Source organism: Nuphar pumila, chromosome 14 (genome assembly GCF_984573655.1).
Source record: "Nuphar pumila chromosome 14, dmNupPumi1.hap1.1, whole genome shotgun sequence".
NCBI lineage: Eukaryota > Viridiplantae > Streptophyta > Magnoliopsida > Nymphaeales > Nymphaeaceae > Nuphar > Nuphar pumila.
In genome coordinates, this window is record NC_143262.1 from 23,524,052 (window position 1) to 23,786,604 (window position 262,553).

Consider the following 262,553-nt stretch of genomic DNA (forward strand, 5'->3'; position numbering starts at 1 on the left):
GTCACCCCTCCACAAGTGCGGACATTGGTTACTACTCCTTCATACATATCTTTAATTATACTAATGTACTTGAGAGAAACACCTTTCTTCATCATTGTCCACCAAAGAACGTCCCTAGGTACTCTATCGTATGCCTTTTCTAAATCAATAAAAACCATATGCAAATCTTTGTTCCTCTCTCTATATCTTTCAATAAGTTGTCTAAGAAGATGTATAGCTTCCATAGTTGATCTTCCAGGCATAAAACCAAACTGATTCTCCGATATCATGACAACCTTCCTCAACCTAGACTCAATCACCCTCTCCCAAAGTTTCATAGTATGACTCATGAGTTTTATACCACGATAGTTTGTGCAATCTTGTATATCACCCTTATTCTTATATAAAGGCACCGAAGTACTCTTCCTCCACTCATTAGGCATCTTATTTGTTCGCCAAATCAAGTTAAAAAGATTTGTCAACCATTCTAAACCTTTCTCTCCCAAGCATTTCCAAGCCTCGATAGGTATACCATCTGGGCCAACTGCCCTTCTTGATTTCATTTTCTTTAAAGCCTCTGCAATTTCTTTCTTTTGAATCTTGCGCATGAAGTCACGATTTATCTCATGAAAAGGAATGGAGATGTCTCCAAGATCTTGAGCATGACTATCATTAAATAGCTTATCAAAATAATCTTTCCATCTCTCCTTAATCTCCTCATCTTTGACTAAAACCCTTTGCGTTTCATCTTTGATACATCTAACCATACCCAAATCCTTCGATTTCCTATCTCTCATCTTTGCAAGCCTATAAATATCCTTCTCGCCTTCTTTGGTATCCAACTTGTCATAAACCTCCTTATATACCTTAGCCCTCGCGTTTCGAACAACTTTTTTAGCTTCCTTCTTTGCTATCATATACTTCTCCAAATTCTCATTATCACGACTCTTACTTAGATTTCTATAACACTCTCTTTTAACCTTAATAGCTACTTTGACATCCTCGTTCCACCATGATGTATCCTTACCTAGTGGTGCAGCGCCTTTAGACTCACCCAATACCTCCTTAGCCACTTTTCTCATGCCACCCGCTATCTTATTCCACATTGATTCTGAATCCTCCTCGAGACACCAATCAACTTCCTTAACTACCTGTTCTACAAACATTCCTTGTTTAGCTCCTTTCAGTGCCCACCACTTAATTCTAGGATCTATCTTATGTCTATCCCTTTTGAGGCATTGTCTAATTCTAAGATCTAAAATTAAGACTCTATGTTGTGTAGCTACACTTTCTCCCGGTATAACCTTACAATCGATGCAACAACCCCTATCTCTCTTTCTAAGTAGGAAAAAATCTATCTGACTCGTATTAACCCCACTTTTAAATGTTACTAGGTGAGACTCCCTCTTCCTAAACCAAGTGTTTGCTAAGATCATATCATAGGACAAACAAAAATCTAAAATCCTTTCTCCACTTTCATTTCTTTCTCCTATACCATAGCCTCCATATATACTCTCAAATCCATCCCTACTAATGCCTACATGTCCATTAAGGTCACCGCCGATGAAAAGCTTTTCTCCATAAGATATCCCTTGTACTACTCCATCTAAATCTTCCCAAAATTGATGCTTAATGGAATCATCTAAACCTACTTGAGGTGCATAAACACTAATAATATTAATAATATCCGTACCAAATACTAATTTAATAAGTAAAATTCTATCACCCTTCCTACGAACCTCAACTACATTATCTATAAACTGACGACTCATAACAATCCCTACTCCATTCCTATTCCTATTTATTCCTGTATACCAAATCTTATATCCCCAAGGTTCTATCACTTTAGCTTTCTCACCTAACCATTTGGTCTCTTGAAGACATAAAATATTAATCTTTCTCCTACACATAACATCTACTAACTCTACCAACTTACCAGTTAAAGACCCTATGTTCCAAGTGGCTAACCTAATTTTATGGTCTTGGACTAACTTCTTTACCCCCACTCGTCCAACAAAGTGAGGGAACCCTTGCCTATTTGACACCACACCCGGGCGCCGGTGTAACGCGTCGCTTCTGGGCGAAGACCTAGCAACCCTTGCCCATTTATCATTGCCTCCGGGCCTAGAGAGTACAACGCGTCGCTCAGTAGGGAACGCCCCAACGAAATTCTCATATTGGTTCATTTTCATAGTGTAACGACCCCAACTCCTACTTTTGAAAAATGCGGAATTTTTTTTTTTCTAAGAGTTGCGGAAAACTTCCCAGAGACCTGGGGTCCCTACAGTTCCAATTTCAGTTGGATAACCACACACCACAAACGAAGTTGCAATTATCATCCATATCAACCAACTAAAACTCTTTTATTAATGAGTAATAAAATTTCAAAGACAAAGTTTCCTTCAACTGAAAGTAAAGTAACAATTGCAGAATTTAAAAGAACTGAAAGACAAAAGAAAGAGCCACAATATCCTCTACTGAAGCTGACAAGTCCAAGTATAACTCATCCATCCCCAGATGCATGTCCAACTTCACTGTTCACCATTTCCTGTGAAAAACCAACAAAGTAGGGTGTCAGAAACGAAATTCTGAGCACAGCTACTTCTAAAGAAACTAGATGAGAGAAAGAACATGGATAAGATTTCATGCAGTGATTTGAGTGAGCGCAGATATAAAATTTTCAACATCTAAATTTTCATAACTACCAATGATTTCATTTACTCACCAATCAATAACAGTAAACAGTGTCATATATCAACAATTAAATAACCAACCTTTCAGCATGATTTCACGAAGTAAAGCGTATGCAACCACCAAATGATGTCATGATATCAAGAATGATTCAAACATGCATGATCTAATGCATAACAGAAAAATGCATGATTATGTGCAATGCATGATTTCTTCTGTTATCTTTCATTTAAGTTCCATCTTTCCATATGCATGCCCTATTAGATGCACACATCTTTAAGTTCCTCTTTTTAATTACCGTGGCCCGCGGATACACCAAACGGGTACAAACCCCGAGGTCAAGTAGGTTCCCAGGGTAGCTTAACACACAATTTGTATTTTATTGCTGGGTTCCAACTTAGCCCTCGACCGATATCAGGAAACAACACCATCTATCGGAACATTAGACCTCCACATCTAATGTCGGGGACACAAGGGACACCCCACGCCCACAAGTGCCACTTCCTTGGTACCATAAACTCACAGCTGTGACTAACACACCACTCCCGGGTAAAGTGGCGGATTCTCCCTAAAACCGTGGCTAGGAGAAGAACCTCAATATCGGGTTCAGGGGCAACAACGCACACGGAGTTTTTGTATCCTCACAGTCTCCCCAAGACCGGATATCCAAGATTCTCATACTCCAGATGAGATATCCCAGAATGTAAATTACACTGTTCTTATTATATTTTTATTTAATTCATTCTTTAAGTTTGCAACACAATATGCAAAAGTAAAGTGAAAAATCTGCATCCTCCCTTGCGGGGACCCATTCGGGACTCCAGCCCGTAACCACCACTAGAGCAGTGTAGTAATGTGCCAAGTGATGCATTTAGAAACATAAATAAAAGAAAACCAACCCACGGCACTCCAGGCCGCTGATGGTCCAATTTGGCCATCGGTGCATCACATAATAAAACCATAACAGTTAGTGAAAGCATAACCTCCACGGCAAGTGTTTTCTCTCAATCCAATACACAAGCTTTTAAATAACACATGGATTCTAGCCAAAAATATAATGTTCATCTAGGGACATACAAGCAAGATACATTCCATATGTATAATTTCAGTTTCATGTATCCATCCTCCCTAAACGGTGTAACATGAGCACTGTTATACACAACTGACCCATTAATGATTACTAACAAGTATAACTAGTTAGTCATGCTTCATTTTATTCATTTTATGTCAATATATTGCCTAACAGTAAATACTAATGAACCCATTCTCTAATGATAACAGTTGTGCCCAGTTTACCGAATATGAATGGGGAACTGTACAAAAGAATGGAGGTCGGCTATGTGTACCTAATAATGCTGTCCTCCTATTTGGCACATCACAATGTGACATTTCAAGACAAAATTTTAAATAGATTTCGGAGGCTTGATAACCCCAAATGAAAACAGCAAGAACAAAACAAATCATCCTTCTCATGAAACAGGTTACAGATTCCTTTCAGGTATAACTATGCCATGAAGACATTAATTTAGTAATAATCAAGCACAGGTAAGAAGAATAAAGGAAGCAAGAGTGGGGAAGGACCATATGATTTCCAGCTCAACTCAAGTGAAAAACTCCATTATGACAGGTTACAGACTAACTATCAGTCTAGTGAAATTTTAGTACAAGAATACAAGGCAAAATACGCAGGCCAATATATGCAGTTTTAAAACTGAACACACGTTGAGCTGTGTAATGGCATTTCAACATTCAGTTTTAGATTCTCATTCTAATACCCAATTTCAGTTATATCATGCAGCCTTTCATAAGTCTGGGTGTTATGATTTCAAAATTTTGCGTATTCAGCAGCAAGTATAGCAGTACATTATCATACTTATCAAAATATGAAGGAATGATATTCAGCAACCAATCACATCAATGTACACGGCTTAATATGAACATTTTAATCCAATAGCATAAAAAGATTTTGTCTACAAAAAAAACTTCATGATGCACCTAATGCCCATCGTGTAACCTACCCAAGTCAGGTTATACATGACTCTCCCTATGCACATACAATGATAACAAAAACCCCAAATAAGGTTTTATTTTAATTTGATAATGGCAACCGAATCCCCCAAATCTGATTGATTAGGGTCTCTGACAACCTTCATAACCTCCTCCCCATTCAACATCAACCCTGAAACCCAACCGTTTATGTGCCCAGAACAGTTCTTTTTGCTATTTCACAAACACCAACTTGAAAAAAAATCGCCCAAATTAGAAATCTCTGTCCAGGCTATTTATTTTTCTTAAGCAATTCACCTCTTTACGTAATACAATCATACTAAACACCACAAGAAAATCCAAAATGAAGAAAACAAGTAAAACAAACAGATCCAAAGACTATATAGCTCCAAAAAACAATACCAACATCCAAAAACATCATCCACCGAAACACCCGTTAAAAATCTCTAAGATTTTCATTAAAGGGGATCAAGTGCACACAATGGAAACCCTCTTTTTTTTTTTTTCTTCTTTTTTTTTTTTCATACGAGTCACAGGCCAGCACCCAGCCGACTGGGTCGGCTGGGCCTGCTATGGCCCGGTCCAAAAGAAGTAGAGCACCCAGCCGACTGGGTCGGCTGGGCCCTGCTAACACAGCACCCAGCCGACTGGGTCGGCTGGGCTTGTCGCCTCCAACCCATGCACTAGTGGCCTGCAACATGAAACAACATTTTTTTTTTTCAAGCCTATACGATTACTGTTTTCATAAACATATACGATTTCTGTTTTCCGATTTCAATATTTAGGGCATATTAAGAAAACCCCCAAATCAATTTGATTTGGGTATTTAGGGTTTATCAAGAAAACCCCCAAATCAACGTATGGAATCGAACCCCTGTTCGATTCCTCACCCAGGTTCGAAGAAGAACCGTACCTGATTCCGATGGGTTTCCCGGCGATCGAAGGCTGGGGACGCGAAGGTAGGGCCGCGACTGACACTCCTTGTTGCTGTCGCGACAGGGGGATACTCGCTGCAGTCGCTGATGGCTGCTTGTTGCCGCAGCTCGCCGGCGAACTCCTCCTCTCCGATACACACTGACAGAGAGAGAGAGACGGGGGAAAGGAGATGGGGGAGGAGAGAGTGCCCGAGTGAAGAGGGAAACCCCCCCCTCTCCACTCCTTTTATCGGCCCTCTTCCATGCCGAGATGGGAGGAGTTGGTTACGCATTGCGTAACCCCCTCCTGCCCCCCTTTCCTTTTCTGCAACGAACCTATCGGGCAACCCTTATCGGGTTGCCCCTTTCTTTAAAAGGGCTGTTACACAGGGGCGCGGCTCGGGTCCGGACCCGAGACCCGTAACCCGGCCCCAATCGATATGGATCCACTGTGGATCCTCGAATTAAATTAGATTTTTTTTTTTATTTATTCATTATTATCATTAAATCAAGGTTTCAAATGAATAAATCCTAATTACCCCCCCTTTATGGGTCCTGGATCCGTAATGTGGATCTAGGCCCAACTTGAAAAATTTGAGATATTTTCAAATAAGAAATCTCGGGTTTTACATCTCTACCCCCTTAAAAGAATTTCGTCCGCGAAATTAGCACGTACCAAATAAAAGAGGATAGTGTTGACGCATATCCGCCTCAGGCTCCCAAGTGCATTCATCTAGCCCATGATGCTGCCAACGCACCTTTACAAATGGAATCGTCCTACTGCGCAGTACCCTTTCCTGGCGTTCCACAATCTCTATCGGCTTCTCGTCCGTTGTTAAGTCAGGTTGTACCTCGATCGCCTCATAGTGAATTACGTGTGAGGGGTCAGGCACGTACTTTCTCAACATCGAGACATGAAAAACATCGTGAATCTGCGAGAACTGAGGAGGAAGGGCTACTCGATACGCAGTCTCTCCGACACGTCCAAGGACTTCGAAGGGTCCAACATACCTAGGACTCAACTTGCCTTTCTTCCCGAACCGGAAGATACTTTTCGTAGGCGAGATTCGAACAAACACGTGATCGCCTACCTCAAAACTGAGCTCTCTACGCCGCTGATCGGCATAACTCTTTTGCCTACATTGAGCTGCAATCAACCTTTGTCGAATTAAACGTACCTGATCCGCATAGTGCTGGACGATCTCTGGAGACTCTACTGCTCTTACTCCAACCTCATCCCAACAAACCGGAGATCTACACGGTCGGCCATACAGTGTTTCATACGGGGCCATACCAATACTAGCATGAAAGCTATTGTTATAAGAAAACTCTGCAAGCTTCACATGTTTGTCCCAATCACCGGCCCAATCCAAAGCGCACGCTCTCAACATGTCCTCGAGCGTCTGAATCGTTCGCTCTGACTGCCCGTCTGTCTGCGGATGGAAAGCAGTACTAAACTTCAAAGTAGTGCCAAGGGATTTCTGAAGCTGGCGCCAAAATCGAGATGTGAACCTCGGATCCCGATCTGACACTATCGAACGAGGCACTCCGTGAAGCCTAACAATCTCTTCTACGTAGAGATCGGCCAAACTCTCCAAACTTTGACTGATCCTGATCGGAAGAAAATGAGCACTCTTTGTCAACCGATCCACAATCACCCATATGGCATCTCGTTGTCGTCGGGTCTTAGGCAACCATACGATGAAGTCCATTGAGATATCATCCCACTTCCATTCTGGAATCGCAAGAGGCTGCAAAAGTCCACCCGGTCTCTGGTGTTCAATCTTCACTTGTTGGCAAGTAAGACACCGAGATACGAACTCCGCGATGTCCCGTTTCATCCCATTCCACCAGTACGTCCTCTGAAGATCTTTGAACATCTTGGTGGAACCAGGGTGAACGGAATACTTTGACTTGTGAGCTTCACTCATCAGCTCTTCCCGTAACGCTTTTGGAACCCACCATCGGTCCCCGAACATAATGGTTCCGCCCTCCTCCCGGCGAAACTGCGCTTCTGGCTTCTGAGCACTTTCGCACAACTTTTCAAAGTCCGGATCTTCTGATTGGAGTTCCTCAATTCGATCTATGATCTCTGGTCGGGCCTGCATCCCGGCACAAAGGATGTGTTCGGAGTCGTCAAAAAAAGGTTGCCATTGTACGAACTCCTCGACTAGATTCCAACTGCGTCCAATTAAGCTAGCTGCTGTGATTGACGCCTTTCTACTAAGCGCATCAGCCACCACATTCGCCTTACCCGGATGGTAAGCGATGGAGAAGTCGTAATCCTTTAGGAATTCCAACCACCTACGTTGCCTCAAATTCAGGTCCCTCTGGGTGAAGATATACTTGAGGCTCTTGTGGTCAGACATGACCTCAAACGTTTCTCCATAAAGGTAGTGGCGCCAAATCTTCAGCGCGTATACTACTGCCGCTAACTCCAAGTCGTGTGTGGGATAATTCTTCTCATGCACCTTTAGCTGTCGGGAAGCGTATGCTATGACATTTCCATGTTGCATAAGGACACAACCCAGTCCGGTCCCTGACGCATCACTATATACCACAAAACCACCCGCCCCGGAAGGCAATGTCAACACCGGCGCTGTGGTCAACCTTTTTTTTAACTCTTGGAAACTGTCTTCGCAGCGAGAGGACCATTCGAACTTCACTCCTTTCTGCAACAACCGAGTCATCGGAGCCGCTATACGCGAGAAATCTTGAATGAATCGACGATAATAACCCGCCAATCCCAAGAAACTCCTAATGTCTGTCACCGTCTTCGGTTGTTCCCATGACAAAACGGCTTCCACCTTTGCTGGATCAACCTCTACACCTCTCTCGGATATCACGTGACCAAGAAACATCACCCTATCGATCCAAAACTCACACTTTGAGAATTTAGCATAAAGCTGATGTTCTCTCAGTGTCTGCAGCACGAGTCGCAAATGCTCTCGGTGATCTTCCACACTCCCCGAATATATCAGAATGTCATCTATAAACACGATGACAAAAGAATCCAACCACAACCTGAAAACCCGGTTCATCAGATCCATAAATGCCGCAGGGGCATTTGTAAGTCCAAATGACATCACTAGAAATTCATAATGCCCATATCTGGACCTGAACGCTGTCTTAGGAATATCTTCGGTTTTAACCCTCAGCTGATGATATCCTGAACGAAGATCGATTTTCGAGAACACCTTGGCCCTTTTCAACTGATCAAACAAATCATCGATCCTAGGCAAAGGGTATTTGTTCTTCACCGTCACTTGATTCAACATGCGGTAGTCAATACAAAGTCACATTGAACCATCCTTCTTCTTAACAAAGAGGACCGGGGCACCCCAAGGGGATACACTCGGTCTAATAAATCCTTTGTCAAGAAGCTCCTGCAACTGCTTTTTCAGTTCCCTTAATTCAGCAGGTGCCATGCGATACGGAGCGCGTGAAACTGGTGCTGTACCAGGCACTAGCTCGATCGAGAACTCAATTTCTCGATGCGGAGGCAAACCCGGCAAATCCTCAGGAAAAACATCCGGGAATTCGCGGACAACGTCTAACTGCTCCAATGACGGCGCCTGACTGTCTTGAGCAGAAACACTGGCCAAGAATACCATGCAACCCTTCTTGTGGTACTTGGAGACCTTCAAAGCTGACACGATCTTCACCCCATCGGTTGGTCTCGTTGAATGGCACAACAATGCCGATAACTTGGGGTTCTCCAAGATTACCTTCCTGCCTCGACACTGGAGGGTCGCATTATGCTTGGACAACCAGTCCATGCCCAAGATGACATCATAGAATGTCATATCCAAAATGACCAAATCGGCCGACAACTCATGGCCTTCTATCACCACGCCTACGGACGGAAAATACTTCCCGCAGGAAGAAGATGCACCCATAGGTGACATCACATCAAGAGCCCTTCGAGGCTAGATGGAACCAAATCAAGCAACTTTGCAAACGAAGAGGAAATAAAGCTGTGTGTTGCACCCGAATCAAACATAACACGTGCAAAGTGTTCGGCGACTAAGAATATACCTTCGATCAGATCAGCCTGATCATCCTGGGAGGTTGCTGTCGCTGCGTAGACCCGTCCATTGGTCTTGCGCTGACCCTGCTGCTGTTGAGGCCTCTGCTGCTGTGGTTGTTGCGGCTGTCCACCCGGAACCGCAGGCTTGTTTGGACAGAAGGGGGCAATGTGCCCTGGCTGTTGGCACTGGTAGCATACTCCCTTAAACGATGGGCAAAAACCTAATGGATGATTCTTGCCACATCTGCGACATGCCGGTTGGGCCTTCCCCTGTTGTCTCCGCGGCTGAGGTCGGCCCTGTTGCGCGCCCTGTTGTCGCCCGTCCCAGGTCCGCTGCTTCTTCCCGTTCTGCACTCCCCCTCCTGCTGGAGGATTCTTCCTGGTCCCGCCTGAAGAACATCCTCCGCTGCCACCCTTCTTCTGAAAACCACCTTTGGATCGTTCCCAATCCTCGGTCAGTACGGTGGCCGACTCGATCGCCTCGGCCAGGGTAGAAGGACGACCCCCGAGCACACGAGTCCTTAACCCGTCTTTCAGTCCACGCACGAATCTAGCCGCCCTTGCCTTCTCATTCTTGAAGAGGTTTGGGCTATACTTCTCAAGACTCCGAAACTTAGTAGTGTATTCCACTAGACTCATGGTCCCCTGAGTCAGATCAAGGAACCTTTGTTGTATCTGCTCCTCGGCGTAAGGGAGAAAGTAGGCGTCCAGAAACTCCTCCCTGAACGTCTCCCAAGGAATCTCATCCCAATCAGCAAATTTCACCCTTCGCAGGGTGTCCCACTAGTTCATGGCGTCGCCCTTTAAGCGGTACGTGCCAAAGGGTGTCTTTCTCTCCTCAGGGACAAGTAAGACGTCAAACACCCGCTCAATCTCCTCGACCCATCTCTCGGCAGCCTCCGGGTCTGCCTTTCCTGAAAAGGAAGGCGGGTCCAACTTCAGAAACCTCTCGAACGAAACGCCACCTGCGTTGGGAACGATGTTGACCGGAGGGTCACGAGTCGCTGCCTGCACGGCTGCCTGTGCAGCCTGTGCTGCTTGGGCCGTTTGTGCAGCTTGTGCCGCCATAGTCTCTGTTAGGGTATGGATGGTCTCCATCATGAAATCTCTTTCCTCCTGCCAGTTCGTGGGAGCAGCAGTAGAAGACGAAGCGCCTCTACGGGTATAGTGCGACATCTACAATGCACCACCTTTTCAAATTAGACTATTATGGACACTACCCCTTTAGGGTTGATCATGAACAGTATTCGTTCCCGAATCACATCAGACTTTTAATTCACACCAAAGAACATTAACTTTTAAGTAACATAATCACACAGGACTTATATAAAGTAAGCTAAAGTATTAAGCAACATACCAGTGAAGAAGACTGCTCTGGAGGACGAGTCACACTTGTCGATGCTTTAGGACAGGACTCATATACCAAAATAAAAATTTAATACTCCAAGATGATAAAATTGCAAGTCTTTGTGGTGGCTCTGATACCAAACCTGTAACGACCCCAACTCCTACTTTTGAAAAATGCGGAATTTTTTTTTTTTCTAAGAGTTGCGGAAAACTTCCCAGAGACCTGGGGTCCCTACAGTTCCAATTTCAGTTGGATAACCACACACCACAAACGAAGTTGCAATTATCATCCATATCAACCAACTAAAACTCTTTTATTAATGAGTAATAAAATTTCAAAGACAAAGTTTCCTTCAACTGAAAGTAAAGTAACAATTGCAGAATTTAAAAGAACTGAAAGACAAAAGAAAGAGCCACAATATCCTCTACTGAAGCTGACAAGTCCAAGTATAACTCATCCATCCCCAGATGCATGTCCAACTTCACTGTTCACCATTTCCTGTGAAAAACCAATAAAGTAGGGTGTCAGAAACGAAATTCTGAGCACAGCTACTTCTAAAGAAACCAGATGAGAGAAAGAACATGGATAAGATTTCATGCAGTGATTTGAGTGAGCGCAGATATAAAATTTTCAACATCTAAATTTTCATAACTACCAATGATTTCATTTACTCACCAATCAATAACAGTAAACAGTGTCATATATCAACAACTAAATAACCAACCTTTCAGCATGATTTCACGAAGTAAAGCGTATGCAACCACCAAATGATGTCATGATATCAAGAATGATTCAAACATGCATGATCTAATGCATAACAGAAAAATGCATGATTATGTGCAATGCATGATTTCTTCTGTTATCTTTCATTTAAGTTCCATCTTTCCATATGCATGCCCTATTAGATGCACACATCTTTAAGTTCCTCTTTTTAATTACCGTGGCCCGCGGATACACCAAACGGGTACAAACCCCGAGGTCAAGTAGGTTCCCAGGGTAGCTTAACACACAATTTGTATTTTATTGCTGGGTTCCAACTTAGCCCTCGACCGATATCAGGAAACAACACCATCTATCGGAACATTAGACCTCCACATCTAATGTCGGGGACACAAGGGACACCCCACGCCCACAAGTGCCACTTCCTTGGTACCATAAACTCACAGTTGTGACTAACACACCACTCCCGGGTAAAGTGGCGGATTCTCCCTAAAACCGTGGCTAGGAGAAGAACCTCAATATCGGGTTCAGGGGCAACAACGCACACGGAGTTTTTGTATCCTCACAGTCTCCCCAAGACCGGATATCCAAGATTCTCATACTCCAGATGAGATATCCCAGAATGTAAATTACACTGTTCTTATTATATTTTTATTTAATTCATTCTTTAAGTTTGCAACACAATATGCAAAAGTAAAGTGAAAAATCTGCATCCTCCCTTGCGGGGACCCATTCGGGACTCCAGCCCGTAACCACCACTAGAGCAGTGTAGTAATGTGCCAAGTGATGCATTTAGAAACATAAATAAAAGAAAACCAACCCACGGCACTCCAGGCCGCTGATGGTCCAATTTGGCCATCGGTGCATCACATAATAAAACCATAACAGTTAGTGAAAGCATAACCTCCACGGCAAGTGTTTTCTCTCAATCCAATACACAAGCTTTTAAATAACACATGGATTCTAGCCAAAAATATAATGTTCATCTAGGGACATACAAGCAAGATACATTCCATATGTATAATTTCAGTTTCATGTATCCATCCTCCCTAAACGGTGTAACATGAGCACTGTTATACACAACTGACCCATTAATGATTACTAACAAGTATAACTAGTTAGTCATGCTTCATTTTATTCATTTTATGTCAATATATTGCCTAACAGTAAATACTAATGAACCCATTCTCTAATGATAACAGTTGTGCCCAGTTTACCGAATATGAATGGGGAACTGTACAAAAGAATGGAGGTCGGCTATGTGTACCTAATAATGCTGTCCTCCTATTTGGCACATCACAATGTGACATTTCAAGACAAAATTTTAAATAGATTTCGGAGGCTTGATAACCCCAAATGAAAACAGCAAGAACAAAACAAATCATCCTTCTCATGAAACAGGTTACAGATTCCTTTCAGGTATAACTATGCCATGAAGACATTAATTTAGTAATAATCAAGCACAGGTAAGAAGAATAAAGGAAGCAAGAGTGGGGAAGGACCATATGATTTCCAGCTCAACTCAAGTGAAAAACTCCATTATGACAGGTTACGGACTAACTATCAGTCTAGTGAAATTTTAGTACAAGAATACAAGGCAAAATACGCAGGCCAATATATGCAGTTTTAAAACTGAACACACGTTGAGCTGTGTAATGGCATTTCAACATTCAGTTTTAGATTCTCATTCTAATACCCAATTTCAGTTATATCATGCAGCCTTTCATAAGTCTGGGTGTTATGATTTCAAAATTTTGCGTATTCAGCAGCAAGTATAGCAGTACATTATCATACTTATCAAAATATGAAGGAATGATATTCAGCAACCAATCACATCAATGTACACGGCTTAATATGAACATTTTAATCCAATAGCATAAAAAGATTTTGTCTACAAAAAAAACTTCATGATGCACCTAATGCCCATCGTGTAACCTACCCAAGTCAGGTTATACATGACTCTCCCTATGCACATACAATGATAACAAAAACCCCAAATAAGGTTTTATTTTAATTTGATAATGGCAACCGAATCCCCCAAATCTGATTGATTAGGGTCTCTGACAACCTTCATAACCTCCTCCCCATTCAACATCAACCCTGAAACCCAACCGTTTATGTGCCCAGAACAGTTCTTTTTGCTATTTCACAAACACCAACTTGAAAAAAAATCGCCCAAATTAGAAATCTCTGTCCAGGCTATTTATTTTTCTTAAGCAATTCACCTCTTTACGTAATACAATCATACTAAACACCACAAGAAAATCCAAAATGAAGAAAACAAGTAAAACAAACAGATCCAAAGACTATATAGCTCCAAAAAACAATACCAACATCCAAAAACATCATCCACCGAAACACCCGTTAAAAATCTCTAAGATTTTCATTAAAGGGGATCAAGTGCACACAATGGAAACCCTCTTTTTTTTTTTTTCTTCTTTTTTTTTTTTCATACGAGTCACAGGCCAGCACCCAGCCGACTGGGTCGGCTGGGCCTGCTATGGCCCGGTCCAAAAGAAGTAGAGCACCCAGCCGACTGGGTCGGCTGGGCCCTGCTAACACAGCACCCAGCCGACTGGGTCGGCTGGGCTTGTCGCCTCCAACCCATGCACTAGTGGCCTGCAACATGAAACAACATTTTTTTTTTTCAAGCCTATACGATTACTGTTTTCATAAACATATACGATTTCTGTTTTCCGATTTCAATATTTAGGGCATATTAAGAAAACCCCCAAATCAATTTGATTTGGGTATTTAGGGTTTATCAAGAAAACCCCCAAATCAACGTATGGAATCGAACCCCTGTTCGATTCCTCACCCAGGTTCGAAGAAGAACCGTACCTGATTCCGATGGGTTTCCCGGCGATCGAAGGCTGGGGACGCGAAGGTAGGGCCGCGACTGACACTCCTTGTTGCTGTCGCGACAGGGGGATACTCGCTGCAGTCGCTGATGGCTGCTTGTTGCCGCAGCTCGCCGGCGAACTCCTCCTCTCCGATACACACTGACAGAGAGAGAGAGACGGGGGAAAGGAGATGGGGGAGGAGAGAGTGCCCGAGTGAAGAGGGAAACCCCCCCCTCTCCACTCCTTTTATCGGCCCTCTTCCATGCCGAGATGGGAGGAGTTGGTTACGCATTGCGTAACCCCCTCCTGCCCCCCTTTCCTTTTCTGCAACGAACCTATCGGGCAACCCTTATCGGGTTGCCCCTTTCTTTAAAAGGGCTGTTACACAGGGGCGCGGCTCGGGTCCGGACCCGAGACCCGTAACCCGGCCCCAATCGATATGGATCCACTGTGGATCCTCGAATTAAATTAGATTTTTTTTTTTATTTATTCATTATTATCATTAAATCAAGGTTTCAAATGAATAAATCCTAATTACCCCCCCTTTATGGGTCCTGGATCCGTAATGTGGATCTAGGCCCAACTTGAAAAATTTGAGATATTTTCAAATAAGAAATCTCGGGTTTTACATCTCTACCCCCTTAAAAGAATTTCGTCCGCGAAATTAGCACGTACCAAATAAAAGAGGATAGTGTTGACGCATATCCGCCTCAGGCTCCCAAGTGCATTCATCTAGCCCATGATGCTGCCAACGCACCTTTACAAATGGAATCGTCCTACTGCGCAGTACCCTTTCCTGGCGTTCCACAATCTCTATCGGCTTCTCGTCCGTTGTTAAGTCAGGTTGTACCTCGATCGCCTCATAGTGAATTACGTGTGAGGGGTCAGGCACGTACTTTCTCAACATCGAGACATGAAAAACATCGTGAATCTGCGAGAACTGAGGAGGAAGGGCTACTCGATACGCAGTCTCTCCGACACGTCCAAGGACTTCGAAGGGTCCAACATACCTAGGACTCAACTTGCCTTTCTTCCCGAACCGGAAGATACTTTTCGTAGGCGAGATTCGAACAAACACGTGATCGCCTACCTCAAAACTGAGCTCTCTACGCCGCTGATCGGCATAACTCTTTTGCCTACATTGAGCTGCAATCAACCTTTGTCGAATTAAACGTACCTGATCCGCATAGTGCTGGACGATCTCTGGAGACTCTACTGCTCTTACTCCAACCTCATCCCAACAAACCGGAGATCTACACGGTCGGCCATACAGTGTTTCATACGGGGCCATACCAATACTAGCATGAAAGCTATTGTTATAAGAAAACTCTGCAAGCTTCACATGTTTGTCCCAATCACCGGCCCAATCCAAAGCGCACGCTCTCAACATGTCCTCGAGCGTCTGAATCGTTCGCTCTGACTGCCCGTCTGTCTGCGGATGGAAAGCAGTACTAAACTTCAAAGTAGTGCCAAGGGATTTCTGAAGCTGGCGCCAAAATCGAGATGTGAACCTCGGATCCCGATCTGACACTATCGAACGAGGCACTCCGTGAAGCCTAACAATCTCTTCTACGTAGAGATCGGCCAAACTCTCCAAACTTTGACTGATCCTGATCGGAAGAAAATGAGCACTCTTTGTCAACCGATCCACAATCACCCATATGGCATCTCGTTGTCGTCGGGTCTTAGGCAACCATACGATGAAGTCCATTGAGATATCATCCCACTTCCATTCTGGAATCGCAAGAGGCTGCAAAAGTCCACCCGGTCTCTGGTGTTCAATCTTCACTTGTTGGCAAGTAAGACACCGAGATACGAACTCCGCGATGTCCCGTTTCATCCCATTCCACCAGTACGTCCTCTGAAGATCTTTGAACATCTTGGTGGAACCAGGGTGAACGGAATACTTTGACTTGTGAGCTTCACTCATCAGCTCTTCCCGTAACGCTTTTGGAACCCACCATCGGTCCCCGAACATAATGGTTCCGCCCTCCTCCCGGCGAAACTGCGCTTCTGGCTTCTGAGCACTTTCGCACAACTTTTCAAAGTCCGGATCTTCTGATTGGAGTTCCTCAATTCGATCTATGATCTCTGGTCGGGCCTGCATCCCGGCACAAAGGATGTGTTCGGAGTCGTCAAAAAAAGGTTGCCATTGTACGAACTCCTCGACTAGATTCCAACTGCGTCCAATTAAGCTAGCTGCTGTGATTGACGCCTTTCTACTAAGCGCATCAGCCACCACATTCGCCTTACCCGGATGGTAAGCGATGGAGAAGTCGTAATCCTTTAGGAATTCCAACCACCTACGTTGCCTCAAATTCAGGTCCCTCTGGGTGAAGATATACTTGAGGCTCTTGTGGTCAGACATGACCTCAAACGTTTCTCCATAAAGGTAGTGGCGCCAAATCTTCAGCGCGTATACTACTGCCGCTAACTCCAAGTCGTGTGTGGGATAATTCTTCTCATGCACCTTTAGCTGTCGGGAAGCGTATGCTATGACATTTCCATGTTGCATAAGGACACAACCCAGTCCGGTCCCTGACGCATCACTATATACCACAAAACCACCCGCCCCGGAAGGCAATGTCAACACCGGCGCTGTGGTCAACCTTTTTTTTAACTCTTGGAAACTGTCTTCGCAGCGAGAGGACCATTCGAACTTCACTCCTTTCTGCAACAACCGAGTCATCGGAGCCGCTATACGCGAGAAATCTTGAATGAATCGACGATAATAACCCGCCAATCCCAAGAAACTCCTAATGTCTGTCACCGTCTTCGGTTGTTCCCATGACAAAACGGCTTCCACCTTTGCTGGATCAACCTCTACACCTCTCTCGGATATCACGTGACCAAGAAACATCACCCTATCGATCCAAAACTCACACTTTGAGAATTTAGCATAAAGCTGATGTTCTCTCAGTGTCTGCAGCACGAGTCGCAAATGCTCTCGGTGATCTTCCACACTCCCCGAATATATCAGAATGTCATCTATAAACACGATGACAAAAGAATCCAACCACAACCTGAAAACCCGGTTCATCAGATCCATAAATGCCGCAGGGGCATTTGTAAGTCCAAATGACATCACTAGAAATTCATAATGCCCATATCTGGACCTGAACGCTGTCTTAGGAATATCTTCGGTTTTAACCCTCAGCTGATGATATCCTGAACGAAGATCGATTTTCGAGAACACCTTGGCCCTTTTCAACTGATCAAACAAATCATCGATCCTAGGCAAAGGGTATTTGTTCTTCACCGTCACTTGATTCAACATGCGGTAGTCAATACAAAGTCACATTGAACCATCCTTCTTCTTAACAAAGAGGACCGGGGCACCCCAAGGGGATACACTCGGTCTAATAAATCCTTTGTCAAGAAGCTCCTGCAACTGCTTTTTCAGTTCCCTTAATTCAGCAGGTGCCATGCGATACGGAGCGCGTGAAACTGGTGCTGTACCAGGCACTAGCTCGATCGAGAACTCAATTTCTCGATGCGGAGGCAAACCCGGCAAATCCTCAGGAAAAACATCCGGGAATTCGCGGACAACGTCTAACTGCTCCAATGACGGCGCCTGACTGTCTTGAGCAGAAACACTGGCCAAGAATACCATGCAACCCTTCTTGTGGTACTTGGAGACCTTCAAAGCTGACACGATCTTCACCCCATCGGTTGGTCTCGTTGAATGGCACAACAATGCCGATAACTTGGGGTTCTCCAAGATTACCTTCCTGCCTCGACACTGGAGGGTCGCATTATGCTTGGACAACCAGTCCATGCCCAAGATGACATCATAGAATGTCATATCCAAAATGACCAAATCGGCCGACAACTCATGGCCTTCTATCACCACGCCTACGGACGGAAAATACTTCCCGCAGGAAGAAGATGCACCCATAGGTGACATCACATCAAGAGCCCTTCGAGGCTAGATGGAACCAAATCAAGCAACTTTGCAAACGAAGAGGAAATAAAGCTGTGTGTTGCACCCGAATCAAACATAACACGTGCAAAGTGTTCGACGACTAAGAATATACCTTCGATCAGATCAGCCTGATCATCCTGGGAGGTTGCTGTCGCTGCGTAGACCCGTCCATTGGTCTTGCGCTGACCCTGCTGCTGTTGAGGCCTCTGCTGCTGTGGTTGTTGCGGCTGTCCACCCGGAACCGCAGGCTTGTTTGGACAGAAGGGGGCAATGTGCCCTGGCTGTTGGCACTGGTAGCATACTCCCTTAAACGATGGGCAAAAACCTAATGGATGATTCTTGCCACATCTGCGACATGCCGGTTGGGCCTTCCCCTGTTGTCTCCGCGGCTGAGGTCGGCCCTGTTGCGCGCCCTGTTGTCGCCCGTCCCAGGTCCGCTGCTTCTTCCCGTTCTGCACTCCCCCTCCTGCTGGAGGATTCTTCCTGGTCCCGCCTGAAGAACATCCTCCGCTGCCACCCTTCTTCTGAAAACCACCTTTGGATCGTTCCCAATCCTCGGTCAGTACGGTGGCCGACTCGATCGCCTCGGCCAGGGTAGAAGGACGACCCCCGAGCACACGAGTCCTTAACCCGTCTTTCAGTCCACGCACGAATCTAGCCGCCCTTGCCTTCTCATTCTTGAAGAGGTTTGGGCTATACTTCTCAAGACTCCGAAACTTAGTAGTGTATTCCACTAGACTCATGGTCCCCTGAGTCAGATCAAGGAACCTTTGTTGTATCTGCTCCTCGGCGTAAGGGAGAAAGTAGGCGTCCAGAAACTCCTCCCTGAACGTCTCCCAAGGAATCTCATCCCAATCAGCAAATTTCACCCTTCGCAGGGTGTCCCACTAGTTCATGGCGTCGCCCTTTAAGCGGTACGTGCCAAAGGGTGTCTTTCTCTCCTCAGGGACAAGTAAGACGTCAAACACCCGCTCAATCTCCTCGACCCATCTCTCGGCAGCCTCCGGGTCTGCCTTTCCTGAAAAGGAAGGCGGGTCCAACTTCAGAAACCTCTCGAACGAAACGCCACCTGCGTTGGGAACGATGTTGACCGGAGGGTCACGAGTCGCTGCCTGCACGGCTGCCTGTGCAGCCTGTGCTGCTTGGGCCGTTTGTGCAGCTTGTGCCGCCATAGTCTCTGTTAGGGTATGGATGGTCTCCATCATGAAATCTCTTTCCTCCTGCCAGTTCGTGGGAGCAGCAGTAGAAGACGAAGCGCCTCTACGGGTATAGTGCGACATCTACAATGCACCACCTTTTCAAATTAGACTATTATGGACACTACCCCTTTAGGGTTGATCATGAACAGTATTCGTTCCCGAATCACATCAGACTTTTAATTCACACCAAAGAACATTAACTTTTAAGTAACATAATCACACAGGACTTATATAAAGTAAGCTAAAGTATTAAGCAACATACCAGTGAAGAAGACTGCTCTGGAGGACGAGTCACACTTGTCGATGCTTTAGGACAGGACTCATATACCAAAATAAAAATTTAATACTCCAAGATGATAAAATTGCAAGTCTTTGTGGTGGCTCTGATACCAAACCTGTAACGACCCCAACTCCTACTTTTGAAAAATGCGGAATTTTTTTTTTTCTAAGAGTTGCGGAAAACTTCCCAGAGACCTGGGGTCCCTACAGTTCCAATTTCAGTTGGATAACCACACACCACAAACGAAGTTGCAATTATCATCCATATCAACCAACTAAAACTCTTTTATTAATGAGTAATAAAATTTCAAAGACAAAGTTTCCTTCAACTGAAAGTAAAGTAACAATTGCAGAATTTAAAAGAACTGAAAGACAAAAGAAAGAGCCACAATATCCTCTACTGAAGCTGACAAGTCCAAGTATAACTCATCCATCCCCAGATGCATGTCCAACTTCACTGTTCACCATTTCCTGTGAAAAACCAATAAAGTAGGGTGTCAGAAACGAAATTCTGAGCACAGCTACTTCTAAAGAAACCAGATGAGAGAAAGAACATGGATAAGATTTCATGCAGTGATTTGAGTGAGCGCAGATATAAAATTTTCAACATCTAAATTTTCATAACTACCAATGATTTCATTTACTCACCAATCAATAACAGTAAACAGTGTCATATATCAACAACTAAATAACCAACCTTTCAGCATGATTTCACGAAGTAAAGCGTATGCAACCACCAAATGATGTCATGATATCAAGAATGATTCAAACATGCATGATCTAATGCATAACAGAAAAATGCATGATTATGTGCAATGCATGATTTCTTCTGTTATCTTTCATTTAAGTTCCATCTTTCCATATGCATGCCCTATTAGATGCACACATCTTTAAGTTCCTCTTTTTAATTACCGTGGCCCGCGGATACACCAAACGGGTACAAACCCCGAGGTCAAGTAGGTTCCCAGGGTAGCTTAACACACAATTTGTATTTTATTGCTGGGTTCCAACTTAGCCCTCGACCGATATCAGGAAACAACACCATCTATCGGAACATTAGACCTCCACATCTAATGTCGGGGACACAAGGGACACCCCACGCCCACAAGTGCCACTTCCTTGGTACCATAAACTCACAGTTGTGACTAACACACCACTCCCGGGTAAAGTGGCGGATTCTCCCTAAAACCGTGGCTAGGAGAAGAACCTCAATATCGGGTTCAGGGGCAACAACGCACACGGAGTTTTTGTATCCTCACAGTCTCCCCAAGACCGGATATCCAAGATTCTCATACTCCAGATGAGATATCCCAGAATGTAAATTACACTGTTCTTATTATATTTTTATTTAATTCATTCTTTAAGTTTGCAACACAATATGCAAAAGTAAAGTGAAAAATCTGCATCCTCCCTTGCGGGGACCCATTCGGGACTCCAGCCCGTAACCACCACTAGAGCAGTGTAGTAATGTGCCAAGTGATGCATTTAGAAACATAAATAAAAGAAAACCAACCCACGGCACTCCAGGCCGCTGATGGTCCAATTTGGCCATCGGTGCATCACATAATAAAACCATAACAGTTAGTGAAAGCATAACCTCCACGGCAAGTGTTTTCTCTCAATCCAATACACAAGCTTTTAAATAACACATGGATTCTAGCCAAAAATATAATGTTCATCTAGGGACATACAAGCAAGATACATTCCATATGTATAATTTCAGTTTCATGTATCCATCCTCCCTAAACGGTGTAACATGAGCACTGTTATACACAACTGACCCATTAATGATTACTAACAAGTATAACTAGTTAGTCATGCTTCATTTTATTCATTTTATGTCAATATATTGCCTAACAGTAAATACTAATGAACCCATTCTCTAATGATAACAGTTGTGCCCAGTTTACCGAATATGAATGGGGAACTGTACAAAAGAATGGAGGTCGGCTATGTGTACCTAATAATGCTGTCCTCCTATTTGGCACATCACAATGTGACATTTCAAGACAAAATTTTAAATAGATTTCGGAGGCTTGATAACCCCAAATGAAAACAGCAAGAACAAAACAAATCATCCTTCTCATGAAACAGGTTACAGATTCCTTTCAGGTATAACTATGCCATGAAGACATTAATTTAGTAATAATCAAGCACAGGTAAGAAGAATAAAGGAAGCAAGAGTGGGGAAGGACCATATGATTTCCAGCTCAACTCAAGTGAAAAACTCCATTATGACAGGTTACGGACTAACTATCAGTCTAGTGAAATTTTAGTACAAGAATACAAGGCAAAATACGCAGGCCAATATATGCAGTTTTAAAACTGAACACACGTTGAGCTGTGTAATGGCATTTCAACATTCAGTTTTAGATTCTCATTCTAATACCCAATTTCAGTTATATCATGCAGCCTTTCATAAGTCTGGGTGTTATGATTTCAAAATTTTGCGTATTCAGCAGCAAGTATAGCAGTACATTATCATACTTATCAAAATATGAAGGAATGATATTCAGCAACCAATCACATCAATGTACACGGCTTAATATGAACATTTTAATCCAATAGCATAAAAAGATTTTGTCTACAAAAAAAACTTCATGATGCACCTAATGCCCATCGTGTAACCTACCCAAGTCAGGTTATACATGACTCTCCCTATGCACATACAATGATAACAAAAACCCCAAATAAGGTTTTATTTTAATTTGATAATGGCAACCGAATCCCCCAAATCTGATTGATTAGGGTCTCTGACAACCTTCATAACCTCCTCCCCATTCAACATCAACCCTGAAACCCAACCGTTTATGTGCCCAGAACAGTTCTTTTTGCTATTTCACAAACACCAACTTGAAAAAAAATCGCCCAAATTAGAAATCTCTGTCCAGGCTATTTATTTTTCTTAAGCAATTCACCTCTTTACGTAATACAATCATACTAAACACCACAAGAAAATCCAAAATGAAGAAAACAAGTAAAACAAACAGATCCAAAGACTATATAGCTCCAAAAAACAATACCAACATCCAAAAACATCATCCACCGAAACACCCGTTAAAAATCTCTAAGATTTTCATTAAAGGGGATCAAGTGCACACACAGGAAACCCTCTTTTTTTTTTTTCTTCTTTTTTTTTTTTTCATACGAGTCACAGGCCAGCACCGAGCCGACTGGGTCGGCTGGGCCTGCTATGGCCCGGTCCAAAAGAAGTAGAGCACCCAGCCGACTGGGTCGGCTGGGCCCTGCTAACACAGCACAGTCGGCTGGGCTTGTCGCCTCCAACCCATGCACTAGTGGCCTGCAACATGAAACAACATTTTTTTTTTCAAGCCTATACGATTACTGTTTTCATAAACATATACGATTTCTGTTTTCCGATTTCAATATTTAGGGCATATTAAGAAAACCCCCAAATCAATTTGATTTGGGTATTTAGGGTTTATCAAGAAAACCCCCAAATCAACGTATGGAATCGAACCCCTGTTCGATTCCTCACCCAGGTTCGAAGAAGAACCGTACCTGATTCCGATGGGTTTCCCGGCGATCGAAGGCTGGGGACGCGAAGGTAGGGCCGCGACTGACACTCCTTGTTGCTGTCGCGACAGGGGGATACTCGCTGCAGTCGCTGATGGCTGCTTGTTGCCGCAGCTCGCCGGCGAACTCCTCCTCTCCGATACACACTGACAGAGAGAGAGAGACGGGGAAAGGAGATGGGGGAGGAGAGAGTGCCCGAGTGAAGAGGGAAACCCCCCCCCTCTCCACTCCTTTTATCGGCCCTCTTCCATGCCGAGATGGGAGGAGTTGGTTACGCATTGCGTAACCCCCTCCTGCCCCCCTTTCCTTTTCTGCAACGAACCTATCGGGCAACCCTTATCGGGTTGCCCCTTTCTTTAAAAGGGCTGTTACACAGGGGCGCGGCTCGGGTCCGGACCCGAGACCCGTAACCCGGCCCCAATCGATATGGATCCACAAGTGGATCCAAATGGATCCACTGTGGATCCTCGAATTAAATTAGATTTTTTTTTTTATTTATTCATTATTATCATTAAATCAAGGTTTCAAATGAATAAATCCTAATTACCCCCCCTTTATGGGTCCTGGATCCGTAATGTGGATCTAGGCCCAACTTGAAAAATTTGAGATATTTTCAAATAAGAAATCTCGGGTTTTACACATAGGATATGACAAAGTTTTTATTTTGGCTGTCACAGGCCTACCGCAACCCTCCTCCTTTATCCGGGCTTGGGACCGGCAGTGTATAACTAAAAAGTTCTAGTCGCTAATACACTTAATTTTTGAGGATTGAAGGTCTAATGAGGTGATTGCTTGTGGTGGTCAAACTAGTGTTTTAATTTATGAAATTCATTCATTATGATGTAATAAGATTTTTTAATCTCTTCATAGTTTTTTCTAAACTCATTTGCTCTTTTATGAGAAATGGTTGTTGAAATATGTTAATGCATTTTGCATTATGCTTTAGTTGCATGAGTTATTCCATGATTGATTGTCTTGCATAATTTGCATAAGCGTATACTTTTCAAGCATATAATCAATAAAGAATATATTTTTTACTTGTTTGTGTTGCCCTTCGTTGGCGTTTTGTATTGTTCATTCTTAGACTGGTATGTGCTTTTGCATTTTGTTTTTGTAATTTCGCATACTCTATTACATGTTTTTCTAAGCATTTTATTAGTATGCCCATAGTGGCTATTGTGTGCATTTAATTGCTCTTGAGATTGATCTCACTTTGTATTACTTTTTGGTAAAACTGGTGCTTGGGCACTTCTATTGTATTTGTGTGGATCATCACTGGGATCTCTTTTTTCTGTTATTTTCAAGCATGTGTTCTTGAAAGATTGTTTATTGTTATTAGTCCATATGCGACTTCTTCATTGGTTCTAAATTATTGCATGGTTCATTCATATATGCATTAGTTGTTGGTTAAAATATTGTTTCTAATTTATCCATGCTTATTTATATCTTCCACTATGTAAAGATGATTTGTTATTGAGTTATTTCTTCATAGTATTAATAATGATGAAAATCTATGATTGTTATACATTAATATGCTTTTTATGATAGATGAATGTGTGCATGATTTTCACGAATGATGAAAGTGATAAATGACTATCGTGTTTGAAATTTTTCGAAATTAATTTTTACTTTAAATGATTTTGAAAATTGTTAATTTGACTTATTAAATATCTTTTAAATATTGTATGTTTGTGTGCTTGGCCATCCTCTCTCCATAATATATAGTTATTTCTTGTTAAATTGCTCTTGTTTTGCTCTCTTTATAGGTTTTCAAAATATTGGAGGCATTGATAATTATAAAGACAGTTTGTGCATATCAAAGAAGCTCTAAAGCCCCTTCAAGAATTTGTATTATGAAGAACATGTTGAAATCTTATGTAATGAGATATTTTTGTAATTATAAATTTACGGTGAGTCACCGTAAGTTTGAGGGGGGTGTTAAGATATGTATATACATATACATATTGTATATGTATATATATATATATATATTATACCCAAGTCAACTATTGGTTGACTTGTGGATGGCTGGCTGTTGGACTGCTAATCTATCCGTTGGACTAGGTTCAACAGCCAGTCAATCTAGCCATTGGACCTAGTTCAATGGCTAGATTGGTTCATTTATCTCTCCTTTTAATCCCTCTTCTCCTTCTTATTCTCTATATAAAGAGTTGGTGGGTGTCTTTGTATTTGTGAGAGAGTGACGGGTAGTTTTCTAGGTTTTGAGTGTTGTAGTGAGGCTCTTTTGTAAATTTTCATTTCTTTTGTATTATTTGAATTTCATACTTAATGAAATTGTTTATTTTTAAATGCGTGTTTAACTACATTATATTTTTGGCTCATGGGACACATTTCGGAGTGCATTGGGATCCATACCATTTTGTAACAGACATGTCCATAGAAGTGTACTGTTTTGACGAAGTTTTCATTAAGAGAGTTGATGGAAAAGGGAAGCCTTGGATAATTGGAAAGCGTTTTTAGGAAGAGCATGATTTGTGTGAAGAAAATGTACTCTCTTGAGGATGCACCAACAGTCTTGGATGCCTAGGGGAGGGAGGAAGGGTTGTGATTTGCTCATTTATCATTCTCTTCATCTGCTCGGGGTGGAAATTTATTTTGAGTCTATCAAGAACTTGGAACTAAAGTTCATAGAGATGGTGGCTAACATTAATAGGGGCGCATCAAATGTAGGAACACAAGAGGTAATTGGGGAATTTCTTTGAAGGATTGGCTAGAGCATAGAAGTAGATCACACTGTTAGTTCCTCATGGGAATTGGCTTGTGGAACATCTGCAGCCTCAATGATGAGCATTGACAACTCTTTTCTGTGAACCTATTGCATGAAGGCAAACTCAACATATTTGAAGTAGTTGAGACTAAAGTGGGATTGATTAATAAATGCTGGGATTTTGTGATAAACATGCCAGGGGGCTCTCTAAAGTTATCTTGGTTTTATGGTGTCAATCATCAAAGACATGTTGCATGCATATCAGGGACCATTTTGTTATGGTTTCTTTCACTTATGGGTTTGGAGATAGCCAATTTCAATGACGCTAGTCTATGGACTAGAGTTGAGTTTGCAGAAAACGTTTCGAAAGTGCTCGGTTTGGAGTTTCATACCCGCTTGTCTTACGTGTTGAGAGGTGATTGATGTCAAGCTATGTGTTGAGGATGAAACCAGAATGCTTGAAAAGGGGTTCCAACATGGGGAAGTACGAAGAATTTGTAAATAAACAGGAATTTAGTTAACATCCCATCAGATGGGGAATGAAATAAGTGTTTCTTGGTGTCACATGATTTTTTCAGAGGTTCTAAGGTTTGGTTGGGGTTAATGAGGCCGGGAAATTTTAAATCATGGCGTTGTTGCCGTGGAATGGGGTGTGCACACGTTGGTGAAAGGAAAATTTAAATACAAGTGTTGGTGGGCACAATTATCATACCAAGGTTGTAAGTAGCGTATTGTAACCCGCAATGTTGTGAAAAGAGTTGAGGCGAATCAAGGCGCTCCACCAAACACTGAGGCGAGGCGTAAGCCTCGAGGCCTAAAGCGTAAGCCTCAATTTTTTTTTGAAAACTTAAAAAAAACTATAAAAAATATCTAAAATTATAAATAAATAAAAAAATGCTTTATTGATGAAGCAACAACCAACAAGAAATAAATACCGAAAAAATATGAGATTAACATGTAAAAGTAACATTAATGCAACAACTTGATCTACGTAAGTATAAAAAACTCAAAGATTCACATGGTGCCCCTAAAAAAATTGAGCCAATGCTTTATCTAATCCAATGAATTCAAATTCATATTCAACATATATTACATTGAATTTCAACAGAAAAAATTGAGATCTAAATGCAGTTGCATCAAAGGATGACTCCCTATTGCCCATGTTGATTGTACATTAAACAATGAAAAATAACATTATTTTGATATTCAAATAAAACCAAATAAATTCAAATATAAACAAAAATCAAAGGCAATCATGGATATGTTTAGAAAGCAGCAAAAAAAACCAAAAGGGGCTCGACTTGTTTGGTAGGAGCAACTAGTGCACGTCACCTTGTGTTGGGGTGTTGTAGGTTAAAACCCAATGGTATAATTGTATAACTGGTAGGGGTCTGACTAACCCCAGCTTGCCTTTCAAAAAAAAAAAAGAATGGAAAGAGATAGAGACGAGACGAGACGAGACGAGAGAGAGAAATACAATGCTCGACAAAGAGAAAGAGCATGAGATGAGAGAAACAGGAGAGAGGACAGACAAAGAGAGAGAGGAGGGAAAGAGAGACGAAAGAGAGGGAGACACAGACATAGAGAGGGATGAGAGAGAGATACAAACAAAGAGAGACGAGCGAAAGAGGAGAGAGAGAGAAAGACAGACAAAGAGAGAGAGACAGAGGAGGGAGAGAGAGAGGCGTAGGGAGATCGAGAGACAGAAGAGAGAGAAACAGAGGAGGTTGAGAGAGAAGCGTACCTTCTTCTTTGCTAGAGACGCAGGGAGATCGAGAGAGCAGGGAGGGAGACTTCGGGCTATTTAGCCTTGAAATTGAGTCAAATGGGGGCTTTGACCCCCATTTAACTCGTTAAATGTGAGGCGCACACCTCATGTTTGAGGCATGCCTTACCTTGAGGCGCATGCCTCATAGCGTATGAGGCGTATGCCTCAGGGCAAGTGCGCCTTAGGCTTGCGCCTCAAGGCAAAAAGGCCTTCACTTTAAGGTGAGGCACGCTTTTTGCGCCTTGAAGTATGTTTTTAACACTGTTTATCCATATCGGTCGGGTCCAAAGTAAGATACGTATCATATTGTATCTTAAAAAATTGTAAAATTCACTAAATTTATTTTTAAAAATCTAAAAAAACAAAAAAATTATAGTATATAAGAACACAATATATTTATGTAATAAGATTAACTAAACATAGATATGTCATTAAACATTTTAACAACCACACATCTAATCACCACAAATGTAATCGGTTAAGACAAAATAATGATACATTCAAAAGCCAAAAGGTTTTCATAACTCATTACAAAAGTTAAAGTTATATTTTTTAGTTACAGAATGCCATGCTAAGGAGAAAGGCATAAAAGATAGAGTTCAAAAACATATGTTTATATAAAAAAGTCATCTTCAATATCAAACTTCAACTCAATGATTTCTTTCGTTTATTGCATCGTTCAGTGGCTTGAGATGATGATGGATCATCTTCATCTTCTGAATCAGGGACCACCTCTAGCAATTTTTCTCCCATAAATGTTGCACATACTCGTGTTTTTTTTATCCTCTATAAGACTAGTAAGAAGCTCAACACGAATATTAGTAGGAATGCGATGTATACATAATTTCACGATGGAGTTTCTGTGCCCCACAATATGTCATTTAAATCTATACAATCCTCCATGCATTATGAAACCACAAAAGATACATTTCACTATTTCTTTAAAACATATCTAAGTCAACCAATGTATAATATTTTAATGGTGGATCTTTTGAAAGGCATCATGCAAGACTTACACCCTCCATCGACCTCCTAGAGCACAAATTACTAAATCTAATCACTACAAAGATGTAAAACAATGTTCAATAACACACTTAGGGATACATTTTGAGTTTTAAGGGCACAAAAAATGAGATTAAGGGTAAAAAAACTAAAAGTAAAGTAATATCTTCTAAAAGTATCAAAAAAGAAAGGAGCTTACTCTCTTTCAACTTCAATAATACACAAATGAGGCAAAAAACGTCGACTTTTTACCGTATCTCACTTCTTTGAGTGAAAATGCACTCTTGCACGATAAAACCACAAAGGCCTCTTCCTTGCACAAGAATCGAACCACAAAACGCTCTCAAGTCTCCTATGGGTGCGTGGGTTTCCCTCTAATGGCCTCTACACAAATGAAGAAATCGACCCTAGGAAGGTCTTTAAAGCCCAAAGTAAAGAAAAACGATTCGGCCCTTTTAAAGTGTGCTTGAAGTGTATCGTACGATACGGTACGGTACGATACAAGGGGTGTATCGTACGATACACCCGATATGGATGTGATACAACTTGTATCGCTATACGAGTGTGTATCGTATCGTTAGAATACATAATAACGATATGTATTGTACCGCATCGTATTGCACGATACTTACAACATTGTATCATACTGTTAAGATCAAGGTGGCTCAGTGGTGGCAACTAATCAAAATGCATGATGGGCTGCAGTTGGTGTTAGGAGGAAGAAGTGTTCTGTTAGAAGTCAATTTTTGAATCAGATAAAGGACATTAAAAGGGATTAACCAAACCAGATTGTCTGTTTGGAAGAGGACTAAAAATAGATGATTAAGTTAACTATAGATAGAACATGCAGGCTATGAAATGGGGATCAACATAAAAGTTTTTTTTTCCACATGGACTCTTTAAGAAATTGATTTAATCATTACAAATCTTGATGACAATGTTATGATCAACACAAAACATAATCTCTAATGAGAAAGCTGCCGGCACCTTCGTCAGCACCTATTGATGACAGGGTTTCTTTTGTCAGTGCTGGCTTTAAATGTTGAATTATACAACTCAGTGTTCAACATGATAATTTCAAGTTCCAAATGGTGGAGTTGAACGGGGTGACATGAAATTGGTGCTCATGCATGGTTCTAACCTTTATATTTCCCAGTGCCAGATATCTAGTGAATTAGTATGTTAATGAAGGCAACTGACATGATTCTCTTAATAGGTATTTGAAGATGTCTGATAAAACATCCTTGAATTATTACTTTGGCTTACCAACTGTAACTGATAGCAACACAAAAAGATTGATAATTTTCCAAAGTTAGCAAGTTGATCTAATTCATTCACGCCTTTAGGTTATGCCTACTTGAGTTGTTAAGCTAATTGTAAAATCATTGTAAGAATAACTATCATAGGCAAGGATACGTATAACTGTTACCATTGAAAACAGATGACATATTTGGTTGTATTCTGACAACGCATTTGACTACTTTCAGCTTTTCTTTCATGGCATGCCTCTTTTGGGATGATGTCATCCAACAAAGATAAAATTCAGCATATCCGAAGATGTTTATGCTATGTTGTTTTTAATGGCCTTTGGCTTGAATATGATGGCTGGATTGATATGTTGCCCTGCCCTAACTAAGGGTGACACCATCCTAACGGTACCGGATTTTGACTATCATAAAGGAATAAATAGAAGGACCAATAATTCATTATTTACTGCATCTACAATTGTATGATCTTTTACTAAATTTCAAGACCAAAATGCTGCATTTTATTTAAATTGTGCTCTTCTGACAGGAATTTCTAGCTCAAGAGAAGGCACAGGCTGCTGCTGCTGCTGCAGCTGATCAAGAAGTTGATTTGGATGAGTTAATGGATGCAAGTAAAGAGAACCTTCATTAATACCATCTTTGATGAACCAAGAATCATCAATGACTTGATTTGTATTCTCAGGATCCTGAGCTAGAAAAATTACATGCCGACAGGATTGCAGCTCTCAAGGTAAAGATTTCTTTTCCAACAAGAAACATTGGATGCATTATTTGTTTTGTATAATATAATTCACTTCTGAACATTTTACATCTGGTACATTTCCGGCAGAGTGAAACTGAGAGACGACAAGTTTTGCAAAGACAGGGCCATGGAGAATACAGGGAGATATCTGAAGGGGAGCTTTTGGGTGAGGTCACTAAAACAGAAAGAGTAATATGTCACTTTTATCACCGAGAGTTTTATCGCTGCAAGTAAGTTTCCAGGTTCAAGTATCCAATTTTGAAGTTGACGAGTTCAAACTTAGAGCTTCATCTGTTATGCGTTTGCAGGATAGTTGATAAGCATTTGAAATGTCTTGCACCGAGACATTTTGATACAAAGTTCATTAAGCTTGATGCTGAGGTTAGCAAACAATGACTTCTATCACTTCCTTCTGAGAGAAACTTTACATTATGAACATGCTTATTTGCAGAATGCACCCTTCTTTGTAGCCAAACTTGCTGTGAAGACATTGCCTTGCATCATATTGTTCAGGTGAGAGCTGGACATGGTTGCTTAGATCTGTTTTAGATGATCAGGATTCAGAAAGTATTGATTTGGGTTGCTTGAGTAATTGGTTCAAAGATTTGTTCTTTTTGTTTGGTTTTACACTGTCATAGTAGGGCGGTCCCGGGGTAGCCCATAGCCCAGTCCGAACGGGTCAGGCTTGGGCCTAGTTTTTTGAAAGAAATCCTGACCCGAACTGGGCTTAAACCCAACCTGACAAGATAGCAGATCAGGCCGGGCCCCGCTGGCTAACGGGCTGGTCTGTGGGTATATTTGGGTTAATATTGGCTACTAATGAAGGTACAGAACTAATGAGTGAAAATCACTTTTTTCTTCAAAAATTTTCATTTCTTGTAGATCAAATGTTATGAATGTGATCTACATGGTTTGTTTAGTAAGAAACTTATTTTGAATCATGTGATTATGACAAGTAAATTTGTTTTTAAATGGGTTAAAAAATCAGCCAAATATTTTATAACTGGAAAGACCACATTTTTACATCAGAAAAGCACTATCCAAGGCTTGATCCTTAGCAAACAAACCATGCTAAATACATGTGGTTAGATTGAGTCGATACAACTTGCACCTATGATTTCTACCTCATTAGTTTTTTTTTTTTGAAAGGCAAGCTGGGTTAGGCAGACCCCTACCAGTATACACCTATACCATTGGGTTTTGAACCTGCAATGTCCCAACACAAGGAGACCTGCACTAGCTGTTCCTACCAAACAAGACCTTCATTAGTAGCTAATATATATATATATATATATATATATATATATATATATATATATATATATATATATATATATATATATATATGGGTAAATATTGGCTACTAATGAAGGTAAGGAAAATAACATTTTTCTTCAAAAAATTTCAACTTTTTGTATTTCAAATGTTAAGGATGTGATCTACATGGTTTGTTTAGTAGAAAACTTGTTTTGAAATATGTGGTTATGACAAGTAATTAGGTCTTTAAAGGGGCCAAAATTTCATAACTCAAAATATAACATTTTTACTTAAGAAAAATACGATCTAAGGCTCGATCTTTAGCAAACAAACCATGCTGGACAGTCTATGTGGTTAGATTGAGTTGACACAACTTACCCCTATCATTTTTAGCTCATTAGTTTCTTACCTTCATTGGTAGCAAATATATTCCCTATACACAAACACAAATAAGGTCAAGTATGTATTTTCAAAATTGTATTTATCTTGAGTTTCGATTTTTTTTTTGTATTTTACTAAAAATCTATGCATTGAAGGAGATGAATGCGGATAACTTGAAACCCAGCCTGGCCCGACCCAATTAAGCCCATGGGTCAAACAGGTGGGCTGTGGGCTCTGTATTAGACCCTGGCCTGACCCGGTTGGTCAATAGGTCAGGCTTGACCAGGCCTGGCCCATCAAAAACATGGTCAAGCATGTCCACTAACCAGGTTGGGCCTAGGGATGGCAGTGGACCAGGGCGGGGGTGGGGGACAAGGTCTCCACTCCCGACCCATCTCAAAATTTTGCCCTCCATCCCAGCACGGATTTTTATTTTAACCTCCATCCTCAGTTCATTCTCCGTTTCATGTCCTCCATTCTTGGTCCAAATGGGACGAGGCAGGGTGGGGCCCATTTTTTGAGTCCTGCTGCTGTTGCTTTTCACCATTAGAGGAAAGAGAGGAGAGAAATAGGAGCTCGCCGAGCTCGTTAGAGGGAGAGAAGAAATTTGAGAAAGGGTTTTATGTTATATATATATATATATATATAAGGTTATAATAGTAATTTTTTAATGAAGATCGAGAACGGGGCAGGGTGAGACAGAGAGCAGGGGGCAAGAGTAAGTCCATCCCCCCCACGGGTTTCGATTTTAATCTCCAGCCCCGGTTCATTCCCTGTTTCATGTTTTCCATCCTTAGTCAAAATAGGGAGAGGCAGGGCCGGGTCCTGTTTTCCGCCTGTTCACTGCCATCCCTAGCTGGGACAGCCCGCCCGCCCATTGTCCAGCCTTGTCATAGTGACACACCATTTAGTGTCACCCATGACGAGTCAGACACACTGACATGTTAACACGACTTTGACACACAAGGGCATTATTTTAATAAATATTAATGTTTTTTAAAAAAAGGTAATAATATTTCAATAAAAATATTTTATATATTAAAAATATCAAAAAATATTTTTATTGATTAAAAATTAAAAGCCCATCTCCTTGCATCCTATTAAAAAAAATGGAACTCGGGGGTTGGGCAATATCTGTATCTTTGTGACAGGTTTAAAAATATCATAGATGAAATGGAAATAAATATTATTTTTTTTTATATTGTAGAAATGGAATTGCCATGGACAGAATCGCTGGGTTTCAAGAGCTCGGTGGAAAGGATGATTTTACAACTTCAATGCTTGTGCGCCTTCTTATGAAGAAAGGTACAGATATTTTTTATTTGATTAAGGCACATGTAGAGGTAGTGCATACTAAAGGCATCTGTTTTCAGGAATAATTGAAAAGAAAGACAATGATGATGAAAACGATGAACAGAACTCCAAAGGCAGATCAGTTAGATCATCAACAAACGATTCAGACTCTGATTGAAGATGAAATGATGCCATTTCAAACTGTTCTCTACAATTCTGTGATGAACTGTCACATGCACATTACACAATATGATATAAATTCAAAAAGTATCGAATTTTCTCCTCTCAAGATGTTGACTCCCTAATTCCATATTACCTCCGAAGATATGTTACAAAGGTTCTCCCTCGGCTCTGAAACTGTATCAACCTGGAAATTCTCTAACGAGGGCCTAAGCTACCTGTTATGTTGATTGGTTTGGCTGTAGAAACCCATAGCAGGGGGATGCAAAGGCTGGAAACTTGGGGGGCTAGGCTGATGTGCCAATGGTGCAGGTCTTGCCAAGACTGTGTGAGGAGGCAATGGTGGTGGTGGTGGCAATGGTGGTGGCGTGCTGCTTGGGTAGTTATATGGCAGGCTCATCATCCTGGTACCCTGAGCTTGCAAATACTGTTGAGGTGGAAGCAATGTGTATGCAGGTTGCTGAGCCAATACCTGCCCTTGAAAATTAGAGGTTGATGGTTGCTGAATAGTCATGGGGTATTGCTGAAGATTTGGCATAACTAGTTGTGGTGAAGGGAGGAATACAGTAGCACCATCAAAATTTACCATAGGCTCTTGAAGTTTCATTCGTTTAGCAGGTGAGAGATTTGGAAAGGTACCCCCAGGTTGGCTACTACTGATTTTTAGACCTGCATTCATTGCTTCCTCAGCAGCAAACGAAGAAAGTACTGAAGTCAGCATTTGGGCAGATGAGGTAGAGGCAGCAAGCTTAGCTGCCACCTCAGCAGCTACTTCTGCTGCCATCTTCTTGGTTTCTTTCATTGGCAACTTAACCTCCGTCAAAGCTGACCGACCATTCTGATGTAAAGCAGGCATATTTGGAGAAGGGCTAGCCTCTGCAGCAACTACTCCCATTGGTTGTCCTTCTGAGGTGCCATTGCAAAGTCTTTGCCTCATATTGCTCGCCTGGTCTGAATGGGCATGTGCAACCTGTCATGGCAACGCAAATGATTTCAGAATTTAATGGGAAAACATTTAAGGCACAGGTCAAAAAAGTTAACCACGGTGCATAGCAAGAACAATTATGAAAGAAAATTTGAATGACTTGATACTGACTTGTCTCGTACAATAAGCTTTCTAAAAATGGGAAAAAATAGGAAGCTCCTAAAGCTAGGACAAGCAAATGATTTCCAGAAAACAAACACCTTTTAATGAAGCCAAGTATTGACTTACCTTAGAAGTGTTTTTCTGAGTACTTCGGTTTTAACAAGTGTTGACCACATCGTTCAAGTGAGAGAAGAAACCAAGCATAGTTTTCCAAAAGTTGATAAGCAACATGCTAAGTGCACCAAAACATGTCAATGTAAAAGGAAAAACAGCAGTAAAGGTTCAAACAAGCGAATGAATTACTGCATAAAAGAAACCAGGACTGTTTGATCCAGTAGCCAAATGCCTCAGCTTTTGGTGGCTATAAGCTCCATTTGAGTCACTTCCATGCTTGTACTGCAGATGACCCCATATACTCCTAGTTGCTCACTCACGCAGAATAGAATAAACTGATGGTTTTCTTGAACATAGAGAAAGTGGTTCTGCTTTTCCAGACAATTATATTCATTTTAACAAGACATTCGGTTCAACAAAATTGGAAGGCATCCATGGCTGTAACAAAAGTAAATACCTAACAAGAAAATACAAAAGAAAGAAATGAAGAGGCAGAGTGATGACTTGTTATATTTGTAATTTTCAATTTTAACCAATTTGGACAGGAGAACAGAAATCAGAGGCAGCTTCAGCTTATCAGTAATTTGAGAAAAAAAAGCAAGTTGAAGGCTAATTCAGGCATGTGATGATTCAAAATAGAAATGATTTGATTTCTCCAATGAAAATTTCAAAAACTTTCATTTGAAAAGATTCCATACAATTCAATTAAAAAAAAAAAGATTCCATACGACAAGTTTAGTTGGAAGAAGCCACACAATCATAATGGCAGTATTAATATAGTAGTAGGTCCAGCAAATTCAGTTATCATGTCAACTATAGATACGGGAGATCAAGCCATGTGATTGAAAACAGATAGACGAGTCCGCACGCAGGCACTGTCATGCTCAAAGATAGGATTCACTACATAGCCAGTCAAGACAGCTCTGACAAAATCTCAAATCATAAAAAAAATAGCAAAAAAACCCAAACTACAATATTATCTGAAACTCAATCTACTGTATTCATCTACGAACTTGAAAAATTTAGTGTAGAACCTCATAAACAGAGTGCACAGTACAAACGATAACAGAAAGGAAAGCAATAGCATACAGGTGCTGGTACAGTATACAGAAACACAAAACACAAGCAACAGCAATGGTGATGCTACATTAGATGAGACCAAAAAAAAATCTAACACCAAGAATACAGGTTGGACATGAGACTTTAATAACAGGCATATGATGCATAAAAGAGACAAAACTCAAGCAGAAATAAATTAAAAAAGCAGCACCCTGAATGAAAATTAATATAAGGGAAGGGTTCCCTTGGCAGGGGAAGGAGAAAAAACCCGGACTTAATAGAGTTTACCTAGATGATCGTAAAACAAGCTCAGACTTGAGATAACATTAAAACAGAACACATGCTGTTAAACCCTACAGGAAAACACGTTAAGAGACCCAAAAAAACCAGAAGGCAACAAAAAGGAAATCATTCCTAGAAGTGGGCAGACTTGGGAAACCAAATGTAACAAGTGAAAAATGATTAGGGATGAAATGCAACTCATTTATGACATTTTAAGAAATTCTTATTTTTATAATATTCAAGTTGCTGATGTTAGCTGTTGATCTTGGCCTGATGATACCAGAACAGATGCAGATGAATGCACCAAGAGATGAGCAATAAGGATGAAGTCCTCGTCGATCTAAGCCTAGAACCATTTCTTTGAGGTTGATATGATAAAATGAAAACTTAGGAGGAAGAGAACTAATATTGCTTGCACAATGAAAATGGCTTTCAATGCCTAAATACATACACTACAAGGAGTACAAGACAGAGATAACCCGTTATTATTATTTTGAAAAGCATCAAAATGTAATACCATTATGTTACCAGAATATTATTCATATTTATTATTTTAACCACAAAAGAATATCTTGAATCTTTATGAGCATTCCGCAAAAGTACTCTAAAAGCAAGACAATGTGTGTGTGTTCATATATATATATATATATATATAACGACCCCAATCCATACCCTATAAAAATGCGGAATATTTTTTTTTTCAATGCGGAAACCTTCCCAGAGATCTGGGGTCCTCACAATAACACTTTCCATTGAATAGCCCAACCACCACAAACGAAGTTGCAATCATCATCCATAAGAACAAACTAAAACTCTTTTATTAATGAACCAATAAGAGTCTCACACACAACTCAAAAGTGAAGTAATCAACTGCAGAAAGTAAAAAAAACTAAAAGAAGCAAAAATAGAGTAACTCTGTCCCCTGCTGAAACTGACAAGCGCAAGTATGACTCTCATCCATACCCAGTAGTCAGTCCAGCCTCACTGTTCACCATGTCCTGTGAAAAAACAACAAAGTAGGTTGTCAGAACCGAAATTCTGAGCACAACTACTTTTAAAGAAACCAGGTGAGACAAAGAACATGAATAAGATTTCATGCAATGATTTGAGTGAGTACAGATATAAAATTTGCAGTATTCAAATATCCATACCTACCAACAATTACATATACTCAGCAGTCAAGAACAGTAAAGCAGTACCATATATCACGAACTAAATAACCAAACCTTGCAGCATGATTTCAATAAGTAAATCCTATACTACCAACAAATCATGTCATGATATAGAGAATGATTCAAACATGCATGATCTAATGCATAACATGAAAAATGCATAATTATGTGCAATGCATGATTTCTTCTGTTATCTTCCATTTAAGTTCCATCTTTCCATATGCATGCCCTATTAAATGCACGCAGCTTTAAGTTTCTTTTTAAATTACCGTTGTCAGCGGATACACCAAACAGGTACAATCCCCGAGGTCAAGTAGGTTCCCAGGGTAGCTTAACATACAATTTGTATTTTATTACTGGGTTCCAACTTAACCTTCGACCGAATCACCTTCGGAACATTAGACCTCCACATCTAATGTCAGGGACACAAGGGACACCCCACGCCCATAAGTGTCACTTCCTTGGTACCAAACAAACTCACAGCTGTGACCAACACACCACTCCCGAGTAAAGTGGCGGAATCTCCCTAAAACCGTGGCCAAGAGAAAAAACCTCAATATCGGGTTCAGGAGACAAATTTTCACCACACGGAGTTTTTGTATCCTCACAGTCTCCCCAATACCGGATCTATAAGATTCTCATACTCCAGATGAGATATCCCAGAATGTATATTACACTGTTCTTATTATATCTTTATTTAAGTTAATTTTTTAAGTTTGCAACACCATATGCAAAAGTAAAGTGAAAAACCCGCATCCTCCCTTGCGGGGACCCATTCGGGACTCCAGCCCATATAAACCACTAGAATAGTGTAGTAATGTGCCAAACCATCTTATGTGGTTCAAGTGATGCAATTAAAAACATATGTGAAAGAAAACCAAACCCATGGCTCTCCAGGCCGATGATGTCCATTTAGGCCATCAATGCACCACATAATTAAAACCAAATTAGTGATTCATTCGTAACACTAGGCCCATAGTGCCAAAAGCATGTGCACTTATGCAATCATACACCCAAACATATGCACGTCATAACTCATTCATATGCATTTTCAATATGTGTGTTACCTACATCATATATGGGTATTAATCAATCCATGGTTTCTTTAAGTGTGCGAGTGCACAATTCAAGTATTCTTACCCAAGAAGAATTATCAATAACTGGATCATGCTCACATTCATGAGTACCATAATCATAACAATAACAGTTACATAACTTTCTTAGAAATAACATTCCAACCTGTTCTTGACACCTATATATAGGTGTGCATATGTTCCAAGATTTCTCTTTATTCATATCAAGACATATATCATACACAGTATTTATAAAAATTTTAAACATATTTCCATTAAATCTGATTCATAATAGTCAAGTGAGATCATACACCTCCATGGCAAACATAAGTAACATATTGAAAACCAACCCTTCCCTTCAATCCTATAACAAGAGTTTAATTTCTATTTGGCACTGAAACACAATTCCATTTGTCTTAATTCAAGATAGGATAGCCTGTTATCTATTTTTACATAGATGCAGTTTCAATTGAAATCTGCCCGCTGAAGATGGAAAACAGTTTCCTTACGAGTAACAATACTAACAGTTCATTAATCAAAGCCTTATGTATCACATAGAAACACTTGAACTGGGAAAATATCAAATCAACATAGGCACTAATAGTTCATTATCAAAACATACACAACAACACTTTGGATGGATATCAAAGGCATTGATGGTACATGGTTCAACTAATAGCAAACCTGAACTTAACCCATCTAATATATATGTTTTTACAAACAGAATGCATACAACACACTCGGGTCAGCCATGTCGGGTTCATAGCCCAAATCCAACTAGGGATGCAAATGGGGCAGATCAGGGATGGAGGTTTGCAATCTGATGTCTATTTTAAATCTGCATCCCCATTATCAACAGCAACTTCAGATTCCAAACAGTCCTTAAGTATTCGGTTTCAAGAATACAAGCACTCAAGTTCAGATAACCCTATTTCAAGTGAATAACAGTATCAAGACTTACTCTCAGAACATAGATTGATAAAATTCAATCATGTCCATAGAACACAGCATACCTAAACCGAGTTTAAAATAAAATCAGCACCTATGGATTTAACACACACAGCATATCTAAATCAAGATTTAACATAGAATCAGCCCCTGTGGATTTAACACACACAACATATCTAATATCAGGTTCAGATGAATATTTAGCACCCATTTATCTGGCTGATTAATATAACAAGAGAGCATGCAAATACAAACTTGATTAGAAATCAAGTTTGATACGAGTAGTTAACACATAAGTGTCCAGACTTAGTGTCGATCAATAACAACACAGGTATGAATAGATAACAGGGCACTCAAATGTCTAAGTTCTGACTGAATATCTGCCAATGATAGTACCGGGGTAGCTATTTTGATAAAAAGGAACCCAAGTCTATTAAAGAATGCTATAACATAAAGCTTCACTTTATTGTCAGATAGAAAAGAAAACACTAAAATAACGAGTAGCAACAACTCTATTAATGGATATCAACGACCCAAGGATTTAAAGATTTACATAGTGGGGGGTTCCACAAACCCTAATCTGAACATTTTACAAGAAATAGACTTAAAAGATTCAGCTAACAGAAATTTCACCATTTAAGTTATATTCTGTCAACCCACAACCAACTAGGGTTATACAAAAAATCATTCACGAACCTCCAGCTTCAGATTTCGCCTTTCGTTTTCTCATCCTATGCATATTCACGATGAAGAAACCCCATGCCCTAAGTGGTATACCTAAACAGAATTTAAAACAACCTAGATTGGGGTTATCGGTTCCAAGATCGAAAACCCGCAAATCAAATTTTGTTGTATTTTGATAATAGCAGCCGAATCCCCCTTTCAGTAAATGAATGTGGACCTAAACCAAGACCACGATTCCAAACCCAAGAACGAAATCCCATGAATACACTGCCCAATTTGAAATTTGAAATCTATTTAAACCAAAACTGTGTCTCAGCAAAGAGGAAACTGATTCCTTTTGAAAAACTATAAAAACACAGAAAAACAATTACAAAGAACATAGGTAATCCCTGCATTACGCAAACAGGGTTCCCATGGACCCTCATCTCAAAGGATTTCACGAGATCGAACCCATATTCGATCCCTCGCCTAGATTCTAGAGAAGCACCGTACCTTATTGAAGATTTCTCGTTGGCTTTCCGGCGATCGAAGGCTGGGGATGCGAAGGCAGGGCCGCTGCTGACGTTCCTTGCTGCTGCCGTGACAGGAGGTACTCGCTGCAGTCGATGATGGCTGCTGGTTGCCGCAGCTCGCCGGCGCGCGCACACAGACAGAGAGAGACGGGGGGAGAGAGATCCACTGAGTGAAGAGGGAAAAACCCCTCTCCACTGCTCCTTTTATCGGCCCACCGAACCCTTTTCGCGAGTTGCAGGGTTGGTTACGCTCTGCGTAACCCCCCCCCCCCCCTCCCCCTTCTGTTACAGATTCTTGAAAACAAGAATCCTGCCCTAAGCACGATTCTGTTTTACGCCCGCCTTAATAAGTGAAATCGGGTCCGGGTCCGAGCCCGTGACCTGCGATGCTGGGTCCATTTTAATAATGGACCCGGTTTCGCCTACGAGTGACGGATCCTCAGTTGGATCCGTGGATCCAACTATGGGTCCGACCCTATATACTAAAGTTTATTTATTTTTTTCTTCTAATAAATACTATTAATTATTTATTTAAATATTATAAGTATAGTTTTAATACCCCATTGTGGGTTATTTACGCATTCTTTTATGGATCCGGTAACGGATCCGAGGCTCAAATTTAGAAAAGCACCCATTATTTTCCAATAAACTTAAATAATTAGTCTTCAAAAATTGAGGTTATTACATCCCTACCCCCTTAAAAGAATTTTGTCAGCGAAATTAAAACGTACTAAATGTGAGTAGTATCAAAATATCGCTCAAGCCTAATGATTGAAACCTAAGAGATACCTTAGACCAGATCTGTCTGATCGTCCTGGGTGGTTGTCGTAACGGCAGAAACCCTCCTGTTAGTCCTCCGCTGACCTTGTTGCGGCTGAGGTATATGTCGCTGCTGCTGCAGTGGTTGTTGTCCTTCCTGAGCCGCTGGCTTGTTCGGACAAAAAATAGCAATGTGCCCTGGTTGTTGGCACTGATAGCAATTTCCCTTGAACAACGGGCAAAAACCTAGTGGATGGTTCTTGCCGCACTTACGACATGTTGGCGGGGTCTTTCCTTGTTGTTACCCATTATAGGTCCGCCGCTTCTTGCCACCCTGAGTCTTTCCGCCTGTAGGTGGGTCCTTCCTCTTGCCGCCCGAAGCATCTCCTCCAATTGTGCCTCCCTTTTATGACACATTCCTAGACCTCTCCCAGTCCTTGGTCAGAACAGTAACTGACTCAATCGCATCGGCCAAAGTAGGAGGCCGACCTGACAGGACGCGAGTCCGTAACCCATCTTTTAGTCCGTGCACATACTTTGCCGCCCTCGCTTTCTCATTCTTGAAGAGGGTCGGGCAGTACCTCTCGAGATTACGAAACTTGGTAGTGTAATCTATCAGACTCATGGTTCCCTGAGTCAGATCAAAGAACTCCCGTTGCATTTGTTCCTCGGCGTACACGGGAAAGTATGCGTCCAGAAACTCTTCCCTAAACGTCTCCCAGGGGATCTCGTCCCAATCGGCGAACTTCACCCTTTGCAGGGTGTCCCACCACTTCTTGGCATCGCCCTTCAGACGATACGTGCCAAAAGGTGTCTTTCTGTCTTCAGGGACAGATAGGACGTCGAACGCCCGCTCAATCTCCTCAACCCAGTTCTCCGCTGCCTCTGGGTCTGCCTTTCTTGAAAAAGTTGGCGGATCCAACTTCAGGAACCTTTCGAAAGAAACGCCACCCGCGTTTAAAACAATATCGACAAGAGGGTCACGAGTTGCTGCTTGTGCGGCTGCCTGGGCCGCTTGCGCAGCCTGTGCCGCCGGTATAGCCTGAGCCGCTTGCATCGCCTGTGCAGTCGGAGTTGCCTGAGCCGTCATAGTCTCGGTCAGGGTGTGAATGGCCTCCACCATAAAGTCTCTCTGTTCTTCCCAGTTCGCAGGAGCAACAGTAGAGGACGAAGCACCTCTGCGGGTATAATGCGACATCTACAACGCACATCCTCTCTACAAATTAGACTCTTACTTATCCTACCCCCTTAGGGTTAATCATGAACAATAATCGTTCATGTAATCACACCAAAGAATATTAAACTATAATTGCAATCAATCACACAAAATTCACATACTTTAAGTAAAAGTATTAAATAGCCATACCAGTGAAGAAGACTGCTCTGGAGGACGAGTCACACTTGTCGACGCTTCAGGACAGGGCTCATATACAAAAAAAAAAATTTTAATACTCAAAAGATGACAAAATTGCAAGTATTTGTTGTAATAACCTCAATTTTTGATATTTTATTTGTTTAAGAATATGGGTATTTTTCTAAATTTGGGCCTGGGATCCAAATTGCAGATCCAGGACCCATAAAGGGGTTTTCCGAATAAATTTACCTCGTAAATTTGATATGTACGTATAAGTACAATAATTTTTAATTAATTAAATAATTCGGGGAATAATTATTTAAAAGAGGTGCGTAGATGGGTCTCGAATCCATGTACCTATATATATTTTAATATATATATAGTGTATAATCTTAAATAAATAAATTTTTTTTTAAAGTTAATCTGAGGATCCACAGTTGGATCCATTTGGATCCAAGTTGTGGATCCATCTCGTTGGGGTCGGGTTACGGGTCCGGACCCGAGCCGCACCCTGTACAGCCTTTTAAAGAAAGAGAGGGCAACCCGATAAGGGTTGCCTGATAATGCTGTAACAAAAAAAGAAAGGGGGGCAGGAGGGGGGTTACGCAAGGCGTAACCAACCCCCCCACCCCATCTCGACATGAAGGGGGCCGATAAAAGGAGTGGAGAGAGGGGTTTTCCCTCCTCCCTCGTCTCTCTCTACCCCCGTCTCTCTCTCTGTCAATTTACGCACGTCAGAGGAAGATCCGGTCGCCGGCAAAGCTCCGGCCATCCACAACCAACAGGGGCTTCGTCTGTCACGGCAGTGAGTGGAGCTTTGGCCACCAACCACCACCGAAGGCCGCGACTAACAGCAGCTCGATACTCCCTCCACGACAGCCTCCGATCGCCAGGAAACAAATCGGAAACAGGTACGGTGCTTCTTGGATTTGGGTGAGGGATCGAACATGGGTTCGATCTCGTGTGTGGGGTTTGAGGTGAGCGTCCACCGAACCCTGTCGATGGATGGATTCCCTGTTTCAAAGAACAAAAATGGGGGGGGTTGAGGTGGTATTAGCATCTGATTTGGGGAAAAACCTTAGGTCTAACCCTAACACGAAAAATCCCCAAATCGGGCCCATGGTGGGGGTCGGCTGAGGTAGGGGATGACCCCATCCGTGAAGGTCCCGAGTATCCTATAGGGATTACCCCATACTTGGGGGTTTCTCAGTTAGGACACGAGCAACTCAGGTGGCCTGAGTTCTCTTTTTTTTTTCTGTCGATATTTTTATTTCATTCTATGACAGGTTAAGGAGGTTCTTAATGTTTCTTTTTGTCTTCTCTCTAAACTTGTTAGAAGTAGAATGGTATAACATAACATGAGGGTCGAAATTTGCTGTTAGCCGATCTTTGTGTTACGTTTTCCTCTGTTTTCTCTGCCAAATGTTCCATTCTTGGATATGATATGGTAACCATAATCTAAAGTCATGAAAACAGTTGGTTTATGCGTATGGAGTTAAGTCTTGATACAGTTACTCACCTGAAATATGTTTATCTGAACCTGAGTGCTTGTATTCTTGAAACCAAGTACTTGAGGACTGTTTGGGATTTGTAGATGCGGTTGTTAATTGGGTAATTAAGCCTCCGAAATGTACTGCATATCCTGTCTTGTTAATTCCATAATGGAGCATTTTATTTTGGAATGAATATTGGATTCCCAGAATTTGATTTTTTGTTTTCAGTTTGCATTTGATTATTTTACTAATAGAAGGGGTATGTCATTTTACCCTTCCGTGGGAGACTTCCTGTTGTAATGAGTTTGGAGGATTGAAACAACTCTACTTCTTGTGAAAGTTATTTAGCTTTTATTCATTTCTTTGCTAAATGAACCATTAGTGTCCAATCTTTTTCCTACCCTATTTGTGGTTATTCATAAATTATATATTGGCTGGTACTATCAAGAAGAATTTCCTCGTTCTATCCAATATTAACACTCAATGCTGGACAAGCAATTTATGAGCTTAGTTACCTTGGCAGGATATATAGATAAAAGCTGCATGCAGCCGCCAATCAAAGATTTCTCCCGGCTACTTGGGAAGATACCATGTCAACATATATATTATGAAAAATGAAAAAAATTGGAAGTGTAGTCGTGAAATCAAGTAGTCCCAACGACCTAATGTATTATTGATGTACTTTGAGCATGCAGGGTGTATTGGTTTGCCATGAAAGCTTATGATTTCAATTGATTGCTATGAATCAGTTTCAATGAAAAGGTGTTCCAGATTTAATAGATATTGTGTATGATTTAAGTTTCGGTATGAATAAAGGGAAATCTTGAAACCTACACACACCTATCGATGTGTCAAGAACAGGTTGGAATGTTATCTCTAAAAAGGTTATGTAAGTGTTATTGTTATGATTTTGGTACTCGTGAGTGTGAGCATGACTCGTGTATTGGTTTTCTTCTTGAACATGTACGCTTGATTAATATGTGAAATTGCACATGTACACTCACATTCAAAGGAAATGTGCATTGGTTAATACACGTATATGATGTAGCTACCAAACATAGTGAAAGTGCATATAGTTGAGTAATTATATGTACATGTTTGGGTTTATATTTGCATGAATATATACGCTTTTTGGCATTGTGGTTTAGTGTTATGAATGAAACACTACTTGGTTTTATTATGTGATGCACCGATGGCCTAATTGGACCATCATCGGCCTGGAGAGCTGTGGGTTTGGTTTTCTTTCACATATGTTTTAACTGCATCACTTAAACCATATAAGATGGTTTGACACATTATTACACTGTTCTAGTTGATTATACGGGCTGGAGTTCCGTAAGGGAGGATGCGAGTTTTTACTTTACTTTTGCATATGGTGTAACTTAAAGAAATTAACTTAAATAAAAATATAATGAATAAGAACAGTGTAATATACATTCTGGGATATCTCATCTGGAGTATGAGAATCTTAGATATCCGGTCTTGAGGAGACTGTGAGGATACAAAAACTCCGTGTGCTGTAATTTTGTCCCCTGAACCCGATATTGAGGTTCTTTCTCTTGGCCACGGTTTTAGGGAGAGTCCGTCACTTTACCCGGAAGTGGAGTGTTTGACACAGCTGTTGTTTATGGTACCAAGAAAGTGGCACTTGTGTGCGTGGGGTGTCCCTTGTGTCCCCGACATTAGATGTGGAGGTCTAATGTTCCGAAGGTGATTCGGTCGAGGGATAAGTTGAAACCTAGTAATAAAATACAAATTGTGTATTAAGCTACCCTGGGAACCTACTTGACCTCGGGGTTAGTACTCGTTTGGTGTATCCGAGGGCAACGACAATTAAAAAGAGGAACTTAAGGTTGTGTGCATCTAATAGGGCATGCATATGGAAAGATGGAACTTAAATGAAAGATAACAGAAGAAATCATGCATTGCACATAATCATGCATTTTTCTGTTATACATTAGATCATGCATGTTTGAATCATTATTGATATCATGACATGATTTGGTGGTAGCATATGATTTACTTCTTGAAATCATGCTGCAAGATTTGACTATTTAGTTCCTGATATATGGTACTGTTTTACTGTTCTTGACTGGTGAGCATACGCAATTGTTGGTAGTTATGGATATTTGAATGTTGCAAATTTTATATCTGCACTCACTCAAATCACTGCATGAAATCTTATTCATGTTCTTTCTCTCACATGGTTTCTTTAGAAGTAGCTGTGCTCAAAATTTCGGTTCTGACACCCTACTTTGTTGGTTTTTCACAAGACATGATGAACACTGAGGCTGGACTGACTACTGGTGATGGATGAGAGTCATACTTGCGCTTGTCAGTTTCAGCAAGGGACATAGTGACTATTTTTGCTTCTTTTAGTTCTTTTTACTTTCTGCAGTTGATTACTTCACTTTTGAGTTGTGTATGAGACTCTTATTGGTTCATTAATAAAAGAGTTTTAGTTGGTTCTTATGGATGATGATTGCAACTTCGTTGGTGATGGTTGGGCTATCCAATGGAAAGTGGAACTGTGAGGACCCCAGATCTCTGGGAAGGTTTCCGCATTGAAAAAAAAAATATTCCGCATTTTTAAAGGGTATGGATTGGGGTCGTTACATTTGTGGTGGGCTCTGATACCAAACCTGTAACGACCTCAATCCATACCCATTAAAAATGCGGAATATTTTTTTTTTAATGCGGAAACCTTCCCAGAGATCTGGGGTCCTCACAGTTCCACTTTCCATTGGATAGCCCAACCACCACAAACGAAGTTGCAATCATCATCCATAAGAACCAACCAAAACTCTTTTATTAATGAACCAATAAGAGTCTCACACACAACTCAAAAGTGAGTAATCAACTGCAAAAAGTAAAAAGATCTAAAAGAAGCAAAAATAGAGTCACTCTGTCCCCTGCTGAAACTGACAAGCGCAAGTATGACTCTCATCCATTCCCCAGTAGCCAGTCCAGCCTCACTGTTCACCATGTCCTGTGAAAAACCAACAAAGTTTGGTGTCAGAACCGAAATTCTGAGCACAGCTACTTTTAAAGAAACCAGGTGAGACAAAGAACATGGATAATATTTCATGCAAAGATTTGAGTGAGTACAGATAAAAAATTTGCAGTATTCAAATATTCATACCTACCAACAATTACATATGCTCACCAATCAAAAACAGTAAAGCAGTACCATATATCAAGAACTAAATAACCAAACCTTGCAGCATGATTTCAATAAATAAATCATATACTACCACCAGATCATGTCATGATATCAATAATGATTCAAACATGCATGATCTAATGCATAACATGAAAAATGCATAATTATGTGCAATACATGATTTCTTCTGTTATCTTTCATTTAAGTTTCATCTTTCCATATGCATGCCCTATTAAATGCACGTAGCTTTAAGTTCCTCTTTTTAATTACCGTTGCCCGCGGACACACCAAACGGGTACAATCCCCGATGTCAAGTAGGTTATCAAGGTAGCTTAACACACAATTTGTATTTTATTACTGGGTTCCAACTTAACGCTCGACTGAATCAGCTTCGGAACATTAGACCTCCACATCTAATGTCGAGGACACAAGGGACACCCCACGCCCACAAGTGTCACTTCCTTGGTACCAAACAAACTCACAGCTGTGACCAACACACCACTCCCGAGTAAAGTGGCGGAATCTCCCTAAAACCGTGGCCAAGAGAAAAAACCTCAATATCGGGTTCAGGAGACAAATTTTCACCACACGGAGTTTTTGTATTCTCACAGTCTCCCCAAGACCGGATATCTAAGATTCTCATACTCCAGATGAGATATCCCAGAATGTATATTACACTGTTCTTATTATATCTTTATTTAAGTTAATTCTTTAAGTTTGCAACACCAAATGCAAAAGTAAAGTGAAAAACCCGCATCCTCCCTTGCGGGGACCCATTCGGGACTCCAGCCCGTATAAACCACTAGAACAGTGTAGTAATGTGTCAAACCATCTTATGTGGTTCAAGTGATGCAGTTAAAAACATATGTGAAAGAAAACCAAACCCACGGCTCTCCAGGACGATAATGACCATTTAGGCCATCAATGCACCACATAATTAAAACCAAATTAGTGTTTCATTCGTAACACTAGGCCCATAGTGCCAAAAGCATGTGCACTTATGCAATCATACACCCAAACATATGCACATCATAACTCATTCATATGCATTTTCAATATGTGTGTGTTACCTACATCATATATGGGTATTAACCAATCCATGGTTTCTTTAAGTGTGCGAGTGCACAATTCAAGTATTCTTACCCAAGAAGAATTATCAATAACTGGATCATGCTCACATTCATGAGTACCATAATCATAACAATAACAGTTACATAACTTTCTTAGAAATAACATTCCAACCTATTCTTGACACCTATATATAGGTGTACATATGTTCCAAGATTTCTCTTTATTCATATCAAGACTTATATCATACACAGTATTTATAAAAATTTGGAACATATTTCCATTAAATCTGATTCATAACAGTCAAGTGAGATCATACACCTCCATGGCAAACATAAGTAACATATTGAAAACCAACCCTTCCCTTCAATCCTATAACAAGAGTTTAATTTCTATTTGGCACTGAAACACAATTCCATTTGTCTTAATTCAAGATAGGATAGTCTGTTATCTATTTTTACATAGATGCAGTTTCAATTGAAATCTGCCCGCTGAAGATGGAAAACAGTTTCCTTACGAGTAACAATACTAACAGTTCATTAATCAAAGCCTAATGTATCACATAGAAACACTTGAACTGAGAAAATATCAAATCAACATAGGCACTAATAGTTCATTATCAAAACATACACAGCAACACTTTGGATGGATATCAAAGGCATTGATGGTACATGGTTCAACTAATAGCAAACCTGAACTTAACCCATCTAATATATATGTTTTTACAAAAAGAATGCATACAGCACACTCAGGTCAGCCATGTCGGGTTCATATCCCAAATCCAACTAGGGATGCAAATGGGGCAGATCAGGGATGGAGGTTTGCAATCTGTTGTCTATTTTAAATCTCCATCCCCATTATCAACAGCAACTTAAGATTCCAAACAGTCCTTAAGTATTCGGTTTCAAGAATACAAGCACTCAAGTTCAGATAACCCTATTTCAGGTGAAAAACAGTATCAAGACTTACTTTCAGAACATAGATTGATAAAATTCAATCATGTCCATAGAACACAACATACCTAAACCGAGATTAAAATAAAATCAGCCCCTATGGATTTAACACACACAGCATATCTAAATCAAGATTTAACATAGAATCAGCCCATGTGGATTTAACACACACAGCATATCTAATATCAGGTTCAGATGAATATTTAGCACCCATTTATCTGGCTGATTAATATAACAAGAGAGCATGCAAATACAAATTTGATTAGAAATCAAGTTTGATACGAGTAGTTAACACATAAGTGTCCAGACTTAGTGTCGATCAATAACAACACAGGTATGAATAGATAACAGGGCACTCAAATGTCTAAGTTCTGACTGAATATCTGCCAATGATAGTACCGGGGTAGCTATTTAGATAAAAAGGAACCCAAGTCTATTAAAGAATGCTATAACATAAAGCTTCACTTTATTGTCAGATAGAAAAGAAAACACTAAAATAACGAGTAGCAACAACTCTATTAATGGATATCAACGACCCAAGGATTTAAAGATTTACATAGTGGGGGGTTCCACAAACCCTAATCTGAACATTTTACAAGAAATAGACTTAAAAGATTCAGCTAACAGAAATTTCACCATTTAAGTTATATTCTGTCAACCCACAACCAACTAGGGTTATACAAAAAATCATTCACGAACCTCCAGCTTCAGATTTCGCCTTTCGTTTTCTCATCCTATGCATATTCACGATGAAGAAACCCCATGCCCTAAGTGGTATACCTAAACAGAATTTAAAACAACCTAGATTGGGGTTATCGGTTCCAAGATCGAAAACCCGCAAATCAAATTTTGTTGTATTTTGATAATAGCAGCCGAATCCCCCTTTCAGTAAATGAATGTGGACCTAAACCAAGACCACGATTCCAAACCCAAGAACGAAATCCCATGAATACACTGCCCAATTTGAAATTTGAAATCTATTTAAACCAAAACTGTGTCTCAGCAAAGAGGAAACTGATTCCTTTTGAAAAACTATAAAAACACAGAAAAACAATTACAAAGAACACAGGTAATCCCTGCATTACGCAAACAGGGTTCCCATGGACCCTCATCTCAAAGGATTTCACGAGATCGAACCCATATTCGATCCCTCGCCTAGATTCTAGAGAAGCACCGTACCTTATTGAAGATTTCTCGTTGGCTTTCCGGCGATCGAAGGCTGGGGATGCGAAGGCAGGGCCGCTGCTGACGTTCCTTGCTGCTGCCGTGACAGGAGGTACTCGCTGCAGTCGATGATGGCTGCTGGTTGCCGCAGCTCGCCGGCGCGCGCACACAGACAGAGAGAGACGGGGGGAGAGAGATCCACTGAGTGAAGAGGGAAAAACCCCTCTCCACTGCTCCTTTTATCGGCCCACCGAACCCTTTTCGCGAGTTGCAGGGTTGGTTACGCTCTGCGTAACCCCCCCCCCCCTCCCCCTTCTGTTACAGATTCTTGAAAACAAGAATCCTGCCCTAAGCACGATTCTGTTTTACGCCCGCCTTAATAAGTGAAATCGGGTCCGGGTCCGAGCCCGTGACCTGCGATGCTGGGTCCATTTTAATAATGGACCCGGTTTCGCCTACGAGTGACGGATCCTCAGTTGGATCCGTGGATCCAACTATGGGTCTGACCCTATATACTAAAGTTTATTTATTTTTTTCTTCTAATAAATACTATTAATTATTTATTTAAATATTATAAGTATAGTTTTAATACCCCATTGTGGGTTATTTACGCATTCTTTTATGGATCCGGTAACGGATCCGAGGCTCAAATTTAGAAAAGCACCCATTATTTTCCAATAAACTTAAATAATTAGTCTTCAAAAATTGAGGTTATTACATCCCTACCCCCTTAAAAGAATTTTGTCAGCGAAATTAAAACGTACTAAATGTGAGTAGTATCAAAATATCGCTCAAGCCTAATGATTGAAACCTAAGAGATACCTTAGACCAGATCTGTCTGATCGTCCTGGGTGGTTGTCGTAACGGCAGAAACCCTCCTGTTAGTCCTCCGCTGACCTTGTTGCGGCTGAGGTATATGTCGCTGCTGCTGCAGTGGTTGTTGTCCTTCCTGAGCCGCTGGCTTGTTCGGACAAAAAATAGCAATGTGCCCTGGTTGTTGGCACTGATAGCAATTTCCCTTGAACAACGGGCAAAAACCTAGTGGATGGTTCTTGCCGCACTTACGACATGTTGGCGGGGTCTTTCCTTGTTGTTACCCATTATAGGTCCGCCGCTTCTTGCCACCCTGAGTCTTTCCGCCTGTAGGTGGGTCCTTCCTCTTGCCGCCCGAAGCATCTCCTCCAATTGTGCCTCCCTTTTATGACACATTCCTAGACCTCTCCCAGTCCTTGGTCAGAACAGTAACTGACTCAATCGCATCGGCCAAAGTAGGAGGCCGACCTGACAGGACGCGAGTCCGTAACCCATCTTTTAGTCCGTGCACATACTTTGCCGCCCTCGCTTTCTCATTCTTGAAGAGGGTCGGGCAGTACCTCTCGAGATTACGAAACTTGGTAGTGTAATCTATCAGACTCATGGTTCCCTGAGTCAGATCAAAGAACTCCCGTTGCATTTGTTCCTCGGCGTACACGGGAAAGTATGCGTCCAGAAACTCTTCCCTAAACGTCTCCCAGGGGATCTCGTCCCAATCGGCGAACTTCACCCTTTGCAGGGTGTCCCACCACTTCTTGGCATCGCCCTTCAGACGATACGTGCCAAAAGGTGTCTTTCTGTCTTCAGGGACAGATAGGACGTCGAACGCCCGCTCAATCTCCTCAACCCAGTTCTCCGCTGCCTCTGGGTCTGCCTTTCTTGAAAAAGTTGGCGGATCCAACTTCAGGAACCTTTCGAAAGAAACGCCACCCGCGTTTAAAACAATATCGACAAGAGGGTCACGAGTTGCTGCTTGTGCGGCTGCCTGGGCCGCTTGCGCAGCCTGTGCCGCCGGTATAGCCTGAGCCGCTTGCATCGCCTGTGCAGTCGGAGTTGCCTGAGCCGTCATAGTCTCGGTCAGGGTGTGAATGGCCTCCACCATAAAGTCTCTCTGTTCTTCCCAGTTCGCAGGAGCAACAGTAGAGGACGAAGCACCTCTGCGGGTATAATGCGACATCTACAACGCACATCCTCTCTACAAATTAGACTCTTACTTATCCTACCCCCTTAGGGTTAATCATGAACAATAATCGTTCATGTAATCACACCAAAGAATATTAAACTATAATTGCAATCAATCACACAAAATTCACATACTTTAAGTAAAAGTATTAAATAGCCATACCAGTGAAGAAGACTGCTCTGGAGGACGAGTCACACTTGTCGACGCTTCAGGACAGGGCTCATATACAAAAAAAAAAATTTTAATACTCAAAAGATGACAAAATTGCAAGTATTTGTTGTAATAACCTCAATTTTTGATATTTTATTTGTTTAAGAATATGGGTATTTTTCTAAATTTGGGCCTGGGATCCAAATTGCAGATCCAGGACCCATAAAGGGGTTTTCCGAATAAATTTACCTCGTAAATTTGATATGTACGTATAAGTACAATAATTTTTAATTAATTAAATAATTCGGGGAATAATTATTTAAAAGAGGTGCGTAGATGGGTCTCGAATCCATGTACCTATATATATTTTAATATATATATAGTGTATAATCTTAAATAAATAAATTTTTTTTTAAAGTTAATCTGAGGATCCACAGTTGGATCCATTTGGATCCAAGTTGTGGATCCATCTCGTTGGGGTCGGGTTACGGGTCCGGACCCGAGCCGCACCCTGTACAGCCTTTTAAAGAAAGAGAGGGCAACCCGATAAGGGTTGCCTGATAATGCTGTAACAAAAAAAGAAAGGGGGGCAGGAGGGGGGTTACGCAAGGCGTAACCAACCCCCCCACCCCATCTCGACATGAAGGGGGCCGATAAAAGGAGTGGAGAGAGGGGTTTTCCCTCCTCCCTCGTCTCTCTCTACCCCCGTCTCTCTCTCTGTCAATTTACGCACGTCAGAGGAAGATCCGGTCGCCGGCAAAGCTCCGGCCATCCACAACCAACAGGGGCTTCGTCTGTCACGGCAGTGAGTGGAGCTTTGGCCACCAACCACCACCGAAGGCCGCGACTAACAGCAGCTCGATACTCCCTCCACGACAGCCTCCGATCGCCAGGAAACAAATCGGAAACAGGTACGGTGCTTCTTGGATTTGGGTGAGGGATCGAACATGGGTTCGATCTCGTGTGTGGGGTTTGAGGTGAGCGTCCACCGAACCCTGTCGATGGATGGATTCCCTGTTTCAAAGAACAAAAATGGGGGGGGTTGAGGTGGTATTAGCATCTGATTTGGGGAAAAACCTTAGGTCTAACCCTAACACGAAAAATCCCCAAATCGGGCCCATGGTGGGGGTCGGCTGAGGTAGGGGATGACCCCATCCGTGAAGGTCCCGAGTATCCTATAGGGATTACCCCATACTTGGGGGTTTCTCAGTTAGGACACGAGCAACTCAGGTGGCCTGAGTTCTCTTTTTTTTTTCTGTCGATATTTTTATTTCATTCTATGACAGGTTAAGGAGGTTCTTAATGTTTCTTTTTGTCTTCTCTCTAAACTTGTTAGAAGTAGAATGGTATAACATAACATGAGGGTCGAAATTTGCTGTTAGCCGATCTTTGTGTTACGTTTTCCTCTGTTTTCTCTGCCAAATGTTCCATTCTTGGATATGATATGGTAACCATAATCTAAAGTCATGAAAACAGTTGGTTTATGCGTATGGAGTTAAGTCTTGATACAGTTACTCACCTGAAATATGTTTATCTGAACCTGAGTGCTTGTATTCTTGAAACCAAGTACTTGAGGACTGTTTGGGATTTGTAGATGCGGTTGTTAATTGGGTAATTAAGCCTCCGAAATGTACTGCATATCCTGTCTTGTTAATTCCATAATGGAGCATTTTATTTTGGAATGAATATTGGATTCCCAGAATTTGATTTTTTGTTTTCAGTTTGCATTTGATTATTTTACTAATAGAAGGGGTATGTCATTTTACCCTTCCGTGGGAGACTTCCTGTTGTAATGAGTTTGGAGGATTGAAACAACTCTACTTCTTGTGAAAGTTATTTAGCTTTTATTCATTTCTTTGCTAAATGAACCATTAGTGTCCAATCTTTTTCCTACCCTATTTGTGGTTATTCATAAATTATATATTGGCTGGTACTATCAAGAAGAATTTCCTCGTTCTATCCAATATTAACACTCAATGCTGGACAAGCAATTTATGAGCTTAGTTACCTTGGCAGGATATATAGATAAAAGCTGCATGCAGCCGCCAATCAAAGATTTCTCCCGGCTACTTGGGAAGATACCATGTCAACATATATATTATGAAAAATGAAAAAAATTGGAAGTGTAGTCGTGAAATCAAGTAGTCCCAACGACCTAATGTATTATTGATGTACTTTGAGCATGCAGGGTGTATTGGTTTGCCATGAAAGCTTATGATTTCAATTGATTGCTATGAATCAGTTTCAATGAAAAGGTGTTCCAGATTTAATAGATATTGTGTATGATTTAAGTTTCGGTATGAATAAAGGGAAATCTTGAAACCTACACACACCTATCGATGTGTCAAGAACAGGTTGGAATGTTATCTCTAAAAAGGTTATGTAAGTGTTATTGTTATGATTTTGGTACTCGTGAGTGTGAGCATGACTCGTGTATTGGTTTTCTTCTTGAACATGTACGCTTGATTAATATGTGAAATTGCACATGTACACTCACATTCAAAGGAAATGTGCATTGGTTAATACACGTATATGATGTAGCTACCAAACATAGTGAAAGTGCATATAGTTGAGTAATTATATGTACATGTTTGGGTTTATATTTGCATGAATATATACGCTTTTTGGCATTGTGGTTTAGTGTTATGAATGAAACACTACTTGGTTTTATTATGTGATGCACCGATGGCCTAATTGGACCATCATCGGCCTGGAGAGCTGTGGGTTTGGTTTTCTTTCACATATGTTTTAACTGCATCACTTAAACCATATAAGATGGTTTGACACATTATTACACTGTTCTAGTTGATTATACGGGCTGGAGTTCCGTAAGGGAGGATGCGAGTTTTTACTTTACTTTTGCATATGGTGTAACTTAAAGAAATTAACTTAAATAAAAATATAATGAATAAGAACAGTGTAATATACATTCTGGGATATCTCATCTGGAGTATGAGAATCTTAGATATCCGGTCTTGAGGAGACTGTGAGGATACAAAAACTCCGTGTGCTGTAATTTTGTCCCCTGAACCCGATATTGAGGTTCTTTCTCTTGGCCACGGTTTTAGGGAGAGTCCGTCACTTTACCCGGAAGTGGAGTGTTTGACACAGCTGTTGTTTATGGTACCAAGAAAGTGGCACTTGTGTGCGTGGGGTGTCCCTTGTGTCCCCGACATTAGATGTGGAGGTCTAATGTTCCGAAGGTGATTCGGTCGAGGGATAAGTTGAAACCTAGTAATAAAATACAAATTGTGTATTAAGCTACCCTGGGAACCTACTTGACCTCGGGGTTAGTACTCGTTTGGTGTATCCGAGGGCAACGACAATTAAAAAGAGGAACTTAAGGTTGTGTGCATCTAATAGGGCATGCATATGGAAAGATGGAACTTAAATGAAAGATAACAGAAGAAATCATGCATTGCACATAATCATGCATTTTTCTGTTATACATTAGATCATGCATGTTTGAATCATTATTGATATCATGACATGATTTGGTGGTAGCATATGATTTACTTCTTGAAATCATGCTGCAAGATTTGACTATTTAGTTCCTGATATATGGTACTGTTTTACTGTTCTTGACTGGTGAGCATACGCAATTGTTGGTAGTTATGGATATTTGAATGTTGCAAATTTTATATCTGCACTCACTCAAATCACTGCATGAAATCTTATTCATGTTCTTTCTCTCACATGGTTTCTTTAGAAGTAGCTGTGCTCAAAATTTCGGTTCTGACACCCTACTTTGTTGGTTTTTCACAAGACATGATGAACACTGAGGCTGGACTGACTACTGGTGATGGATGAGAGTCATACTTGCGCTTGTCAGTTTCAGCAAGGGACATAGTGACTATTTTTGCTTCTTTTAGTTCTTTTTACTTTCTGCAGTTGATTACTTCACTTTTGAGTTGTGTATGAGACTCTTATTGGTTCATTAATAAAAGAGTTTTAGTTGGTTCTTATGGATGATGATTGCAACTTCGTTGGTGATGGTTGGGCTATCCAATGGAAAGTGGAACTGTGAGGACCCCAGATCTCTGGGAAGGTTTCCGCATTGAAAAAAAAAATATTCCGCATTTTTAAAGGGTATGGATTGGGGTCGTTACATTTGTGGTGGGCTCTGATACCAAACCTGTAACGACCTCAATCCATACCCATTAAAAATGCGGAATATTTTTTTTTTAATGCGGAAACCTTCCCAGAGATCTGGGGTCCTCACAGTTCCACTTTCCATTGGATAGCCCAACCACCACAAACGAAGTTGCAATCATCATCCATAAGAACCAACCAAAACTCTTTTATTAATGAACCAATAAGAGTCTCACACACAACTCAAAAGTGAGTAATCAACTGCAAAAAGTAAAAAGATCTAAAAGAAGCAAAAATAGAGTCACTCTGTCCCCTGCTGAAACTGACAAGCGCAAGTATGACTCTCATCCATTCCCCAGTAGCCAGTCCAGCCTCACTGTTCACCATGTCCTGTGAAAAACCAACAAAGTTTGGTGTCAGAACCGAAATTCTGAGCACAGCTACTTTTAAAGAAACCAGGTGAGACAAAGAACATGGATAATATTTCATGCAAAGATTTGAGTGAGTACAGATAAAAAATTTGCAGTATTCAAATATTCATACCTACCAACAATTACATATGCTCACCAATCAAAAACAGTAAAGCAGTACCATATATCAAGAACTAAATAACCAAACCTTGCAGCATGATTTCAATAAATAAATCATATACTACCACCAGATCATGTCATGATATCAATAATGATTCAAACATGCATGATCTAATGCATAACATGAAAAATGCATAATTATGTGCAATACATGATTTCTTCTGTTATCTTTCATTTAAGTTTCATCTTTCCATATGCATGCCCTATTAAATGCACGTAGCTTTAAGTTCCTCTTTTTAATTACCGTTGCCCGCGGACACACCAAACGGGTACAATCCCCGATGTCAAGTAGGTTATCAAGGTAGCTTAACACACAATTTGTATTTTATTACTGGGTTCCAACTTAACGCTCGACTGAATCAGCTTCGGAACATTAGACCTCCACATCTAATGTCGAGGACACAAGGGACACCCCACGCCCACAAGTGTCACTTCCTTGGTACCAAACAAACTCACAGCTGTGACCAACACACCACTCCCGAGTAAAGTGGCGGAATCTCCCTAAAACCGTGGCCAAGAGAAAAAACCTCAATATCGGGTTCAGGAGACAAATTTTCACCACACGGAGTTTTTGTATTCTCACAGTCTCCCCAAGACCGGATATCTAAGATTCTCATACTCCAGATGAGATATCCCAGAATGTATATTACACTGTTCTTATTATATCTTTATTTAAGTTAATTCTTTAAGTTTGCAACACCAAATGCAAAAGTAAAGTGAAAAACCCGCATCCTCCCTTGCGGGGACCCATTCGGGACTCCAGCCCGTATAAACCACTAGAACAGTGTAGTAATGTGTCAAACCATCTTATGTGGTTCAAGTGATGCAGTTAAAAACATATGTGAAAGAAAACCAAACCCACGGCTCTCCAGGACGATAATGACCATTTAGGCCATCAATGCACCACATAATTAAAACCAAATTAGTGTTTCATTCGTAACACTAGGCCCATAGTGCCAAAAGCATGTGCACTTATGCAATCATACACCCAAACATATGCACATCATAACTCATTCATATGCATTTTCAATATGTGTGTGTTACCTACATCATATATGGGTATTAACCAATCCATGGTTTCTTTAAGTGTGCGAGTGCACAATTCAAGTATTCTTACCCAAGAAGAATTATCAATAACTGGATCATGCTCACATTCATGAGTACCATAATCATAACAATAACAGTTACATAACTTTCTTAGAAATAACATTCCAACCTATTCTTGACACCTATATATAGGTGTACATATGTTCCAAGATTTCTCTTTATTCATATCAAGACTTATATCATACACAGTATTTATAAAAATTTGGAACATATTTCCATTAAATCTGATTCATAACAGTCAAGTGAGATCATACACCTCCATGGCAAACATAAGTAACATATTGAAAACCAACCCTTCCCTTCAATCCTATAACAAGAGTTTAATTTCTATTTGGCACTGAAACACAATTCCATTTGTCTTAATTCAAGATAGGATAGTCTGTTATCTATTTTTACATAGATGCAGTTTCAATTGAAATCTGCCCGCTGAAGATGGAAAACAGTTTCCTTACGAGTAACAATACTAACAGTTCATTAATCAAAGCCTAATGTATCACATAGAAACACTTGAACTGAGAAAATATCAAATCAACATAGGCACTAATAGTTCATTATCAAAACATACACAGCAACACTTTGGATGGATATCAAAGGCATTGATGGTACATGGTTCAACTAATAGCAAACCTGAACTTAACCCATCTAATATATATGTTTTTACAAAAAGAATGCATACAGCACACTCAGGTCAGCCATGTCGGGTTCATATCCCAAATCCAACTAGGGATGCAAATGGGGCAGATCAGGGATGGAGGTTTGCAATCTGTTGTCTATTTTAAATCTCCATCCCCATTATCAACAGCAACTTAAGATTCCAAACAGTCCTTAAGTATTCGGTTTCAAGAATACAAGCACTCAAGTTCAGATAACCCTATTTCAGGTGAAAAACAGTATCAAGACTTACTTTCAGAACATAGATTGATAAAATTCAATCATGTCCATAGAACACAACATACCTAAACCGAGATTAAAATAAAATCAGCCCCTATGGATTTAACACACACAGCATATCTAAATCAAGATTTAACATAGAATCAGCCCATGTGGATTTAACACACACAGCATATCTAATATCAGGTTCAGATGAATATTTAGCACCCATTTATCTGGCTGATTAATATAACAAGAGAGCATGCAAATACAAATTTGATTAGAAATCAAGTTTGATACGAGTAGTTAACACATAAGTGTCCAGACTTAGTGTCGATCAATAACAACACAGGTATGAATAGATAACAGGGCACTCAAATGTCTAAGTTCTGACTGAATATCTGCCAATGATAGTACCGGGGTAGCTATTTAGATAAAAAGGAACCCAAGTCTATTAAAGAATGCTATAACATAAAGCTTCACTTTATTGTCAGATAGAAAAGAAAACACTAAAATAACGAGTAGCAACAACTCTATTAATGGATATCAACGACCCAAGGATTTAAAGATTTACATAGTGGGGGGTTCCACAAACCCTAATCTGAACATTTTACAAGAAATAGACTTAAAAGATTCAGCTAACAGAAATTTCACCATTTAAGTTATATTCTGTCAACCCACAACCAACTAGGGTTATACAAAAAATCATTCACGAACCTCCAGCTTCAGATTTCGCCTTTCGTTTTCTCATCCTATGCATATTCACGATGAAGAAACCCCATGCCCTAAGTGGTATACCTAAACAGAATTTAAAACAACCTAGATTGGGGTTATCGGTTCCAAGATCGAAAACCCGCAAATCAAATTTTGTTGTATTTTGATAATAGCAGCCGAATCCCCCTTTCAGTAAATGAATGTGGACCTAAACCAAGACCACGATTCCAAACCCAAGAACGAAATCCCATGAATACACTGCCCAATTTGAAATTTGAAATCTATTTAAACCAAAACTGTGTCTCAGCAAAGAGGAAACTGATTCCTTTTGAAAAACTATAAAAACACAGAAAAACAATTACAAAGAACACAGGTAATCCCTGCATTACGCAAACAGGGTTCCCATGGACCCTCATCTCAAAGGATTTCACGAGATCGAACCCATATTCGATCCCTCGCCTAGATTCTAGAGAAGCACCGTACCTTATTGAAGATTTCTCGTTGGCTTTCCGGCGATCGAAGGCTGGGGATGCGAAGGCAGGGCCGCTGCTGACGTTCCTTGCTGCTGCCGTGACAGGAGGTACTCGCTGCAGTCGATGATGGCTGCTGGTTGCCGCAGCTCGCCGGCGCGCGCACACAGACAGAGAGAGACGGGGGGAGAGAGATCCACTGAGTGAAGAGGGAAAAACCCCTCTCCACTGCTCCTTTTATCGGCCCACCGAACCCTTTTCGCGAGTTGCAGGGTTGGTTACGCTCTGCGTAACCCCCCCCCCCCTCCCCCTTCTGTTACAGATTCTTGAAAACAAGAATCCTGCCCTAAGCACGATTCTGTTTTACGCCCGCCTTAATAAGTGAAATCGGGTCCGGGTCCGAGCCCGTGACCTGCGATGCTGGGTCCATTTTAATAATGGACCCGGTTTCGCCTACGAGTGACGGATCCTCAGTTGGATCCGTGGATCCAACTATGGGTCTGACCCTATATACTAAAGTTTATTTATTTTTTTCTTCTAATAAATACTATTAATTATTTATTTAAATATTATAAGTATAGTTTTAATACCCCATTGTGGGTTATTTACGCATTCTTTTATGGATCCGGTAACGGATCCGAGGCTCAAATTTAGAAAAGCACCCATTATTTTCCAATAAACTTAAATAATTAGTCTTCAAAAATTGAGGTTATTACATCCCTACCCCCTTAAAAGAATTTTGTCAGCGAAATTAAAACGTACTAAATGTGAGTAGTATCAAAATATCGCTCAAGCCTAATGATTGAAACCTAAGAGATACCTTAGACCAGATCTGTCTGATCGTCCTGGGTGGTTGTCGTAACGGCAGAAACCCTCCTGTTAGTCCTCCGCTGACCTTGTTGCGGCTGAGGTATATGTCGCTGCTGCTGCAGTGGTTGTTGTCCTTCCTGAGCCGCTGGCTTGTTCGGACAAAAAATAGCAATGTGCCCTGGTTGTTGGCACTGATAGCAATTTCCCTTGAACAACGGGCAAAAACCTAGTGGATGGTTCTTGCCGCACTTACGACATGTTGGCGGGGTCTTTCCTTGTTGTTACCCATTATAGGTCCGCCGCTTCTTGCCACCCTGAGTCTTTCCGCCTGTAGGTGGGTCCTTCCTCTTGCCGCCCGAAGCATCTCCTCCAATTGTGCCTCCCTTTTATGACACATTCCTAGACCTCTCCCAGTCCTTGGTCAGAACAGTAACTGACTCAATCGCATCGGCCAAAGTAGGAGGCCGACCTGACAGGACGCGAGTCCGTAACCCATCTTTTAGTCCGTGCACATACTTTGCCGCCCTCGCTTTCTCATTCTTGAAGAGGGTCGGGCAGTACCTCTCGAGATTACGAAACTTGGTAGTGTAATCTATCAGACTCATGGTTCCCTGAGTCAGATCAAAGAACTCCCGTTGCATTTGTTCCTCGGCGTACACGGGAAAGTATGCGTCCAGAAACTCTTCCCTAAACGTCTCCCAGGGGATCTCGTCCCAATCGGCGAACTTCACCCTTTGCAGGGTGTCCCACCACTTCTTGGCATCGCCCTTCAGACGATACGTGCCAAAAGGTGTCTTTCTGTCTTCAGGGACAGATAGGACGTCGAACGCCCGCTCAATCTCCTCAACCCAGTTCTCCGCTGCCTCTGGGTCTGCCTTTCTTGAAAAAGTTGGCGGATCCAACTTCAGGAACCTTTCGAAAGAAACGCCACCCGCGTTTAAAACAATATCGACAAGAGGGTCACGAGTTGCTGCTTGTGCGGCTGCCTGGGCCGCTTGCGCAGCCTGTGCCGCCGGTATAGCCTGAGCCGCTTGCATCGCCTGTGCAGTCGGAGTTGCCTGAGCCGTCATAGTCTCGGTCAGGGTGTGAATGGCCTCCACCATAAAGTCTCTCTGTTCTTCCCAGTTCGCAGGAGCAACAGTAGAGGACGAAGCACCTCTGCGGGTATAATGCGACATCTACAACGCACATCCTCTCTACAAATTAGACTCTTACTTATCCTACCCCCTTAGGGTTAATCATGAACAATAATCGTTCATGTAATCACACCAAAGAATATTAAACTATAATTGCAATCAATCACACAAAATTCACATACTTTAAGTAAAAGTATTAAATAGCCATACCAGTGAAGAAGACTGCTCTGGAGGACGAGTCACACTTGTCGACGCTTCAGGACAGGGCTCATATACAAAAAAAAAAATTTTAATACTCAAAAGATGACAAAATTGCAAGTATTTGTTGTAATAACCTCAATTTTTGATATTTTATTTGTTTAAGAATATGGGTATTTTTCTAAATTTGGGCCTGGGATCCAAATTGCAGATCCAGGACCCATAAAGGGGTTTTCCGAATAAATTTACCTCGTAAATTTGATATGTACGTATAAGTACAATAATTTTTAATTAATTAAATAATTCGGGGAATAATTATTTAAAAGAGGTGCGTAGATGGGTCTCGAATCCATGTACCTATATATATTTTAATATATATATAGTGTATAATCTTAAATAAATAAATTTTTTTTTAAAGTTAATCTGAGGATCCACAGTTGGATCCATTTGGATCCAAGTTGTGGATCCATCTCGTTGGGGTCGGGTTACGGGTCCGGACCCGAGCCGCACCCTGTACAGCCTTTTAAAGAAAGAGAGGGCAACCCGATAAGGGTTGCCTGATAATGCTGTAACAAAAAAAGAAAGGGGGGCAGGAGGGGGGTTACGCAAGGCGTAACCAACCCCCCCACCCCATCTCGACATGAAGGGGGCCGATAAAAGGAGTGGAGAGAGGGGTTTTCCCTCCTCCCTCGTCTCTCTCTACCCCCGTCTCTCTCTCTGTCAATTTACGCACGTCAGAGGAAGATCCGGTCGCCGGCAAAGCTCCGGCCATCCACAACCAACAGGGGCTTCGTCTGTCACGGCAGTGAGTGGAGCTTTGGCCACCAACCACCACCGAAGGCCGCGACTAACAGCAGCTCGATACTCCCTCCACGACAGCCTCCGATCGCCAGGAAACAAATCGGAAACAGGTACGGTGCTTCTTGGATTTGGGTGAGGGATCGAACATGGGTTCGATCTCGTGTGTGGGGTTTGAGGTGAGCGTCCACCGAACCCTGTCGATGGATGGATTCCCTGTTTCAAAGAACAAAAATGGGGGGGGTTGAGGTGGTATTAGCATCTGATTTGGGGAAAAACCTTAGGTCTAACCCTAACACGAAAAATCCCCAAATCGGGCCCATGGTGGGGGTCGGCTGAGGTAGGGGATGACCCCATCCGTGAAGGTCCCGAGTATCCTATAGGGATTACCCCATACTTGGGGGTTTCTCAGTTAGGACACGAGCAACTCAGGTGGCCTGAGTTCTCTTTTTTTTTTCTGTCGATATTTTTATTTCATTCTATGACAGGTTAAGGAGGTTCTTAATGTTTCTTTTTGTCTTCTCTCTAAACTTGTTAGAAGTAGAATGGTATAACATAACATGAGGGTCGAAATTTGCTGTTAGCCGATCTTTGTGTTACGTTTTCCTCTGTTTTCTCTGCCAAATGTTCCATTCTTGGATATGATATGGTAACCATAATCTAAAGTCATGAAAACAGTTGGTTTATGCGTATGGAGTTAAGTCTTGATACAGTTACTCACCTGAAATATGTTTATCTGAACCTGAGTGCTTGTATTCTTGAAACCAAGTACTTGAGGACTGTTTGGGATTTGTAGATGCGGTTGTTAATTGGGTAATTAAGCCTCCGAAATGTACTGCATATCCTGTCTTGTTAATTCCATAATGGAGCATTTTATTTTGGAATGAATATTGGATTCCCAGAATTTGATTTTTTGTTTTCAGTTTGCATTTGATTATTTTACTAATAGAAGGGGTATGTCATTTTACCCTTCCGTGGGAGACTTCCTGTTGTAATGAGTTTGGAGGATTGAAACAACTCTACTTCTTGTGAAAGTTATTTAGCTTTTATTCATTTCTTTGCTAAATGAACCATTAGTGTCCAATCTTTTTCCTACCCTATTTGTGGTTATTCATAAATTATATATTGGCTGGTACTATCAAGAAGAATTTCCTCGTTCTATCCAATATTAACACTCAATGCTGGACAAGCAATTTATGAGCTTAGTTACCTTGGCAGGATATATAGATAAAAGCTGCATGCAGCCGCCAATCAAAGATTTCTCCCGGCTACTTGGGAAGATACCATGTCAACATATATATTATGAAAAATGAAAAAAATTGGAAGTGTAGTCGTGAAATCAAGTAGTCCCAACGACCTAATGTATTATTGATGTACTTTGAGCATGCAGGGTGTATTGGTTTGCCATGAAAGCTTATGATTTCAATTGATTGCTATGAATCAGTTTCAATGAAAAGGTGTTCCAGATTTAATAGATATTGTGTATGATTTAAGTTTCGGTATGAATAAAGGGAAATCTTGAAACCTACACACACCTATCGATGTGTCAAGAACAGGTTGGAATGTTATCTCTAAAAAGGTTATGTAAGTGTTATTGTTATGATTTTGGTACTCGTGAGTGTGAGCATGACTCGTGTATTGGTTTTCTTCTTGAACATGTACGCTTGATTAATATGTGAAATTGCACATGTACACTCACATTCAAAGGAAATGTGCATTGGTTAATACACGTATATGATGTAGCTACCAAACATAGTGAAAGTGCATATAGTTGAGTAATTATATGTACATGTTTGGGTTTATATTTGCATGAATATATACGCTTTTTGGCATTGTGGTTTAGTGTTATGAATGAAACACTACTTGGTTTTATTATGTGATGCACCGATGGCCTAATTGGACCATCATCGGCCTGGAGAGCTGTGGGTTTGGTTTTCTTTCACATATGTTTTAACTGCATCACTTAAACCATATAAGATGGTTTGACACATTATTACACTGTTCTAGTTGATTATACGGGCTGGAGTTCCGTAAGGGAGGATGCGAGTTTTTACTTTACTTTTGCATATGGTGTAACTTAAAGAAATTAACTTAAATAAAAATATAATGAATAAGAACAGTGTAATATACATTCTGGGATATCTCATCTGGAGTATGAGAATCTTAGATATCCGGTCTTGAGGAGACTGTGAGGATACAAAAACTCCGTGTGCTGTAATTTTGTCCCCTGAACCCGATATTGAGGTTCTTTCTCTTGGCCACGGTTTTAGGGAGAGTCCGTCACTTTACCCGGAAGTGGAGTGTTTGACACAGCTGTTGTTTATGGTACCAAGAAAGTGGCACTTGTGTGCGTGGGGTGTCCCTTGTGTCCCCGACATTAGATGTGGAGGTCTAATGTTCCGAAGGTGATTCGGTCGAGGGATAAGTTGAAACCTAGTAATAAAATACAAATTGTGTATTAAGCTACCCTGGGAACCTACTTGACCTCGGGGTTAGTACTCGTTTGGTGTATCCGAGGGCAACGACAATTAAAAAGAGGAACTTAAGGTTGTGTGCATCTAATAAGGCATGCATATGGAAAGATGGAACTTAAATGAAAGATAACAGAAGAAATCATGCATTGCACATAATCATGCATTTTTCTGTTATACATTAGATCATGCATGTTTGAATCATTATTGATATCATGACATGATTTGGTGGTAGCATATGATTTACTTCTTGAAATCATGCTGCAAGATTTGACTATTTAGTTCCTGATATATGGTACTGTTTTACTGTTCTTGACTGGTGAGCATACGCAATTGTTGGTAGTTATGGATATTTGAATGTTGCAAATTTTATATCTGCACTCACTCAAATCACTGCATGAAATCTTATTCATGTTCTTTCTCTCACATGGTTTCTTTAGAAGTAGCTGTGCTCAAAATTTCGGTTCTGACACCCTACTTTGCTGGTTTTTCACAAGACATGATGAACACTGAGGCTGGACTGACTACTGGTGATGGATGAGAGTCATACTTGCGCTTGTCAGTTTCAGCAAGGGACATAGTGACTATTTTTGCTTCTTTTAGTTCTTTTTACTTTCTGCAGTTGATTACTTCACTTTTGAGTTGTGTATGAGACTCTTATTGGTTCATTAATAAAAGAGTTTTAGTTGGTTCTTATGGATGATGATTGCAACTTCGTTGGTGATGGTTGGGCTATCCAATGGAAAGTGGAACTGTGAGGACCCCAGATCTCTGGGAAGGTTTCCGCATTGAAAAAAAAAATATTCCGCATTTTTAAAGGGTATGGATTGGGGTCGTTACATTTGTGGTGGGCTCTGATACCAAACCTGTAACGACCTCAATCCATACCCATTAAAAATGCGGAATATTTTTTTTTTAATGCGGAAACCTTCCCAGAGATCTGGGGTCCTCACAGTTCCACTTTCCATTGGATAGCCCAACCACCACAAACGAAGTTGCAATCATCATCCATAAGAACCAACCAAAACTCTTTTATTAATGAACCAATAAGAGTCTCACACACAACTCAAAAGTGAGTAATCAACTGCAAAAAGTAAAAAGATCTAAAAGAAGCAAAAATAGAGTCACTCTGTCCCCTGCTGAAACTGACAAGCGCAAGTATGACTCTCATCCATTCCCCAGTAGCCAGTCCAGCCTCACTGTTCACCATGTCCTGTGAAAAACCAACAAAGTTTGGTGTCAGAACCGAAATTCTGAGCACAGCTACTTTTAAAGAAACCAGGTGAGACAAAGAACATGGATAATATTTCATGCAAAGATTTGAGTGAGTACAGATAAAAAATTTGCAGTATTCAAATATTCATACCTACCAACAATTACATATGCTCACCAATCAAAAACAGTAAAGCAGTACCATATATCAAGAACTAAATAACCAAACCTTGCAGCATGATTTCAATAAATAAATCATATACTACCACCAGATCATGTCATGATATCAATAATGATTCAAACATGCATGATCTAATGCATAACATGAAAAATGCATAATTATGTGCAATACATGATTTCTTCTGTTATCTTTCATTTAAGTTTCATCTTTCCATATGCATGCCCTATTAAATGCACGTAGCTTTAAGTTCCTCTTTTTAATTACCGTTGCCCGCGGACACACCAAACGGGTACAATCCCCGATGTCAAGTAGGTTATCAAGGTAGCTTAACACACAATTTGTATTTTATTACTGGGTTCCAACTTAACGCTCGACTGAATCAGCTTCGGAACATTAGACCTCCACATCTAATGTCGAGGACACAAGGGACACCCCACGCCCACAAGTGTCACTTCCTTGGTACCAAACAAACTCACAGCTGTGACCAACACACCACTCCCGAGTAAAGTGGCGGAATCTCCCTAAAACCGTGGCCAAGAGAAAAAACCTCAATATCGGGTTCAGGAGACAAATTTTCACCACACGGAGTTTTTGTATTCTCACAGTCTCCCCAAGACCGGATATCTAAGATTCTCATACTCCAGATGAGATATCCCAGAATGTATATTACACTGTTCTTATTATATCTTTATTTAAGTTAATTCTTTAAGTTTGCAACACCAAATGCAAAAGTAAAGTGAAAAACCCGCATCCTCCCTTGCGGGGACCCATTCGGGACTCCAGCCCGTATAAACCACTAGAACAGTGTAGTAATGTGTCAAACCATCTTATGTGGTTCAAGTGATGCAGTTAAAAACATATGTGAAAGAAAACCAAACCCACGGCTCTCCAGGACGATAATGACCATTTAGGCCATCAATGCACCACATAATTAAAACCAAATTAGTGTTTCATTCGTAACACTAGGCCCATAGTGCCAAAAGCATGTGCACTTATGCAATCATACACCCAAACATATGCACATCATAACTCATTCATATGCATTTTCAATATGTGTGTGTTACCTACATCATATATGGGTATTAACCAATCCATGGTTTCTTTAAGTGTGCGAGTGCACAATTCAAGTATTCTTACCCAAGAAGAATTATCAATAACTGGATCATGCTCACATTCATGAGTACCATAATCATAACAATAACAGTTACATAACTTTCTTAGAAATAACATTCCAACCTATTCTTGACACCTATATATAGGTGTACATATGTTCCAAGATTTCTCTTTATTCATATCAAGACTTATATCATACACAGTATTTATAAAAATTTGGAACATATTTCCATTAAATCTGATTCATAACAGTCAAGTGAGATCATACACCTCCATGGCAAACATAAGTAACATATTGAAAACCAACCCTTCCCTTCAATCCTATAACAAGAGTTTAATTTCTATTTGGCACTGAAACACAATTCCATTTGTCTTAATTCAAGATAGGATAGTCTGTTATCTATTTTTACATAGATGCAGTTTCAATTGAAATCTGCCCGCTGAAGATGGAAAACAGTTTCCTTACGAGTAACAATACTAACAGTTCATTAATCAAAGCCTAATGTATCACATAGAAACACTTGAACTGAGAAAATATCAAATCAACATAGGCACTAATAGTTCATTATCAAAACATACACAGCAACACTTTGGATGGATATCAAAGGCATTGATGGTACATGGTTCAACTAATAGCAAACCTGAACTTAACCCATCTAATATATATGTTTTTACAAAAAGAATGCATACAGCACACTCAGGTCAGCCATGTCGGGTTCATATCCCAAATCCAACTAGGGATGCAAATGGGGCAGATCAGGGATGGAGGTTTGCAATCTGTTGTCTATTTTAAATCTCCATCCCCATTATCAACAGCAACTTAAGATTCCAAACAGTCCTTAAGTATTCGGTTTCAAGAATACAAGCACTCAAGTTCAGATAACCCTATTTCAGGTGAAAAACAGTATCAAGACTTACTTTCAGAACATAGATTGATAAAATTCAATCATGTCCATAGAACACAACATACCTAAACCGAGATTAAAATAAAATCAGCCCCTATGGATTTAACACACACAGCATATCTAAATCAAGATTTAACATAGAATCAGCCCATGTGGATTTAACACACACAGCATATCTAATATCAGGTTCAGATGAATATTTAGCACCCATTTATCTGGCTGATTAATATAACAAGAGAGCATGCAAATACAAATTTGATTAGAAATCAAGTTTGATACGAGTAGTTAACACATAAGTGTCCAGACTTAGTGTCGATCAATAACAACACAGGTATGAATAGATAACAGGGCACTCAAATGTCTAAGTTCTGACTGAATATCTGCCAATGATAGTACCGGGGTAGCTATTTAGATAAAAAGGAACCCAAGTCTATTAAAGAATGCTATAACATAAAGCTTCACTTTATTGTCAGATAGAAAAGAAAACACTAAAATAACGAGTAGCAACAACTCTATTAATGGATATCAACGACCCAAGGATTTAAAGATTTACATAGTGGGGGGTTCCACAAACCCTAATCTGAACATTTTACAAGAAATAGACTTAAAAGATTCAGCTAACAGAAATTTCACCATTTAAGTTATATTCTGTCAACCCACAACCAACTAGGGTTATACAAAAAATCATTCACGAACCTCCAGCTTCAGATTTCGCCTTTCGTTTTCTCATCCTATGCATATTCACGATGAAGAAACCCCATGCCCTAAGTGGTATACCTAAACAGAATTTAAAACAACCTAGATTGGGGTTATCGGTTCCAAGATCGAAAACCCGCAAATCAAATTTTGTTGTATTTTGATAATAGCAGCCGAATCCCCCTTTCAGTAAATGAATGTGGACCTAAACCAAGACCACGATTCCAAACCCAAGAACGAAATCCCATGAATACACTGCCCAATTTGAAATTTGAAATCTATTTAAACCAAAACTGTGTCTCAGCAAAGAGGAAACTGATTCCTTTTGAAAAACTATAAAAACACAGAAAAACAATTACAAAGAACACAGGTAATCCCTGCATTACGCAAACAGGGTTCCCATGGACCCTCATCTCAAAGGATTTCACGAGATCGAACCCATATTCGATCCCTCGCCTAGATTCTAGAGAAGCACCGTACCTTATTGAAGATTTCTCGTTGGCTTTCCGGCGATCGAAGGCTGGGGATGCGAAGGCAGGGCCGCTGCTGACGTTCCTTGCTGCTGCCGTGACAGGAGGTACTCGCTGCAGTCGATGATGGCTGCTGGTTGCCGCAGCTCGCCGGCGCGCGCACACAGACAGAGAGAGACGGGGGGAGAGAGATCCACTGAGTGAAGAGGGAAAAACCCCTCTCCACTGCTCCTTTTATCGGCCCACCGAACCCTTTTCGCGAGTTGCAGGGTTGGTTACGCTCTGCGTAACCCCCCCCCCCTCCCCCTTCTGTTACAGATTCTTGAAAACAAGAATCCTGCCCTAAGCACGATTCTGTTTTACGCCCGCCTTAATAAGTGAAATCGGGTCCGGGTCCGAGCCCGTGACCTGCGATGCTGGGTCCATTTTAATAATGGACCCGGTTTCGCCTACGAGTGACGGATCCTCAGTTGGATCCGTGGATCCAACTATGGGTCTGACCCTATATACTAAAGTTTATTTATTTTTTTCTTCTAATAAATACTATTAATTATTTATTTAAATATTATAAGTATAGTTTTAATACCCCATTGTGGGTTATTTACGCATTCTTTTATGGATCCGGTAACGGATCCGAGGCTCAAATTTAGAAAAGCACCCATTATTTTCCAATAAACTTAAATAATTAGTCTTCAAAAATTGAGGTTATTACATCCCTACCCCCTTAAAAGAATTTTGTCAGCGAAATTAAAACGTACTAAATGTGAGTAGTATCAAAATATCGCTCAAGCCTAATGATTGAAACCTAAGAGATACCTTAGACCAGATCTGTCTGATCGTCCTGGGTGGTTGTCGTAACGGCAGAAACCCTCCTGTTAGTCCTCCGCTGACCTTGTTGCGGCTGAGGTATATGTCGCTGCTGCTGCAGTGGTTGTTGTCCTTCCTGAGCCGCTGGCTTGTTCGGACAAAAAATAGCAATGTGCCCTGGTTGTTGGCACTGATAGCAATTTCCCTTGAACAACGGGCAAAAACCTAGTGGATGGTTCTTGCCGCACTTACGACATGTTGGCGGGGTCTTTCCTTGTTGTTACCCATTATAGGTCCGCCGCTTCTTGCCACCCTGAGTCTTTCCGCCTGTAGGTGGGTCCTTCCTCTTGCCGCCCGAAGCATCTCCTCCAATTGTGCCTCCCTTTTATGACACATTCCTAGACCTCTCCCAGTCCTTGGTCAGAACAGTAATTGACTCAATCGCATCGGCCAAAGTAGGAGGCCGACCTGACAGGACGCGAGTCCGTAACCCATCTTTTAGTCCGTGCACATACTTTGCCGCCCTCGCTTTCTCATTCTTGAAGAGGGTCGGGCAGTACCTCTCGAGATTACGAAACTTGGTAGTGTAATCTATCAGACTCATGGTTCCCTGAGTCAGATCAAAGAACTCCCGTTGCATTTGTTCCTCGGCGTACACGGGAAAGTATGCGTCCAGAAACTCTTCCCTAAACGTCTCCCAGGGGATCTCGTCCCAATCGGCGAACTTCACCCTTTGCAGGGTGTCCCACCACTTCTTGGCATCGCCCTTCAGACGATACGTGCCAAAAGGTGTCTTTCTGTCTTCAGGGACAGATAGGACGTCGAACGCCCGCTCAATCTCCTCAACCCAGTTCTCCGCTGCCTCTGGGTCTGCCTTTCTTGAAAAAGTTGGCGGATCCAACTTCAGGAACCTTTCGAAAGAAACGCCACCCGCGTTTAAAACAATATCGACAAGAGGGTCACGAGTTGCTGCTTGTGCGGCTGCCTGGGCCGCTTGCGCAGCCTGTGCCGCCGGTATAGCCTGAGCCGCTTGCATCGCCTGTGCAGTCGGAGTTGCCTGAGCCGTCATAGTCTCGGTCAGGGTGTGAATGGCCTCCACCATAAAGTCTCTCTGTTCTTCCCAGTTCGCAGGAGCAACAGTAGAGGACGAAGCACCTCTGCGGGTATAATGCGACATCTACAACGCACATCCTCTCTACAAATTAGACTCTTACTTATCCTACCCCCTTAGGGTTAATCATGAACAATAATCGTTCATGTAATCACACCAAAGAATATTAAACTATAATTGCAATCAATCACACAAAATTCACATACTTTAAGTAAAAGTATTAAATAGCCATACCAGTGAAGAAGACTGCTCTGGAGGACGAGTCACACTTGTCGACGCTTCAGGACAGGGCTCATATACAAAAAAAAAAATTTTAATACTCAAAAGATGACAAAATTGCAAGTATTTGTTGTAATAACCTCAATTTTTGATATTTTATTTGTTTAAGAATATGGGTATTTTTCTAAATTTGGGCCTGGGATCCAAATTGCAGATCCAGGACCCATAAAGGGGTTTTCCGAATAAATTTACCTCGTAAATTTGATATGTACGTATAAGTACAATAATTTTTAATTAATTAAATAATTCGGGGAATAATTATTTAAAAGAGGTGCGTAGATGGGTCTCGAATCCATGTACCTATATATATTTTAATATATATATAGTGTATAATCTTAAATAAATAAATTTTTTTTTAAAGTTAATCTGAGGATCCACAGTTGGATCCATTTGGATCCAAGTTGTGGATCCATCTCGTTGGGGTCGGGTTACGGGTCCGGACCCGAGCCGCACCCTGTACAGCCTTTTAAAGAAAGAGAGGGCAACCCGATAAGGGTTGCCTGATAATGCTGTAACAAAAAAAGAAAGGGGGGCAGGAGGGGGGTTACGCAAGGCGTAACCAACCCCCCCACCCCATCTCGACATGAAGGGGGCCGATAAAAGGAGTGGAGAGAGGGGTTTTCCCTCCTCCCTCGTCTCTCTCTACCCCCGTCTCTCTCTCTGTCAATTTACGCACGTCAGAGGAAGATCCGGTCGCCGGCAAAGCTCCGGCCATCCACAACCAACAGGGGCTTCGTCTGTCACGGCAGTGAGTGGAGCTTTGGCCACCAACCACCACCGAAGGCCGCGACTAACAGCAGCTCGATACTCCCTCCACGACAGCCTCCGATCGCCAGGAAACAAATCGGAAACAGGTACGGTGCTTCTTGGATTTGGGTGAGGGATCGAACATGGGTTCGATCTCGTGTGTGGGGTTTGAGGTGAGCGTCCACCGAACCCTGTCGATGGATGGATTCCCTGTTTCAAAGAACAAAAATGGGGGGGGTTGAGGTGGTATTAGCATCTGATTTGGGGAAAAACCTTAGGTCTAACCCTAACACGAAAAATCCCCAAATCGGGCCCATGGTGGGGGTCGGCTGAGGTAGGGGATGACCCCATCCGTGAAGGTCCCGAGTATCCTATAGGGATTACCCCATACTTGGGGGTTTCTCAGTTAGGACACGAGCAACTCAGGTGGCCTGAGTTCTCTTTTTTTTTTCTGTCGATATTTTTATTTCATTCTATGACAGGTTAAGGAGGTTCTTAATGTTTCTTTTTGTCTTCTCTCTAAACTTGTTAGAAGTAGAATGGTATAACATAACATGAGGGTCGAAATTTGCTGTTAGCCGATCTTTGTGTTACGTTTTCCTCTGTTTTCTCTGCCAAATGTTCCATTCTTGGATATGATATGGTAACCATAATCTAAAGTCATGAAAACAGTTGGTTTATGCGTATGGAGTTAAGTCTTGATACAGTTACTCACCTGAAATATGTTTATCTGAACCTGAGTGCTTGTATTCTTGAAACCAAGTACTTGAGGACTGTTTGGGATTTGTAGATGCGGTTGTTAATTGGGTAATTAAGCCTCCGAAATGTACTGCATATCCTGTCTTGTTAATTCCATAATGGAGCATTTTATTTTGGAATGAATATTGGATTCCCAGAATTTGATTTTTTGTTTTCAGTTTGCATTTGATTATTTTACTAATAGAAGGGGTATGTCATTTTACCCTTCCGTGGGAGACTTCCTGTTGTAATGAGTTTGGAGGATTGAAACAACTCTACTTCTTGTGAAAGTTATTTAGCTTTTATTCATTTCTTTGCTAAATGAACCATTAGTGTCCAATCTTTTTCCTACCCTATTTGTGGTTATTCATAAATTATATATTGGCTGGTACTATCAAGAAGAATTTCCTCGTTCTATCCAATATTAACACTCAATGCTGGACAAGCAATTTATGAGCTTAGTTACCTTGGCAGGATATATAGATAAAAGCTGCATGCAGCCGCCAATCAAAGATTTCTCCCGGCTACTTGGGAAGATACCATGTCAACATATATATTATGAAAAATGAAAAAAATTGGAAGTGTAGTCGTGAAATCAAGTAGTCCCAACGACCTAATGTATTATTGATGTACTTTGAGCATGCAGGGTGTATTGGTTTGCCATGAAAGCTTATGATTTCAATTGATTGCTATGAATCAGTTTCAATGAAAAGGTGTTCCAGATTTAATAGATATTGTGTATGATTTAAGTTTCGGTATGAATAAAGGGAAATCTTGAAACCTACACACACCTATCGATGTGTCAAGAACAGGTTGGAATGTTATCTCTAAAAAGGTTATGTAAGTGTTATTGTTATGATTTTGGTACTCGTGAGTGTGAGCATGACTCGTGTATTGGTTTTCTTCTTGAACATGTACGCTTGATTAATATGTGAAATTGCACATGTACACTCACATTCAAAGGAAATGTGCATTGGTTAATACACGTATATGATGTAGCTACCAAACATAGTGAAAGTGCATATAGTTGAGTAATTATATGTACATGTTTGGGTTTATATTTGCATGAATATATACGCTTTTTGGCATTGTGGTTTAGTGTTATGAATGAAACACTACTTGGTTTTATTATGTGATGCACCGATGGCCTAATTGGACCATCATCGGCCTGGAGAGCTGTGGGTTTGGTTTTCTTTCACATATGTTTTAACTGCATCACTTAAACCATATAAGATGGTTTGACACATTATTACACTGTTCTAGTTGATTATACGGGCTGGAGTTCCGTAAGGGAGGATGCGAGTTTTTACTTTACTTTTGCATATGGTGTAACTTAAAGAAATTAACTTAAATAAAAATATAATGAATAAGAACAGTGTAATATACATTCTGGGATATCTCATCTGGAGTATGAGAATCTTAGATATCCGGTCTTGAGGAGACTGTGAGGATACAAAAACTCCGTGTGCTGTAATTTTGTCCCCTGAACCCGATATTGAGGTTCTTTCTCTTGGCCACGGTTTTAGGGAGAGTCCGTCACTTTACCCGGAAGTGGAGTGTTTGACACAGCTGTTGTTTATGGTACCAAGAAAGTGGCACTTGTGTGCGTGGGGTGTCCCTTGTGTCCCCGACATTAGATGTGGAGGTCTAATGTTCCGAAGGTGATTCGGTCGAGGGATAAGTTGAAACCTAGTAATAAAATACAAATTGTGTATTAAGCTACCCTGGGAACCTACTTGACCTCGGGGTTAGTACTCGTTTGGTGTATCCGAGGGCAACGACAATTAAAAAGAGGAACTTAAGGTTGTGTGCATCTAATAGGGCATGCATATGGAAAGATGGAACTTAAATGAAAGATAACAGAAGAAATCATGCATTGCACATAATCATGCATTTTTCTGTTATACATTAGATCATGCATGTTTGAATCATTATTGATATCATGACATGATTTGGTGGTAGCATATGATTTACTTCTTGAAATCATGCTGCAAGATTTGACTATTTAGTTCCTGATATATGGTACTGTTTTACTGTTCTTGACTGGTGAGCATACGCAATTGTTGGTAGTTATGGATATTTGAATGTTGCAAATTTTATATCTGCACTCACTCAAATCACTGCATGAAATCTTATTCATGTTCTTTCTCTCACATGGTTTCTTTAGAAGTAGCTGTGCTCAAAATTTCGGTTCTGACACCCTACTTTGTTGGTTTTTCACAAGACATGATGAACACTGAGGCTGGACTGACTACTGGTGATGGATGAGAGTCATACTTGCGCTTGTCAGTTTCAGCAAGGGACATAGTGACTATTTTTGCTTCTTTTAGTTCTTTTTACTTTCTGCAGTTGATTACTTCACTTTTGAGTTGTGTATGAGACTCTTATTGGTTCATTAATAAAAGAGTTTTAGTTGGTTCTTATGGATGATGATTGCAACTTCGTTGGTGATGGTTGGGCTATCCAATGGAAAGTGGAACTGTGAGGACCCCAGATCTCTGGGAAGGTTTCCGCATTGAAAAAAAAAATATTCCGCATTTTTAAAGGGTATGGATTGGGGTCGTTACATTTGTGGTGGGCTCTGATACCAAACCTGTAACGACCTCAATCCATACCCATTAAAAATGCGGAATATTTTTTTTTTAATGCGGAAACCTTCCCAGAGATCTGGGGTCCTCACAGTTCCACTTTCCATTGGATAGCCCAACCACCACAAACGAAGTTGCAATCATCATCCATAAGAACCAACCAAAACTCTTTTATTAATGAACCAATAAGAGTCTCACACACAACTCAAAAGTGAGTAATCAACTGCAAAAAGTAAAAAGATCTAAAAGAAGCAAAAATAGAGTCACTCTGTCCCCTGCTGAAACTGACAAGCGCAAGTATGACTCTCATCCATTCCCCAGTAGCCAGTCCAGCCTCACTGTTCACCATGTCCTGTGAAAAACCAACAAAGTTTGGTGTCAGAACCGAAATTCTGAGCACAGCTACTTTTAAAGAAACCAGGTGAGACAAAGAACATGGATAATATTTCATGCAAAGATTTGAGTGAGTACAGATAAAAAATTTGCAGTATTCAAATATTCATACCTACCAACAATTACATATGCTCACCAATCAAAAACAGTAAAGCAGTACCATATATCAAGAACTAAATAACCAAACCTTGCAGCATGATTTCAATAAATAAATCATATACTACCACCAGATCATGTCATGATATCAATAATGATTCAAACATGCATGATCTAATGCATAACATGAAAAATGCATAATTATGTGCAATACATGATTTCTTCTGTTATCTTTCATTTAAGTTTCATCTTTCCATATGCATGCCCTATTAAATGCACGTAGCTTTAAGTTCCTCTTTTTAATTACCGTTGCCCGCGGACACACCAAACGGGTACAATCCCCGATGTCAAGTAGGTTATCAAGGTAGCTTAACACACAATTTGTATTTTATTACTGGGTTCCAACTTAACGCTCGACTGAATCAGCTTCGGAACATTAGACCTCCACATCTAATGTCGAGGACACAAGGGACACCCCACGCCCACAAGTGTCACTTCCTTGGTACCAAACAAACTCACAGCTGTGACCAACACACCACTCCCGAGTAAAGTGGCGGAATCTCCCTAAAACCGTGGCCAAGAGAAAAAACCTCAATATCGGGTTCAGGAGACAAATTTTCACCACACGGAGTTTTTGTATTCTCACAGTCTCCCCAAGACCGGATATCTAAGATTCTCATACTCCAGATGAGATATCCCAGAATGTATATTACACTGTTCTTATTATATCTTTATTTAAGTTAATTCTTTAAGTTTGCAACACCAAATGCAAAAGTAAAGTGAAAAACCCGCATCCTCCCTTGCGGGGACCCATTCGGGACTCCAGCCCGTATAAACCACTAGAACAGTGTAGTAATGTGTCAAACCATCTTATGTGGTTCAAGTGATGCAGTTAAAAACATATGTGAAAGAAAACCAAACCCACGGCTCTCCAGGACGATAATGACCATTTAGGCCATCAATGCACCACATAATTAAAACCAAATTAGTGTTTCATTCGTAACACTAGGCCCATAGTGCCAAAAGCATGTGCACTTATGCAATCATACACCCAAACATATGCACATCATAACTCATTCATATGCATTTTCAATATGTGTGTGTTACCTACATCATATATGGGTATTAACCAATCCATGGTTTCTTTAAGTGTGCGAGTGCACAATTCAAGTATTCTTACCCAAGAAGAATTATCAATAACTGGATCATGCTCACATTCATGAGTACCATAATCATAACAATAACAGTTACATAACTTTCTTAGAAATAACATTCCAACCTATTCTTGACACCTATATATAGGTGTACATATGTTCCAAGATTTCTCTTTATTCATATCAAGACTTATATCATACACAGTATTTATAAAAATTTGGAACATATTTCCATTAAATCTGATTCATAACAGTCAAGTGAGATCATACACCTCCATGGCAAACATAAGTAACATATTGAAAACCAACCCTTCCCTTCAATCCTATAACAAGAGTTTAATTTCTATTTGGCACTGAAACACAATTCCATTTGTCTTAATTCAAGATAGGATAGTCTGTTATCTATTTTTACATAGATGCAGTTTCAATTGAAATCTGCCCGCTGAAGATGGAAAACAGTTTCCTTACGAGTAACAATACTAACAGTTCATTAATCAAAGCCTAATGTATCACATAGAAACACTTGAACTGAGAAAATATCAAATCAACATAGGCACTAATAGTTCATTATCAAAACATACACAGCAACACTTTGGATGGATATCAAAGGCATTGATGGTACATGGTTCAACTAATAGCAAACCTGAACTTAACCCATCTAATATATATGTTTTTACAAAAAGAATGCATACAGCACACTCAGGTCAGCCATGTCGGGTTCATATCCCAAATCCAACTAGGGATGCAAATGGGGCAGATCAGGGATGGAGGTTTGCAATCTGTTGTCTATTTTAAATCTCCATCCCCATTATCAACAGCAACTTAAGATTCCAAACAGTCCTTAAGTATTCGGTTTCAAGAATACAAGCACTCAAGTTCAGATAACCCTATTTCAGGTGAAAAACAGTATCAAGACTTACTTTCAGAACATAGATTGATAAAATTCAATCATGTCCATAGAACACAACATACCTAAACCGAGATTAAAATAAAATCAGCCCCTATGGATTTAACACACACAGCATATCTAAATCAAGATTTAACATAGAATCAGCCCATGTGGATTTAACACACACAGCATATCTAATATCAGGTTCAGATGAATATTTAGCACCCATTTATCTGGCTGATTAATATAACAAGAGAGCATGCAAATACAAATTTGATTAGAAATCAAGTTTGATACGAGTAGTTAACACATAAGTGTCCAGACTTAGTGTCGATCAATAACAACACAGGTATGAATAGATAACAGGGCACTCAAATGTCTAAGTTCTGACTGAATATCTGCCAATGATAGTACCGGGGTAGCTATTTAGATAAAAAGGAACCCAAGTCTATTAAAGAATGCTATAACATAAAGCTTCACTTTATTGTCAGATAGAAAAGAAAACACTAAAATAACGAGTAGCAACAACTCTATTAATGGATATCAACGACCCAAGGATTTAAAGATTTACATAGTGGGGGGTTCCACAAACCCTAATCTGAACATTTTACAAGAAATAGACTTAAAAGATTCAGCTAACAGAAATTTCACCATTTAAGTTATATTCTGTCAACCCACAACCAACTAGGGTTATACAAAAAATCATTCACGAACCTCCAGCTTCAGATTTCGCCTTTCGTTTTCTCATCCTATGCATATTCACGATGAAGAAACCCCATGCCCTAAGTGGTATACCTAAACAGAATTTAAAACAACCTAGATTGGGGTTATCGGTTCCAAGATCGAAAACCCGCAAATCAAATTTTGTTGTATTTTGATAATAGCAGCCGAATCCCCCTTTCAGTAAATGAATGTGGACCTAAACCAAGACCACGATTCCAAACCCAAGAACGAAATCCCATGAATACACTGCCCAATTTGAAATTTGAAATCTATTTAAACCAAAACTGTGTCTCAGCAAAGAGGAAACTGATTCCTTTTGAAAAACTATAAAAACACAGAAAAACAATTACAAAGAACACAGGTAATCCCTGCATTACGCAAACAGGGTTCCCATGGACCCTCATCTCAAAGGATTTCACGAGATCGAACCCATATTCGATCCCTCGCCTAGATTCTAGAGAAGCACCGTACCTTATTGAAGATTTCTCGTTGGCTTTCCGGCGATCGAAGGCTGGGGATGCGAAGGCAGGGCCGCTGCTGACGTTCCTTGCTGCTGCCGTGACAGGAGGTACTCGCTGCAGTCGATGATGGCTGCTGGTTGCCGCAGCTCGCCGGCGCGCGCACACAGACAGAGAGAGACGGGGGGAGAGAGATCCACTGAGTGAAGAGGGAAAAACCCCTCTCCACTGCTCCTTTTATCGGCCCACCGAACCCTTTTCGCGAGTTGCAGGGTTGGTTACGCTCTGCGTAACCCCCCCCCTCCCCCTTCTGTTACAGATTCTTGAAAACAAGAATCCTGCCCTAAGCACGATTTTGTTTTACGCCCGCCTTAATAAGTGAAATCGGGTCCGGGTCCGAGCCCGTGACCCGCGATGCTGGGTCCATTTTAATAATGGACCCGGTTTCGCCTACGAGTGACGGATCCTCATCCAACTGTGGGTCCGACCCTATATACTAAAGTTTATTTATTTTTTTCTTCTAATAAATACTATTAATTATTTATTTAAATATTATAAGTATAGTTTTAATACCCCATTGTGGGTTATTTACGCATTCTTTTATGGATCCGGTAACGGATCCGAGGCCCAAATTTAGAAAAACACCAATTATTTTCCAATAAACTTAAATAATTAGTCTTCAAAAATTGAGGTTATTACATCCCTACCCCCTTAAGAGAATTTTGTCAGCGAAATTAAAACGTACTAAATGTGAGTAGTATCAAAATATCACTCAAGCCTAATGATTGAAACCTAAGAGATACCTTAGACCAGATCTGTCTGATCGTCCTGGGTGGTTGTCGTAACGGCAGAAACCCTCCCGTTAGTCCTCAGCTGACCTTGTTGCGGCTGAGGTATATGTCGCTGCTGCTGCAGTGGTTGTTGTCCTTCCTGAGCCGCTGGCTTGTTCGGACAAAAAATAGCAATGTGCCCTGGTTGTTGGCACTGATAGCAATTTCCCTTGAACAACGGGCAAAAACCTAGTGGATGGTTCTTGCCGCACTTACGACATGTTGGCGGGGTCTTTCCTTGTTGTTACCCATTATAGGTCCGCCGCTTCTTGCCACCCTGAGTCTTTCCGCCTGTAGGTGAGTCCTTCCTCTTGCCGCCCGAAGCATCTCCTCCAATTGTGCCTCCCTTTTATGACACATTCCTAGACCTCTCCCAGTCCTTGGTCAGAACAGTAACTGACTCAATCGCATCGGCCAAAGTAGGAGGCCGACCTGACAGGACGCGAGTCTGTAACCCATCTTTTAGTCCGTGCACATACTTTGCCGCCCTCGCTTTCTCATTCTTGAAGAGGGTCGGGCAGTACCTCTCGAGATTACGAAACTTGGTAGTGTAATCTATCAGACTCATGGTTCCCTGAGTCAGATCAAAGAACTCCCGTTGCATTTGTTCCTCGGCGTACACGGGAAAGTATGCGTCCAGAAACTCTTCCCTAAACGTCTCCCAGGGGATCTCGTCCCAATCGGCGAACTTCACCCTTTGCAGGGTGTCCCACCACTTCTTGGCATCGCCCTTCAGACGATACGTGCCAAAAGGTGTCTTTCTGTCTTCAGGGACAGATAGGACGTCGAACGCCCGCTCAATCTCCTCAACCCAGTTCTCCACTGCCTCCGGGTCTGCCTTTCTTGAAAAAGTTGGCGGATCCAACTTCAGGAACCTTTCGAAAGAAACGCCACCCGCGTTTAAAACAATATCGACAAGAGGGTCACGAGTTGCTGCTTGTGCGGCTGCCTGGGCCGCTTACGCAGCCTGTGCCGCCGGTATAGCCTGAGCCGCTTGCATCGCCTGTGCAGTCGGAGTTGCCTGAGCCGTCATAGTCTCGGTCAGGGTGTGAATGGCCTCCACCATAAAGTCTCTCTGTTCTTCCCAGTTCGCAGGAGCAACAGTAGAGGACGAAGCACCTCTGCGGGTATAATGCGACATCTACAACGCACATCCTCTCTACAAATTAGACTCTTACTTATCCTACCCCCTTAGGGTTAATCATGAACAATAATCATTCATGTAATCACACCAAAGAATATTAAACTATAATTGCAATCAATCACACAAAATTCACATACTTTAAGTAAAAATATTAAATAGTCATACCAGTGAAGAAGACTGCTCTGGAGGACGAGTCACACTTGTCGACGCTTCAGGACAGGGCTCATATACAAAAAAAAAAAATTTAATACTCAAAAGATGACAAAATTGCAAGTCTTTGTTGTAATAACCTCAATTTTTGATATTTTATTTGTTTAAGAATATGGATATTTTTCTAAATTTGGGTCTGAGATCCAAATTGCAGATCCAGGACCCATAAAGGGGTTTTCCGAATAAATTTACCTCGTAAATTTGATATGTACGTATAAGTACAATAATTTTTAATTAATTAAATAATTTGGGGAATAATTATTTAAAAGAGGTGCGTAGATGGGTCTAGGATCCACATACCGAATCCATGTGCCTATATATATTTTAATATATATATATATATATAGTGTATAATCTTAAATAAATAAAAAAAAATTTAAGTTAATCCGAGGAACCGCAGTTGGATCCATTTGGATCCAACTTGTGGATCCATCTCGTTGGGGTCGGGTTACGGGTCTCGGATCTCGGGTCCGAACCCGAGCCGCACCCTGTACAGCCTTTAAAAGAAAGAGAGGGCAACCCGATAAGGGTTGCCTGATAATGCTGTAACAGAAAAAGAAAGGGGGGCAGGAGGGGGGTTACGCAAGGCGTAACCAACCCCCCCCCCCATCTCGGCATGGAGGGGGCCGATAAAAGGAGTGGAGAGAGGGGTTTTCCCTCCTCCCTCGTCTCTCTCTTCCCCCGTCTCTCTCTCTGTCAATTTACGCACGTCGGAGGAAGGTCCGGTCGCCGACAAAGCTTCGGCCATTCACAACCAACAGGGGCTTCGTCTGTCACGGCAGTGAGTGGAGCTTTGGCCACCAGCCACCACCGAAGGCCGCGGCTAACAGCAGCTCGATACTCCCTCCACGGCATCCTCCGATCGCCGGGAAACCCATCGGAAACAGGTACGGTGCTTCTTGGATTTGGGTGAGGGATCGAACATGGGTTCGATCTCGTGTGTGGGGTTTGAGGTGAGAGTCCACCGAACCCTGTCGATGGATGGATTCCCTGTTTCAAAGAACAAAAATGGGGGGGTTGAGGTGGTATTACCATCTGATTTGGGGAAAAACCTTAGGTCTAACCCTAACACGAAAAATCCCCAAATCGGGCCCATGGTGGGGGTCGGCTGAGGTAGGGGATGACCCCATGCGTGAAGGTCCCGAGTATCCTATAGGGATTACCCCATACTTGGGGGTTTCTCAGTTAGGACACGAGCAACTCAAGTGGCCTGAGTTCTCTTTTTTTTTCTGTCGATATTTTTATTTCATTCTATGACAGGTTAAGGAGGTTCTTAATGTTTCTTTTTGTCTTCTCTCTAAACTTGTTAGAAGTAGAATGGTATAACATAACATGAGGGTCGAAATTTGCTGTTAGCCGATCTTTGTGTTACGTTTTCCTCTGTTTTCTCTGCCAAATGGTCCATTCTTGGATATGATATGGTAACCATAATCTAAAGTCATGAAAACAGTTGGTTTATGCGTATGGAGTTAAGTCTTGATACAGTTACTCACCTGAAATATGTTTATCTGAACCTGAGTGCTTGTATTCTTGAAACCAAGTACTTGAGGACTGTTTGGGATTTGTAGATGCGGTTGTTAATTGGGTAATTAAGCCTCCGAAATGTACTGCATATCCTGTCTTGTTAATTCCATAATGGAGCATTTTATTTTGGAATGAATATTGGATTCCCAGAATTTGAATTTTTGTTTTCAGTTTGCATTTGATTATTTTACTAATAGAAGGGGTATGTCATTTTACCCTTCCGTGGGAGACTTCCTGTTGTAATGAGTTTGGAGGATTGAAACAACTCTACTTCTTGTGAAAGTTATTTAGCTTTTATTCATTTCTTTGCTAAATGAACCATTAGTGTCCAATCTTTTTCCTACCATATTTGTGGTTATTCATAAATTACATATTGGCTGGTACTATCAAGAAGAATTTCCTCGTTCTATCCAATATTAACACTCAATGCTGGACAAGCAATTTATGAGCTTAGTTACCTTGGCAGGATATATAGATAAAAGTTGCATGCAGCCGCCAATCAAAGATTTCTCCCGGCTACTTGGGAAGATACCATGTCAATATATATATATTATGAAAAATGAAAAAAATGGAAGTGTCGTAGTGAAATCAAGTAGTCCCAACAACCTAATGTATTATTGATGTACTTTGAGCATGCAGGGTGTATTGGTTTGTGTGAACACCCCAAATTTTTCAAAATGTTGTAAATATTCTCCTTTTTACCCCTGACCCCACTTTCTGGGTAATTAAGTCAGTTTTAAATCTAAATTCCATTTTATTTCTCAAATTTTGCTGAAATTAAATTCATTTTACATTCTGACTCAATTTCGGATCCGGATCCGTTGTGAGAATCAAATCTGAGCTTCATTATCCAATTTTAAATCAAATTCTCAAAATTTCCAAAAATAACTTCTAGAAAAGCTCAAACAGTTCGTCCGATATCCATTTTGGATCCATCACGTTGTATGTCTCAATTCGAGTGTCAAAACTCGAACATTTCCTCAAAACTCGGGTCCAAACCCATTTTCTGAAGAGATTTCCCCAAAATAGCCTTGAAAACCTTCTTTTGTGAATATTTTCTCCAAAATAATAATAATACAAAAAAAAATTTAGTCTAAATCCTTGTTTTCCGTAAATTTTAGGATTTTATTCCAAAAATAAAAAAAAAATATATATATATATATATATACAGAAAATGAGAAAAAGAATAAAAATCCAAAAAAAAGAGAAAAATACAAACCTCTTTTAGCAAATTCTCTCAAAAAGAGCCTCCTTTGGAAATTCGTAAAGGAGCCTGAGGGACCCCCGTTACAGGCCTTTTAGGGTTTTTCTTTGAGAACCCTTGAGAGAAAAGAACGGATAGCCGCCCCTCTCCCTCACAAAGCTCTCCTTTGAACCCTCCATCCTCATCCTCCATCCTCCATCCTCCGTCCATCTTCAACGGCCTCACACGCCTTCTTCCTCTCCACGCCTCAACCATGTGGATCTCAATCGCCCTGGGATCAATGGCTCCACCATCCCCGCCCTCGATCATCCGGGAACTTCCCTTCTCCTGCATTCATCATGAACAACCTCACATGCACCCGATTCCCCCTTCTCCAACCACCATCGATCAGGACCCCTAGCCTTCATCCACCCTTGATCCTTAAACACCGATCCTCCTCCCCATCTATAAAAGGACGAAGGAAGGAGCCTTGAGGGGATCGATCGTGAGCGTCATCCATCCATTTCTCCTTTAATTTCATCCTTTGTTGAGCACCATCGCCATTAAACATCCGGCGTCATCTCTGGTTCAGAGCATCGCCCTGCGGCAATATACAGAGGCAACACCTTTTCCCTCTCAATCGAAGTCCAGCCACGGTGAGTCTTTTTCCCCCTTCTTTCTCTTGATTTCCGTTTTTCTTTTTTTAGATATATGCATTTCTCTGGTTTTTCTTTCTCTTACACCTCCATCAAAATATCCCTGCAACATCGGTTTGCTTATTAGCAAAACCGATCTGCAGATATATGACATCAACTGGATGAAAGATTCCGACATTTGGTTTACCGTTTTGTAATCTAATCACTTTTTTTTTAGTTCATACAAATCAAGATCGCAACTCATGTCATTCAGATATGCTATGCTCTTGGAAATCCTGTAGCCATCATTGTTATGCGTGATAGAACAATATAATTCCCGTATTTCCCTCCAATCATGCATGTTCGTAGTAAACTCATTGAGACATTTTTTTTTTCTTTTTCTTTCTTTCTTTCTTCCTGCTCTTTTTGTGATATGCCAAGCCCGTCCATGCTTAGATCTTCCACTGGGAATTGGTCCCAGTTTGTTAATATTTAAATTTTATTTACGCTGGTTGTTGGGTTAACGTTGTTGGGCTTTCATCTAAGCAAGATATCATACTGATTATCTGATTATATTCAGGTTCTATCTGAATTTTCTGTTATTTGCATTAATCAGACCTTGTTATCATTCTCTAAAGTAAGTTGTTCCAGGCGTCATTTGAGTTGACCTGCAGTTTCTCAAAATAATGGTAACGTCTGATATATATATATATATATTTTTTTGGACTATATCATCAAGTATATTTTGCCATTAGTGTTCCTATGTCTGTATTCTTCTTGATCTCCAACATGATCATCCATTAGTTAGTCGTCTTACTTCAATATTGCATGTGTATGATATCAATGGTGATGATTAATTGATTCTGGTTCTTTCTGTTTACATTAAACATTTTGGTATTATCCCTTTAAAGTTATGTGATCTTTTTCTTATTATGTTGTGGCTAACTTGATTGATTCTCTTTGATATGACTGATAATAACAAGAGAGAACAATAAATACAACCTCGTAATACATACAGGTGATCCTTGATGAGGGAATAAGGTTCCCTAATCCGATCTTGTATAATACTTTGATCAGTAGTCTCTGTAAATCAGGTAAGCTAAAGTAGGTTAAGAGATGCTTGCAGATTTTCCTCATAATCTAACAAAGCAGGGATTATTACCTAGTGGAATCATTTACGATGCTTTGCCTTATGAATGGCGCATAGTTGGGGAATTTGAGGAAGCTTATAAAACTTTCCATAAGATAAAAAAAAAGGTGTACCTCCCTGTAGATACCCATATGCTTTGCTGATTACAATCTAGATAACCAACAGGTGGCTCTGAGACTATACAGGGAAGTGGCAAAAGGGGATGTTCAACCACTTTCGGGTACATTTAGCACCCGATTCAAGTATTTCCACAAAGACCAGTGTACAATTAGGATTTGAGCTCAGTTGACAAAAGTACAACCCCTGTGCATTTTTTTTTTTGTATGCATTACCGTCCGCTGCAGGTCTATCCATCCATGATTAATCCAAGGTATTAACTGGGCTTCATCATGCTCAATCTACGTATGATTGCTTGATATCAAATTACTTCAGATTTAACTTCATTGGTTTCGAGTGTTAAAACCATTGGTTACAAATGCGACGATTGTTGAATCCATGAACTCGGTTCATCCAGAGTTTTGATTGAAATCTCGAAGTCATTAGTCTGATGGTCATCTTAATATAAAAATTTGTTCTTGGATTTGTCGTTTGGGTTGAAATATGCAGGCCCATCTCCAGCCAAATTGGTTGGTTCAATATGCTCTTGCAACAATATATATCATGTTCTCTTCTTTTAAAGGTGTGGCCAGAGTCAGAACTGAGGTTTGATCAACTCATCTTCTGCTGAAACTGTTGGTTGTAATTTGTTTTCTTGACTCAGATAGCACTCAACAGGTAAAATAAGCTTTTACCAGGAACCATTGTCTATTCTGACGAGATACCGTCACTGAATCTGTTAGAATTAGGATATGCTTGAGATCTGTTTGTTTGGTGTCAATTCAGTTTTAATTAGGACAATTTCCATCACATCCCATACCCACCTACACACTTCCATTGTCATAAATACTCCCTATTGGCATTTCACGATCATGTATTTTCATTATATCACCAAGAACCCACCTGCCAACGCCATTAGAGCCCATCTTGCTAAATTTTGCTAAACAATTTTTGATTGAGTGAATATTGATTCATTGCAGGTTGTCAGCAAACTCCTAACCACATCAGCTTACACAGGTTTGAATCCTTTTTTTTTTCTCTCTTTTCAGCACCCATTTTGTCAATTGCTAGATATAATCTGAATTCCTGTTGTAGAGATTTGCTTAAGTTTTCCCATGAATTGTGTAGAAGATGTTTTTTTTTTTTCTATAAAATGTCTGTCATAAGATTTACTTAGGTCCATCACTTCACTGCTATATCAAGTCCGATTATTGTATAAAGCTCTTGAGCTCTCACCTTAGGATGGAGAAAATGAATGTGGATACTAAAATATAGCAAAACTGATCCTCGCCATATGTAATTGCATATTGCTAAAGTCATAATACATCAAGTAGGATCATTTAAACATGGCTGATCGAGTTGAAATATTTTGCTGATTTGGCTCAGACTGCCTAGATCCATTCATTATCAAGTCGCAACCCTCCTGTATTATACTCCAGCATCGATCAGATGCTAACTGTACAGTCAATGGCCTGCGAGTCCTTGCCACATCATGAATCTAGCACATCTGTCTCTCATTTTTTTTTTTCCTTTTTTCATACTCCTTACCATCACCACACTATGCCATCACATGTTGCATTTTGGATTTTTTTCCTGAACATCCATACCTGCGCATCCTGCCGAAACATATTTCACAGCAGCCTCATGTTACATTAACCACCTCCTGGCTGACAGTTCAGCCATCTATTGCTTGTTGTCATGCACCCAGTCCATAGCACATGCATATGCACCGTGCATATATGCCAAAGGCATATTTGTAACATGCATTCCATCATATGTATACCTACAGCAGGTATGCTCAACTCTTCCCTGTTGTAAGAATCTGTTTGCATCAGGCTACCGTATGGTGAAAATTTCATCTTTAACAAATAGGCATCCAGTCTCCTGTCACTAGCATTGCCTTTCCAACCCTCACCTTCAAAAGGTACCACAGAACTGAAAACTTTTCAGTGATTCATAGAGAAACACTGTAGCTTCTCTTCCTTATGACAGTTCATCAAAAGAACTGCCATAAATTGCGATTTCTATAGTGGTTCACAAAAGCCACTATTTCCAAGAATGGCTCATCACAAGCAACTATGGCTGTTACATTTCATGATGGTTCATCTTGAACCATCTTGGTCCTCGCCTTCATTCATGGCATATAGAAGTTCACTTAACCATGGCCTTGCCTGTATATATACATATATATATATATATATATACATATATATATATATATACATATATATATATATATATATATATCCATATATATATATGTACACTCTCTAACAAATGTAGGGTAGGCCATATACCTTTCTCATTCAACATGAGCATAGCACTTTGTATTGGGATCAATACAAATCATATGTGATTGTGCTTTCAATAAAACACTTTTCTTCTATTATGCTCCTTTGCAGGGAAATTATGGGAGACTTGTATTACTTTCTTAGATTAGGGATGTTATTTCTCCAAAATTCAAGGATTGTAACAACTTAGATATTAATGAAAAATTTACATTTCCAGCTTTTAGATTAGAATGAATGAGCATTATAAATATCATGAATTACTTGTTCTCATATTTCCTCCTTTATTTTCAAAAATTCACAATGGTGAAACACGAATGACACGTGCATCATTTTCGTAAAAGGTAATTGATCTTAAGTTGATGATCCACATCAATGGCCATAGTCAGGGTGTGGACAAAACTTAGTATTTTTATCTTTTACGAAATAACACCGAATCCACACTGGATTCATTTTCAAAATTCATCATATTTCCTTAAATATTTTCTCCTTTTATTAGAATTTAATTTAAAATTGACTCAAAATATATACCAATGGCCATAATCAGGGTATATTGAGAGTTAATTTCATTTTAAATTCTATAAAAGCACCAAATGTATTTTATTCTTCTCCTGAATTTAAATATAGATTATTATATAATGCATTCAATGACCATAGTCAAGGATGTATTATATCTTCAATCTTATTTTAATTCATCCAAAGAATGAAATAGCTTTTCAAAATCCAATTTCAAATTCTTTAAATTCATTCATCACTCAGGATAGAACTGCATCATATTTTAAAAATGCCTTTTTCAAAAACTCCAAGTGATGTAAATATCTTCTTCAATCTATCTTCAATCCTTATCAAATCCGGTTCATCCTTTCATTTTTTTCAAAGTTCTATTTTCAAATCTCAAAGTTTAATCTAATTTTGAGATTTCATATTCAGATTCAAATCAGATTTCAAAAATCAAATTTGACTATTGACATTCCAAAATTCATTCAAAAGTCCAATTCAAATCTCCAAGTTCAATTTAACTTTGAGATTCTTGATTCATCTTCTAAGTTTCAAATCCAAGGTCTAATTTTGACTTTGAAATTCATTTGTATATTCAAAGACTCAATTTCTAAAATTCATTTTCCAAGTTCAAATTAAACTTGGAAGTTCTCGATTCATCTTCTGAATTTAACTCCAAATCCATTTTTAGGATCCAGGATTCAACACTCATATTGGATCTCAGACTTCAGATCCAATTCCTCTTTAGGATCCAGAGTCCAATTCCACTTTTGGATCTCAGGCTTCAGATCCAATTCTCCTTTAGGATCCAGACTCCAATTTCACTTTGGATATCAGAACTTCAGATCCAAATCCATCTTTAGGATCCAGAACCCAATTCTACATTGGATCTCAGACTTCAGATCCAAAATCCATCCTAGGGTCCAGAATCCAACTCCACTTTGGATCTTAGACTTCAAGATCCAATTCCTTTTTAGGGTCCAGAATCCAGTTCCACCTTTGAATCTCAAATCTCGGATCCAATTGCATTTAGGATCCAGAATTCAACTTTTGGATCTTAGACTTCTGATCCAATTCCATTTAGGATCCAGAATTCAACTTTTGGATTTAGACTTCGGATCCAATCCCACTTAGAGCTCCAGAACTCGGATCCAATCCTATCTCGAATCTCAAATCTCGGTTGCATCTCAGATATCAGATCAAAATTCCATTTCAAATCTAAATTCATTTTCAATTCTTAAAGCCAATTTCAAAATTTCTTTCTCAAGTCTAAAATTCAAACTCCTATTTTGATATAAAATTCAAAATCGATCCTTGAAAATCGATTCTAATTCAAAGTCTATCCTGACTTTGAAAATCTCAATTCTAAATTTCTCTTTCCACAGATTTATCTCTCCTAAATCCAAGTTCAAAAATTAAAATTCAAAATCCATTTCTAACTTTGAAATTTCCTTTCTTTTTTTCTCACATTCAAGTCATCCTTTTCCAAAAAAATCAAAGATTTATTGTCCCAACTCTAAATTACTTCAAAGACTTAGAACTTCTCTGATCTATCTTAGGTTCTAAAGATAGATTCAATCATTTCTTCACTCCCTTACCAAGTTCATCTCAGAATAAACTTGGAAATTTTTCAAAACATTCTTTTCAAAAGAGCACAGATCCTTGCATTGCACAAGCATGATTCTTTGTGCATTTAGAGTTAGGATAAATTCTTAGATTATATTTAGGCAAAGCAAAAGGGCTTAGATTCGATCATTGGTTCGATTACCCCTGGTAAAGGCGCCAGGAACGGTCGAACCTCGTACCGACGAGCGAATCCCGTCTCTCCATTTTCCCGCAAAATTTTCAAAACGGAGGCGAGTTAAATTTCTAAATATTTTTCAAATGAAGGTCAAGTGAGACCGCGCAAAATAGTTCCTCTTCTCTTTTTCTTTCTTTCTTTTCTTTTATCTTTCTCTTTTCTTTCTTTTATTTTCCTCCCTTCAAAAAGGAGGAGAATAGAAGTTAGAAAAGGAAAAGAGAAGGAAGAGAGAGAAACCAACAAGAGAATAGAAAAATTTTTTGCGATGATCACAGGTTTTGGCGACCGTGATGGGACTCGTCTTCGTCCGGTTGAATCTATGCATTTGCTTTGCTTTTATATAAACTAAGTCTTTATTCTTCTATGTCAGCTAAATTTTCCATGCAAACCTTAGGAGCCTAGACTCTGTCCTAAGCTGACATCATTGGATATAGGATCTAAGTATGGTTTGGTAGGACCATATTGAGGAGATTATATCCATGTTCACATTAGATCTAGGCCTTAAATACAACTCTCCTCAATTTTAGGGATTGAATGCAAAACAATGTATGCAAGTGTATGTTTCTCTTTATTTAAATCTATCTCTTTAGGACTTGCATTAGAGCCTTCTGATTTTATTGCATGTTGATCATATTTTGAAAAACATCCCTACCTACATTGTCCCGGTCTTCACGTTGCTGGGCTGTCTCACTGAACCATAGTTCGGGAGAGAGCCTCACAACTGGACCACTTATTTGGGTTCGCGCCCCCCTACCACGTACCTAAGGGCCATAGTCCATGGTGTATCGGTAGGTGCTCAAGGATGTTGGGAAGCCCTTACCTTAGAACCGGAGAAATATCTTATATGCCACGTACTTCGAGCTTCGGCTTGAGTATATCGGCATACCTTGATTGGAATCAGATGATCTGAACCATAGAGTTAGGATTAAGGTCCTACAAGCTATTTCAAATATTGCGTATAGAGTCAGCCTTTAGGGAGTGCTGTGTGCGCATTCTTGTTTGTGCAGCTATGATTGTGTAATTTTTATTGTATTCTCCTATATATGTCTATACTATTCAAAATTTTCCTTTATTTTTCAAAAACACCAGGTGTATATTCTTTTCTTTACCTACATTCTTTTCTCTTTTGTGTGTCAAAAATTTTCTTAAAAACCCTGAAAAATCTTTTCCTAATCCCCTTGGTCTTTCAAAAATTTCCAGGAGTTGTGTTTATCCTCTTCTTTCATCAAAATCTGTCCGTAAGTCCTGAACTCTATCTGATTCTCTTCCTCTTTTTGCCTCGGTATCATTCCAATGGCATCTGAATCTCCCGATGCTATCTTTCCTTGGGATCATGTCTTCTATCAAATAAAGGATGGAACCCCAGATGATCGGGTCATCCAGTCTCGTACCTTCTTCCCTCGGTGGTACTATTCTTGGTTCACCGCCTTCTCGCGTATGTTCCCAGACCACTTGGATGATTGTGGATTGGAGATGGCATCGGCAGTGGGCAAGCGAACCATCAACGGCAGTCTGATTCAAGCTATGGCAGAGCGGTAGAATCCACGTACCTGCACATTCTGGTTTCCATGGGGAGAGATGACTTTGCTAATGGATGAGTTCAGTGACATCATGGGATTGCCAGAACCAGCTGGTCAGCCAGAGGACCCGGTCGAGCAACAGTTCTTGATCAATGTCAAAGGGATAGATATTCGAGAAGCATTGGCCAGAGCTACAGGGAGCAGATCCTGGCCTCTCACGGAGATCAACGGAAGTCAGTTCATCGATCTGTTCGAACTTTACAACAAGTATGGGGCCTATGAAGAAGTCGATACCTTGTCTCGAGCAACGAAAGAAAGAATCCAGCATGCCATGGTCCTATGCACAGTAGGACTGGCATTCTTTCAGGATGGTCAGAATTTCATCGATGTCAGAGTCGCTCAACTCTTTCGAAGATGGGGAAGCAAGCAGACCCGTCAGCTTTCAGTATCCATGGCAACTCTAGCCTTTCTCTACAGAGGTTTGACTCGATTTGCCCTCGGAGAGACCATTTTGGTGGAAGGATGCACGTATGCCCTGCAGTCGTGGTTCCTGCGACATGTACCGTCAAAAGCCAGTTCTTTCAGATTCAGCAACAAGCAGCCGAAGTCAGCCATTCAGTGCCGAGCTTTGATCGAGAAGCTGCATCAGGAGGAAATCGTTTGGGATTTCTTCGACAGAAGAGAGACCGTTCCTCGGTACACCTATGCTCGTGACAAGCGCTACAAATTGCTCAGCCCTTTCTTCTGCATCGACTATCAGCCAGAGAGGTGTATCCGACAGTTCTCACAGCGACAGATTCGTGTCAACACCCGCTTCCCGACGGGCCGCGTGCCAGAATTCGATCTACGGTCAGATCAGTGGTCTGGAGCATACCATGTCGCCAAATACACTTGGGACTCTTTTATTCCTTTGTCTATATTTCCTGGTCCTAATGTATCGTCATAGTATCGAAAATGGTGGCAAACTGTCTGCCCACCTTCTCTTTGTATTTAAATTTTGTCATTAATGAAAATGCAAACTTTTTTCCTGATAAAAAGCTTTTATGACCAAATCTTATTTTGTTTCATGTAGTTACGAATTCATCCCCAGTGATGAGACCCATTTCATATATTCTTTCTTCAATTATCCCTCGTCATGATGGACGACCTCGCCTAGGTCATAAGGCGCATTTTGTCGCCATAAAAGGGTGACACAATCATCGCAAAAATTTGTGATGACCCAATCCCTGGTGATAGGATAACTTATCTAAATTGTTTATCAATTCCTTCTTTCATGTCTTTTCCTAAAAAAATCGCATTTTCAAAAATTTCCTTCAAACCCTAATCATTCCTTTCACCTTCACAGGAAATCACTGGCATTGGCAAAATGGTTGTAACAAGGGCAGGAAAAGAAACAATTCCTCGACACAGCGACAGTGAGGCCGAAGGGATGGATTCTCCCAAATCGGTCAGGGGACAGAATCAGAATCAAGCAGATGATATAGATCCGGCCATGTATAATCTGTTCAAAAGAATGATGACTAAAATGATGTCCGAGCAGGCCGAGGCCAGTCAGAAAGAAGTTGCCCCAAAAAGCAAGCCAAAGAAGAAAGCTGTGAAGAAACCAGTCAGGATTGTTAGAAATAAAATACAGCCCGACACCACTTCTGAAGAAACGGAATCAGTTGAAGAATCGGAAGAGGAAGAGCAGCTTGTTTATCAGAATCCTTCACCACAGTTTGCAAAGACCGCCGAAGAGCCCGAGTCTGTGAATAAACCTATTCCGGCTAATGACCTAATGCAAGAGCAGATGAAAGAAATGAATCGGGCCATCAAGGATATCCAGGCCAAAAGCAAAGGCAAGCAGACCTACTCTGGCGAAGATTTTTATAATTGCCTGGACGGAGACGACAGTCTAGAGAATCTCCCTAGGAAATTCCTCAAGTTTGATGGAACAGGAAATCCCAAGGCTCATTTGGCCACGTTCTATGCTGAATGCGGTCGCTTCAGGAAAGACAATCGGGCGCTGTTCATTTGCTTTCCGCGCAGCCTAGAGCAGGTAGCGGCCAGGTGGTATGCAGACCACATTAATCCTATCGAACTACGAGAGTTCGATAAAGTCGTGAATCTCTTCATTGAACGCTTCATGTTCAACATGGAGGCTGCACCAACTCTCAACCATCTGTATAATCTTAAACAGAACGAGAATGAGAGAGCTAGCGAATTCATCCACAGGTGGAGGAGCACCTGTAACAAGATGAAGGTTCCTATCCCAGAGGAACATGCCTTGCAGATTATCCTGAACAACTTTGCTCAGCCTCTGAGGAACCTCATTTCTACATCGCCTGCTAAGTCATTCATCAAATTGATTGAGAAAGCCGAGTGGCTCGAGACCGGCCTGAACAACGGCCTGTATGAGGGTTATCCTTTCGTCCAAGGGAATCCTGAGCAAAAGAAAAAAGCTCATGTTGCTTATTCCACGGATTTCTCAGACAACAGCGGTAGTTCTGGCAAAAAGAAGAACAAAAAGAATCGCAGCAAGGACTCAGGGCATTCCAGGGTCGAGAGAGCGAACTCTGCAGCCCAGAAAGGAAAGTTTGTCAAACCACAGCCTGTTCAGTCAGCACCTCAGCCAGAAGCAAAGCAGTCAGAGAAGCCGAAGCACGAAGGTTGGAGTTATGATCGAGAATTTTCAGCTTTAGAGCAGTCCCGCGAAGACATATTAGAATATATGATGTCAAAAGGAATGATCAAACTTCCCAAGGTGGTAGATCCTCCCGTCGCTATGGGTAAATGGACTGATAAATTCTGCAAGTTCCATCGGACTGTCGGACACGACACCGAACACTGTTTTGTCCTCAAAAACATCATTCAGAATTGTATTGACAAGAACATGCTGATTGAGGACGAGGATGAGCAACAGCCTGAAATCTTGTCCAAGCCATTTCCTAAACATTCAGCTTCGGTCATCACGGAGCAGGCATTCTCTCTCCAAGGCAGTATTCAGCCATGTTCTAGTCGAGACATTCAGGATCAGCATCAGGGCACAAAGTAGGGTGTCAGAACTGAAATTCTGAGCACAGCTACTTTTAAAGAAACCAGATGAAACAAAGAACATGGATAAGATTTCATGCAATGATTTGAGTGAGTACAGATATAAAATTTGCAGTATTCAAATATTCATACCTACCAACAATTACATATGCTCATCAGTCAAGAATAGTAAAGCAGTACCATATATCAAGAACTAAATAATCAAACCTTGCAACATGATTTCAATAAGTAAATCCTATACTGCCACCAAATCATGTCATGATATAGAGAATGATTTAAACATGCATGATCTAATGCATAACATGAAAAATGATAATTATGTGCAATGCATGATTTCTTCTGTTATCTTTCATTTAAGTTCCATCTTTCCATATGCATGCCCTATTAATTGCACACAGCTTTAAGTTTCTTTTTTTAATTACCGTTGCCCGCGGATATACCAAACGGCTACAATCCCCGAGGTCAAGTAGGTTACTAGGGTAGCTTAACACACAATTTTTATTTTATTACTGGGTTCCAACTTAGCCCTCGACCGAATCACTTTCGGAACATTAGACCTCCACATCTAATGTCGGGGATACAAGGGACACACCACGCCCACAAGTGCCACCTCCTTGGTACCAAACAAACTCACAGCTGTGACCAACACACCACTCTCAGGTAAGGTGGCGGACTCTCCCTAAAACCGTGGCCAAGAGAAAGAACCTCAATATCGGGTTCAGGAGACAAATTTTCAGCACACGGAATTTTTGTATTCTCACAGTCTCCCCAAGACCGGATATTTAAGATTCTCATACTCCAGATGAGATATCCCATAATGTATATTACACTGTTCTTATTATATCTTTATTTAAATTAATTCTTTAAGTTTGCAACACCATATGCAAAAGTAAAGTGAAAAACCCGCATCCTTCCTTGCGGGGACCCATTCGAGACTCCAGCCCGTATAAACCACTAGAACAGTGTAGTAATGTGCCAAACCATCTTATGTAGTTCAAGTGATGCAGTTAAAAACATATGTGAAAGAAAACCAAACCCACGGCCCTCCAGGCCGATGATGTCCATTTAGGCCATCAATGCACCACATAATTAAAACCAAATTAGTGTTTCATTCGTAACACTAGGCCCATAGTGCCAAAAGCATGTGCACTTATGCAATCATACACCCAAACATATGCACGTCATAACTCATTCATATGCATTTTCAATATGTGTGTGTTACCTACATCATATATGGGTATTAACCAATCCATGGTTTCTTCAAGTGTGCGAGTGCACAATTCAAGTATTCTTACCCAAGAAGAATTATCAATAACTGAATCATGCTCACATTCATGAGTACCATAATCATAACAATAACACTTACATAACCTTCTTAAAAATAACATTCCAACCTGTTCTTGACACCTATATATAGGTGTGCATATGTTCCAAGATTTCTCTTTATTCATATCAAGACTTATATCATACACAGTATTTATAAAAATTTGGAACATATTTCCATTAAATCTGATTCATAACAGTCAAGTGAGATCATACACCTCCATGGCAAACATAAGTAACATTGAAAACCAACCCTTCCCTTCAATCCTATAACAAGAGTTTAATTTCTATTTGGCACTGAAACACAATTCCATTTGTCTTAATTCAAGATAGGATAGCCTGTTATCTATTTTTACATAGATGCAGTTTCAATTGAAATCTGCCCGCTGAAGATGGAAAACAGTTTCATTACGAGTAACAATACTAACAGTTCATTAATCAAAGCCTAATGTATCACATAGAAACACTTGAACTGGGAAAATATCAAATCAACATAGGCACTAATAGTTCATTATCAAAACATACACAACAACACCTTGGATGGATATCAAAGGCATTGATGGTACATGGTTCAACTAATAGCAAACCTGAACTTAACCCATCTAATATATATGTTTTTACAAAAAGAATGCATACAACACATTCTATCCCTCGCCTAGATTCTAGAGAAGCACCGTACGGCGATCGAAGGGTGGGGACGCGAAGGCAGGGCCACGGCTGACGTTCCTTGCTGCTGCCGTGACAGGAGGTACTCGCTGCAGTCGATGATGGTTGTTGGTTGCCGCAGCTCGCCGGCGACCTCCTTTCCTCTGGCGCGCTCACACAGACAGAGAGAGACGGGGGGAGAGAGATCCACTGAGTGGAGAGGGAAAAACCCCTCTCCACACCTCCTTTTGTCGGCCCACCGAACCCTTTTCTATAACCCCCCCCTCCCCCTTCTGTTTCAGATTCTTGAAAACAAGAATCGTGCCCTAAGCACGATTCCGTTTTACGCCCCCCCCCCCCCTTATAAGTGAAATCGGGTCCGGGTCCGAGCCCGTGACCCCCGACGCTGGGTCAATTTTAATAATGGACCCGGTTTCGCCTACGAGTGACGGATCCTAAGTTGGATCCGTGGATCCAACTGTGGTTCCGACCCTATATACTAAAGTTTATTTATTTTTTTCTTCTAATAAATACTATTAATTATTTATTTAAATATTATAAGTATAATTTTAATACCCCATTATGGGTTATTTATGCATTCTTTTATGGATCCGGTAACGGATCCGAGGCCCAAATTTAGAAAAACACCCATTATTTTCCAATGAACTTAAATAATTAGTTGTCAAAAATTGAGGTTATTACATCACTACCCCCTTAAAAGAATTTTGTCCACGAAATTAAAACGTATTAAATGTGAGTAGTGTCAAAATATCACTCAAGCCTAATGATTGAAACCTAAGAGATACATTAGACCAGATCTGTCTGATCGTCTTGGGTGGTTGTCGTAACGACATAAACCCTCCCGTTAGTCCTCCGCTGACCTTGTTGCGGCTGAGGTATCTGTCGCGGCTGTTGCAGTCGTTGTTGTCCTTCCTGAACCGCTGACTTGTTCGGACAAAAAGTAACAATGTGCCCTGGCTGTTGGCACTGATAGCAATTTCCCTTGAACAACAGGCAAAAACCAAGTGGATGGTTCTTGCCGCACTTACGACATGTTGGCGGGGTTTTTCCTTGTTGTTGCCCATTATAGGTCCGCCGCTTCTTGCCACCCTGAGTCTTTCCGCCTGTAGGTGGGTCCTTCCTCTTTCCGCCAGAAGCATCTCCACCAATTGTGCCTCCCTTTTGTGACACATTCCTAGACCTCTCCCAGTCCTTGGTCAGAACAGTAGCTGACTCAAACGCACCGGCCAAAGTAGGAGGCCGACCTGACATGACGCGAGTCCGTAACCCATCTTTTAGTCCGTGCACATACTTTGCCGCCCTCCCTGTCTCATTCTTGAAGAAGATCCGGCAGTACCCCTCGAGATTACGAAACTTGGTAGTGTAATCTACCAGACTCATGGTTCCCTGAGTCAAATCAAGGAACTCTTGTTGCATTTGTTCCTCGGCGTACGCGGGAAAGTATGCGTCCAGAAATTCTTCCCTGAACGTCTCCCAGTGGATCTCGTCCCAATCGGCGAACTTCACCCTTCGCAGGGTGTCTCACCACTTCTTGGCATCGCCCTTCAGACGGTACGTGCCAAAAGGTGTCTTTCTGTCTTCAGGTACAGATAGGACGTCGAACGCCCGCTCAATCTCCTCAACCCAGTTCTTCGCTGCCTCTGGGTCTGCCTTTCTTGAAAAAGTGGCGGATCCAACTTCAGGAACCTTTCGAAGGAAACGCCACCCGCGTTTGGAACAGTATCGACAGGAGGGTCACGAGCTGCTGCTTGTGCGGCTGCCTAGGCCGCTTGCGCAGCCTGTGCCGCCTGTATAGCCTGAGCCGCTTGCATCGCCTGTGCTGTCTGAGTTGCATGAGCCGTCATAGTCTCGGTCAAGGTGTGAATGGCCTCCACCATAAAGTCTCTTTGTTCCTGCTAGTTCGCGGGAGCAGCAGTAGATGACGAAGCACCTCTGCGGGTATAATGCGACATCTACAACGCACATCCTCTCTACAAATTAGACTCTTACTTATCCTACCCCCTTAGGGTTAATCATGAACAATAATCGTTCATGTAATCACACCAAAGAATATTAAACTATAATTGCAATCAATCACATAGAATTCACATAGAATCTACAACGCACATCCTCGCTGCCTCATTCTTGAAGAAGATCCGACAGTACCTCTCGAGATTACGAAACTTGGTAGTGTAATCTACCAGACTCATGGTTCCCTGAGTCAGATCAAGGAACTCTTGTTGCATTTGTTCCTCGGTGTACGCGGGAAAGTATGCGTCCAGAAACTCTTCCCTGAACGTCTCCCAGGGGATCTCGTCCCAATCGGCGAACTTCACCCTTCGCAGGGTGTCCCACCACTTCTTGGCATTGCCCTTCAGACGATACGTGCCAAAAGGTGTCTTTCTGTCTTCAGGGACAGATAGGACGTCGAACGCCCGCTCAATCTCCTCAACCCAGTTCTCGGCTGCCTCTGGGTCTGCCTTTCTTGAAAAAGTTGGCGGATCCAACTTCAGGAACCTTTCGAAAGAAACGCCACCCGCGTTTAGAACAATATCGACAGGAGGGTCACGAGTTGCTGCTTGTGCGGCTGCCTGGGCCGCTTGCGCAGCCTGTGCCGCCGGTATAGCTTGAGCCGCTTGCATCGCCTGTGCAGTCGGAGTTGCCTGAGCCATCATAGTCTCGGTCAGGGTGTGAATGGCCTCCACCATAAAGTCTCTCTGTTCCTGCCAGTTCGCAGGAGCAACAGTAGAGGACGAAGCACCTCTGCGGGTATAATGCGACATCTACAACGCACATCCTCTCTACAAATTAGACTCTTACTTATGCTACCCCCTTAGGGTTAATCATGAACAATAATCGTTCATGTAATCACACCAAAGAATATTAAACTATAATTGTAATCAATCACACAGAATTCACATACTTTAAGTAAAAGTATTAAATAGCCATACCAGTGAAGAAGACTGCTCTGGAGGACGAGTCACACTTGTCGACGCTTCAGGACAGGGCTCATATACAAAAAAAAAAAATTTAATACTCAAAAGATGACAAAATTGCAAGTCTTTGTTGTAATAACCTCAATTTTTGATATTTTATTTGTTTAAGAATATGGGTATTCTTCTAAATTTGGGCCTGGGATCCAAATTGCAGATCCAGGACCCATAAAGGGGTTTTCCGAATAAATTTACCTCGTAAATTTGATATGTACGTATAAGTACAATAATTTTTAATTAATTAAATAATTTGGGGAATAATTATTTAAAAGAGGTGCGTAGATGGGTCTAGGATCCACATACCGAATCCATGTGCCTATATATATTTTAATATATATATATAGTGTATAATCTTAAATAAATAAAAAAAAATTTAAGTTAATCCGAGGAACCGCAGTTGGATCCATTTGGATCCAACTTGTGGATCCATCTCGTTGGGGTCGGGTTACGGGTCTCGGGTCCGGACCCGAGCCGCACCCTGTACAGCCTTTCAAAGAAAGAGAGGGCAACCTGATAAGGGTTGCCTGATAATGCTGTAACAGAAAAAGAAAGGGGGGCAGAAGGGGGGTTACACAAGGCGTAGCCAACCCCCCCTCCCATCTCGGCATGCAGGGGGCCAATAAAAGGAGTGGAGAAGGGGGTTTTCCCTCCTCCCTCGTCTCTCTCTTCCCCTGTCTCTCTCTCTCTGTCAATTTACGCATGTCGGAGGAAGGTTCGGTCGTCGGCAAAGCTTCGGCCATCCACAACCAATAGGGGCTTCGTCTGTCACGGCAGTGAGTGGAGCTTTGGCCACCACCCACCACAGAAGGCCGCGGCTAACAGCAGCTCGATACTCCCGCCACGGCAGCCTCCGATCGCCGGGAAACCCATCGGAAACAGGTACGGTGCTTCTTGGATTTGGGTGAGGGATCGAACATGGGTTCGATCTCGTGTGTGGGGTTTGAGGTGAGCGTCCACCGAACCCTGTCGATGGATGGATTCCCTGTTTCAAAGAACAAAAAATGGGGGGGTTGAGGTGGTATTAGCATATGATTTGGGGAAAACCTTAGGTCTAACCCTAACACGAAAAATCCCCAAATCGGGCCCATGGTGGGGGTCGGTTGAGGTAGGGGATGACCCCATCCGTGAAGGTCCCGAGTATCCTATAGGGATTACCCCAAACTTGGGGGTTTCTCAGTTAGGACACGAGCAACTCAGGTGGCCTGAGTTCTCTTTTTTTTTTGTCGATATTTTTATTTCATTCTATGACAGGTTAAGGAGGTTCTTAATGTTTCTTTTTGTCTTCTCTCTAAACTTGTTAGAAGTAGAATGCTATAACATAACATGGGGGTCGAAATTTGCTGTTAGCCGATCTTTGTGTTACGTTTTCCTCTGTTTTCTCTGCCAAATGTTCCATTCTTGGATATGATATGGTAACCATAATCTAAAGTCATGAAAACAGTTGGTTTATGCGTATGGAGTTAAGTCTTGATATTGTTACTCACCTGAAATATGTTTATCTGAACCTGAGTGCTTGTATTCTTAAAACCAAGTACTTAAGGACTGTTTGGGATTTGTAGATGCGGTTGTTAATTGGGTAATTAAGCCTCCGAAATGTACTGCATATCCTGTCTTGTTAATTCCATAATAGAGCATTTTATTTTGGAATGAATACTGGATTCCCAGAATTTGAATTTTTGTTTTCAGTTTGCATTTGATTATTTTACTAATAGAAGGGGTATGTCATTTTACCCTTCCGTGGGAGACTTCCTGTTGTAATGAGTTTGGAGGATTGAAACAACTCTACTTCTTGTGAAAGTTATTTAGCTTTTATTCATTTCTTTGCTAAATAAACCATTAGTGTCCAATCTTTTTCCTACCCTATTCGTGGTTATTCATAAATTACATATTGGCTGGTACTATCAAGAAGAATTTCCTCGTTCTATCCAATATTAACACTCAATGTTGGACAAGCAATTTATGAGCTTAGTTACCTTGGCAGGATATATAGATAAAAGCTGCATGCAGCCGCCAATCAAAGATTTCTCCCGGCTACTTGGGAAGATACCATGTCAATATATATATATTATGAAAAACGAAAAAAATGGAAGTGTAGTAGTGAAATCAAGTAGTCCCAACAACCTAATGTATTATTGATGTACTTTGAGCATGCAGGGTGTATTGGTTTGCCATGAAAGCTTATGATTTCAATAGTTTCAATGAAAAGGTGTTCCAGATTTAATAGATATTGTGTATGATTTAAGTTTCGGTATGAATAAAGGGAAATCTTGAAACCTACACACCTATCGATGTGTCAAGAACAGGTTGGAATGTTATCTCTAAGAAGGTTATGTAACTGTTATTGTTATGATTTTGGTACTCGTGAGTGTGAGCATGACTCGGGTACTGGTTTTCTTCTTGAACATGTACGCTTGATTAATATGTGAAATTGCACATGTACACTCACATTCAAAGGAAATGTGCATTGGTTAATACACGTATATGATGTAGCTACCAAACATAGTGAAAGTGCATATGGTTGAGTAATTACATGTACATGTTTGGGTTTATATTTGCATGAATATATATGCTTTTTGGCATTTTGGTTTAGTGTTATGAATGAAACACTACTTAGTTTTATTATGTGATGCACCGATGGCCTAATTGGACCATCATCGGTCTGGAGAGCCGTGGGTTTGGTTTTCTTTCACATATGTTTTAACTGCATCACTTAAACCACATAAGATGGTTTGGCACAGTACTACACTGTTCTAGTTGATTATACGGGCTGGAATTCCGTAAGGGAGGATGCGGGTTTTTACTTTACTTTTGCATATGGTGCAACTTAAAGAAATTAACTTAAATAGAAATATAATGAATAAGAACAGTGTAATATACATTCTGGGATATCTCACCTGGAGTATGAGAATCTTAGATATCCGGTCTCGAGGAGACTGTGAGGATACAAAAACTCCGTGTGCTGTAATTTTGTCCCCTGAACCCGATATTGGAGTTCTTTCTCTTAGACACGGTTTTAGAAAGAGTCTGCCACTTTACCCGTGAGTGGTGTGTTTGACACAACTGTTGTTTATGATACCAAAGAAGTGACACTTGTGGGCGTGGGGTGTCCCTTGAGTCCCCGACATTAGATGTGGAGGTCTAATGTTCCGAAGGTGATTCGGTCGAGGGATAAGTTGGAACCTAGTAATAAAATACAAATTGTGTGTTAAGCTACCCTGGGAACCTACTTCACCTCGGGGTTGGTACCCGTTTGGTGTATCCGCGGGCAACGACAATTAAAAAGAGGAACTTAAGGTTGTGTGCATCTAATAGGGCATACATATGGAAAGATGAAACTTAAATGAAAGATAACAGAAAAAATCATGCATTGGACATAATCATGCATTTTTCTGTTATGCATTAGATCATGCATGTTTGAATCATTATTGATATCATGACATGATTTGGTGGTAGCATATGATTTACTTCTTAAAATCATGCTGCAAGGTTTGACTATTTAGTTCCTGATATATGGTATTGTTTTACTGTTCTTGACTGGTGAGCATACGCAATTGTTGGTAGTTATGGATATTTGAATGTTGCAAGTTTTATATCTGCACTCACTCAACTCACTGCATGCAATCTTATCCATGTTCTTTCTCTCACATGGTTTCTTTAAAAGTAGTTGTGCTGAGCATTTCGGTTCTGACACCCTATACTTTGTTGGTTTTTCACAGGACATGATGAACAGTGAGGCCGGACTGGCTACTGGGGATGGATGAGAGTCATACTTGCACTTGTCAGTTTCAGCAAGGAACATATGTAATGAAATATGCGGAAAAGAAATGTATGTCCTACAATGGACATTCACACATAGAAATCAAAGAACAAGTCCAAAAGAGGACATACACAAAAGCCAATAATGGCTAGAAAGCATAAAATCTTATAAATGCACAAGAGGGCTTGAAGAAGCCACTCATTACAAAGGGGGAGACCCCACTTATTTATAGGCAAGAGAGGAGTGAGGGAGAGTTAGAGAAAAGCAAGAGAGAGGGACCATTGGGAGTCCCAACAAGGAGTCGTTGGGCTCCCAACGGTCACAATTGTGACTGTTGTGGGCCCAACGACTCTTTGTTGGGGCCCCCAATGGCTGTGCATTAAATGCACAAAAAGAAATAAAAAAAGACAAAAAAGAAAAAGGAAAAAATAGAAAAAGAAAAAGGAAAAAAGAAGAAAAGGAAAAAGTCTAAAATGCCCCTATTGGGCGAGATTACAAAACTACCCCTTATCGGGTAGTGAATGAGAACTATATTTATATATATATATATATAAATATAGGTATTACATATATTTTAACACCCTCCCTCAAGCTTTATGGGGATACAACGGAAAGCTTGTTGAGAAGAAACATGAAACGAGGAGCAGCAAGAGCTTTGGCGAAAAAGTCCGCCAACTGGTACTCGGATGTGACATAGGGCAATGCTATGGTTCCTTTTAGGTATTCATCTCGAACATAGTGGCAATCCATCTCAATGTGTTTAGTACGCTCATGGAAGGTGTGGTTGCTGGCAATATAGATAGCACTCTTGTTATCGCAACACATCTTCGAAGGAATTGAGATGACGATGCCCATATCACAGAGGAGACTTCTAAGCCACACAAGCTCCATGGTTGTAGTGGCCATTGCACGATATTCCGCTTCAGTTGAAGACAATTATACTTTATGCTGCTTCTTGCATCTCCAAGAAATCATAGAGTCACCTAGGAAAACACAAAAACCAGTGGTTGAGACTCTATCATTGGGATTTCCTCCCCAATCAGCATCTGTATAAGCAATTAAATCAAGGGATGATGAAGAGGAAAGAAAAACTCCCTTAGTTATGGTGTTTTTAATATATCTGACAATTCTTAAGACTGCACTCATGTGCACAGTTGTAGGTGCATGTTGAAACTGACTGACGGAGTGAACTGCATGAGCTATGTCTGGCCGAGTGATGGATAAGTATGTCAGAGACCCAACGAGTTGACGGTAGGGAGTAGGATTCTCAAGAAGTGTCCCATCTTCCAGTCTCAGCTTTGCATTGATAACCTCAGGGGTTTCTGTCTTCTTATCATCCGAAATTCCAGACTTGGCACAGATGTCAGCAGCAAGTTTCATCTGAGAGAGGATGTACCCTCGAGGTGAATATGCAACTTCAATACCTAGAAAATATCTTAAGAAACCAAGGTCAGACATGTCAAAATTTTCTTTTAAAATTTTCTTAATATCATGGATTCCTTGCTCATCACTTCCAGTGATGATCATATCATCAACATATAGTAGTAGAATAACTACAGAGGACCTTGCACTTTTCACAAATAACGCAGTGTCAGTATAACATGAACGAAAATTTAAGCTAGTCATTACAGTACTAAATTTGTCATGCCAAGCTTTCGGAGCTTGTTTTAACCCATATAGTGCCTTTTTTAGTTTAAGAATTTTGTTTTCACCAATGGATACTCCTGGTGGAGGATCCATATAGACCTCTTCACTTAGTTCGCCATTAAGAAATGCGTTCTTGACATCCAATTGATAGATAGGCCATTTTTTAACGGATGCAACCGCAATAAGAGTCCTAACACTAGTCATTCTAGCTACGGGAGCAAAGGTTTCTTCATAGTCTATTCCGTACTCTTGAGCATATCCTTTGGCTACCAACCTAGCTTTATAACGTTCTAATGACCCATCACTTTTAGTTTTAATTTTGAAGATCCATCTACATCCAATAGACTTCTTTCCAGTGGGTAATGAGGTTATTTCCCAAGTTTTAGCCTTTTCAAGGGCACTAAGTTCAAGTTTCATGGCTTCAACCCATTGAGGAATGTTTTTGGCTTCATTATAGTGTGACGGTTCATGATAAGAGTGTAATGCAATTAGGCATGCCCTATATTTAGGTGTTAGGGACTCATAGGAAACAAACCTATTAGGAGGATTGGAGATCCGGCTAGATCTCCTTAAAGAGGTTTCTTCTATGTTGGAATTTTGAGAATATTTTTCTAAAGCGCTAATAGGAGTTTCTTGACCACGCCTAGCATAGGTTTGAATGGACCTATTTTCAACATCATTACTTGCATTTTCAACATTACTAAGAGGAGTATCCTCTAAATCATTAGGAACATCCTCTTCGTGAGGAATCACATCTTCTTGAGAGAGAAGATCAAATAAGAAAGCATATTCGCTTTCATCAATATCTTTATGTTTCTCAAAACCGTTCTCATTTTCTAAAAATGTAACATCTTTTGATACATATAGTTTGTTGCTTTTGGGATCGAAGCACCTAAAACCCTTTTGATTTTCTCCGTATCCTAAGAACACACATTCGATAGCCTTGGGAGATAACTTATCTCTTTTATGTGTAAGGACAAAGCACTTACACCCAAAAATTCTTAATCTATTAAAATCGGGTGTTCTTTCAAAAAGTTTTTCATATGGAGATATATTTTGTAAGGATGAGGATATCATTCTATTTATCAAATAAGTAAAGGTTAAGGCGGCTTCGGCCCAATAGCATTTTGGAATTTCTTTGAAAATAAGAAGAGTCCTAGTGGTTTCCAAGATGTGTCTATGCTTTCTTTCGGCTAGACCGTTTTGTTGGGGAGTCCTAGGACATGACCTTTGATGACAAATTCCATTGGTTTCCAAATATTCTTGAAATTCATTTGATAGATATTCTCCACCGGAGTCGGATCGAAGAATGGAGATATTAGTTGAAAATTGATTTTTGACAATCATATGAAATTTTTTAAAGAAGTTAAAAACTTCGGATTTTAAATTGAGAAAATAGATCCACACATATCGAGTGAAATCATCAATGAAAGTAACATAATATGAGTATCCTCCTTTTGATATGACCGGAGAAGGACCCCAAACATCCGAATGAACTAATTCAAAGGGTCTTTTTGACACAAATGTTCTTTTTGGAAATGGGGTGGATTTCATTTTTCCAAAAATACAACTCTTGCAAACAAAATGTTTCTCATTACAAAATTTCTTTCCAAAGGGAAAGGAGTACATTTTTGAGAAACTTGGATGTCCAAGTCTTTGATGCCAAGTTTCTATATTTTTATCTTGGACATGATTACAAAATGAGTTAGTAGGAAGTTTCAAGTGGGTCATGTAGTAGAGATCTCCCCTCCTATGGCCTTGCCCAATCCGCTTCCCGGACTGGAGATCCTGTATAGAACAATCCTTGGTTGAGAAGGAGATTTCACATCCATGATCACATATTTGGGAGACCGATAAAAGATTTAAATTAAGTTGAGGTACTACTCTTACATTTGGCACAAAAAAATCTTTTGAAAAATCTAAGGTTCCAAAACTTTTAACTTGTAAAGAGGTACCATCGGCGGTGGAAACAAAGGAATTTTTGGAGTTTCTACATACATTGGATAGTCCATTTTCAATAGGGGTCATATGAAAAGATGCTCCAGAGTCAAGGATCCAAGAAGGCGTACCTGGAGGAGAAGAAGAGGCAATGGCGGCTCCCGAAGTTGATGGCGACTTGAGTAGAATTTGTAGTGCTTCGGATAGTTGAGCAAGGGAGAAGGACTCTTTCCCTTTCATTGTCTCCTCCTTCTTTTGTGGGATTTCTTCAATAATAGCAACTTTACCTTTTGGAGGTTCATTTATCTTTGGACAATTAGGTCTTATATGACCCGGTTCTTGACAATGATGGCAAATGGCTTTCCTATAATTGCCATTATAGTTATTTTGCCTCCCAAAGTGTGGAGGCTTATATGCTTTCATATGATTGCCGGGTTTAGACACGGCAAGAACTTCATCTCCTCCTTTAATCATGCCAAGACGTGTTTCTTCTTGGCATATTTCGGCTATGGCATCTTCCAATGGAAGTGGTTTGGATCTATGAAGGAGGGAGGACCTAACTTGTTCATATTCGGGCCTAAGCCCATGTAAAAATTGGAAAAAGTGTTCTTTCTCCATTTGTTCTCTCCTCATTTCAACATCTTCACTTGATACCCATTTGGGTTCAAGAAGGGATAGCTCATCCCACAAAGGGCCAAGAGTGCTATAGTAATCTCTTACACTCATTTCACCTTGCTTAATGGTACGAATTTTTTCTTGGATGAAGAATTGACGAGCAAGGTCTTTTTGGGTATACATACCTTTCATAAAGAACCATGCTTCATTTGCTAGGCGGAATTTAGCAATGTTGGCGCAAATCTTTAACTCCACGTTGTTCATGAACCATGCAAGAATTTTTGCATGCTTACTTTCCCAATCTTCTACCTTGGATTGGTGATCTTCAATAGCTTTCATGCGAGCATTTCCTTCTAGAGCTTTTTCTTGATCACCATCAATTTTCGTAAGTTGAAGTTGAGGTTCCCTAATGGTGCCCATAACGTATCCCCAAAGCTTTTTACCTTTGAGGTTGTTCTCCATGGCGGCGGCCCACATCATGTAGTTAGTACCATTGAGCTTGAAGGAGAGATCAATCTTTTGTTCTCCTTCCATTATATAATCAAGAATGGAGGACAAACAAAGAGAGATAAAACAAGACAACTAGCAATATGAATCAAGAGCACAACCAAGGCTCTGATACCATGTAATGAAATATGCGGAAAAGAAATGTATGTCCTACAATGGACATTCACACATAGAAATCAAAGAACAAGTCCAAAAGAGGACATACACAAAAGCCAATAATGGCTAGAAAGCATAAAATCTTATAAATGCACAAGAGGGCTTGAAGAAGCCACTCATTACAAAGGGGGAGACCCCACTTATTTATAGGCAAGAGAGGAGTGAGGGAGAGTTAGAGAAAAGCAAGAGAGAGGGACCATTGGGAGTACCAACAAGGAGTCGTTGGGCTCCCAACGGTCACAATTGTGACCGTTGGGGGCCCAACGACTCTTTGTTGGGGCCCCCAATGGCTGTGCATTAAATGCACAAAAAGAAATAAAAAAAGACAAAAAAGAAAAAGGAAAAAATAGAAAAAGAAAAAGGAAAAAAGAAGAAAAGGAAAAAGTCTAAATGCCCCTATTGGGCGAGATTACAAAACTACCCCTTATCGGGTAGTGAATGAGAACTATATATATATATATATATATATATATATATATATATATATATATATATATATAAATATAGGTATTACATATATTTTAACAAGTGGCTCTATTTTTGCTTCTTTTAGTTCTTTTTACTTTCTGGTGTTGATTACTTCACTTTTGAGTTGTGTATGAGACACTTATTGGTTCATTAATAAAAGAGTTTTAGTTGGTTCTTATGGATGATGATTGCAATTTCGTTTGTGATGGTTGGGCTATCCAATGGAAAGTGGAACTGTGATGACCCCAGATCTATGGAAAGGTTTCCGCATTGAAAAAAAAAAAATATTCCGCATTTTTAAACGGTATGGATTGGGGTCGTTACATTTGTGGTGGGCTCTGATACCAAACCTGTAACGACCCCAATCCATACCCTTTAAAAATACGGAATATTTTTTTTTCAATGCGAAAACCTTCCCAGAGATCTGGAGTCTTCACAGTTCCACTTTCCATTGGATAGCCCAACCACCACAAACGAAGTTGCAATCATCATCCATAAGAACCAACAAAAACTCTTTTATGAAAGAACCAATAAGAGTCTCACACACAACTCAAAAGTGAAGTAATCATTTGCAGAAAGTAAAAAAAACTAAAAGAAACAAAAATAGAGTCACTTTATCCCCTGCTGAAACTGACAAGCGCAAGTATGACTCTCATCCATACCCAGTAGCCAGTTCAGCCTCACTGTTCACCATGTCCTGTGAAAAACCAACAAAGTTTGGTGTCAGAACCGAAATTCTGAGCACAGCTACTTTTAAAGAAACCAGGTGAGACAAAGAACATGGATAATATTTCATGCAAAGATTTGAGTGAGTACAGATATAAAATTTGCAGTATTCAAATATTCATACCTACCAACAATTACATATGCTCACCAATCAAGAACAGTAAAGCAGTACCATATATCAAGAACTAAATAACCAAACCTTACAGCATGATTTCAATAAGTAAATCATATACTACCACCAGATCATGTCATGATATCAATAATGATTCAAACATGCATGATCTAATGCATAACATGAAAAATGCATAATTATGTGCAATGCATGATTTCTTCTGTTATCTTCTATTTAAGTTCCATCTTTCCATATGCATGCCCTATTAAATGCACGCAGCTTTAAGTTCCTCTTTTTAATTACCGTTGCCCGCGGACACACCAAACGGGTACAATCCCCGAGGTCAAGTAGGTTATCAAGGTAGCTTAACACACAATTTGTATTTTATTACTGGGTTCCAACTTAACGCTCGACTGAATCACCTTAGGAACATTAGACCTCCACATCTAATGTCGATGACACAAGGGACACCCCACGCCCACAAGTGTCACTTCCTTGGTACCAAACAAACTCACAGCTGTGACCAACACACCACTCCCGAGTAAAGTGGCGGAGTCTCCCTAAAACCGTGGCCAAGAGAAAGAACCTCAATATCGGGTTCAGGAGACAAATTTTCACCACACGGAGTTTTTGTATTCTCACAGTCTCCCCAAGACCGGATCTCTAAGATTCTCATACTCCAGATGAGATATCCGAGAATGTATATTACACTGTTCTTATTATATCTTTATTTAAGTTAATTTTTTAAGTTTGCAACACCATATGCAAAAGTAAAGTTAAAAACCCGCATCCTCCCTTGCGGGGACCCATTCGGGACTCCAGCCCGTATAAACCACGAGAACAGTGTAGTAATGTACCAAACCATCTTATGTGGTTCAAGTGATGCAGTTAAAAACATATGTGAAAGAAAACCAAACCCACAGCTCTCCAGGCCGATGATGTCCATTTAGGCCATCAATGCACCACATAATTTAAACCAAATTAGTGTTTCATTCGTAACACTAGGCCCATAGTGTCAAAAGCATGTGCACTTATGCAATCATACACCCAAACATATGCACGACATAACTCATTCATATGTATTTTCAATATGTGTGTGTTACCTACATCACATATGGTTATTAACCAATCCATGGTTTCTTTAAGTGTGCGAGTGCACAATTCAAGTATTCTTACACAAGAAGAATTATCAATAACTGGATCATGCTCACATTCATGAGTACCATAGTCATAACAATAACAGTTACATAACCTTCTTAGAAATAACATTTCAACCTGTTCTTGACACCTATATATATGTATGCATATGTTCCAAGATTTCTCTTTATTCATATCAAGACTTATATCATACACAGTATTTATAAAAAATTGGAACATATTTCCATTAAATCTGATTCATAACAGTCAAGTGAGATCATACACCTCCATGGCAAACATAAGTAACATATTGAAAACCAACCCTTCCCTTCAATCCTATAACAAGAGTTTAATTTCTATTTGGCACTGAAACACAATTTCTATGTGATGCAGTTTCAATTGAAATCTGCCCGCTGAAGATGGAAAACAGTTTCCTTACGAGTAACAATACTAACAGTTCATTAATCAAATCCTAATGTATCACATAGAAACACTTGAACTGGGAAAATATCAAATCAACATAGGCACTAATAGTTCATTATCAAAACATACACAACAACACCTTGGATGGATATCAAAGGCATTGATGGTACATGGTTCAACTAATAGCAAACCTGAACTTAACCCATCTAATATATATGTTTTTACAAAAAGAATGCATACAGCACACTCGGGTCAGCCATGTCGGGTTCATAGCCCAAATCCAACTAGGGATGCAAATGGGCAGATCAGGGATGGAGGTTTGCAATCTGTTGTCTATTTTAAATCTCCATCCCCATTATCAACAGCAACTTCAGATTCCAAACAGTCCTTAAGTATTCGGTTTCAAGAATACAAGCACTCAAGTTCAGATAACCCTATTTCAGGTGAATAACAGTATCAAGACTTACTTTCAGAACATAGATTGATAAAATTCAATCATGTCCATAGAACACAGCATACCTAAACCGAGATTAAAATAAAATCAGCCCCTATGGATTTAACACACACAGCATATCTAAACCAAGATTTAACATAGAATCAGCCCATGTGGATTTAACACACACAGCATATCTAATATCAGGTTCAGATGAATATTTAGCACCCATTTATCTGGCTGATTAATATAACAAGAGAGCATGCAAATACAAACTTAATTAGAAATCAAGTTTGATACGAGTAGTTAACATATAAGTGTCCAGACTTAGTGTCGATCAATAACAACACAGGTATGAATAGATAACAGGGCACTCAAACGTCTAAGTTCTGACTGAATATCTTCCAATGATAGTACCGGGGTAGCTATTTTGATAAAAAGGAACCCAAGTCTATTAACGAATGCTATAACATAAAGATTCACTTTATTGTCAGATAGAAAAGAAAAAACTAAAATAATGAGTAGCAACAACTCTATTAATGGATATCAACGACCCAAGGATTTAAAGATTTACATAGTGGGGGGTTCCGCAAACCCTAATATGAACATTTTACAAGAAATAGACATAAAAGATTCAGCTAACAGAAATTTCACCATTTAAGTTATATTCTGTCAACCCACTACCAACTAGGGTTATAAAAAAAATCATTCACGAACCTCCAGCTTCAGATTTCGCCTTTCGTTTTCTCATCCTATGCATATTCACGATGAAGAAACCCCATGCCCTAAGTGGTATACCCAAACAGAATTTAAAACAACCTAGATTCAGGTTATCGGTTCCAAGATCGAAAACCCCCAAATCAAATTTTGTTGTATTTTGATCATAGCAGCCTAATCCCCCTTTCAGTAAATGAATGTGGACCTAAACCAAGACCACGATTCCAAACCCAAGAACGAAATCCCACGAATATGATGCCCAATTTGAAATTTGAAATCTATTTAAACCAAAATTGTGTCTCAGCAAAGAGGAAACTGATTCCTTTTGAAAAACTATAAAAACACAGAAAAACAATTACAAAGAACACAGGTAATCCCTGCATTACGCAAACAGGGTTCCCATGGACCCTCATCTTAAAGGATTTCACGAGATCGAACCCACATTCGATCCCTCGCCTAGATTCTAGAGAAGCACCGTACCTTATTGAAGACTTCTCGTTGGCTTTCCGGCGATCGAAGGCTGGGGACGCGAAGGCAGGGCCGTGGCTGACGTTCCTTGTTGCTGCTGTGACATGAGGTACTCGCTGCAGTCGATGATGGTTGTTGGTTGCCGCAGGTCGCCGGCGACCTCCTTTCCTCCGGCGCGTGCACACAGACAGAGAGAGACGGGGGGAGAGAGATCCACTGAGTGAAGAGGGAAAAACCCCTCTCCACTCCTCCTTTTATCGGCCCACCGAACCCTTTTCGCGAATTGCAGGGTTGGTTACGCCCTGCGTAACCCCCCCCCCCCCCCTCCCACTTCTGTTTCAGATTCTTGAAAACAAGAATCCTGCCCTAAGCACGATTCTGTTTTACGCCCCCGCTTAATAAGTGAAATCGGGTCCGGGTCCGAGCCCGTGACCCGCGACGCTGGGTCCATTTTAATAATGGACCCGGTTTCGCCTACGAGTGACGGATCCTCAGTTGGATCCGTGGATCCAACTGTGGGTCCGACCCTATATACTAAAGTTTATTTATTTTTTTCTTCTAATAAATACTATTAATTATTTATTTAAATATTATAAGTATAGTTTTAATACCCCATTGTGGGTTATTTACGCATTCTTTTATGGATCCGGTAATGGATCCGAGTCCCAAATTTAGAAAAACACCCGTTATTTTCTAATAAACTTAAATAATTAGTTGTCAAAAATTGAGGTTATTACATCCCTACCCCCTTAAAAGAATTTCGTCTGCGAAATTAAAACGTACTAAATGTTAGTTGTATCAAAATGTCACTGAAGCCAAATGATTGACAACTAAGAGATACCTTAAACCCTCCTGTTAGTCCTCCGCTGACCTTGTTGCGGCTGAGGTATCTGTCGCGGCTGCTGCAGTGGTTGTTGTCCTTCCTGAGCCGCTGGCTTGTTCGAACAAAAAGTAACAATGTGCCCTGGCTGTTGGCACTGATAACAATTTCCCTTGAACAACGGGCAAAAACCTAGTGGATGGTTCTTGCCGCACTTACGACATGTTGGCGGGGTCTTTCCTTGTTGTTGCCCATTATAGGTCCGCCGCTTCTTGCCACCCTGAGTCTTTCCGCCTGTAGGTGGGTCCTTCCTCTTTCCGCCTAAAGCATCTCCACCAATTGTGCCTCCCTTTTGTGACACATTCCTAGACCTCTCCCAGTCCTTGGTCAGAACAGTAGCTGACTCAAACGCACCGGCCAAAGTAGGAGTCCGACAAGACAGAACGCGAGTCCGTAACCCATCTTTTAGTCCATGAACATACTTTGCCGCCCTCCCTGTCTCATTCTTGAAGAAGATCCGGCAGTACCTCTCGAGATTACGAAACTTGGTAGTGTAATCTACCAGACTCATGGTTCCCTGAGTCAAATCAAGGAACTCTTGTTGCATTTGTTCCTCGGCGTACGCGGGAAAGTATGCGTCCAGAAACTCTTCCCTGAACGTCTCCCAGTGGATCTCGTCCCAATCGGCGAACTTCACCCTTCGCAGGGTGTCTCACCACTTCTTGGCATCGCCCTTCAGACGGTACGTGCCAAAAGGTGTTTTTCTGTCTTCAGGGACAGATAGGACGTCGAACGCCCGCTCAATCTCCTCAACCCAGTTCTTCGCTGCCTCTGGGTCTGCCTTTCTTGAAAAAGTGGTGGATCCAACTTCAGGAACCTTTCGAAGGAAACGCCACCCGCGTTTGGAACAGTATCGACAGGAGGGTCAAGAGCTGCTGCTTGTGCGGCTGCCTAGGCCGCTTGCGCAGCCTGTGCCACCTGTATAGCCTGAGCCACTTGCATCGCCTGTGCTGTCTGAGTTGCATGAGCCGTCATAGTCTCGGTCAAGGTGTGAATGGCCTCCACCATAAAGTCTCTTTGTTCCTGCCAGTTCGCGAGAGCAGCAGTAGATGACGAAGCACCTCTGCGGGTATAATGCGACATCTACAACGCACATCCTCTCTACAAATTAGACTCTTACTTATCCTACCCCCTTAGGGTTAATCATGAACAATAATCGTTCATGTAATCACACCAAAGAATATTAAACTATAATTGCAATCAATCACATAGAATTCACATACTTTAACTAAAAGTATTAAATAGCTATACCAGTGAAGTAGACTGCTCTGGAGGACGAGTCACACTTGTCGACGCTTCAGGACAGGTCTCATATACCAAAAACAAAAATTTAATACTCAAAAGACGACAAAATTGCAAGTCTTTGTGGTGGGCTCTGATACCAAACCTGTAACGACCCCAATCCCATACCCTTTAAAATGCGGAATTTTTTTTTTTTCAATGCGGAAACCTCCCAGAGATCTGGGGTCCTCACAGTTCCACTTTCCATTGGATAGCCCAACCACCACAAACGAAGTTGCAATCATCATCCATAAGAACCAACTAAAACTCTTTTATTAATGAACCAATAAGAGTCTCACACACAACTCAAAAGTGAAGTAATCAACTACAAAAAGTAAAAAGAACTAAAAGAAGCAAAAAATAGAGTCACAATGTCCCCTGCTGAAACTGACAAGCGCAAGTATGACTCTCATCCATACCCAATAGCCAGTCCAACCTCACTGTTCACCATGTCCTGTGAAAAAACAATAAAGTAGGGTGTCAGAACCGAAATTCTGAGCACAGCTACTTCTAAAGAAACCAGGTGAGACAAAAAACATGGATAATATTTTATGCAAAGATTTGAGTGAGTACAGATATAAAATTTGCAGTATTCAAATATTCATACCTACCAACAATTACATATTCTCACCAGTCAAGAACAGTAAAGTAGTACCATATATCAAGAACTAAATAACCAAACTTTGCAGCATGATTTCAATAAGTAAATCATATACTACCACCAAATCATGTCATGATATAGAGAATGATTCAAACATGCATGATTTAATGCATAACATGAAAAATGCATAATTATGTGCAATGAATGATTTCTTCTGTTATCTTCCATTTAAGTTTCATCTTTCCATATGCATGCCCTATTAAATGCACGCAGCTTTAAGTTCCTCTTTTTAATTACCGTTGCCCGCGGACACACCAAACGGGTACAATCCCCGAGGTCAAGTAGGTTATCAAGGTAGCTTAACACACAATTTGTATTTTATTACTGGGTTCCAACTTAACGCTCGACTGAATCACCTTAGGAACATTAGACCTCCACATCTAATGTCGATGACACAAGGGACACCCCACGCCCACAAGTGTCACTTCCTTGGTACCAAACAAACTCACAGCTGTGACCAACACACCACTCCCGAGTAAAGTGGCGGAGTCTCCCTAAAACCGTGGCCAAGAGAAAGAACCTCAATATCGGGTTCAGGAGACAAATTTTCACCACACGGAGTTTTTGTATTCTCACAGTCTCCCCAAGACCGGATCTTTAAGATTCTCATACTCCAGATGAGATATCCCAGAATGTATATTACACTGTTCTTATTATATCTTTATTTAAGTTAATTCTTTAAGTTTGTAACACCATTTGCAAAAGTAAAGTGAAAAACCCGCATCCTCCCTTGCGGGGACCCATTCGGGACTCCAGCCCCTATAAACCATTAGAACAGTGTAGTAATGTGCCAAACCATCTTATGTGGTTCAAGTGATGCAGTTAAAAACATATGTGAAAGAAAACCAAACCCACGGCTCTCCAGGCCGATGATGTCCATTTAGGCCATTAATGCACCACATAATTAAAACCAAATTAGTGTTTCATTCGTAACACTAGGCCTATAGTGCCAAAAGCATGTGCACTTATGCAATCATACACCCAAACATATGCACGTCATAACTCATTCATATGCATTTTCAATATGTGTGTGTTACCTACATCACATATGGGTATTAACCAATCCATGGTTTCTTTAAGTGTGCGAGTGCACAATTCAAGTATTCTTACCCAAAAAGAATTATCAATAACTGGATCATGCTCACTGTTGAGAATAGGTGGTTTTTAGGTTAAGTTCTCCTATATTAGAGGTTTTCTAAAATATTATTTTCATAAGGACTTAGATGTAATTTTTCTGTTTTGCCTCTCTCTATTTAATATAGAGAGAAACCCTAATCTTAATTAACGAGTTCTATTGTGCAGCCATCTCTCTCTCTCTCTCTCTCTCTCTCTCTCTCTCTCTCTCTCTCTCTCTCTCTCTCTACACTCACAGGTGGTTGTACACCCCCATCTCATTCTACATGGTATCAAAGCCCTCGATCGTGGGAGCGTGATCAACAGGGACTGATTTTCATCAACGAGGAGCAACAACCCTACGACTTCATAAAATCAGGTTCGGTGGTGGTTGACTGGGGAAGATCTGATCACAGATCTTTGATGTTACCCAGATCTGTCGTCAGATCTAAGGAGAAGATCTACTGCGACCTAGTGTTGCCGAGACTTGTTTCTACTATGACGTGATTTTTTTTTGTTCGTGAGTTGTCGAGGGGTATTCCTGATGTTTGGGAGTAACAGAAATTTTTTTCTGTGTTGCCGTGATTGCTGAGTTCTTGTCGAGGTGTGTTCCTGCTGTTACAGAAATTTTTTTCTGTGTTGCCGTGATTGCTGAGTTCTTGTCGAGGTGTGTTCTTGCTGTTTGGAAGCGGCGGAAATTTTTTTTCTGTGTTGCCGTGATTGCTGAGTTCTCGCCTATGCTGATTGCGTGTTATCAGAATTCTGCCGTGAATGCAACTTTTTTTTTTGTGCTGATTACTTGTGATACTTACTGGATGTCGTGCCTTATATGTTGGAGAACAGCGGGTGTAGTGAATATTTTGGTTTGCAACTGCAGTCTATCATTTATCGTGATGTGTTTGGGCCAGCAACGTTCGTGATTTCTGTGGTATCAACAGCAACTGAAATTTAGTTGTTTTTAGTGGGTTGGTTTATTTCAGAATGTGGTTTTTTTTTTGTGACTCCCTGCTGTGTCGAGTTTTTTTTTAAGGAAACATGGTAGCTTAAGTTACTGTTTCGTGGAAAATAGCAGGCGTGATTTCCTGCTGGGCTGAATTTTATTTCGTGTGTGGGCTGCTGTTTGTTGTGGAAACAGCAGGTGTGGTTTCCTGCTGAGTTGAAAAATTCCTCTTGAACACTTGCTGTTCAAGTCAGGTATTCTATTTTTTTTCAGTATGGCTGAAACTTCGAAATGTGATTCCAAACTGGAACATATTGGGGAGTATAAGGCTTTTGCCAACCCCTTCTCATATGGCTCTTCTGTAAGGTTGAATGAAACCAACTATGCCAGGTGGTCCAGAACTTTTATGATGTCGGTATCTGGACATCGTCGAAAAATATTTTGTTGGAAGGCGAACCTACTGAGAAATTGGGAAAATATATCACTTGGGATGAAGATAATGACATAGTTATGTCATGGATCATGAATAGTGTTGAACCCCATATTGCCGATGGATTGATCTACTATAATACAGCCAAGCTAATGTGGGACAATCGTCGTGATACATACTCACAAGAAACGAATGTGAGTCGTATCCTGCAAGTTGAACATGAAATATATAACTTGCAACAGGGAGATCAGACCTTGGCCCAGTACTATGCGTCTGTCAAAGCTGCGTTTGAAAGACTTAATGCTCACATGCCTCTTTGTTGCTCGAAGCAAAAGGATCATCAAGAACAAACCATGGTTGCTCGTTTTCTTACAGGTCTTTCTTCAGATTTCTCTGTTGCAAAAGTTCAAATGTTGACTGGTTCAGATGTTCCCACTCTTGCTGATGCTTACAATCGTCTGAGTAGACTTGCGATCTCTCTGCTTACAATCTGCTCTTGTTGTCCCATCTAGTTATGGGCGTGGAAATATTCAGAATATCAGAGGACGAGGACGTGGACGTGGTATGGGAGGCAGAGGAAAGCTTCAATGTACATTCTGTGGAAAATCTGGACATTTAGAAGATCGTTGTTGGGATAAGCATGGTCAGACAATCTCTTCTTCATCAAAGTCATATACCCCTAAAGCAAATGTTACTACTATTGAGGCAACAAATGCACAAGAGAATATCACTGCAAATGAAAGTAGTATCACCCTTAGTCGTGCGGAATATGATGAGTTGATTGCTCTTCGACCTTTGAGTTCCCCCACTCCTATAGCTGGGGTTGCCTATTCAACCGGAAATCATCTCCATCCAAATGATAGTAAGTGGGTTATTGACTCTGGCGCATCCAGACATTTGTGTGGAAATTCACGTGTTTTTTCAGATCTAAAGGTCATTAAGGCTCAACTTGGAGTCTCATTAGCCGATGGGAGCTCCTCCCCGATTGTTGGTCAGGAAAATATTTTTATATCCTCCTCATTACAATTGAAAAATGCTCTTCATGCTCCAAACTTTCCTCAAAGTTTACTTTCTGTTAGTTGCCTTATAAAAGAACAAAACTATAGAGTAATATTTGATCCAATGGGTTGTCATTTTCAGGATTTGCTGACGGGGAAGAAGATTGGTGGAGGCTATGAAGAAAATGGACTTTACTACCTACATCATCCAATGGGTTCTGTTCATGCTGCAGTGGAACATTCATTCAGTCATGTTCAGTGGCATCGTCGTCTTGGTCATCCTTCATTGTCAAAGCTTCGGTCGGTCTTTCCTCAGATTCCTTCCACCACATCATTTCAGTGTGAAGCATGTCAGTTGGGCAAGCATCATCGAAGCTCGTTCCCTTCGAGTCAGAGTCAGTCTAGTAATAAAGTTTTTGAACTTCTTCATACAGATGTATGGGGTCCTAGTAAGATTCCTACTAGGACTCAGTGTCGTTATTATCTTGTTATTGTTGATGATTTCTCTAAGTTATCATGGGTATTTTTAATAAAAGAACGATCTGAAGTTCCAAGTCTTATCAAATCCCTAATTCTTGAAATAAAAACTCAGTTTGAATCTATTGTCAAGATTGTTCGCACTGATAATGCTCTCGAGTTTAAATCAAAAGGTCTGTTACAATTTTACCAAGATCATGGCATCCAACCCCAAACTTCTTGTGCCTATTCATCTCAACAAAATGGGGTGGCTGAGCGAAAACATTGGCACCTCCTTGATGTTGTCAGGACCATTATGATTCAATCAAATGTTCCTGCCTTATACTGGGGTGATGCGATTACCACTGCTTGCTATCTGATCAACCGCATGCCTTCGTCTTCTGTGGGTGATCAAATTCCATTACATATCCTAAAACCTGATGCCCCACTTTTTTCTTTTTCACCAAAAATATTTGGATGTGTTTGTTTTGTACACAAAGTTGGCCCTGACCGTGATAAATTAGCCGCTCAAGCTACAAAATGCATATTTATCGGTTATCCAAAAAATCAAAAGGGCTATCGATGTTATGATCCTATTTCTCGCCGAGAGTATGTCAGTGCGGATGTATCTTTCTTGGAATCCTCTCCATATTACTCTAGTTTCGGTTCCCCGCTGCAGGTTGATCCAGCTGAGTCTTTTCCATTACCTATCCCTCCTTTTCCTTTGGAATTTGTGCCCTCCTTACCGAACCAAACTTTATCCTCTTCTAGATTTAATAATCCTCCATTGGTATATGTGCGTAGAGCTCCACTTCCGCAAGAGCCTTCATCTTCTTCTTCTCCTGAGGTATGTTCTACTGACAATAGTGATCTTCAGGATGATGATAGCAGGCCTATTGCTCTACGAAAGGGGACAAGATAATGCACCTTATATCCCATATCTCATTATGTCTCCCATGCCAGAATTGGACATCAAATGAAGTCTTTTATTTCAGCCTTGTCTGCTGAAACCATTCCTCTGAACTATCACCAAGCAGCACTTGATAATCGCTGGAAGCTGGCTATGCAAGAAGAAATGACAGCTTTGGTCTCTCAGCATACCTGGGATCTAGTTGATTCCCCAGCAGATGCTGACATTGTTGGATGTAAATGGGTATATACAATAAAGTACAAATCTGATGGTTCTATTGACAGGTACAAGGCCAGATTAGTCGCGAAAGAGTATACTCAGACATATGGAATTGACTTCTTTGAAACTTTTTCTCCTGTGGCACGGATGGGTACCATCCGTCTTGTTCTCTCAGTAGTTGTTCAGCATGGTTGGAGCTTGTGTCAATTAGATGTGAAAAATGCATTTCTTTATGGGGATCTATCTGAGACCGTTACATGCAACAACCTCCAGGTTTTGAGGTTGAGGGAGAGTGTCAGAAGGTGTGCAGATTGAGAAAGGCGATTTATGGCTTAAAACAAAGTCCTCGTGCATGGTTTCAAAAGTTGTTTGAAGTGATGTCAAGCTTTGGCTTTAATAGATCGGCATCAGATCATACACTTTTTATAAAGAAAACTAGCTCTGGCATAGTTGTTATGGTGGTATATGTGGATGACATCATTCTTACAGGAGATGATGTGAAAGCTATTGAAGCCACAAAGGCTCATCTTCAAAAACACTTTGTTACAAAAGACCTTGGTTCACTCAGGTATTTTCTGGGTATAGAAGTTGCTAGAAGCCGTGAAGGGATGGTTTTGTCTCAACGGAAATATGTTCTTGACTTATTAAAGGAAACGGGCATGTTGGGAGCTAAACCAGCAAATATTCCCATGGACCATAAAGTTCAGTTGTTTGAAGAAGGGTCAAAACCTGTTGATAGCAAAAGCTATCGCTCCCTAGTAGGGAAGTTATTATATGTAACTGGGACCAGACCAGATATTGCTTTAGCAGTAAGCAAAGTTAGCCAGTTCATGGACAAACCAACTGAGGTACACTGGAATGCAGCCATAATGATTCTCAGATATCTAAAATCCTCTCCTGGAAAGGGGTTACTGTTCAGGAAAGGTGGAACTCTGGAGATAGTAGCCTATTCTGATGCCGACTATGCTGGATCTGTAGTAGATAGAAAGTCTACCACAGGATTCTGTGTGTTTTTGGGAGACAACTTGATTTCATGGAGAAGTAAGAAACAAAATGTGGTTTCCAGGTCGAGTGCAGAATCAGAATATCGGGCTATGGCCCAAACAGCAGCTGAATTGATATGGGTTCGCACTGTTCTTAATGATCTCCAGGTGAAGGTTTCCTCTCTAATGACCATGATGTGCGACAACAAAGCGGCAACATATATAGCAAATAATCTTGTCTTTCATGAGAGAACAAAGCACATTGAGGTTGATTGCCACTATATAAGAGATATGATTCAAGCTGGTCATATCACTACAAAATACCTAAAGTCTGAAGACCAAGTTGCAGATATGTTTACAAAGCCTCTTGCTAGGCCAAATTTCTCCAGATGTTGTGACAAGCTGAGCATGATAGATATCTATGCTCCAGCTTGAGGGGGAGTGTTGAGAATAGGTGGTTTTTAGGTTAAGTTCTCCTAAGTTAGAGGTTTTCTGAAATATTATTTTCATAAGGACTTAGATGTAATTTTTCTGTTTTGCCTCTCTCTATTTAATATAGAGAAAAGCCCTAATCTTAATTAACGAGTTCTATTGTGCAGCCGTCTCTCTCTCTCTCTCTCTCTCTCTCTCTCTCTCTCTCTCTCTCTCTCTCTCTCTCTCTCTCTCTACACTCACAGGTGGTTGTACACCCCCATCTCATTCTATACTCACATTCATGAGTACCATAATCATAACAATAATAGTTACATAACCTTCTTAGAAATAACATTCCAACCTGTTCTTGACACCTATATATAGGTGTGCATATGTTCCAAGATTTCTCTTTATTCATATCAAGACTTATATCATACACAGTATTTATAAAAATTTGGAACATATTTCCATTAAATCTGATTCATAACAGTCAAGTGAGATCATACACCTCCATGGCAAACATAAGTAACATATTGAAAACCAACCCTTCCCTTCAATCCTATAACAAGAGTTTAATTTCTATTTGGCACTGAAACACAATTCCATTTGTCTTAATTCAAGATAGGATAGCCTGTTATCTATTTTTACATAGATGCAGTTTCAATTGAAATCTGCCCGCTGAAGATGGAAAATAGTTTCCTTACGAGTAACAATACTAACAGTTCATTAATCAAAGCCTAATGTATCACATAGAAACACTTGAACTGGGAAAATATCAAATCAACATAGGCACTAATAGTTCATTATCAAAACATACACAACAACACTTTGGATGGATATCAAAGGCATTGATGGTACATGGTTCAACTAATAGCAAACCTGAATTTAACCCATCTAATATATATGTTTTTACAAAAAGAATGCATACAACAGACTCGGGTCAGCCATGTCGGGTTCATAGCCCAAATCCAACTAGGGATGCAAATGGGGCAGATCAGGGATGGAGGTTTGCAATCTGTTGTCTATTTTAAATCTCCATCCCTATTATCAACAGCAACTTCAGATTCCAAACAGTCCTTAAGTATTCGGTTTCAAGAATACAAGCACTCAAGTTCAGATAACCCTATTTCAGGTGAATAACAGTATCAAGACTTACTTTCAGAACATAGATTGATAAAATTCAATCATGTCCATAGAACACAGCATACCTAAACCGAGATTAAAATAAAATCAGCCCCTATGGATTTAACACACACAGCATATCTAAACCAAGATTTAACATAGAATCAGCCCCTGTGGATTTAACACACACAGCATATCTAATATCAGGTTCAGATGAATATTTAGCACCCATTTATCTGGCTGATTAATATAACAAGAGAGCATACAAATACAAACTTGATTAGAAATCAAGTTTGATACGAGTAGTTAACACATAAGTATCCAGACTTAGTGTCGATCAATAACAACACAGGTATGAATAGATAACAGGGCACTCAAATGTCTAAGTTCTGACTGAATATCTGCCAATGATAGTACCGCGGTAGCTATTTTGATAAAAAGGAACCCAAGTCTATTAACGAATGCTATAACATAAAGATTCACTTTATTGTCAGATAGAAAAGAAAACACTAAAATAACGAGTAGCAACAACTCTATTAATGGATATCAACGACCCAAGGATTTAAAGATTTACATAGTGGGTATCTGCAAACCCTAATATGAACATTTTACAAGAAATAGACTTAAAAGATTCAGCTAACAGAAATTTAACCATTTAAGTTATATTCTGTCAACCCACTACCAACTAGGGTTATAAAAAAAATCATTCACGAACCTCCAGCTTCAGGTTTCGCCTTTCGTTTTCTCATCCTATGCATATTCACGATGAAGAAACCCCATGCCCTAAGTGGTATACCTAAACAGAATTTAAAACAACCTAGATTCGGGTTATCGGTTCCAAGATCGAAAACCCCCAAATCAAATTTTGTTGTATTTTGATCATAGCAGCCGAATCCCCCTTTCAGTAAATGAATGTGGACCTAAACCAAGACCACGATTCCAAACCCAAGAACAAAATCCCACGAATACGATGCCCAATTTGAAATTTGAAATCTATTTAAACCAAAACTGTGTCTCAGCAAAGAGGAAACCGATTCCTTTTGAAAAACTATAAAAACACAGAAAAACAATTACAAAGAACACAGGTAATCCCTGCATTACGCAAACAGGGTTCCCATGGACCCTCATCTCAAAGGATTTCACGAGATCGAACCCACATTCGATCCCTCGCCTAGATTCTAGAGAAGCATCGTACCTTATTGTAGATTTCTCGTTGGCTTTCCGACGATCGAAGGCTGGTGACGCGAAGGCAGGGACGCGGCCGACGTTCCTTGCTGCTGCCATGACAGGAGGTACTCGTTGCAGTCGATGATGGCTGCTGGTTGCCGCAGCTCGCCGGCGACCTCCTTTCCTCCGGCGCGCGCACACAGACAGGGAGAGAAGGGGGAGAGAGATCCACTGAGTGAAGAGGGAAAAACCCCTCTCCACTCCTCCTTTTATCGGCCCACCGAACCCTTTTCGCGAGTTGCAGGGTTGGTTACGCCCTGCGTAACCCCCCCTCCCCCTTCTGTTTCAGATTCTTGAAAACAAGAATCGTGCCCTAAGCACGATTCTGTTTTACGCCCCCCCCCCCCCCCCCCCCCTTAATAAGTGAAATCGGGTCCGGGTCCGAGCCCGTGACCCGCAACGCTGGGTCCATTTTAATAATGGACCCGGTTTCGCCTACGAGTGACGGATCCTCAGTTGGATCCGTGGATCCAACTATGGGTCCGACCCTATATACTAAAGTTTATTTATTTTTTTCTTCTAATAAATACTATTAATTATTTATTTAAATATTATAAGTATAGTTTTAATACCCCATTGTGGGTTATTTACGCATTCTTTTATGGATCCGGTAATGGATCCGAGGCCCAAATTTAGGAAAACACCCGTTATTTTCCAATAAACTTAAATAATTAGTTGTCAAAAATTGAGGTTATTACAATATATATATATATATAGAGAGAGAGAGAAGGTGGGTTGGGGGAGTAGTATGCACCTGCAGCTGAGTGTGAACATGCTCCTGCTTGGATTCCTAAAAAAACATGATTCAATAAGGAAAACAGACAATGTTAGGAATATCTTCAACTCAAATGAATTCAAACAAAGTAGCTCCATTTTAATTTGTGCAGACCTGCTCCTGTAGTGCTGCTCTTAATTGAGACACCAGGGCTTCTCTTGTGGCTTTTACTGTTTGAAGTTGATCAATACATTGTTTCAGAACAACTTCCTGCTCTTGCAGCTCATTCGCCAAAGAAGACTTCTGCTGCTCTCCTGCTTAATAATGTTCACAAAACAAAAAGAATGACCACAAATTAACCTAACAGTTCTAACAAGCAGGTACAATAATGACTCAGTTCTTTACACGTGCAACCATCCAACTAGCACCAAGCTTCAAAGGAAAAAGAATAAGTTCAGCTCCCTTCCTCATGAGTCATGACATACAAGCAACATAAACCAAGGAAACAAGTAATTGAATGCATGGATACAAATCAGGGTTTTCTTGGGCATAATCTTTTCTTTTTTAAGGCCATTTAGTCTTCTCTTAGATTAATATCAAACTCAAACATGTAAGTTAAGTCAATGGATTCTTATATACTGCAATGAACACAAAGGATCAACACATCTTCTGTAGCCGATCCATAAAAAAATTCTTCAATAAAATGTCCTCATGAAAACCATCACTCACTTCCTTGACTAATCTCATCTTTCTCCAGTGCAACTACATCCAGATTTTTCTTGTTTATTACAGTTTCTCATCCTAATAAGAATAACCTTTTTGTTCATGGTTGACAAATATTTATGGACATTCATTATTTATTGTTTATAGTCAATAAAAATAACGAACCCGAAGAGGAGAAGCATACCACCAGGATACAAGAAAAAAAATGACCATAAAGAGGAAAAAGAAAGAGCATATAAGGACAGAAAAAGTTGATGCAAGATACTATGACCATCTACAACATTGATATTTTTTATTTTTTGGGGATTTTCTATTTAGCTTAAAGGCCTTCAGTATGAGAAGCTACAGTCCGTCACACCATCAAAACAAGTCTTCATTATTATCATATTATGAATACTAAATTCAAGAAATAATATTTCAGACGGAAGTGAGTTTTAAACTTAAAAAAAGAAAGGCCGGAATGTAAATTAATATTTTTTCAGTATGAACAGCATATTAGCATCTTCTAAGATCCAAAAAAATGAGCATACCGAGAGGAAAGGCAATTTCAATATCTTTCTCCATTTTTGCAACGTGTCTGATGGCAACCTTACACTTGTTCAAAGCCATGTCTTCATAAGAGTGTTCACTATGCACAGATTGAAATGCAGATACTATCTTTTCAGGCATGCCTCCTACAGATAATTTCTGCATTTATCATTATGAATTGCAGGAGTGTCATATACATGTGAACTGAAACATAAAAAGGGCACAAGAACAGTTCATGAACTTACAGCTTTGATAGAATGTGGATCTCTCCTTACAATTCGTACAGATCTTGAACTCCTTCGGCTGCCCTCCAAAGGTGGAGGTGGCTCAGAACCCAGCATGTCTTCTTTAAGGCTCCGCGTACGAGATCCAAAAACTTTTCTTTCTTCCCATATATCAACCTACACATGCATCAATTGCCTGATTTAGATCAACATGATTAAGAGTTTCAACACGCCAGGCTACATGCTCAACTTTGACGAACTAATTAATCTGTAGCAGGCTATCAGTCTTGATGAGAGAATTCTGTATACTCACAAATATTTTGTAGTAAATTTCACTTTCTCATCACCTCTTTCACTTGATTCAAGTTAATAATGGAATAGTGATTAAGGCCAAAATATTATTTGACGAGGAATTGGTCACAATTTTGAGAATTCTTTTTAAAAGTTTATGACTAAGGGTGTCAACGGGTCGGACCTGGTTTGGATCCAGGTGGGTTCGAACCCGGATCTGACTTTGAGGTGCTGGTACCAGGTCCGGATTTGGATCCAATCAAACCGACCATAAGAAAAAAAATAACAAGGACCTATAAGGATTGCATGAACCAGACACATACCATACCCAGTAAAATAATAATCTTTATCTTTTTTAAATTGAAAAATTGCAGATCTTAAACCTGGGTCTGGTATGAAATTTTACAAACCATAGCCAGCTCCATATACTAATTGGACCCTTTGGGTCCAACCCAGATTCTAATTGGACCTAGTTCCTTATCACAAAATCCTGACCCTATAGGGTTTGGTACGGGTCAGGGCCGGGTCAAACCCGACCCATTGGCACCCTATTTAAGATTGATAAAAAGGGGAATATTTATTATTGAACCGGTTTGTTTGTCTACCAAATGGGATGGAATTTCGATTATGTATCAAACCATAGTTATTTCATTGACCCTAGGTCTCCCCATATCATCATGTGGCTTATGTTCTTCATGTAGCACTCCGACCGAATGACTATGAAATTATGTCTATTACAGGTAACGTAGAAGACGTCTCTATTTTTTCCCCGAGGGATCTTGGGCATATCACTCAATTAATGAAAGAAAATGAGAGTCTCTAACAAAGTCCACCAAATCACCAAAGTGGACACACAAAAGAGCCACAAAAGAGTTCACTCTCATAACCCACAAAAGGGCACACAAAAAGGCTCACAAAATATAAAAATAATATTTTATTGATGTTCAAAATATGAAAAAAGCATTACAATGAGAGAGGGGTTCACCCCTATTTATATACAACATGGGAACCACAATAGAGCCATTGGACCAGTTCCAATGTCTCTAAAGTTGACTAGTTCAAAAAGAACTAAAAAGAAAAAGAAAAGAAATTATAGTTACAATAATAACTATATATATACACTAACGCCCCCCCTTCAAACTTACGACTGGACAGTTGAAAGTTTGCCTAAGAGAAAGTGAAATCTAAGAGCAACGAGAGGTTTGGTGAAGAAATCTGCCAACTGATATTCTGAGGTAACATATGGCAAATCGATAGTGTCATGTAGATACTCTTCTCTTACATGGTGACAGTCCATCTCAATATATTTGGTACGCTTATGAAAGGTTCAGTTGCTGGCAATATAGATAAAACTTTTGTTGTCATAAGACATTCGTGAGGCTCCTTTTTATATGAACTCCCATATTAGCCAACAATCTTATGAGCTAAACCACCTCCATAGTGGTTGTAACCATGACTCAGTATTCAGCTTCAGTCGAAGAGATAAACCTTCTACTATTTCTTACACTGCCATGAAATCAATAATTTACCTAAAAAACCACAAAAACCCGTGGTTGAGTGTTTGTTATTGAGGTTACCTCCCCAGTCAGCATCAGTATAAGCAATTAAATCTAATATGAAAAAAGTAGATAAGAAAATACCTCGATAAATAAAAGTCTTAATATATCTAATAATACGCAAGACAACTCCCATGTGAACAAAAATGAAAGCATGCTAAAATTGACTGGTTGTGTGAACTGCATGCGCTATATCAGGCCTCGTAATTGAAACATAAGAAAGTGCTTCGATAAGTTGTTTGTGCGAAGTCATATTTTCAAGTGATTTTCCATCATCAATTCTCATCTTAGCATTGACAACCTCAGGAATGTCAACCTTCTTATCATCTGAAATTTCAAACTCGAAAACAATATATAGAGCAAATTTAGACTGAGTCAATAAATAGCCTATAGGAGAATAAGCAACTTCAATTCCAAAAAAATATTTAAAAAAACTCAAATCAGTCATTTCAAAATGTTTCTTAAGGAGTTTCTTAATGTTTTCAACTCTCTGTTTGTCTCATCCAGTGATGATCATGTCATTCACGTAGAGAAGAAGAAAAATAATACTTCAATCAGAAATTTTAACAAACAATGTTATATCAGTGAAACAAGATTGAAATTCAATATCAAACATAACTTGACTAAACCCTTTATACCAAGTTTTTTGTGCTTGTTTAAGATCATAAAGAGCTTTATCCAAACGAAGAGTTTTTCTTTCATGAATAGTTATACCAAGTGGTGCTTCCATATAAACTTCTTCAACCAAGTTCCCATTAAGAAATGCATTATTAACGTTCATCTGATATATAGGTCATCTTTTAACAGGGGCTAGGGCTACTAAGGTTCTAACTATAGTCATCCTAGAAACTGGAGCAAAGGTTTCTTCAAAATCTATGCCATATTCTTGTGAGTATTCCTTGGCAACTAATTTGACTTTGTATTTTTCAAGAGTTCCATCACTCTTGGTTTTCACCTTATAAGTTTCTTTCCTTGAGGAATGTCTTGAATAGTCCAAGTATTGGCTCTTTTTAAAACTTCTAGCTCTACTCTCATGGTTTCTACCCCATTCAGAGTGTTCACTTATTTGAGCATAGGTCGAGGGTTCTATATATGAATGTATTAATGCAATGTAGGATTGAAACTTAGGTGAAAAAGAGTCATAAGACACAATTTTTAGGGGGTTTTGAGACTCTAGATGACCTGCTAGTTTGTATTTTCGAGATTTCAATATCAAATATCTTTCAAGTGCACATGGATGTTTAGAATCCTAGAATATTGTATACAATTTTGGTCCTTACATGATTGATGTAAAACCCTTTAAAAAAAAAACGTCGAACATGTGCCGATGTTGGTCCTTCGTGTCGGACCCGGATTCGAGCCCGACCCGGACCCGGCTTCTCGAAGGATCGAGGGTCTGCGTCTTTAAAAGGCGTAGGCTGTCTGGCGAAGGGCAAAAGCCCTCGCCCTTTTCTCTCTCCTCACTACCTCCCGTCGTCTCCCATCCTCCGAGACGCCGTCGGCCACCTTCGAGCTCCACCACCACCTTCTCCCTCTTCTCTGCTATCGTTGCTTGACCCCATTGCCATCTCTCTCTTCTACGTTTTTCAGTGATGTCAGAGCTATCACCATTGACCTCCTCCTCAGGTAATCTCTCTCCCTTATTCTTCTAGTCGTCATCTAGCTGGCAGGGGGCAGAGCTCCTGCCGTTGTCTCTTGTCGGCAGGGCGACTCTACCCACTGTCTCTCTTTTCGTCAGGGCGACAGGGGGCAGAACCCCCTGCCTTTCTTTTCACTCGGCCGGCAGGGGGGCTCTGCCCCCTGCAGCTGTTTTCTTTTCGACAGGGGGCAGAGCCCCTACCTTTGTTTTCTCCGGCTGGCAGGGGGCTTCGCCCCCTGCCACTGTCTCTTCTTGTCAGGCAGGGGAGGGGCGGAGCCCCTTGCCTGTCTTTTTCTTTTCGTCCTGAGGGTGCATTAGAGGGACTGGGCCCCTCCTTGTCGCCCTGTTCTTGCGAGGAAAGGGCCGAGCCCTCCCTGTTTCCCCCTGTTGCAAGGGAGGGCTGGGTCCCTCTCCCTTTTCTTTCTGCTTTGCCTGGCAGACAAGGGCTCGACCCCTGTCTCTGTTTTTCTTGCAGGCTGAGACGGAACCCCTGCCTCTGCACCTTCCGCAGGGCTGGCATGGGGCCGAGCCTCCTAACCCTCTTTGTTGTTCGAGCATGCAGGGAGCAAGGCTCCCTGCCTCTGCTTGCCGGTTGTAGTCAGCAAGGCCCTAATAGGGGGGCCTTTGCTGTTCCAGCAGGCAGGGAACCTAGGGCTCCCTGCCTTTGTTGTTCTTTTGCAGGGAGCTAAGCTCCCTGCCTACTCTCGCATCAAGGTCCAGTACTACTGCAGGACTTATCGGGTCCGCTTCTTGTTTTTATTTTTGCATACTAACCTTTTTACGCTTGCAGGTTGCACGGCGGAGCACGCTCGCGCCCCGTGGCCCGAGCATGTGCGAACTTACGCTCGCAAGCATACGAGATCTCGCAACCCCTCAAGGTAGGGGAATGTTGCGTGAAAGGACAATGAATGGACGAATGCTAAAATAAGAAAAGATAATTAAAAATAGAAGGAAAAGAGACAATTATATGTGTATACGTATATATGTATGTCTTTTAACTCAAGGACGCGATTTCGCGATTCTTGTCCTCTTTACTTTTCCTGCACTTTTCTTTCCTGTTGTCGTCGTGCTTTATATGCCCAGGCTTTTAATTTCTGTCTTTACTTTTTTTGTAATTTCCTTTTTGTTGCCCCGCACTTTATGCATCATGGCTATTTACTTTTCGTTTTATTTTGGTACTTTCCTTTCTGTTGCCCCGCGCTTTATGCGTCATGGCTATTTACTTCCCGCTTTTATTTTGGTACTTTTTTTTTCTGTTGCCCCGCTTTATGCGCCATAGCTATTTACGTTCCTCTTTTATTTTGGTACTTTCCTTTCTGTTGCCCCGCGCTTTATGCGCCATGGCTATTTACTTTCCGCTTTTATTTCGGCACATTCCTTTCTGTTGCCCCGTGTTTTATGCGCCTAGGCCTTTCCTTTCATGTTTTGTTTTTCTGCACTTTACTTTTCTATTGCCGTCACATTTTATGCGCCCAGGCTTTGTTTTTGGTCTTGCTTATATTTGCGCACATGTCTTTAATTACTGTTTTACTTCTTGCTTTCGTTGTATATTGTTATTACATCCTTGCGTTGGCTACTTTTGGGCTTTGATGTGAGGATTCTGCCTCTTATGATTGCTTACAAGATAAAACTCGCAAGGTGCAAGTACATGCATACCAAGGTTCGCTCATTTCGAGGATATGCGAAATTGGGTAGTGATGCTCTAATCTTAAGAAAACATGTCCTACGGGGACTTTGGATTTTCTGAAGAATGCTTACATGATTGGACTTGTTTTGGGGTGCTTTTGAATAGCCCTTAGCTATCATCGTAGTCGTGTCCTTTGGCAGTGACGGTGTGTGGTACTACGATGAGTAGCGCGAGAGGTTGATAAACCTCATGGCGTGCAATGAGCATAATTGATTAAAGTTCACATAATAGTTATTATGCGCCTTCACAGGTAAGATGCTCGTATGGGTCTAATAGACCAGAACATGTAGAACGAGACGGCGGTTAAGAAACCCCCGTCGTGCTCGTTCGACAAGGTTCGTTAAGAGAGAGTACGGATGATACAAAACTCCGATGGAGAGACCATTAATGACAGTTATGGGCAAAAGACTCGGCTTCCTCAGTCATCGGAGTTAGGGGAAAGGGGCTACAAAAGTTAGTTCAACACTTCATCAGAAGTTGGATGCATCCTTTGAAACAAGTGGAACAAGTGACCTTTGGGGATTTACTTTCTTGGTCACTGACCATCCCCTTAGGAGCAAACTCAGTCAATCATTCGGGGTATCATAAAATACATAGCATAATAAACCCTCGAATCGATCACAGTTGTTTCTACGTTTCGTGCTTTGTGCATACCCACATGGCCAACTAATAATCAAAACTAAAATAACTTACTCACACTTCAGTTAGTTGTACACTTTGGATGGCTTAACAATTACTACACTCGGCAACTTTTTAGTTTCTTGCCAGTAGAATGAAGAATTTATTGGTACTTGCATGCAGTGTGAGCCCATCAATGAATGCTTGTCTTATTCAGTTGTTTTATTTGACTACGTGGTTGAGTTAGTTACTCCACCTTGAGAATCAATTGGATTGCTTATTCTGCTTGTCTTAGCACATTGTTCTTCACTGCTCTTGTGTTTAGCTACTTGTTTTAATTGGATCTTGCTTGCGATACTCGACAGCATGTATGGCTAGCTCTGCTAGTTTAGTTTCTCTTGTTTAGTTTAGTAATTATCTTGCTTATTTTCCGTCTTTGTTCCTTCTTGTCTTTTGCACCCCTACTAGTTTTTCGCAAAACTGACCCATTTCATGGGCAGGTGACGAACAGGTTACTGCAATAGGCGATGGCACGATGATGCTCTTTCCCTGATGTTGTGCTCATGAAGACATTTAGGTAAAAAATTGGTATAAGAATATCTTTCAAAGTCGCTTTTGACTAAACCTTGAATGATTAAAACTGTATTACTAAATCCTTTTTTGGTTTTAGTAAATATAATGAGTTGCAAATCAGTTGTATAAATTTTCAATTATTAAAACTGCATTCTGAATCCATTGGTTTTCAATATTTATACGGATTTCAAAAAGGGTTTTTTACGTTGTAATGCGGCCAAGGTCTATTTCAAACATCACTTTCCACTTAATTACTATTTAAAAACTCTGATAAACGAAGGATTACAAAACTTTCAAACTTTTCATCAAAAGTTTCAAGTCCTGGATTTTGAGGCGTTACAATTGCTCTTCTCCAATCTCATCATCATGAGATTGTTCTTTACTCACCACATCATTTCTAAGCTCATGACCTTCATTAAGATCAAAATTACAATCATCATATTTTGGAATTAAATCCAACAAAAAGGAATACTTGAGTTATTTTCATAGATTTTTTAAAGACAATGAACTTTTCGTTTTCTAAGGACACATTTGTTGAAACATATAGTTTTCTAAAATCAAAACACCTATAGCCTTTTTGGTTATTTGCATAACCCATAAATACACAAAGAATATCACAATGAGAGAGTTTATCATTTTTGTTAGTAAAGACAAAACATTTACACCAAAAAACTCTCAATCTTGAATAATCAGGGATTAATTTGAAAAGTTTTTTAATTGGTGACACATTTTGCAAAAAAGAGAATAGCATTATGTGGATGAGATAGCTTCAGCCCAAAAATCTTTTGGTACTTGATTTGCTATATGGTTTTTGTTGTTTCTATAATATGCCTATACTTCCTTTAGGCCAAACTATTTTGTCGTGGAGTGTAAGAACAAGATTTTTGATGTGTGAAGTCATTCATGTTTAGGTAACCTTTAAATTCTTTTGATAAAAACTCTCTTCCTGAATCGGTGCAAAAGATAGAAATATCATTTTTAAATATATATTTTAACTAAATTGTAAAATATTTGAAAATATAAGAAAAATTCAAATTTATGTTTAAGAAAATAGATCCAGTATGTCTAGAACAATCATCAACAAAAATTACATAGTAAACAAATCCACCTTTAGATATCACAGGCATTGGGCCCCAAACATCTGAATGTATTAACTCAAGCGGTCTAGAAGAAACAAAAGTTCTTTCTTGAAATGGTAATATCTTTATTTTGCCAAGAATACAATCTTCACAAGTAAAGTTTTCAAAATTAATTTTTTTTTCTAAACTTGAAAAATACTGAATTTTAGATATGTTAGGATGACCAAGCCTTTTATGCTACAAATTCAAATCTAATTTCTGAAAATTACAATAAAAAGTATTTTTGAAAATTTCCAAAAAATCTATATAGTACAAGCCTCCTTATCTATGGCCTTCCCCAATCAGCTTTTCTAACTGACAATCTTGCACCCAACAACCATTAGAGGAGAAGAAAACATTATATCTATGGTCAGATATTCGAGAAAATCACAAAAGATTTAAATTAAATTTAGAAATATGTCTAATCTTTTGAATATATATTTTTTTTAACTTTGAAATATTTTCGAAATTTCTTATTCCTTTCATCTCAATAGATGTTTCATCATCAGTAAACACATTTGACCCACTTGAGTTATGACATTCAGATAAAATATCACCATTTGTTGTCATATGAAATGAGGCACCTGAGTCAAGAAGCCAAAGAGATTTACTAGGACTAGAAAAGGATGAAACGACGACTTCAGTTGATAACGACTCTCCTTTGAGTAGAGGTTGAAGAGCCTCCACTAATTGAGTCAAGGACATGTTTCAAATAGATGAATTTTTGTAGTTCTAACATTTTGACTCTCATGGAGGGCCAACCAAGGCAACCTTCTTCTCATATGTCCTTTTTAACTTAGGACAATATGTTTTGATATGATCGAGTTCATGGCAATAATGACATAATATTTTTTTTCATACTCATTGCTTTGTTTTCTATAATACTCATTGCTTTGCTTTCCATAGTGAGGTGGTTTGTAGGTACGAACATAGTTTTTTGACCTACATATGGCTAGTACCGAGTCATCATCACTCACCTTTTAACACTATTTTCTTCCATGCTTAATTCTTCAATTGTGCCCTAAATAGAAGGAACTTTCCCTCTATGAAGAAGGGTTGATTTTGTGGACTAAAATTTTGGTCTTAAACCATTCACAAATTGATAGAAATGTTCTGCATCCATTTGTTTTTTACGGAGATTTATATTCTCGGGGCAATGCCATCTTGGCTCAAGAAGAGTCAACTCTTTCCAAATATCGAATAACTCACTATAAAATTCTCTAATGCTTCTATCCTCTTGAGTCATAGTCTGAATTTTATCTTGTAAGTTGCACACGTGCAATATACTTAAGAAAAAAAATATTTTGTAAGGTATTCTCAAACTTTATTTGCATGATCAAATTTTGCAAGACTTGGGCATTTCTTGATATCAACACTACTAATGAGCAAGACATGATCTTGGTATGTTTATCATCCACTCATTCCATTTTTTCTCTTAAGTAGCAAGGGCTTTAATTCTGTCACCATCCTTAAGAGGAACTTCTTTCTCATTCTCTACCTTAGTGAGAACCTATGTCACATAGGTGTGAAATGTGCGACACAATAATTTCAAAACACTTGTGAGCAGGTGTGCGGATCTATGTAGTCAAAAGCACTAGGTGGTGCCTAGTTGGTAGACCCCTAAAAAGATTAGTCCAGGACTAGAAAGGACTAGTTGGTACCTCAACTAAAATATAAAAAAATACACAAAGTATACATAAAAATATGTTTCATTATTTTACTAATAAGATGTTTTCATTACATAAGTACAAAATTACACATGCTTTCACAAAATATATTAATATACATAACCAAAATATACATATATATAATTGTACACACACACAAATATAAATATAAAAACATTATATATATATATATATATATATATATATATATATATATATATATATTTCAATCAGTAATAGTATAATCAACAAATTATACTTTCAACCTTTCACAAAAGCACAATAACACACATATATACAAATAACATGTTACATAATTCATAATACTAAACATGCTTTTAGGACTATAGAAAAATGCATGCTTTCAATGTTTCATAGAAAAAACCCCAAAAACAAAGTAGCACACACACATATATAAATGTGATAACAAAGCATGCTTTCATGATTTCACATAACAAATCACACAAACACACACATACGCAGATATATATAATTATATATATATACAAAAAGATAACAATATATATAAGAATAATAAATAAATAAATTGTCCTTGTGCCTAGGCGGAGGCAGCTACTAGCGTCTTAGTCGTTGCCTAGCCAGCAAAATTGGTACCTTTTAAGGTACCCACCTAGGAATTGCAAAGCCTAGGCGTTTTACTTATGCCTAACCAACTAGGCGGACTAGTCGGGGCCTTTGACTACATAGGTGGGGATATATATATATAAAAACTGGACTTGGTTAGGGTTAACCAAATCTACTTTTGGACAGAAATGAACCTCAATGTCACGTCACCTAACAAAAAGCCAGTCATGACCAAGTGTCACACCGGCAGCAGTGCGGGTGAGTTGCCCTGTTAGAAAAGTCTGTGTTACATAGGTGAGGACTAATTTAGGCTCCCACTAATCCCCATAACCCCTTCCCCCAAATATAGTTCTTTATAATTGAACACCATGTCATTGTGAATGGGCTATGAGGTATCTCAATTACATAGTTAGAATAGAATCATTAAGTTTCACAGGCATAATGGTGACACTTTCTTTGTCATCCATTTTACAATGGTGGCAAAAAGAGAAATAAAGAGAATGAGTGAAAAAAGATATAGAGAAGAAGGATAAATAGAAACAAGCACGATCACTCCTCAAAAAAATATGAAGTAATGGCAACACTGATCTTAGCACCACCAATGGATCACACTAACACTTGGACTTAAATCTTCAAGTGTGTAACCATGATCCCACGCACATCAACAAGGAGCTTAGTGTTAAAATGTACTCCATATATATATATATATATATATATATATATATATATATATATATATATATATATATATATATATATATATATATATATATATATATATATATATATATATATATATTACATCAATACTCGATAGGGGTATTTTTGTAATTTCACATAGTTGTTTTAGAAAACAACTATTTTTATTTTTTGTTAAAATGTAATTTCTTTTTTTATTCTTTGTTTTTCTTTTTTTGTATTTTTTAGAAACCAAAAAAGGCTCCAACCATAGAGTCGTTGGAGCCCCCAACGGTCACAAATGTGACCGTTGGGGGCTCCCAACGACTCCATGGGAGCCCCCTTTTGGGCTCTTCTTTTGAGGCCCTTGGCCTTCCTTTTCCTTTCACTCCCTCTTGTATAAATAGGGGTGAACCCCTTGTATGCTATGTCACATGGGTGCGGGTGCGGGTGCGGGTGCGGGTGCGACACGGGTGCGGCGCAATTTCAAAAATTTTGGACACGGGGACTCGGCTATATATATATTAAAAAAAAATAAAAATATATATATATAAGACTCGGTCAAAGTTGTGCCCATTAGGGGACAGGTGATGAGTTGTGAAGGCATTCTGTACACTTTCTTCATACAGGAATAATTCACTTTTGGGCACTTCATACACTGTAATAATTCACTTTCTTCATACAGGAAAAAACCACAAAAACTTGAGTTGTGCCCATTCTGTACTTAAAACTTGAAAGTGTACAGGTTTTTTAGTTGTGATGGGTTTTTTTCCTTACAGCTGTAGCCCAGAAAATTTAAAAAAAAATTCAAAAAAAAAAATTCCAAAAAATGGACCAAAATGACCCTGGGTGCGTTGACCACACCCAGGGTCGGGTTGACCGAGTCCGAGCCGCACCCGTGTCGGTGCGTGTCGACACGGGTGCGGCGACCTTGGAGCCGAGTCCGTGTGACATAGCTTGTATGTATTCATTCTTGAGAGCTCTCTCTTTTTTTAATAAGAAGCTTTTTATATTGTTGCCTTCTTAAAGGCTTGTGTTTGTATTGTCCCTTAGCGGACTTGTGATATTGTCTCTTTTATTCATTGTTGTAAGTGCTTATAAGCACTCTTTATATTTCCGCAATATTTCATTACACTTAGAACCACCAAGCTCTGATACCATGAAAAGAAATGAGAGCCTCCAACAAAGTCAACCAAATCGCCAAAGTGGACATACAAAAGAGCCACAAAAGATCTCTCACAAAACCCACAAAAGGGCACACAAAAGAGGCTCACAAAATATAAAAATAATATTTTATTGATGTTCAAAATATGCAAGAAGCATTACAATGAGAGAGGGGGTTCACCCTATTTATATACAACATGGGAACCACAATAGAGACATTGGAGCTGGTCCAATGGCTCTAAATAGAGTCGTTGGACCAGTTCCAATGTCTCTATTGACTAGTCAACTTTATGTTGACTAGTTCAAAAAGAACTAAAAAGAAAAAGAAAAGAAACTATAGTTACAATATTAACTATATATATACATGTATATAGTACACATATATATTCATATGTATATATGTACATAATACATATACATATATTGGTATGCATATATAAATATGCACCATATATATTATATACATCTACAATATATATACGGATATATACAATTTAACAATTAAGAGTTACAAATACCATCATATGGAAAGGATAAAGAAAGTTACATTATGCTAATAATTCAAAACCAAAGAAAGCTAAAGGGTTGAAATGCCATAAGGTCTTATGGTTCTCTCCAGAAGTGTGGTAGTTATTTCAAAAAGAACAAAGCCTTCTCAACAGCAGATGTAGGATGATGACTTTGAATTATTTAAGAAATTTTGTGTTTTTGTGCTAATGAAATGGATAAGCACTTGCACCAGGTACTAAATACAGATCAAATATGAGTTCTGGTGTAAAGAAAAGCCCATATAGAAAAGGGGAGAGAGAGAGAGAGAGACCAGTCTAGTAACCACAGTCTTTCCACGATCATCACCACTCTCAAAAACAGCTTTGAGCGCTGCAGGAAGGACCTTCCAAAACTCACCAACAAATTCAAATCCTTTACGCCTGCTATTTTGCAGTATGTCATTTGCAAGATACAAAAAAGAAATCCTCTGTTCTTTCTCTGAGCTATTAAACTGCTTTTCCCATGTTTCAACAACCAATTTAGCTTTCTTTCGATGAAAAATACACCAGTGTGACAGTGCTACATGAACGTTAAGACAACAAGTATAATTAATACCAACAAATAGCCATTTTTTGTAACTTGTTCAACAAACGTTGACAAATTTCAGACAAAGAGTTGTAATTAAAGCATCCTTCTCAAAGCTATTAATGACTTCACCGAGCAACAATACTTGACTTACACCAGATAGCATCATAATAAAGGAAAAGTAAGCAACATGTTTTTGGCAAAGTATGACATCAACGGCAGCCACTTAGATTCCTCAGAAAAAAAAACAGCAGCCACTTAAAGAGTAAGGATAAACTCAGGGGAGACAAAATGGCAGAACAATATTGCATCAGAGGTTTATTCATGTGATGGGATTGGATACAGAATAATCTCAGTATATACCATAGATTTACAAGAATTATTAGGTGATGGTAATTTTGTAATTTGAAACATCAAATTGTCTAACAATGAAAAACTAGGCTGTACTACTTATTGACATTGATATTTTTTTTCTTTGTTCTTACATAATCTAAAGCAGGATAGAAAGATGGCATTGTTGCAATTGAAGCATTTATGTCATGGACCAACCATAAAGAACTAGGCCGAGCTACTTTACATGCTTTTGATCCTTTCACCACAATTATGAGTATCTTATGTGATGTAGCACTTCACTTAGCATGCAATCGCATGTCAAGATGACAAGCCATCAACACACACAATAAACATGCCACGACAATTCATGCACACAATCACCTACATGAGGAATGGTCAATACTGTGTCCCTAACTTCATTTATGTTTTTTATGACCTTAATCCATTATTTTGTAGTTTTTTTTTCTACATTCATTATGTAAAATTTCATTTTTTTGACTTAGATTTATCATGTAATATTTATTAATCATGATGTCTTAGAACTGATTTTTCAAAAATTTGAATGGTTAAGATTATAATTATATTTACGTTTTATTGCTTTTCATTAAGGATTCTGTCTTTTCACATAATACAAATATGTGGCCATGTCCTCATATCATGCCATGTGTGTCACTGTCATGACCTATGTCACATGGGTGCGGGTGCGGGTGCGGGTGCGACACGGGTGCGGCTCAATTTCAAAAAAATTGGACACGGGGACACGGGTATATATATATATATATATATATATATATATATATATATATATATATATAGTTTTTTTTAATATATCTATATATATATATATATATATTTAAAAAAAATATATCTAAGACCAAGACTGTACTGAGCAGAGTCTGGTAAAGACTGTACTGAGCACAGTCTTGGTAAAGACTGTGCTGAGCACAGTCTGGTAAAGACTGTGCTGAGCACAGTCTGGTAAAGACACAGTCTTGGTAAAGACTATGCAGAGCACAGACTGGTAAAGACTGTGCAGAGCACAGTCTGGTGAAGACTGTGCAGTCTGGATTCTAAAAGTATATATATTTTAAAAAAAATATATAAAAGATAAATTTTTTAGTTTTTATACATTTTTTTCCTAAAAAATAGACTCTGTCAAAGTTGACCGAGTCCAAAAAGTGGACAAACTCAGCCTTGACTCGTTGACCGAGTCCGACTCGGCGTTGACCGAGTCCGAAGCCGCACCCGTGTCCGCACCCGTGTCGGGGCGTGTCGACTCGGGTGCGGTGCCTCCTTAGCCGAGTCCGTGTGACATAGGTCATGACCATACTGTCTATGCAACTAAATATAAATAAGGCCATTGTGTTATCTTGCAATCGAAGCCACCAAAGAAACTATACAGCCCATGTAATCTAGATCATGATCCAAAAGATTTGTTAATGCAATGAGAAATGATAAAAAGGGCAACATTGGCAATCAAGTACAAAAAGTAAACCACATAAAATTCAAATTAAACCAAAATCCTATGCAAAGAGTTTGCCTAGGGTAAATGGTATATTCCACTGTCATTTAAGCATCATATACATGGTAATCTAAGCAAAGGATACTTTCAATGCTTTGCTGTGTATTGTTGAGCTTAGAAAGCTTTTCAGCTAATATCTGACTGTCAAATACGTTATTCATCCCAGTTTTTGAGCACTGATCTCATCAAGAAAAAGATATCTGCAAGAGAGAATTAATTAATGTAAGTAACATCCACATAAAACACAAACAAGCTGCTAATTGCAACATTCCTGAGGATTCAAAACTATATGAACAGGACACGAAAATAGGAAGGAAAATTAGCCAATATAAAAAACAAAAGGAAAAAAAAAACATTGAACAGACTTGAAGCTGAAAATAGTCATAAAGCCTACGAGAACACTCATACAAGTAGCTTTCAAAGGTAGAATCTACTTCCTAAAAGCTAATGAAAGCTCGCCCAAGTGTATGAAGCTAATAATAGGTGAACCTTTACACATTTAGTTTTTAATGGTTATCTTCTTCCAAAAAGCACCACAAGATAATGCTTTTGGTTATCGATGTTTTAAGTTAACAAAGAACAACAAGAAGCCTTTCTTTTATGTGTAGTTGCCAGAAGTAATTAGAACCCGTAGGAACCACACTTCCTAGGAAGCATGAAGCAGTATGCTGCTTGCATAGGAATCCCGATTCCTAAATATAGAAATTGTGATTCTTATGTAATAAGAACTCCGATTTCTATGTTTAGGGATCCCAATTCTCATGACATAGGAATCCCAATTCACTAAAATCCCCAATTTTCAGGGGTCCTCATTCTACATTGAGGAAACTAATTCCCTTATACTGAAATCTGATTTCATGTTTGAGAATCCCGATTCCCTCAAGAATCTGATTCTTATGTTCACACATTTTCATATATTGTTTCCTAAATTATTCCCTCATGTTGCTTTCAACTCGCTTCCCACTTCTCAAATCCTCTAAAAACTTGAAAGAACTACTTCCAGATTCCGCTTCCTGTACTACTTGATTCCCATTCCCGTCTTAGCAACTATGTTTTCACCTTATTTGCCACCAAACACACGAGTACTAAAATAAGGACAATATTATATTTCATTGTATACAGTAATTTACTTGAGAAAGTCCTTCATTTTGTTTGTTATAAATGAGTCTATTTGATAAGCTACAATTGCAGTGCATTCACTGCATACATTCATTTAGAAAACCCAAAGTTTTCACTTCCCATACATGTTTCCTTTATAATCACTTCTACATGTATAGCATGTCACATAGGTGCAGGTGCGGATGCGGCACTTTAAAAAAAATTGGGTGCGGGGGTATGGGGAGGGTATATATATTTTTAACAGTTTTAAGTTAACACTATGTGCATGTGTGTGCATTTATGTATTTATATATATAATATAGATAAAATTGGACTTGGTTAGGGTTAACTGAATCTACTTTTGGACAGAATTGAACCTGTGTAGTTGACTTTACCTGACACAAAGGAAGCCCTGTCCAAGTGTAGTACCCACATGGTTGTGGGTGCGACGCGGGTGCGGTGCCCTATTAGAAGAGTCTGTGTTACATAGTGTATAGCCTTAGTTGTCGAAACATCTTTACAAATGCTATCTCACAAAACTTTAATTTCTAATTAAATTTGCAAAATAATATTATACATATAACTTGTTGAGATGCAAATACGGAAAAATATAATATAGTAGGTGACTACCAGCATGCTAATGATTCCTCAAGCCAAACATGTATAGAGGACTCACCAGTTCTATAGCCAGCATATTTATACTGGTTATATTTTGGTTAGTCCACTCAAGTGTATGAATGCAAGCACACATGCACCCACATAAGCATCTGTACTCGCAGTGTAATATCGTGTATTTTCCCATGATTTTTAAAATCGGTAAATATAATTTTTTAAATTATATACAACAACAAACAACAACAACTACGCCTTCATCCCAAAACAATTGGGGTCAGCGATATGAACCAAAAAAGAAATTCATTTTGGGTCTTCCACATGAATCCTTTTCCTCCAATCATTTCTATCCAATGCCATGTCCTCGGTGAGGTTCAAAGCATTCATATCCTTTCCTATCATCTCCATCCAAGTCTTCCTAGGCCTACCCCGACCTCTTTTAACTAATATATTTTCCCATTTCTCCAACCTTCTAACTGGAGCATCATTAGGCCTTCGCCGAATATGTCCAAACCACCGTAAACGATTCTCTCGCATCTTATTTTCAATGGGTGCAACACCTACCTTCTTACGTATCTCCTAGTTCTGAATCTTATCTTTTATTGTATTTCCACACATCCATCTAAGCATGTGTGCTTGCATTCATACACTTGAGTGGACTAACCAAAATATAACCAGTATAAATATGCTGGCTATATTTTTTTAAATTATATATTTATTCAAAATCGATAAAATCATGAAAAAATAGTTAATTTTATAGGTGACGTCAGCTGGGTCTAGGCGTGGCCCAAAGCCCACTGACAAGACCTAGTTGAGCTAATTATAATTTGAGATTTTTTTTTGCTTTTAACCGTTAAAATAGAGCAAAATTTAGGTAGAAACGCCGTTAGATCCGCCTTAGAATACTGATCACGTTGGCAACCTGTTTTTCCGAAATCGGATTACGGTTAGCCTAAAAATCGTATTTTTCAAATATGTACTTTTTTAGATTGGATCGGACTAGATTCGCTTCATTTGATCCAATTTAATATAGATCTAGACCCAATCCAGGATCCATATCGACTAGGATCTGGTCTAGGTAGGATCCATGTGGATTTGGATATGAATTTGGATCTTAGATCCAGATCTGGATCCAAAATACACCTATGGCCAATTTAAAACTTTAAAATCAACTTTAAATTTAAATAGGATGAGGTAGAATTCTACCTGAAACTCTACCCTATAGAGGTCTTCTAGAGGGGGGCAACACCCTTTGGAATATTCTCTATAATATTAAATGAAATCATTAATAAAATAATTAAATAAGTAATTTAAAAGATAATGTCTAGAAGGTAGTGTAGAGTTCTACGTGAAGTAGAACTCTATCTAACTAAGGCTCTCTAGAGGGTACGTCACCCCCATTTAGAAGCTATTAAGAAAATAAAACAAAACAAATTATAAAAAGAGGGCTAGTCTCTCCCTCTCTCTAGAACTCGTGTTCTACTGAGAGAGTGAGATAGAGAAAAAAGAAGAGAAAACCCAAAACTCGTGTGAGGAGAAAGAGAGAAAAAAAAAAGATAGAAAGAGAGAAAAGAAAAGAAAGAAAAGGAGAAAAAAAAAATAGAAAATAGTTTTCTAAGGCATCCATCAAGTTTTTTTTTTTGGCCTTTTTCTGAACTTCGATCAAGGTACGGGTTTCTCTCTAAGTTCTTACAGGAAAAAATACGTATAAATCGATTTATGTATAGGTATTAGAGGAAAAAAAAAGAAGGAAATCTGATTTTATGTATGTATATATATATATACATCATGTCAAATATATATATATGTATGTAAGAAGATTTATCCTTTTTATGGATGACAATTTCCCCTTCAGCATCAAAAATTTTAAAATATACATATCGATCATTGATTCATGCATCTAAATATGTATAGGCATATACATATTCAGATTTGACAATTTTTCATCCAAAAATAGGCATGTTGATTATCTGTTTCATAGCTTATGCATAGCAAAAAATACATATGATGCATATAATCAGATTTAGTAATTTTTATTGTTCCGCCTGTGTAGTTATACACTGCCGGTCCCAAGCCCGGATAAAGGAGGAGGGTTGCGGTAGGCCTGTGACAGCCAGCATAAAAACTTTGTCATATCCTATGAAAATGAACCAATATGAGAATTTCGTTGGGGCGTTCCCTACTGAGCGACGCGCTGTACTCTCTAGGCCCGGAGGCAGTGATAAATGTGCAAGGGTTGCTAGGTCGTCGCCCAGAAGCGACGCGTCACACCGGCGCCCGGGTGTGGTGTCAAATAGGCAAGGGTTCCCTCACTTTGTTGGACGGGTGGGGGTAAAGAAGTTAGTCCAAGACCATAAAATTAGGTTAGCCACTTGGAACATAGGGTCTTTAACTGGTAAGTTGGTAGAGTTAGTAGATGTTATGTGTAGGAGAAAGATTGATATTTTATGTCTTCAAGAGACCAAATGGGTAGGTGAGAAAGCTAAAGTGATAGAACCTTGGGGATATAAGATTTGGTATACAGGAATAAATAGGAATAGGAATGGAGTAGGGATTGTTATGAGTCGTCAGTTTATAGATAATGTAGTTGAGGTCCGTAGGAAGGGTGATAGAATTTTACTTATTAAATTAGTATTAGGTACGGATATTATTAATATTATTAGTGTTTATGCACCTCAAGTAGGTTTAGATGATTCCATTAAGCATCAATTTTGGGAAGATTTAGATGGAGTAGTACAAGAGACATCTTATGGAGAAAAGCTTTTCATCGGCGGTGACCTTAATGGACATGTAGGCATTAGTAGGGATGGATTTGAGAGTATCCATGGAGGCTATGGTATAGGAGAAAGAAATGAAAGTGGAGAAAGGATTTTAGATTTTTGTTTGTCTTATGATATGATCTTAGCAAACACTTGGTTTAGGAAGAGGGAGTCTCACCTAGTAACATTTAAAAGTGGGGTTAATACGAGTCAGATAGATTTTTTCCTACTTAGAAAGAGAGATAGGGGTTGTTGCATCGATTGTAAGGTTATACCGGGAGAAAGTGTAGCTACACAACATAAAGTCTTAATTTTAGATCTTAGAATTAGACAATGCCGCAAAAGGGATAGACATAGGATAGATCCTAGAATTAAGTGGTGGTCACTGAAAGGAGCTAAACAAGGAATGTTTGTAGAGCAGGTAGTTAAGGAAGCTGATTGGTGTCTCGAGGAGGATTCAGAATCAATGTGGAATCAGATAGCGAGTGGCATGAGAAAAGTGACTAAGGAGGTATTGGGTGAGTCTAAAGGCGGTGCACCACTAGGTAAGGATACATCATGGTGGAACAAGGATGTCAAATTAGCTATTAAGGTTAAAAGAGAGTGTTATAGAAATCTAAGTAAGAGTCGTGATAATGAGAATTTGGAGAAGTATATGATAGCAAAGAAGGAAGCTAAAAAAGTTGTTCGAAACGCGAGGGCTAAGGTATATAAGGAGGTTTATGACAAGTTGGATACCAAAGAAGGCGAGAAGGTTATTTATAGGCTTGCAAAGATGAGAGATAGGAAATCGAAGGATTTGGGTATGGTTAGATGTATCAAAGATGAAACGCAAAGGGTTTTAGTCAAAGATGAGGAGATTAAGGAGAGATGGAAAGATTATTTTGATAAGCTATTTAATGATAGTCATGCTCAAGATCTTGGAGACTTCTCCATTCCTTTTCATGAGATAAATCGTGACTTCATGCGCAAGATTCAAAAGAAAGAAATTGCAGAGGCTTTGAAGAAAATGAAATCAAGAAGGGCAGTTGGCCCAGATGGTATACCTATCGAGGCTTGAAAATGCTTGTGAGAGAAAGGTTTAGAATGGTTGACAAATCTTTTTAACTTGATTTGGCGAACAAATAAGATGCCTAATGAGTGGAGGAAGAGTACTTTGGTGCCTTTATATAAGAATAAGGGTGATATACAAGATTGCACAAACTATCGTGGTATAAAACTCATGAGTCATACTATGAAACTTTGGGAGAGGGTGATTGAGTCTAGGTTGAGGAAGATTGTCATGATATCGGAGAATCAATTTGGTTTTATGCCTGGAAGATCAACTATGGAAGCTATACATCTTCTTAGACAACTTATTGAAAGATATAGAGAGAGGAACAAAGATTTGCATATGGTTTTTATTGATTTAGAGAAGGCATACAATAGAGTACCTAGGGACGTTCTCTGGTGGACAATGATGAAGAAAGGTGTTTCTCTCAAGTACATTAGTATAATTAAAGATATGTATGAAGGAGTAGTAACCAATGTCCGCACTTGTGGAGGGGTGACAACCAATTTTCCGATAACGGTTGGGTTACATCAAGGATCTGCTTTAAGCCCTTTCCTATTTGCGATAGTGATGGATGAGCTTACGAGATCAATTCAAGAAAATGTACCGTGGTGTATGTTGTTTGCTGATGATATTGTTTTGATTGATGAGTCTAGAGCTGGGGTTAATGCTAAGTTAGAATTATGGAGACAGACATTGGAAGCTAGAGGTTTTAAGTTGAGTAAGAGTAAGACTGAATATATGGAATGTCGGTTTAATAAGCAACGAAGTAGTGATGGGAGTGTAGTGAAGCTTGGTGAGCAAGAAATACCGGTGAATGATTATTTCAAATATTTGGGATCCATCATTCAAAAGTATGGAGAAATTGATGGAGTTGTAAATCATAGGATAAAGGTTGGGTGGATGAAATGGAAAAGTGCAACTGCAGTGCTGTGCGATCGTAGAATGCCATTGCGGTTGAATGGAAAGTTTTATAGGATGACTATTAGACCCGCTAAATGAGTGTAGCTGAGATGCGGATGCTTAGATGGATGTGTGAAAATACAATAAAAGATAAGATTCGGAACGAGGAGATACGTAAGAAGGTAGGTGTTGCACCCATTGAAAATAAGATGCGAGAGAATCGTTTACGGTGGTTTGGACATATTCGGCGAAGGCCTAATGATGCTCCAGTTAGAAGGTTGGAGAAATGGGAAAATATATTAGTTAAAAGAGGTCGGGGTAGGCCTAGGAAGACTTGGATGGAGATGATAGGAAAGGATATGAATGCTTTGAACCTCACCGAGGACATGGCGTTGGATAGAAATGATTGGAGGAAAAGGATTCATGTGGAAGACCCAAAATGAATTTCTTTTTTGGTTCATATCGCTGACCCCAATTGTTTTGGGATGAAGGCGTAGTTGTTGTTGTTGTTGTTGTATGCCATTGAATATATTTGTGAATACATGTTCAAATTTTTGGTCATGCAGAAAGGTTGAAGTATTTCGGTGTATTGATTTTATTAGATTTGCATCTAAAGGCATGAATAAAGTTTTGGATTTGACGAGCTTGATATTCATATATCAGAATATATGTTGTCAATTTTTTTAGGGTCATACATACATACAACAACAACAACAACAACTACGCCTTCATCCCAAAACAATTGGGGTCAGCGATATGAACCAAAAAAGAAATTCATTTTGGGTCTTCCACATGAATCATTTTCCTCCAATCATTTCTATCCAATGTCATGTCCTCGGTGAGGTTCAAAGCATTCATATCCTTTCCTATCATCTCCATCCAAGTCTTCCTAGGCCTACCCCGACCTCTTTTAACTAATATATTTTCCCATTTCTCCAACCTTCTAACTGGAGCATCATTAGGCCTTCGCCGAATATGTCCAAACCACCGTAAACGATTCTCTCGCATCTTATTTTCAATGGGTGCAACACCTACCTTCTTACGTATCTCCTCGTTCCGAATCTTATCTTTTATTGTATTTTCACACATCCATCTAAGCATCCGCATCTCAGCTACACTCATTTAGCGGGTCTAATAGTCATCCTATAAAACTTTCCATTCAACCGCAATGGCATTCTACGATCGCACAGCACTGCAGTTGCACTTTTCCATTTCATCCACCCAACCTTTATCCTATGATTTACAACTCCATCAATTTCTCCATACTTTTGAATGATGGATCCCAAATATTTGAAATAATCATTCACCGGTATTTCTTGCTCACCAAGCTTCACTACACTCCCATCACTACTTCGTTGCTTATTAAACCGACATTCCATATATTCAGTCTTACTCTTACTCAACTTAAAACCTCTAGCTTCCAATGTCTGTCTCCATAATTCTAACTTAGCATTAACCCCAGCTCTAGACTCATCAATCAAAACAATATCATCAGCAAACAACATACACCACGGTACATTTTCTTGAATTGATCTCGTAAGCTCATCCATCACTATCGCAAATAGGAAAGGGCTTAAAGCAGATCCTTGATGTAACCCAACCGTTATCGGAAAATTGGTTGTCACCCCTCCACAAGTGCGGACATTGGTTACTACTCCTTCATACATATCTTTAATTATACTAATGTACTTGAGAGAAACACCTTTCTTCATCATTGTCCACCAGAGAACGTCCCTAGGTACTCTATTGTATGCCTTCTCTAAATCAATAAAAACCATATGCAAATCTTTGTTCCTCTCTCTATATCTTTCAATAAGTTGTCTAAGAAGATGTATAGCTTCCATAGTTGATCTTCCAGGCATAAAACCAAATTGATTCTCCGATATCATGACAATCTTCCTCAACCTAGACTCAATCACCCTCTCCCAAAGTTTCATAGTATGACTCATGAGTTTTATACCACGATAGTTTGTGCAATCTTGTATATCACCCTTATTCTTATATAAAGGCACCAAAGTACTCTTCCTCCACTCATTAGGCATCTTATTTGTTCGCCAAATCAAGTTAAAAAGATTTGTCAACCATTCTAAACCTTTCTCTCACAAGCATTTTCAAGCCTCGATAGGTATACCATCTGGGCCAACTGCCCTTCTTGATTTCATTTTCTTCAAAGCCTCTGCAATTTCTTTCTTTTGAATCTTGCGCATGAAGTCACGATTTATCTCATGAAAAGGAATGGAGAAGTCTCCAAGATCTTGAGCATGACTATCATTAAATAGCTTATCAAAATAATCTTTCCATCTCTCCTTAATCTCCTCATCTTTGACTAAAACCCTTTGCGTTTCATCTTTGATACATCTAACCATACCCAAATCCTTCGATTTCCTATCTCTCATCTTTGCAAGCCTATAAATAACCTTCTCGCCTTCTTTGGTATCCAACTTGTCATAAACCTCCTTATATACCTTAGCCCTCGCGTTTCGAACAACTTTTTTAGCTTCCTTCTTTGCTATCATATACTTCTCCAAATTCTCATTATCACGACTCTTACTTAGATTTCTATAACACTCTCTTTTAACCTTAATAGCTAATTTGACATCCTTGTTCCACCATGATGTATCCTTACCTAGTGGTGCACCGCCTTTAGACTCACCCAATACCTCCTTAGTCACTTTTCTCATGCCACTCGCTATCTGATTCCACATTGATTCTGAATCCTCCTCGAGACACCAATCAGCTTCCTTAACTACCTGCTCTACAAACATTCCTTGTTTAGCTCCTTTCAGTGACCACCACTTAATTCTAGGATCTATCCTATGTCTATCCCTTTTGCGGCATTGTCTAATTCTAAGATCTAAAATTAAGACTTTATGTTGTGTAGCTACACTTTCTCCCGGTATAACCTTACAATCGATGCAACAACCCCTATCTCTCTTTCTAAGTAGGAAAAAATCTATCTGACTCGTATTAACCCCACTTTTAAATGTTACTAGGTGAGACTCCCTCTTCCTAAACCAAGTGTTTGCTAAGATCATATCATAAGACAAACAAAAATCTAAAATCCTTTCTCCACTTTCATTTCTTTCTCCTATACCATAGCCTCCATGGATACTCTCAAATCCATCCCTACTAATGCCTACATGTCCATTAAGGTCACCGCCGATGAAAAGCTTTTCTCCATAAGATATCCCTTGTACTACTACATCTAAATCTTCCCAAAATTGATGCTTAATGGAATCATCTAAACCTACTTGAGGTGCATAAACACTAATAATATTAATAATATCCGTACCTAATACTAATTTAATAAGTAAAATTCTATCACCCTTCCTACGGACCTCAACTACATTATCTATAAACTGACGACTCATAACAATCCCTACTCCATTCCTATTCCTATTTATTCCTTTATACCAAATCTTATATCCCCAAGGTTCTATCACTTTAGCTTTCTCACCTACCCATTTGGTCTCTTGAAGACATAAAATATCAATCTTTCTCCTATACATAACATCTACTAACTCTACCAACTTACCAGTTAAAGACCCTATGTTCCAAGTGGCTAACCTAATTTTATGGTCTTGGACTAACTTCTTTACCCCCACCCGTCCAACAAAGTGAGGGAACCCTTGCCTATTTGACACCACACCCGGGCGTCGGTGTAACGCGTCGCTTCTGGGCGACGACCTAGCAACCCTTGCCCATTTATCACTGCCTCCGGGCCTAGAGAGTACAGTGCGTCGCTCAGTAGGGAACGCCCCAACGAAATTCTCATATTGGTTCATTTTCATAGGATATGACAAAGTTTTTATGTTGGCTGTCACAGGCCTACCGCAACCCTCCTCCTTTATCCGGGCTTGGGACCGGCAGTGTATAACTAAACAGTTATACACAGGCGGAGTTCCATACATGCCGAATATATATATATATATATATATATATATATATATATATATATATATATATATATATATATATAAGCCTTGTCGACCTTCTTGATCATACAGTCCTTGTATGATTTATTTTTTTTAGCATGTTTATGAAAATATTATATGGTTCAGATTTTGTTTTGTTCATGCATATATATGTATGTGTGTGTGTGTTCAAATCTGTCGTGTTTACAGATGCAGATCTGGACAAATCTGCCAATTTTCATATTAACAGATCTGGTTCAAATCTGCCAATTTTCATATATTGACAGATCTGGTTCAGATCTGTTGTGTTTACACATGTAGATCTGGTCAGATCCGCCGAGTTCTCATACTCGCAGATCTGGTCTAGATCTGCCATGTACAGGTTTAATTGATTCTTTTTGTTTGATTCAGATATGTCTAGCCACATGCTCATGCATCTGAATGCGATGTTTTGAATTATATTAGCTGGATCATACGCTCATGCATCTGAGTAGTTATTTTGATTCAAATTCTGTAATGATAGTATTCTTGTATCGGGATACGTATGAGTTTCAGACTACCGAGTATCATACTCATGTATATAGAGCTAGTATGTTTTGCAAGCTGGTATATGCATTCTTTATGGTCTGGCCGACCCATGTACATGGTTTCGATCATGTACATGGATCAGCCAGATCCTGGCCAACCCATGTACATGGATCAGCCCCAGTTGTTGGCTTGATAGAAATTTTTGCATAGTTGTTTGAGTACATGAGTTTGATGTATTCTTTCTGAGATGATACATAAACATGATTTTGATTTGATCGACTTGCCATTATGCATATCATATGCATGAATCTGAAATTTATTCGATGTTTGCATAACTGTGATCATATGCATGTTTTGTTGTTTATGCATGAAATTGATTATGATAATGTGTTCTGCGAGCATCAATTGGCATGTGTATATGCTTGGCTTAATGTGCATTCATTTTGTATATTTTGAATATGCTTTGTGAATATGTTCGAAAACCGTGAGTGTGTTGCATATTCATTGAAATTTTGCAAAGATGCATAAATTATTTTTGAGATATGTTAGTGGTCAGATGTGAACCATTGCGGACCGTGTAGGCCAGAAGCATGTGTTGCTCCAATTGTTATTGATTTTATTTATACATTGCAAAAATTTATTCATAAAAATTTAACAGTTTTCCAAAGTAATTGCAATGTTAAATTGTGAGGGCCAGGATCCGAAATTGTTTTTGCATGTTGATTTGTAAAACGGTTCTTGTGTAAAGAACTTGAAAATTTATTTGAAATAGTAAAAAAAACCAAACAGTTAATTAATCTCTTCCTTGATGTCTCTTCCACAGTGTGGGAATCTTGGATGGCGGTCTTGGAGAACCGTGAGGATACTAAAACTCTGTGTGTGATTGTACCATTAAACCCGATATGGTGGTTCACCTCCCAGCCACGATTTTAGTAAGATTCAACTACTTTGCCTAGAGGTGATGCTGACTCAGTTGTAGTTATTGATATACCAAGAAAGTGATGTCAATGGAAGTTTATTTTTTTAATGTCCTGGCATTAGATGTTGATTTCTAATGTTTTGATAGATGATGTTGATTTCTGTTATCAGTCGAGGAACAAGTGTGGAACCCAGTAATAAAATATAAATGATGTATTAAGGTACAATTGAGAACTTAACTTGGACTTCGAGAATTTGTACCCATTTTATGTATCCGTGGGTTTAACAAAAATTGAAAATTAAATTTGTATGCATCTAATAAGGACATTCATGCAAAAGCAACTCTGATAAATAACTTAATAAATTATTATGCATGTGCATTGAATCATGCATCTTTACTGTTCAGCATTAACTCATGCATTTATGCATATTTGGCTTTACATAATATTTGATTTTACATGATATTTTGTTTAAATGCTTGAATGGTAAGTTGATTGTGGTAAATTATTCTTTGTGATATTCCTCTGAATTTATGCATGAATCTGTTTATGCTATTTCCTTGACTGTTTGAATTTTTAGAGAAATTCGTACAAAAAACTTCGATTCTTACCCGTTTTCTTAAAACTGTTTTACAAGCACGGATGCTCAGTGATGTCCTGACTAACTAGCTGGAGACTACGAGCCTTGTGACTGGTTTCTGAGTTCTGACAGGATGGCTCTTATGACAAGAACGATTTTGATGTTCTAGACTATTCGACTTTTAATTTAAATTAATAAAGTTTGATTTATTCTTCTGTTGATTCAATGCACGTTATAGTTTATGGTTTGGTATATTAAATTTGTGATGCCCTGGATACTTGGGTGTGTTTCCGCAATTGTTTAAAAAAGAAAAAAAAATCTATTAGTTTTACGAGAGTCAGTTGAGGTCGTTACACGCAGGCATGCAGGCCCATCAGATATATGATACCACCCAGATATGTTTAAACGTGAAATAATCGTCTTCTCAATATTGTTGTATCCCATTAAGGAGACGACAGACTTGTTCCATCATTTCTTCAATTGATAGGATTTTAATTCAGAAAGCATTTTAATAAATTAATATTTGGTAACTTTAAAAGCTTAAATGGAAAAGTGAAGTGAGGAAAGAGTTAGGATGCCGATGACACAGGGTTGTTAGCTTAGTATGGTAATTCAGGATTTACTTGTGGTTAGTCTATTATGGTAGTTAGATAGGGAATTGTAGTAATAATCAAATCATTATTATTAACAAGTATTTCCTTATTAGTAGAAATTCTATCTAAATGCCTTGCAGATGTTGTACGAGAAGTATGAATGAAAAGAATTGCAAGTTACTCAGCACCGGAGTCTCTGTAACGACCCCAACTCATACCCCTTGAAAACAAATGCAGATTTTTTTTTAAGAGTTGCGAAAATCTTCCCATAGACCTGGGGTCCTTACAGTTCCAATTTCAGTTGGATAACCACACACCACAAACAAACTTACATTTATCATCCGTAATCAAATAACCAAACTCTTTATTTAATGAATCAATAACAGTTTCATACTCAAGTCAAGAGTGAAGTAACAACTGCAGAAAAATAAAAAGAACTAAAAGAAACAAAAAGTAGAGTCACTATATCCATAAGTGAAGCAGTCTGAAGCAAGTGTGACCCTCGTATACTCTCAAAAATTAGTCGACTTCACTAATCATCTGCGGCTGCGAAAAACCATAAAAGTAGGGTGTCAGAACCGAAATCATGAGCACAGGTACTTCTAATGAAACAAGTGAACTAAAGAATACAGATAATATTTCATGCAATAATTTAGAGGAATGCAATGATGACAATTACATAATTCGATTTAAGCATTCATGCAACAAGGAACCATTTCTAAGCATGAATAATTAGTTAAGCAATAGCAGATATCACAATTTTAAGTAAGCAAAATATTAGAGATTAAATATCATGCATCCACCAACATGTAACAATTAAGGGAACAAATAACATATGCATGTTCTAATGAATAGCAGAAATATGCATGATTTATATGCAATGCATGAACATTTCATTATCTTTCATTAAAGTTTCTCTTTTTTTATATGCATGCCCTATTAAATACATACAATTTAAGTTCCTCTTTTTAATTACTGTTGCCCGTGGATACACTAAACGGGTAAAATCTCTGAGGTCAAGTTAGGTTTTCACGGTAGCTTAACACACAATTTGTATTTTATTACTGAGTTTCAAACTTAGCCCTCGACCGATATCAGAAAACAACACCATCCATCGTAATATTGAAAAACAACATCCAATGTCAGGGACACCATGAAAAACAGCATCCACTGGTGTCACTTTCTTGGTATACCAAAACAACAACAGTTGTGTCAAATACATCATCCCCAGGCAAAGTGGCGGACTCTCCCTAAAACCATGGTCAGGAGAAGAAACCTCAATATCAAGTTTAGAAGACAAAAATAAAGCACACAGAGTTTTTGTATCCTCACAGTTTTCCCAAGACCAGATCTCTAAGATCCCCATTCTTCAAATGGGAGATCCCAGAACGTATATTACATTGTTCTTATTGATTATCATTTTATTAAAAGCCAATTCTTGAGTTTTGCAATTCAACATGCAAAAACAAGGCAAAAACTTGCATCTACCCCTGGGAAAACCATCACGGGACTCCCGCCCGTGGAAACACATAGAACAGTGCAACATAGTGCAAATAAAAATAAATGTGATTTTTACGATGCATTTAAACAATTAAAGAAAGAGCAACCAAAACTCAAGGCTTTCCAGGCCTGTGATGATTCATTTAGACCATCGATGCATCATACGCAAAAACCATAACTACTTGCAATGTATGCAATGAGGTCAACATGCTTCCAAATGCATATTTATATATGTCAATTCAACCATGTGCATGATATGTCACATTCATATGCATGTGTTTGAAAAAGGTGTATAGTGTTTCGGGTCTGGATCCTATACCAAACCCAAGTTTATTCCATTTTATGTATTAGTGTAAAATTTAAATGTATTTCTTTTTCTGGGTTGGGTTTGGATATTATATAAAACCCGACCCGACCCATGTACACTTAAGTGCCTTTATACAATGCATTAGGTCACGATTTCTGAAAAACAGAAATCGTGACAGTCGCAGAGGCCCCTTTTGGTTTTCTCTTCTCGTCTCTCTCCCTCTCTTTCTCTGTTTTCTCTCTTAATGCAGGTGCAGATGAAATTCTAACATGGTATCAGAGCGTAGATCCTTCTAGAGTCAAAAAGGAACTCTGGCTCGTGACAACGATCAAAAAAATTGAGGTTTTTCGCTTCTCATTTTCTTTCTGTTCTTCTTTCTCCTTCGCCTCTTTTCTTTCCCCCTTTCTGAATCTTCTTGTGTACTCACACCTCACGTGAGTTATATTTTTGTGAATCTGTGATTCACGGGTACTCTATTCATGTGAATCCAGATCGTGGATTGACTGCATTTCACGTGAACTGGTTCACGTGAAGCATCGGTCTTCTCCCAGATCGTGGGTTAACGTCTCTTCACGTGAATTCATGAACTGATTCACGTGAGATATTAAATTTGTTCCTATTAATCGTTTGATTCCCTTTTCATTCTGTCTTTTCCAAAATCTCTCTATTATAGTGCTTCCCTTTGATTTCCTGTGCTCTGCTGCACATTATCATTCTTGATTTCCCTTTGCTGAAACAGTCAAAGGAGGGGTTTCTTTGTAATGAAGTGCCAAATGAAAAGAGCAACGTCTCCAAGCGAAAGCACGGAAGCACGCACATACACAAGATGCCACTAAAGGGCAAAATAAACCACAAAAGTGGTCAAGCACAAAAAGAAGATAAAAAATATATCTCACTTCATAGAATGCTTCAAGAGAAGCTTAGCAAATACATGGGGATGAGCCCCTTATTTATACACAGCAAGGGACCCAAGGAGGGGCTCCCATAGAGTCGTTGGAGCCCCTCCAACGGTCATATTTATGACCGTTGGAGGGGTCCAACGACTCTATGTGGACCCCACTCAAGTGAATAAAAACAAAAAAGAAAAAAGCAAAAAAAAGGAAAAAGAATAAAGGAAAAAGAAAAGGAGAAAAGCATATCAAAGATATGCGTGTACAGGGTGAAATTACAGAAATACCCCTATCGGGTTTTACAAAATAAATATATATATATTTATATATATAGATAGACACATAGACATATATATATTATATATATGTGTATGTGTCGTAATCTATGTATATAGATATATATATATATATATAGATATACATCATATTTTAACACCCCCCCTCAAACACATGGTGAGATCACCGAGAGTTTGCTAAGGAGGAAGTAGAAGCGAGGCGAAGGCAAAGCTTTGGTGAAGAAGTCCGCCAACTGATATTCGGTAGGAACATATGGAAGTTGAATGGTGCCTCGTAAAAACTCGTCTCGAACATAATGACAGTCCATCTCAATATGCTTCGTTCGTTCGTGAAAAGTGTGATTGCTAGCGATATAAATGGAGCTCTTGTTGTCACAGTATAGCTTTGAGGGAGTTGAGAATGAGACACCCATATCTTTAAGTAAGCTTCTTAACCATATAATCTCAGTTGTGGTAGTGGCATCGCCCGATATTCGGCTTCAGTAGATGAGAGAGAAACTTTACGCTGCTTTTTACACCTCCAGGAGATAAGTGACTCCCCAAGAAACACACAATAACCTGTGGTCGAAATACGATCATCGGGGTTACCCCCCCAATCAGAGTCAGTATACGCAAGTAAAGTAAGAGGTGAAGAAGAGGATAAGAATACTCCCTTAGTTATGGAATCTTTTAGATATCTGATAATCCTCATTACTGCTGCCATGTGAGTGGTGGTAGGAGCAGTCTAAAATTGGCTTGCACTATGAACAGCATGGGAAATGTCAGGCCTGGTAATAGATAAATATGTTAAGGATCCAATCAATTGACGATAAGGCGTGGGATCTGCTAAAGGTGTGCCATCATTGGCTCTCATCTTGGCATTGATCACTTCTGGAGTCTCCACCCTTTTGTCATCTGTTAGCCCAGACCTAGCAATAATATCAGAGGCAAGCTTCATCTGAGATAGGACATACCCCTTGGGGAAGTATGCAACTTCAATTCCTAAGAAATACCACAAAAAACCCAGATCAGACATATCAAAATTTTTCTTAAGAATATTTTTAATAAGATCAATACCTTTCTTATCATTACCTGTGATAATCATATCATCAACATATAATAACAAAATGGTTATGTATTCATTAGAGGATTTAACAAACAAAGCAGTATCAGTGTAACATGAGGAGAAACCATTATCAAGAACTACTTTGCTAAAAAGATCATACCAAGCTTTTGGCGCTTGTTTTAACCCATAAAGAGCTTTGTTTAATTTTAGAATATTGCCTTTCCCAATTTCAAGACCCGGCGGAGGATCCATAAGAACTTCTTCACATAAAGTTCCATTTAAGAAAGCATTTTTAACATCAAGTTGGTATATAGGCCATTGTTTGATGGATGCTAAGGCAATTAAGGTTCGTACACTAGTCATTCTGGTCACGGGAGCAAAGGTTTCTTCATAATCAATCCCATATTCTTGGGCATAGCCTTTTGCTACCAAACGAGCTTTGTATCTTTCAAGAGACCCATCACATTTAGTTTTGACTTTATATACCCATCTACACCCAATTGCCTTCTTCCCTAAAGGTTGAGGAATAATGCTTCAGGTTTGGGCCTTGTTAAGAGCCTCTAATTCGATTTTCATGGCTTCAATCCAATGTGGGTGATCTTTAGCTTCCTTAAAAGAGGAAGGTTCGTGATACGAATGTATTAACATAAGACAAGTCCTATAATTCGGAGAAAAAGATTCATAGGACACAAACTTTTGTGGTGGCCTACTGGTACGAGAAGATCTCCTAGGTAGATGGTTGTCAGTAGATTCTTCTAAAGAAAAGTCTTGAGAGTATCTGTCAATAGCAGGTTGATGTTCATTTCCTATCCGCCGGGTATAGACATTTATATCATTAAGGTTTTCATTTTGGGAGGTATTATCATGTTGTTGTATATCATTATAATGTGAAATCCCATCACAACTAGTATCACAAGAAATAGCCTCAAGAGACTCAATTCTAGGAGCTAAGTCAAATAGAAAAGAATAATCGATGTCTTCCTTAGATGTGTGGATATCGAAACCATTTTGTTCTTCAATAAAGTTTACATTTCTCGACACATATAATTTATTGTTTCGAATATCATAACATCTATAGCCTTTTTTATTCTCACCATAGCCAATGAACACACATTCAATAGCTTTAGGTGACAACTTATCTTGTCCTAGACTAAGTACAAAACATTTGCATCCAAAGATTCTTAGTCTATTAAAATCAGGAGTAATTTTAAATAATTTTTCAAAGGGCGAAACATTTTTCAAAGAGGAAGAGGGCATACGATTCACAAGATATGTTGCGGTAAGAAGAGCTTCGGCCCAAAAGTTTTTAGGAACACATTTAGACACAAGAAGAGTTCTTGTGGTTTCAATTAAATGCCTATGTTTCCTTTCCGCAAGACCATTTTGTTGCGGAGTTTTAGGACAAGATCGTTGGTGCAAAATTTCATTTGTTTTAAAATAATTTTGGAAGTCTTTAGACATGTATTCTCCTCCGGAGTCGGATCTAAAAATGGCTATATTGTGTTGGAATTGGTTTTGAACAAGAGCGTGAAACTCTTTAAAATTGCTGAAGACATCGGATTTATTCTTGATAATATAAACCCATGTGTATCTAGTAAAATCATCAATAAAAGAAACATAGTAAGAGAAGCCTCCTTTGGACATAACGGGTGTCGGTCCCTATACATCGGAATGCACAAGTTCAAAAGGCCTTTTTGACACAAAATTGCTATGAGAATATGGAAGAGAGTGAATTTTCCCAAGAATACAATCATTGCATGTAAAAGTATTTGTATTACAAAAATTTTCCAAAAATGGAAAAAAGTACAATTTAGAAATACTAGGGTGCCCAAGTCTCCTATGCCAAGTCTCAATATCTTTGGATTGAACATGATTACAAAATGATTTGGATGGCAAAGACAAAAAATCCATATAGTAAAGGTCCCCTCTTCTATGGCCTTGCCCAATCCGCTTCCCGGACCGGAGATCCTGCACATAGCAATGGGTTGGTGAAAAAGAGACATTACATTCAAAATCGGTAATTTGAGAGATGGAGAAAAGATTTAGATTAAGTTTTGGGATGATTCGGATTTTGGGAACAAAATATTCTTTGTTTTGGTCATAAATTTTCTCAAGGTTTCCAATACCCTCAACATTTAAAGAAGTTCCATCGGCGGTGGATACATATGATTTAAATTTATTGAGACTTGGTTTTGACAAAAGTGATGCATTTGGAGCCATATGGAAAGAGGCACTCGAATCAAGAATCCAAGAAGACATACCTGGGAATAAAGAAATGGCGGCACCGGAAGTGGAAGGTGAGGATGATGATGTAGAGGCGTTCATCTTCATAAATTATTGAAGAGTTTCGGTTAGATGAGCGATGGAATCCTTTATGTCACCATCCTTCTTTGAAGCTTCATTGATGATTGGAGGAGTTTCTCCCACGGAAGCTACCTTCTTCTTGAATTTAGGGCAATCGGGACGAATATGGCCCGGTTCATTAGAATTATGACAAATGATTTTCCTTCCTCCACCATTATTCTTCCAAAAATGTGGTGGTTTATACGATCTTACATTGTTGCCGGGTCTAGACACGGCATGTACTTCATCAACATCCCTTTTCAAGGCCAAACGGGTTTCTTCTTGACATAAATCGGCCAAAATATCGCTTAGAGGAGTAGAGGCTCTATGAAGTAGAGATCCTCTAAGTTGTTCAAATTCGGGACGAAGCCCATGAATAAATTGAAAGAACCTCTCTTTTTCCATTTGCTCTTGTCTCATAGCAATAGCACTTCCTTCCCATTGCGGTTCGAGAAGGACAAGTTCATCCCATAAAGAGGATAGGGCACTATAATAGTCCCTAATGCTCATATCACCTTGCTTGGTAGCTCTTACCTTTTCTTGAAGAAAAAAGTGCCTAGCAAGCTCTCTTTGAGTGTACATACCTTTCATGAAAAACCATGCTTCATTAGCCTTCTTGAATTTTGCAAGATTTGCACAAATCTTCAATTCGATGTTATTCATGAACCATGCCAAGATTTTAGCATGTTCACTTTCCCAATCTTCCATTTTAGAAGAGTAATCAAGAATAGCCTTTTCTTTTTCTTCTTCATTCAAGGCTTTTTCTTCACCTCCTTCAAATTTAGTTAACTTTAGTTGTGGTTCCGGAATGGTTCCACATACATAACCCCAAAGCCATTTACCTTTGAGATTATTCTCCATAGCGGCCGCCCACATGCGATAATTGGTCCCATCCAATTTGAATGAGAGATCGATTTTTGCATCTTTGTTGGCCATTAGAAGAAAAATTTATAAGACAAGAGAGTGGAGAGGTATTACTTGTCAAGGAAAAAGAAAAGGAGAAAAGCATATCAAAGATATGCGTGTACAGGGTGAAATTACAAAAATACCCCTATCGGGTTTTACAAAATAAATATATATATATTTATATATATAGATAGACACATACAACAACAACAACAACTACGCCTTTATCCCAAAACAATTGGGGTCAGCGATATGAACCAAAAAAGAAATTCATTTTGGGTCTTCCACATGAATCCTTTTCCTCCAATCATTTCTATCCAATGCCATGTCCTCGGTGAGGTTCAAAGCATTCATATCCTTTCCTATCATCTCCATCCAAGTCTTCCTAGGCCTACCCCGACCTCTTTTAACTAATATATTTTCCCATTTCTCCAACCTTCTAACTGGAGCATCATTAGGCCTTCGCCGAATATGTCCAAACCACCGTAAACGATTCTCTCGCATCTTATTTTCAATGGGTGCAACACCTACCTTCTTACGTATCTCTTCGTTCCGAATCTTATCTTTTATTGTATTTCCACACATCCATCTAAGCATCCGCATCTCAGCTACACTCATTTTTTGAATATGATGTCTCTTGGCAGCCCAACATTCTGTACCATATAGTAAAGCGGGTCTAATAGTCGTCCTATAAAACTTTCCCTTCAACCGCAATGGCATTCTACGATCGCACAGCACTCCAGTAGCACTTTTCCATTTCATCCACCCAACCTTTATCCTATGATTTACATCTCCATCAATTTCTCCATACTTTTGAATGATGGATCCCAAATATTTGAAATAATCATTCACCGGTATATCTTGCTCACCAAGCTTCACTACACTCCCATCACTACTTCGTTGCTTACTAAACCGACATTCCATATATTCAGTCTTACTCTTACTCAACTTAAAACCTCTAGCTTCCAATGTCTGTCTCCATAATTCTAACTTAACATTAACCCCAGCTTTAGACTCATCAATCAAAACAATATCATCAGTAAACAACATACACCACGGTACATTTTCTTGAATTGATCTCGTAAGCTCATCCATCACTATCGCAAATAGGAAAGGGCTTAAAGCAGATCCTTGATGTAACCCAACCGTTATCGGAAAATTGGTTGTCACCCCTCCACAAGTGCGGACATTGGTTACTACTCCTTCATACATATCTTTAATTATACTAATGTACTTGAGAGAAACACCTTTCTTCATCATTGTCCACCAGAGAACGTCCCTAGGTACTCTATCGTATGCCTTCTCTAAATCAATAAAAACCATATGCAAATCTTTGTTCCTCTCTCTATATCTTTCAATAAGTTGTCTAAGAAGATGTATAGCTTCCATAGTTGATCTTCCAGGCATAAAACCAAATTGATTCTCCGATATCATGACAATCTTCCTCAACCTAGACTCAATCACCCTCTCCCAAAGTTTCATAGTATGACTCATGAGTTTTATACCACGATAGTTTGTGCAATCTTGTATATCACCCTTATTCTTATATAAAGGCACCAAAGTACTCTTCCTCCACTCATTAGGCATCTTATTTGTTCGCCAAATCAAGTTAAAAAGATTTGTCAACCATTCTAAACCTTTCTCTCCCAAGCATTTCCAAGTCTCGATAGGTATACCATCTGGGCCAACTGCCCTTCTTGATTTCATTTTCTTCAAAGCCTCTGCAATTTATTTCTTTTGAATCTTGCGCATAAAGTCACGATTTATCTCATGAAAAGGAATGGAGAAGTCTCCAAAATCTTGAGCATGACTATCATTAAATAGCTTATCAAAATAATCTTTCCATCTCTCCTTAATCTCCTCATCTTTGACTAAAACCCTTTGCGTTTCATCTTTGATACATCTAACCATACCCAAATCCTTCGATTTCCTATCTCTCATCTTTGCAAGCCTATAAATATCCTTCTCGCCTTCTTTGGTATCCAACTTGTCATAAACCTCCTTATATACCTTAGTCCTCGCGTTTCGAACAACTTTTTTAGCTTCCTTCTTTGCTATCATATACTTCTCCAAATTCTCATTATCACGACTCTTACTTAGATTTCTATAACACTCTCTTTTAACCTTAATAGCTAATTTGACATCCTCGTTCCACCATGATGTATCCTTACCTAGTGGTGCACCGCCTTTAGACTCACCCAATACCTCTTAAGCTACTTTTCTCATACCACCCGCTATCTTATTCCACATTGATTCTGAATCCTCCTCGAGACACCAATCAACTTCCTTAACTACCTGCTCTACAAACATTCCTTGTTTAGCTCCTTTCAGTGCCCACCACTTAATTCTAGGATCTATCCTATGTCTATCCCTTTTGCGGCATTGTCTAATTCTAAGATCTAAAATTAAGACTCTATGTTGTGTAGCTACACTTTCTCCTGGTATAACCTTACAATCGATGCAACAACCCCTATCTCTCTTTCTAAGTAGGAAAAAATCTATCTGACTCGTATTAACCCCACTTTTAAATGTTACTAGGTGAGACTCCCTCTTCCTAAACCAAGTGTTTGCTAAGATAATATCATAGGACAAACAAAAATCTAAAATCCTTTCTCCACTTTCATTTCTTTCTCCTATACCATAGCCTCCATGGATATTCTCAAATCCATCCCTACTAATGCCTACATGTCCATTAAGGTCACCGCCGATGAAAAGCTTTTCTCCATAAGATGTCTCTCGTACTACTACATCTAAATCTTCCCAAAATTGATGCTTAATGGAATCATCTAAACCTACTTGAGGTGCATAAACACTAATAATATTAATAATATCCGTACCTAATACTAATTTAATAAGTAAAATTCTATCACCCTTCCTACGGACCTCAACTACATTATCTATAAACTGACGACTCATAGCAATCCCTACTCCATTCCTATTCCTATTTATTCCTGTATACCAAATCTTATATCCCCAAGGTTCTATCACTTTAGCTTTCTCACCTACCCATTTGGTCTCTTGAAGACATAAAATATCAATCTTTCTCCTACACATAACATCTACTAACTCTACCAACTTACCAGTTAAAGACCCTATGTTCCAAGTGGCTAACCTAATTTTATGGTCTTGGACTAACTTCTTTACCCCCACCCGTCCAACAAAGTGAGGGAACCCTTGCCTATTTGACACCACACCCGGGCGCCGGTGTGACGCGTCGCTTCTGGGCGACGACCTAGCAACCCTTGCACATTTATCACTGCCTCCGGGCCTAGAGAGTACAGCGCGTCGCTCAGTAGGGAACGCCCCAACGAAATTCTCATATTGGTTCATTTTCATAGGATATGACAAAGTTTTTATGCTGGCTGTCACAGGCCTACCGCAACCCTCCTCCTTTATCCGGGCTTGGGACCGGCAGTGTATAACTACACAGGCGGAGTTATATAGATAGACACATAGACATATATATATTATATATATGTGTATGTGTCGTAATCTATGTATATAGATATATATATATATAGATATACATCATATTTTAACATTCTTAACGTGTGATTTTCTTTTCACGCAAGCCCCTTTTTGGTGCACAGAAAGGCCGAAGTTTCTTCATTTTCTGATTTTAACAGTCTACGATTCTCTGACAGCAAAAAAAAAGAGTGTTGGGAGAAGGTTGAACTTTTTGTCTGTTGATTCTTATTCTCTATTTGTTGATTCTTATTCTCTATGGATCCCTACCACCCTCAATCAAATCTTTCTTCAAGTTTTCTCAACCAACTTGTTTCTGAGAAGTTGAATACCTCAAATTTCTTGATCTGGAAGAGGCAGATTATTCCTTTCATAAGGAGTCAAGGCCTCTTAGGTCACCTGGATGGAACCACTCAGTTCCACCAGAATTTAGCCCGAGAGAAGAAAAAGATGACAAAGGGGCGAGTTCAATCATGTATGTTAAAAATATTGAATTCCTCAATTGGGAAAGAAAAGACCAGTCAGTTGTCGCATACATCACATCCACCCTGTCTCAAGAGATCCTTCTTGCCATTCCTGACAATTGTACAACTCTACAACTCTGGGAACGACTGGTTCAGACGTATTCGCAGGTTTCTCAAGCAAGAGTAGTTTTTTTAAAAAGAGAATTTCAGTTGTTAAGGAAAGATTCCATGACCATCATGGAATATTTGAACAAGATGAAGACCATCACAGATCAACTTACAGTTATAGGGTGTCGTTAGTGACAGTGACATGGTGCAACAAACCCTGAGTGGATTGGGATCTGACTACAACATGATAGTCACTTCACTATTGTGTCTCCCTGTTCTTCCTACCTTTGATGAGCTATGAGCCAAATTGATCCAATATGAAATGACTCTAAAGGGATTCTCTGAAGAAACGCATAATCATTCAAATTCTCAAGAAGTTTTTGCTACAGGAGTGACCTATGGTAGAGGACGAGGACGAGGAGGACAAGGGTGAAGTGCACACGGAGGGCGTGGTTTGCTTCCCACTCCAAACATGTTTACTCATGCGCAGGGAACAAGATTCATCCCTACTTGCTTCCTTTGTAACAAAAAGGGACATATCAAGGCGAATTGTTGGCATAATCCAGAGAATAAAGGATAGAGTCCACAGATAGAAATCAAGAGAAAGTTCACAAATACCAGAGACAGTGGAGAGATTAAAGATTTGCTGATATTTGCCTTGTCATAGTTAAAATTGAAGCAGAATGATGAAGGCACTTGGTTTGTTGATTCCGGGGCAGCGACTCATGTGACAGGCAATGCAGGTAAAATTTCTAATCCTATTCCTTATTTTGGAAAAAGTAAGATTGTCACTGGAGATGGATCTCACCATCTTGTTTCCCATGTTGGAAAAATTGTTATCCCCATGCCACATTCCACTCTTACTCTTTTTGATGTTCTTCATGCCCCTAACATTAAGAAAAATATTGTCTTCGTCTCTAAACTTATTGATGATAATAATGCTTCAGTTGAATTCACTCCCTTCTCTGTGCAGGTCAAGGACCTACGCACGAGGGAAACATTCGTTGAAGGAAAGAGACGAGGCAACATGTATGTCTTTGAAGAAGCTCCATGTCGTAATGTTCGCCCTTCTCACCTGATTTCGAAGCCTTCATCAGATTCATGTTCCTCCTCTTTTGCTAGTGTTTTTAGTATCTCTGAATGCAATAAGCCATCCTTATGCATAGTAGGTTAGGACATTGTGGGAGTCATTTTATTGAGAAACTTGTTTCTAATAATCTCATTCCAAAAGAAAGTCTTAAAGGGGATGAGAGTAGTCATAAATGTTCTAGTTGCCTTTTGTGCAAGAGTCATGTATTGCCTTTCCATTCAATTAATAAGAGAGCTTCAAAACCTTTTGAGATCATTTGTTCTGATGTGTGGGGACTCAACCCAATTTTCTCTGGGTCTGGAAGCAGATATTATCTAATCTTTGTTGATAGCTATTCTCGATACACTTGGATATATTTCATAAAAAAATAAGTCAGAAGTCTTCTCTTTGTTTCAAAATTTCTTTTTCTTGGTCAAAAACCAATTTTCTGAGTTCATTCAGTTTTTCCAATGCGATAGAGGTGGGGAATTTTCATCCCATGATTTTATTTCTTTTCTTCAAGATAACGGAATAGGAAGAAGGGAGTCCTGCCCTCACACTCCTCAACAAAATGGGATTGCTGAACGAAAACATATACATATCGTTGAAAGTGCCATGAGTATGCTTCATGACAGCAATCTTCCCACCAACCTATGGACAGAAGCCTTTCATTCTGCCGTGCATGTGATAAATAGATTGCCAATGGTCATTCTGAAAAACAAGTCTCCTTATCACTGTCTCTTTGGAGCTCATCCTAGTTATCATGATCTGCGTGTTTTTAGATGTGTTTGCTATGTGCATGTTGATCGGTCCCTGAGAAACAAGTTTCAAGACAAGGCCCAGAAGTGTAGGTTTGTGGGATACGCAGATGACTACAAAGAATATAGGTGTTATGATCCTACCAAAAAACGTATCAGAATCTCAAAAAATGTTGTCTTTGATGAGCAAAATTTCGATGACAAAGCTGATGCAACCAATATACCAACTGAAGTTTACTATCCTTGGTTGAGTTCAGAACTTTTTGCTAGCTCCAGCGAAGCATGTTCATCAGATTGCGTGCAGCAAGAAGAAGAGATGTCTGAAAACACTGAGACGTCGGGGTCACAGAATTCAGAAAAAATACCTGGCAGATACAAAGGCATTGTCTATTCCAGACAGAGACCGATGACATAAAGACATTCAGATCATGCTTCAGTCAGCAATCCGACCCCTTCTCACACTCCTGAGATCAGAAAATCAAGCTGCATACGACATCCCATTGACAGGTGGGTCAGCTATAACAACTTCTCCTTGGATCTTCAGCTGTTTTTAACTGCTCTCAATAAAGAAGATGAGCCCACTATGTACTACCAGGCAGCCACTTCTACCAAGTGGGTAGAAGCTATGAATGATGAAATGCAAGCTTTGCATGAATGTGGAACTTGGGAAGTCATTCCCAGACCGCCTGACAAAAATGTTGTTGGATGTAAATGGGTCTACGAGATAAAGTATAAGCCAGATGAAACTATTGAGCGATACAAGGCAAGGCTCGTAGCAAAAGGATTCACTCAGGAAGCAGGGCAAGACTATTATGAGACTTTTAGTTCGGTTGTAAGAATGGGAACAATTCGGATTATTATCTCTCTAGCTGTTGAACATGGGTGGAAGTTGAGTCAGCTTGATGTAAAGAATGCCTTCTTGCATGAGGACTTGAAGGAGGAAGTGTATATGGAGCAACCCCCAGGATATCAAGAACAAAATTATAAAACCCATGTGTGCGGGTTAAAGAGAGCTATCTATAGTCTGAAACAAGCATCTCGCTCTTGGTTTGATAGCTTCTCACTAGAGATTCAGAAACATGGATTTTCGCGTTCCATGCTGGACCACTCATTGTTCTTTTTTAGAAGCCAGACTGTGACCACTCTGTTATTAATTTATGTTGATGATATTGTTATCACAGGAAACTCTGTGGTTCACATCCAAGAAGTGAAAGACTTACTAGGTCAGAGGTTCAAAATGAAAGATCTTGGAACTCTACGCTATTTTCTTGGTGTAGAAGTTGATAATCAAACTCATGGCTTGACACTCACACAGCACAAGTACACCGTAGATGTTCTCCGCAAGGCAGGTATGAAAGACTGCAAACCTCTAGGAACTCTGAGTGTGCTGCATCAAAAACTTAGTGCCCATGATGGAGATTTGTGTGATGATCCCACCAGGTATCAAAGCATAATAGGAATGTTACAGTATCTGACCTTCACTAGACCAGATATTGTTTATTCAGTCAATCAAGTATCTCAATTTATGCATGCGCCACGTACTGGACATATGGAAGTTGTCAAGAGGATCCTTAGATATCTGAAAGGGACTATTGGGGATGGATTGACATACTCACCACAGTCATATGGCAAAGATGAGCATGGACTCACTGTATATTGTGATGCAGACTGGGTTGGGGATCCTGATGAACGAAGATCTACATCAGGATATTGTGTCTTCATTGAAAGAAATTTAGTCTCTTAGAGCAGTAGAAAACAAAAAGCTATCGCTAGATCAAGTACTGAGGCACTGAGGCTGAATATAGATCTATGGCTGCTGCCACTGCCGAAGTCACATGGATCGGACATCTACTGACTGAAGTAGGAGAAAAGATCTCTCACACTACCTTGCTATGTGACAATCAAAGTGCTATTAACATGTCATTCAATTTAGTACATCAGAGTCGTGCTAAATACATTGAGATTGACCAACACTTTGTGAGACAGAAAGTTGAAGAAAAAAATATTAAGCCTGAGTTCGTCAATACTGAACAACAAGTTGCGGACCTATTTACGAAAGGATTAACAAAGGATCGTTTTTGGACGCTCAAAGGCAAGTTGCGCATGGTTCATAACCATGATCAACTTGAGGGGGGGTGAAAAAGGTGTATAGTGTTTCGGGTCTGGATCCTATACCAGACCCGAGTTCATTCCATTTTATGTATTAGTGTAAAATTTAAATGTATTTCTTTTCTGGGTTGGGTTTGGATATTATATAAGACCCGATGTAAAAACCGAAAAGTTTTGCTAATAAATTGTGTTTATATTACAAAATATTTCAAAAAAAAATGCTAATTGGGCCCAGATCCACATTTCGGATCTAGGACCCATAAAGGGGCAATCGGGTATAAATAATATCAACCACAAGGGAATAAAAATAATAAAATAAAATAAAAATTATTATAAGGTTAATCCGGGAATCCACAGTTGGATCCATTTGGATCCAACTTGTGGATCCATATCGTTGGGGTCGGCTTAAGGGTCTCGGGTCCGGACCCGAGCCGAGCCCTGTGTAACAGGGCTTATAAGAGTAAGGGGCAACCCGATAAGGGTTGCCCGATAAATCTGAAACGAAAGAAGAAAGGGGGGTTAGGGTTCTGAGAGAGAACCCTAACCGAAATCGCAGGAAGGAAAGGGAGGGAGGCTTGAAGCGCAGCCGCTGGAGGGAAGGGGGCTCCGATTTTGCCTGGCCTTCCTCTTCAAAAGGGGGTCCCAAATGGGTCTCTTCTCCTGATTCGTTCATCTCTCTCTCTCTCTCTCTCTCTCTCTCTCTCTCTCTCTCTCTCTCTCTCTCTCTCTCTCTCTCTCTCTCTCTCTCTCTCTCGGTGCGTGCACGCCGGAGGAAGGAGCCCCATCACCGGCGAATCTCCGGCCATCCGCAGGTGTCAAAAGCCCCTCGAGCATCTCCTTTCACGGCAGTTGGGAGGAGCGTCACCAGTCTGCACCCCTCTGCGACGTTCGTCTCCGGCCACCGGAAAACCACCGTAAGAGGTACGGGTCCCCTCTCGTGTAAATGAATGAGCAATCAAACCCCGGTTCGATTTTGTGCTCTTTTTCTTTGGATGGAAACCCTGAAAAAAAAAAAGGGATTTGGCGGTTTATTAAACCCAATGGAGTAGGGTCGATTGTGTTGTTGAGTGGTCTAAGGCTGTGCAAAACCTTGGTTTGGTGGGGTTACGGGTTATCGTAAAGAGGGGTTTTTACATGTATTGATTTTTTTTTAATCCCAATTCTCTTATCCTCTGCCCCACTCCATTGGAGCGTGCTGGAGAGTGTGTGATTGATGATTCGGCGTATGATTGCTGAAATCTAAAGTCGCCAAAATCCTTGTTGGTTCGGCTACATTCAGCTTTCTTTTAATAGACCAGTTCATTTAGTATAAGATTGTGATTCGTAGTTCTGTACTGCCAATTCTGAAAAGGGGCGTGTTATTTTATCATCCTGCGTAGTTATATATATACTGTAATGATCTAAGTTGGCTGACTTGTATGCATAATATGGATTACTTGATCTGTGTTTTGGTCTTGCATATTTGGTTGTTTCAAGTAGGCTGTAGTTATATGCTTTGTTTCAACGGTTGTCGGTGAGGAGATGGATAATAATGACTTATGATTATTATGCGTGCAAACTGAAAACCTGATTTGGTATGAAATTGCTCACTCTTATTTTGCTCGCTGGGTCTGGAAGATTAAATCGATCTATTTTTTTATCTGCTAGATTTGGACCATGTAACATGTATATTTTCATTCCACCAATCTAGTTAAAATACTACATGTTATGTTAAATCCCTGTAAGTAGAAACACTGAACGCTTCTGTTTTACTTGTAAAAGGGCATGTGAGAGGTCCATTATGTGGAAGCAAGATTTACCTGTCTAGTGTTCAGGGTTGGGATAAAATCAGACCCTATGGTTTTCTTTTAAAATGGGATAGTTGTGGCAAACTAGTTGCTACATAAGGAAATACCTGCCTGGGTTTGACTGCTTATTGTAGAAGAGTTGTGAGACATTAAAGAAATGTCATTCATTGAAAATGGGTTGTGGCATGTAGTTAAATCGACTGTTGAATGTCCTACGGCTGATAAAGAGCCTGGTAGCCACAAGGGTGTAGGAAGCAGAGTATCATTTACTGCAGTTTTCTCACTTGGGTGTGTCGTGTGTGCGGGCATATGATAGGGGTTGTCGGATGCCATAGAATATATATATATATATATATATATATATATATATATATAAATACAGAATTTCATAAAGGGATTTTTGTTCTATGCTGTTTGGGTCTTGACAGCGTACACAGGCCCAGACCAGGCTTATGCATATGCTGTCAGGCCCAGCCGATGGGGTCGGCTGGGCTGGATTGGTTTATTAGAAAAAAAAAATTATATATATGATTCCTTCATTTCTCCTTCAGTGATATGTTGTTCAGTTTGACAGGAGGAGTGTGAATTTTTAATAGATGCAGATTTTGATGGAAATGACCAATGTTATGAATATACATGTAAAATGTATAGTCATGCTTCTACTAGATTATTGATACCTTATTTAACATAAGTGTGCAAACTTGTGGGGTTATTCGCGGGCACACACTCGTAGGAAATATACATTGGTGGATACCCGCATGTGATGGAGGTAGTACACGTAGCGAGAATGTATGTGATTAAAAAGAAAAAAAAATGACGCTTATAATTGGGTTTATGGCATGCTTTTGGCACTTTGGCCTAGTGTTATAAATACAACACTACTTTTGCTTTGTTATGTGGTGCATCGATGGCCTAAATGGACCATCACCGGCCTGGAGAGTCGTGGGTTTAGTTCTTTTCACATATGGTTTTAACTGCATCACTTAAATCACATAAGTTGGTATGACACACTACTACACTATTCTAGTTGTTCTCACGGGCTGGAGTCCCGTAAGGGTTCCCGCAAGGGAGGATGCGGGTTTTCGCTTTACCTTTGCATATGGTTTTGCAAACTTAAAGAATTAACTTTAATAAAAATATAAGAAATAAGGACAGTGTAACTTATGTTCTGGGATCTTCCATCTGGAGAATGGAGATCTTAGAAGTCCGGTCTTGGGGGAGACTGTGAGGATACAAAAACTCCATGTGCTTAAATTTGGTCCCCTGAACTCGATATTGAGGTTCCTGGCCACGGTTTTAGGGAGAATCCCCCACTTTACCCGGGAGTGGTGTCTTAGTCACAGCTGTGAGGTTATGGTACCAAGGAAGTGACACTTGCGGGCGTGGGGTGTCCCTTGTGTCCCCAACATTAGATGTGGAGGTCTAATGTTCCGAAGGTAATTCGGTCGAGGGCTAAGTTGGAACTCAGTAATAAAATACAAATTGCGTGCTAAGCTACCCTGGGAACCTAACTTGACCTCGGGGATTTTACCCGTTTGGTGTATCCGCGGGCGATGGGAATTAAAAAGAGAAACTTAAAATTGTATCCATTTAATAGAGCATGCATATGGAAACATGAACTTAAATGAAAGAAAATAAGGTGTTCATACATTGCACATATATCATGCATAATTTTGCTATGCATTAGATCATGCATGATCTGTTTCTCTTTCCTGATATATGTTGTTGGATGAGTGATGGTTACTCTTTAATGTATGTAGGATACCCTGCTTACTCAAAGTGAATACCTATTATTGATTAAAGTTTTTGCATACTTAAAAGATGTTGCATGAATGCTTAAGTTGGATTGCGTAGATGTAATAATTGTTTTTCCTTAAGGAGAATTGCATAAAACTGTACTTGTGTTCTTTATGCTCGTTTATTTTCATTAGAGGGATCTGTACACAGAATCCTTCGAATTTTTTATCCCTCTTTTTTATGGTTTTTCACAGGAGCAGGAACTCAGTGAAGCGACTGGTGTCTGGGCAAGTCACGGGTGTCACACACTTGCGAGATAAATCACAGAGGGACATCATGGCTCTGCTTTTGTTTCCTCTTTTTGTTCATTTAATCGTTATTGCACTCTGAAAAAATCATTTATGCAAGTGTCTCTAGACATATTTATTAGTATTTCAATAAATGAATAATGGTTTGTTTTGGTATGGAAGATAAGTGTAAGCTCTATTGTGGTGTGTGGTTATCCAGCGGTGAGTGGAACTGTAAAGACCCCAGGTCTCTGGGAATATTGTCACATCTAGAAAAAAAAATCCGCATTTTCGAGGGGTATGAGTTGGGGTCGTTACACCCAACCCGACCCATGTACACTTAAGTGCCTTTATACAATGCATTAGGTCACGATTTCTGAAAAACAGAAATCGTGACAGCCGCAGAGGCCCCTTTTGGTTTTCTCTTCTCGTCTCTCTCCCTCTCTTTCTTTGTTTTCTCTCTTAATGCAGGTGCAGATGAAATTCTAACAGTGTTCACCATTCATGTGCATGTGCCTTTATGAAATCATTCCACATACATGCATTCACTCATGAATCATCTCAATTGGGACAAATGAGCAACTCATGTATTTATGTACATGTGAAACACACATCAATGCATGTATGCACATGCATTTGAAACAAAATTAATATAGTATGGTGCTTAAGCACATCACATCAAGTCAAAGCATATAGATAATTCCAAATCTTGGCATGTCTCGAGAACCAAAATACATGTACACCACACATTCTGGAAAGTTATATGCACATTCAGAAATGCAAACATGTATCATGTGAATGCCACAAAAATATTCATAAGTACAAGAAAAATATCATTCTTTCCTTGATTCACCTCTAGCAAAACATGCATACAAGTATATAAGCATGCGAGTGCAATAACAATAAACTTTTATGATCCATGTTTTCAATAAATGCACATGTCCATACATTCACATGCGTAGAACAAAAAACTAAATCTTCAACACATGTAAACCAGGGGATAACATGAACATTTTTCATATGAGAATCTATATATAGCCATATGCAATTTGCTGAGTCAGTGAACTTGAAAACAATTTTGCAAACCTAATCACCATCTAAGCATTGATCTTAACTGTGCTAAAAAAATCAGTTTCATAAGCATCGATCAAGTCATTCAAACTATATCCAACATGAATCCAATTTCAAGAACAGAAAACGCAGATTAAGGTATATATATACAAGCATAAATCTTGATCATAACAAACAGAAATAAATCTCGATCATAACCCAATATGAGTTTGTTTTTGTATAAAAACCCCATACACAGATTTTTTTTATATGTAAAGAACCGAAAACACCCATATAAAAGAGGATCTATGAATCCTCATCCATGTAATCTAGAGTGAACACATAGAATCACTCTTAAAACATAGATTTGCACTAAATATTGCATGGAAATCGAATCGGTATTCGATTTCTCACATGATTCAAAAGAAAGAACCCATACCTCAGAACCTGTTGCACAAATCTGCGAAAGTGTGAAAACTTATAAGGTTGTAGCCATACTAAAGAACAAAAAGGGACAGGGGTACAACCCCTGTCTGCCTAACAATAATTAGCGAAGGGACAAGGGCGTAGCCCCTGCCCACCATACTACTGTTAACCCTAAGAAGGGGGCGGTGGCAAGGCCTGCCCTGCTGACGGAGAGTATGAGTGGCCGATGTGCTCCCACCAATTTTGTTTAGTACTACGAATTTTCAGCCATTCACTAGGATTTCCAGGAGACAATAACTGACTGTGTGTGTGAACCTATGATTAAGAGAAAGAACATCAACTCCATGAAATTTTTGGGACGAAGGCCACAAAAAATAAATAAATCTGATATGTATATAAACCTATATAGGTAGTCTGTATATACAGGTATAGGTTCAGCCATACATAAGTGTATGCACAGGGGGTTCTTCCAGTTTACCAACTCAGTTCTGTACTTTGCAGGATACCACAAGGATGTATGTTACCATTCACTACGTACATGCTTCATAACACACAGTGAAAATCAGAGTACCCCTACATTTATAAATCAGTTACATGGATATTACAAACTATCTACGGCTGCTTGCACATTAAGTTATCATATGCAAATCATATAAAACTACAGGACTTCCACATAAAACTAATAGAAATAACTCAGTTAAAATGGACATCCATTGATCTATACAGCTACAGTTTGGCACCTTGATTTTTCATATGCGTATCACAAAAAAAAAAAAACATGGTTTACATATACGCATGGCAGAACTTAATCGGATAGACTGAATATCACAGCACCAAAAAAAATAAAATTTCTTACATGCTAAATCATTTACGCATAACCAACAATTTTTTTTCTGTGAATAATGAAAGGTTTAATACCCGTAGCCAACCACAGGTTGGGGTTCGATCTAGAGACCTCACCCAAAAGCCGACTATCTGATCAAGATGAACTTGGAACAAAAAAAATAACAGTGGAACTGCCATGCTAAGTTTCCCCCATGGTTACCTGCCGAAATCCCCAAATCTGCTGATTTGGGGTTTCGGACAACCCACACCCCATACGAGACCCATGCTATACCCGAAAGAGCAAGTACAGGGTTCCTACCTTTTCCGACGAGAGGAGGAGGAGGTGACTGCCGTGGGTGGAAGGTCGCCAGCTCCGATGATGGTGATGGCGATGGCGATGGCGATGGCGATGGCGATGGCGATGGCGATGGCGATGGCGATGGCGATGGCGATGGCGATGGCGATGGCGATGGCGATGGCGATGGCGATGGCGATGGCGATGGCGATGGAGATGGAGATGGAGATGGCGATGGCGATGGCGATGGCGATGGCGATGGCGATGGCGATGGCGATGGCGATGGCGATGGCGATGGCGATGGCGATGGCGATGGCGATGGCGATGGCGATGGCGATTATCGCCGCGAAGGGTTTGAGAGGGATGGAGAAAGGCTGGGAGAGACAGAGAGAAGGAGAACGAGAGGGGATGAGAAGAGATTTGGGACCCCCTTTTTTAGGAGGGCGGCCCCCGAAAAGGAAGGGTCGTTATTCCCCTCTCCGGCGGCTGCCCAATCCTGCCCCTCATCGCTACCTCCTGTCTTAGGGTTCTGAGAGAACCCTAACACCCTTCCTTATCGGGCAGCCCTGTAGCGACCTTTAACATATAATTTTTTTTTCCACTTCGTAGGGTGTGGGCCGGGTCCATGACCGAGACCCGGGACCTATCGAGGATCCGATGCTCACTAGGGTCCGTGATTTGGACCCGCACGGATCCACTTCAGGTCCGAAATACTGTTCCATTCTTTTTTTTTGTATTTAGTTCTATTTACATTTATATATATATATATATATATATATTTTTTTAATAGGTTTATATGTATAAGGGGTTGTACATATATATGGATTATGGATCCAGAACTTGGATCCATGCCCAAATCATATGAATGACGCCTAAAAATATGAAAAAAATTAATTAAAAAATACGGTTATTACATCCCTACCCCCTTAAAAGAATTTCGTCCTCGAAATTAGAACCTACCCAATAAGTGTGGGTAACACAAGAATTAAATAAAACACGAGCCTAAAGGACGTAACCAAGAAGATACCTTCGATCAGTTCAATCTCATCCTCCTGCGTAGAAGTCATAGCAGCATAGACCAAAGTTGTCAGTCGAGGAAGCGGGAGCGGGAAGCGATACGGGAAGCGGAAGCGAGAAGCGATACGGGAAGCGGGAAGCGAGGCACTTCTAAAATTTTAGGAAGCGGGAAACGTGGGACGACTTAGGAGCGAACCAGGAAGCGTCTCGGAAGCGACCTAGGGAGCGAACCGAAAGCGACCTAAGAAGCGAAGAAGGAAGCGACATAGGATTCGAGTGAGAAGCGAAAGGGAAGCGAATAAGAATCGAAAGAGAAGCGAAAATGTAATTATATATTTTTATTTTATCAAAAACTAAGATTTATGTCATCATTGACAAAATAAAACATGTATATAGACAATAAATAATATAAGTTGTAATTATCTAACAAATGCATCATATTGCAACTGTCAAGCATTTAAAAAATTATACATCAAAAGAAGATCATAATTCACATTCTTGTTATATATAAAAGTTTTTAAGTTGGACTACTCCAACTACATCATAAAAAAAATATAATAATTCAAGAGTTCATTAATCTGTCATCTTTCTCTTCCCCTTCAAGTCAACAATAGATCGCGAACTTTCTGCATCATCACGTGCATCTTGTCCTCCACGACCATGTCTTCTGCTCCTTCCTTCATTTCCTATAATGAATATGTTAAAAAATTAAAATGTTCAAAAACCATAATTTAAAATATAAAAAACACAATATCAACATACCTTGCCTAGGGTCTCCGGCTAAAGAAACGATCAATCCGACCATGAGGAACTGATGGTCGCTCTTGTATATCTGCAGTTCTACTAGCTCTGATGGATTGATTTGTATCCTCTTCAACTTCATTTGTACGTATAATTATTGGAGGTAATGGAGCTCTTGGTTGTGCATCTTTATGTTTGGATTTGGAAATAGTGCTTGATTGTTGTGCACTATCATCCAAATCTCTCCATCGCATATCCTCTAATCTCAACGTATTTTCTTTTACAATAGGAAGTTCTGGATTGATATCTCATTTTCGACTATGCCCTTCTTTATAGCGATTGTTGCACCTTTTATAAAAAGAATATAAAATATGAATGCTATTAAACAATCAATGATAAAAAAAGAGAAAAAAATACCAAAACAAAAGTACAACACAGTTTAATTATACCTATCAATCAATCGAAGATTGGAATGAATATACACTAAGGTATCAACACGATCTTCATTGAGCCTATTTGTTTTAACATTATGAATGTAACTATAAGTGCTCCACACTCTTTCTGCAGAAGATGTGCTAATAGGTTGAAATAAAACTTTAATGGTTAATGCTCTCAACTCCGGTGTATCACCACCATAAAAACGCCACCAATTAAGCACTGACATTGTAGGATTCAGTGCATCTATTCGTGCTGCATTTCGGCTAAATCTTTCACTTCTTGATGCAAAAGCCACAAGTTGTGACCTATAAAGTGTAGATAACTCTTCATTTCCAGAAGATATGACTTCAAGCGCGAGCATTGCACCGTCTAAGATATCATTATCCTTTTCTGCAAAAAAAAAAAGTTTAGTAACTATAACAAGAAAATGCAAATGAAATAATAAAATCATTAAATCATTTAACTTTAAACTTTATTAAATAGATAGAATTAAATTTTTACCAGGAGAAACTCGTTTGACCCCTCCTGCTGCTGGGATTTTGAGATACTCTGACTCGTAATATTTTGGAGTAAGCATGTGGGCAAGACTATGGAGAGGCACATTCATTCTATCTCATCTATTTGAGACAATCTTATGAATCTTTTTATATAAATCTAGTTGTCATTTTAGATTGTCTTTGATTTCCCCCCAACATGTTGTCCATGCCTTCATACACTTCACCAATTATAGAGCCTTCCTGATCACAACATTTAATCATCTTATAGATGGGTTTTGTAATCAATAATGCTAAACGTACAGAATCCCAAAATTCTTCATCAAGAACAGTTGTTTCTGTTGTAACAGCCCTTTTTTTCATAATTTCATCTGTGCATGATTGCTTCCAATCGCTCCATCTATCTGAAATTACTGTGAGCCTTAAGCTCTCCCTCACATCAAGCAAGCGTTTCAAAGTAGTATAATGTGAAGCAAACCTTGTTTTTGCAATCTTTACTAATTCTAATTTTTCATTGCTTCTAAAGATTGCTAGTGCTTTAATCCTTGAAAATCAAATTAAGTGTGTGCACAACACAAGGTGACCAAAAAATATACTTGTACGTTTGTTTTAATTCTTCACCTGCTAACTTGCAATTTGCTGCATTGTCTGTAATCATTTGCACTACATTAGAAGGCCCCACAAGTTTAAATCCCGTCTTCAAAAACTCGGCAATGTTTGCAGCTGACTGTTGCACATTAGAAAAATCGCTTGCATATAAGAACATCGAGCCAAAACAGTTTGAGGCAAGTATATTTATCAAGTGTTTGTTCTTGATATTTGTCCAACCGTCTGAGACAATGGAAACTCCAAACTCCTCAAACTTTTCTCGAAATTCATTTAACTCCCTGTGAACACACTATTTCTCACTGTCAAGCAACGTTGTTCGCGCTTTTTCATATGATGGGGGTTCATATCCGGGCACTTTACTAACTGCAGATATCATCTCTTCCCAATATGGTGATCGAAGCACATTGAAAGGTACGTCATTTGCACACAAAAATCTGATAATTTTGTGATCTACATCATCTCTTTCTACCTTTTTAAAGGTATCACGAATATCAACTGTTTTTCGGCTTCCACTAGATAATGTAATCATACTAATAGGCTTCTTCGGAGTATCAATTCTTGATCTCCTCAACTCAAATGCACTTGATGAAACCTCCACTCGACGAACTTGCCTCTTAATTTTTTTTGCCAATTCTGCATTTTTTGCAACTACAGAGCAAAAGGCAATCCCAACACTTTGTCCATTTGGAGATCCCATGAGATGTGCAAAAACTCGAGTATATGACCCATGATAAATATTTTTGCAGTACCTGCACATAAAAACTTGGGTTCCACCTTGCTTTCCTTGCCCACTCCTCTTTTGTTTCAATACATGGCGACATAGCACTCTTGTTTTATGCATGCTAGGTGGTTCATCATCTTAGTCATCTTCAGAATAGTAGTCATCCAAGTCATATTCTTTTTCATCTTCCTCATCAAAACGATTTTCGTTTCGGTCCTCAAACTGATATGGACAAGCAGAAGACCTCTTCTTGCCCTTCCCAACACCACTAGATGATTCATGCTCCAAATTGTACAAAGAATCGTCATCGTCATCAGAATTATCGTGATCATAGCTTGAGATGGTCATTAATGAAGCAAAGAACATGCAAATATATCTGCATCATAAAAGTATCAGAATCAACCTAAAACACTTTAAAAAAGCTATTATTAACAGTAAATGATGGAGAGTGAAGAACACAAATCATTACTAATAATTTACCAATTACTAAAACAAATAAATAAACATCATTTAAGGAGGTGAAAGATCTATGATTCTATAATATACTATGATAAAGCAAACAAAATTTTTAAAAAAAAAAGTTCTTTCAAAAGTTTGCATTTATGAAAAAATGCCAAAATAAGATAACATAACAACGAAGAAAAACAAAATTCATATTGGCCGACTGTTACTAGCAATAATGATATTTATTTAAAAATTTAAACAACTAGCTGCAGCATACTAGTTGCCCCACTCTTCTGATAGAGTAAATGAGCCGAGCCTGGGTGTGCCCACGCTCGGTATATCAAAGAATTCATACTTAATAGGGATGATAAGCTCAATCATGCTTGGTATACATTTTGTATAATATGTTTTTATAATATGAATTCAAGAATTTTCCTATAATATATTTTTTATATATTATAGGATACTTATAAGTATCTCTTTTGTTTTGTTTCTTTTATCATGCTTGGTTCACTTGATCAACATGTAAGTTCAGAATTCACATAAAGCAAAATCACTTCAAGAGATCAAGGAGAGAATAGATTCTAGAAGTGTGCAAGATCAAACACCATAATGAAACCATAAGACAACTTGTGGAGGCAGAACATGTTTTTCATTGACTTTGAAATTGAAAACAATAAATCAATAATCCATATATATCCAACAGTAAAAGAATAATAAAAGTGATCCAGTCAATCTGATCAGGATTCAAGCAATCGTCAAAATGACTTAAAAGTTAAAACCTACAAGAATGATAAAAAATACTGCATTAACCCTTATTTCTAAAAAAGACTGTAATGCCCCAAAATTTTAACCCAAATTTAAGAGGAATTTTTTTTTTATAACAGCGGTTTCCAAGTAATATTATGGGGTTAAACATTCTGGAACATTACCGTGAAGATAAAACCCAAAACATTCGTTTTATTTCAATATCAATTAACATTAGAGTTTTAAATGATATGAACAGTTAAAATTTACAATAAACTCAAGCGATCCCTGGAACAATAAATCCAAAAATCTCGATCCGATGTCTCATCCCGCAGCCGCTCATAAACCCTATTCTTTACCTGAAAAATAGTAAATTGATTGGAATTAGACTACCACGTCTAAGTAGGAATTACTGTAAATTTGGCAAATATACTAAGTAACAAGTATGCAAGGGATTTGTTTAATTACGGACAATAAAACATAGCATGAGAATATGAACATTACTAAACTACTGCACATTGTTAATTTAAGTTTCTAGCTAGAATATATGAACACTACCAAGACCAAATCAACCATTGCAGGAGTACAGAATTCATTTCATGATAAGGTAATATCATTTGCAGCATTTAAATATATCATGGCCACCGATTCCATTGAATGCTTAAAAGTAAGTGAAGCAGACTATGCAACAACTATAACAAACATATACATAAGCAAGTAAAGCGAATTGTGCAACAGCAGCAACATGCATATCAGTCATGTAACAACCACAATATGAATTCAATTATCTCATATCTACACCTTTCAGTATTTCATTTCATCACAAGCTCAGAACATGCTGGAAGAATATAAACATGTCTCCCTAGTAATTTCAATCACTGTGATACTTAAAATATTCTAATTGATGTTTATTTTTTCTTATCCCGCGGGTACACACGGACCAAGGCAACCATCACAGAAGAGAACGTTCGGGGGTATATTATTCAAAGTTGTTTTATTAACCCGAACATTCTAACTGTGACTGAAATCCCAAGGGAGCGGCCAGTGACCGAGAGAAACTCCCAAAGGCCAAAACCAAAACAGGATGCATCCCTAACTTCTGCAGAAGAACATGGAACTACCACCTAGGACACATTTGGTAATCCGGGTCCCCCAACTCTGAGGACTGGGACCAACGAGTCGCTTTACGCTCGAAACTAAACACATGTCCCCAGAGTTTTGTACCACCTACCCTCTCCAAGGTAAGCCCGAATCTGAGTGGGTTAATCTTTTCATTTAATTATTTTCCCGAAGTATGGGGCATTTCCCCAACTTCTTTCTACTATCATAGTAGTACAATTCTCAACCTTAGTCATTTTACCAAGGTGTATAGAACAGTCCCAATCATTTGTCATATTAATTGCATAACCCACCCAAAGTGCTATGGTGCCTTTAAACCAGTCAAGCACAAAAGTTATTATTTAATTTCCTTACCAATATACTTGAACCAGACCACGTACCTACATTAGGTACTTAAACCGTATCGCCCCTTGGGCAAGGTTTCCCTAAACAATTAAATTTAAGTTTCTTATCAGTATTATGATCATTATTCTAAATGCTTCGGTACCTTTAAATTGTAAAGTACCAAGACCCCGGTACCTTTAAACCAGTTGGTCGCACAACCTTTATGATTAAGTTTTCATCATTTTTCTTGCCATAACACACAGACTAATAGCCCAAATACCCGTATCGGGTAATCCAATCTGTCTTGCCCATTAGGCAAGGCACATGTTTAAAGATTGCAGCGTACACCAGGTTATGTGTTGAGTCAACCTCTAATATATAACGGCTTCTATGTATGCTCAGCATAGTTTATTGTCATGTAGGGTCTCAATATTGAAATGAAAATTTCCCACAAACATGGTAACTACCAGTATCTTCAACAGCTAACATGAGTTATCATAAGCATGCCATATCTCACAACATAAGACATAGACAAAAATAGGCTAACAGGAATTCACCTAGACAAGTTAGGGTTTACATAATGAAATAGTTTCAATCGGCCAGCATAAACATGCTATGTTTTACAGGATGAAACCATTAGCATCTGTCAACATAAATTATGTTGTGTTCAACATAGGTTTACAGAATAAAATAATCAAAATCGGCTGATCATAAACTATGCTAAGTTCAGCATAACTTTACAGAATAAAGTAATCAACATCGGCCAATCATAAACTATGATAGTTCAGCATAGCTTTACAAACTAAAACAATCAACATCGGTTAATCATAAACTATGCTAAGTTCAGCATAACTTTACAGAATAAAGTAATCAACATCGGCCAATCATAAACTATGATAGTTCAGCATAGCTTTACAGAATAAAACAATTAACATCGGCTAATCATAAACTATGCTAAGTTCAGCATAACTTTACAGAATAAAGTAATCAACATCGGCCAATCATAAACTATGATAGTTCAGCATAGCTTTACAAAATAAAACAATCAACATCGGCTAATCATAAACTATGCTAAGTTCAGCATAACTTTACAGAATAAAATAATCAACATCGGTCAATCATAAACTATGATAGTTCAGCATAGCTTTACAGAATAAAACATTCAACATCGGCTAATCATAAACTATGATAGTTCAGCATAGCTTTATAGAATAAAACAATCAACATCGGCTAATCATAAACTATGCCAAGTTCAGCATAACTTTACAGAATAAAGTAATCAACATCGGTTAATCATAAACTATGATAGTTCAGCATATCTTTACAGAATAAAACATTCAACATCGGCTAATCATAAACTATGACAGTTCAGCATAGCTTTACAGAATAAAACAATCAACATCGGTTAATCATAAACTATGCTAAGTTCAGCATAACTTTACAGAATAAAGTAATCAACATCGACCAATCATAAACTATGATAGTTCAGCATAGCTTTACAGAATAAAACAATCAACATCGGCTAATCATAAACTATGTTAAGTTCAGCATAGCTTTACAGAATAAAATAATCAACATCGGCTGATGTAATTTAGCATAATCAGGTTATAGATTGGAACGGATGCAATCGGCCAACGTAAATCAACACAAGCGTGATATATGTTTCAGAATAAGAAAGATATGATTTGTCAATCAAAATTTACATAAGCCTAATTTGTATTACAACATTAATTATACAAAAAAATCAGCATTCGTCATCACAAGTCTGGAAGAAAACCCCTCCAAATTTGGGTTTATCCACTGCTACCTCCAAAGTCCTCTTTTTACGGAACTGTGAAACACGGACAGTCCCCTTTTTCTCTTTTTTTTTCCATAATAATCTGAAACCCCCAAATCGCAGATTTGGGGTTTTCGGTTTGGGGTTGACAGACGACCCCAAATTGGGGATTTTCCCCCTCCCCTTTTACAAATCGATCGATTTGGGTTTTGGACAACCCACACCCCACCAAACCCATGATTGACCTGAACAAAATTTACAGAAACCCTACCCTAAATCCCAAATTTTTGATTTGGGGATTCACGGCAAACCCAAAACCCCAATTTCTCGAGTTAGGAGTTACGGCAAATCCAAAGCATGCTTGAAAACTCAGTAGATATGTGAAATCACAGTAAAACCTACCTTTTTCCAGCGTGATGGTGGTTGATGTTGTGAGAGGGAGGTTTCGCCGGCGTTCACGGCTCCACTACCGAGCACGACCGAGAGGAACAGGGAGACGAGAGGAGAGGCAGGTTCGGCTATCGTGCAAGGTCGCCGGCAGCATTGACCGGCGTCGGCGATGGTCGAGGTTGCTGCACGCAGGTAGACAGAGAGAAAAGAAAGAAATAGGGAGGTAGAGAGTGCAGGAGGAGAAGGAAGAGATGAGTGGGTGGGAGAGCGAGAGAAGAGGGATTTATAAGAGGGTGGCCTGCGAAATGGAAGGGTTGTTACCCCCCCCCACACCGGCGGTTGCGCACTATCTCAGCCCCCTCCTCTACATGATACAACCTGCGTTAGGGTTCTGAGAGAACCCTAACGACTGAGAGAACCCTAACGCCCCTTCTTATCAGGCAAGGCTTGTAGCAGCCCCAACCATTTTTAACTTAAAGCCCCCTTTTTTCATGTTTACCTTTTTGACGCACCACTGTTCCGGGTTTGGTTTGACCGAACCCGTGACCCGCGACCCATCACAGCGAGGTCCAGGTTTGGGCATGTCCGGGTCCACCAGAGGATCCGGTGTAATACCCGTGAATTTTAATAAACAAATAAACTTGAGATTTAAATCGTTAAGTTGTTTCGAGGTTATTTTTTTTATTGTTTTAATTGTTTATTCGTGATTGGATCTTGGATAACCTATTTGGATCTTCAATGTTGGATCCCTAATATCCTATATAAAACTCCGCTATTCCATTCGGATCTTAGATATCGGACCACGAACCTTAAATTGAATATTTAATGATAGACGTTGGTCAAATGGATTGGATCCTCGAAGTTTAAATCAAATTTTTAATGATAAAATTTCTATATTGGGTCTACAACACTTTAGTGGGATTGGTATAGCCTAGGCGATGTTCGGATCCATAACATTGCATTTGGATCTTCGACATCGGAACTTCAATATTAATCTGGATCCTTGTATGGAAACCGTAAGGACCAATATATATTTAGTTGGATCCATAATAATTCATTTGGATCCATAGTTCCAAAACATATAATTAAAACTTCAGATTTCTGGATCCAAATTTATTAAAAGGATTTACGAAGCACAATGGATCCTGGATCCATATTAAGTAATGTCAATTTTTGGTTAACGTAAACGGATCCATATTAACCTATGAAAGACCCACAAGATCGTATTGAAGAATAAACCAAATGTATTAAGAATATAATACTTTACCGCCTAAGAAAGAGATCCAGATCCACGAACGGATCCGGATAAGTCGAATAAGGATCCATAAAAAAACCATATATATATATGTATAATAGTATATATATATGTATATATATATATGTATATATATATATATGTATATATATATATATAAAAATAAACATATTGCGTGGATCCATAGTTGGATCTATTTGGATCCGACCTTCGGATCCACTCCGTAAAGTTGTCACGAATCCACATCGCTTGAAGGACACAGATCCAACACGCGGTTGGATCCCGGGTCTCGGATTTGGACCCAGGCCCGCACCTAGCGTAATGAAAAAAAAGAAGAAAAAGGCAACCCGATATGGGTTGCCCGATAAAACAAAAAAAAAAGGAAAGTTAGGGTTGAGTGTGAACCCTAACTGATATCGCAGGGGAGGGGGTGGGCCGGAGAGCAGCCGGCGGGGGCGAGAGTAACGGCCTCCTCCATTTTCGGGAGGCCACCCTTCTACTAAAGAGGGATCCGGGACTCCTCTTCCTCCTGTTTCCTGCTCTCATCTCCCTCTCTGTTTCACACCTCCCCGCGCAACAGCAAGCCGTCGGCGCCGACGATCCGGTTCTTGCGATAACGGCCACCTCCTGTGGTTTCTTACGCCAGTCAAGGTAGGACCTTTGTGCTTTTCTCTTGGGTATTGAGAGTGTCGAGCATGTTGAAGTGGGTTACAGGGAAGCCCTAACTCGAGCGACTGGGGTCCCTCTGATTTTCGGTCGCCATGGAACCCTGGCTCATGGCTGACGGAAACCCCAAGTCGGAATTGGGTGTTTCGACAACTGCGAAACCCAATAGTTGGAAATTTGGGAATCCGAAATCCCAAACCCCTGATTTGGGAAATTTCGGATTTGTCCCACCGTTAAAAGGTAATTGGCTTGGGTATTCTGCCAAGTATGGAAGGGGTTTTTCCCTGGATGAGTTCAAATTTTTGAAGAGAGTAGATGACTTGAAGTCATGGAAACCGAGATTTTTCCGATCTCCCTGAGTGGTGGTCTTCAGCGAAAGTTTTGTTTGATAGGCCGAAGGGTAGTCTAGCTACCTGGTAATTGTTGTGTGTGCTTTAATCTTTCCATGCACATTGTATCTGAACAAGCCGTTATTAGTGTCCTTGCCTCTAAGATTTATCTGTGATGGATAGCATGCTTCGTGAAATTCCAGTTAAAGTTGGATTCAGTATTTTTTTTCATGCTTCAGTTGAGGCAGCTTTACCACGTTATCATTAGTGGTCTGTCAGGTTTCCTTTTTGTTCTCTCTTGTCATTGCGCTGAAATGAATTGTCTTTTACTTAAGGTACACTAGTAAATAGGTTATTAGTAGGAATTGAATTGTTGCATGGATCCATGGCAAAATTAAATTTTGTTTCTAAGATAAGTTCGGGGCCCAAGCTGTACGCCACACACTGTTTTGATTCCGGTCATTCGTTGTGATTTTCTGTACATAGGGTAACAGGAATAACATGTTTGTATAAGGTAGGTTAGGACTATGCGATGAACTTGGAAAAAAAAATGTGTATGCTCGGGTAAAGTGATGCATGGTTAAGTGCACTACAGATTCCTATACATGCTCAATTATTAGATGGAATCACTTGTGTTTTAATTAATTGTTAAATTGCTGCAAATGTACTAATGAAATACATATATATATGTGTATATTTTTGTGTTATCATAATGACAAGAATGTGTGTCTGCAGTTGGATCTGAACATGTGCATATTCCTTTTGATTTTCACATGAGTAATCAATGACAACTTAGCTGCCTATTATAATGATTTTCGATTTCACATAAAGCTGCCTGTACTCCATAATTCCAAATGTCATGTTAACTGCCTGTTATTATGATATTTTGTTTTATATGAAATTTCATATTTAATCTGATGTTAGTGTCTATTTAGCTGCCTATTATGATGAGATTTTGTATCATAGGAAGCTGCATATTTAATTGATGCCTGTGTAATTGTACACTAAGCAAGGGTTCAACCTCTCCTACTAGGTTGCATGTCAAGCTGATCCTTAATGGTTTTTTTTATGCATAATGAGGGGCTATTCGAGTTACTACTTAGCTGTATATGAAATTGATATACACAAGTGGGTTATAACACACCTGAGATATCTTGGTATGATCACTAGATGAATCAATGTGGTCAACCTAACTAGATGGATACCCAGTGTGGGTACTTGGACTGTTAGCCTGTGTACTATGGCAATAAAACTAAGGAGAAATTTAATCGTGCTTGCCTGGTTTAAAGGCACCGGAACACTCTGAGTGGGTTTGTACAATCAAAAAAAAAATTTGGGATGTTTAGGCCTTGGTAAAGTGATTAAGGTCGGGAACCTACTACTAAGATAGTAGGGGGTAGTTTGGGGAAAACGCTCCTCTACTTTGAATAATTTACATAAATGAAAAAATTAACTCACTCAGATTCGGGCTTACCTTGGAGAGGGTAGGTGGTACAAAACTCCAGGGACGTGTTTATCTGTTTCGAGCTAAAGTGACTCGTTGGTCCCCAGTCCTCGAAGTTGGGGGGACCCAGACTACCAATGTGTCCTAGGTGGTAGCTCTTTGTTCTTCTGCAGAAGTTAGGGATGCATCTTGTTTTGGTTTTGGCCTTTGGGAGGTTCTCTCGGTCACTGGCCGCTCCCTTAGGATTTTCAGTCTCAGTTAGAATGTTCGGGTTAATAAAACAACTTTGAATAATATACCCCCCGAACGTTCTCTTCTGTGATGGTTGCCTTGGCCCGTGTGTACCCACGGGATAAGAAAAGATAAACAATTAGAACAGCTAGGTATCACAGTGAGTGGAGTTACTAAAGAGACAATTTCATATTCTTTCTAGCATGCTTTATGTTCTGAGCGTGTGATGAAATGCAAATCCTGAAATGTGTGGATATGAAGTAATTGTGATGAAATGCAAATCCTGAAATGTGTGGATATGAAGTAATTGAATTCATATTGTGACCATTACCTGAAAGTGGTGCATGTTACTGTTATTGTTGTTGCATAAAAGCTTTACTTGCTTAATTATAGCTGTTGTATAACCTGATTACTTAGATGTATGTCTGTTATTGCTATTGAATAGTTTGCTTTACGTGCTTTGGTATATGCTAAAGATTCACACTTGACACTCACATCACATACTTGACACATGATATACCTGCAAGAAAAATTACAGTTTTCCTACTTAGACGTGGTAGTCTAATTCCAATCAATTTACTATTTTTCAGGTAGAGAATAGGGTTTATGAGCGGCTGCGGGATGAGACATCGGATCGAGATTTTTGGATTTATTGTTCCAGGGATAGTTTGAGCTCCTTTTATGTTTTTAAAACTCTGATGCCATTATTCATTGATAGCGAAATAAAATAAATGTTTTGGCTTTCTCTCCACTGTAATGTTCCAGGATGTTTAACCCCATAATATTACTTGTTTCCGTTGTTATATATATATAAAAAAAATCCTCTTAAATTTGGGTTAAAATTTTGGGGTGTTACATCCGGACCCATTTTAAAACGTTTAACTTATTAGATATTTAAGTTTTTAAAATGTAACTCTAAAAAAAATTCAGTGGATTCAGTTACAATATTATGGATCCCTACTAACTTATTATGGATCCAAAGTCCATTCGGCTTTGTAAGTCCCCTTACTAAATCTGGATCCAGGGATCCAAAGTTTTGATCATATGATTTGGAACTATGGATCCAACTTGCACTATCGTGGTTTCCACGTGACTTATAATGGATCCAAGTAAATTTTAATTGGTTCCCTACCCTTTTTACCTCTTCGATGTCTCGGATCCAAAAGAAATATTGTGGGTCTAAACTTCGCATAAGCTACTACGGATCCCATGAAAGTTTTATAGATCCGATGTAAAAAATTTCCTGATGAAAAATCTGGTTTCAACATTGTGGATCAACTCGATTCCTCCTGGAACCAATATCCAATATGACCCTGATATGGAGGATCCAATATCAGAGATCCAATCCATTTCTTAAATTCCCATATTGGTCATCCAAATTAAAATGTTTGAGATCTATGAACTAAGATCCAAATGGAAAAATCGAAGTTCTGAACAGGGTATTAAGGTTCCAACATTGAAGATCCAAATAGGTTATCCAAGATCCAATTACGAATAAATAATTAAAACAATAAAATATTTTTGTATCACCTTAATGACTTAAAATCTAAGTTTATTTATCTGATAAAAATCGCGGGTATTACAAAGACAACCAAATAAACTCAGTTAAACCACAAAATGTGAAATGTTTCTCAACCAATATATTGTTCATTCATGGGACTCAAATAAGAATATAAATGATCATCATATTGATAACACAAAAGAAAAAGACCATCATGTTATTGCAACGGAAAAATGAAACAAATAGTCTCTAACAATCCCCTGTTCCCTAAATGTACTTTTTAAAGAGAATGAAGGAATCAAACCTCTACTCACGAGCTAAACCTCACACCACACAAGTCAGACACCAGCCCTATATCACTCGAAAACTCTTCATCAAAGCAAAATATGGGCCTCCCAGTCCAGTTAAAAAAAAAATTAAAAGCTCATTCCTAGCCCAGCTCCGATTCCATATGAAATAGATTTTTATCCATTTTTGTAGCCCATCCCTGACTGCAGCAAATAGTTTGATTTGTCCATATGAAATAGATTTTTATTAATAATTGTAGCCATTTTTATTTTATCTCAAAAAAAATAAACGACGTTGGGTACTGGGCCGGGCTACAAAAATGGATAAAAATCTATTTCATATGGAATCAGGGCTGAGCTAGGACTGGGCTTTTAAAAAATAAAAAATAAATAACTGTTTCGGGAGGCTACCGTAACAGTTATTTTTTTTTTTTTAAATCCCAGTCCTAGCCGGCTAGCCCAGCCCTGATTCCATATGAAATAGATTTTTATCCATTTTTGTAGCCCAGCCTAGTCCTACCCAGCCCTGACTGCAGCAAATAGTTTGATTTGTCCATATGAAGTAGATTTTTATTAATAATTGTAGCCATTTTTATTTTATGTCAAAAAAAAATTTTGGGGATGCTGCCCCCGAACCAATGTTGTGCAGTACCTGAGGCGTACGCCTCAGAGGCAAAGCGCAGGCTCAATGCCTTGCTTCGCCTCATCGCATTTATTGTGAGAGGCGTACGCCTCAGTACCTGAGGCGTACGCCTCAGTTCCTCTCACAACAAATTTTGGATGACCGAGCGAATCGAGAGGTCGCCGGACGTCAGTGGAAGAGAGAGGAACATACCTGAACAGAGACATTGCCAACGTTGATCGAGGTCTTCGGATGTCAACAAAGGAGGAGGTCGCCGATCGTCAGAGGTCGCCAATTGTCGGAGGTAGCAGATCGACGGAGGTAGCAGATCGTCGGAGGTCGCAGATCGTCGGAGGTCGCAGATCGTCGGAGGTCGCCGGTCGTCGGAGGTCGCCGGTGGCCGAAAATGAGAGAGAGAGAGAGAGAGAGGAGTCGGGTGAAAAAGCAAAACTTCGTTCTTAAGTTTTCACGATTTTTTTAAAATGTTTGTTTTGCCCTTATTCAAAAAAAAAAATTTAGTTTCTTGTTTTTCACGTGTCATTTTGGTTTTGAAAAAGGGTAAAATTGGTATTTCGCAAACGCGTCCCCCTTTAAAGGGGGACGCGATTCCCTTTAAAAGGGGGTGCATTTTCCTTTAAAGGGAAACGCGTCCCTTTAAAAGAGGGACGCGTCTCCCTTTAAAGGGAGATGCGTCCCCCTATAAAGAGAAGCGCGTCCCCCTTTAAAGGGGGATGCGCTTCTTCTTTTTTGTGTGCGCTTCCCTGTGTGTTTTGGAAGCGCCGCGTTTCACGCTTCTGAAACGTGTCTCGGGGAAGTGCGCTTCCCCTTATACATATGTGTTTCCGGTAACTCTGGCATAGACTCTGCTATTGGTTTTTTGCTGGTCTTATTGCTGTTGAGGCCTCTGTTGTTGTTATTGTTGTTGTTGTTGTTGTTGTTGTTGTTGTTGTTGTTGTTGTTGTTGTTGTTGTTGTTGTTGTTATTGTTGTTGTTGTTGTTGTTCTCCCTGAGTTGCTGGCTGGTTCGGACAGTAGGGAGCGATGTGCTCAGGCTACTGGCACCGGTAGCAAACCCCCTTGAACATCAGGCAAAAGCCCTGAGGATGACTTTCGTTACACCTGCGACACATTGATTTGGCCTTCCCCTGTTGCTGCCTCTGTTGAGGTTGTCTCTGATGTGCACCCTGCTGACGTCCCTCCTGGGTCCGCTGCCTCTTGCCTTCCTGTTCCTTGCGGGTGGGTTCTTCCTCGCACCACCAGCCGAACTACCCCCGTTGTTTCCCTTTTTCTACGAGTCGGTTGGGTGTTGGCCTGTGGTCTTGGGCATTGAAAAAAAAATTATTTCTGTCTGTATATGTTGTGGTTTCCTGACAGCATACACAGGCCCAAACTGGGCCTGTGAATATGCTGTCAGACCCAGCCGATAGGGTCGGCTGGGCTGGGTGTTTTCCCTTCAAAAAAAAAAATGGGTATATCGCGTAATGAGCAAATAGTTTTTTTTTATTGTGTTGTTCCCTGACAGCATACGCAGGCCCAAACTGGGTCTGTGTATATCTTGTTGGACCCAGCCGACAGGGTCGGCTGGGCTGGGTTTGTTCTTTTCAAATATATATATATATATATATATATATATATATATATATATATACATATGTATATATATAACAAACAGTTTTTTTTTGGGGTTACTGTTGGCAGGCTGACACCCAGTCGAGTAGCACTCGACTGGCTGCCAGCATGCTGGCAGGGTGCGTCAGGCTCAGCCCCCAGTTGGCTGGGAGTTAGGCGAGCCTATGACAGGGTCGTGGCAGGCCCAGCTGATCCAATCGGTTGGGTACTGACATGTGTGGTAGGTGATGTTTTACAAAAAAAAAAAATATGAGAAGAACACACAACACTAAAGTCACTATGGTTCCCCTTTGTGTTGTATGCTTCCGGACAGCATACACAGTCCCTGATTTGGGCCTGTGAATATACTGTCAGACCCAGCCGACCTGTCGGCTGGGCTGGGTTGTTAAATAGAAAAAAAATTTAGGGGGGTTTTTATTTCTATGTTCAATACCCTGATTTATTATTGATAAACACAGTGCCAGCACACCCGCCCTTGTATTAGTCCAATTAACAGAATTTTCTCATATTGGGATCGTATCATGTTAGCAACCTAATGCTGTTAGCTTATGAAAGCAGGACCTGGTTGTGTGATTAGTAAAGTTTGGAATTCTAATCTCTTGATGCATGATAAATTTTGAGAATGAGTTATGTACCTACATTTTTATTTTCCCTATATGTTAGGAGTTGAAGTTGTTTATATGTTTGTTGGAACATGCTTAAACATTATTCCATGACAAAGTTTGTTTTGGGTGCTTACACATTGATGGACTTGACGTGTGTTGTTGCATACACATAAATACATGAATGCTCTTTTGTCCAGCCCAATACGATTCATGGTTAAGGGCCTGTTTGGTAATGATTGCATAAAGATGCATGCATGCGCATACCAAGTATATGCACAGGAAAAGGGGTATAATGTGGGCAGTTCAATTTGCATATGGGAATGTCATATTTCATGTTCATTGTCAAGGGATTAATTTGGTACATATATGACTCTACCTTGGAGGCATGTTGATACCACTGCATACATTACATATGGTTATGATTCTTGCATTAGTGCTTCGGTGATCAAAATGAATCATCGAGGGTTTGGTAAGCCCGAGTTGTGGAATTGTTTCCCTTACTCATTTCAATGCACCGCAAAAATCATGTTTTATTAATATTTCATTTTATTGCACTGTTCTATATGTTTCCATAGGCCGGAGTCCTGTGATGGCTCTCGCGAGATAGATGCGAGCTTTTATCTTTATTTTTGCATATGATGTTGCAAAACTTAAGAAATTAATTTTTAATAAAAAGTAATAATAAAGCACAGTGTAATATACCTTCTGGGATCACCCATCAGGAGAATGGGGATCTTAGAGATCCGGTCTTGGGGAGACTGTGAGGATACAAAACTCCGTGTGCTTAATTTGGTCCCCTGAACCCGATACTGAGGTTCATTCTCATGGCCACGGTTTTAGGGAGAGTCTGTCACTTTACCTGGGGGTGGTGTGTTTTGACACAGCTGTTGTTTTTTGTACCAAGGAAGTGGCACTTGTGGGCGTGGGGTGTCCTTTGTGTCCCCGACATTAGATGTGGAGGTCTAATGTTCCGAAGGTGATTCGGTCGAAGGCTAAGTTTGAAACCTAGTAATAAAATACAAATTGTGTGCTAAGCTACCCTGGGAACCTGACCTCGGGGTTTGTACCTGTTTGGTGTATTCGCGGGCAACGATAATTAAAAAGAGAAAACTTAAAGTTGTATGCATTTAATAGGGCATGCATAGGGAAACAAAAGACTTAAAGGAAAGATAATAAAATGATTCATGCACTGCACAAAAGTCATGCATTTTCCTGTTATGCATTAGATCATGCATACTTTAATGGTTCCTTTAATCAATACATGATGGTAAGTGTTGAATGTTTATTTCTTGTTGCATGCTGAAGTTTTATTACATGCTATTGTTTTACTGTCTTTGCATGCTTAGCATTTATGATTGTTGCATGAATAAATTCTCAAATGTTATAAACTGTCTTGTATGTATTTCCCTCAATTGTTGCATGATATCTTATCTTAACCATTTATCTCACTTGTTTCATTAAGTAGTTGTGCTCATGATTTCGATTCTGACACCCTACTTCATTGGTTTTTCGCAGGAACAGGTGATCAGTGAAGTCGACAGCTACTGGAAGGGCGCGAGAGTCACACTGAGTTTTGACAACTTCATTTGTGGACAGAGTGGTTCTTTCTTTATTTTGGTCCTTCAGTCTAGTATTCTTTTCATTTACTTATTTTTCATCAGTGATTACGTTACTTTCTGTTGAGTGAAACACTGTTTTTGAGATTAGTTTTTAACTCATGAATAAAGGTATTGGTTTAGTTTTATGGATGATAATTGCAAGTTCGTTTGTGGTATCTGGCTATCCAGTTGGAATTGGAACTGTGAGGACCCCGGGTCTCTGGGAAGTTTTCCGCACTGTTTAAAAAAAAATTACCGCATTTTCAAAGGGGATGAGTTGGGGTCGTTACAATCTTCAACTTTCAAGAGGACTGTTGGCATTTTAGAGTAACTAATTGTATGTATTGTTTCGTTTGTGATTATTGCACATTCTTGAATTTTCCAACCTTTTGTGGAAATGCACTAGAAGGATGAGATGTACTCCTCGATCATCGACACAAGCCTCACAGCTAGGGTCTCACCTACTAATTAAAATAGCTTTCCAACAATGATATTGATCTAAATCTAGAAAATTATGCATTCAATGTTTTAGGGATGATGATCAAAGAGGTTGTAATGAAAGCCTTTAGTAGGACTCCTTTATTGTGGAATTCCCTCATGAATTCCATCAGAACATCTCCTCAACACGCTCATACCCATTTAAAAAGCTCAAAGGTGAAGCCATCGGGATCTGGGTAGTCTTACCTTTAGCCATGGACCATATGGTATTCCTAACCTGTAGTTTCTGAAAAGGGTGCCTCCAGGTGCCAGGCTTTCTTCCAATTTTCTATAAAAGCTACTACTAATAGACCCACTACCAAGGGTGGAATGTTGAAGATGTTCTTAAAATCGGAAGATACTTTCAACAACAATTCCTCTCCTTCCACCAAACTACCTTCACTCTGATAATCCAAATGGTATTAGCTCTCCTTCTTAGAGACTCATATCCTGTGGAAGAACGTGTATTCTATTCAATCTGGTTGTGGCCAACCTGACCTTTGTTTCCACTTTCAGTTTCTCTCACTTGAACCATTCATAGGTCTTTCCCAAAGTCCTCTAAATGTCCCCATCAAGAGATACAGAATCAGCATAGCTAGAATCAAACTGCTTAAGTTGTAAATCTTCAAGATCTATCTCATAGTCCGTGATATCATTAAGACTAGGCCCACCCTCATTTCTCCGCCACTCAATAGTTTTACGCTTGAAGTTTACCGTTTTCCTCCCGAGACAGAACCTTATTAATTTACATTCAACCCCGCAGCTCCACCACCCTACTACTTTATCTCTAGAGTTGGGGACTCTAAACCACCAGGTTCCAATTTGAATAGGGATTTGTTGATTGCATGCTTATCCCATTCCATTAAAAGCATCAATTTTCTTTAGTTGTTTAGACAAAAAATTGACGCTGTTATTAGATATTTGTTTTGATCAAAAATGCCAATTGAAGGAATTGACAATTCTAATATGATGGTGGAAAAAAGAACAGGTCCCTAAGTGTAGACGTCACCATCGATACAATGGTAGAAAGATTTCTACTTATCATTCATGGAGGGAAAAATGTTCATAAAGCTCATAGCCCTTACAGTGTTTGTTCACTACTTAAATGAGCCAGAACGCATCACGTAGTCTTTCGATTCTGGTTCAAATTGTGAGTAGGTAATTTCATTTAGTTCACTAGTAAATTGCATCAAAGCATCGTCGGTACGGTAGGTGAGGTTGGTAAGTATGAAGGATTGGATGAGATATGATAGTAAGGCACCTCCTCATAGTGATAAAATTAGAATGGCAAAGACAGCAGCGATTGAAGTTCCAATCGAAAAGCTTCACAAGTGGTCAGATGGCAGAACTGTTTGTTCTAATAGCAAACACTAGCTGCAAGTTAGAGCTTATAAGAGAGGGGAAAACGGAAAGATAGACATCCTCCTATTTCTTCCATCTTAAAACGTAAAAATATGACATTCATTTTAGGAAAAAGAAAGGCTTCATCTTTATCTGATAGATTTCATTTCCGATGAAATTAAACGACGGAAATCCAAACCATTTTAGCTGTAGCTGCCCAAGCCCTAAAAAACAACCAAACAAAACGGTGCATACCGTATCCATTCGAGGGGATAAGATCGATCCCTACCCCCAACCTGCCCTTCACGAATCAACATCCAGACCGACGTCGAAACGCGAGTCGCGGATGCGGATCATGCCATCATCACCAAACTTAAACGGCAGATCCAACTTTCAGCTGGATCCTTAGCCATTAATTCTTTCAATTGGTCAGACAAATTGGAAGGTGAGGCATACAATGAATTTGCTTTATTCAAGGAAATGTTGAACGGAACCTCATCAAAGTCACACACACACATACATGCACCCAATACTAAGAAGAGAAGAAGGGGAAAGGGAAAAAGGAAAAGGGGAATGGTTAAAGAATATATGCATTTGAACATATTGGGCAGGAGACCAAGAACCAAGAAACCCAACATCAATCAAAAGACAAGAAGAAGAAGGGTTTACCTGGAGAGCAGTTTGAATCCTCCACTTGGAACCAGAGAGAGAGAGAGAGAGGGTTTGGGTTCAGCCTTTCTCTGCCACCCTGACCTTGACTCGTACCTGCATGCGGCCGCGAGTCCGCCGCTATCATGTCAATGAGTAGGGGGTCGGGAGCGTGTTGTTCTTTTAGGTACTGGTACTGGGTCCGGGAGGGTCCCACCGAACCTCCTATAAACAGAACCATATTCGGGTCTGAAAATAGATAGCGTCAGCTGGATGTTGCGGGGGTGTCGTGTGTTCTCCCTCAAAGACACGGTTTTCTAGAGTGCGTGTTTGGGTCCGAATGAGCGCTAAGTATACAAGCATGTGGGACTTGTATCCTCGTGTGTGTCAGCATCACTTAGCATCGGAGACCGGTGCGGTTGCAAAGACTTAAGTATCCTTCTCCCGCCATTCTCGTCATGAAACGATGATTTGAGAAAAAGACGAAAATATCCTTCATCCAGAAAAAGGAGTTCAGTTTTCGCCCTAAGCAGTAAACTCTTATGCTGCCAGCGGAATACCCTTTGACAACGCACCATCTGCTGCAACAAGAGCTCATTTTGACGACACACACTTTATTGTCGTTTGTTGTCGTCGAAACACCATTTGTCGTCGTCTGCTACCATCAGAGCACCATTTGCTGTCGTCTGTTGTCGTTGGAGTACCCTTTACCGTCGTCCTGAGTCCAGGATCCCACCTTGGTTTTTAGCTCGTGTTACAGCACCATGCAACCTTCTCGTCCGTGCCTTGCGTTACAAAACATTCTTGGGTTCGTTCCTACCTCGTAGAGATAACTATAAATCGATCGACTGGTTTGATCATTAGTGGTCGTCATAGGGGCATTTGTTGGTCATCTTTTTTTACAGTCTTTTCTTCTTCTTTGTTTTCGTTAGGCAGCATGAAAAAAAGCAACGACACACAAGCATTCCAAGAAGTGTCATTAAGGCATCGTGAGTATCTTTCCATGTCATCATGCTACTGTTGAAGAACGTATGTCGTCATGAGTATCATTAGGGCATTGTTTTGTTATTGCAGGTGAATGTATTTTCGACGGTTGAAAAATTAAAGATATTTGTAGGGATGTGGGACTTGTTGACAAGAATGCTTGTTGACAAGAATGCTTGTTTACAGAAGCGAGAAAGGGCCTCTACCCCATCCGGTATCATCCATTCACTCAGTATATGCAATGTAACGCAAATCACGGTTGTAGTAACATAATATCGATTTGTGAGATATTGTATTGTTTGTTAGTAGCCATTTGTAAGCTGTTATTCTGAATTTTCGTATTGATTTATAATATATTATGCGGTATGTATATCGATTTGTAAGATATTATGTGTTTTGTAGTGTCAATTTATAAGTCATTATGCTGAATTGTCTTATCGATTTGTAATATATTATGCGATATGTATATCGATTTGTAAGATATTATGTGTTTTCTAGTATCAATTTGTAAGATATTTGTAGTATGATTTAAAAATATGTGCGTGCGAAAATATATTTTTGCGCGCCTATGGTGGCAATTTGTGTATTCAAATCACTGTTAATTTTAGCGATTTCTATTGAAATCGCTTCACAACATCGTACATATAATTAAATCGTTCTCACGTGAATCGCTATCATCAACACAAGTACGTTAAATCATTTCTTTTATTAGCATGGTAAATAACAAATCAATGCATAGTATAAGCAAATATTATGACTCATTCAATCGTTTCTTTGACTTTCTTAACTAATATGTATCCGTTGTTATATGCATTTTTGAGTAAATTATAGTAAATGTATGCGCTGGCTAATGCAAATTGATATCGTGCTTACGACAGTGGTGAGTTTATCATCTAGTTGCAGTGAAGATGATATATCTCAATCAATTGAAAGTTATGAAAAATTGAACATATGTACTAATAACGCACCTGAAGAAGTGAACATGTGTACTAATAATGCACATGATAAGAAGGGTGCAGGCATTGGATTCACTCTTTACTTGAATCTTCCAGCATAAGGAATGCAATTCGTTAATGAGGTAGACGATTATGACAGTACACTTGTTAAAGGTGCCGGCACTGGTAATGTACACTATAATATACTTGACTATGTTCCCGCAGAAGGAATGCAGTTTAATAATGAGAAAGTTGCATATAAATTTTATAATGATTATGCCTTAAAACTTGGCTTTAGTATTAGAAGGTATTTTTGGTCAAAAAATGTACAGGGTGTCGTAGTGAGAAAGACATATGTTTGTTCTAAGGAAGGTTGAAAGAAGTCAAGTGAAAATCCAACAAAGATCAAGCCAGATTCAAGATGTGGTTGTCTAGCGAGAATGATGTTAAGAAGACTTCTGAATGGGAAATATGTAGTTCATACTTTAATCAGTGATCATAACCATGAATTAACAGCTTCACATATGAGTCCTATCTTAAGGTCACAACGTAAAGTAACTGAAGTGCATGTTGCAATTAATGAAATAACTGATAGCGTCGGCATTGCACCAAGGAAGACATGCAATTTGTGCACGCACATAGATGGTGGTCGCGAGAATGTTCCATTGACACCTATGAATCTAAGAGACCACTTGAGAAGGAAGATGACAGATAACATAAAGAAAAGAGAAATATGTTCTTTGGTTAATTACTTACAGAAGAAATCAAGCAATGACCCTGGTTTCTTTAGTGCAATGCAACTGGACGAAGATGGATATACTGTGAATATGTTTTGGGCAGATTCAAAGTCAAGATTGGATTGTGAATGCTTCAACGATGTGCTTGTTTTTTATACGACAATGAAGATTAATACGGAACAGTGGTCATTTGTGCAGTTTGTCAGAGTAAACCATCACTCACGGAGTTGCATATTAAGCGACACTTTTTTATATGACCAGACCAAGAAAACCTTTGAGTGGTTGTTTAGAGTATTTACACAGGTAATAAATAGAAAACACCCTGAAGCTGTACTTACAGATGATGATCACACAATTGTGGTTGCAGTGTCTCATGTATGGCCATATGCACATCATCGCCTATGTTTGTGGCATATCTTTCAAAATGCAGCAAAGAACATATGACACATATTTAATCAAAAGACAAGGTTTGATAAAAAAAATATAAGGTGCGTACTTGAGAGCGTAGACGAGGTCACCTTTATGTCTGATTAGGAAGAAATGATTCAGATGTACGACCTTGAAGACTGTGTGTGGTTAGAAAATTTATATGCAGACAAAGAGAAGTGGGCATTGACTTATGGAAGACAATATTTTTGTGCATGTATGATAAGCACACAAAAAGTTGAATATATGCATGCCACACTGAAGAAAACCTTGTATTCATGTTTAACAATATTTCGCTTCATGAAACAATATGAATTATTCATATACGGTCTTAGACAGAATGAGCTTGAACAATATGTGAAATGCTTCAACACATGCCCTATAACTTTGTGCATAAAAATATTGATGTGACCTGCAAATCTGTATATACTAACAGTATTTGAATGGATTGGGAAGAAGGTTATACAGGTCATGAACTACAACATAGAAGGACGTATGCAAACCGGAAATATGCACAAATACCATATTGTATGGGAGGACGAAGAGCATCTGAAAAGGCAAGAAGTATATGTTACGTACAATATTGACAACGAAACAGTTAAATGTATGTGCAAAGCATATGAATTCAAAGGTATTTTATGTCGTTATGCATTAAAGGCACTTAATCAAGAGAATATACAAGAAATACCTGAGTCATATTTAATGCGAAGATGGACGAGACAAGCAACAATTGAATTGCTGGAGACAGATAATGGCAGTCCATCTGGTGTTGATGAGAAGTGCCGCATAGTCTCCCGTTACCAATAATTATGTAGGGCACTTATGCATATTGCAGATTTGACAGCAAAAAGTGAAGAAGCCTGTGTGTGCATGCGAAAAGTGTCAAGGGACTTAATAAAAAATGTGCAGTTAATTCACCATCAGTCTGTTGCAGCTCATGAAGAGCATTCTAAGAAAATGAGAGCAAACTGCGAAGGTGAAAATCATGCTTCTTCTAACCCGCATGAGAAGTTGTGTCGAACCGTAAACATCATCTTCAACAAATCAGGAGTCAATGTTGTAGATTATGATGAAAATATTCACCTAGCGAAGGGTATTAAAAAGAAACCTGCCTCTGATCACAGTCGTCGGAGGACAAAGGGTGCACTAGAATTGGTTGGCAAGAAAATGTCTAAGAAACAACTAACCCCTAAGCAAAAGCAACAAAGCCCTTCGCATGAACAAGTATGTAATACATTATCATATCGCTTCACAAGTATTTTGCATTATGTGCAGCTTATCAATATCTAACTTATGTAATTTTCAACATGCAACAATACCCTACAGACGTGCACTCTAATGTTGTGGCCTTCAATCCTCCCGACCAGTTTCAGTAGAACGAAGACATCCATTTTATAAGTCTTTTGGTATGTAATCAATGTTGGGAGGATGTTTGCATTTCTTGTTAAACTCAATATAGTGTCATATATTGTTTTGTTTCATGACAAGCTCAGTTTAATTCAAATGTGAGCAATGCAACACAGGAATCACATGTGAATTCTTCAGCTACATAATTGTATTTGATTGTCTTTCCTGTATGTTCGATCGTTGTAATATGTATTCTTCATATGTATAAATCGTAAAAGCAAATCATGATAGGACAAAAATTATTATTCTATGAAACTTAAAGAATTTTGGTTGTAAGTCAATTTGTATTTATCAAGTTACCTAGATTTGTAGTTCATCAATAAACATCATCGCGATTTGTTTTTTTTTTCCTCTTTTTTGTCTTTTATCAGTTATTGTGTAAATCGTGATAGAACAAATCTTTTTCGCTTTATGTTTATGGTTGTACAAATCATTACAGTGAAATCGATTTGCAACTGTTACTTATACCGGTATCAAAGTTGTAAATCGATTTGTAGTTTACTAATAAACATCGTGTCGATTTATTTTTCCTTCCTCTTTTTCGTCTTTTAACAGTCATTGTGTAGATTACTATATAACATATCGTTGACATAGATAAAGCCCGTAAAAGCAAATCGCGATAGGACAAATCTTTTCCGCTTTATGTCCCTTGTTGTACAAACCGTTACAGTGAAATCGATTTGCAATTGTTATTAAATCGATATCAAGTTATAAATCAACTTGTACTTTACCAATAAACATCGTGTCGATTTGTTTTTCCTTTCTTTTTTTCATCTTTTTATCAGTCATTGTATAATCGCTATATAACATATCGTTGATATAGACAAAGCCTGTAAAAGCAAATCGCGATAGAACAAATCTTCTCTGCTTTATGTCCATGGTTGTATAAATTGTTACAGTGAAATCGATTTGTAATTGTTATTAAACCGGTATCAAGTTGTAAATCGATTTGTAGTTTACTAATAAGCATCGTGTCGATTCATTTTTTCTCTCTTTTTCGTCTTTTATCAGTCATTGTGTAAATCGTTGTATAACATATCATTGACATAGACAAATCCCGTAATAGAAAATCGTGATAGGACAAAAGAGTTTCAGCCTTTTATCAATGTTTGTGCAAATCGTTTCAGTCTTTAACCAGTCATTGTGTAAATCACAATGGTACAAATTGTTTCGGACATAAGAAGAAGAATAAAAAAGTATGAAAAGAAAAAAAGGACATAAGAAAAAGAAGAAGAAGAGGTACACGTGCATAAAACCCTAATTTATGTAAAACCCTAATATAGGTCAGTGTAAAACCCTACCCGACGCGTTCTCCAGGTCTAAAATCCTAATCTATTTAACCTCGCTTGGTTTTTTTTTTTTTTGCGGCAGCATAGCTTCTTCTTCTTCAATCCCCTTTTTTCTCTTCCGCCTTTATCCTTTTTTTCTTCTTCTTCTCCTTCTTCTCTCTTGTATTTTTCTTTCTTCTGTGTTCCTTTTACCTGTGCTGATATCTTAGTTGTTTCACACTGTGAAGAAAGATCTGGATAATCTTCGATGATGATTATGGTGGTTATCTTTTTTGTATATATCCTTGGCAGTTGGAAAAATATTTGCCTAATCTTCAATATACTTCATGACAAATATGCTACAGTCGTGCGGATTCGTGTTCTCTGCCTGTTGGCATCTATACCTTATGTAGCTTTGTCAGCTCTGCCTCCATACTTCTCTCTAAAGTATTGCATAAGAGTGATGAGGGAAATGGTGCAGTGGGCTGCAATTACTAATGACCATGTTTGCTTACAGAGAATGTATCATCAACTGCACATAGAATCACTTTGCAGCAGGAAATGAACTCAACGATGAACGTGGGTTTCATGTTGGTGATGAACGTGGGCTGCAATACTAATATTTTTTGTAAATGAATGTGGTTGTAAATCATGTAGATTTGCAGTTATGAAGTTACCGTGACAACGATATATCTTTGTTTGTGTTTGTGAATGAAATTGATTTGTATTTAAGAAGTTAACTCGATTTGTATCGTTGAACTTATCTTTATTTGTACTTTACTAATTCTAAATAGGACGTCAGTTTGTACCGTTGAGTCAGTCATCGTGTAAATCATTGTAGAACATATCGTACAAACTGCTATAGCACGTAGCCTTTATATGATCAGATCGATTCAACCATTTATCAAATTTTGTGCAAATCATGACAAAAAGACCGTAAAAGCAATCGTGAACATTGCAACGATTTGTTCACTATACACAATGCTAATCGCTTTTAGGATTTTCATTTACGAGGGATAAACATTACAACGATTTGTTCACAGTATACAACGGTAATCGCTTTTACGATTTTTATTTACGAAGGGCAAACATTACAACGATTTGTTCACTATACACAACGCTAATAGCTTTTAGGATTTTCATTTATGAAGGGTGAACATTACAGCAATTTGTTCACTATATACAATGATAATTGTTTTTATGATTTTCATTTACAAAGGGCAAACATTACAATGATTGGTTCACAGTACACAACGCTAATCGCTTTATGATTTTCATTTACGAAGGGAGAACATTACAACGATTTGTTAACAGTACACAACGTTAATCGCTTTTACGATTTTTGTTTACGAAGGTTGAACATTATAACAATTTGTTTACCATACACAATATTAATCTCTTTTACGATTTTCATTTACGAAGGAAGAACATTACAATTATTTGTTCACCGTACACAATGCTAATCTCTTTTATGATTTTTATTTACAAAGGGAGAACATTACAACAATTTATTCCCATAGACAAAGTTCGCAATAGCAAATCGCGATAGGATAAATACTATTTGCAAATTGGCGTCTATGTCAGAGACAACGATTTGCCTTTGCTACAAATAAGAGACCAACTTATTTGCGTGTTTAGTAAAATTTAAAATTTATTTTGACCCAGAGAGATTTACATAATTTGTATACAGTCTTACAAAATTTGTATATGCATTCTACAAAATCTGTTAGAAATCTTTGTACATCATATTACTCTTGGGGGGGTCGCGTCGTTCGTTGCCTTCTAAGTATTCTTGCCGACTGAGTTTTTTTCTCTTCCGCAATTAGAAACTCTGTCAATTTTTTGCATAGTTCTGTGCATAATCTATGTATATCATCCTGCAACAAAAAGGTAATGTCACACCAATATATAAATTAAGTCTCTAATAATAGAGGATAATAAAATATGTTTAAGTGTACAACATATAACGATGAAATTAGGTTTTTGTCCATTGTATATTGCTTCAATATACTTCAATACAAATACGCCACAATCGATGACATTATTTTGTAAAGGAGCATAGTGTGCACAACTCAAGCTCCACTCACCAATGTCGACACCCAAAACATCACTGAGGAATCTCGCCTGTGGTTAATGTAGAATCAAGTAAATTTTGGGCTACCGTACAAGATACGATACACTTATAGATAGAAACTTACAAAATGCACAATGTCACGTTGTATACCAATGTGGAAGTCCAATGAATTGTAGCACCATAGTTATTTTTCCTGTAAATCCATCATGTATAAGACCCAATTCTCAGAAGTTTTTCAGAGTGTAGGAATCAATATCTGCGAATCGATATAATATCTTACAAATCAATAGTATACATCATGTTAGAACTGTTAGGCTTAAACCTTGGACAAGACGTTTCTTCACTTACCTTTTCACTTAACCAAAAGTCTTTGCAGTGATCATCGTTACCCCAACATGGTAGTGCATCTTGAAATCCAATGGAGTATGGCATTCGATGGACGTAAGTCTGTTGAATGAAACAGTGATAATAGTAAGGTTAAAACACAAAGCAACAAAAGTATATAAAAAAAAACAAATAAGAGAACCGATATACCATGAAATAAGGGGTGACGATGTGCCTAGTATTGCTTGTTGCATTGCTTTTAATATACATGATGAAATCAGATATAGTCTGTTTGCAATAAATATGAACTTGTTAATATACATACCCATGACATACGTAAATATATAACTGATACTGGTTTCATACGTATAAAATTACTGATAGTGTTCCCTTCTGCAAATTCATCTTGCAGCTGATTGGTGTTCTCTTTGAGCTATTTGCAGAGTTTTCAGGCACTTTTTTTTGTAGATGTTTCATTGACATTAGCAGAATATTCAATAAACAATATTGAAATTCCTTTTTATAGTACACAACACAAATCAAATATACGCCATAAAAGAGGAAAATGTTAAAGAAACTCATCATGAGGTTTAGACAATATATGTCTGAATAGCCATCGTTGGTCATGTAGCTGCCATCATCTCCTTCATCGCCATCACTAGTCGTATAGTTGTCATCGTCTCCTTCGTCGCCATTACTGGCCATGTAGCTGTCGTTGTCTCCTTCCTTGACATCGATACCCTCTTTGCGACGAAGCAGGTTATATATTTGATTCACGAACATGTCATTTATAAAAGAAATATTGGTTCATCTGTTCCTTAATCACGAAGCAAAGCGAAGTGACACCCTTCTGAACTTGTGCGAAGTGTCATTCATATATAAAGGAAACATCGTTTCACCTACCACCCATTTTAAAAAACCGTGCACAAATTAATTGCATTACACATTAATTAAATAAAAAAATGTTGTTTCATCTGCCTTTTAGAAAACTAGTCAATGTGATAGGACGTATCAAGCAAATCACGATAGCACTTATCGTTATAGTGAAATCGATTTACAACTAAGTCTAAACATCGTGTAGATTTGTTTATTGTTTTTCTTTTCTGCATTTTATGAATCTGTAATTGTGTAAATCGCAATAGGATAAATCGTTCACAGAAACAAAGCTCGTCAACGCAAATCGTGATAGCATGAATCGATTTGCAACTGTTACTTAAATTAGTATCAAGTTGTAAAATGATTTGTATTTATGAAGTTACCTCGATTTTACTTTATCCAGTCTGAACATCATCTCAATTTGTTTATTGTTTTTCTTTTCTGCTATTTATAAATCAGTCATTATGTAAATCACGATAGGACATATCGTTCACAATGACAAAGCTCGTAACATCAATTTGCAATAGGACAAATATTGTTAAATTATGAAACATAAAATATTTTGGTTGTAAGTCGATTTGTATTTATTAAGTTACCTAGATTTGTAATTTATCAATAAACATCATGGCGATTTGTAAATCGATTTGGATTTATGAAGTTACCTTGATTTTTACTTTATGTAGTCTGAACAATACCTCGATTTGTGTGATAGGTTTAGGTGGGGGAGTGATTGGATTGGGTTGTTAGTGAGACCCATTTAGCTGTCATGAAATCCAAACTCAATCTACATCCTAAACCCTAAAACCTAAACTCCGAAACCTATATCCTAAACCCTACAACATAAAACCCTAAAACCCTAAACTCTAAACCCTAAAACCCTATAACATAAAACCCTACAACCCTAAACCCTAAACACAAAAACCTATAACCCTAAACCCTAAACCCTAAACCCTAAACACTAAAACCCTAAACCCTAAACCCTAAAGCACTAAACCCTAAAACATAAAACCCTAAACCCTAAACCTACAACATAAAACCCTAAACACTAAAACCCTAAACCCTAAAACCCTAAACTCCAAAACCTACAACCCTAAATCCTAAAACCCTAAACCCTGAACCCTACAACATAAAACCCTAAACCCTAAAACCTTAAACCCTAATCCTAAACCCTAAACATCAAGCAAATCACATTAGTATGTAGTCTTTATACATACAAATCATTTTAGGCTTTTATTAATGTTTGTGTAAATCATGATAGGAAGACCGTTCATCATTAATCCATCACTAATTAGCAACAAATTGACGACAGATAAATTCTATCGTATTTTAGCGACTAGAATTATGTGATGATCGATTTTCATTGTTGATCCTTCGCTAATCGGTCGCTAAACACGTTAGCGATGGATTAACGACAAATTAATTATGGATAGCGTCCATCGCTAATTCACACTTTTCTTGTACTGGTCATCATCTCTACCAGTGTATCATATTATGACTGCATTTGTCTATCCAAATTCCTCACCTGCTTCCGTAAGTCCTTATTCTCCATCTCCAACATCTCTAACATTATGGCAGAGATTACCTTCTCTTTTGTGAGTTGTGTTCGCTCCTCATCGTGTATTGTAACTGAGGTAATCGTTGTTGTAGCCGAAGGGAGAAGATGGACATGTTTTTTATGCTTTGAGATGATATGATAAAGAACAGGAGGAACGCTTGGGTTCCCAATATTCTTAATCTTCAGATTTCGATGCATGGGTTCCCAATATTTTTTGAAATAGTTGGGATCATATTGTCGTTCTTTATAATCATACGCTATGGAACGATCACCTCCTTTGTTTCAACTATCCAATTGTTCCCTATAGCGTTCATGCCAATTCACGTTCCTGGCCCCACCACTATTCATCTTGCTTCTCACTTCCACATGCTTCTTTGGGGTAGACTGTCCTAAGCCAGATTGTAGGAGAACTTGACTACCATGTTGCAACTCGGCTTCATAATTGCTAAACAACCAAATACCGCAGTCAGACAGTCTCGCAGCCTCAACAACAACCTCTTGGTCCTCGTCCTCCCCATCTCCATACGATCTCCACACAACCTGTATATTGGAGATTATGGTTTTGGTATAGACAATTATTGTAGTACATGAATCAGACTAGAAGATGTGATTTATGATTGGTCAATCTATGTACATGAATCTGATAAGCTATTGTATACATTCTGATTGGCAAATCCATATACATAAATCTGACCAGCTGTGATCATCGCAAAATTTTTCCTCTCTTGGTATTTTTCTCTCTTCCTTCTATTTTCCTTTCCAGCCTCTATCTCCTTCTTTTTGAAGGGAGAAAATAAAAGTCCGAAAAGAAGAGAGAAGAGAAGAGAAAAGAAAGAAGAGAGAGAGGAACCCTTTTACGAAGGTCTCACTTGACCTTAATTTTTGAAAAATATTTAAAAGATTACTCGCCTCCGTTTGAAATATTTGCGGGAAAACTGGGAGACGGGATCCGCTCGTCGGTACGAGGTTCGATCGTTCCTGGCGCCTTTATCAGGGGTAATCGAACCAAGGGTCGAATTCATGCCTTTTGCTTTGCCTAAATATTATCTAAGAATTTATCCTATATCTAAATGCACACAGAGTCATGCTTGTGCAATGCAAAGATGTATGCTCTTTTCAGAAAAATGGTTTTGGAAATCTCCAAGTGTCCTGAGATGGACTTGATAATGGAGTGAAGAAATGGTTTCTGAATGGTAGAATCTAATCTTAGAACTTGAGATAGATTAGGAAGGATATTTTGAAGTTCTATGTCTTTGAAATGATCAGAGTTGGGAAAATAAATCTTTTGAATTTTGGAAAGAAAGATTTAAAAAAGGAGAAAAGGAAGGAAATTTCAAAGTCAAAAGATGGACTTTGAACTTAGATTTAGGAGAAGAGGTAAAATTTGAAATGGAATTGAATTTAAGATTTGAAATCAGGATGGATTTGAGAAATCCAAATGGTATTTAAAAATAGAAATGGATTTAGGAAGTTCAGATGAGATCTGAAAATGGAATTGGATTTGAAGTCTAGAATTGAGAATGGGATTGGATTCTGGATTTTAAATAGAATTGGATCCAAGATCTGGAATCCAAGATGGAATTGGATTCTGAATCCTAAAATGGATTTTGGATCTTAAAATGGATTCATGATCTGAAATATGAGATCCGAGATAGAGTTGGACTCTAGACCCTAAGATGGATTTTGGATCTGAAGTCTGAGATTCAAAGTGGAACTGGGTTCTGGATCCTAGAATGGAATTTGGATCTGGAGTCTGAGATCCAAAGTAGAATTAGGTTCTGGATCCTAAAATGAATTTGGATTTGAAGTCTGAGATCCCAAGTGGAAGTTGAATCCAAGGTTTTTGATTTGAAATTTAGAAATGGAATTTTGAATATACAAATGAATTTCAAAGTCAAATTGGACTTTGAATTTGGAGTTAGAATCTGAGAATAGAATTTGAATTTACAATAATTGAAAATTGACTTGAGAAGTGAAGAAGATATTTGAAGAATATAGCTCAAAATCACTTGATCTTGGAAAAGAATTTTGAAAATATGATACAGTTCTATCCTAAATGATGAAATGAATGAAAAAGAATTTTGAAATTGGATTTTGAAAGGCATATTTCATTCTCTAAGTGAATTGAAATAAGATTAAAGATATAATAAATCCCTGACTATGGTCATTGAATATATTATATGGTAATCATATTTAAATTCAGGTGAAGAATAAAACATATTTTTGGTGCTTTTATAGAGTTTAAAATGAAATTAACTCTCAATATATCCTGACTATGGCCATTGATATATATTTTGAGTTAATTTTATGTTAAACTCTGATAAAATAAGAAAATATTTAAAAATATGATGATTTTTGAAGAGAGATCCAATGTGGATCCAGTGTTTATTCCATAAAAGATGAAAATCCTAAGTTTTGTTCGTGCCTTGACTATGGTCATTGATGCAAATCGTCAACTTAGGATTTAATCACCTTTTATAAAATGGTGTACGTGCCATTCGTGTTCTCATTTGTGAAACTTTGCAATAAAGGGAGAAAAATGATATGAAACAAGTATTTTTAGCAAGTACGCATGCTCATACATTCTAATCTAAGACCAGAAATGTAAATATTCTCATTAATACCTAGCTATTACAATATTGATCTTGAATGAAAATTAAAATCCCTAAAATAAGAAGGGAAAACAAACTTTCTACATGATTCCTGCAAAAGTGATTTAGCCAACTATGAATATATAGAGAGATGGAGAATGTCATATTACAAAGGAAAACATGTATGTAATATCCAAGACTATTAAAAAGATGAATGCTAGGATGTATATGAATATCCATGTAAGTGAGTGATATGAATTGCCTTGAGTAAAACATTAACCCATATATGCTTGTTTAAGATGTTATGCTTTATACAGGTGAAAGGTACTCACAAATGCACACCTATATTCAAAAGGAGCATACTATTCTGGAAATATCCCAACAAATGTATAATGAGACACGTGCAGGATGTGATTAAATGGGTATGACAGTATATACATAGTTCTAACAGTTAATTGTGAAGGTACATTGCATTGGTGACAACAGCCAGTATGTGAAAGATGTTGTGGCTAGTCTATTTTACAGGAGAGTGTAAGTAACAAAGGTGGAATGGTCATGAATATGAAGTGAAGAGAGTGATAGTGACGTGGAAAGGGCTGAAGATGTTGATACAGCAGTAGCAAGTTGCTGCTACTGCTAACATTTGAAGGTGGTAGGTATGTGAGTGTAGTGAGATGAGATGAGCGGGAAGTCTGACTATGAAGGATTATAATGGTGGATGGAAATATATAACAGAGGATATGATACTTAGGGTGTTGTGGGAATGCAAGATTCGATGACAGGGTAAGCACAGGTAATTGTGTGTGCACACAGTGTGTGTGCACACTGGCTGCTAGGTGAAGTAAATGCTGCCGACAAGGCTGCCGTGGTGAGTTGTTGGAATATGAATGTTGCTGAAGTAGCAGGGCAGTAGTGGTGAATGCTGGAATATGAATGTTGCTGAAGTAGCAGGGCAGTAGTGGTGAATGCTGGTGCACTGTCGCTGTGAAAAGCTACAGGTATAGTGTTGGATGAAGGGTAGTGAAGTATGTTGTAATGTGAAAGGATAGGTAGCAGGTACACTGGGAGGTATTGGAGCAATTTTCCAGGGAATATGTTATAGGACAATGGTCCTAAGTGGGTGGGAAGTAGGGACCTAGTGCTATGAAATGGTGACAGAGAATGGAGATAGGGTGATGTTATAACAGAGCAATGAAGGGTTGGAGTGCCAATGTAATGATAGTGGGTAAGAGTAGATGATATGCAGCAGTGAGAACACTGTAGTGCTGCCGTATATGATATGGTGGAAAGAATGAAGAGAGAGAAAAAAAAAGAAATCATAGTTTCAACAACCAGTTAGCAAGCCCAAGTGATCTTTTGCTTAAACAAAAATACACAGAACATACAAAATGAACAAATTTCATGACCAATTAAAATATATATATATATATATATATATATATATATATATATATATATATATCTTATGAATGCCAAACCTATCCATCCATATGATGATATTGTCTCTGTTGCAGCTAGTGAGGAGATCAACACCAGATTAACATGAGATAATCTTCCATGAAACAAATCCTGTACTAATGTTTTAGTCCTTGGGATGTTTGAGGAAAGAAGAACATTGTTCCAGTGAGGATGACAACAAAGTAAGGAACTCTTGACTGCCTTGCTACAGTCCACTGTCAAGCTCCAATGTCTCAATGAAAAGAGCTGAATCATAAAAAGCCTTGTTACTGAAATGCAATTGTGCAAACAAACGAGAAAGTTGATCTAGTTATTGCAAATGATCTGGCTCCGACGAGAAAAACCCCATTTCTGACATATATGTTCATGTAGAGGCATTGAAGTGTGCTACTAGCATAGCAAGTAGTACCCAGATGAGTCAAAACCTGCAGATGACTTATTTGGAGAACAAAATCCATCGGTTGTATCCAGATCCAGACAAGCAATTATTTCTGAAATTTTCTGCCACAAACCAGACTTCATATGCCTGCTAGCTGGAGGTGGACGTATTGGAGAAAATTGGACCATGGAAAACAATAAACAACATAAATGTAGCAGGAGAATGACATGCATTAAAATGAGGCAGATGACTTCTTCAAGCAAGACCATGGAAACAGAAAAGAAGATAAAAGGAAGTGTTCGATTCCTCACTCGGTCTTTTGAACCAAACATGAAAATGACAGAATTACCAGTGGTCGTGCACTTACAGGTGAAGAGATGCTTATGTCCAAACAGTGGATGCACGGGGGCAGTAGGGCACATACCTGAGACTCCTAAGTAAGATAGCACCATCAGAATGTCACATGCTTTTGCAATTTGTTGCTTGTTCACATCCAATGTCGTGACACCACATGTTTATAAATACTATATTTGAAACAGCTAAGGCAAAAAGAGCATTCTGCTTCTCAAATACAGTATCATCCTCTCCTCTCTCTCTCTCTCTTCCATCAGTAACTTCCAAACCAATAATAAGTGTGATAGGATCAATATCATCATACTTTGCTAACCAAATTCCTTTAGTAGTTCGACTCCTTCCATTGAAGGCATCCCTTTCTCTAAAATTTATACGAAAAAGATGATTTAAAAGTGTGCTTTTTCCACTACTTTGAGGGCCTGCGATGGAAACTACTACATAGGGAAATCCACATTCACCGAAATTCATTGATTTCATGAAATCATTAATACCAGAAACATTAAATGAACCATCTCCATCAATAAGCTGAATAGAGCAACATCTGATCTCCATTTCTGCTGGCTCAATAGCGCAACAAGAATGACAACCTGAGAGCCTTTGTTTGATTTCTCGCCAGAACCAGTGCAACTCGCCGCTAGAATCGCCGCGACTCGCCACCGAAACCCATCGAGAGAGGTAGAGTTTGATGTGGGAGGGAAAGGAAGAGAGAGCGAGAGATGATTTTACCCAGAACCCTAACATCAATCTATATAGGTAGTCGATGCTGAGTTTCATGAGTTAAAAGAAGAAACATAAACAAATGAAAAACCATCTATATGATGCAGAACACAATACATAACATCTGATATGCAAAGCACGATTGGCCTTGATCCTGTGTGATTGACATCGATGAGAGCATTGGGGGAATGATATAATCAACCCCTTTATTCAAACTGTAGACAGGTGATCCAGATCAAAAGGATGAGATCAAAATGTCGAGTCATTAGAAGAATTCAAGATATAAACTGATTTTTACGATATAACAGAAAATCCGATGTAAAAGAGAGAGAAAAAGAAAAAAAAAAGAAAAAGAAAAGAAAAAGAAAAGAAAAAAAAATGAACTCAGACTAAAATCAGATACAATGAGTAGGAAATATAATGCTGCTAATAGGATGACATAAATGAAAGATATACGTTATACTAGAAAACGTGAACGAAATCAAATCAGAATTCAAATGAATCATATAGGATTCCTGAACTCGATAACATGAACATCAGTAAACCGAAAGGAATTCAAAAGATGATTCTAAAAAAAAAAAGAATGAAAACAAGGAATCAAACATCACAATGAAATGCAAATCAGAAGGGAAATTAGGCTATAAACGGGGAACCTAAATTCAAAAAAAAAGTGATATGAAGTCTTGAATCAGCAGAAAAATGAAATGGAAAATCAAACAAATTACATAAAAGTATTGAATCTCATAACATAAACACAACGAAAAATAAACAAATTATCAAACAGATGAGGATTCCTATTGATATTGCACATTGGAAGATCGAGGTTGCTACAAGCAACACAATGCTACCAAGAGTGCTGTGATGGGGCCATGAACGAGAAATTTAACAAAATCAGAAATGACAAAAACAAGAAAAGGGGAAATAAAGAAGAAAGAAAAGAAAAGAAAAACAAATGAAGTGGAAAATAATGAAAGATAAACTTTACTTGTCAGATGAATTGGAATAAAATGAAATAAATAGAGGAGAGAGCCAATGTTTACTGTGAACTGATCCAGATTGAGAGGTGAAAGGGGAATTCCTCCTGGATACTGCTATTTTTGTCTTCACCCGTGTCCCTCCTGAGTGACGATTGATCTTTTCGCTTGTGGGAAAGACAAGGAAATAAGAAAAAGTTGTAGTATTATGCTGAAATCCTCAGCCTTTTGCCAGGCTCTTGAAGAAAGGAGGAGGGCTTCCTTTAGCCACTTCAGAAAAGACCAGAGGGAGATTGAGAGGAGAAAGATTCTGATGGGTAGAGAGGAGAAAAAAGAAAAGCTTGAAGGGAAGAAGAAGTGTAAATGAAGGGGTGAGAAGGCGATCCCCATCGGGAGCCCTGCATGCCTCCTTTTAAGGAGGGAGAGGAAGGTTCGAGAGGATGAGGGTTGTTGGAGATGAGCGGCTGGAGGAAGAGGGTGCGATGGCGGGAGAGAGATGGAGTTTGCGAAAGGGAGGAGGCCGTTGCAAATTTTCCAAATTTCCAAAAAGGGGTTCCCTAAAAAGGAATTTTTCATAAAATGGTTTTTCAAGTGAGGTTTTTAGCAAAACAAGTTTTTAAAAAGGGGTTTAAACGACATATTTTCTGATTTTTGGGATTTTTGTTATTTTCTTTCGGCATTTTCCATTTTTTGGTGTTTTTTTTTAAAATAAAACTCTGAAACTTATGAGAAAATAAAAGGATTTTTTAAAATATTTTGTAAAGTTTGAAAATATTTACAAAGGAAGGGTTTTTCGAGAGTTTTAACGTTGTTCTTTGGAAATTCCTTCAAAAAAATGGTTTAGAAACGAAAATTGAGTCTGAATTCCAACGAATCTGAGAAATGAATGGGAATTTTATCAAAAATTGACCTGATTATTCAAAAGATGGACCTAGGGGTAAAGAAGGAATTTTTGGATTTCTTTGGAAAAATTTGGGGTGTTCACACCAGCAGATATATGTTTTTTATTTGGTTGATACATGTACATGAATCTAACCCATAGTTAGTATTTTCTGCATGGTCGTTACATGTACAAGAATCTGATAATGTACATGAATATGACCAACATATTAAATTTGCTGCATAGCTGATTTGTGTACATAAAATTGATCGTGTATATGAATCTGATCGACATTTGAAATTTTCTGTATAGCTGATTAATTTACATGAAGTTGATCATGTACATGAATCTGATCAATGCTTGTACAATCCTGATTAGCCAATTCATGTACATGGAGCTGAACATGTACATGAATCTGATCAGGAAGTATGTGCATATTCCTGCTTAGCTTATTCATAGTACATTAAGTTGATCATATGCATGTTTGAAATCAGCTGGTCATGTACATAAATTTGATCGAAAAATATATTTTCTGAATTAGTACATAAATCTGATCATAAACCAATCAGTTTGCAATCTGCATATCATATATATAAATTTGAATATAATAAGATGTTTATATAACTGTGATCATATGCATGTTTGGTAGATCATATGCTTGAAATTGATCATGAATGGTGCGGTCTACAAGCTTTATATTTGCATGTGTATGTGCTTGGCTAAATGTGTATTTTTTATGTTATGAATGTGCATTGTAAACATATTGGAAAATCGTATGGGTTTTATGTTTACTGAAATTTTATAATTTGCATAAATCAATTTTTGAGATATGTTAGTGGTTATGTGTGAATGACAGTGAACCTATGTAGTCCAGGAGCATGTGTTGCTTAATGTTATTGAATTGTTTATGCATTGCAAAATAATTTTTAAAAATTATTGATTTTTCAAATTTAATTAAATTGTTAAATTGTGAGGGCCAGGACTCGATATGGTTATTGCATATTGATTTGCAAAACGGTTATTGTATAAAGAACTTGAAAATTAATTTGAAATGTTAAAAGAGACCAAAATAATGTAATTAATCTTTTCCTTGATGTTCTTTCTACACCGTGTGAATCTTGGATGGTGGTCATGGGGAACTGTGAGGATACTAAAACTTTATGTGCACTTGTGCCCCACAACCCGATGTATGGTTTACTTCTCGACTACATTTTTAAGGATCTTTCAGCCACTTTGACTTGAGGTGTTGTTGTTGACTCAACTATAGTTATTAATATATCAAGAAAGTGGCGTCAGTGGATATTGATTTCCCTGATGTCTCGATATTAGGTGTTGATTCCTAATGTTTCGATTGGAGGTATTAATTTCTGATCTCATTCGAAGAACAAGTATGAAACCCAATAATTAAAATACAAATTATGTGTACTAAGCTATGACTGAGGACCTAATTTAAACTTCAAGAATTGTGTTTGTTTTGAGTATTTGAGAGTTTAAGAAAAAGTGAAAATTAAATTTGTATGCATTTAATAGGAACATGCATGCAAAAACAATTATGATAAATAACTTAATAAGTTATTCATGTATGTACATTGAATCATGCATATTTTATTGTTCAACATTAGTTCATGCATCTCTTCATATTTGATTCTGCATGATATTTGGTTGAATGCTTGAATGAAAAGATAATTATGGTAAGTTATTACTTGTGACTTTTCTCTGAAATTTATGCATGAGTTAATTTATGATATTTTTTTACTGTTAGATTTTTAGAAAAAATTGTATGAGGACTTCGGTTCTTATCCATTTTTTTAAAGTTGTTTTATAGGCAAAGATGCTCAGTGATATGTAGGACTGGCTGGCTGGAGGATGAGAGACTTTGACCTAGTGTTTAGGTTCTGACCAGAGGACATGATTATGATAGAGTCGATTTTATGTTTTTGGGTATTTTAACTTTTTGATTTAATTTATGAAGTTCATTTTATTACTTTAAGTTCAATGCATGGAATGGTTTGTAGATTGGTTATATTAAATATGTGATATACCCTGAATCCTTGGGAGGTTTTTTGTAAATATTTTTAATAAAATCTACTATTTTTCAAGGGTTAGTTGGGATCGTTACAGTTCATGCATCCCTAAAATGGTTTATTTAGCAAGAGATTGTTAGTTGTTTGAATTGATCTGCTTATATTGCAAGCTTATTCTGAATATGTGATGTTTGTAGAGTTATTTTAAACTTATGTTTGATCTGATTTATGCTAATTCTCTTATTATTGATTTTTGAGAGAGTATCATACAAGAACTTTGGTTATTATCTCATTTTTAAAAACCTTTTTCAGGTACTGAGACACAGTGATGAAGGAACCAACTTGATAGAGGGAGCGAGAGTTATGCTACGGTGGCCTGAGTTCTGACAGAGTTGAGAGTTTTTCTTTTGGGAAAACTTGTTAAACCATAAATGGAGACTGTTCTATTAAATTCAATTTAATTTAAATGCATGGTTTTATTTATTCTATGTGTGAGATGTATATTAGGTTGTGTATATTAAATCTGTAATGTACCCAGGTCTTTGGGTTATCTTTTTGCATTATTTTAAAATTATTTATTTGTTTAAAAAAATCATAAAATTTTTAACGGTTAGTTTGGTGTCGTTACATCCACCATAAACCCTGCAACTTCTTTTGTGTCTTGAGTAATACGTCCCGAAACCATGACTCTCCTGGCAGTGATGTCCGTGAATGACCTTGATGCCTTAAGTGTGAAGTAAGGTGGTTAAGTTCCAAGGAAGGTGATGACGCCACTAATGACAATATGCTAAGCAGTAAATTAATCTTGCGGGGTGTGTGTGAAGCTTGTAAAAGATCTTATATATAGGAGTTTCCTTTCACAAGATGCTTCTTAAATCACAACTGTCTTATCCTTTTCCTTGAGATACAAGTTGCCACATGTGATGGTTCATATCATATTGGTAGGATGGTTTCAACTTGATTTAAAAATTCTTCTTTTACCGTACAGGTAAGTTACTATCTTGACATAATTTCTTTCTTGAATTGGGCGGCCACCCTGTTCTCCAAGATTCCTATATTAAGTCATGACTTTTTCTAGCTCCTGTTTTCTCTGTTGTCTTGTTTGGTTTCCTTCATGACATGGTTTGTTGTTTGCTTGTGTGGCTACTTTCTTTGTGTGTTGATCTTGCCAGATCTTCTTAGTTGCTTTGATGCGAAAGCTTTACATGCCCCTCAAGTCCAACTCACTACTTACCATATTGTCATCACTTGCCTCATCACCTTCCTTATGACTTGAACCATCTTCCTTCACAACCGAACCACCTTCATTCACATTGAGCATGTTCTGGAAAAACTAATGCATTCTCAAAGTAGATGAAATGCGTCCTCTTCATGGTCATAACAGAGGACACATTGAGTTGCCAATGGAAAACTTTAGGAACGCAAATTAAACTGGGTTAGGGCCTTGTCATGGAAAAGAATCCAAGCAAAGGCCTGAGATCTAGAAGGAGCTCTTGGGCCCCTTATGCACTTGTCCGAAAAGGAAGAGACCCCAAGTTAAACTTGTTAGAAAAGTTTTAAAATTGGTGATTTTGTTCCCACCAAAAGTGCTTTAATAAGTTTAGTCCCATATCTAAGAGAAATAAATTTTTTTGGTGGTTTAAATAGAGGGTTTGTTCTTTATTCTTTACTTTGGTAATCCATGTGTCTTGGGGTGGCTTGCGAACGTTGTTGTGCATCGTGCAGGAACCGACGCGCCGTTCACGTACACGCGCACGCGCGCGTATGTGCGTAAGGGCGCTTGAGGTGCAATGTGGCATTTTGATGGCACACTTTGCACTTCGCACGCTCGCAGCGGTGCGAGGTGCATATGAGGTGCAAAGGCCCATTTTCACCTTTCAGTTTTCGGATTATCTTGCCTTTTAAAAGGTTTTAATATGCTTTTATGGAGCATTGTGACTGTTGGACGATTTTGAAGGCCTTTAAGCACAGTCAAAGGTGGGTGACCGTTCATGGACCTTTTTTGTCCTTGTTTCAAACCGTCGGATTTATGACCATTAATCTCATATATCGCAAAACGTTTTGATCTTTTTAAGAAATCTATAAATCTCTTTCTTCTTTCGTCTTTTGGAGATATGAATTTCTGACTCTCCAGTTTTCTCCTTTATCTCTTCCCGATTTTGGCTTGCAGAGTTCTGGTGTGGGAGAGGTCATCTGTTCTTGCAAAGCAGTGACTATCTTGAGGTTCAAGCCTAGCTGTATCCTGGGAACTCAATTGAAACCAACCCCTTTTTCGCATCTTTGGAATTCCCGGAGTGGGGCGATTGAAGTTCTAAAGATAGCAATCTTAAGAACGTGCCTCTAGGCTTGAGATCTCCATTTCCACAAAATCATTGTTTTGTTACAGATTTGGACTAACAATTTTAGAACTTCAATATGGCCTCTGGTTCTACATCCAACTCTATGAATTTGCTCAACCATGACCTTGAAAAACTTGATTGATTTGATGGGTCAAACTTCAAGCGGTGGCAATCGAAGGTCTCTTTCTTGTTGTTCGAATTGTATATCGACTATGTCCTCAAAAAGGCCTGTCCCACTATCGTTGCTGGAGAAGTTGAGATAGAAGAACAAAAGAAAGAGCGAGAGAAGTGGCATACTGACAACTACCGATGCAAAGGGCATATCCTGAACACTTTAGCTTATTCTCTCTTTGACTTATATTCTCCATTGGAGTCGGCTAAAGGGCTGTGGAATGCTCTCAAGATCAAGTACAATACAGAAGATGCTGGTAACAAAAGGTTTATCATAGATCAATATGTTATTTTTTCTATTGTTGATGATAAGCCTATACTTGCTCAAATTCATGAGATGCAAATATTGGCCTATAAGATCAAATGAGAAGGTATGTATCTTGATGATGACTTTTCGGTTGCTGTCATCATTGAGAAACTATCGGATTCCTGAAAAGAATATCAGAATCACCTAAAATATAAAAATGAGAAAATCACTTTAGATGGTCTTCTTAAGGACATCCGAATTGAGTAGGAGACTCGTCTTCATGACAAAAAGAATTCGAGTCCTAAAGAGGGTTATCCTAAAGTGAATTTTGTTAGTAACAAGGGTGGCAAAATCATGAAAACCCAAAAAGCCAAAAAGAATTTTGTGAAAGGGAAAAAGCCAACTGATAAAAAGAAAACCAGTTATTATGTTTGTGGCAAGTTTGGCCATTTTGCTAGAGAATGCAGAGAAAGGAAGAGGACTGGTCCTAAGCCAAATGAGTCAGATGAGAGACTTGTTGCTGTAATCTCTGAAACCTTCATGGTGGCTGCAAATAAGGACTGGTACCTAGATACTGTAAGCACTGTTCATGTGGCTAACGATAGGAACTTGTTCAAGTCGTATGAAGTAGTGGGGCAGGGATGCAATCTCTTTATGGAAAACTCTTCCTCAACTAAAGTGCTGAAAAAAGGGAGTGTGGAAATTAAGTTTATCTCCGGGAAAGTCCTAACACTTGAGAATGTCCACTATGCTACAGAAGTTCTAAAAAATTTAATATCTGCAGATCTACTGTCACGAAATGGTTTTAAGATTATTATTGAGTCTGGGATTGTAACTGTGACCAAAGGGAAAATCTTTGTAGGAAAAGGGTTTGCCATTGGTGGTATGTTCAAGATGAGCGTAAATGAAGCTACCACTTTTGTTCATATGGTTGACTCCTATTTTCTTTGGCATTCATGATTATAACATATAAATTCTAGTTGTATTCATATTATGAATAACTTTGGACTTCTTCCTTGTTATGTTAGAGTAGAATATAATCATAAGTGTGAGACATGCATTCAAACCAAACTAACTAGACTCTTGTTTCCTAGTGTAGAAAAGAATTATAAATTGCTTGAATTAGTGCATTCTGATGTGTGTACGATGAATAATGTTTTGAGTCATGGTGGCAATGGGTACTTTATTACCTTCATAGATGACTACTCAAAATTCTGTTATGTTTATTTGATGAAATATAACTCTGAAGCATTTTCCAAATTTCTTCTTTATCTTGCTGAAGTACAAAATAGGTTTAAAACAAAGATTGTGCATTTAAGAACAGATAGAGGAAGTGAATACTTAGGTGAGGAATTTGATAATTTTTGTGGGGATAATGGTATTATCCATCAAACATCTACTCCGAAAACTCCTGAACAAAATGGAGTAGCAGAAAGGAAAAATAGAACACTTGTAGAATTGATGAATGCTATGCTTCTTAATATGGGTTTGCATTCCAACTTGTGGGGCGAGGCTATACTTACTGCTTGCTATATTCTTAACCGAGTTCCTTATTCCAAATTTGAAAAATCACTTTATGAATTGTGCTTTGGTAAGAAACCTAATCTTAGTTATTTTCATGTTTGGGGTTGTTTAGAATGTATTAAAATTTCAGAAAATAAAAGAAAGAAGGTTGGACCTAAAGCATTTAAATGTGCATTTGTTGGATATGCTGAACATAGTAAAGCATATTGATTTCTAGACATTGTTAATGATGTTATTGTTGAATCTTGAGATACATCTTTCATAGAACATAAAAATGCATTTGATTCTTTTCTTGATGGCAGTTGTATTATAATAGATGAACATCCTGTTAATGACATGATTGAATATTCTAATGATTGTGCTACTGAACCAGAAACTGAAGTTAGGCACAATAAACGCATTAGAAAACCAACCAATTTTGGTTCTGACTTATATACCTTTCTAATTGAGAATGATCCTGTGTCTTTTCGAAAGGCGATGTCTTCTCAAGATGCTTCTTTTTGGAGAGAAGCTATAAATGATGAAATTAAATCAATTATGTCTAATAATGTTTGGAAATTAGTGGATTTACCTGTTGGTTGCAAAACTATTCGCTGCAAATGGATTTTCAAAAAGAAATTAAAAGCTGATGGTACAATCGATAAATTTAAAGCTCGTTTGGTTGCAAAAGGTTTTAAACAAAAAGAAGGTATTGATTATTTTGATACTTTTGCTTCTGTAACCAGAATTTCTATTATTAGAATTCTGATTGCCATGACTGCCATATATAAGCTTCAAATCCATCAAAAGGAAGTGAAAACAGCCTTTTTGAATGGAGAATTAGATAAAGAGATATATATAGAGCAACCTGAAGGTTTTATAGTGTTATGGCAAGAGCGCATAGTTTGCAAACTTGAGAAATCCTTATATGGATTAAAGCAAGCCCCTAAGAAATGGCATGAAAATTTTGACAGTTCTCTGGTACATAATGGTTTTAAAATTCATGATGCTGACAAATGTGTCTACAGTAAAGTAGATAGTAGCTCAATTATTATTATCTGTTTATATGTTGATGATATGCTTATTTTGGGTAACAATAGTGAATGCATAAATCAAACAAAAATATTTTTATATTCCATGTTTTATATGAAAGACTTGGGTGTTGTAGATGTTATTTTAGGAATCAAAATTGTAAGAAATAATAATGGCATTGCATTATGTCAATCACTTTATATTGAGAAAATTCTTACAAAGTATGGATATCTTAATAGTTCACCAGCATGCACCCCATATGATCCAAATATGAAATTGACTCCTAATGTTGGTGCAAGTGTTCAACAATTAAAATATGCCAGTGTTGTAGGTAGTCTTATGTATGCAATGAACTGTACAAGGCCTGATATTGCCTATGCAATGAGTAAAGTGTGTAGATACACTAATAATCCTGGTCATCAACACTGGAATGCAGTGAACATGATTCTTAGATATCTTAAGCATACTTTTGACTATGAAATTCACTATACCGAGTTTCCTGCTATTATTAAGGGTATAGTGATGCAAGTTGGAATACCGACTTTGAAGATTCCAAGTCTATGAGTGGTTGGGTTTTTACCCTTGGTGGAGGAGCAATTGCATGGGGGTATAAGAAACAAACCTGTATAACTCATTCTACAATGGAATATAGGTTTATTGCTTTGGCTTGTACCTGTAGAGAAGCTGAATGACTTAAGAATATGCTAGTGGATATTCCACTAGGTGAGAAGCCTATACCTGCTATTTCAATGTTTTGTGATAGCCAATCAGCTATATATAAAGAAGATAATATGAAATACAATAGGAAGTCTAGACATATTAGTCTAAGACACAGTTTTATAAGACAAATGATTGATGACAATATTATATCATTGAAATATGTGAAGTCATGTCAAAATTTGGCAGAGCCATTTACAAAAGGCCTTTCGAGAGATGTCATCAATAAAACATCGAGAGGAATGAGAATTAAGCCAATTAAGTCATCACCTAAGGATACCCAACTTAGAGCACTGGAGATCCCACATGCCTAGGTTCAATAGGAAACAAATTGGTGAATGACAGATATTGAGCATATTTATGTAAGCCCATTATTGATGTGTGCTCATGAGCTGTAACCATGTGAGGGTTGAGCTAATAGCTCTTAATGAGTTTGTAGGTCTTGAGGCTAGGGTGTGTGTTACAGTACACCTAGACAAACTCACCTATGTGAGTGTAGAAGTGTGAGCCGCTTCTTATGAGAATTGGCAATTCTCTAGAGCACTCATGAATCCAGGAAAGTAGAAGCCTCTAAATGTGCTAACATGAAATCCACACAATTGAACTTTTGAAGACCTATGTATGATTGAAAACTCCGTTAACAATATAAGGAGCTAAGTTCAAGGTAAGTCCACTTAGCACCTTGGTTAATTTAGGTTTTCTTTCAATAAGTGGGGGTTCAAGTCTTGCTGACACTCTCACTGATGCACAAGTTTTTATGTAAGCCAAATATATTTTAAAACTAGTGGAGGATTGTTAGAAAAGTTTTAAAATTGGGGATTTTGTTCCCACCAAAAGTGCTTTAATAGGTTTAGTCCCATATCTAAGAGAAATAAGTTTTTCTGGTGGTTTAAATAGAGGGCTTGTTCTTTATTCTTTACTTTGGTAATCCATGTGTCATGGGTTGGCTTGCCGATGTTGCTGCGCATTGTGCAGGAACGGACGTGTCGTTCATGCACACGCGTTAAGGTTAGGGTCCTACAACTATTTCAAAACTTGTGCATTTAGAGTCAACCTTTAGGGAATGTTGTATGTGCATACTTGTTTGTACAGGATGTGATTGAATGTACTTTGGTTATTTTTTTTTATTATCTTTATTTTCTCATGTTTTCCATAAATTTTCTAAAACTACTGGACGATTTTCAAAAACCCTTATTTTCTCATATTCTCTTTATTTCTACAAAGATTTTCTCAAACCCTGGACGATTTTCGTAAAACCTCTGTTTTCTTCAAAACTCCAGGTGATTTCCATCCTCCTTTTCCTCTGGATCTCGAAAGTTCCAACCTTGATCCTGCCTGCAATTGCTTTAAAAAAATCATGTGGTTTTCCTCAAGTCTTGTCCTAATTTTCTCTTTATTTTTCAGTCTATCACGATGACATCCAGTCAACTTGATTTAGTCTTTCCTGAGGACCATATCTCCTATGAGGTACGGCAAGGTCTCCCCGATCATCAAACTTTTAACACTGGACCTTTCATTCCCTAATGGTACTTTTTTTGGCTCAAGAACTTCTCCCGTATGTTTCCAGACCATCTGAATGACTGCGGATTAGCACTGATATCAACAGTGGGGGGACATATCATCAACGACAATTTGATTTAAGCATTAGCAGAGCGGTGGAATTCGTGTACCTATACCTTTTGGTTCCCATGGGGAGAGATGACTCTACTACTGGATGAATTCTCAGATGTCATGGGTCTACCTGACCCTACGGGTCAGCCAAAGGATTCGATAGAGCAATAATTTTTTTATCAACGTCAAGGGACTCGACCCCCGAGATGCTTTAGCCCGTATGACTGGATGCAGATCCTGGCTAGTGATAGAGGCATATAAGAGCCAATATGTTGATCTGTTCGAGCTATACCAACAGTATGGGGCATTTGAAGAAGTCAACTTTTTATCCCGAGCAGTGCGAGAAAAGATTCAACATGTAATGGTCTTGTGCACCGTGGGACTAGCCTTCTTTCAAGACGGACAAAACTACATTGATATCAGAATAGTACAACTTTTGCGAAGATGCAGAAGTTAGCAGACCAACCGTCACTCAATTGCCATGGCCGCACTTGCCTTCTTATACCGTGGATTGACTCGTTTCGTGCTTAAAGATTCTATCTTAGTAGAAGGATGCATCTATGCACTACAGTCTTGGTTCCTTCGGCATATGCCATCTCGAGCCCACTCATTCAGATATAACAACAAGAAGGCATTGCCCAATTCTCGGTACAGATTCGTGATCGAGAACCTCCATGAAGAAGAAATCATGTGGGATTACTTTGACCGTCAAGAGTCACCCCCTCAGTACACTTATGCACATGACAAGCAATTCAAGTTACTCAGACCATTCTTCTCCATTTATTATCAGCCAGAGCGATGTGTCAGACAGTTCTCGTAAAGGTAGAAGCGCATTGAGGCTCGATTATTGTCAGGCATCATGCCAGAGTTTGATCTAAAGTCCACTCAGCGGTCCAAAACATACCATTCTACCAAGCATAACTGAGATTCTTTTGTTACTCTCACTGTTTTTCTTGGTCCCCGAGTGTCTTCTGATTATCATGAGTGGTGGCAAATTGTTTGTCTGCCCCCTCTCTGCCAAGTCTATTATTAATAAAATCATTCTTCTCTAGCAAATAATCTTTTACTATGGTTTGACGACCTCACTTAGGTAACAAGACATATTCTAGTTGTTTATTTCCTTTACAATAATAACACGATTGTCGTGATTCCAGTAATGACCCAATCCCAGGTAATGAGATATCCTTCAAATGGTCAACCTAACCCTCATCAAATATTCCCCCCTATTTGTTTTATCCCAAAACTACTATTTAAATCCAAATTGCCCATTTTATTCTTCAGAGAGCATCAACATTTCCAAGTGGTTCAAACCAGATTAGGCAAGAAGACACCAACATATAAGTGCATCAGTGATTTTAGTAGCAAACAATAAGAGATGAATTCTCCATGATCTACCAAAGGACAGAGTCAGACTGACAAGGATGACATCGATCTTGCTGCATATCAGTTGTTCAAGAAAATGATGATTAAGATGATGTTCGAATAAGCTGAAGACAATCCTAAAAAGGCTCCCATCGAGAAAAAGATATTTGTCTCCTTCTCCAAGAGCATCACTAGCAAGAGCAGCAACACGAAAAGTTCTAAGCCCGGCAGAAGCAATAATGGAGGCAAAAAGGGAAATACCTTTAAGCAAGATAACAAGATTCTCCAATCGAGCTCTTTCCAGAAATCACATACTTAAGAAAAAGTGAATCATGACAATTAGAGTTTCACTCGAGATTTCACTCCCCTTGATCAACCGCGTGAAGAAATTCTCAAGTATATGCTGACCCAGAAGAGAATTAAACTTCCAAAAATTGTTGATCCTCTCATCATTATGGAAAGATTTAAAGATCAATTCTGTAAATTTCATCAGGCAACAAGACATGACACCGGACATTGCTTCATTCTCAACAACATCATTCAAGATCACATCGACAAGAGTCCCTTCATTGAGGACGAAGAAGAGGATCGACCGACCGTTTTAACCAAGCCTTTCAATTCCAGCTCCCAGCCAAAAGCAAGCATTCAACAGAAGGTAAAACGTAACGGTTGGGTTTACGATCACGAATTTACTCCTCTAGACTAGCCCCTCGAAAAGATCCTTGAATATATGTTGGTCAAGGGAATGGTTAAACTCTCAAAGATTGTTGGTCCTCCTGTCACAAAGGGAAAATGGAAAGATCGATTTTGTAAGTTTCACCGAACAACAGGGCATGATATCGAATGTTGCTTTATCTTAAAGAACATCATGCAGGATTGCATTGACAAAAAACTTATTGACAAGGAGGCGGGTCAACCAACTATCTCGCCAACATCCTCTCTGGATGCGAAGAAGAAAGATGATGCCAATGCTATATCACTTCCTTCATTTTGTTTATGTTATTTTGAAGGAGCAATATAGTTTCAGTTCTCTTATCGATCTGTTATTTCTCTCTTCCATACATTAATAAATTTATCAATTTTTTCATGGCTTGGCGCCATCTTTTATATTTCTCCTTTGCAAAAATGTTTAATGTCTTCTTATAAGGAGTGACCTCTTTCAGAGTGCCTCCCGAATCAATTAAGAAGCACATCATTAATCTTTCCCTTGTTATCTTCAAAGAGCTTTCGTCGAATATCAATTATTTATCCTTTCGTTCAATATCTTACTCTCCAGTTACACTGGGGCATTTTTTTTGGAAAAAAAATTGTCTTTGCTTCGAAATGTCTTGTATGCCGACAGGATCAAACAAAATCATGCACCATTCATTTGCATTTATTTGCATTCATCTGCATTCATTTGCATCAAATGTATTTACCCATTTAGGATAAGGAATAAATCCTGAGACCCTGGCAAGTTGTCCAAGTCATTGTGAGGACAAAGATTGAAAATCTCCCATCATAAATCAACAATGACTTTTTAAAACACCAGTCTTTTCCCAATTCAACCTTCGGGTTGAGTCTTTTATCAAAACCATTTTCGCCAATCTTGCCAAAATTAACATTTAGGATTAAGCCTTTTTCCAAAATCCAGTTTTCACTGGTCGAACCCCTTAAATCCAGTTTTTACTGGTCGAACTCCCTAAATCCAGTTTTCACTGGTCAAACCCCTTAAATCTAGTTTTCACTGGTCAAACTCCCTAAATCCAGTTTTCACTGATCGAACCTCCTAAATTCAGTTTTCACTTGTCAAACTTCATAAATCTGGTTTTTGCTGGTCGAACTTCCTAATTTCGGTTTTCACTGGTCAAACTTCCTAAATCCAGTTTTCACTAGTCGAACTTCCTAAATCCAGTTTTTACTGGTCAAACTTTCTGAATCTAGTTTTCACTGGTCAAACTTCCAAAATTCAGTTTTACTCGTTGAACTCTCTAAATACAGCTTTTACTGGTCGAACTCTCTAAATCCAGTTTTCACTGGTCGAACTCTTTGAATCCAGTTTTTACTGATCGAACTTTCTAAATCCGGTTTTTACTGGTCAAACTTTCTGAATCCAGTTTTTACTGGTCGAACTTCCTAAATTCGCTCAACACAAGATGCTTCTTTACAAAATAATAGCGTCGATTGTGGCGTATTTGTAATAAAGTATATTGAAGCAATATACAATGGACGAGAACCTGATTTCGACATTGTATGCTGATTTTGAGCAATATTACTCTCTATTATTGGGGACTCAATGTATATATTGGTGTCATATTACATTTTTGTTGCAGGGTGATATGCCTAAATTTCTCACAGAACTATGCGGACAATTGATAGAGTATCTAATTGCGGAAGAGAAAAAAACTCAGTCGGCAAGAATACCTAGAATGCAACAAACGACGTGACCTCCCCCAGAATTAATATGATGTATATCGACTTCTAACAAATTTTATGTACTATACAAGCAAATTTTGTATAAAAAAACTTGTAAGACTATGTATACAAATTATGTAAATATCTCTAGGTTGAAATAAATAAAATTTCAATTTCACTAAACACGACAAATAAGTTGCATTGTTAGATAGTAAAAGCAAATCGTTGTTATGTTCGGCCTTCGTAATTGAAAATCGTAAAAGCAATTAGCGTTGTGTAAAGTAGAAATGAGTTGTTTTCTTTAACGTGACTTTCTATAAGTGTATAAATCTATTTTAATCAGTGTAGCACATAAATGTCACTGAACAAATAGTTGTAATAATCGACCTTCATAAATTAAAATCGAACAAGCGTTTATATAAGGCTTAAACGATTTACACAAACATTTATAAACGGTGATCACGATTTGCAATGAGGTTTATCTTTAAGACAATAAGCTTTGTCTAAGTGAACCATAAGTACCATCGCGATTTACACAATGATGTATGAAGGCTACGTGCTATCGCGATTTGCTTTTACGGGCAGTGGCTATGTCAATGCAATTTCCTAATCGCTTTTATGGGCGACTGGGGTTGAGGGTTTAAGGATTTTGGGTTTTACTTTAACGATGCAAAATGAGTTAAATTCTTAAATACAAATCGATTTCATTCGCAAATACAAACAAAGACATATCGTTCTCACCGTAACTTCATAACTACAAATCCACATGATTTACAACCACATTCATATAGAAAAAATATTAGTATTTAGTTGCAATATCAATGGGAGGACAATTCCATCGAACATATATCTATCTTTTAGAGACTCAAATTTTACAGAAGCGATCACCAAAACATCTGTATCGTTCATCATTGCGTCATTCTATGTTGAGGATACATCCTGTGCAAGCAAACGAGCTCGAAGAAAATGGCAGCCCACTGCACCATTTTCCTCGCACTGAGGTCGATTCTTAGAGACTCTAGCATTGGTGCGCTCTTGACAATAAGCTTCAAATGTCTGGAACCATTCTCTTGAAGGAGCCGAGGGGTTACATGATAGATCGCTCACCCTACATATTTGTCATGAAGTATATCAAAGATTAGGCATATATTTTTTCAATTATGAAGTATGGTTTGAGAACAATGTAGGGTCTCATAGTAGGAATAGATCAAATAGATGGACATCTGCATCACCCCCTTGTTTATCAAGCACAGATAGAAGGAACATAGAAGAACAAAGAAGAAAGGAAAATACAAGAAGGAAGAAGAAGAAGAAGAAGAAGAAGAAGAAGAAGAAGGCGAAGGAGAAAAAAGAAGAAGCTACGCTACCGCAGAAAAGAAAGAGGAAGAGAGGTTAAATAGATTAGGGTTTTAGACCTGGACAACGCGTCGGGTCAGGTCGGGTAGGGTTTTATATATAGATCTATATTAGAGTTTTATATTTTGCAGGGTTTTACGCACGTGTACAGGCATCGACACGATGTGTAGTCTTGGTAAAGTACAAATTCAATTAACAGTTGTAAAACGTTATGAGTAAATCGCTATATTATATATCGATATCGTTCACATAGACAAACAAAGACATATCTATTTTTTTTTATATATAATTAGATGTCCCGTTAATTACCTATGGGTGATGATATCTGTTTTGTTGATGAAGATGGTCATGTATTTTATCCAAGCCAAACCATTGTGGTCAGGTAAAAAAGACTAGGTTTTTTGGTAAATGATTGTGGTTGTAAATGATATCGATTTGTAGTTTTAAAGTTATCGATTGTAAATGACATCGATTGTAAACCATTCCCGTTAATTACCCTGGGTTGGGAAATCGATTTGTATTTATAAAGTTACTGCGACAACAATATATCTTTGTTAGTCTTTGTGAACAAAATCGATTTGTATTTATAAAGTTATATCGATTTGTATTATTGAATTATTCATGATTTGTTCTTTACTAAGTCTGTACATCGTGTGGCTTTGTTTGTGAACGAATTATTCTTGGACAATACCGGATGTTGTAGAGGCTCTCCCATACAATATGGACGATACAATTTATATATAACGATATGTATATATGAAGGCTAGATGAGAAAACGATTTTCACTAATTGTATAAACATTGAGTTCACATACAATTCCTGATTTTCATACTCGATTTTCATGATTTTCACTAACTACAATTTATAGATGTGAATGATACATATTATAAGGATTTATACATGTGAAAGATACATTATTAAACAGAGTTCTATTTTTAATACATGTGAAAGATACAATTCTATTTTTGTGGCTCACGATTCATGAAAATGGCTTCATCCAAAAACTTTTTCTTAATAAGACCATCCAGTGTATAAGCATATTCACCTCCTGTTTTGTTAAACTCTTAACAAATCTGACAATATGGAAATTGGGTCATGCAAAGAGGCATGCCAACTAACTTTATGGTAAGACTTAAACAGAATTTACACGTGATTCCTGTGTTTCATAGCTCGCTTTTGAATTGATCTGAGCCTGTTATGAAATAGAATAATATAAGACACTATATTAAGTTTCACAAGAAATGCAAACATCCTCCCAACATTGATTATATACCAAAAGACTTGTAAAACTGAAGCTATCATTCCAGAAAAACTGGTCTGGAGGATTAAAGGTTACAACATTGAAAATTACGTTCATAGGGTATTGCTGCATGTTGGAAATTACGTCCGTTGGGTATTGCTGCATGTTGAAAAATACACAAGTTAGATATTGCTTCACGTAATGTAATTTACATGAGAAACAATATAATGTCTTACATACCTGTTCATGCGAAGGGCTTGGTTGCTTTTGCTTAGAGGTTGGTTGTTTCTTAGACCTTTTCTTGTGAACCAATTCTAGTCCACCCTTTGTCCTCCAACGACTACGATCAGAGACAAGTTTTCTTTTGATACCCTTCGCTAGGTAAATTTCTTGGGGGTAGAGGCCCTTCCTCGCATCTGTAAACAAACATTCTTGTCAACAGGTCCTAGCGTCTTACAAATATTGTTAAGTTTCCAACCATCGAAAGGACAAGATCCACCTGCAATAACAAAACAATGCTTTAATGGCACTCACGACGACATACGTTCTTCAACGATAGCATGATGACATGGAAAGGTACTCACGATGCCTTAATGACACTTGTCGAAATGTTTGTACATCATTGCTTTCTTCCATAATGCCTAACGACAACGAAAAAGAAGAGAAGACTATAAAAAAAGATGGCTGACAAATGCCCTATGATGCTCACCAATAATCGAACCAGTCGATCGCGAACCGGAGAATGTTTTGTAACACAAGACAGGAACGAGAAGGCGGCAATGTGTTGTAATGCAAGCTAAAAACCAAAGCGGGAACCTCAACTCGAGACGACGGCAAAGGCTGCTACTCCGGTGGCAAAGTTTGTGTCGTCAAAGGGAGCTCCTGTTACAACAGATGGTGCAACAGTTTACTGCTTAGGGCGAAAACGGAACATTTGGACTTTGAAGAGTTAACATCATCCTCGACTTTTTGGATGGAGGACATTTTTGTCCTTTTTCTCGAACTTCCATTTTCTTTTTTTTGAATGAAGGGCATTTTTGTTATTTTCTCGAACCGTCATTTCATGGCGAGAATACCATGAAAGAGTACTTAAGTCTTTGCAACCTCACCGGACTCCGATGCTAAGTGATGCCGACACACACCGGGATACGAGCCTCACATGCTTATATACGTGGCGCTCATTCGGACCCCAAACACGCACTGTAGCAAACAATGCGTCTTTGGGGGGAGAACACGCAACACCACTGTTGCAAGTAGTCAGAGATACCGAGAATAACTTCATCGCCAAAATAAACTCTGGCATCTGTCTTTACAACATGCATGGATCTGATTGATCTGATGCCTCTCAGATGCCGCTTGATGGAAACTTCTAGAGTTATGATCGCCCCAGCCCAGCCATGATATTCTGGGCCTTTGCTTCCACTTCAATTCATCCATGTTCCAACATTCTCTGATACGAGATTCCAAATCATTGATTTTGATGACTGAAACAATATAGCCATCCGAACCTTCTTGCTGATTGGGAATAGGCCATGATCAGAACGCGGGTTGGAACCGGGTTTCGTCTGGAGGAGTCCATTAGTTTCTTTTCTTTCCTTTTCTTGAAGAAATTTATTCTGATATAAATAAGGATTAGCATGGAGGTTAAGGATCTAAACACTTTGGATTTAGGATTAATAAAGAAAATACCAGATCCAGATGAGAAATACTAACACTGAATCTGATTACTGTCAGATTGAGCTATGAAATCTTAAACCAAATCTGAATATGATCCTTAATCAGATTTGATTTTCTTTACTGAATTCACTAATCGGAGTCGGATCCGACTTGTTGACATGTTTCCTTGGTCACCTTTTTTGGCACAAAACCTTTCGCCAGGAAGACTAATGTATGAAATTTTACATGATATTACGTTTGTTAAACCTTTCTGAATGTATGCATGAAAAGTCATTTTGACGACAAATTGTGTGCTTCCAATTGTTATTTCACTCGGAAGAATAAGGCTATGTTTGGGAGCCTTGAATCGGAGGTTGTGTTGTGGTTTCCACCATGTTCCAATACCCTCTTGCTGAAACAATGTGTTAGGATTGGTATTGGCAGGCTCAACACCACATTTCAACACCTTTCATGAGAGAATGTTTTTGGCAACTCCATCTCTCAACATCACACATTGGCAAAATGATATTTTGGCAACACTGTAAGTGTTTTCACCCCTATTGCAAGGCTCCCAAACATAGCCTAAAGGGCATTCAAATATGATGTTATAGGTGAAGAACAGACACTGAGAGGAGATCACTGCATGATGTTATTGGCCTTAAAGAGATTTAAGGCTTTTTTTCTTTTGGATGAGAACACGGGGGGATTAAGGCCCCTTCATTTTATTGACGTGAGAAATATACAAACAGCTCAACAGGGATACTTACAAGTAGAATATGCAAATTTAGTTAGGCCAACACTCAGGCCTCTGCCATCAAACATGTGTCCCCAATCCGAGAAACATAATCCAATAACAGAAACTTAAGAACTGGGATTGCAAGGCAACATGGTCAGTATGATCCAATGTCGTCAGTATCGGTATCAGGCCTGAATCGTTGGGCGGCCGATTCAATTGTATCGGCCATACTGATACTCAACTGAATCGTTCTGTATCAGCCCCAAAATAATAAAAAATTATTGTGTCGCCGATTCAATTGTATTGACCATACTGATACTCAACTGAATCGTTCTGTATCAGCCCCAAAATAATAAAAAATTATTGTGTCAATCATAACGTGACACGTGTTAAAATCATTAAAATGATTTTAAAATAATATTAAAAAAGTATTTTTTGGTATTTACATTTATGAAAAAATAGCCGATTCAAGCCTGCAGTGTATCAAAATTTTACATATACGATGTGTATCGGTCGATACAGGCTGATAAGCAACGATACTGAAAACATTGATATGATCAAGTAGCTAATGATATGTGAAAACCAACTGCCAATTGGTCGACACCGTTTCAGTACCTCGTGAAACCACCTGGGCCATTGGCGATTAATAGAAGATATCTAAATAGGTTCTGACCATGGATTGAAAGATTCCACGATTTGCTCCAAGCATGATGTCTCAAGGGAAAATAAAATCTGATTTTGAGCATGATACTCCTGCCACAATAAAGTCTCATTCATAGGTTCGAAGAACGAATGATATGCAGAATTAGTGGACATACCGAACCGATGCAATCTGAATATCCAGCGCCTTAACCATCTGGAGGACAATGATCAGGTACTATAGAAAACCTGGACCAATTTCTTATCAAACCTTGAACTGAATAATCACATTGTTTCCTGCGAAAAACTGATAAACAAACTGACCATATATTCCTTTTAAATGTTTTAATCGAATATGATACGACTTCATGAAGGTTTTTATTGTGTATTGCCCAACATTTCCAAATAGCAACATGAAATACCATTTGCCAACACTGTTGTAACCATGAATAACATAATTTCTCTGAACTCCACCAAATAAATTCATCATTAACTGTCCTACATGGACTTCTGCGGATGACAATTTTTTAACAATAAAGTGCCAAACATTCAACATATAAGGACCCTCAATGAGTAAGTGTTGAATAGATTCAGCATCTTGACGATACATATATAAGACAACAATTCGCCAAGGTGATGCCCAAGAGTTGGAGTCTATCAAAGGTTGGTAGCTTACCTTCAATGGCCGAGAAGGTGGCCCAACAATGGCGAGGATGGTTAGTACTCAACCACAGAATAGTCCTCTAATTCTGCACTGGATAATGCTTTCTAGTCACATCCCAATTCTGCACTTGTCAAATTTGAATTTGTGTAAACAACTGATTCAAAGGAATGCTGAAGACAATTGCCAATGTGAACCAACTGGTCCACTACCAACTCCTGCACAATTGGCATTGTCACACCATCTATCCACCCAAAATTTGACAAATCTACCATTACCAACTTGCCAACGCACCTTAGACTCTATGTTACAACCCCAAATAATCCCTTTCCATGCCCATGAGTTGTCTCTCTTGACCAAATGCCCATAAACTCTTGAAATATAAATATTTGGCATACATAAAGAGAGCCTAAAGAGAAGAGCAGACTTGAATAGCTAACGCCAAGAAAGCAAGATTTGCACGGTTTATGTCGACGAGGTGTTGAATCCCCACACCCCCTTCTAACATAGGTTTGCACAAATTTTGCCAAGAGATCAGATGAATGTGGCTATACTGATCTCCCTCATTCCACAAAATGTTACATAAACTGCGCTCCACCCTTTGAAGTATGCACCCCGGGATTCAAAAGGACAGTAATCAATACATAGAAATACTAGAGAGAACATGTTTAATCAAGCATAAACGACCTGCGTATGAGAGAATCTTCACCTTCCACTCTGCAAGCATCAACTCAATACGATCTAAGATCTCTTGGAATGCCCCCATGGTTAGCTTTGCCGAAAATAAAGAAAGGCCAAGGTACTTGAGCGACAATGAACCCTCTCGCCACCGAAGAATAAAGTTTAGATCCCGCACCTCCCCTTAGTCCAAATTGAATGTGACTAAGACATTCAATTGAGCAAGGGCTACTAAGAAGGATGGCATCATCCACAAAAAATAAGGAAGGTATGACGTCATGGCAACGAGAAAACTTAGGAATTGTGAGCAGTCTAGAATTATGGGCCTGCAGGTAAGGCATTCCATCACAACAAGAAAATATAGACGAATGCCACGAGTATTATTGAACCAATCCCCAGGGGTTTCATTGACTAAAACAGAAAACAAGGTTGATGATACACATAACAATATGGTGGAGATCCATTCATAAGAAAAATCTAGCACCCTGAGAGCTTGAGAGAGAAAGTCTCAGTCCACCCTGTCGTAAGCTTTTGATAAATAAACTTTCAAGCAAACAGAAGGAACATCTAAAAGAATACTCTCCTGAACATTTTGACCCCTCAAGAATGCCCCTTGGTTATGAGTAATAATGCGAGTTAGAATGTCTCTCATCATATTCACTATAACTCGGGCAATAAACTTGTATAGAACATTGCATAATGAAACATGACGAAAATCAGAGAGAGAACACGTACCATTGACTTTGAGAATGAAAATCAAGCAAGTAAAATTCACCGTACGAACAATCTTATGGTTCTTGAAAAAGTCTTGCACTGCTCTTGTGACCTCTTGCCCTACTATGTCTCAATAGGTATGGTAAAAACTCGCAGGGAACCCATCAGGCGGGGGTGCTTTATCTCCTGGGGTTTCAAAGACCTCTATACAAACTTCATTTGTTGTCACAGGTGCAAGCAAGTCCATATTTTCCTCTAGTGAAACCATAGGACCATAAGCTAACTGAGGGAACATACCACCACAAACAAGGTCCTTTGCAAGAAGGTGCATATAGTAGTCCCTGCACATTGAATGTCTGCAAAGTCTTGGGGAACTCGATCATCATGGTTCAAGGCATGAATGATATTTTTCTGCCTCCTTGCACGTATTGAAGCATGAAAGAAAGTTGTGTTAGAGTCCTCTCATCATGAAGCCAAGATATGCAAGATTTCTGTTTCCAAAAAGACTCCTCCGCTTGCAAGGCAATGTTTAGGTCATGTTGCAGTTGCCGTTCTTGAATGAGCACCTCCTCATGCCCATCCTCAATTGCTTCTTGAATTGCAACTAAAGCCTCATGAATCTGCATAACTCTTCTCTCAACTGATCCCACCTTAGTTCGATTTCATAATGTTAGGTTAAAACCAACCTCCGTTAACTTTTGTAAACACCTTTCCATAAAGTTACCCCTACATCTCCAAGCAGGTTATATGTTCCCCCTCGGAACACGCAGGTGCCTGTTCTCGGGTCTTATTGAGCTCCATGTGTGTAAGCACGTGGGGCTCATTTTCCTGTGTGTGTCTGCATCACTTAGCATCGAAGTCCAATGCGTTTGTAAAGACTTAAGTACCTTTTCCCGCCATTAGCGCCATGAAATGATGTTTCGAGAACAAAAATGTTCTCCCGCCAGAGTTTGCAAATACTTAAGTACCCTTTCCCACCATTGGCGCCATAAAACGATGTTTCGATTAAAGGACAAAAATGTCCTCCCGCCAGAAAGGGTTAAAATCATCATCGTTTTCGCCCTAAGGAGTAAACTCTTCTGCTTTAACATGAGCTCCTCACAATATGTCACCCTAAACGTACTGGATCACCTTCTGACGATGCACCATCTATTATAACAGGAGCTCCCTTTGACGATGCAGCTTTTATCGTTGTCTGATATCGTCGGAGCATCATTTGCCGTCGTCTGCTGCCGCCGAAGCACCTTTTGCCATCGTCTGCTGCCGCCAGAGCATAGTCGGAGCACCGTTGCCACCATCGGCTGCATCTACCTTCTAGGTGTTTCTCCTCCACTGTCGGATTAGCAAAACTTGTGTATTAGAAGGTGATCTTTGTATAAATTTTCGTTATGTAAACAAATTGATTTGTAAATCCGAATGCTAAATCTTACAAGTGGTTGTACTATACATGCTAAATAACACTTATTTTCATACTCAAACAAGAGTCATGAAAGGCAATGATATGTACTTATGAAGGCTAAATTTCTACAATGACTTGTAAGTTTGAAATTAACAAAGAGTTATACATTTAATACAATAGTGATTTGTTCGATGCAACAACGATTTATACGTTTCAATCAGTAACGATTTATGATTCATGATTTATACATTTAAAGCAGCAACAATTTATATATTTAATGCAATAGTGATTTATGATTTACAACAATATATACTTATGAAGGGTTCAATTTCTACAACGATTTATATGTTTGAATGAGCACTTTGTACGTTCGATGCACCAACGATTTATACGTTTGAAGTAGTAGTCATGTGTATTTATGATTTATGAAGTTACCACGATTTGTACTTAAGTTTGCTAAATCGTACTACGATGTTTACTTAGGAAGCAAAAATGTTACAACGATATGTACTTATGAAGGGTGCGATTTATACAACGATTTATATGTTTGATGCAGTAGCGATGTGTAAATATGAAGTTACCTCAATTTGTACTTAATTTTGCTAAATTGTACTACGATGTTTATTTATGAAGCCAAATATTACCACGGCTTGTAATGTTGGTGATTGTGTAACGAATGTGATAATTTGTAATAATATATACTTGGGAAAGCGGTTGTAACATACAATGCTGCAGTTAAACTTATGTATTGTACAGGTTAGCAATGACTACAATTCGTAAGACAAGAAAGCCTTTACCGTTTGAGGGGATGACTCTTAGAGAAATCACTTGTCAATCCGATATATATGAGGGTTATGTAAAGAACATTGAGAATGAAAAAAACAGGAACAAATTGTTGGATATTTATTATACGGAGCCTGATCCATCAGATATTGAAAATGAAAAGCAAACGAAGAAAGATGAGGAAGAACTAAAGATGAAGAAGAAGAAGAAGGAGGAGGAGGAGAATGAAAACTATACGCACTTATGAGGCAAAAGGATTTCTTCCTGCCGACCATGCAAAATTAAATCTATATGAACATCATTCTTCATGTTATCTCTCATGATCATCAGTTGCATCACACTACATTATGCATCGAGTTGTTATTTAACGTGCTAATAAAAGAAATGACTTATCGTATATGTGTTTTGACAATAGCAATTCAAGAGACAGCAATTTAATGACATCTACGACGTTGCGAAGCGATTTCAATTTTAATCGCTAAATGAAAAACAATTTGAATACGTATATCACCACCGCAATTGTGCAACAATGTAAATGTTGCACGCACACATTTTAATATCATAATACAAATATCATACAAATTGAGACTAGCAAACACATAATATATTACAAATAGATATACATATCGCATAATATATTATAAATCGATACAAAAATTCAACATAATAACTTACAAATCGATATTAACAAACAAAATAATATCTCACAAATTGATAGTATGTTACTACAACCGCGATTTGAATTATACTATTCCAATATTTTCTATACAAAGGTAAATCGTTGTTGCTTACATAGACATCATTGCTTAAATCGCAAACATCACAACCGGAATCCAGGTCTCACAAGGCATATCGATTTTTGACAACGAGCGGGATGTGAAACGGCGTTTCTTTTATAAATGAATGACATATATTTTCATAACAAAGGCAAATCATTGTGGCAATTTATGATTTATGATTCATGATTTACACATTTAAAGCAACAACGATTTATATATTTAATGCAGTAGAGATTTATGATTTGTAAAGTTACCAAGATTTGTAATCGAGTTTGCTAAATCGTACAACAATGTTTAATGTTAAAGTCCAAACATTACAACTATATATACTTATGAAGGGTGTGATTTCTACATTGATTTACACGTTTGAAGTACCGATTTATACGTTTAAAGCAGGAACCCTAAAACCCTTAATGCCTACACCCTACACCCTAAAACCTAAATCCTAAATCCTAAACCCTAACCCTAAACCCTTAATATCATACTAAACTGTAATGCTAAACCATAAACCCTTAATATATTACTAAACCTTAAACCCTAAACCCTAAACCCTTAATATATTACTAAACCCTAACCCTAAACCCTAAACCCTAACCCTAAACCCTTAATATCTTACTAAACCCTAAACCCTTAATATCTTATTAAACTGTAATGCTAAACCATAAACCCTTAATATATTACTAAACCCTAAACCTTAAACCCTAAACCCTAACCCTAAAACCGATAAACTAAACCCTATACCTAAACCCTCGATTATGAAGATGATTTGTTATATCAATTTATAAGCTATAAACAAGAATTTCTATATTGATTTGTATGATATTTGATCATCGATTTGCGTTATACTATGACAATATTTTTGTAACAAGGCAAATTGACTAAACATTACAACGTTTTTTATGATATCGATAGGATTTGTCATATCGATTTAAGAAAATGTTTTGATTCTTAATATCGATTTAAGATATTGTTTTGATTCTAAATATCGATTTTTAAGATATCAAAACGAATTTCCAATTCAATTTAAGATATTGTTCTGAATCTTAATATTGATTTTTGTGCTGATTCTTGATATCGATTTAAGTTATTGTTTTGATTCTTAATATTGATTTATATGTTATTGTTATGATTCTAAATATTGAGTTATATGCTGATTTTGTATATTGATTTATAAGCTATCAACAAGAATTTCCATATCAATTTGTATGATGCTATGACAATATTTTTGTAACAAAGGCAAATGGACTAAACCATTGTCACTGAACAAATCATTATAATGATCGACGTTCGTAAATAAAAATCAAACAATCGTTTAGTGTTGTGTACATTGAAAATGCTACTGATTTGCTTTTACGAGTTGTTCCTATCGCGATTTACACAATTGAGTTAATAAACGTTTGAAACAGTGAATTATGAAACGTAAAAGCAATCTACTAGTACTGAATCACTTTGTATAAATTTTGATAAACGGCTGAAACGATTTGCATAAACATGCTCTGTACTCATGCACCATGATTTTTATCCAGATGTGGTTGGCATAGACGTTATTGTGTAAATCATTATACCATCGTGATTTACACAATGGCATCTGTCTTTTAGACAATGAGCTTTGTCTAAGTGAATGACATGTACCATCACAATTTACATAACGATGTATGAAGGCCACGCGCTATCGCGATTTGCTTTTACAAACACATCGTTCATGCCGCAATTTTGTAACTACAAATCCACATGACTTAAAACCATATTCATATACAAAAAATAATAGAATTTAGATACAATACATCATGATCAATGTATTGGCTTAGATACAATACATGACCATCATCAAGAAAGAAAACATATATCATCACAAGTATGAAACCCGCGTCCAAATTAGTGATGAGCTTCTAATGCAATCCAGGTGCGGGAATGTGAAAAGCTATTTATGGGAGGACATTTTCGACAAACGCATATCTATCTTTATGAGACTCCCATTTTTACATAAGCGATCACCAAAACATCTGTATCGTTCATCGTCGAGTTCATTTCCTGCTGCAAAGCGATTCTATTTGTAGCTGCGGATACATCTTCTCCATGAAAATGAGCTCATTAGTAATGGCATGCCACTACACCATTTTTCTCGAGCTGAGGCTGATAGAGACTCAAGCAATGGTACACCTTAAGAATATGCTTCACAAACTTTAGCTCAGGCACTGTCTCCTTGACGAACCGATGGGCTACATCATAAATCTTTTTTGCGTATTTGTCATAAAGTATATCGAAGACAAATACGTAAAAGTGACTTATGATGTAGCCCATCGGCTCCTTCAAGGGCTCAGTGCCTGAGCTGAAGTTTGTGAAGCATATTCTTAAGAGTGCACCACTGCTGGAGTCTCTATCAGCCTCAACCCGAGAAAAATGGTGCAGTGGGCTGCTATTACTAGCGAGCTCATTTTCTTGGAGAGGATGTATCCGCAGCTACACATAGAATTGCTTTGCAGCAGGAAATGAACTCGACGATGAATGCTATGGATGTTTTGGTGATCTCTTCTGTAAAAATGGGAGTCTCTAAAAGATAGATATGTATTTGACGGAAATATCGAAGAAGGAGAAGAAGAAGAAGACAAAGGCGGAGGAGAAAAAAGAAGAAGAAGAAAAAGTTGTGTTGCTGTAGAAAAGAGGAAGAAAGGTTAAATAGACTAGGGTTTTACACCTCGACAACGGGTCAGGTCGTGTCGGGTAGGGTTTTATATATATCTATACTAGTGTTCCAAATCGATTTACGATATCGTTCTGAATCTTAATATTGATTTTTGTGCTGATTCTTGATATCAATTTAAGTTATTTTTTATTCTTAATATAGGTTTATATGTTATGATTCTAAATATCGAGTTATATGTTGATTCTGTATATCGATTTATAAGCTATCAACAGGACTTTTCATATCGATTTGTATGATGCTATCAACAAGACTTTCAAAAGTATAGCTTTGTAGGCTAGATGGGACAACAATTTATACATGTGAATGATACCTGTTATAACAATTTGTATATGTGAAAGATACATTATTAAACATAATTCACGTGCTTTTTGGATGAAGCTATTTTCATGAATGGTGATGCATAAAAATATTAACAATTCTATTTTTGTGGCTCACGATTCATGAAAATGGATTCATCCCAAAACTCTTTCTTTGTGAACGAAATCGATACAGAAGTTCAGCCTAATAGCTTACAAATCGACACTACAGAACACATAAAATCTTACAAATCGATATACATATGGCAAAATATATTACAAATTGTGTCATGTCTTACTAAACCCTAATACTAAACCCTAAACCTAAATCCTAAACATTATACCTAGACCCTAAACGATGTGTAAATTTGAAGGCTAGATGAGACAACGATTTGTCCGTGCAATTATATCGCGATTTGTACTCATGCCAATTGCAATTTTCATCCAGTTGTAGCCGACATAGACGTCATTGTGTAGATCGCGATTGGACAATACATGGTATAACATCTTATAAATCGATACTAGAAAATGCCTAATATCTTACACATCGATATACATATCGCATAATATAATAATCATCAATACGACAATTCAGCATAATATTCTTAATATCGATTTAAGATATTGTTTTGATTCGTAATATCGTTTTTTATCATGATTCTGTATATCGATTTAAGATATTGTTTTGATTATTAATAGTGATTTAAGATATTGTTTTGATTCTAAATATCGATTTTTAAGATATCAATACGAATTTTCAAATCGATTTAAGATATTGTTCTGAATCTTAATATCGATTTTTATGCTGATTCTTAATATGGATTTAAGATATTATTTTGATTCATAATATCAATTTAAGATATTGCTTTAATTCTAAATATCGATTGTTAAGATATCAATAGAAATTTTTATATCGATTTAAGATGTTTTTTTTATTCTTAATATCCATTTAAGATATTGTTTTGATTCTAAATATCAATTTTAAAGATATCAATACGAATTTCCAAATTGATTTAAGATATTGTTTTGAATCTTAATATCGATTTCTATGTTGATTCTTAATATCGATTTAAGATATTGTTTTGATTCTTAATATCCATTTAAGATATTGTTTTGATTCTAAATATTATTTTTTAAGATATCAATAGGAATTTTCATATCAATTTAGGATGTTGTTTTGATTTTTAATATCGATTTATGATATTGTTTTGATTCTAAATATCGATTTTTAAGATATCAATACGAATTTCCAAATCGATTTAAGATATTGTTCTGAATCTTAATATCGATGTCTATGCTGATTCTTAATATTGATTTAAGATATTGTTTTGATTATTAATATTGATTTAAGATATTGTTTTGATTCCAAATATCGATTTTTAAGATATCAATAAGAATTTTCATATCGATTTAAGATGTTGTTTTGATTCTTAATATTGATTTAAGATATTGACTTGATTCTAAATATTGATTTCTATCCTGATTCTGTATATCGATTTATAAGCTATCAACAGTAATTTCCATATCGATTTGTATGATATTTGATCATTGAATTGCGTTATACTATGACAATATTTTTGTAACAAAGGCAAATCTTTGTGGCCGACAACGACGTCATTATAAATTTTTTTATTATAAGATGTGAACCACCAAAAACGTGAAGCGACAAAAAATCTTTGGCGGATCCCATAAGCATTAAACTCCTCGGCTATAAAAGGAGTTATTTGTAATATTTCCCCCTAAACGTTTCACAAAAATTCTAACGCTTCATCTTCTTTTACCGAAGCACCCTTTGTTGTCTTAGTAAGTTTTTGTATTGTGCAGGTTACCAATGGCTTACATTCCTAAGAGAAGAAATGTCTCATCGTCAGCGGGAAAAACTCTTGACGAAATCGTCCAATAGTATGCTTTGTATGAACAATTAGAAGCGTACTACAAAATAATGAAGATTGCGAATGATAAAGAAAGGGAGCAATTGTTGATAAAGTATAGAGCGAAGCCTAATCCGTTAGATATTGAAGATGATAATCCAATGAAGAATGATGAGGAAGAAGTACAAATGAAAAAGAAGAAGAAGGATGACAAAGAGAAGCAAAATGAAAGGAAGGAGGAGGATAATAAAAAAAAGCAAAGGAAATCAAGGCAAAGGAAGGAGGTGGTAGAGGATAGGGAAAATCAAAGGAATAATAAGGAGAAGGAGGAAGAGATGCAAAGGCAAAATGAGGAGAATGAGGAGAGGGAAAAGCAAAAGAAGAATAAGGAGAAGGAGGAGAAGCGAAGGCAAAAGAAAGAGGAGGAGGAGAGGGAAAAGCAAAGGAAGGAGAAGGACGAGGAAGAGAAGGAAAGACAAAGGAAGAAGCAGAAGGAGGAGAAGGAGGAGAGGGAAAGGCAATTGAAGAAGAAAGAGGAGGAAGAGAAGGAAAGGCAATTGATGAAGCAAGAATATTTTGAAAAGCAAAGGAGGATAAGGCAAATGAAGAAGGAGGCAGAGGAGTGGGAAAGGCAAAAAAAGAATAAGGAGAAGAGGGAAAGGTAATTAAAGAAGAAGAAGGAGGAGGAAGAGAATGAAAGCCAAATGATGAAGATGAAAGAGGAAAGGCAAAGGAAGAAGCATCAGGATGAGGAAGAGAAGAAAAGGCAAAGGAAGAAGAAGGAGAAGGCGGACGAGTAAGAGAAGAAAAGGCAAAAGAAGGAGAGGAAGGAGGAGGAAGAGAAGGAAAGACAAAGGAAGGAGAAGGAGGACGAGAAAGAGAAGGAAAGAGAAATGAAGAAGCAGGGCGAAGAAGAGAAGAAAACAGAAAGGAAAAAGCATACGATGGACGCGAAGGACAGAAGGACGGAAGGAAGGAAGAAGTACAAAAGTAGAGGAAGGGAGGGGATAAAGAGGAGAAAAGTGTGACCAAGGCACGTTAATCGCTACTGTATGTCACAGTATACTGTTGTAGGTATTATTATGTATAGTGATTACTATGAATAGTGATTACTCTGTATAGCGATTACTATATATAGAGATTATTATGTATAGTGATTACTTTGTATTGCGATTACTGTGATATCGATTAATGCAATATCGATTACTTTGTATAGCGATTACTAAGATAGCGATTACTATGTATAGCGATTAACTGCGATTTGATATTTTGTGTTACAGGCAACTCAAAAGAGAAGCAAAACAGCAGGTGAAAAGCTGAAAGGGTGATGTCAGTGGTCTGTAGTTTTGTCGTGGTTCAGAAAGCTGAGTGAATATCAGAAGGACCAATTATGAAAGATGCACTTCGGCAGTCTTCTGAACCAACATTATTTTGAAAATTGCTGGAACACCATGGCCCACATGGTCAATAAGTGAAACCATAAGACAAACACGTTCCAGTTTGGGGGTTTTGAGATCACCATGACCCTAGAAGATGTGTCACAGATTACGGATCTTAAGTGCCATAGAAGTGCTATCCTAACACGTGATTCAAACTATAACCCAAGGAACAATTGCACGACCCTTCTAGGAATGTCGATGGAGGAATGACGTGAGTGTATTTCTGGTGGAGGTAATTCCTTAATGATGAAAGTTTATTTTTTCTATAATAAATGGGAAAGGCCGGTTCGCTGCATGTGCATCTGAAGCAACTGATCAAGAGTTGCATGGCTTCCTTCTTTATTTTTTTGGACTTACTTTATTTTTCAATTGTTCTGGTTTGAGAATAAGTTACTTGTGGTTGCAGTTTTTGGAAGACTTAGATGAAATCGACAACTGGGCATGGGGTGTTGCTATGCTCACACACTTATACAGTCAACTTTATTGTGCGAGTAGGGGTACGAAAATCGTCGGGGGGGGGTGGGGTGTCCATTTGTTCTGGTGTTTATTTGTTACATATTTAGTGCTTGTGGACTAAGCTCATTGAAGGTTGTAGTCTTACTAATATATTATTTTTGTAGGCCTAGACGTGAGAGCATATTGTCACTTTGTGTCCTTAATATGGCCCTGCGGTTTGTGGTTTTCCCAAGATCGGCGAGTGGGCTTCAATAAATGTCAAGGAGGAAAATGCTCAATTTATTTTAGATGGGTTGCAATTAAATGAGATAAATGGTTTAAAATCGTTGTAATGTTTAGCATTCTTAAGTAATCATCACTTTAGGATTTTATCTTCCTTAGTACAAATTGTTATCTTCTTTGCATCTTTTATTAGCGTAAATCGTTATATAGTTTAGCATTCTTAAGTAATCACCGCTTTAGAATTTTGTCTTCCTTATTACAAATCGTTATCGTATTTGCATCTAACTTTCATTAGTGTAAATCGTTGTAATGTTTAGCATTCTTAAGTAATCATCACTTTAGGATTTTGTCTTCCTTAGTATAAATCGTTATCGCATTTACATTTAACTTTCATTAGCGTAAATTGTTGTAATGTTTAGCATTCTTAAGTAATCATCGCTTTAGGATTTTGTCTTCTTTAGTACAAATCGTCATCGTATTTGCATCTAATTTTCATTATCGTAAATTCTTGTAATGTTTAGCATTCTCAAGTAATCATCGCATTCAACATTTCGTCTTTCTTAGTACAAATCGTTATCGCATTTGCATTTAACTTTCTTTATCGTAAATCATTGTAATGTTTAGTAGTCTTAATTAATAATCGCATTTAGCATTTTGTCTTCCTTAGTACAAATCGTTATTGCATTCAACATTTTGAATGAATAATTATGTCTATATCTAAACCATAATCTTGATTGTACAGGTTGTGTGGAGACCTTATGGGGATGGGGAGGATGAGGACAAGGACGAGGACGATGAGGTTGTTGCCAAGGTTGCGAGACTGTCTATCTGCGATATTTGGCTCTTTAGCAAATATGAAGCCGAGTTGCAGCATGGTAGTCGAGTACTCCTACAAGCTGGCTTGGGACAGTCGATACCAAAATTGCTTGTGGCATTGAAAATAAAGATGAATAGTGGTGGGGCCATAAACGTGAATTGGCACAAATGTTTCAGGAAACAATTGGATAGCTGGAACAAATGAGGTGTTTGTTCCATACCATATGATTATAAAGAACAATAATATGACTCCAACTATTTCAAACAATATTGGCAATCCATGCATGGAAATCGACAGATTGAGGAGAAGCAACCTGAAAGTGAGTTATCTCTTATCACCAAGCATGTCGTCCTCCAACATAGATGTAACGTCCATCGTGTCCATTTGGCAGATACTACGATTCTCTTTGTTGCAGTACACGATAAGGAGCAAACACAACTCGAGAAGGTATCGTCAGACCAAAGGTTAGCGATGCTAGAGAGTGAGAATAAGGAGTTATGGAAGGATGTGCAGAGTTTGTGTAAACAAATCGGGTCAATGGTTGAGATGATTACTACTGGGTTTTATAAGATCAAGGGAATGAAGAGGCCACCGAATAAAGAGACTCCACCAAGTCCAAGAAAGAGATGATTTCTATGTTCATTTGAGTTGTCAAGTGCAAGTGAATAAACATATGTGATTTGTGTATCCCGATAACTCTATGTTGTAATTCTGTCATTCTTTATTATAATTATATAATTATTTCCTTAATAAGTGTAACACAGAAGCGCCACTGAAAAATCGACAAGACTACATAAACTTAGCTTTATAATTATATAATTCTTTCATGATTTGTACTTACGTATAACGCTTACTGGCTTAGGGTTTATTATGTATCGTGATTCCTGTGATAGAGATTACTCTATATAATGCTTACTATGTATAGTGATTATGAAGTTACCATGATTTGTACTTATGTTTGCTAAATCGTATAGCGATTACTAGCTTAGGGTTCATTACTTATAGTGTTTATTATGATAACGATTACTTAATATGTCAATTACTCAGTATAGTGATTATGAAGATGCCATTATTTATACTTACGTTTGCTAAATCGTATAGCGATTACTGGTTTAGGGTTTATTATTTATAGCATTTTCTGTGATAGCGATTACTTAGTTTAGCGATTAATAGGTATAGCGATTATGAAGTTACCACGATTTATACTTACGTTTGCTAAATCGTATAGCGATTACTAGTTTTGAGTTTATTATGTATAGTGATTCCTGTAATAGCGATTACTCGGTATAGGAACTATGAAGCTAACATGATTTGTACTTACTGTTGCTAAATCGTATAGCGATTACCGGTTTAGGTTTTATTACTTATAGCATTTTCTGTGATAGCGATTACTTAGTTGAGCGATTAATACGTATAGCGATTATGATGTTACCACGATTTGTACTTACGTTTGCTAAATCCTATAGTGATTACTAGTTTTGAGTTTTAATTTGTATAACAATTTCTGTAATAGCGCTTACTATGTATAGTGATTATGAAGTTACCATGATTCGTACTTAGGTTTATTCAATCGTTAAGCGATTACTGGTTTAGGGTTTATTATTTATAGTATTTCCTTTAGTTGCAAGGAACGTCACATAACATTAGTTTAGGGTTTAGGGTCTAGAGTTTTGGGAGACGTCATCTGACACGCTACTGATGTTATGCGACATGTCATTCATTTACGCGTACTAACATCATTTTGACGATACTAGCAAATGAAACATCTTTTAATTAATGCATAATATAATTTATTTATTAATATTCTTTTTGCATGATTTTTGAAAACTAGCGGGATGTGAAACGATGTGAAGAATAAATGAATAAAGCATCGTGTTCCACAAGGAACACAAGACGTTTTCTTTAAGAGCATGGAACAGACGACATTTCATTTAAAGAAGAAAAGGATCCTTTTTTATAACCTGTTTTGTGAGCAACGAACAAAAAAATCGATGTTTCTTCTAACCTCCTTCATTGCAAAAGTTGTATTGATGTCGAAGAAGGATGCTACGATTCAGTCGAACGTCCACAAAAAAAGGGTACCTTCGATTCCTATAACATGCTTCATCTTTTTAATGTCATTTACTGAATATAATGCTACCATTATTTTATTGAATATTCAACTAATTTCAATGCAACATCTACAAAACAAGGTGCCAGAAAACTCAATAAAGTGCTCGAATTAAACATAGACCAAATGTGAGATGAATTTGCAGAAGGATACACTATCAGTAATTTTGTACGTATGAAACCACTATCAGTTATACATTTACGTATGCCATGGGTATGTATATTAACAAGTGCATATTTGTTGTAAACAAACTATACACGATTTTGTTATATATATTCAAAGCAAGGGAACAACCATGTCGGTCTGCGTCGTCACCCATTATTTTATGGTATATCGGTTATCTTATATGTTTATTTTTTTTTTATTTACTAATGTACCTTCATGTTTTAAACTTACTATTAATACTGTTCTGTTCAACAGAGTATTGTCCACCGAATGTCATACATAGCTGAATTTATAGACGAAATACAATACTGGGGTAACAATGACCAAATGACAGACTTGTGTTCAAGTGAAAAGGTTTGTGATCATATCGATTTATAAGATGTTAAATCTATTTAAGATCTTGTTCTCATTCTTAACATCATTTTTTTTGTATCAGTACGTATTTCTATATTCATTTTTTTAAGATATTTTATAATCGATTTGCAGATATTGATTCCTATATTGTGGCAATTGGAAAAACATTGAGTCTTATACGTGTTGGATGTACGAGAACAAAAAATATGGCTATACAACTCCTTGGACTATGACATTGGTGTAGACTGTGACATTGTGTATTTGGTAAGTTTATATCTTTAAGATTATTGTATCTTGTATCGCGGCCCAAAATTTACTTGCTTTTACATAAACCACAGGTTGGATTTTTTAGAGACATGTTAGGTGTCGACATTGGTCCATGGAGGCTTCACGTCGTAGAGGATGCTCCTTTACAAAATAATGGCGTCGATTGTGGTGTCTTTGTAATAAAGTATATTGAAACAATATACTATGGACGAGCACCCGAATTCATCGTTGTATGTTGTACACTTAATCATGTTTTATTATCCTATATTATTGGTGACTACATTTTTATATTGGTCTGACTTTCAATTTTTTTTTCTTCAGGATGATATACCTGGATTCCGCACAGAATTATGCGAAAAAATGAAGGTTTTTCTAGTTGAAAAAGATACAAAATCCCAGACTGCAAGATTACCTAGAAAGCTACAAAGGATGCGAGGCCCTCAGGAGTAAAAGGAATTCATTTTGAATGTCTACATGTTCTCAAGGATAACGTGAAGAGGGTTACGTTCTATTGCTGAGAGAGAGATATAGCAATTTTTGGTTCAACTTTCAATTTCCAAATTTTTTGTGTACAGACATTTGTAACAAATTTTGTAAGACTGTGTACAAAATTCACATTGACCCATAAACCAAAATTACGAACCTGGCACACGTGTGTTGAATACGCAAATCACCTTAAGCACCCAAATTGCAACAATGTAAATTCCGCAAGCACACGTTTCAAAATCATAATACAAATATCTTGCAAATCAACACATTTTATAATTTGTAGAATATTATATCAATTTTTATGAGATATTGTTTTGTTTGTTAATATCGATTTGTAATATATTATGCTGAATTGTCGTATATTAATTTATAAGATATTATGTGTTTTCTAGTATCGATTTGTGAGATATTATTTTGTTTGTTATTATCAATTTATAACATATTATGTTGAATTTCCGTATATCGATTTATAAGATGTTATGTATTTTCTAGAGTCTATTTGTGAGATATTATTTTGGTTGTTAAAATCAATTTGTAATATATTATGCTGAATTGTTATATATTGATTTGTAAGATATTATGTGTTTTCTAGTGTCATTTTGTGAGATATTGTTTTGTTTGTTAATATCGATTTATAATATATTATGCTGAATTTTCGTATATCGATTTGTAAGATATTATGTGTTTTTTAGTGTCAATTTATGAGATATTGTTTTGGTTGTTAATATCGATTTATAATATATTATGCTGAATTGCCATTATATCGATTTGTAATATATTATGTAGAATTGCCTTATATCGATTTGTAAGATATTATGCTGAATTGCTTAATATCGATTTCTAATATATTATGCTGAATTGTCGTATATCGATTTGTAAGATAATATGTGTTTTCTAGTATCGATTTGTGAAATATGGTTTTGTTTGTTAATATCAATTTGTAAGCTATTATGTTGAATTGCCATATATCAATTTGTAAGATATTATGTGTTTTCTGTTATCGATTTGTGAGATATTGTTTTGTTTGTTACTATCGATTTGTAATATATTTTGTTGAATTATTGTATATCGATTTATAGGATATCATGCTGAATTGTTGTATACCGATTTGTAATATATTATTCTGAATTATCGTATATCAATTTATAAGATATTATGTGTTTTCTTATGTCGATTTGTGAGATATTGTTTTGTTTGTTGATATCAATTTGTAATATATTATGCTGAATTGCCATATATTGATTTGTAAGCTATTATGCATTTTCTAGTGATGATTTGTGAGATATTGTTTTGTTTGTTACTATCGATTTGTAATATATTATGTTGAATTGTCATATACCGATTTGTAATATATTATATTGAATTGTCATATATCTTTTTTATAAGATATTATGTGTTTTCGAGTATCAATTTATGAGATATGGTTTTGTTTGTTAATATCGATTTGTAAGCTATTATGTTGAATTTACGTATATCGATTTGTAAGATATTATGTGTTTTCTAGTGTCAATTTATGAGATATTGTTTTGTTTGTTACTATCGATTTATAATATATTTTGCTGAATTGTCGTATATCGATATTTATAATATATTATGATGAATTGTCGTATATCAATTTGTAATATATTATGTTGAATTGTCGTATATCAATTTGTAAGATATTATGTGTTTTCGAGTATTGATTTGTGATATATGGTTTTGTTTATTAATATTGATTTGTAAGCTATTATGTTAAATTTTTGTATATCGATTTATAAGATATTATGCTCAATTGTTGTATATCGATTTGTAAGATATTATGTGTTTTCTAGTATCAATTTTTATGATATTTGTAGTATGATTTCTATTATAGAATTAGAACAAAGAATTATAACATTACAACACAGAATTATTGATTTACAATAAAGAATTATAGAATGACAACAAAGAATAATCGATTTACAACAAAGAATTATAGAACTACAACAAAGAATTATCAATGTCTAGTGTCGATTTATAAGATATTGTTTTGGTTGTTAATATCGATTTGTAATATATTATGCTGAATTGTCGGATATCAATTTGTAATATATTATGCTGAATTTCCATATACCGATTTGTAAGACATTATGCTGAATTGTTGTATACCGATTTGTAATATATTATACTGAATTGTCGTATATCGATTTGTAAGATATTATGTGTTTTCAAGTATCGATTTATGAGATATGGTTGTGTTTGTTAATATCAATTTATAAGATATTATGTTGAATTTTTGTAAATCTATTTGTAAGATATTATGTGTTTTCTATTGTCGATTTGTGAAATATTTTTTTGTTTGTTACTATCGATTTATAATATATTTTGCTGAATTGCCGTATATTGATTTGTAGGATATTATGTTGAATTGTCATATACCGATTTGTAATATACTATGCTGAATTGTCGTATGTCGATTTGTAAGATATTATGTGTTTTCAAGTATCGATTTGTGAGATATGTGTTTGTTTGTTAATATTGATTTGTAAGCTATTGTGTTAAATTTCTGTATATCGATTTGTAATATATTATGCTTAATTGTTGTATATCGATTTGTAAGATATTATTGTTTTCTAGTGTCGATTTTTATGATATTTGTAGTATGATTTTTATTGTAGAATTACAACAAAGAATTATAACATTACAACACAGAATTATCGATTTACAACAAAGAATTATAGAATTACAACAAAGAATTATCAATTTACAACAAAGAATTACAGAATGCTAAACATTACAATGATTTGTAAGATATGAAAGTTAAATGCTACAACTATTTTGTAGCTAAAAAATTCACACACGATTTCTGTGTTGCGTTGTTCACTTTTGAATTAAACAGAGCCTGTCATGAAACAAAACAATATCAGACACTACATTAAGTTTAACAAGAAATGAAAACATCATCTCAAAATTATTACATACCAAAAGACTTGTCAAACTCATGCCATCGTTTCACTCAAACAGGTCAGGTGGATTGCAGGTTCCAACATTGTAGTGCACGTCTGTATGGTATTGCTGCATGTTGGAAATTACACAAGTTAGATATTGATAGGTTGCACGTAATACAATTTATATGAGAAGCAATATATTGTATTATATACATGTTCATGCGAAGGGCTTGGTTGCTTAGGGGTTGGTTGTTTCTTAGACATTTTCTTGCCAACCAATTCTAGTGCACCCTTTGTCCTCCGACGATTGCAATCAGCGGCAGATTTTCTTTTGATACCCTTCGCTAGGTGAATATTTTTATCATAATCTACAATGTTTACTCCTGACTTGTTGAAGATGATGTTTACGCTTCGGCGCAACTTCTCACAAGGGTCAAGGTAGGCGTGATTTTCACCTGCGTTGTTCGATCCTATTTTCTTAGATTGATCTTTATAAGCTGCAACAGACTCATGGTAAATTAACTGCACTTTTTCAAGTAATTTCCTTGACACTTTTCTCATACATACATAGGCTTCTTTGCTTTTCGGTGCCAAATCTGCAACATGCATAAGTGATCTACATAGTTGTTGGTAACGGGAGGCTATTTGGCACTTCTCATCAACACTAGATGGACTGACATTATTTGTATCTAGCAGTTCAATCTTTGTTTGTCTCGTCCATCTTCGCATTATATATGACTCAGGTATTTTTTGTATCTTCTCTTAATTAAGTGATTTTAATGCATGACGATATAAAATACCTTTGAATTCAAACATTTTGCATATACATTCAATTGTTCTATTGTCAAAATTGTATGTAACATGTGTTTCTTGCCTTTTTGGATGCTCTTCGTCCTCCCATACAACATGGTATTTGTGCATATTCTCATATTGCATATGTCCTTCTATGTTGCAATTCATGACCTGTATAACCTCATTCTTAGTTCATTCAAATACAGTTAGTGTATATATATTTGTAGGTCGCGTCAATATTTTCATGCTTAAAGTTATAGAGCGAGTGTTGAAGCATTTATCATCTTATTCAAGCTCATTCTGTCTAAGACCGTCTACAAATAATTCATATTGTTCCATGAAACAAAACATTGTTAAACATGAATATAATGTTTTTTTCAGTATGGCGTGCATAGATTCATCTCTTTGAGTGCTTATCATACTTGCACAAAAGTATTGTCTTCCATATGCCAATGCCCACTTCTCTTTGTCTGCATATAAATGTTGTAACCACACACAGTCTTCAAGGTAGTACATCTGAATCATTTGCTTTCAATCAGACATAAAGGTGACCTTGTCTATGCTCTCAAGTATACACTTTCTAAACTTTTTATCAAACCCTATCTTCTGATTAAAAATGTGTCCTATGTTCTTTGCTGCATTTTGAAAGATATGCCACAAACATAGGTGATGATGTGCATATGGCCATACATGAGACATTGCAGCTGCAATTGCATGATCACCATCTATAAGTACAGCTCCAGGGTGCTTTCCATTCATTGTCTGTGTAAATACTCTGAACAACCACTCAAAGGTTTCCTTGGTCAGGTCATACAAAAAAATGCCGCCTAATATGCAACTCCGTGAGTGATGGTTCACTTCAACAAACTGCGCAAATGGCCATTGTTTCTTATTAATCTTCACTGTCGTATAAAAAACAAACACATCATCGAAGCATTCATAATCCACTCTTGACTTTGAATCTGCCCAAAACATATTCACAGCATACCCATCTTCATCCAGTTGCATTGCACTAAAGAAACCAGGGTCAATGTTTGATTTTTTCTTTAGGTAATCAACCAAAGAACATATTCCTCCATTTTTCATGTTTTCTGACCTCTTCCTTCTCAAGTGGTTTCTTAGATCCATAGGTGTGAATAATACATTCTCGCGACCACCATTTACGTGCGTGCAAAAATTGTATGTCTTCCTTGGTGCAATGACATCGCTATCAGCTATTTAGCAATTGTAGCATGCACTTTAGTTACTTTACGATGTGACCTTAACATAGGAGTCATAAATGAAGCGGCTAATTCATGGTTATGATCATTGATTAAAGTATGAACTACATATTTCTCATTTGGAAGTCTTCTTAACACCATTCTCGTTGGACAGCCGCATCTTGAATTTGGCTTGCTCGTTGTTGGATTTTCACTTGACTTATTCCAACCTTGCGTAGAACAAACATATGCCTTTTTCACCATGACATTCTGTGCATTTTTTGCCCAAGAATACCTTCTAATACTGAAGCCAAGTTTTAAGGCATAATCATTATAAAATTTGTATGCAGCTTCCTCATTATTAAACTACATTCCCTCTACGGGAACAGAGTGAAGTGTACTATTATGTAGACTTGAGGTGCCTGCACCTTTGTCAAGTGCATTGTCATGATCGTCTACCTCATTATCGAATTGTATTTCATCTGCTGGAATATTCAAGTCAAGAGTGAATTCAATGCTTGCACCCTTCTTATCATGTGCATCATTAGTACACATATTCAATTCTTCAGGTGCGTCGATAGTATGGATGTCCATTGCTCCATGACTTCCCAATGATTGAGATACATTATCTTCACTGCAACTAGTTGATATGCTGAACACTATCATGAGCAAAATATCAATTTGCGTTAGCCAGCACATACGTTTACTACGATTTATTCAAGATGCATATAACAACGGTTACCGATTAGTTAAGCATAATAGCTTACAAATTGATATTAACACACAAAATTATATCTCACAAATTGACACAAGAAAACATATAATATCTTACAAATCGATATACAACAATTCAGCATAATATATTACAAATCGGTATACGGCAATTCAGCATAATATCTAAAAAATTGATATACGATAATTCAACAAAATATATTACAAATCGATAGTAACAAACAAAACAATATCTCACAAATCGATAATAGAAAACACAAAATATCTTACAAATCGATATATGGCAATTCAACATAATATATTACAAATCGATATTAACAAACAAAATAATATCTCACAAATCGACAATAGAAAATACATAATATCTTATAAATCGATATACGACAATTCAACAAAATATATTACAAATCGATAGTAACAAACAAAACAATATCTCACAAATCGACAATAGAAAACACATAATATCTTACAAATTGATATACGACAATTCAGCAGAATATATTATAAATCGATATTAACAAACAAAACAATATCTCACAAATCAACAATAGAAAACACATAATATCTTACAAATCGATATACGACAATTCAACATAATATATTATAAATTGATATTAACAAACAAAATAAAATCTCATAAATCGTCACTAAAAAACACATAATAGCTTACAAATCAATATACGACAATTCAGCATAATATATTATAAATCGCTATCAACCAACAAAACAATATCTCACAAATCGACACTAGAAAATACATAATATCTTACAAATTGATATACAACAATTCAGCATAATATATTACAAATCGATATTAACAAACAAAACAATATCTCACAAATCGATATACATGTTACTACAACCGCGATTTGGTTATATTGCATATACTAAGTGAATGAACGATACTGGATGGGGTAGAGGCTTTTGCTCGCATCTGTAACTAAGCATTCTTGTCAGAAGATCCCACCGCCTTACAAATATCTTCAAGTTTCCAAGCGTTGAAACAATATAATCTACCTATAATAACAAAACTATGCCTTAATGACACTCACGATGACATACGTTCTTCAACAATAACATGATGACATGGAAAGGTACTCACGACACTTTAATGTCACTTGTTGGAATGTTTGTGTGTCATTGCTTTTTTCCATACTGCCTAACGAAAACGAAGAAGAAGGGAAGACTGTAAAAAGAGATGGCCGGCAAATCCCTCTTTGACGCCCACCAATGATCGAACCAGTCGTTCGATTTATAGTTATCTCCACAAGGTAGGAACGAACCAGAAAAAGTTTTCTATCTAACACAAGGCAGGAACGAGAAGGCGGCCATGTGTTGTAGCACAAGCTAAAAACAAAGGCAGAACATGCAAATCTATATACGGGGAGCGGGAGAACATAATTCGTCCAACACATATCTATCTTACGGGAGGACATTTTCGTCAAAAGCATATTCACCTTTTTTATATGTTATTTTATTATAAAGTCGTCGTGGGCAACATTGGCATATGAATTATCATGGGTCCCAAGATATTCCTCTGTACACACTGGAACACGCAGATTTGTGTTCCGAGGAGAACACACAAGACTCTCCCCTTACATCTTATCCCCCAACTATATTGAACAATGGCATGACAGTCTTCATGTTGAGTCCAAAAATTAAAAAATCTGAAGGGCTTATAGGATGTAGGCAAGTTTAATTTGTTGTCGAATAACAAGCCATTATGGTCAAAGATTGACCGTGCTAGAAGCTGCAAGGTAGAGTTCGTACCAAAGCTATCCATCCAATTCGGGGAAATAAAACACCAGTCAAGTCTGCATTGAACATTAGCAAAGCCCAATTGGTTATTTGTTCACGTAAACTTGCGAGTAGTCCTGAATTTTAATTAGGCTTGCACAATTTATGAAATTGGTGAAATCTCTACCGGAGTAATGGGATGGTGGTCAGGCCTGTTTTGTCACTTGATGACCTCATAGAGTAAAATCACCAAGAATGACAAATGGGTGGTCGATGGAAAACAAATCAGTGAGTAGTAGTGGAAAGTAGTACTTCTGATTAGAGCTTTGAGTATCCATATATCCCATTGTTGGAAAAGCCTTATTACAGGTAAATGAGGCCTTTATTCAGTAATATCTTGCAGCATGACCAGTAATGGTGACCTGACCCGGGTCCCAAAAGCAAAGGACTCGACAGTGACCACCCTCCTCTATCAAGCTTGTTTTCAAATTATAAGAAAATAGACGAAGTTTGAGTTTGTCCATTCCTCTAGGCTGAAGCATAATGTCAATTAAGAATACAACTGTAGGCTTATGCTTGTAAAGAACATCATGAATTTCTCATTGGGGTGCAGAAGAAGCTATGAATCCTCATCCGGTCTTGGAAATATTTGAGATCAAGTCACCAGCAAGTGACTCTATCGTCTATATTCGCAGCAATATGTACTTAATTTCCTGAAGACGTTAGAGATGGACCTATAGATTAATTGCAGCAAGGAGACGTTAAATAGCTGGTTAGCTCTACGCTTCACAGCTCTAAACTGAGCGCCTTGGTCTTCATAGGAGTTAGAAGACACTCGCAGCCCAGTTCTTTCTTGATTGGATGCACGTCCTTAAGAGAATTTTGACATGAGGCTGATTGTGGACCAATGGCAAGAATCAAGATGGCAAGTGTTGTGGTGGGAGGTTGCGTAGGGGAGATCTACTGACTGGTTAATGCACACTTCCCTACTCAGCATGGAAGACTGATCTGACAAGTGACCTTGCAGAGAGGCTTCAGATGCAGACACGTTAGAGTGAAGAGAAGTTGCGGTCGAAGGTATCTGCAGCATGTTCATTTTGGCGTGAGTTTTATTGGGGGCTTGATGAGTTGTTCAAGGAGGCATGCAGTCAGGAAACCAATGAGGATGATGAGCCAGCCGTCATAGAAGAGGTCATGCTGACATAGGAAGGACGTGGGGGTGAAGGAAGCTGGTACACTCTTTGCATGGCGGATGTTAAAGGCGGTGAACGAACCAATTTCTGACCAGCAGAAGCCTGCTTGGTGGGAACAGTATAAGAATCACTCAACCCTGATTCAGGAGGCTGAACAAAGGAAGATTGTTCAGAAGTCTCATTTTGTAAAGCATTAAATGGATTATCTTGACGTGCAGATGATGGCTCACGCTTGCTAGAATGCCAAAATTTCTTAGATACTTTTGGCATGCAACCAATCATCAGGAACTACAGGGTAGATCTAGCATCTTGAGTGGGGGCATGAAGAAGAAGAATGATTAGTGGAACCACAAAAATCACAATACCGTATCCTCCCTTCATATTCGATAGGTTGAAGAAAAATTCTAGCATTTTCAATCACCATCTCAATAGTCGGTATAGGAGAGAAATTGAGTGGAACTCCAACACAAATCCGCGCATATGCCATGTGTCTCAAAGAGCGAGTTTGAGCATCTATTTCAAGAAGAGAGCAGTGAATTATAGTGGGATGGGGACTAGGCTACCAGGTGGGTGGTTTAGGTTCAAATCCCATGAGTGTCACCCCCTGCACAAGCCAAAGCGTGATGACTCTCTAGGGCTGAGCGGTAAGCCCTCAGAGTCAGTGCGACTGTCAAGACAGAGATCGTAAGTAGGGTTTAGTGCGACTAGGTCTATGATCCTGGGTTGGTTTCCCAGAGTAAAAATAGAAAAAGAACCAGACCTATAAAGTTAGGCAGCTACTCTCTAAAAAAACTATGTCCACAATTCTGCTGATAAATCAGGCAAATGTATCCAGAGATGAACCTGAGTTGAAACGCTTAAAGCACGTTTGGAAGCAAGAAAACTCTGATAAAAAAAAGTTTTGCCTATGAGAAGTTTTGATGAGTTCTCCAAAAGAAAGTTTTTTGCTTGTTTGTGTCATGATAAAATGAGGCTGAAAAAAAAAGAGAAACATTTTTGTTTGTTTGTTTGTGCATGAAAACATTTTTCTCCTAGCTAACAATTATATCAAGATAACTTAAGTTGAAGGCTATGATAAGTGAGAAACGTTCATTTCTTCCTTTGCAGAGCTCTTACCAAGGTAACTTCATCCTTGATGAAATGGTGGTCACCCATAGACAAACCAACATTGATCACCAATTAATTTTCACTGTTTTTTAAGCTCAATGCACATTAGAGAAACAGTCGGTTTGGCTTTACTGCTTTGACTCTCCCTGGTATGCAGCAAACGAAAGAGGAGGGGGCGAGAAAGGGGCTTTGTCCTACGAAAGATTTTTTATAGGAAAGATTCCTCCACCCCCATAGGAGTCTTTCCTATAAACAAATATATTTTTTCAAAATGTCTCACCCAAATATTTTTGCTTGTTTGGTAAGGTCTAAAGAACTGCACGGTTTTCCGACCTTGGCTCACTTTTCCTACACGTTTTCCGCTTCCAAACGTGCCCTTAGTTTAAGGTCCATACCAG

The 262,553-nt window shown here is 38.6% G+C and overlaps 2 protein-coding genes and 2 long non-coding RNA genes across 7 annotated transcripts; 1 reads left to right on the plus strand and 3 right to left on the minus strand.

Moving 5' to 3' along the window:
- Positions 1 to 2,323: 2,323 nt before the first annotated feature.
- On the minus strand, positions 2,324 to 6,661 carry LOC149816629 (uncharacterized). The gene is made up of 2 exons (XR_016427643.1): positions 6,268 to 6,661; positions 2,324 to 2,527 (listed from the first exon to the last, which is right to left on the minus strand). It is a non-coding gene; the product is annotated as an uncharacterized LOC149816629 (long non-coding RNA).
- Positions 6,662 to 11,263: 4,602 nt separating this feature from the next.
- Positions 11,264 to 15,601, minus strand: LOC149816630 (uncharacterized). Its single transcript, XR_016427642.1, has 2 exons — positions 15,208 to 15,601; positions 11,264 to 11,467 (listed from the first exon to the last, which is right to left on the minus strand). It is a non-coding gene; the product is annotated as an uncharacterized LOC149816630 (long non-coding RNA).
- A 3,169-nt stretch (positions 15,602 to 18,770) lies between these two features.
- Positions 18,771 to 34,089, plus strand: LOC149816631 (thioredoxin domain-containing protein PLP3B-like). The gene is made up of 9 exons (XM_089986937.1): positions 18,771 to 19,015; positions 30,187 to 30,241; positions 30,765 to 30,845; positions 30,921 to 30,968; positions 31,068 to 31,210; positions 31,289 to 31,361; positions 31,432 to 31,493; positions 33,826 to 33,923; positions 33,992 to 34,089. The coding sequence occupies exons 1-9, from the start codon at positions 18,771 to 18,773 to the stop codon at positions 34,087 to 34,089; spliced, it is 903 nt and encodes a 300-aa protein (XP_089843063.1).
- Positions 34,090 to 34,091: 2 nt separating this feature from the next.
- On the minus strand, positions 34,092 to 199,472 carry LOC149816632 (uncharacterized). Of its 4 annotated transcripts, none has more exons than XM_089987355.1 (8): positions 199,341 to 199,472; positions 143,330 to 143,444; positions 141,136 to 141,383; positions 128,761 to 128,916; positions 128,518 to 128,674; positions 127,439 to 127,578; positions 127,304 to 127,339; positions 34,092 to 35,061 (listed from the first exon to the last, which is right to left on the minus strand). In XM_089987355.1, exons 2-8 carry the CDS (start codon positions 143,403 to 143,405, stop codon positions 34,306 to 34,308), a joined length of 1,569 nt encoding a protein of 522 aa, XP_089843481.1. In that variant the 5' UTR covers positions 143,406 to 143,444; positions 199,341 to 199,472; the 3' UTR covers positions 34,092 to 34,305. The 4 variants fall into 4 exon arrangements, with proteins under 4 accessions (XP_089843481.1, XP_089843478.1, XP_089843479.1 ...); XM_089987352.1 differs by having other exon boundaries at positions 127,439 to 127,581; positions 199,341 to 199,461; XM_089987353.1 differs by lacking the exon at positions 199,341 to 199,472 and adding an exon at positions 144,738 to 144,822 and having other exon boundaries at positions 127,439 to 127,581.
- Between the last annotated feature and the right edge of the window lie 63,081 nt (positions 199,473 to 262,553).

Bases quoted from the DNA above. Each gene is read 5' to 3' on its own strand.
- LOC149816631 (XM_089986937.1), top strand. From the start codon at position 18,771: ATGGGCAAAAACCTAATGGATGATTCTTGCCACATCTGCGACATGCCG. The intron at 30,242-30,764 runs GTAACTGATAGC...CTCTTCTGACAG, and splicing joins ATTACTTTGGCTTACCAACT to GAATTTCTAGCTCAAGAGAA. The intron at 30,846-30,920 runs GCAAGTAAAGAG...TTGTATTCTCAG, and splicing joins ATTTGGATGAGTTAATGGAT to GATCCTGAGCTAGAAAAATT.
- LOC149816632 (XM_089987352.1), bottom strand. From the start codon at position 143,405: ATGAATAACGTATTTGACAGTCAGATATTAGCTGAAAAGCTTTCTAAG. The intron at 128,675-128,760 runs GTAAGTTCATGA...TGATAAATGCAG, and splicing joins ATCCACATTCTATCAAAGCT to AAATTATCTGTAGGAGGCAT. The intron at 127,582-128,517 runs GTATGCTCATTT...AACATTATTAAG, and splicing joins TGAAATTGCCTTTCCTCTCG to CAGGAGAGCAGCAGAAGTCT.